At 40.1% G+C, this 227,523-nt stretch overlaps 7 protein-coding genes and 1 long non-coding RNA gene across 29 annotated transcripts; 5 read left to right on the top strand and 3 right to left on the bottom strand.

Moving 5' to 3' along the window:
- The first annotated feature begins 458 nt into the window (after positions 1 to 458).
- Positions 459 to 24,163, top strand: PRELID3A (PRELI domain containing 3A). 2 transcript variants are annotated; one of them, XM_083450248.1, is made up of 7 exons: positions 1,155 to 1,282; positions 5,070 to 5,238; positions 5,536 to 5,625; positions 6,837 to 6,907; positions 6,995 to 7,097; positions 9,210 to 9,301; positions 20,105 to 20,248. In XM_083450248.1, exons 1-6 carry the CDS (start codon positions 1,251 to 1,253, stop codon positions 9,261 to 9,263), a joined length of 519 nt encoding a protein of 172 aa, XP_083306374.1. In that variant the 5' UTR covers positions 1,155 to 1,250; the 3' UTR covers positions 9,264 to 9,301; positions 20,105 to 20,248. The 2 variants fall into 2 exon arrangements, with proteins under 2 accessions (XP_083306373.1, XP_083306374.1); XM_083450247.1 differs by lacking the exon at positions 9,210 to 9,301 and having other exon boundaries at positions 459 to 1,282; positions 20,105 to 24,163.
- A 4,267-nt stretch (positions 24,164 to 28,430) lies between these two features.
- On the bottom strand, positions 28,431 to 108,718 carry SPIRE1 (spire type actin nucleation factor 1). Of its 6 annotated transcripts, XM_083450128.1 has the most exons (19): positions 108,003 to 108,621; positions 96,651 to 96,685; positions 81,701 to 81,931; positions 67,737 to 67,862; positions 64,582 to 64,665; positions 64,034 to 64,198; positions 63,022 to 63,108; positions 61,840 to 61,969; positions 59,082 to 59,123; positions 50,114 to 50,280; positions 47,557 to 47,647; positions 46,035 to 46,177; positions 44,386 to 44,439; positions 42,760 to 42,933; positions 36,309 to 36,446; positions 35,263 to 35,333; positions 34,229 to 34,256; positions 33,512 to 33,648; positions 28,431 to 32,324 (listed from the first exon to the last, which is right to left on the bottom strand). In XM_083450128.1, exons 1-19 carry the CDS (start codon positions 108,328 to 108,330, stop codon positions 32,066 to 32,068), a joined length of 2,490 nt encoding a protein of 829 aa, XP_083306254.1. In that variant the 5' UTR covers positions 108,331 to 108,621; the 3' UTR covers positions 28,431 to 32,065. The 6 variants fall into 6 exon arrangements, with proteins under 6 accessions (XP_083306254.1, XP_083306255.1, XP_083306256.1 ...); XM_083450129.1 differs by lacking the exon at positions 59,082 to 59,123 and having other exon boundaries at positions 108,003 to 108,718; XM_083450130.1 differs by lacking the exon at positions 44,386 to 44,439.
- Positions 108,719 to 109,885: 1,167 nt separating this feature from the next.
- Positions 109,886 to 124,458, bottom strand: CEP76 (centrosomal protein 76). Of its 2 annotated transcripts, none has more exons than XM_083450145.1 (13): positions 124,339 to 124,458; positions 123,757 to 123,841; positions 123,072 to 123,227; positions 122,106 to 122,187; positions 120,899 to 121,123; positions 119,860 to 120,045; positions 118,570 to 118,667; positions 116,374 to 116,502; positions 115,503 to 115,694; positions 113,965 to 114,131; positions 112,573 to 112,906; positions 111,138 to 111,355; positions 109,886 to 110,611 (listed from the first exon to the last, which is right to left on the bottom strand). In XM_083450145.1, exons 2-13 carry the CDS (start codon positions 123,817 to 123,819, stop codon positions 110,473 to 110,475), a joined length of 1,989 nt encoding a protein of 662 aa, XP_083306271.1. In that variant the 5' UTR covers positions 123,820 to 123,841; positions 124,339 to 124,458; the 3' UTR covers positions 109,886 to 110,472. The 2 variants fall into 2 exon arrangements, with proteins under 2 accessions (XP_083306271.1, XP_083306272.1); XM_083450146.1 differs by having other exon boundaries at positions 123,757 to 123,832; positions 124,339 to 124,430.
- Positions 112,750 to 115,484, top strand: LOC310682004. Its single transcript, XR_014513716.1, has 2 exons — positions 112,750 to 112,836; positions 115,278 to 115,484. It is a non-coding gene; the product is annotated as an uncharacterized lncRNA (long non-coding RNA).
- Positions 124,317 to 132,179, top strand: PSMG2 (proteasome assembly chaperone 2). 4 transcript variants are annotated; one of them, XM_083450237.1, is made up of 7 exons: positions 124,317 to 124,427; positions 125,404 to 125,575; positions 126,780 to 126,838; positions 128,393 to 128,511; positions 129,674 to 129,844; positions 131,242 to 131,392; positions 131,872 to 132,179. In XM_083450237.1, exons 1-7 carry the CDS (start codon positions 124,368 to 124,370, stop codon positions 131,965 to 131,967), a joined length of 828 nt encoding a protein of 275 aa, XP_083306363.1. In that variant the 5' UTR covers positions 124,317 to 124,367; the 3' UTR covers positions 131,968 to 132,179. The 4 variants fall into 4 exon arrangements, with proteins under 4 accessions (XP_083306363.1, XP_083306364.1, XP_083306365.1 ...); XM_083450238.1 differs by lacking the exon at positions 124,317 to 124,427 and adding an exon at positions 124,459 to 124,593; XM_083450239.1 differs by lacking the exon at positions 124,317 to 124,427 and adding an exon at positions 124,475 to 124,774.
- Positions 132,180 to 134,599: 2,420 nt separating this feature from the next.
- Positions 134,600 to 161,119, bottom strand: PTPN2 (protein tyrosine phosphatase non-receptor type 2). Of its 2 annotated transcripts, none has more exons than XM_083450186.1 (10): positions 160,820 to 161,119; positions 154,892 to 154,982; positions 148,773 to 148,873; positions 146,424 to 146,522; positions 146,164 to 146,301; positions 145,320 to 145,529; positions 143,219 to 143,380; positions 141,669 to 141,862; positions 139,478 to 139,579; positions 134,600 to 134,942 (listed from the first exon to the last, which is right to left on the bottom strand). In XM_083450186.1, the coding sequence occupies exons 1-10, from the start codon at positions 160,892 to 160,894 to the stop codon at positions 134,921 to 134,923; spliced, it is 1,194 nt and encodes a 397-aa protein (XP_083306312.1). In that variant the 5' UTR covers positions 160,895 to 161,119; the 3' UTR covers positions 134,600 to 134,920. The 2 variants fall into 2 exon arrangements, with proteins under 2 accessions (XP_083306312.1, XP_083306311.1); XM_083450185.1 differs by having other exon boundaries at positions 139,376 to 139,579; positions 160,820 to 161,115.
- Positions 161,120 to 163,383: 2,264 nt separating this feature from the next.
- Positions 163,384 to 176,596, top strand: SEH1L (SEH1 like nucleoporin). 4 transcript variants are annotated; one of them, XM_083450190.1, is made up of 9 exons: positions 163,384 to 164,061; positions 166,577 to 166,627; positions 168,238 to 168,384; positions 169,505 to 169,716; positions 170,183 to 170,281; positions 171,894 to 172,034; positions 172,265 to 172,422; positions 172,653 to 172,806; positions 173,166 to 176,596. In XM_083450190.1, exons 1-9 carry the CDS (start codon positions 163,951 to 163,953, stop codon positions 173,173 to 173,175), a joined length of 1,083 nt encoding a protein of 360 aa, XP_083306316.1. In that variant the 5' UTR covers positions 163,384 to 163,950; the 3' UTR covers positions 173,176 to 176,596. The 4 variants fall into 4 exon arrangements, with proteins under 4 accessions (XP_083306316.1, XP_083306315.1, XP_083306313.1 ...); XM_083450189.1 differs by having other exon boundaries at positions 174,062 to 176,596; XM_083450187.1 differs by having other exon boundaries at positions 175,789 to 176,596.
- A 1,423-nt stretch (positions 176,597 to 178,019) lies between these two features.
- Positions 178,020 to 227,085, top strand: CEP192 (centrosomal protein 192). Of its 8 annotated transcripts, none has more exons than XM_083449766.1 (47): positions 178,020 to 178,057; positions 179,832 to 180,021; positions 180,979 to 181,092; positions 182,641 to 182,792; positions 183,531 to 183,583; positions 184,055 to 184,184; positions 184,450 to 184,601; positions 185,249 to 185,392; positions 185,558 to 185,693; positions 186,003 to 186,073; positions 186,797 to 187,016; positions 187,452 to 187,583; positions 188,706 to 188,770; positions 188,857 to 189,054; positions 189,505 to 189,625; positions 191,431 to 191,525; positions 192,438 to 193,077; positions 193,583 to 193,813; positions 196,386 to 196,533; positions 198,263 to 198,431; positions 200,257 to 201,067; positions 201,711 to 201,859; positions 202,320 to 202,550; positions 203,332 to 203,457; positions 205,053 to 205,193; positions 205,688 to 205,748; positions 207,051 to 207,187; positions 207,276 to 207,368; positions 208,358 to 208,473; positions 208,555 to 208,731; positions 209,574 to 209,664; positions 210,471 to 210,635; positions 211,966 to 212,232; positions 212,413 to 212,519; positions 214,190 to 214,299; positions 215,464 to 215,605; positions 216,054 to 216,223; positions 217,070 to 217,193; positions 218,065 to 218,170; positions 218,979 to 219,180; positions 219,998 to 220,077; positions 220,666 to 220,761; positions 222,997 to 223,116; positions 224,611 to 224,729; positions 225,248 to 225,356; positions 225,826 to 225,884; positions 226,672 to 227,085. In XM_083449766.1, the coding sequence occupies exons 2-47, from the start codon at positions 179,855 to 179,857 to the stop codon at positions 226,805 to 226,807; spliced, it is 7,383 nt and encodes a 2,460-aa protein (XP_083305892.1). In that variant the 5' UTR covers positions 178,020 to 178,057; positions 179,832 to 179,854; the 3' UTR covers positions 226,808 to 227,085. The 8 variants fall into 8 exon arrangements, with proteins under 8 accessions (XP_083305892.1, XP_083305891.1, XP_083305895.1 ...); XM_083449765.1 differs by having other exon boundaries at positions 178,034 to 178,257; XM_083449769.1 differs by having other exon boundaries at positions 178,034 to 178,257; positions 191,440 to 191,525.
- Positions 227,086 to 227,523: the final 438 nt, after the last annotated feature.

The following is a 227,523-nucleotide window of genomic DNA, read 5'->3' on the forward strand; positions in this document are numbered from 1 at the left end:
CAGCAAGGCAGTGATCCATGAAGGGATCCATTACCGCACAATTGCACTCATTTCACACGCTAGCAAGGTTATGCTTAAAATTCTACAAGGAAGGCTCAAGCAGTATGTGGACTGAGAACTCCCAGAAGTGCAAGCTGGATTTAGAAGAGGCAGAGCAACCAGAGACCAAATTGCAAACATGCGCTGGATTATGGAGAAAGCTAGAGAGTTCCAGAAAGACATCTACTTCTGCTTCATTGGCTATGCAGAAGCCTTTGACTGTGTCGACCACAGCAAACTATGGCAAGTTCTTAAAGAAATTGGAGTGCCTGATCACCTCATCTGTCTCCTGAGAAATCTCTATGTGGGACAAGAAGCTACAGTTAGAACTGGATATGGAACAACTGATTGGTTCAAAATTGGGAAAGGAGTACGGCAAGGCTGCATACTGTCTCCCTGCTTATTTAACTTATATGCAGAATTCATCATGTGATATAATGTAACAGGCCTGCCTTAAGTCAACTTGAATTTAGTTTTGTTTTAGGAATGATTTTACAATGCGTTTGCAAGCGGCTTTGTACAATCTCACGTATATACATTGAAAATCATTCATTCTAAGTATGCGTGCATAGGACCGAACCTTTCCCCCTTTAATAAATACGCGCTGCAGAAAACGTGGAAGATTTTATTCCGTGAAAATGTGTGACCTGACTTTATTCGCACCCTAAACCCAGTGAGACTGAAGTCAGTAAGAGTCAGAGGCCACGACGACACAAGATGCCACTCTTCTGCTTTCTGTTCAGGCAAAAACCAAAACACACCCCATACCAAGGGCAGCCTTAGAATCCCACGCTCGGCTCATGCCTGATGCAGCCCGTGCCGAGGCGCTACGGATCTGCGGACCCGCGAGGCAGAGCGAGTAGATCCACCGAGGAGTCACGCAATTGGCAAGAAACGGCGCTTTTCCAGAGCCGAAGCCCTGACGTCACTGGCGAGGAATGTGAGCTGGGCGTCCCCTGTTCAAGGTCTTCACACGGACTTGACGCGTCCTTTCCCCGGGCATCGAAGGGTGCAGGGAGGCGGGAGCGAGCCGAGTGTCTTTCCAGCGGACAGGAGCGGCGATTGGCTGGCGCGGGGAAGAAGGGCGGGTGGGAGGCGGCTGACGTCATCGCCCACCCTCCTCCGGGGAAAAGCGCCGCCCTTTCCTTTGGGGCGGAGAAGCCGGTTCTTTCCATTGAGCCGCCATTACCGCTGCTGCTTTTACAGACAGGATGAAGATCTGGAGCTCGGAGCACGAGTTTGGGTAAGGCGAGGACGGGAGTGGCGCGCGTTCCGGCCTTGACAGCAGCAGCCCGAAAAAATGCTGGGACAGAAAAAATGCTGGTTCTTCCGAGCTCAGTGTTGCCTACACTGGCTGGCAGCGTCTCTCCCCGTCCCATCGGGAGATGCTGGGGGTTGAGCCTGTGCAAAGGAGATGCTTTGGCAGTGATCTACAGCTCTTCTCTAACTGAGCTATGGAGCCTCCTTTGGAAGGAAAAACGAATAAAACTTCCCTCTTTCCTTCTCCATTTCCGCTTGTTATACAACTCGTGCTTTTTGGTCACCGGGCGAGGACGTCGGTAGCATCCTGCCCCGGCGCGCTTGCTCCCTCACCTAGGACTTTAAAGGGCTTTAAACATGGTCTGTCGTGGGTTTGCCCGCGCTTGCTCCCAAATGCCTGCCTTATGAAAGACCTTTAAAAATGTCTTAGCCGCCCTTTAAGGTCTCTTAAGTGTTGTGTGACTCACATCTTCCTTGACCATGAGCCGAGGACTGTTGGGTTGATGCAGTTTGAAACAAATGGTGGGCTCCAGGTTGGGGACGGCTGGCCCCTGCGCTCTGTTGCTGCCTTTTTAGAAGAAGAAGAAGAAGAGTTTGGATTTGATATCCCGCCTTTCACTCCCTTTAAGGAGTCTCAAAGCGGCTAACATTCTCCTTTCCCTTCCTCCCCCACAACAAACACTCTGTGAGGTGAGTGGGGCTGAGAGACTTCAGAGAAGTGTGACTGGCCCAAGGTCACCCAGCAGCTGCATGTGGAGGAGCGGGGAAGCGAACCCGGTTCCCCAGATTACGAGTCCACTGCTCTTAACCACTACACCACACTGGCTCTCTCTTTTTATTAGAGAGGGAAGCAATAAGTGTTTCTCCATGCACTGAGCTGCCGTGCAAATGCCTGTGATATCTGGGGCAAAGGTGACAACTTCCTTTCTTCAAGGTCGTGTCACGGTAATACGCCTTTGCTGCATAAACTGCTGAGTAGAACTAGTTTCTAAAAATACCTCAGTGTAACTAAAGTATGTTGCTATTGCCATGAATGTTGTGGAGGGAAACTTGGTAGGCCTTTGCCACTCTCGTCTCCTTCAAGGGTTAGAACTGCTACCCAGAAGATGTTACTCTTGAGACTTCAGTTCTGCTTTCCATCATTTTAATGGGGCTTGGAATATTTTTGAGTGTCAGAGGCCCTCAGACCTTTTGGCTGGTCATGCTTACCAAAGCTAAGCTGGTGATTGCCAGGACTCCTTGCCTCCCTTTCAGTATATTAGGATTGGGCTACTGGTCCCTGACCTTCCCCTGCATCTGTGCGCAAGGACATCAGCAATCCCCTGTGTGGTTACAGTCCCTATTACAGTGCTTACAGTAATAACAGTGATTACAGTGGTTACAGTGCTGAAGTTCAGAAGACCTCATCTGTGTGGACAATCTGTTCTCTGATCACTTGGGACATTAATGCTGCCAGTGGCTCAAATAGCGATCTTCACTCTCCTACTCTGGAGCTAGAGAGAATGGCTGGGTTTTCTATGGTTTTTTTTAAGGTGGCTGAAGAGACCTGAGCACCAAAATGGGAAGCCCCAATCTTTCTTTTCAGCTTGGAGCTAGAGATGAGGGCATGGGATCTTCCTCTTTGATTTATTATGCCCTCTGAAACTCTGTTGACCTCTGGTTAATGATCTCTGACTCCTCATGTAGAAGCTGGAGCAGAAGGATGGGACTTTTCTTGTCACTCTTTCCAGGAATGATGGAATACTAGTGGGGTGCATAATTGTGGACCGCTGTGAACTTCTAAGAAATTGAGCTGTAGGACATGAGGGACATGGAGGCAATGGTGCAATTGTTCTGTCTAGCAATTTAAGAGGGAATTTTCTTTAGTACTCCAGGAAAGGGTGGATGAAAATGGGAGGAGAGGTTGCCACATCTTGCCTCTGTACAGATGTGTAGGAAATAACATCATGACAGTGGCTTCCCGGAATTTTGCAATAAAACAAGCTGAGACACTACCTGTAATAGCTTGTAATTAAATGGGTGGAAAGTAGGTTATGATGTGTTCAGTGGGTTCTGTTTTTTGCATTGCCATAAAAAAGGCATATTCTTCTTCCAAAGAAAGAGGGGTTGAGACCCTATGACATGAGTATACTGAATTAGCAGTAGGCTTTGAAGGGCTCCTGAGACTATCTAGCAGTTAAGTGCAATACCACATTACTGATGATGTTGTTGGCATAAGCTACGTACTTGCAAATAGCCAAAGTGCCATAAAACACTTTCCCAGTAATGAAGGAAATGCTTAAATTGCAACACCACACTCTTTTTTAAAAAAACTAAAGTAAAAGTGTGTTTCTCCAAAGTGTGAGATAGCAGTGGAGCTATGCAGGCTGATACTGAATAAATGTGATAATCTCTGAATTTAAGCATAACTCTCTCGCTCAGTCCTTATCTTTGTGAACAAGGACAGCCCAATGTTAACTTCCTTTACTTGGTCACTGGGTTTCATAAGTTCTTATTAGCTTACTGAAAATATTTCACCACTGAATTAATGTTACTTAAGCAATGAATGTTTTCTGGAAATGAACGATATATGCTACACAGGAACATAGAATGTAAAAAGCTGGTGCATACCAAGCTAGACCATTTGTCCATCTAGCTCAGCTTTTTCAACACTGAATGGAAGTGTCTCTCCAACATTTCAGATGGGAGTCTTTCTCCGTGCTTCTTGAACCTTGGAGCATTTTCATGCAAAGCGTGTTCTATAACATTAACCTACAATTCTTCCTCTTATTTTGTTATTGTGCATAATACTTACACCACGGCTCTAAGCATGCTTGAGAGTGTCCTATTGAAATCAGTGGGACCCAGTTCTGAGTAAGCATGGCTAGGATCCAGCTGTAAGAATTGATTTTCTATTGCTGTGTCAAATGCTTCCTCTCCAGAGGAGAACTTGTGCTAAATAAGTGCTGAAAATTGAAAGTGGTGTTTCTTGCCTTTAATATCTGTCACTCTGCTGTGCTTAGAAAGAGCTGCCATCTAAACTAGAAGTAGTCAACGTTGTGCCCTCCAGATATTGTTGGACTGCCACTCCCACCTTCCCTGACCATTGGCCAAAATGGTTGGACTGGTGGGGGTTTCAGGACAACAGCCTTTGAAGAAGACTAGATTGGCAAATCTCTGATCTGACCAAAGTTTATATAGCACTATATTCTGAAACTTACTAATTGTGCTGGTCATTTGGGGGTGTCACATAAACTGTAGGTGGTTGATGGGTTTGTGAACTGTCCTGAGATCTTTGGCTGAAGAGTGGTATATAAATTTAATAAATAATAATAATAATAATAATAATAATAATAATAATAATAATGGTTCAAATAATAATGCTCTCCAGACGTCGGCACTGGAGGATTTCCCAATGCTCTGGAGTAGATTTTAAGGATGGAGGGTTGCTGCAGGGGGACAAAGGGGAAGTCTCATTTTTCAAGCAGAAATCTGTTCTGCTCTTGCAATTTCAGTATTGGATACCGCCTTATACGTATAGTACCCTTATGCCAATGTGCTTACAGTAGTTAACAACCTAATAGACCAAATATGAAGAAAGTGACAGGGGAGGAAGAGAAAAATAAGCAAATTCAGGTATCAACTCTTACATGATATTAAATACTGTGTTTTGGAATGTATGCTCTGTATACCATAAATGCAAACCAAAATGTTCAGTTTTAATTAAATTACATTGCATACAGAGAATTCTTAATGCATTGACTGTTTCTCTTTCATTTCATTTCCCCTAGGCATCCATGGGATACCGTAATAAAAGCTGCCATGAGAAAATATCCCAATCCTATGAACCCCTCAGTGGTAGGAGTTGATGTCTTGGACCGAAGCCTTGACAATCAAGGAAGATTGCACAGTCACCGGCTACTTAGCACTGAATGGGGACTACCAAGTATTGTAAAAGCGGTAAGTTTGTTTTAACCATGGTGGCTAGTGGTAGGCTGAATCTTTTTATGAAATGAAAACACATGTTCTGTTCTTGAATGTATTGCACATAATGACTCTCATAGTAAATGCTCAGGCTAAGTTTCCTTAAGAGGTGCAACACACCTAGAGAACTTGGCTCAATGAGACTCTTTGTTCAGACAGGGGCTGCATGCTTTACAGAAATACATTTATCACCAACCTTTTTGATATTTTGCTTGACTGCTCGTTTTGGGTTACTGTGTTAGTACTTGCTTTTATTTCCTTTTTTTTTAAAAGATTCTGGGAACAAGTAGAACTATGACCTACATTAAAGAACATTCTGTAGTTGATCCGGTGGAAAAGAAAATGGTACTGAGCTCCACAAATGTGAGTGATAAAGTATTGTGTATTGTATTTGCTGGCAGGACCAGGGAGTTGCTGGCTATGGTTTTTTTACATATTGCCTGTTTGAGGCAGTCCTTGCTTATGTTGGGAAAACGTTGCTGTAAGGGCATAGCAGGAACCAAGCCTAGCATTCTCTGTGTATGCTAGATAACTTTGGATTATTATTTTTTAAAGAAACTGGGATTGCTAGCTTTACTTTCTCTGATGAAATTATTTCTAGAGGATCCGAAGATTCTTTGTGGGCAGAATCCAACTTTGCACGAGTGGACTTCCATTCATGCAGTGGGACTTCACCATCTCCTCCTCCTCCCTCTGTGCAGTCCCAAAGTCTGCTCCAGTGGGCCCCCAACTCTCTGGAGCAAAATTTGAGGGTGGGAGGGCTGCTGGGGGGAGAGCAGGGAAAGGCAAGTCCTTCCCACACAGAGATAGCTTTGGATATAAGTGTGTGTAATTTGGCTGGCTATATGCTACTTGAGGCTTGTAGTACAAGGTCAGGGACTTGAAGCAGGCCAGCAGGCCAAATCCTTATCTCCCGTACTCCCCATAGGTCAATTCTGGCAGCTGGGCGGGGCTGCCCACCAGTCAGTCACTGGTACCATCCTCATCATCATGTCATCAGGTGAGGGCTTCAAAGGAGTTCCCTCTCAGCACTGACCAACTGATGGGTGCTGAGAGAGCCCCTTTGAAGTCTGGTTGCAGCTGTGGCATGGATTCAGGCATGCTTTGTATCCAAACCACAGCTGCAACCAAACTTCAAAGCAGCTTTCTCTCAATGTCCCTCAGCTTATGAGTGTGGAGATTGGAACTTCAAGGGGTCTCGCTCTCTCTGTCCATCAGCTGATTGGGGCTGACAGTGAGCTATACCCAACTGCACATTGAGTTCACTGGTGGGGCGCTCCCTAGGGTAGCCAACGCCAGCCACATATTTATCTGTCCCAAACCTGGCATCACACATGTGGGGGAGTGGGTATGGTTTGTGACCTAACTAGGCCTATTGGGCCTGAAATTCCTTACTCCTGCTTTAAAATATGACTTTAATTCCTAGAAAGTTTGCTTAGGATACAGCCTTAGTTGTTTTTAAAAATGCAATTTATCGTTTTCTTTAAGTAAAGTAGACAGCCTTTTTTATTATGTATTATGCTAGATAATACTAAGATTAGTTAAATTAATCTTCGCCTCTTTTTCCCTTTAAGATAACACTTACAAATCTTATATCAGTTGATGAAAGGTTGGTATATACGCCACACCCTGAGAACCCGGAAAAGTAAGTTGGAATGTCTTTGACTTTTAGTAAAAAAATGATGAGGGGGAAGCCGTTTTGTACTGATAGTTTCTGTCTTTCCCCTTACAGGACTTTGTTAACTCAAGAAGCAATTATTACAGTAAAAGGTGTTAGCCTCAGTAGTTACTTGGAAACTTTAATGGCAAGCACAATATCTTCTAATGCTAGAAAGGTAGGTGCGTGGCATGCTTTTACTGGGTCACAGTTGCTAACTTTAAGGTGGTTCATTTAAAACCTAAAACTCAAATGTTTAAGTGCATTATGCTAGCATTGGTATCCCATAAGCCCAGGGTGCTCTCAATTATACACAATTCACTGTAAGTCTTCAGGTTAGATAATGACTTTTCTTGTACTTGTGATGGTCTGCAGAGCCAGTTGTGTATTTTCAGTCTGCATGTATTTCCTTTTAAGATTCAAAACCGTGTAAGGTATGAAGTCAGGAAAAGTGATTGTTGTCTCTCACTGAGACAATAGCAGCTTACAGCTAGAATGGGGGGTAGGGGTGATAGTGTCTGGTTGTGTGATCAGATTAGTCTTTCTTTCAGCTTGCAGTTCACAGAATACCTTCTCATATTAGCTATTGGCTTCCGCGGGCGGTTGCTTGAGCCAAATAGGTTTATATGGGAAGCAGGCAAATCGCCTCCTTACTCTTTTCAGTGCTGAAAGCAGAGGAGAGAACTAAGGAGATGTCAAATCTGAACTTTCCCTGATAACCCAGACACTTATTATGTACAGATGTCTCTTGTTTTCTACTGTATACGAAATGGTGGGTGTGAGCACATGTTCTAGTTGTCCTGTTTGTAGTGTTCGAAAGGGAACGAATTCCACTTCCGATGTACAATAAACCAAATGCATACATAGGTTGTTAGTAGCAGAATAGGAGATAGATGAAAAGGAACTGTTCCCCTAAATGCTATGGGTGAAGAAGTTCAGCTAGTGCACAGACTTCTTTCCCTGTGTGCCCTCAAATCAATCAATCAATCAATCAGTCAATCAATCAATTAAATTTGTTTACTGTTCTTCATGCATAGATCTCAGGGCGGTTCACAGCATTAACCTGTTCTGGGAATTCCCTCAACCCTTTATATACTTTATATGCAAGCACTCCATGCATTAAAAGATACAGGAAGCTGAACTCCTGACCTCTTTCTCTGGCTCTCACCTCCCTCCTTGCCTTTCCTGCAGCTAGAAAACAACTATCCTGTTGGAGTAAAGATTATTTTCCCCCTTGCCTAAATGCAGCTGGGATGGGGATGGTCAACCCTGCCTCCACATGTGTTGTTTCATCACCATGCTCTAAAGCACCCTCCCCGTGCTGCGGTTAGGTTTGTAAAAAGGTTCCTAGTGACTCCGACCTAATCGTGGCAGGCGGGGGGGGGGGGTGTTGTGTGTGTTGTGAGAGAGAGCATGGCAAGGCCATGCCCACTGCTGACACAGGGCCCTCAGAAATGGGCTACGAGAGAACGGGACAGGCCCATCCCTGTTCTCAGCCTGCAACAATTCAGCATGCTACACAATAAACCCTTTATTAAGTTCCGTGGGACTTCCGTGGGTACATTGGGATTTGACTATAAAACAGCAAATGAATAACTCAACCTTATAAAGAGTATTATTAAGGGGGAAATGAGCATTTCAAGTATTGTAATCCTAAACAAATATTTTTGTTCTCAGTCCTCCATGACTTCTGCACTTATACAACGATAGATTACCAATACATTACAGGTCTCATTCAAGTGCTTTACTGTTTCTTCTTCATTCTCTTTTAATGCTATATAATGCAGCCTGTTTTAACTAAGTTTCCTTACAGGTGATCCCTCTCCCTTTACCTTTTCAACTTAGGGCCACTTCACACTTGCGTACTACCAGATTTCTAGGCAGAAGTTGCTCTATAGGGATCTGGTAGCACGTCAAGTGATCCCAAGTCTAGGATGAGATGCATCTGTCAGAAGCATGCATGCTCAGCTTGCTTTTACCTAACCTATTCTACTGGGATGCCTATTTGTGTGTCTTCAGCATCCTGCTTTGGCACTCAGTTAAACCTTTACATGATATAATTGCTTGTTACCAATATTTGATAAGCGTGGTGCTCAACTAAGTCAAACTCACGGTAGGCTTAGTCATAACTGTTACATCCATTCCCTTTCAGTAGGTTTACTTGGACTTAGTTGGATATCACTCTCAGTTTACAATGCTTGATTTTCCTGTAGGCTCTTGAGATTTACAAGACTGTGACGGTGGAATAACTTTTTGTCATAAGTTGTACATCTTTTCTGTGTTACTCCAGGGGTGGGATGCTATTGAGTGGACAATTCAACATTCTGACAGTGTTCTAAGATAGCAGTCTCTTTCTACAGCTGCATTTTGTACTAATTAGTGGTAATACCAGCATTTGTTACCTTGGTACAGCATTTCAGCTTCTAGCAAATCTGTGCATGTTGCTGTCATGTTACTTGAAAGCCTGCATGCCTCGTATATATACACACATTGCATATAGAGGAACAGCACCCTTATTCTTTAACTCTGGAATTTGGGGGGCGTCTGTACTGTCTAATGCTTTGACACAGGAAAAGATTCTTAAGAACCTGCATGTGTGGGCCACTAATAAGGCCCACCTTCTGTTGTTTGGTAAATCTCTCTTGAGTAAGTGGAATACTATTAGAAGAACTGTTGCACCTTGGCCCTAGAGTTTTTTGGAAGTAGGTGAAGCTCTGTACAACCAGTCCTCTTGATCCAATGCATGGATGCTTAGGGGTGAAATACTTGAGGTTGTTAACTAATTCACGCTACTGCTGGACCTAGCATACAGTATGGCAATTCTTGCCTATCAGTGTAGAAATACAATCCCATCACTGCTTGGACAGAAGGGTTCTTGTTTAAAAGAAAGCAGTTTATGAAGTCACAATTAGAACATTTGCACCTGTTTACTTGCTCATTGTTGGTTTTTGCTTTTGAGGCAGCTTAAAATCCGTGCAAAAAGAATGCAAAAAGAAGAAACCTGTTTTCAAAAGTGCCAGCTCTTAAGCTTTATTGTCGCTCAGCGCATTTTGGAACTGTCATTCCTCCCTCATGGTGCCTGATAGGCAGCAGCATTTATGTAAGTTGCTTCAGAAAGTCCAAGATTGATCCTGAAGAATGAACTTCTGTTCTGAAACACATTGTATTATCATAAACTTCAGCAGTTGGCATTTGGGAGAATTGGGTTCTGCTTTTTCTCTTCTTTGCATTATTTCTAGTGTCTGGGCCTACCTTTGTTTAGTTGTTTAGTCGTGCCTGACTCTTCGTGACCCCATGGACCAAAGCACGCCAGGCAATCCTGTCTTACTTTATTTTAATTAGGCAGGAATCATGCAAAACCTTTTGGCTGCATATTTTTGTTATGAGCACAAGCCTCACTCTCTTCTCCCTGCATTTTGTGAGGGGAGATTAGAAGTGTTCACTTGCAGTTTTGCCCCAACATGGCCAACTGTGGTTTGCTTGTTTGCAAAACCAGGATTGGATCCTGGATGTGGGGGAAGATGAATTGAACAAATCAGTTTGTTTTGTCATCCTGTTATGGCAAACTACAATTTGTTGCAGACTAGAAGTTGAAATAGCTTCTCTTCCTCCACATGTAAGTGGGGAACACGGGGAAATATATGAAGAACAAACCATGATTTGTTTTTTCACATCTAAAATCCAGGCTTTTATCTAAACATACACTAATAGATAAATAATTTTGCTATAACAAAGCAGATGTTTTTGTCTGAATGCATTGTTTTAAGAGGCATTGCTAGCATCTGTTTGACTTGCGAGGAACTTCAGTGACCACCTTTTTTGTTCCTTGAGCTTGATTGCCAAGCTTGGAAACCCTCAATTTTCATTTGCAGAATACAGTTACCAAACATTAGTGTTGTATAATACTTAACTACTCCCAATTTTGGAGTGTGTGTATATATTACAAAAAAAATAGTAAACTCTCACTGTATGTTTTCAGTTTTACCATTAAGCCTGTGAAATGTTTCAGAGTTTAAAATTTTATGCTCTCAATCGTTTGTTAAGTAGTAACCACTGAAATTATGTCCAGTTCTTAACTCTCATTCTGTATGTTCAGTGTGCTACCACCATGTACGTAAATATATTAAAAGGTGCATGCTTTAATTGGAAATATGCTTGCTCAAGTCATATACTAATATGCTGTTTTATGGTACAACAGAAACTCAGTAAACCAATCCTCTGTCAGATTGTTTTTGCTAGTTCCATGCATGTTAAAAAGAACCCCGGTCTTTTTGGTCCAGCATTTTGTTTTTAAAGGCTTGCCAGATGTCTATGGGAAGCAAATAAGTAAGTCATCAGCCCAATAGACCACTCTAACTAGGGTCATTTCAAACTCAACAAAATCGTTCAACATGCTCAGTTCCTATATAAACAAATGACCAGTCTTCCCAAGGAAAGCTGGCCAGACTGGATCAAACTTGACATCTGCTCAATTGTGTCACATGCAGCTGTATATATTGTTGTTCCAGAAATAATTACTGGCATGGGTGAGTCTGATGGGGACTTTTTCCATTCAGATCATGGTGAGTGGGTGGAAAGATAAGCCTCCTCTCCCTACTGGTTGCCTTCCCAGTGAGGATATGTCTCCCTGTGAATGTAATATTTAAGATGCATACTACATATTAGGCAAATGTCTAGTTTGGTCCTAAAAAACCCACAGAGTTCCACCCTCTCCTTTAAAGAAGCTGCAACCTAGTTCACCCCACCAATGTGCTTAGAATCTACTCCAACCAAGCTGCCATTTCATTTCTTAGAATATGTTAAGATGTACGTGTGCTATGCTTTAAGCCCCAACACTTGTATTTAGTGTTATAGCATGGAGATTTGTTGATCAAAAGCACTTGGTGCAATAATTCCTGTTAGTTCCTATCTCCCATAGCAATCCTGTGAATTTCTTCATTTGACATGTCATATGTCTGTTATTAGTGGGGCCCTTTTTTATTCTTATCTAATGCTTTGATTTTTAAATCCAACTTGTGCAGTTTCTAATGCTGAGAACTTGATGAATATGAATGAATGAATGAATGAATGAATGAATGAATGAATGAATAAGTTTATTACGGTCATAGACCAGAAGAAAAGAAAAAAGCATAAAAACAACAGTAGTTTACGAGGGAATGATGGTGTCAATTAAAAGTTGTAAAATTATACATAAAAACAATACACATATGCACACACACCCACACACACGCACATATATACTCATATATGCGCTACAATATATGTGTAGACTTTAAAAAAGGGGGGGGGCTTGTCCAAGGGTCAGATCTTTTACTTTTTTACAACTAATGCCCTCCGCTTGATCGCGGCCGCAGAAAACTTGGCCACTTTCAGTGTTACTTCTGGGTTTTTATCTCCTAGTAGGATTTTCAGCCGCTGAGATTCAGATCGACCTGGGAATTTCTGAACGATAGGGGAGATAAACAGTGACCTGATATCCCCGTAGAGGTCGCAGTGTAACAACACATGTGAAGCCGTTTCCGCCTCCTTCAGACCACATGGGCAAACTCGTTCGGCATAGGGTGTGCCCTCGTATCTGCCCTTTAGTAAGGCAGATGGCAGTACATCAAATCTGGTAAGGGTAAACGCCCGCCTATATTTTGCGATTTGTAGATCCAGCAGATATGGGGTTAGATTAAACCCTTTTCCATAATCTTGGATAGCTGGATATTTATCTATCTTGCTCATATGGTCCTGAAGCTCTATATCTCCTATTCGCTGGCTCACCATCATTTTAGCCTTTTCAAAACCTGCGGCTATAAGTTCCTGTGGGGAAAGCCCCAGGCCCTTCAATTTTTCATAAAGCGACAATCTCCATTTAGACTGGAACGGGTCTAGTAAAGTCAATGGAGCCACTCCCACTGGGAAAAATATGAGTTTTAGCCAGAAGTGAATCTTCAGGATCCATATCCTGGCATTAATAGGGAGTTGACCTACCTCCAGCCTAATGGCAGTGTTGGAGACACAGGTAGGTAACCCTAGTAGGGAGCGGTAAAATTTAGTTTGTACAGATTCCAGGGACTTGAGTTTTTGGCAATTAAATATCTGGGTGCCATACATCAGTTGTGGAAGTATTTTTGCAACAAAGACCTGGGAGGCGGCAGGAACATATTGACCTCCTTTTCTGTAAAAGAATCTTATGATAGCTCTAAAGGATCTTTGCGCATTTACAATGGAATTCTTAATCTGATGGCACCAAGATCCCTTCTCATCAAAAATTATTCCAAGATATCTAAAAGATGTTACTTGCTCAATAGGTTGGTTATTAATTTTCCATTTATGTCGGAGTTTTCTCTTGGGGAACACCATAATTTTTGATTTAGTGTAATTTATTATTAGGTGTTCAGCTTCGCAGTACTCTGTAAGAGCTCGTAAAAGTTTTCTTAGACCCACACAAGAGAAGGAAATAAGTGCCGCATCATCTGCGTACAAAAGGACTGGGATTGGTATATTGTTTAGGTTTGGGGAATGAGTACTTGCTTCCTCCATCTTTCCGACTAAGGAGTTTATATAGAAGTTGAATAGAATAGGGGCAAGAACACAGCCTTGCTTGACACCATGGAAACTTTGGATTTCCTTTGATAGGTTCCCATAACGGTCGCATCTAACACGGATCCGAGTATTTTCATGTAGTCTACGGATAAGAAGCAAAAGACGTCTATCGATGTTTGTGGCATTTAATTTTTCCCAAAGTCTGTGCCGGGGTATCGAATCGAAAGCTGATTTGAAATCTATAAAGGCTACATAGAGAGAGCCTCCTTTCTTTGAGGTGTATTTCTCCACTAGATGTTGCAATACCAGTCCTTGGTCTAGAGTTGATCTATGTGCCCTGAAACCAGCCTGGGCTTCCTTTAAGACGTGCTCCTGTTCCAGCCAGTCCGCAAACTTTTCACGTAAGTGAGTTGCATAAAGTTTGCTGATGATGCTTAAGAGACTGATTGGTCTGTAATTGGCTGGATCAAGTTTACAGCCTTTCTTAAATATGGGAACGATGATTGCCAATCCCCAGTCCTCTGGTATTATTGCTGTTTGATCTATGCTGGTGAAAAGGGTGGCAAGGACTGGGGCCCACCAGTCAATATTGGCTTTGAGAAGCTCAGGAGAGATATTATCTGCTCCCGGGGCTTTTCTATGTTTGAGTGCCTGAATAAGCCTCCTAATCTCCGCAACCGACACCGGGGGCCACTCATCACCTGCCGCACACTGTATTAGTGGCTGTGTCAAAGGCAGAGCTGGATATAAAGATTGGAAAAATGCCTCCCAAGTCCCTGCAGGTATAGTATACTCCACTTCTGAGGAAGTAGATCGCACTCCATTTGCTACCAGTCTCCAGAAGGTGGCCGAATCTCTCTCTCTGGATGCATCTATTAGGCATTTCCATTCTCTTTTCTGTGCCAGGAGTTTTTTGTTTTTGATCAGAATTTTATAGTTTCGTTTATCTTCAAACCAGCCCGTGGGGAGTTGGGGTAAATTGGCAGATCTATAATTCTTGTATTTTTTCAGTAAGTTTAGCTTCATGTCCTGACATTCTTGATCAAACCAGGGTTTGGAGTTTTTATATACTGAAGATTGCCTACTTGGCCTGTTCCTTTTTTCCTTCAGGGAATCTTGAAGGAGTGAAATTAACTCCTGAAATAAATTTATCTTTAGTTCATGGCTAGAGGAAGTTATGAGGTTTTCTCTCTTAGTGAGGAATTCCTTTGAGCATAGCCTACTTGAAATTTCCTTATGCAGTTCATCTGTCCATCTGATACGCGAATATCTGAGCTCCAAAGCTGTAGGGCTCGAATGCTCGATTTTCTCAGCGCAGGATAAATCCTTTCCCGCAGCTACGAGTGCACTTAATGGCAGATGGTCACTGTCTAAGCGCTCCTCCACTTTGCATTCCAGAACTTTGTTTTGAAGATCATACGACACGATTATATAGTCAATTGTGGAGGCGCCATTGTTAGATATAAATGTGAATTCTCCGACCTTCTCCCCCTCTGTACGGCCATTTAGTATAACCAAGTCCAACTTGTTGACCAAGTGTAGTAGGCATAAGCCGGCATAATTGCAGCCTTTATCCTTTGAGACTCTAGCTGGTATTGGGTGGGTTTCCTCTATAATGGGGACTGTTTCGTGGAAATGGGCATACAAAGCCTCATCAGATTGTCCAGTTCTGGCATTTAGGTCGCCTGCCACCACTACAGAGGCATCAGGAAATTGATTTGATAGTTTGTCAAGATACTGTTCTAACTGAGCCCAATTGTTTCTTATCAATCTTTTCTCTCTTTGTGGGGGTAGGTATACGTTAATCAGCAGCAAGCTGTGGGTTCTCCACTGTACTTGCACAGCTGTGGCCAGATGGTCTAGTGGGTCTAGTTTTTTAAATATGGCCCTTAGCCTTGTTGAAATTAGGGTAACTAACCCACCTTTAACTCGCCCCCCTCTAGTACTTAATAGACCTGGGAGGGAGAACGCAGAAAAACCATTTAGCTCCACTTCACTTGTGCTCCAGGTCTCCTGGAGAAACACAATGTCATGTCTCTGGATGTATTTAGCAAAGGATTGGTCAGAAACCCTCTTTTGCCAACCTGCAATATTCCAAGTTAGCAAGGCAAGGTTGCACGTTGTCTTGCCAAACATTGATCTTAGTCAATTTGCCTTTAAAAGATTTTTTGGGCCTATCTTTTTATCTGTTAGTTGGATTTCATTCATTTTGGCAATGTCCATAGATGTATTGTCGCCCAGGTACTCAATGGAGTCAATTGAAGGGTGCAGCGTGCTAACATTAGTGATCAGAACTCCTTTTTTTGGCGAATCTACCTTGAGGTGTTCTATTTGACTGATACCAAGTTCATCCTCATCCAGGTATCTCATGCTGGTCCAAGAGCGCGTTGTGGTTGTCATAGGGATGGTTTCCTTCTTAGATGGTAGATTGTTGCTGTCCCTTACGCACTGTGTTAGATCTGTTGCTGTCAGGTTTATCTCTGCAGCTGCAGAGGTATTATAAAGGTAGTCTTTCATGGTTGCCATAAGGATGGTTTCCTTCTTAGATGGTAGTTTGTCCCTTGCGCACTGTGTTAGATCTGTTGTTAACAGGTTTATCTCTGCAATTGCAGAGGTATTATAAGAGTAATCTTTCATGGGGTCTGTCTTGGCTTTTTCAGAGAGGTTCTCTTTCTTTAATTGGTCCGTTGCCGGTTCTTCCTCTCTTACTTTTTCCTGAGCATTCATCTCTGTTAGCTTATTTCTAAGGGTCTCCAATCTTCTCAAGATCTCAGATTGGGCAAGGGAAGGCAACAATCCAAACTGATTTATTAATGCCTTTTCTTCTGGATAGAAGTTATCCGTCCCCTCATTAGGCAGTCTCATCTCCTGTCTTAGTTTCAAGGACCCTTGCTCAGTATGTTCCAGTTTGTCTTTTGAGTGTCCTCTCTCCTCCTTTGGTTTACAAGAAAATCTTATCTCAGCTGTCGTAAACTCATCAGGGAACAATTTCAAACATGTGCTGTTTTCAAAGAATCTTGTTACCGTTATCCTTTTCTTTAACAGCAAATGTCTTGATCTATATATATATTTAGCCAAGATTTGATCTTTGAAGGAGGCAATCACTCGCAGAGAGTATCCATTGTAGAATATGAAATCTACTGAGGTAATGTCCTTTAATTTTATTTTCCCTGGCAGCATATCATCTAAAGTATTCACAAAATGCACCGAGCGTTCTTCCTGTGTAAGGAAGCCCTTTGGCTTCGGGTAGTTAAGAAATGCTAACTTCCTATCTGCCAACATCAGTTTCCATCCTTTATCCTGGGGCAAGTCTTGCCCTGCTACTGGCTCATCTTGAGATCTGCCATAATCAATGGTATGGGGTGAGTCTTCTTTAATATTTATGGATCCTTGGGGTTTCAGCATAGAGCACCCGGGTAGTGATTCCGTTTCCTCACTTGTTTTGTTAGGCAGCGATGATGTTTCTTTCAAAGACTTCAGCTGGATCTTTTTTCCTGGATCCACACTGTTGTTCTCTCTGCTGCCATGTATAGCAGGTTTGTTAGAGTTTGTTTTTGATTTTGTTGGGATCAGCTTATATAGTCTTTTCCAGCATACTTTACATGCACGCCGGTTTATAACAGATTTCCTTGCAATTTTTATGTTCTTACTTTTCTTTTTAATTTCAGCTTTCTTCTTATGGGATCTCTTACTGATGCCTCGCTTCTTTTGATTTACTTCAATAGGAAATTCAGTTTTAGGGACAGATACATACAACCCTATGTCCTTTCCTTGTTGTAAATGATTTTCCGCTGCTGATCCTTGTGTGCACTTGCTGGTCGCTGGTTGCTTTGTATATTCTGGCTCTTGAGGGGTGGTTGGTGGATTGACACCATGAAATTCTGAGCCTTTAGCTTGGAGGGGATAATTTTCCACTAATGTCAGAAGCAGCCCATTTGTTATTGTTAAGTATTTTTTCATAGCTGCCAGATCCAGATTTATAGAGAGCAGCCAGTCCTGAGGATAGCAGTCATTGTTTTCCGTCTGGGAGCCCATAGATGAAGTCTGGGATTTCTGGGAGTTTCGGGTTTCTTCCTGTAGCTCTGAAGATAATATCTCAGCCAAGACTATTTCATGGGCCAGGCTCATTGTATTTCTATTTTGGTTGTTATTCTCCGTGTCCTGTATTCCTCTAGAGAAGGTTGAGTGATCTTGAGCAGCAGAGGGAAAAGGAAGAGCCTCATCCTGCTTCAACTCAACCATCTCAGCCATCTTTTGCCCGTTTCCATTTCCATTCTCGTTGTCCCTTGTATGTAAAAGGTATTGCGTGATTTTACTCTGTTTCTCATAACACTCCTGGAACAATGGGCTTGTCGCTATCCCCAGGTCCCTACGTTTCTTTCTAGTAAGTACCATTTGTAAATCTTTGTTACCAATCAGGGTTATTCTTCCTATTTCAAAAACTATGCCTCTTAGGAAGTCGAAAGCTCCACCCAGCTATAGACTGAGGTCCAGATTGAGGCAAGATTTGGGATAGCTGTTTGTAGTTTGTAATTTGATAGCTTGTATTTCGGAGCGTAACACGAACTCTGCAGCTAGTTCGGCGGCCATCCACTATGTCGAGAACTTGATTCAGTTGAAGGATTGGATGCACATGAAAGCTCATACCAAGAACAAATTTAGTTGGTCTCTAAGGTGCTACTGGACAATTTTTAAATTTTTTATATATATTTCTACTGCGTCAGACCAACATGGCTACCTACCTGAATCTAGAATTACTAGAATTGTTTGGAGAAAAACATGGTTGTGATATTCTTAGAAGCCCAGTATAAGGTTACAGTGTAGATAAGCCCAAAGGCTGTTTCTTCAATCTATTGGTTCATTACACTTTTTTATTTCAAAACTAAGGGTGACTTCCAGTTAACTTGTTCCATCAGCACAAGGATTTTCACTTGCAGAAGGAAACTTCCCCCCTCTTCTTTCACTGTGCGTGCCCCATGCCCTCCCCAAAACTGCTTTATAGGGTTGGGGGTACAGCAGAACAGATTTAGGGGGGTGCCAGGGAAGGGAGAGGGGGTCAGTTCTGTTGTGCATATGGAAATCTGCACACTGACAGAGCAAGCTAGTTGCTTTGTCACAGTTTAGAAACAACAAATGCAAATAATATAGCCATCTCTCTCTCTTCCAGGAGTGTTGACCTGAGCTGTTAAGTTTACAGATTTCAACTGAGCACATTTGTATCCAGAAAGATTATGTAACTCATTTAATCCAGTAGTGTTCTGTTTCAATTAAAACAAGCATCTATTAAAAAAAAAAGATGGTAGTTAAAGCAGTCATGGTGTAGTACAGGCTTAAAACTAACAGCAATTTGGCTCGAAATGTTAAGCTTTAAGCTATTTAGTATTCTGTACAAATACCGTGTTCAGGCTTTTCATAATGCAGATGTGTGCACAGTTTCACTGTATATTTATGTTTCAAAGAAATTAGCTATAGTCCAGGTAATAAGAGGAGAGGCGGTTCTTGAGCAAAGGTATCTTTTGATCACATGCTAAGTGGCCTTTTGCATCTGGCCAAGTGATTAGGCTCCTAGCCTGAAAACTTATGGAGGCTCTCACTTTTTTGCTGAGTTTCTCTACTTGAGCTTACTGAGGTTTTCTCCTCAGTTCCACTAGCGCAATCACTTTTAACTATGCACGAGAACTTACCCTACCTGCACACCCTCTAAATCTGCCCTGAAGGGTTGAGGGCAAACTCAAAAAATATTTAGAGGGTGCGCAGGTTGAAGCAGTTCCATTGTGCAGCCAAGAGTGCTTGCACTGGTGCAACTGTTGAGTTGAATACTGCCCAGCATGTGTTTCGAGCTCTTATTTAGGTTTGCCTTCTGTAGCTGGGGTGTAGCTGGTCTTTAGGCCCAGTTAAACTGAATTCTTGCAAAAGCGGTGCTCTTGCTTCCGCGTTGCTCTGTACTGAGCATCAGTGATGGTAATTTAGTGTTTCATGATAGAGAGTAAACAGGATGGGAAAGAAACCATAACTATAGGTTCGTTAATAACGTTCATTAGGACTTGTAACAACTTTTCCACTGCTAGGATGAAGCGGAAGAAATTGAAGGGGGGAAATATTATTGATGGGAGAAGGGCTAGTATTAGGCCTCACGTCTGTTCTGTTGCAATCTTACCATGGTAATCGAGGAAGCCACAGAAATGTGATAGAAAAAATTTCAGGTTGTTCAGAGGCATTCTGGGGATAAGAAGCAAATGATGCTTTGGACTTTGGAAAGAGTGGGTAGTCAAAACTCTCTCTAGCACTGATCCAAGTGCAACAGTCTCTTGTAATTGTGCCTTTATAGACGGATCTAACCTTTGCACTCTGCAAAAGAGCTAGCTTGTAGTCTTGTAACTTTGTTGGCCTATTATTACTAAGAAAAATGTATTGTCTAAGCAGATCACCCTTCAATTTAAGGTTTTCCTTGTTACAGAAGCAAAGGCGGACTAGAATGAAATAATCTCATCGTACAAATTCAATGGCACAATTCATTATGATACATTCATAATTCAGAAGACAGCAAAGCAGTTTGCTTTGGGAGATCTTTTGGTGTCTGACAGAGGAAAGATTTAGAAGTTTAACATCAGTGTATCTGGTCAATCCACTTAGCTCTTGTTCCTTCTTTAACAGGGTCGAGAAGCCTTGGAATGGGTGATTGGCGAACTAACTTCGACGCGAGAGAGCATGAAGTCAGCAATGGCAGCAGCTTCAGCGGAGGACTGATGGAACTGTGACATAACTTTATTTTTCCATTATATTTTCTCCTTGCCAGGATGGATATTCCAATGTTTTTTATTTAGAAATATATATGTTTATATAATGAAATTTTACAGGTCAGAAGCAACCCCCCCCCCCATTTTTAAGCCTTTCTAGGGTTCTCTATTTGTCCACAGTGTAAGTTTTTTGGCTTTCCCATGGCCTCTAGTTACAAGTGCCCAAATTCGATAGAGTATAGTGACCTTAAGTCCTACTGAAGTTAAATGGATGTGGAACTTGCAGAGCAGATTGAAGATCGACATCTACATAAGTACCAAACTGTGCCTTGATCAGAGCTGAGAGACTAGACTTCCCGTGTTATATAACCATTTTCTTGTACTTGAAATTTATTTATTTATTTCTTTAAAAGTGCAGCTGCCGTTCTTATTCTGTAAACGACAAATAGGTACAGAAAGCACTGGGGATCTTTCTCTCTCTCTACAGGCTAGATAAGTATAGTGGGGAGGTGAAATGTGATGGCATGGGATGTTGACTGACACCTGATGTGATCGTCTATGTGGTTCTGCAACACAACCTTCCTTTTACTTAGTGGAGCCTGAAAGAAGATCTGAACAACCTTCCCTGAAATGAAGGTTGGTGTGCAACAAAGTTCCATGGTGGATTGTGCCCTTTGTTGGAGACTGGAGATCTCCTCCTGAGACTTTGGCTTTGTGGATATTAATTCTTCTTTGCACTGTTCAAATGCAGATTCTGAACAAGGTGTTCTAGCACGTTACCTCCTAGTATTTATACTGAAACCACTGAGAGCAGCCATTTTGTTGTGGTAAAAATGGCTTGTCAATTTTTGTTTTTATTTTTCAGTAGCTAATTTATTTCCATATATGTGAATATACTCTCTGGTCACTTATTATGTGAAGACCATTGATACCTCAGTGGGAAGTACTAGGAAACTTATTATCTATATGTAATGGGCATATGTTTGGAGTACTTAGTTGTGTAATTCATTTCTTACTTTTAGCAATGGATACAAGACCATAAAGGATATTTATGGCCCACCCCACATTTCACACCCATCTTCTGGCACTCTGTTTAGCAGTTCCAGGGAGGAGGCTGTTTCATAGTGGTAGGGGGAATGCGATGTTGTGAAGCACAACCACCTCTCCCACCAAGCCAACAGCTTTCATCATTGAGCAAGTTCAAACTCCATTTCTGACCTCTGATTTCAATGGAATTTTCTTCTGTACAACATTTAGAAGTAGTTCTATTGAAGCCGGTAAGGACAGAGCACTTGCTTAAAACTAGGTTATGATGGTAGTAGCCCTAGATGTTCCACACAGGAGATGGGAGAAAAAGAAGAGTGGCAGTGGAATTATTTTGGAAGCATGCAGGTCCATGTAACTTCATAAGTAGTTCATGGTGTTACATTTTGTGTGATTCAAAGTTTTGTTAACAGTTCATTCATTGATGAAAGCCAATCTCCGTGGAACAGAAAGCTGCAAACATCTATAAATTAATGCACTTCCAAGCATTGTAGAGTTCAAAACTGTAGTTTAAAACTGTGCAAGAGGAAAAGTTGGAAAGCTCCTGATTCACAGAGAACGACAAATATCTCGGGCATGAACACAAGATGTCTGCCTGCAATCCAGTATGATGAAAACAATTCCTTTCTCTCTTCAAACTTTGCTTGCAGTTTATCTCTTCTGAATATTTTGCAGAAAGCTGAAAGAAAAAACTGAAGGCTGAAATCTTACTTGTTTAATCTTGGGGACTGGGCACGGTGTGAAATTTGTGACAAAAATAAGAAAGATGCCAAAATTCAACATACTAGAATTCTTATGTGGAAGCATAACAACATGCCAAGAAAACTTAGGATGTAGCTAAGCTGCATGCACATCTAAGTGGAATGGCGATGAATTGTTACTGGAGCCTTTTTTGCTCCCTGGCTGCCCTCCCCCGCCCCACCGGCCTGAATAACCCACGGCATTAACAATTTTTAAGCCGTGGCAGAAAAAGAGCTTCTTTAATATGATCAAAGCATCCCCCCCCCCCATTTCAATATACTTTGGACAAAGAATAGTTGGATTACAAAGAGCCTGCCTTCTGTGAAGGGTATAAGGTCCATCATGGAAGAGGTGGTGTGGCTGGGGCAGAGAAGTTCAGCATTCTAGCCCGTATGTGTGTTCATTGCAAGAAGTGGACCAGTTAACCAAAGTCACATATGGAATCCTTCACCCCACTTCCTTTATTTTGTGTGAAGGTAAACTTGTCCGTGCTTATTCATGTGCACTTCTTCCTTCTGTCTTCTATACAATCGTGGTTGAGTTTCCTTTAATAGTCCTACTCCTGTCTCCTAAAGGCGATTAGCCACACTCTTTCTTACCTTTGCTCTTTCTTGTTCCTTCCACGGATCTTGGCTGATGGAACTCTCCTATGACTGCAGCTCCACAGACTGTCACTTGGTGCCTTGCTTGGTGCGATGTTGTCTCTTAAGGCTGTTCTCTTAGTTCCCTAGTGGATCTTAGAGCTCACAAACCTCCGGGCAGGCAAGCTTGGTACTATTGCTTTTATATTGTTTGCTTACCAAATAATGACCACGGTCTTACATTTTCCTGGCTAGCACATATTTATTAGATATTTAACATGGCACAGGAATATGGGCTTCTTTGTGAGGAAGAGCAGGATAGAATTTAATAATGAAATCATGGAAAATAAAAATACGTTGCATTTTCACTCCTTAGCATGTGAAAATAGAGCATGTGCTCTTTCGTTCATGGCTGCCACTACCCTTGCTTCTTGCCCCTTCACATCTTCAGTAAAAGCACTCCATGCTTTTCCTTTGTCCTTGTAGGGCCCAGCATTCTCTGTTCTAGGTGACTGGAAATCAAACCTTTTTATATCTAGTAGCTTATCTACCTTCCTGAAACTTACCAAAACCTCACCTGTAGGGGGTTCTTTTGTTCTCTCTTGCTGTACCATCTTCTGCCCCTGAACATTCCAAATAACCCACCCTTGAAGCTTTATAAAATCAAAAATACATGAGCTGAGAGAATCTGCATCGCTTCCCACAGAAGTATTGGCTGAGTGGGATAGTACACAAAGGGATGGTGGGGCAACAATTTAGGACTTTGCTCATTCAGCCTTTTCCTTTACCCTGCATGGTCAGGATTTGCTTTACTTTAAGAAGAAGTTATTCTTCCAGTAACAGCACCTTTCTAAATAGGACTCTGAAGAGAGCATTTTAAAACTCGTTTCCAGGCTCTGTCTCACAACTGTTACATTCAATGAGAAAATTGCCATGCATGTCATGTGTCATTCCAGGGTAAGGAGTGTCTCTAACTACTAAATCTCTTCCTGTCTCATGGTTATTTAAAGGAAAGACAGTAGGTTTCAACAGATAGCAGTAACCTTAACTGATGCCTAAAGTTCTATTGGCCAGTTTCACTAACAAATACTGATATTCGTCTGGAGAAGTGGGTGTTAGACAGTACACTGTCTCCTGCTGCACTTTTTGTTCCTATGTGCAAATAAAGGCAAAGCTTCTGTACTTCTAAGAGTTACGTAGCACAGGGAGCTGAAGCATGTCACGCACAGACGAGGAGAAAACTGCAATTGTTGAAACGGTATAGTAGTCCTGTCTTTCTTGGCATTTGGTCACAATCCTTTGTTTAATCCGAACTACCTTGATTGTTCAAAAACCACTGCTTTTCATTATGTAAACAACCTTGATTAACACTGCTTTCATGCAGCGCCATTAATGTGAAGGTGTGCTTGTGGGGAGGGGAGCGAATGCTTAATCAGCTGCGACTTGAAGGATAATTGCATGCAGAAATGTTTCTCTTCCTGTGTCTCTTGCCTTTTCCCACCTGCATTTAGACTGTAAGCTCTTCTGAGCAGAGAATCTCTCTATCTGAAATGTTAAATGCTATGGACATCTGGGGCTATAAATAACATGACCTACTTAAAAATAGCAAACTGTCTTTTCTTTTTATATATATAGTAAAACAAAAGACTGCTTTTGTGTTAATTGCCAAATGGGATGATCATGCAGTATACAACTGAGTCGCAAACACTAAAAATAGCACAAGGGTAGGTGCCGCCCTGGAATTAACCAGCCCATCATTGCAATTAAGAGGTTTTGGGAGAGTACCTTGGCACTCATTAATTGTGGTTGAACTATTAATACAATGCTTTTATGTTATTACCCCAGCTAGGGCACACAGAAAATTTAACTTACTTTGTTATATTGGTACTGCTAAGATGTACTTTTAAAAAAACAAAACCTCAGTCTTCACTTCCTTTTCTCCCAGAAGTTGGAAGCCACTTACCTATGAGTAAACTCTACTAAATACAAGAGGTATTATTTTGCATAAACATGCAAAGGATTGTACTATGTATCTATTGAGAAAGCGGAGCTTGTACATTAGCTTCCTTAAAGTGTTATTAGTGCATGGAGACATGGACTAACTGGAAGTACGATTTAGCAAAAGAAGATGAGGGACCCATCTTAATTGTGCAGCCATCAAGGTGGTGATTGTAAATCTTGTGAAAATAATCAATGAAACTTAATTCTAACCTTTGGGGGAAGTCCCATTCTCATGTGTTTACATAAATAGCGGAAAAGTCCTCTGAAGAAGTGTGCATGCACACGAAAGCTCATACCAATAACAAACTTAGTTGGTCTCTAAGGTGCTACTGGAAGTAATTTTTTTATTTTGTTTCGACTACGGCAGACCAACACGGCTACCTACCTGTAGCGGAAAAGTATGCAGTGGTACACACAACTTGCTGTCTGCAATATTAGAAAATGTATTGATCTGATGGAGCAATGAAGACATCGGTACAACTTTTAGAATAGGTTTTTGTTTTAATTTGTAATGCATAAACTGCATATCAGTATTACATAACAGGAAAACAAGCAGAAGAATTCTATTGCCCTTTTCATTTACAAATGGCTACCCTGGTGCATCAGAAGCCATACAAAAACATGCACAGTGACATCACATAGGAGGAATTGAAGAACTATATCTTGTGCTTCCAGTTGTTTTTCTTAAAGGTATGCTGTTCCTCAACCCTGCAACTATACATAATTAAGAGGATTTTGATGGATGCAAATTTGACTGAGAATTTTGCTTTCTAATATATAAGGTTGCACAGCTGAGATTTGAAACTTATGCCTAAAGAAAGTTATAAAATGGGATGCTAGTATGCTGATAGAATTAAGTTATTTAACAAAGCAATAAGACTGAGCACGTTTTTTAGAGACGAATCTGCGAGTTATTTCTCCTGCCAAATATATTTCAGCTTAGTTTTACCTTTCACTATCTTTACTCCCACTCTTCTCTCAAGGAGTTCAAGCTGGCAGGGCTGGTGGCTTAAATTTATCCTGATGACAGCCCTATAAGCAGGTAAGACTTTTTAAAAGAGTGGTGTACCCAGGGCCACACATGATGGAGAAGGAATTTGAACATGCATCTCTCTATTGTTGGTGGGTAGCTTGTAAGTTGCTTTGGGCAAGGTAAAGAGACTAACAAATTTAATTCATTAATAATAATATCAGTTCACATGATGTTTGTAAATTAATTTACCCACATACACACCACAGGAATGAACACGTGTTGCTTGTTGATTTAGAGGCCGTATAGTAGTCCTTCTTTTGCCACCCCTGCTTCTTGCCATAAACTCACAGGTGCAGAGCTCTCTGCTTGCTTTCTAAAGCCAGCTAACTAGGAGTTGGCAACATAGCTGAAGACAGGCGTGGGAATTGAAAGCAGCATTCCACTTCCTTCCCTGGGGCAATTGGTCCTTAACAAGGGAGGAGACCTAGGTTTAACTACTTGTTTTCACACTTGCAGTGCAGGATCAGTAAAAAACAACAACCAACCAACCACTAATTGTTGAAGTAGTATGTTTTTATGTTTATCTCTTTATACTACTTACTTTTTTGTTGTCTGTGGTTTCTTTTTGTCTGCTGCTTAGATTTTTAAACCAGCAGTTTTAAATAAATTTAAAAGTACCGATTATAGCAGCCACCACCAACCTTATTGTATAAACTTTGTTCTGTAGGTGCTCCGTTGATGGATAGTGCTGTCTAAAAAAGCCTGTCAAGACATTTGATATTACTTTAGCAGAGATACTTCACATAACTTTAATATGTACCCTTCTATGAACACACTTCGTTAGCAAATGCAGATCTCTACATGCCCGGTTTCCATTAATTCCGTGTCTCTTGGTTTAGAATGATGATCTCTGATACAGGTTTAGAAACAGAAATCCAACCAATAGGGGAAAAATCATAGCACAAGAATACTGCAATACTAAATTCTGTCAACCATAGCAACTTACTGCTACAGAGCCTTTCTACCACAAAACATTTAGCATTTTAAGTCTTTGTAAGTGCAAATCTAGCTGGAATTCCACAAGGGTGCTTGTATAGTCATTACACTATTAGTAGCTTTTAAACAAGATTTATTTATTTATTATGTCTTTTTAATAGCAAAAAGATAAATGGGTTCTCCATATTATAATTCAGAAAGATGTAATATAAAAACAGTAAACTAAACTGCCAGGTATGTTCCTCTTTGGCACCCATCAGATTGTGGCAATATTAATTACAAGCTATTTTGTCTGCAATGATGTATTTTATATCCAATTTTGTAAGACCTACTGATCAATTGTATGCTAAAAATTGAAAAGTACTTAAGCTGGTGCTTTTAGAATCAGTGGTGTGGAGACCTCACCTCCTGCCCAAATGATGGCTAGATTTGCATGCAAGTTGTAACACATTATAATGGGTATTTTCCCCCAGCTTAGAATTTTCCTTAGCATGGCATTACATCATGCTCATTCCAGAATATCACTTCGTGTTAGCTTAAGCCAAGATTTTTTAAATGGGTACTATAAATCATGTGACCAACCCCCCCCACCAAATAAATAAATAGCCATGTAAAACTAGTTGCATGGTCCCTTGGATCCAAGTGTGATCAGTGCCATCTTGGGGGAAAACATCCACCATGTACGAAACAATATTCAAATTCAATCTTTCAGGAGTCAAATTGGTGTCACAGATAAAAATTTCTTCAAAAAATACACAATACAAATACCAGGTAATTTGGAGTAGAGTTACATATATATTGCAAATGACAGAATGTCGTTTGAATTTGCTAACATCATGGAACCTTCAAATTACTAAAACAAAAAACAAAACAAAAAAAACCAACCCCCAAGTATTTGAACCTGAACTAAAGTTATTTTTCTGAAGTAATCCTGAATGCATAAATAATATGCAACAGTATTCTTGATTATCTCATAAACAAGAGATTAAGAGTGCAATCGTAAGCATGAGAGAATAAGCACAGTAGGATGCACCATGTGAATATGCAGAAGATTGTGCTGTGCAGTTTGCATCTAGAGTATTTAAAATTTCTTAGCCTATAAGCCACAGTAGCTTCTGCTTTTCCGCAGCCATGAACACAGTCAATAAGTTGCCTGAAAATCTTGTATTTGGTTTCCAGTGCAACTGCAATCTTTTAACTGGTGAGGGGAGGGGGGAGAGCACTTGTTCTTTCTCTTCAAGGCAGACAAAGAGTTGTGGAAATTGCGGAGGTGAGGGAGGGAAAGATGGTGTACAATAAAAATACTTGTGCTGTTAGAATTCCAAAATTGTGCTAACAAGTACCCACATGTGATGCCATCGCTTGCCTAATACCTGCTTGGTGTGTCAGCATTTCACAAATGAAAATGTGAAACCATGCCTTATTAAAAGGGAACCACTTTTGACTCGCTTCACGTGCAGTAATCACAGGAGAAGAACTTTTTGTTAATAGGGATAGGCAGAACAAAAGGGGTTGGGGAAGAGGGGTGAGAAGTTTGAATTAATGTGTTATTGAATATGCTTCCTTTGGTAGAAAGGCCAAATTAATTCATTTTCTGACAGAATTTACACAATTAATGTAAATGTAGTAGTTGCAGAGACTAAGGATTCAGCACAAATGACATGTAATTAGAAATGCAGCTTGAGGTACAGAAATGTTTTTGGGAAAGTTTTTTAAACTTCAGTTTGTGAATCTTGTGCCAATTAAATGCTTTTTTAAAAAAAAAATAGCCCATCAAAATTGCTTTATTGCTATTCTTCAGATACATCTGACAGATTTTCTTCCTTTCATGCAGCCCAAGCAAGTACTAAAATATTCTTTTCAAATATTGTACAGAGTTATAACAAATTATTAACACAGACAAAAGCTATGACAGAAAGGTGTTTTTATTTTCCTCATATTTCATATTTAAATAAAGGATTTCAACCAAAATAATAATAGAGTAACATTGTCACCAGGGATGCATAAAAGTTCTGTCTGCACACCAAGGCATTGCAAAGGCTTTGTCGCCACCTTCTGCAGAGCGGAGCTAGCTTGGAATTTCCCACAAAATATTTTCATGTACAAAACACACAATCATTTTACTGGATGCAGGTTTTCTACAATACACTTGGGGTACTTCCTAGATTTATTAGTAATTAGAAAAATAAATGCTTTAAAGTCCTTATGGTGCCATGTTTGCTGTTCTAGATAGCCTTTCTCCTCTTTAAAACGCGTTTAAACATTGGTATGATTTCTGATAGCACAGAAGTTGGCTCATTTAGCTTATTTTAAATTTCCTCTTCACTCTTCATGAGAAGGTTGATTCTCACTACAAAGAGTGGTGCTTCTCTGAAGTGAATATATTTTACACATATTTACAAGTTGATATGATTATGTTGAAACAGAGTAGGGCACCAAAAAGCTTCATGTTACAGGCAGCTTCCTGTGATATGGAGAAACAGAGTGAATATCCTTATTACTTGGACCACAGTTGGAATATTAACGGCAAGGTGACAAGAATGTTATGTCACACAGCACAACGCTCAAGGAACCAAGCTCCCCCTCAGGCTTCAAACAACAACTTTGTGGAATTTCTTCCCGCAAATTAAAGGCCGGCATATTTCCTTCATCCTGACAGAAAGAGTCAAAGAGGAAATGAGAAAGGCGAAGGGCACTTGGAAAGTGGTGACTGAAAAATATCGAGCTTGCTAGTGGCAGTTTCTATTAAGATCGAATGCTGCATGTGGCTGTAAGTGCATTGTCAAAGGGAGAGAAAGAAGGAGTTGTGTTGTCTGCGTGAAGGGATAAAATTATTGAGACAAGTAAGTAGCCTCTGCTTATATCGCTGGCATTCAAGGTGACTCATACTGTTAGCACTTCAACCTCAAACCCCTCACCGTAGAATTTGAGAGGCCCTCTACCAGAAAGATCCCCACTTCACTCCCTGTAATCTGACTGGACCCATAGGAGCACCAAAGTTCATGTGTGCAATACTAATAAAGAGCCTAGAAAATCTAAAGAATATTTAATAGAACGAGGCGACGACATGAGTCCCAGCCACATTTTACAAAGAGAATTCAGGCATTTGTCTGAACACATGAACTCTGTATCTGTAGGCAGGAGATAGCACATGCAAGCCCTGCCCCACATATTTGTTCCAAAACTTCCCCACGTTGAGCAGGAAAGGTCTATAAGGGCATAGTACTTGCATTCCCTTAAACGCGAGTAGAACATCATGCATGATTGGGTACCTTGCTCAACTTGGGGAAGGCTGGAGACTGAGCGTGTGGGCTGATATAGATGGGGTTGTTGGGAGCAGGCTTTCCATCCACAGATGTGTCCAGGCACATATTAGAATACACCTTATTTCTCTAGAAAAGTAGCTAGACAACCGGTTCTTTATAAAGACCCCAGATCGAAGAAATAGAGCAGGTTAGCTCCCTGGAAGGAGAAGAGATGACATAGAAAACCTGGAAGGGTGAGAACCTCCTAGCTGATGCCTCACCTTACTGGGAGCCATTGCTGATGCCTTTGTGAGCTGTGAGGTGACCCCTTTGCTTCCACACAATTTGTGGCATTTATTAATAAAATGTAGCAAAATATAAAAGGAATAGGTGCTTTCAGTCCATTTTTTCCAAGCTGATTAATGGAAAAAATACTATTGTCTAACAATACTTCTCGGTCTGATGTCATCACAATGCAATTTTATCATGTCAATTAACACAGTGAAATTTAAATTCTGCTGTTATTGACCATGGGTTATGTCCATTGGTGGAACTCTTGTGGCTTTCCCTGTAGGAGTGTTTTATTTTGCCAGTGAGAATTTCTCAATTGTGCCAACAGTGCCAGTTTTGTCTGTAGTGTAGACACGGCCTACATTTGTTTATCCAATGAAAATAGAGTAGTCCCACTGTCTTGGCTGAGTTGCTTAAGAATAATTGGACCAGAGACCCCATTGCATCCTAAGACCCCAAACATTTGTGCTTGTGCAGTTAGTTAAATTTCAGATATTAGAGCAGCAATATCAAGCTTTTAGTCTTTACATAGTAGCTCTATTTATTGGCCTCTAATGTTTTGGTTTTCTTGGAAGATAAGATTCATTTCTAAGTGTATTTTCATTAAACAAATATCTGGATAGAGATTGCATTTAAGCAGATTCTGCTTATTTTGGAAATGAACTGAGATGTCTCTCATCAACCTAAAATGTGAAAATGATAATTCAAATATTTGAATCCTTCCTATCATATACTGAATGCTGATATTAAATATGGACCTAGCCATTAAAAACGCGAAAGGATTATTGTTCCTGTCCACTGGATGATTTGCAAATATTTATAACTGTGCTGTTATAAATATAAAAACAACCTAGCTGCATACTCTACACTAAGCCCCAGTTTGTTTACATTTAAAAATCGGAATATAAAAGAGTGCAAAAATGTGATGTTTGGTAATATTCCTGGAACTTCAAAACAGCTAGACAGCGTTTCTCCAAACCTTAAAAAAAACCTACCTCTCAATCTGAGACACTCCTGCCTCAAATTTTTGCAGGGTATAAAATTTCTTTACAGCCAAGATACAAACCCCTGTAAAAATGGGGCTTATAATGGATATGCTTCCAGACCCTTAATTATAGCAGTACTTAGGTGTTCTACTATAATACAAATATACATATGATCTATTTTCTCAGGATTGTCACCCAGAGAATGTTCTTTATTTTACAAAAAAAATCATTAATATTAAAAAGTTGCACTTATCTTGCATCCCCTCCATAGAGAGTATTTTGCTTATGTCTAAAAGCTACAACTAGCAACTACTGCAACTAACATTCAGAATACATTCAAGATAGGGAAGAAACTGCTATTACTTTAGACATAACACACTTATCATTATACTGGAACAAGTAGCAGCTGCAGGAAATAGTTACCCAATCCAGGCTTCTAGCTTATTCAATATTTTATCCTAGAACCCAGACAGTATAAACTATCTAGTTTGGATTGATCGACCATGCTGAGCACATCCTTTAAAGCTTTGTGCTATACCATAAGGCATTAAGAGCCATGGCCCCCGTCAATTTTCTGTACAAGCATGGGCTTGTGTGCCACAAAGACTGAAATGTAAATGTTAGTTGGTAGTAAATGCCAGCATAGTTCGATAATTACAACTGTGCTAACACCATTGTGTAGTTCCGTAACTATATTTTGACTCTTTTCTTGAAAATTATCCAAGGAATGTACACTAGAAAAAATAATGCAAGTAAAGGCGCTCTTTGTACACTGTGCCACATACAAAAAGGCAACAATTTCAAACGGACATTTTCTTCCTGTGCAAACAGTTTTATCTACTGACCTGCTGCATAGCCCAATTTCTTACTTTCTCTCTGTGTATAAATTATGGAGAGGCAAAACCAGTGATCTAATGCAAATGTAAGCTGTCAGGTGGAACAAAGGGAAAAAAGACATTCTGGTTTCACCGAGTTCTCTCAAGACTTCATGAATACAAAGCAAGGAGAAAGGCACACAGCTCAGATCTCATTGATAGTCCTCTCAGAAGGGCAATACTCCGAGGTGCCTGGGGAGGACATGTAGAATGACTGGGTTTTCCTTTTTAATCTGGCTCGCTTGTTAGCCAGGGAGAGGCTGCGGCGGCTTGAATTGATGATTTCCGAAATGAACTTTTTGCAGTCCACACATACTTCCATGGTGCTCCAGTCCTCCATTAGCTCTTTTGGAAATAGTGCTTCTTCATCTGATTTATCTACAGACTTGGACTTTGAGGATAACCTGAAAACAAAGCAACAATTCTATTCTTATCAGGGTTATTTAGTTTTCCAATTGTACTAGAGAGGTGAACTCTGTGCACTCTAAAATAACAAATCTGTCTCTCACATGTCTTTTTGCTTCCTAACATACTGTGTCAGGGGAGAGAGGTGTTTCTTGTGGCCAGATATGATTATGATGACTGGGAGTGGCCACCGGGACCACATAACACCGGTTCTGAGAGATCTGCATTGGCTCCCAGTACATTTCCGAGCACAATTCAAAGTGTTGGTGCTGACCTTTAAAACCCTAAACGGCCTCGGTCCTGTATACCTGAAGGAGCGTCTCCACCCCCATCGTTCAGCCCGGACACTGAGATCCAGCGCCGAGGGCCTTCTGATGGTTCCCTCATTGCAAGAAGCAAGGTTACAGGGAACCAGACAGAGGGCCTTCTCGGTAGTGGCGCCCACTCTGTGGAACACCCTCCCTTCAGATGTGAAGGAAATAAGTAGCTATCCTATCTTTAAAAGACATCTGAAGGCAGCCCTGTTCAGGGAAGTTTTTAATATTTAACGCTGTATTGTTTTTAATACTTGAATGGGAGCCACCCAGAGGGGCTGGGGAAACTCAGCCAGATGGGCGGGGTATAAATAATAAATTTATTATTATTATTATTATTATTATTATTATTATTATTATTAGCAACCACATCAACTGTTAATGAACAGCCAGGTTAATGCATTATGTCAGATTTAAAGAGAAAAGCCAAAGATAAGATAAATTTGCCACAAATTGGCAGCCATTTATGGACTCGAACAAAGCTCTATGGTTGAGCAAAATATATTGTTGTTTTATACAGATTTGAAGTCAGGTTTGCCAAGGATGGTTAAATTACTATTTAATCCATTTTATATAGATTCTTGCCTATTTTCCCACTTTTAACTTTGGTTATTTTCTTTTGAAATAGAATACAATTTTGTGTTTAATTTTGCAAATGTCACCTAATTCTGCAGTGTTTTATTTAAATTTTGACAGCTCCCCCCATTTAACTGTATTTTTTTTAAAGAAATAGAGAATAATAGTAAGTATCTGCAAGAGCATCTTAGAAATAAATATATGTAACAATTCACTGCCCACAAATAAAACTATGGAACCATGAAAGTAGCTGGTAGTAGATAAGCAGTCTAATCTTAATCAGAAGTATCACTCACCTTGGCATGCCCCTAAGGGACCGGTGATGGCTAGTGGAAGGTTTATCTGGCCTCATAAAACTCTCTCCTTTCTGTAAAGCCGAAGGTCCCAGAGAAAAGATGGGAAGTGTAGAATATGGCTTTGATGGCAGGCGCATCTGTTACAAAGGAAAGAGAACAACAATTATAGATTGAGCTACCCAGTGGCGTAGCGTGGGTTGTCAGCACCCGGGGCAAGGCAAGTAATTTGCGCCCCCTAACCCGTGGATTTGCGCCCCCTAACCCTAACCCCCAGATGTTGCGCCCGGTGTGGCCGGCCCCCCCTGCACCCCCCACGCTACGCCACTGGAGCTACCTAGAGGCAGTGCCATTATGTGGGCTTGTACAACTTCCGCAAGCATATTCCCAGTGGCAATGACTTAGAATTTGTGAACTATAGAGATACAAAGCAATACATTCCCTGCAGACTTCTACAGGAGTCCCATTTTAAAAAATGTTGCAAATACATATATTGCAAATGTTGTAAGAAAAGAAATAGGAGTGCATGAACACTACTGTGTATATATGGCAAGTATATACAAAGCAGGGGATGAGGTAAACTGATTTTTTGGGGGGTTCTGCTGAAATTTTTTCCTGTTGTACTTTGTAGTTTTGGATGAAGATAGTAAAGCAGCTGTTCCTGATGAATCACACCACAGATATTAAGAAGATAAAGGATTTAGAGGTTTCTGAACTTACCTTCTTGCAACACTGTGAGCATACAGGCCTATAAAAGAAAAAGAAAATATGTGACTTACTCAGCTAAATGTAGTAATACTTTTGCAGGACAGCTCTGGACACATCTCTTCAAAAGTTGTATTGTTCTTTCCTAGTAAAAATGTTTTACGAGCTATGAACTATTTTTGAATTTCACTGGCTTTAGCTTAAATACCAGAACTCAGGAAGAGGCAGAAAATAAAAACAAAGGATTGTCATTCAAAGAATCTTGAGCGCATGGCCTGGGTCTTGCCCATCTTCATGTTTCAACTGCAGTCCTGAGCTACAAAAGTGTTGCCTAATGTTAGGGCATACTATAGCTTAGATGAGAAGTTTAGGGACCTCACAAGCTACGATTGGCATGTTTCCATAGGCAGTCCTATAGATCTTAACCATTATCAGGAAATTAGGAATGGAATGTGTGAAAAACCCAAGAGCCCCATTCAGACTTGACATCAGCATTCTTCTTTTTATTTAATCACATCCTATAAGATTAGATGGCAAATTTTAAATGACTCTTACGGGAAACTCGCAGGAACATTAAACTTGAGTGGCAATGTTTTCTTATAATTTCATGCAAGCAGTTTGTATTAGTGAGCATGTATGTGCAGACCAAGGGGACTAAATATCATTCATCCATTTCCTGCTCTTAAGATATTGATTCTGAGAAACTTGCACAACCATGGCATTTGAGATACGTTGTTGCAGCATCTACTCCCTTCTTTGGCAACTTGTTCTTTTTATGTCATTCTACCAACTTTAAATCTTTAAGTGCTTTTATTCTGTCTTATGTCCTATCCCGTAATGAGCATTTGATAATCATCCCTAATCATTATCTAGGAAAACACAAAAACTTCCTGTTCAAATTCTCCTTTACTCCTAAATACAGTACAAATATCACCTTTTCTCCTTCAATTACATACTAAATGTAACACAAAAAGTTAAAAATAAAACAAACAAAATTCTGCTCCAGTGCCTTCACTAGTTATTGGTTACTATGAAAACCAAAGGCTTACCTTTTACAAAACTGACAGGTATAGGACCAGGTGAAGAAAGAAAACCTCCTTGTTCGGCAACAAAAACAGAGCTATAAAAATTGAGAAGAGCCCATAGCATTAGCAGGTCTTTCTAGAAAATCAATTTACTAACATCTAAAAAATATCAGTAAAGATCAAGGGTAGAAATTGATGTCACACTATTACGAATGTTCTGTCTGCACAAGTATATCAGCTTGGCAAATGGAACAATCCCTGACCTTGCAGAGTCAATTTCAGGGAGCATGCAGTGGGGGAAACCCAACTGCACAAGCAGAAGCCCTTGCACAGGACTTATGGAGTTTATGAAGAGCAGCACAACTCCCCCCCACTTTTTATCTCCCTTGCAACCAGCGGTTCAACCTCAAAATGTGCTTTAGAGAGTTGGGAAAGATTCTGGAACAGATCTGGGTGTCAGGCAAGGAGAAGAAGAAGTTTGCAGCCCAATACATCCAAAGTGTAAAGTTAACCAGCCACCTTATAGATTAAATCAGTGCAATTAAATTTGTGTAATGTTTTCATAGTCCTTTACTTAATCTAGAAGAAAGCACTCAATCAGTAATCTGACAACACAATCCTAAAAGCATTCTTACTCAGAAAGAAGTTCCAAAGAGTTCAGTAAGAACTGACTCGTGCATTTCCACCATTCTCAAATGACTAGAATTACATGCAACTCAACAACTCAAAGAAATGTATGGTTTTATGGTGCTATTCTTGACTTTATCCAATATAGCACTAAGTAAGTGTACTGTCAGCTCAAAAACATACACTTATGTAATGGGACTTTCCTTCCTTCCCAGATCTGCTTTGGAGGGTTGGGGGGAAACCCATAACATATTTAGGGGATGTGCAAGGGAAAAAGAAGGTGAGAATAAATCCTTGAGCTGAGGGTGGGGGAAGATTACTTAACATGACATTGGATGCAGGCCTTAATTTGTTAATTTCAGGAGCTCTAATAACACTTAGCTGAATTTCTTCTTCATCATTCACTCCCAGTTCTCTGGGAAAATCAGCATAAGCATCCTTACCTTTCCTTTCTTGAGGGCAGTATAGACATCTTTATACTGCTGGTACTTCTCTAGCTCGGCCTTCACTAGCACTTGACGGATGTGCATTACTTCTTCCACTGTAAGAGCCAGGCATTCCACTGGGTAACAAAACTCCTCCTGAAAGCCAAAAGGTTCTATTTTAAATATGTATCTCACAGAATTTCATAGCCACCAGCCTAGAGAGCCAGTCACCTGGTTAGTAATTTGAAGAGAGAAAAGATTTCATCACCCAAACCAGAAGTGTATATCTGGTCCAGAGGCATCACGTGTTTCCAGAAGGCTAAGAGTTTAGAATTTGCAACCAAAGGGGTCTAATGCTCACTAAAAACATATTGTCATTTATTAAGCCAATCACTGTATTATGAACCTCACATTATAGATGTGTGTTCTGATGCAGAAAAATGCAAAATAATGTTGCCTGCCACTGAAAACACAGGCGCATATTTTCACTGAAATGTCTGACACTCTGTGATGCCTAGAACAGACAGAGAAATGGTTAGCAGCCCAATCCCAAAGAGAACTTTATTCTGTGGTATCATATGTAGGTAACATAGTATTCTAAATATCCAGTACAGTTAACATTACACACAGGTTATATTGTTCCCGTATAATGTTACACAATCAGTTTAAACTTCATACAGTTACATACAGTGATATTTGTGACACAAATATAGTATTGCTTTCGGACACTAAAACTCCCTAGCAAATTGATGCTAAGCTGAATACACATTCAGCACTGATGGTACCACAGGATAAAACACCAATTCCCAATTATTTGTAATTGATTAAATAAATCTAGCTAAAAGACAGAAATTATTTGCACATCCCACTATGTTGTGCTTTCTAACAGGGCACAGTAAGTCTTTCAACACGGCATGTTGACCCTACTGGTTTGTACAAGGGCAACCAGTCATCAATGGTGTGGAGCTAGGACTTTAGCCTAGATCCAAATCCAACATTATCAGCTGTCAAAAACAATGGCAGGAAATTTCCATAAGCATAGTAGCATAATACTGCACATTTGGAAATCCAATTTTCAAACCAAATATGCAATTAAGATCCGCTGCAAGTTATTTAATTTTACAGTCTAAAGATTTTCTGTCTTTTAGGAAGAAAAAAATCAATTATGATGTATACCAGATAAAAATGTGCATTTAGGAGCCACCATATATATATTTTTAAAACTGCAGTCTTACCAATCTAGAAATGGAACACACACAGAAACTTCATCTTGCTTAAGGTGCCCACAAAGGTCTATAAACTGAGTGAAATTTGCCTTTGTAATCATTACTTTCTTGGTATTGTTCAAGATGCCATTTTTCTGAAGAGCCAAAATTTAATACAGCTTGCTTTGAAGGATACTTTGCTTCAAAGCAAAGCCAAATGTGTTTCATAACCAACACATTTCAGAAAACAATTATGCTTTCTAATGTGTTTCTAATGCCAGGTAAAGACCTTTTATTTCCCAAGCTTTTTAAATAATAATAAAAAAACCCTTTTATTGATCTGTTTTATTTTGGATACTGTTTTTAAAGAGTTTCTGTTTCTAGTTTTTAAATGCATTAGTTATTTATGGTTTTTAATATTTTATTATAAGGTCTTGGGTTGGATCCTGAGTTGCTTTCAGTGAATAGAAAGACTCCTTCTATTCACAGAATAGATTGCAATCCAAAAAAGAGAAAGCAAGAATAGGTGCCTTTTGCCTGTTTCCCCTTCCAATCCTTTACCACGTTGCATTTGAGGCCTTCAACCCCCCAGGAGGGATGTAGGGCTAAGGGAGAATAAACAAAAAATACTTATTTCCATTTCTTCAAGTGAGTGGAGTTCTGTTCTTCAGAACTCTGGATCAAAGCCATTGTATCTGATTGGTGGGGAATCTATCAAAATAAATAGTGATGGAGGCTGACCCAAGGCCTCGCTTCATGTTCCAACACCAGGAGAGACACATTTTGTTGTGATTGTGGCAGGACTTTTCAGTTGGGGTACCGGATTGTGCAACTGCCTCCTCCCAAAGAGATTTGATTAGCCTATTCAGCGATGATTGTTAGGTGGGTGGTTAAGATTTATTTTATTTTGGCAGGCTTTTGATTAGTTTTTAATTCATTTCTGCCTGTGGATTTGTTCTGTTAACTTGTTTTAAGACTCTTGGCTTTCATAACATTGTCTAACTGGTATCAATGTTGTAAATTGCCTTGAGTGAACCTTTCTGGACTGAAATCTATAGTGTATCCAGTTGTGTCTCCCTGCTGACAGAAGTGACAGAAGGCACTTTGATCCAGCAAAGGCTTCATTAGCTGAACAGTAGGCAGTCTGCAGCTCCCTCCAAATCTGATCAAGAGGGTTTGGAGACCTTTTGGCAGATGAGTGTATGGACCAGCAGGAGAAAGGGAGAATTTGCCAAAACCACCTCCCCACCTTCCATCAGCAGAGAGGCACAACTGGATACAATTCATAAAATATCAAGCAGGGGAAAGTGGTTCAGTTTTTAATGCAAAAGGGATGTATGTGTGGCGGTACTAAACCCCCTCCCACCTGTGGTTTACCTCCATGCAGTAGATATGTCCACTACCCCAATAACATTTCCTCCTAGCATATCTATCTCCCTCCTTTTAACAGCAAACTAACACCATATCAATATACTGACTATACCCCAATGTTTCAAAAGCAGTCCATGATGCTGCATTGGGATAAGGAACACAAAGCCAAAATCTAATTGGACATGCAGAACTGAACCATTACTCTGAGCTGGATGGCTTTTGAAAGCTAGTCCACCATATTCAATGAGAATTTCTATACTATATCATCATTATTATATTTATCTCTGCCACCCCCTCGCACACTTTATCGTCACAAGGCAGCTTAGGCTGAGAGCATGCGCCCGGGCCAAGGATAGCCAGTGAATGTCAGGGTTAAGTGGACTTTTGTCCAAGTCTCCTAGTTTAGAACTATTAGCACAACACTATTCATTGTGCTAGAATTTCTTCCATTTAAGTATACTTAGGATTACACCAAAGTGATACACATACCATTTCAGAGGATAAAAGAGAAAAATTCAAGTTTGGAAATGTGTGCACCATACAGACACACTCACTAGAGAGCCAGTATAGACCACAACCTCAACTTTTTCTGCTTTGTAATACATGGAATAGCCTTTTAAAAGATTTAAATTCTAATAGTATTTGCTTAAATTCTTCCCTTAGCTGTATTTACTGACTGCAACCAATTAAATAGCATTTAATGAATACTTTAGGACCCATTACTACCAGCTACACTGGAGTTCTGTAATAGCTTTATTTGTCTTTATTTATTTGTAATAACTTTATTGTGTCTCTTAGGTTTTTTTCTTCAATATGCTCTATTGTTCTCCACTACAGTAGATGAAGAAAATATTATGTCCGTTAAAAAAATAATCTATGTACAACTACAGACACGAGCAAATAAATAATAATTTTGGTCTAAATGCTTTTTTTTTTTTTTTTCATTTTCAAGAAGTTAACACAAGGACAACCAAACTGCAATGCAACATTAAAACAAATGATAGAGATACTGAGTTCTTATGGGAATATATTTTGAGATGTTCCAATGAGATCACGTATCAGCTAATATCCTTTTAATGAAAGCAAGTCATTGAGCAGTCCAATTGAAGTTTATTGAAAGAGCCATTTGGCATTACCAGTTCCATACAAAATCCATTCCACTCTCATGAGTACATGTAACTGAGTGTACAACATTGACTAATATCTTTTTATTTCTAAGATTTTAAAAATGAAAATAATGAAAACCCACTATTTTCTGGATTTGAACACATGTTAATATTGAATAAAACTTGATATAGCAGAAGCACAAGCAATCATGAGTTCAAAATGACAAGCATGTCTGACTGCATTCCCAGAACCTGGGAACCAGAAGGTCAGTTATGTAAATTCTGATGTTTATCTGAAAGGGACCACAAAGTCTTTAGTGCTTGAAGGAGGTTTTTCATCATGTGAGTCTCAGTATGTCTTGACTGTATCACTCTGCGTGTCTCTAATAATATTGGCCAGGATCCAAACAACAAGGGAATTACTCCCATGATCTCAAAAACTCTACTGGACTTGTATCCCCGCCCCAACAGTCCCCCCCCCCCGCTTTCTGTATGGCAAACTGTTTTTGAAACTGAAAGGGGCTTCAAAATCATGATAGGACGTGGGAGGTCAGATATGGGGGTGGGGCAGGGAATGATGGACAAAAGATCTATTTAGATTCAAGTAATTTAATTTCCATCTTATATTAATTGTACTCAACAGGCTGTAAAACGTGACTGTGATTCATCACCATGTATTTAAAATAGTTGCTAAAATATACTTGTAATGCCTTTTACACAATCCCCATTAAAATGCATGGGAGACGCATTTTTCCTAAGGAGAAATTTCTTTGGTTTGTGCCTAGCGACTCTTCCCCACAAATAATAAAATATCTATAATACTGTTGTTTTTATGGGAGTTTAACTTTCGTTTCTAAATATGTACTGAATCCAATTTTTATTGAACATGACAAACGCTTTGAGTATGGAATAGTTTAAGAGTGCTTCCAACTGGGCTTAGCGTTGTAAATGAGTCATTCAGATTTCACATATGGCTTCACTGGCAATGGGTGTTTTTAAAAAAATAATTTATTGGATTTTCTGCGGAAAGGGTCTAATTACATGGCAAAAAACAAAGGCTGGCATTTTGATGCTAATGGCACTGTGTGATCACTGCAGAAAAAAACTTGCAATCTCCTAATAAACACCCATCTGGAAGCACCTGGAAGTAGGGATTTTTTTGGGGGGGTGGGTAGCTCATAACCCAGTCTCATGGAGCTGTTGCTAGAGGTATCTCAGAATCCAAAGTGAGGAATCAGTTCCACTCTATGTTCTAATTTGGGGTGTGTTCATACTACACTTACTCTGCATCCAGTGCGCCCACACTGCTAATTTTTGAAATCACATTCACATGTTGTTAGCCACAATCCTTACCAATTCTGTGGTTTCTTGACAAGAATTGCTGAGGTTTCATGAAGCTTTTCCCTCCTCAAACCAGATTCAATCTGATTAGAAAACTGGATGCTGAGTAGGCAGGAACATGAACATAGCCTAACAGTGGTTGTTCAGGTGCAGATGACAGCTTCATGAACAAGAGTTCCAGGGGGGTTCATAGAATCATAGAGTTGGAAGAGACCACAAGGGCCATCGAGTCCAACCCCCTGCCAAGCAGGAAACACCATCAGAGCACTCCTGACATATGGTTGTCAAGCCTCTGCTTAAAGACCTCCAAAGAAGGAGACTCCACCACACTCCTTGGCAGCAAATTCCACTGTCGAACAGCTCTTACTGTCAGGAAGTTCTTCCTAATGTTTAGGTGGAAACATTATGTTTAGGCTTGCAGGGGAAGGAGACCAAAAATGCCATGGGCATCGGTTGAAGACATCCCTGGCCCCTCCCTAATGTGGAAAACTCTGTGCAAATAAGACTTGAAACACAGCAGAGAAAAATGAACTTGCTCTTTCAAGCCACTAATGTGAGCGGACCCACAGGCTGCTGCTAGTCTCGCCTCCACTCGGCTGAGACAGAAGGCCAGGGTACTTGCTGATGCAATTCTGTTTATAGTTCTTCCTGCACCAGAAACAATTTAACTAGCTTTGGGGTTTTACTAGTAGGATGGAGCCTTGAAGCTAATAGCACTGCTTTCATCGTGAAAATGGCTCATTTGACTGGACTGAAAGTGTCCCATATATATCTTGCGCTCTTATATTGCTACTTATCAAAAACTAATAAAGGAGTAACTTTAATCAGGTAAAATATAGTAAATATTGATAGATTGGTAGAGAAAGAAAGCCTACATTGTATATATTCTGCAATTCAATTTTATTGTAACAAATATATTAAAATTTCCCTCAGATGTCCTTACACAAATCCTCAGAATCCAATATGCTACTTAAACCTACTTGATTTATAAACACTGGTTTGTGATTATATTTGCTTGCTGAGTTGGCACACACAAAGAGAGAAATAATGTATAAATATCAAAATTTGGGCAAAACTGGACATCTGTGGTTTCAGATAAGTGGTTTTAAAATAATTTTTTAATTCTTCTGAACTGGCTTTCCACTGCTTTTTATTTTTATTTTTTAAAATTCCACTGATTTAAGATTATGACAATTCTTTCCCTAATAATCTTGTGATGTTGCATTTTTAGTTTGCTGTCCTTTCATAAGTGATTTCTGTTCCCCAGCAAATTGATTAGAGAATCTACACATGCACAGAAAAGTCTACAGATGTTGAAATCAACTTGAATCAGAATCCAGTGACAATCTAGGCTGTTAATTCTTGCCATAGCTTTGAAAACTCTCCCCTTTTTGAGGGGAGAAAAAGATGGCTAAGAAAGTATATAGGCAGCAGTGAAAGGCAAACCTCTGAGAGTGTCCACTTGTTGTTAAAAGCTCTCTCACAAAGATAATATATTGTCCTTGCCACCCCAAATAAGGCTGCTTCAAAGGGATGGGAGCTAAGCTGAGAGGCTGTATGTATGGCTGGGAAAAGTGTTTTGAGCGTCATCCTTGGAAATAAATTTGTTATCCTGGGAACCTGAACAACAGACAGGAAGGAGAAAAGGGAATGCTGAACACAAGCGACAATTTTACCAGTGCTTCTGATTATGTAACTCTAGCTCCAGTATTAATTTCCTTAGCATACTAGCAAGCCAGTTTAACGAAACTGTAGCTAGTATGTGAAATAGGATGAGTTCCCTTCTAATCCTGCTGGGGAAAAAACAGGCAACTTTCTGTTCACTGGAAATGATGGGGTTTCTTTCACCTTGGGAGACCAACTGCCATCATTGGAGCAGAAGATAAGCCATGAAATTTCATCAATCCTGGGGGAAGGGATGAAGAGGTTTGCCATTAAATTTAAAGTAGGTAACATTTTGAGCTTACTTATGTCACTTCCTTCATATTTTGAGCCTGTCCAGTAATGGAATTGCATTCCTAAAGCTATATGTTAGAACTAGGCAAGGAAGTCTAACAGTTAGGCAAGGAAGTCTAACACTGAAAGTCTTCAATGATAATCTGAAGTAGCTGCTTAAATTTCTACAGTTTTTTATTGAAAAAATGGTTATGAAATGTCAGGTATCACCCCTAGGAGGCACTATTACACAATACAAATACATTTATCACGAACAAAACACCATAATAATCTCTCTTTTCTCACATCATCTTTTAAAATAGCATGACTGGGCCACATTTGTTTACAAAAATGTATGAAGTGTGCATAAGGCTACAAGTATGAACACAGAACTATATTTCATTGCCAATATATGTGCTGCTTTCTGATGCTACAGAAATTATTGCAGCCATTCTTATGTTATGTTAGGCATATTAAATGGACTTGAACTTTCAGATTCTCTCTCTCTCAGCGAAATAATGAACGAAGGAGAAAACTATTCTATGGCATGAATAAACCTTATAACATTTGTGCGTACTACTTCAAATCCAGTTCCATCAAGGAATTTCTTTGAAATTTCTTCTTTGGTTTGATTAAGTAAACTATACCTTTTCTGGATTAGTTAATGGTTGAAACACTGTGATGCAGATGCACCAGAGACATACAATCTGCAAATCTAAAGGAACTGCCTTCTCTGTATGTATCACTTCCATGCACTCTTTTCAATATCTGTGCCACACAAACATTTCCTCAGAACAGAGTGCTTTCAGTTGTGGCACACAGTGAAATGTTCTCTTTTAAGAAATTCCATCAAGCCAAGAACTTAAATGGGTAAAGGCCACTCTAAATAAGATTCTGAGCTAAACTGAAATTTGGATTTTTATTTTGTTTTCTTTGATTTGGCCAATTGCTATTGATTTATACTTTTTATTGATAATTTTATGGGGGGTTTTTTGCTTCTGCTACTTTGGCTTTTTCATTTTTCATTTTATTTTGCTATGTTGTTGTTTTAATGATATGTTGTAGCCGCCTTTAGTAGTTTTACAAGTAAGGCGGAATACAAAAATTTAAAAGAAAAAAGTAATGATGAATACTTACAAGAAGCCTCCTCATTCTCATAAGGCCAAACAAGAACAGTAATATGGGGTGCTCCTTTTGATAGTACAAGATATAAAATATTAGATTGTTATTCAGAAATATTTGTAGATGTAAAGTTCTCCATCTAAATTTTGTTTTTCGTATCTGCTGTAATATTCACAGTTCTTGCTCCCATCTTACCTTAGATCTCAAGAACTAAACACAGCTGCCAAAGAACATCTTTCTTCCACAGACAGAGCTCTAAAAGTGAAACCCAGCTAGTACCTGATATCAGCTGATAATAATGTAAAAAGGGAATAAATTTGATTCCTTTGTGCCCTTTTATTTAAAAAAGAGAGCATAAGAGGTCCCTATAAATGAATAGTAAAAATACTTAAAGAAGACAATCAATAAAGTTTTCAGATTATTTTATAAAAGGATGGATGAGCTGGGAAGTTTTTCAAAAGCACAAAAAGGAAACCCCCATTTTGTACAGGATCAGAATAATGTTAATCAGAAACGGCAATCAATTAAATACTCCCAAACAATTCCCCCCTCCCCCCCCGTGTAGATATGTGGCTATGATAGACCTCAGTGGAAACAAACATTTTTGTACCACATAAAAAAGCCAGATTTTCTGTATGTTGATTACTTCCCTCAGTCAAACTTCAAACAAACTCTCTCTCATGCATAAAACAATTACTGCCTTTAGCTAACTCTTCAAAAATATTTTTTTTTGTGTTGTACTCTGCATGCTGCACTAACAAATAAGCTTAAGGTTACTGAAATTCCATTTACCTAGGATCATAAGATGTACTCAAGTTAGAATCATATGACAACAAACCATTTGATTTGTTCTTGGGGAATAGACTGTGCCCTCTACATCAGTGAAGTATATTATTTAATACAAGTTAACCTCAGCACCTTGAAGAGTTGGCATCCAAATCATGGCCTCTTGAGCCAAGGAGGAATAAGAAGGGCTCTCTTCAAGTTAAGCAATGCAAATAAATTGACTTGAAGAGCTTGCAAGTGCCCCCTGTTCTCTCAAAAACTTCTTTCAGTCTTCCTCAGTTCTAAGGGACACTTTTGGGCCCTTCGGGCAAGGAACAAGAGACTAAAAAGTGCACTTGGAACTGTCATATGAAATCCAAGTTATTTAAGGCACAATGCCAGCCCCAAAGCAGGCATTTTGTTCCCCCATCACACTTACGTGCTGTCGGAAAACTGCTTTCAATTAAAGCCAATTGGCTAATCTGCTGTACTTTGTTTTCAAGAAAAAATTAAAAAATTGTCCTCAATGGATTCTTATATTGCCATGCGATCACATCTGCTCCGGGCTTTTTAAATCGAACTAACATGTGAGCGGGGGAAAGTATCAACCTTCTTGTTATTTAGAAACATAATAATTTTGTCAGTGTATTTAAATAAAAATGTCATCAATGCTTAAGCACAACATTCAAAACTTGAATCAGAAAGTTCGGAGTTTTCTCCTGGAGTTTCCAATCAGTTTACAGTGGATGAAGCTCAAGTGCTGATTCAAATTCTCACACAGTTCAAGGTAGTATTACATCTGGGTTTCAACACAGCATTTCATTATCCTCTCATTGTTGTGGAGCTGTTGTGTCTTTACCCATCAACCAGTGTCGAAAATTATCTACCACGCTACTTACAAGTGATCTGGAGCTCTGTTTTGTAGGTGGCAGGAACTGTCGGACATTGGTTGGTGTTTCCTTTTCAATGGAATGTCGCCTCTGGGGGGGCTGTCTCCTCTCTGGCTGTGGTGTGGATGATATTGGCAAGAATTTCGGAGGCACTATAAATTCAATCAGCATCAATTAGTTCTAAGTAACAGTTTACTTTGTTAATAATCAGACATTTTCTTTTAAGAACAGGACCAATGACATCAAAGGAACCCAATCCTATTGTTCTAATCAGACTGTGGTGATGCTTTAATAAATGGAACTGCATCGAGTGTTGAACAAAATTTTCAGTGTATTTATTATGGGAGTAAATTTATAAAAATGATTCAAAGTCAGCTTCCAAGCCAAAATCTAATAAAATTCTTCTATATTTATTTTAATACCTTCAGGGGAAGATAACAAAAATGTGAGCTAAGGTTTCTTTATAAACCACATACCTTTGTGTGAAATCAACCCAGAGTGAAGCTAAACTATTTCCCCAACAATTCAGGAGGTTAGTTGAACTAATGATTTAACTCCCTTACTCAATCCACACCTAAACCACTACATTGCAACATTTCTTCACCATAACGGTGGTTGCTATAAAGATACAGCTTTCAAATAATTAACATATGTACAATTGTACAGACTGTTAGCAGTATTTTCTAATATGGCTAAAATGATTTCTTGCTTCATTATACCCCATCCCTACAGATTCATATGACTACCAGTGGATTTTGCTACAGCAGGATTCTACACCTAATGAGTAGAAATATTGGGCATTGCTCCCTAGTAATCACAACCTCATCTGAAAGTGTGAAGAGCTTTTGAAAAAAAGACCATAGAAGTACAAAAGCATAATCCTCCCCTCTCCGCAGGCATCACTCTTAATGTTTTGACCTCAAAACAGCACATTTGTAGCTACCCCATAAATGAAAGAGGGCATATGCTAACACAGCTGTTTGATAGAGGTGATACACAAGTGTGTTGCTCAAACACTCCTCATATGGCCAGTACAAATCTATAGAATCACAGGAGGCCATGAGGATTTCAGATGTTCAGGACTTAAAGGTTGATGCAAAGGTTGTCAAGTCAAGTAACCTTTATTGGCATCACATAAGAACATTCAGAATACATTCAGAATAGATAGGCCAGTATGATCTCATCGCCACCCCAACAGCACAGCAAAGGTTGTCAATAGATCCTGAAGTATCACACCTGTATTTTCCTTTAGTCTGTTCTAGATCAGATTCCCTGGACACCAGGACTTTCCTTTTTTTGCCAATTATTGTTATTTGTTTTACAAATTATTACAAATCATTACCAAATTAATTCAACTTAAAAGAATTTTCCACAACTGGTTTCCTGCTCTCCTTATGAGATATGTCCAAGATAGACCCATGTTGCTGTGTAAGTTTCCTTTAACTTAGTGAATTGGGTGTCCCTTGTTGGGGTCATCTGTTTCTAGAAGTTCCTACTGTACTGCACACTTTTTCAAATGTTGGATTCTTACCCTTTTTCCCAGATATGGTCTCTGGAAATGTATCTTCCATTTGGGAGGGAGAAATACTACTGCTGCTGGGTGATTTCTGTACATACTCCTCCTAGAAGAAAGAAAATAGGTCATTTAGATGTTCTTGTTGATCAATTGCTTCCACTTTAATAAGCAGACAACATCTACAATACTTTATTTAACAAGTTCCAACTAAAAGAAATGCTTTAGCATTTCTACTTTCCAGTTATTAGCAAACTTTTCATATGCCATGATCAGAGTTTTTATCAACACAAGGTACTGAAAAACACTAGTATATATAGTCATTGGATCACATTAATAAAAATATTGCTAGAAGACAACAGATTACAAAATCTTGTGGTTGTCCCCCCACCAACAGCTTTGCTCATGTACCTCTTTGCTCTGTTTCCATAAATTTTCTTATGTATATACTCAACAAATATTACTTATAAAGTATAACATGATTACTTAGCTGGTATTTCTACTCAATATAGCATTTTTCTTATTTCTTTAAATTGTATTGGTAATTTACTTTCAATTTATTATAGCATGAAATTCAACCTAAGGTCTTATTTACATGATATACAATCCAAGCTGTATGCTCCTGGCTATAAGCATTGACTAAATCACTGTCCCCGGCCAGTAACAGGAGCTTTACATTTTTCTTTTATGGCATCTTCTTTCAAAAATGGAATTTCAAGTTAAATAAGCTATAGCCCAGAAATTACACTCAAGCCCTTTCACTGATTGCTGCTATTGTTTAAATACTTTATCACCAAATCATGACATGGCATGGTGGAAATTTGCAAGTCCATATTCCAAAGCAAACTCACTTGATACACAAACAAAGATTTCTGTGCAGGTCATAATGTGGTTCACTTTGGAATCCAGATCCACAACAAATACTACAAGGTGGTTCAAGAGCTTCATTTTTAACTTTTTTTAAAAAGGTACAAGCCATTCTGAGCAGCTACAAAGTACAGCTCCTGTTGCATGGATTAAAAATGGAGCTGCAAAGGCCCCCGGAACAATAGTTTGTGATTATGTGTCGTCACGCTGAAGAAAATGACATGGGGATGGGGATGACATGATTGTCCCTATGGGCTGAAACACACTTTTTTTTAAAAAAAAAAGTGAAATTGGCATAAACCAAATTTGAACTATCTATCCATCTATAATCAAGACTTCTATGTCAGGACTTTAGAGAAGAGAGCTGTAATTAATTCAGTTTCTGTTTAAGTTAAATAAGAGTTAACTTTAACTGAGACACTTCTTGTTAGCATTATATATAAACAGCGTTAAAACCTTGATGATTTTATCACAATGCATTTTGTAATAAAAATATTCTGGTACTGTAAGTTTGCCTGTTCCAACTCCTCAGTAGCTGAGGGTGGGGTGAGAAAGGTGAATGCTTCTGTTACAAGCATGCCTGACCTGGAAATTTTTATAGGCATCAGGAATGCTACCTGGCTTACTGGCGCATGGAAGTTTACCTGCTTGATGGCGTGTCTCCTTGCAAATGCCTTGTTAGCCAAACAAACTGAATCCCCATAGAACATCTCTTAAGTCACCTGTTCAAGTATTGCTTTGACCTTGAGTCCTAGCAAAAGTTCACGGAAACCTACTTAGGTTTTGTTCACTAAATTTTAGAACTGGGTTGTTAATCTTAAAAAGAAATGTGGAAAACCTTACATTTTGTCAAGACTGATTCATTACTTGTTTTATTTAGGGGAGGGGATACAGCATTATAACCCAACTGTAAGGTATCACTGAATACAGACAAGAGCAAAAAGAAGGTTGAACTCTGATAGACTTGTGACAGATAGAAAGTGTTATTCTACAAGAAATGCTATGTGCTGTTATTCAGCCTGAGCTTCCAGAATTTGGAAGGGCCATAAAGTTCCCTGGGACTAGAACAATCAGACAAAACCATGCCAGCACTCCCAAAGACACCAAACATGGACAGGCAAATACTGCAGTGCCTCCTCTTCACTCAGGAGTTTAAAGAATGTGCAGTGCCGGGCACAGGAATCACACACAACTTATTGAAAGATCTTAAACAGCCCAAAGTCTCTCTCGTCTCCACTCTAGTTCCTGAACCACCAACTTTCAAGGGATGCAGGGCCACCAGCTTTGCTGAGAAGCCAGACACCTCCATATGATCCACAAGGCAGAAGGGAAGAGAAGGGATATAGACCAGTTCATTGGCAGAACTGAGAGACCAATAACTTTGGCTATGCCTGTTCTTGAACTTCTTCTACCCCCCCCCCAATGATTATTAGAGTAACTTGTAACTTAAACCTAAGTTTGCTTATTTTCTTCTCCCTTAGTCCTTTTCCTTTTTGTGTCATGTCTTTTTAGATTTTAAGCCTGGGGGCAGGAACTTGCTTGTATTGATCTCTAATTGCTCTGCAAACCTTTTCTGGCTTAAGGTAAGATTTAGAATTATTCAAAAAACAAATATATAATTCCTTGAACAAAAAAAGTCTGACAAAATAGAAATTAATCAACAAAAATGTAAATCCTGAAAAGAGGTTCAGACCAACCAGCACCTTACCTCTGAATCTGAGCTATCCAGTTCAGCCAAAGTGGGAGCTTTCAAAAGTCTCTTCCGTTGTACTGTCAACTTAGTAGCACCAATGCCATTCACCTTTGCTTCTGATGAAAAGCTGCCATTCTGACAGCTTTCTGAAAGATTTTTGGAGGCCTCTGGTGTTGATACATCTAGGGGGGGGGAGAGAAAAATTATTGTGGTGGCACAGTAGAAAAGTATACTCCACTTATACTGTACTTGTTTCTCACAGCACAATTAATACTGAAGTTTCACAACTGTGAAATTTATCTCTTTTTTCTATAAAATTACAGACACTGGAGTGCAATGTGGATGTGATGCAACAGAAAAGCATTAGTGGATCTGAGGAGGAAGAGAAGCATGTGACGTTCACAAATGTATTTTCAAAAACCTGATCTCATTCAAATTATAAACTTATTTGTGTTTCTAGCAGATAACCCTTTGCTCAAAGTTCAATAAAACCAACAAAATGTTAAAACTTGGGGGGCACTTTTGCCCATGTGAACCCTCCTGTACCTCTACTAGACTACAAAGCAGTTCCCCACCCCCAGTTGTGCTGAAAGGTACCTATGTCAGTAGAGCCCGAGACTCTTAATTCCAGGGTTGTGGGTTCCAGCCCAATGTTGGGCAAAAGATTCCTGTGCAGGGGCTTGGATTATATAGCCCTCGTGGTCCTGTACAATTCTATGATTCTATGCCCTATTTTTCACTCTCTGCCCAAATGCATATTCTGAATCATACACACACACACACACACACACACACGGTCCCTTCATGGGGTGAAGCAAGTGCCTACAGTCAGCTCCACATGGCCGGAGGGCAACAGGGAAGCAAACAAGATTGGCTACTAGGTGGGGAAGCCACCCCTGATACTTCTGCCCCCTGCCCAAGAATCCTTTAAAATCAAAAGACCTCCAGCTCCAGCAACTGCTCTGCAATTACAAACTAAAAAACTGAAAGTTTCCACCTGGGGCACATGGGCACCAAGGAAGGCTTGGGAGGGAGTCAGGTTCATGATTTCTGTTTACAGAATATCCCAGGCCCTGATTGGATGGGTGTTGTAAATAATCTATTCCAATTATATAAATCTGTGCTTCTATTTTAAGAGGCAAATCTACTTTAATTTTGTGAAATCGTGGATAAGCAAATCATCCATCCAATATTGCTAAAATAGTTTTAGCATATCAGCAGCCAGCTACTTACACCTTGCAGAACCCAAAGGAAATTCACAAGGAAACAAACACGCAAACAGAAAATATAACAAAAAGAAAAGAATAAAGCTCAAGGATAGCTTGAAATGCATTTTACCAGACTATTTTGTGGTCACACTTGTAAGTATTTTGCAACTGATATGTAGTCGGGGAAAAACATTTGTTTTTTACCTTTAAATAATTCTATTACCACTTAAGATATAGATTTAAAAAAACCAGGAGTCTTGTGGCACCTAACACATTTTTGTGGACAACAGCCAACAGATGCACGAAGGGAGCTAAGGGAGGAGGATTCTAAACAGTGAAGTGCAAGGAAAATGATATGCAGGTAAGTGCAGACTGTGATAGTTATGCTATTTCCACCATCCTTTGCTTTCCTTCGACTTCACTCTTTACATTCTTCTTCCCTGCCAAATGTGTGTATGTACCGTATATGTGCACATGCATGTGTGTGTGTGTATAGATAAACATACAGACACAACTGCAGGTAACATTTGATGAAGAGGACTAGTCTATGAAAGTTTATGGTGGATTGCTATGGGTTTCTTTTGTTCTTGTTCTTGTTTTTATTATGTGTTTTGTGTTTTTATTTTGTATTTTAATGCAGTGAACTGTCCAGAGAGCTTCTGACAAAAAGCATCAAACAAACAAACATAAAAATGAATTTGTTAGGTATTTAAGGTGCCACAAAACACTCTATTGTTTTTGCTGCAAGACACTTGTATCCCTCTGTCATATGATATATATCCCTACCATTTCCCAGCTTTTAGTTATCTCAAGAGAATCAAGGCCACAATGTCTTCAGGCCAGTAAAAATTGAATAAAATATTGGAAGCAACTGCTTATAACCAATTTTCAGACTGAAAATAATTCAAACAGACGGTAAAGGGCAACTAACTTAAATTTACAGCAAAAAATACAGCTAGCTATTAGATCTCTCACACACCACAAAATTACTGTAAATACAGGGCTTTTAAAGGCTGTTTTTTGTCAGTATAAACTCTGAAATGATAATTAATTAATTCAATACAGATTAATTTAGTCAGACAAATGGGAAGCAATAGCAGTTACTTCCAGTGTTAGCCAGCAATTCCAAGACAAACAGTAGCCTGGCTGCAGAATATACATCTCTCATCTTGCCAAGATGGAAAAATAGCTATCAAATATCACAGGCTGCAATCTTTTTTGGAAAACAGCTAAGTTGGATCTCTTTATAGTGCAATCCTATACATGTCTACTCAGAAGTAAGTCCATTTGTTTTCACTGGGGCTTATTCCTAGATAGGTATGCATAAGAGCCTTAATGCTATGACATTTTGGTATCAGCATCTACTACTAAGGTGTAAAACAAGATAATACAAAACCAAAATGGAATTCACCTTTTCTTTCTAGGTACAGATTACTGTGCTTACCAAATGAATCAAAGAGAACATAAATTATATATGGACATGAGCAATCATGTACCCATATGCTGTTTGTGTTCAAGCGCAGCTTTCATTGGAAAAGACAATTAGAACAGATGCTTAGGATTTTTAATATGCTGTTTGCCTAGATATGGGTACAATCTGGAGATGACAGAAAAATAAAAATAGGTCTTAGAATTGATGCTGATTTCACAATCACAAGGTGACTTAGGGATTATCCAGACTTCCTCTTCCAGGCACAGCTCCGCACTTTAAAGCTCTCTGTGTGCAGAAAACCCTATTGTAGTTTGCCCCAATTCAGTGGTAAAATGCAGGTTTGGACACAGAGCTTTAAAGTGCTGACCTGTGCCTAGAAATGTGGCAAAAAAGGAATTGTGGGTGAGCCCTTAGATAAGAACATGAAATGCATTCCCAATTCAATATGATTGTGTGGCTAGTCCATACTTAAACATGTTACTAGTTATAACTTGAAAAAGACAACTTCAAAGCTAGGGTTATGAATTTGACTTGTTTCAATAAACCATGATTTATGATTAACCACGTCAATGTAATCCCAGATGCTGCTAATCAAAAACAAAATTAAAAACAACTGATGTCCTCCGTGTGGCTATACTGGAGTAGCAGTAAGGTGGCTGGGTGGAAAAGCAGACAGGGCACCTGCACTTCTAGAAGAGGGAATTTCATTACGTATAGCTAAACCTGCTGGAATTCCTTCTTCTTGAAAAGGAAAATGTTCTGGATAGTTGTAGCCCAGAGCCTCTACACATTACCAAATTAATCTGTGGAGGACTGAAGCCTATTAGAGAAGAAAAGGAATTGGGATTAAAGAATAGGGTGACATAAATCCGTATATAAGAATTTATGGATTTATGGTTGTATGTATGCTTTTTGTATGTTTTTTTCATTTTCCCCTTTTTTGTTTGATGTTGTCATTTTATTATTTTGGTTATTTTATTGTCTGTGTTTGTTCCTCAAGTAAGAAAACTAATAAAAAGCAAAATAAAAAACACACAAATTAATCTGTGGAAATGATGTTTGACAGGTCTCCCTAGGCATAACTATGTTCACAATCCTAGTCATGAAAACCTTTGTCCTGGTTCTTTTGTCATTCTCCTTGATGACTAAGTAATTGATTATCAAGGAAAGTAGAAGTCTCCTCTTTCAATAAACTGCACTAGATGGTGAGCAGGGCAGAAGTAGGGAGGACCATCTATTTCTTAGTTAACATTATGTCTTTGATCAAATCCACTTTCTTAGGAGAAATCCTAGTTCAGGCCTTTTCATTTAAAGATAAAATTCCTGATTCAATTAAGTAGCTGAATACCAGGAATTGTGCACTGATATTAAAGAATCTGTTCCTAATCTTCTTAATTTCCATAAACAGCTTCCTCTGTAACCTCCCTGTTAGTATACAGTGGGTTCAGAGAATAAGAGTTATCGTTTCCTCTGAAAATAGTTCCCTGGTGGGATCTTTGTTAAATTATTAATTACTGAATCCTCTTTGCACAGCTGGTCGAAACGTCAAGTAATTTATTTGAACCATTTCAAGATCAATTGAATAACTGCTTCAGCTTCAGACTTAAAAAGTATTTAATTTACAAGCTCTATGGAAGTGGATTTCCAGTTACATTTTGGGGGATCGGATAATCCAAGAATAGCTGGGTTAGGGGAACAATCCATCTCTCCCTTTCTTGTACCTCAGCTCTTCTATCTTCTAGTTAGAACCTGAATTCAAACCGAAATGAAATGGGCAGCACTTCACATACATAAATAAAATTGCATATAATATGAAATACACTCCCTGTCACCCTCTTTTACATAAAACCACTGAAATGCACATCTTTAAAATAAGAAAGCAGCACTTTTAAGCTAAAAACAGAAACAAACAAAAAACCTTCCTCTCCCAACACTTCTGTCTAGCCAGCTGCTAAAACTGACCAGAAATATCAATTAGAAGGAATGTCTAAATTTAAGAGGCGAGGAAAATGTGAACAGCAAGCATGACCAATGTAGTAACATATTATGATTAAAGTTATTATGATTAAAGTCAGTGGCTCCATAGGCATCCCTATGTTCCTCTAACACACATTGGCACACACCAAGAGATGGAACAGGTCTTCTGGAGGAAACCAAGTATGGCAGCAAAGGCTTAAAGCAACACCTTCCTGGAGGGTAAATGTCAGAAACCTGAGGGAACAGTAGTGGTTACAGGGAGGGAGACAACTCTCAGATGGGAGAACTGAATGGACTCACTTTCCTTCCTGTTGCACCCACTCACTAGTTCACACAAATTCAATAAAACGTGGCTAGCATGCACCGCCTCCCCTTTCTGGTGACAAAGGCAGCCTCATGGAACAGGCTTCTACTGGAAGGTTTGATGGGCCATGAGATTTGACTCCCTATCCATAGTGTTTCCTCCCCCAAAAAAACATTCCAATTTATACAAGGGAGATTTCATAATAAAAATCAGTATAACCAGTATAACCAGGCTGTGAAAATTACACAGCCACATATGTTTTTGGCTAGTGGCTTGTCCACTGTTGAAGGACTAATGTAGAGTTGTGGTTCTGTGGCAACCTGTTGGAAGTATAAATAAAACAGGGGCCTTTTTAAACCAATGGTCCTTGTTCCACCTGCATGTGCAGACTAATCTTCATGCCCTTGATCTTCCCAAGAGTCTATCTGATAGTTGACACACTTTGGTGTCACCTTCAACAACAGGATTATGAAGAGCAGCTGCAACTCTTTTCAGCTCTTGATAGAGATGAGACCTTCCATTACTTACAGCCTCCTTATTTACTCAGTCCTCTTTACTCAAAACACTGACCTCTACTGCTGCTCAGACCATCTCAAAATGCTTCTTCATCCACATGTCCACTCTGACTTTAAGCCCTTGTTTCCTGTTACAACCCTTCCTCCAGTTCTACCAATCTTCTGCACTTTATTTCCTTCCCTTCCTTTCTTGCCCCCTACTCTCAGTTTTAAGACAGTAAGCTCCTTGTAGGTAGAGACTTGGCTGTTCTTTACAAATGAAACTCTAAGGTGTCACGTATAGCAATGGTACTGCATAAACCAGAGGTGTGCAACCTTTTTGGGTCCATGGCTCCTTGACCAACTACATTCTTTCTGTGGCACCCCTGTATGGCTCAGGAGCCCAGTTATGCCACCCTTGCCTGCAAAGCTGGCAGCCACTCACCACTTTTTGAACACCCCCCTTGTGGAGTGTTCATCAGCCTCCTCTCTTCTCCCGTCTCCTTGGGAGTTCTCTGGGCAGCTGCAGCTACCATCACTGGTCTCTGAGCTGCTCCTCCTGCCCCAAAGAGAGATGCCTCCTCTCACTGCCCCCACAGGGGCCTGAGAAGCACCCCCTGGCCAGCCCCAGAGGCACCATTTGCCTGGAGAGATTGTAGCCAGGGCTGCTGCAAAAACAGCTGTGCAAGCCTTTGGGAGGCAGAAACATGAGAGGGCATCAGAGGTAGGAGGGAGGGAAAGAAGAACAGAGACCAGTGTTCCCCATGGCACCCCTGATTATCATTCAAGGCACCCCAGGTTGCCATGGCACACAGGTTGAAAACCACCGGCATAAGCGATTAATAATGATAGTGATGAAAATAACAGAGCCTAATTCAAAAACAAAAACTATGCTTAAACTATTTGGACAAACATTGTAAAAAATAATACAAATAAGACTACTGCTCTCCTTTTTGAGGGATTCCCTACTTGTAAACATCAAATCATCAGACAAAACAAGCAGGGAAGTTGATGATGATGAAAGCACCAATTAACATGGAAGCAAATGGAAATATCAATTTTTAAACAATTGGATAAAACACACACATACAGCAACACAGTTAAAGAAAACTCCTGAATACAGCCTATTCTTCCTTAATCCAAAATCATCATAACTGAAGCTTGTGCTGATCATGTGCTAGCCCGCTTCTATCCACAAACTCTTCAATTTGCTCCCCAAAAGCACAACTCAGAGGAAGGTTCAGAATTCAGACGATAAAGTACCAACATCACATTTCTGTGTGATGCACATGCCTGCCTGTATAAAACTTTTTAAAGAGAAACAGAAAAGCAAAAGCTCTTTAGATAATATTCAAATCCAAAGCATGGTTAAAATCTGTAACATGTTAAATAGTAAATCTACAGCATATTAATGTATTAGTGTGAAGGGTTATGGGTCAGATCCAACATATTACAAGTGGGTGTCCATTTGTGCAACAGGATTTCACCTCCCCTTCCTCCCCACAGCAGCCCCTCTGGAGCAGATTTTGGGGGCATGCAGGGGGGCTGAAATGGGGAGAAGAGAAACACAAAGCATTGTTGCGCAAGCAGGCAGATATCACTGGATGTCACTCTGTTTAATGTAGCACATATAATTTTAGTAACAGAAAAAAGAGAGTACAGTGGTACCTCTGGTTACGAACTTAATTCATTCTGGAGGTCCGTTCTTAACCTGTGGTACCACTTTAGCTAATGGGGCCTCCTGCTGCTGCTGCGCCGCCAGTGCACAATTTCTGTTCTCATCCTGAGGTAAAGTTCTTAACCCGAGGTACTACTTCCGGGTTAGTGGAGTCTGTAACCCGAAGTGTTTGTAACCCAAGGTACCACTGTATCTATTGAAACAACCTCATAAGGTTATGAGTTCAAGAAAGAATAGTAAGTTCTCGTTTTATCACCCTTCCTCCTCCCCTATTCCATGTGAATTCTCTCTCTCTTATGGCTAATGTTATGCCTGCACGAGAATCTTTGCTAGCCCTGCTTAGCTCTCCCCAGAGTTCTGAAAGCTACTTTTAATGATAGTTGCAAACTCTTATTTGGGGCTTACCATGGTTAGATGAAATACTAGTAGACATGTGCTATTACACTACATCATGGTTCAGGCCCACTGTGAGCACCTGCAATGGTCAGGGAAATGCTGGGACTCATAGGCCCCAGGAAGGCCATTCAGGGCTAATGCTAGACTCTGAAATAACTTTTCACTGTCTTTGTTAATTTTTTATTTTTTTTACCAAAGTGGTGTCCATGCTGCAAAGTGGCTGCCAAGCTGCATCCACCCACCATCTGCTTTTCCTCAGAATACTTGTGGAACCTGATGCCAAGAGGTATTCTGGGAAATGAAAATGGCAGGTGGCAATACCCTCAGAAAGTGCTTCACTTTGCAGTGTACCTGCCACATTGAGAAAACATGTTAAGAAGTGACAAAGCTACTTGTTAAGCTTACTTGATGCAAAGACCAGGGTGATATGGGAGGTCCTAGGAGGGGATTTTCTCCTGGACTCCTTCAAACCTAGCTCTGATCTTGCCATATGAAAATAAAAGGGAAAGAAAATTCACATGTGGAAGTGGAGGAAAATTGCATGAGCCTAGAGGCCACTGCTAATCGTGGTTAGAAGATCATGCCTGTCATTGGCTCATGTATGAAGGGAGTTCTGGACCAACACTGTTGTGGAGCATTGCACTGGTACAGTGAACCAACAGAACCAATCTTCTATAAACGGTTTGTGAATAAATTCATAAGAACCCAAGAAGAGTCTACTAGATCAGGCCAATGGCCCATATAGTCCAGCATCCCATTATCACAGTGGCCAACCAGATGCTTGTGGTAAATCCGCAATAAGGATTTGAGCACAAGATGATTCTCTGTTTTTCCAGCAACTGGTATCCAGAAGCATTGTTGCCTCCAACTGTGGAGGCAGATAAGAGCCATCATTTGATAGCCCTTTCCTCCATGACTGTATCTAATCCTATTTTAAAGCTGTCTAAGTTAGTGGCCATCACTGCCTGCCATGGGTGCGAGTTCCATATAACTTTGTGCTGCATGAAAAAGTACTTTCTTTTACCTGTCCTGAATCTATCATGGAATGTCCACATGTACTAGTGTTATTAGAGAGGCAGAAAAACTTTTCTGAAAAACTTATTCCATGCCATGCATAATTTTATACTTGTCTATCATGTCACCGCTTCCTCACTTTTTCTCTAAACTAAAAGTCCCAAATGCCGCAACCTTTCTTCATAGAGGAGTTACTCCTTCCCTTTGGGTGCCCAGTCAGAGTAATGGGTATTTACTCAAATATATTATACTAGCTCTGCCCTCTTCTATAACTACGGTATTTTTAAAAATAAATGTTTACACAAATGCTAATGATTTTAGTGTGTATCTCAGATGAGATTTAAATTAATCTTAAAATCTGCAGACTAGGATTTGGAAAAACATCCTTCAGATGTTTTTCTTACATTAAACAAAGAAATGGAATGGAACACGATTTACAGTTATCACAATAACCACGTCAGGTGCTGTAGCACTTTTTACCTGACAAGTCAAAACTGTAAGACATGCTAAGAGGCCGGATTGCTGGAAAAAGAAAAGAAAAGAAATCAAAATGACAAAAGAAAAACAATCTGTTTTTAAGGGAACACAAAGAAAACAGAAGGTTAGTTTAAATGAGAGACATTTCAAATTGTATTATACAGGCCAATCTAAATCTGAAATGAGTCAGACACTTTTTCTTTACAGCAGTAAAGGTGTAAGTGTAAACACTGCAACAGCATCATGGGAGGTTGGAAAAACATTAACACCTGGATCCTAAACATGTATTTCCCTGGAAGGGCCAGTTTAGCTAATATTAACTCCACATGCAGAGCACAGTGAGTATGATATTTAAAAGATCTTTACTGCATTTGCAGCCCCCAATATGCGCGTCTATAATATACCTATCACTGTTGCACATTCTCATCAGGGATGATGCTGGTGTACAGATACTCTGCATAACTGGGCTGCACATGTGGTGATAATCTTTTAAACATTACACTGCCTTCACATTACATAGCCATAAGTAAAGGCTTTCCTGAAACCTGCATGCAGGATTAATACCTTCTAATTTGGCCCGAAGTCACATCGATTTCAGTAAGGGCCACTTGACACATGACAAATTACTTAAATGAGTGTAGAAAATTGCATATAAATCTTTGTGTACACTGTTGCATACAAAAAATACACATTTTTGTTGCTTCACATGTTTAATTGCAAGGAAGTTCTGACTGCTAGCAGGTTTCTGTGGCATATACACATGGAAAAACAGATCTGCAATTTTTCAGCTTTGATTTTGTAAATTCTATTTTATATTTCAAAATTATTTTGGTATAGGGAATTTGTCATGTTAGAAATGGCTATGAATGTACTTAGGATCACTGGTAAAGTAAAAAAAAAAAAAAAGAATCCTGTCACAAAGATGCTGCTGAAAAAGTTATTCTGTAATAGAAATACATGCATAAATACATAAGGAGGGTGAGGGAGGGTGGCAAACATTATGGCACTACATTTCAAGGAGGTAGGCACATGCAATTGCAGAGGTACTCAAAATAGTTTGGTCAATTAATCTCAGTACTGACATAAAATCCCTGACTCTACTCCCCCAACTGTAAATTGCCAAATGCACAAAATAACTATTCTTCAAAGATATCTATCATTTTTTTGATGAGAATAAGGTCATCTTGGCTGTAAAAAGAGCAGTTATTGGTGATTATAGTGTTTTCTCTAAATGCTTAAAGTGCTTCACATACTTCACTCAGTAATCCTTACAACAACCATGGAATGTAGGCCTGTATTATCCACAAATTACAGACGCGGAATTAAGATTGAAAAATGGTGGTCTGCCTAAAGCTGCCCAATATGCTAAAATTTGAACTAAAATTGGTTTACAACTCATGCTTTTAACCACTTGACTATGCTCTCATGAAAACTGAAAATAGGCAACTGCTGATAATCAGAGTATGCACTGCTGGTGCATAATTATATACTGTAAAGCTGGATGTGTAAATAGATAACTTGAACAGCAATAGTATTCACACTGAATATTCTGACACTATAATTTAGGGGTTGCTAAACTCCACTTGAAGAAAAGATCCATCCTCCCTAAGCAAATTTTTCTGCCTTCTGGTAGCAGCAGTGAAAACAACAAAAATTAAAGAAACATTGTGCTGTTATAGGTGGAGCCTAGTGCCCTGATGGGGATGAAGATGGTTCCCTCCCCATTTATAGGCATTTCCTTCTTTATTGCCTGTGACATTAATAGTAGATACACAAGTCCTCTCATGGTGGTGCTGCTTTATGACTTTTAAATAAAAGTTTTAATATGTGAGAGTTTCAGCATTTATTTATTTTTAAGTGTCAGACAACAAATATCTCTTTCCAGTTGCATCAATGCCCTATAATTTCATTGACTTGTTTTTATTTAGTTTTTGAGAGGATGTGTGTTCTTGTGTCCAATGCTGCAGCATATATCTACCTTGATTTTTATTAATGTAGAAAGTGGCATGGGTATCACTCTTCTCCAAGCTGTTACATGTGGACTAGATATCACACTATTGCATTTAAATGGAATCTTGTAGGACTACTGTGCAGAAATTGGAAGAGAAGTTAAAAACACACACCCCATACACCAAAAGAATAAGTGACATGTTGCTTTGTACAAAAGGAAAGCAACCACTGCTACTTGTCAATAAATTAATGGAAAACTACTCCATGTGTCCAGCAAAGATCACTGTGGCAATTATTATTTTCCTAGACCAACATAAGAAAAATGAAATAACTGAAAATTGAAATAGCTGGTCTAAATCACTGATCATTATTATTACTTTAATAAATACAGAGCCCATGTGCCTTTTAATAAGCAATCAGAGCTCCTGAGCTTGCAGACGTTCCATTTCACTTTAATGACTATTCTTATGAAGAGAGCTCAGTGAACATACTGGTTTTTTCACTCCTGCAAGAATCAAGCAACTTAGGTACAATCACCACCTATCAAAATCAGCAGGTGGCTTTTGTTTAGCAATTTCCTTCCCTCTTTAGCCCCTTATTCCCCACACCCCCAAATCAGCACAAAAATGTGCAGGTATGTGGGGAATCACTGGAGAATGTCTCATTCCCTGTTCTCATGATAGAAGGCTCTGCTTCATCAATGAGCCTTCAGTAAGCAGAATGACACCAGTTGGATACAAGCCATTAGCAATATGCAATAATTTCACCAGCAGAGTACCACCCAGGACTAATATAATCAAAATCAAAATACCTAGCCTGCTGCGCCTGATCTCATCAGGAGAGACGGGTCTCAGTTTTCTTTCAGACTTGATTTCTTCCAGTATTCTTTCATGGAGGCTACGTGGTCTTGGTGGGGTTGGTTTTAGTTTTCTTGCAGAGGCCTTGTGAACATTAATACAAAAGTAGAGAATTGATGCCAAACACTTCACAAGAGATGTGTACAGCAAATTATTATCATGGTGAAGTCTTTCGTAAACTAAAACACACAGAGGGTTATGGGATGGATTCAGGCATTGATCCAGACAGGCTTATATAATAAACCTTACTGGTTCTGAACTAGATCAAATTCAAGATAGCAGGTCTGATAGACTTTGTTTCTTCATGTTGTTTCTCCTCAGTGCTCAATGCAAAGGCAGCTAATTTTTTGGTAGTAATTGTACTTGCCCCGTTTAGAAATTAAAGTATTCCCCCACCCCTTTTCAAATAAAAAGTGTATATTCATCAGGAACTGGGGATGATAGGGGGGAAAATAACAACTAGGAGTTAAATGGGAAATATGATTTATAGTGAATTAAAACCTCTCCCTCCTTGAATCAAGAAATACAGGTGTAAATAAAAATTGATATTGGAAATTGTGTGGACAGAGTCAGGAATGAAAAAACCCAGAAAGCAAACAACAAGGCTAGCTGAAATAGGTTTGTAAGGAATGCGTATTAATTCAACAGTGAGTCTGGCAGCAATAAAGTTAGTGCTTGTCTGAATCCTGTATATGTTAAATATCAAGGGGAAAAGATAGCATGACCAACAGGAGGAAGTGCATTTGGGCATACCTGTCCCTGGTTAAATGGCCCAACAAGTGTGTGAGGAATTAAGAGAGGCAATGTCTGGGCAGGAATTGGCCACAGAAGGGAGGAAGAGTACAAGACTCAAGGTGAGAAAACCTACTGAGAGCAATATACTGTGAGCAGGGAGAAGGAAAGTGAAAATACCAGAGAGTTTTATTTTAAAAGAATTCCTGTTACTTGTTTTAACTTTCTATGCAAGCATTATAAAGCTGAAAGGGGATAGATTATATGGAAAATGTTTGTGTTTTCTATTCTACAGCATTTTTCAGGTGAGAAGTGGTAGGAGCATCAATAAAAATAATTATTGCAAACAAAATATATTTAAAAGCTACATCTTAACTGGAAAAGGCACATATCAGATTACATACTGGATTTAATGGAGGCCGAGATCGGATAAAGTCCAAGATAATATCATGAGCACTCTTTTTTAATCGTGGAGGGATATCCCCATTGACCTGAAAGAGAGAAAACTAATGTTTTATCTGCATATCTGTATCATCTGGTAATTTGAAAATGGAAACAGGGCAATGCATCCTAAAACCATCATAATCACGGAAAAGCATCAACAGTCTTCAATCAGCTAAGGGGTGCTGAAGATAATAACATGTTGTTTGACATTAAGAATTATCTTTGATGAATCAGACCAAAAATCCAGAACTATCACAACAGCCAAAAGGAAGCAAGGCACAATGGGACGAATTCTGCTTGTTGCAGCCATTGGCAACCTCCACCTACATATTGCCTCCATTTCACCCACCCACCCAAATTGCCAAAATGATCATAACAGCAGCTGCTGGTCCAGCATTTTATTCTTACATAGGCCTGAAGGTCACAAACAGAACATGAGTGCAAGAGCACTTTCCCCACTTGTGATTCCCAGCAACAAAGATGTTATATGCCCTATAAGGTTTTTTCCGCCTGGGCTCTCTCTCTGTGTCTCCCACTGTCTGTTTCTTTCTCTCTTTTACTTACTTACACCCACACCCACACCCACACACCCCTCTCTCTCTCTTTGGGTTCTCAAATTTCAGCGGTGCCCCATGCAATGCTAAAATTCAGCACCCCTGCCTCTCGTGCTCTGTTCTACACCATTGTTGAAGCATCCCTTGTGGCACCAGGACCCAGTGCGGACAAACCAGTCTCACTGCCTTTAAAACTGCCTCTGCACACACCATGGAAGAGGAAGCAATTTCCAGAGGAGTGGTCTGCAGAACAAGAGCGGGCCTGCAATGTCCAGAGGTCTGCATAATGCCATCTATACAAGCTGCAGGGTTTCCACCACTATTCTATGGATATGTGTGGAATCATAAACCTGACTTTCACCAAAAGACACAGTGAAAGGTGGTCATTTCTTTTTTAACTTGTGTTGTCACAGCTTACCATAACTTTCCTTAAAGTATAGCGTTTGGATCGAATATCATCCATCAGCATCTCATACGGAGTGAGCTGATACTCTATGGGAAGAGGATTGAACTGACGTTCTTTAACTTTCTTCAGTTTCACACCATCTCGCAAGTCTCGCATGACCTGCACCCAAAACTGAGCCTGAAGAATCAAGAACATTAATATTTTTCAGAATCCATAATCAAATGTTAGCCCACTAAGAAAAATAACTAAGCTGATCCAAAACATAATGATCCCTAGTTTAAATTAACTTTTATAACTTTTCTTAGTTATGGTTTTAAATATAAAATTTTATAAGCTTTTATAGGTATTATATAAATTGTATAGATAATGTTTATAAATTTATGATATTCTGGTGTTTTTATTGTACACTACCACAATATGTTTAAAGAGTTGGAGGTTTGGAAATATGCTTATCAATAAATAAAAACACACGAACAGTAAAACAAAAACAAAAAACACTCCACAATCGTACACAATATTTGGCCACAATATTTAGTGTATTATTTACAAGGCAGTATTACCCAATCAGCAGTTTTTAAATCATCAAGATCAGCGCCGGAGTCATCAGTTCCTTCTCTGTCCATTTCCTGCATCTTCTTCAAATTCTGAAGGTTAAAATAGAAGGTAGATATGTTGCAATGAAACAGCAGCAGTATGGTCAGAATAGATCAGAACCAGCCCTTTCATAACCAAAAGAGGCTGTACACTAGTGGAACGGCATCTTTGAATCCCAGCCAATATATTTGCAATGTGGGCAACAGATGGTGAATAGAGTGGGGATGAAGTGGGGTCCAGAATCAAAACGGTAGAGACAGAGAAAGGAGGGACACAGGCTAGAAAACAACACAAGGTTAATGAAAGGGGTTCCAGTTGTTTCAGTTCTTCCTTCAACCCTTGTTAGTCTGGGTTTGATGTCAACGCAGGACTTCAAGAATGGACTCTGGCTTATCAGTGTTGGATCAGTGGTTGCTTAAAAAAGTTGTTATCCATGATTTGATTCAGAATGACACTGCTGACCTGAGGTCTAAGAGGGTGGTATCAGCCTTGAAGCTAGGCAGTTAGATTTGCAGATTATTACCTTTAGAAGGTCTATATGGTCTAACACTGGGGGCCCATTAATATCTGTGAGTGGATGCATTGGTTTCTGTTTCCCCCGAAAGTCTATAGGTTGAGAAGGGGTACCCATATACCTAATATTAAATGTATTTGAACATCCTGCCCTATCTCCAAGCTATTCACCGTACTACCACCACCACCAATAATAATAATAATAATAAATAGCTGACATCTGTATAACATTTTCAGGTGTTAAAAGCACTTCACATACATTAACTAGTTGTAATATTTACAACAACCTTATAATCAACCTTATAAACTTGTAATATAAGGAATGAAATCTGTTAATCTGTGTTTTAATTGGTTTATTGCTAGATTTCTAGACCTGACCTTTTTAAAGGTACTTTATTTAACTTGATGTAATAGTGTCATATTTGTCACCATTTGTGTCAGATGAAGCCATGCGTATATGTTTCCATTCTATTGTTTTCTTATTATTTCCTGCATCTGTATATAAATCTTTCCACCAAGGAGATTTGATTATACACTGCTCTGCTTAACACTAGAAATCTCTGCACCACTGCCAATTGAAAGTTTTGTATAAATAATGTGACATATTCCATTATAATTTCACCTAACTGAAACCTGAATTTCACTCATTGTTGTTTCAGGTAAATAAACTAACTTTTTGCTAAGAACATGTTGTAAAAAGCTGCTGAAAATTTAATGATCCCAGAAAAGGTTGACATCTGTTGGGAAATATAATACAGGGAAATCTCCCCTGAGAGATCATTTGAAAGCTTGAGCCATTGAGAGAGATTGCATTTCCTTCTTTATTTTAAATAACAAGTGTTACTGCTTTCTATACAAAAGGACAGGTAATAGACAGTTTGGATGCTTGATGTGTAAACTCTATTGAGTAAGCATATTGTTGTTGTTTGTATTACAGAATTGTAAAACCAATTCACCCTGACTGCTCTATTACGATGAAAAACTAATGAAAATGAACATTAGGGCACTAAGTTTCATGGCAAGAGGTTTAATGACATCACTACTTCCAGTAAATTAGTCATGTGCACAGTCAGCTTCTGCAAGAATTATGCAGAACAAGTTTCTACTGAACTCAATCTGGGGGAAAGGCTGTAATTCTGAACAAAATGCAATGAGTGCACTTCCACAGCAGGCTCACCACGCAAATTATATACATCTGTACACATTCTAGTTTTATCATATCAGCATGAAAAAATAGACCCTGTGGATGACATTGAACATAAGTCGAATCCTCAAATGAGATTTGTTGAATTGACAGGAAATGGCTCATTCTTTATTGAACCAAAGGTCACTGCAGCATTAAATCAGAGTGCACACTCTAAACCTCTCCAGAGAGCAGTTATTTTAAGAGCTTTCTGGTCACCACAAATTTAAGTCTATCAATGTTTTTAATATACCACCTAAATGCTAAAAGCTTTCATTTACCTGGAAGTAAGCCCCACTGAATTCAGTAGGACTGTACTTCTGAGTAAAGAAGGTTAGGATTGTACTGCAAGTCACTGTCAAATCTCTGTCGTCAAAAGGAATTGTTAATACTAAAAGGCTAAAGTTGACAAAATCAGGTTGCCATTTTAATATCAAACTTTCATTCAAAATTTGCAAATGTGTGAAAGCTCAGCATCTGTCTCATATTTAAGTATGTGCAGCATTACATTGGATCCCATTACATATATTATTAACTCTTAGGGCTGGCTCCTCTAGTGGAAGCCAGCACAAGGATTCCTGCTAGTGCAATGAGGCTTTCTTTCCGCTCTTCCCAAAAAACCCCTGAACAGCACACAGTGGGAGGAGAGGGGAGATAATTCTGCTGGGCAAGCGGAAATGCTTGTAATGATTGAACAATCTATTTAGTGTTGTATTTCACCCTTAAATATTTAATTTTATCACAATGCCTGCATAATTAATTTGTGTTATAGAGTAAATCTGATGAAATTAATGAAGCTAAGTTATTAACTTCAATGAATTAACTCTGAGTAGAACTAGCATTGAATACCACCCTTTATTTTTATTTAGCTGAGTTTATTATATGCAGCACCATACTGAACAAACTTGAAACTGTAAGAGTATGAAATGAAAAGAAACAGACAAGAGAAGAAATCTGTTGAAACTGAAGAACAGAAATATTGTTGAAGAGGAATAACAAAAAGAAATAGGACCATTCTGAACGAGCCACTGGGGAACCAGCTCCAGTTGCGCCCCTCCCCCTGCCTCTCAGGAGGAGACAGAGGAAAAGGGAGGGCAAAACCACACATAAACTGCTCAGACTGGGACACACAAATGATGTACTGTATAAGAATCTTTCATATCACTAGAAAGGTTCAAATATAGGAATATTTCAAGAGAGAGTAAAAGCCATAGGCAGGCTAGGTCTGGAAGAGGATGAGGAAAGGCTCTAAAAATCCTACCTAACAAGTCCAGTGGGAAGCATCATCCTTACAACAGAATGTCCTCCAACCTATTCTGGCAAAAATTACCTTTTTTGACATAGTATGTGTACATATTAGTGTACAGAACGAAACAAGTCTCAAAAATGAGTAAAGCAAACACTCATGACTTTTACCATGCTTACCTCTCTTGCACTTTTAATTCTGGCCAAGAATGTATACAGCTCCATTGTTTCTGCAAATAGTGCCCGGCACACTGCTTGATAGTGATTTGGTGCATCTGATCGAGTTGGTAGATGAGCAGCACAGAGCTAGGGGGAAACAAATGTTTTAATGATATAAGCATCATTGTTCTTGCTCTATTATTATTATTATTATTATTATTATTATTATTATTATTATATTTGCTTACTGCCCTTCATCTAAAGATCACAAAGTTCAAAAAATACATAACAAAGCAAAAAACAAAAACAAACCAATAATGCCCTTCCTACAAACACATTTAAGGGCTATAGAATGTTCAATCAGCCAAAGGCATAAATACTGAGAAATGTTTTTGCCGGGGCGCCTGAAGATATATAAGGAAGGAGCCAGGCAACCCTCCCTGGGGAGAGCATTCCACAAATAGGGAACCACCACAGAAAAGGCTTATTCTTGTGTTGCTGACCTCTGGGGCTCTGGTGGAATTGGCACACAAAAAAAGGGCCTCAGATTATGATTGCAGGGTCCAGGTTGGTTCATGTGTGGTCCTTGAGGTATTGTGGTCCTGAGGCATTTAGAAAGAGAACCTAAAATGCCTGCACTTAAAATATTATCAAATATACAAATGCACGCAGGCACCCACCATTTGCATGTTTATTGTGTATTTTGATTATTCTATCACTTGGTAGACATGGAATAAGACTGGAATGCAATAAGGTCTGTGCATAAGCTGGAATACATTACAACAGGAGCAAAAAATAGAAGTGGAAGTGCTGCTTAACTAAATTTCTATGGGAAGCTTTTATTTTCAAACAGCTTCTGGGATGCCTAGAAACTGGGTTGCGGTATTCAGTTTTTGCTTAGATCACTAAGAAGATTAGAGCATTTCCATCTACATTCAGAGGTCACATTATGTAAACAGGGGAGTCTTGCCAGCTTCTCTCTCTGGGTTCATTCTCATTTGAGTAGGGAGCACAACTCTCCCAGCCAGCCTGGTGCTAACAGAAATCACAACTATCAGGAAAGATCAAACAAAACTTCTGGCTCCATTTGAATGTACTTCATCAAGAGTGAAACCAAATTACAACAAAATATTCACAACTGACTGACTTCTCAGAGCTCACTTGGCTTCTATATAAGCATTTTCAGATAAAGCCTTGAAATCTGCACCACAACAACTCAGTCTGTCTGGGATCAGAGTTCAAAAGATACACGCTTGCTTCCACTTCTAATCATCATTTGAAAAGAGCTGTATTACTGTTCTCTTTTCTCTAGAGAGTGAAAAAAATTCTTTCCCATGGGACCAAAAAGACCAACTAATGAAAATTCTCTGATTAAGCAGCAAAAATATAGCCTGAATAACGTCATGCATTTGCTGTAGAACTGAAAGATAAAACACATTTCACCAAATCTTCATTTCAGAGGCAAAGCAAAGGCCTTATGTGAGCCCCTCACTTCAATCCTGGGAGATGGAAACATACCATACACTCTCCATGCTGTGTATTTTTATTCACACAGTCAAAATCTATTTACTGGTTCTTGCCTTTCCTCTCTGATACTAATACCTGCCATCTTCACATCCTTTCAGCCACACAGGCATTTGTGATAAGGAAATCAGGCAGCTGTCCCTAAGTCATTTCTCTCCTTCTACATCAGGGGTGGGGAATCTCTGGCTCCAGGCCAGCCTTGGCCTGCCAGGAGGTCCAATTTGGCCCACAAGGCAACTTTCTCCAAGCCATGTATGCTCGCCCATCAGCTGACGTCACTGGTGATATCAGCTGATGAGTGAGAAGAGAGGGTTTAATCCTGAATTGGCTGCATGCCCTGTTCCAACCAGTAGGATTTAATCTCGACTCATTAGCTGATGAGCAGTAATTAAAGCGCTTCTCAAAAGCACTGCTTGAACCAACTCCTGTGCTTCCTCTGTATGAGAGAAGGCAGCAGTGTGGTGGGGGAGAATAACCTGGTCTCCAGAAATGTTGTTAGACAGCCTTAGGGCCAAACTAGACAGGAGAACCATCACTGATCTCCTGTAATTAAATATATATATATTTGAGAAACTGTTTTATGCCTTATATACCCAGCAAGTCACTGCAGTATGTGGGAGAGCTTCTGCTGCAAACTCCAAAAATACCAGAAGCCTGCTCCACAGTGACTTGGAGCAGGACTTTTGGTGTGGTTGCCCACCTAAGGAGCAGCATTCTTGTCGAGATATGACAGGGGTCCACTATCTGCACTTTCTGGAAACAACTGAAGACACTTTTGTTCTTCTCAGCTGGATGAAGGAAACTCTGCCACAGGCATTGGTTTTATATTGTTTTGGTTTTTAAAAAATAAATCTACTTTTTAGTGGTTTTGTTATTGTGCATCACCTTGAGATGCTTGAATAGAAGATTAATCAAATAATAATAATAATAATAATAATAATAATAATAATAATATAATAATAATAATAATAATAATTAATAATAATAATAATAATATGTTAAAAACAGCTACCAGCTTAAATTGGGGCCATGGCACAGGGTGGGGGGGGTGTGTGCACCAGTCTAAATTGCCTACCACAAAAAGCTGTGTTTTGCCCCACAAGGGAAAATATACAGGTACCTTGTGGCACCTAGTTATAGTATACATGTGGAGTCTGAATTATGGTCATTCTTCTTATTTTTTGATTTTTTACCACCCTTCACCATAAGATCCCAAGGGGGGGGGGGGTTACAGCAATTTAAAATTCAACATGAAAAACATTTCTGCATAACTCTTTAAATTTTAAACTAGAAAAGAAGTACTGCATATGAGTGTTTTAAAATTAAAATAAAATCACATGAGCCGTCATTTTCTTTTCTATTTTAAAAAGTTTTTTCAATATAATCAAAAGGAACAAGTCTTGCAAGGACCTGTATGAAAAATTATTTTAAACATATATTATTACTACACACTATTGCATCTAACATGTACTCATTGTTTTTAAAGAGGCATATCTATGCTGTGTATTTATGGCTGCATATGTTTCATACTTGGTAAAGAATAAGAGCAGGATAAAAATATACTTCCAAAACTCCAACAAATTTCATAAATAAATATACAATAATTTACTCTAGAGGAGAGGCCTATTTTCAGAGCAAGGTGGCTATTATTAGAATGCCATATAAAATGAATCTACCAAAATAACATTAAGCAAGCAAAATGTGCAGCTAAATTCTATTGTTTTAGAATTCAGACCTGCAGTTTATGTATCCTTATGTAAGGCATTAAAATGCTGCTCAGTATGTAGGACATGTTTTGTCCTTCGTTAGATTGTTTTCTCAGCCAAAAGACAGATTTCGAATTGCATGACCAGATGCAAGTTGTTATTTTGCTTTTTATAAGACATCAGAACAACGGACATCTACTTGTGTATGCATGGGATAACGCCTTACTTGTAAACCTTTTGTCTCGGGGTTTAATTTATTCTCTCTGATTCAATTAATAGGGTCTAGAAGAAAATACCAAAGTTTTGGGGAGGAAACTTCAAGGGGGGGGGTGGAATCTGGTTATTGGCTTCCCCTATTGTAACCATAATTAATACTGTGTTGGTACTTATAAACAATGTATTGTCCAGGAATGACATGAAATCTCCAGACTTCCCTTGAGATTCAGTGCCCTAAATATACTTTGTAGATTGAATGGCTTTAAACAGTGACTAAAACAAAGTCGGTCCTGGAGAAAAGGTAGAGAACAGTGGAATCAAATAACATGACATTTTGTTTCAGATTGTAGCTCAGTGTAGCACTTCGCAGGGATAATGGATTCTCTGTGTGGGGGAAGGGATTAACCACCTGGAAGATAGCAGATGGTGTATGGACCCTCTTAAGAGGATCCAAAAGAAGTCGAGCCTAGCATTACCTCAAGGACACAGTTGCGTAGAAACTGAAATGGTAGGAAATGTACAGTAACAGTGTGGTTAGGGGCTGAGATTACTAACTTGATCCAAGAACTAACATGGCCCTATTACACTGAAGTCTCTGATTGCATTACTGTGCATAAACATACTGATAATCATTTCCTATATGTCATCTACTACTACAACTAACTCACTGGAAGGACAGATCGTGAAGCTGAGGCTCCAATACTTTGGCCACCTCATGAGAAGAGAAGACTCACTGGAAAAGACCTTGATGTTGGGAAAGATGGAGGGCACAAGGAGAAGGGGACGACAGAGGACGAGATGGTTAGACAGTGTTCTCGAAGCTACAAACATGAATCTGACCAAACTGCGGGTGGCAGTGGAAGACAGAAGTGCCTGGCGTGCTCTGGTCCATGGGGTCACGAAGAGTCGGACACGACTGAACGACTAAACAACAACAACACTACAACTAAAAGCACAGCATGGGTTAAACCGAGAAGCTTTGAGTCTGAGAAGGTTTGGAAAGTGCTAGGGAAACCCCCCTCCTCACAAAAAAGAGACACTAAGGACTCACTCACACTTTCTAGGCACAGGACTTGGATTTCTGTGTCCAGGTTTTTGTGTGTGTTGTGGTTGTTGTTTTTTTGTCCTGCTGCTTTTCCCAGGAAAGCCAGCTATTTACTGTTGAATCAGAACCAACAGTGGGTTTTCCCTGATAACGTGGTGGGGAAAAAATACAAAACAAAGCTGTTCAGACAGGGACCTAAAAATCTCAGACCTGTGCCTAGAAAGTGCAGCAGAAAAGAAGTGTGGATGAGTCCTAAGAGCTGGATTCAGACTTGCATTCAGCAGAGTTCTGCTTGTGCTGGAGGAGGGAGGCCAGGAAGTGGAATAGTGTGAGGCATTGCAAGGACAAGGAAGAATCAATAAAGCTTGCCTCCTCACACCTTTGGTCCTACAGGAAACCACTGATGGATAATGACCCCTTCTGCTCACAGGCAGTAACACTTTGGATCCAGCCCTATGAAACTGTTACCTGTTATGTTGTGGGTGTTTTTTATGGGTGTTTTATTGTTAATTGCTTCACAGGAAGCAAATTATAAATGAAATGAATGAATAATATGGTTTATTGTTACAATTTGATCTGAAAGGCAAAGATTTCAAGGTTAAAAATTAAGCAAAGTCACAACGACATTTATTAGGGTTGCCAAAAAGTACAAGTTGTTTAGGCTTTTTTTAGGAAGAGCCTAAGCTTTTTCTTTCTTTTTCTTTGGAACAAACCAAAAATAGTGCTTTTAGAGTTGCCATACACCTGGGTTTTCCATGACATTTTGCCAATTCGGCAATATTCCCTCCTGACGACATTTTTACACCTTAAAACCAGGGCATGTAAGTATGCATGTGTTATGTGAGCCTGAGGGGCTAAAAGAACAAACCCCAAATCAGCATGCCACTGCTGTAATTTGTGTGTTATTGGGTCACTTCCAACTCTATGATTCTATGTGGTGCCCATTTTTTCTGTTTTAAAAAAAGGTTTCTGAACATTTAATACTGCAGTCAGTCAGCATCCAAGACAATGGAGCATGAAGCTTCTGCATGCAATTGTGTACTTGATTTGGCCTTGGAGAATGTCTGAAGGAGCAATTTTAGTACGTAGATTGATTTTTGCTGGAACACAAGGACATTTTTACTGTGAATCCAAAGCAGCCTCAGCTTCATCTCCAACCTGCAATATTAACAGTAGACTACATTGCAAGACCACTGTAAACTGCTTTCCCCTAGCATATCCCTCAAACATACAAAGGAGAATGTAGCCTTTTCCTCCTTTACTGCAGTCTGAAGAAAATCCTTCCTCTGAAATTATTATTCCTGTTAGCACCAAATGGGGATTTCCTCCCAAAGGAAAGAGCAGCTTCCAAGAAACAATATGCATTTAATGTCATGCTTAGTTCCCCCTAAATTTTTTAGACAATAAGGCATGTGTCCTCAGCAGAGATGAGCTTAATACTGCAAGGATTCTGAGGTATTAACTGGAATCATGAGGGCTCTATTCTTCTCAAATTTACTTAAGAAATAAGGATAACAGAAGCAAAACAGGTCTGCACTGGCAGACTAATATGTGGAACTTTCCACAATGTGAATGAAAACTTGGATCTCTAACCTCAGAGCTATAGCAGAATCAATTGGACTGTTGTCTACTGTAACCAAAGGAACAAAGAGCACTAGAACACAAACTCTGTGCTAAGAGGTACAGTTTTCAATGTACTTCTACAACACAGTGATTCAAAGTCATGTTTGCATAGAACGCCATTACAAACAGAAATCAAGATTTAAACTATCAAGCAGATAATATGAATCAAACAACAAAATGCAGGATGGAAGGTGGTGGTGAACAACAAAAACTAGAATTTAGAACAAGAACTAGAACAAAAACTCGCTAGTTCCAAGTCACAAAATCATAATTCAAAGGTAACTAATGCTATAATGTGCTTCAAAAACAATATCTGGTGTGTAATATTTCCTTTCCACAAAACACACAACTATAGTTTCCAATCCAAAAAAAAACCCAGACTACACAGTCAGCAAATGTAATACCTAAAAGGTGAAGTAAATTCTGAAAAATAAGTCTGAACAGCTTATTTTGATAAGTTTTCTTTCTGTGGTTACTAACAATTGTGAAAGCATATCAGATGCTATGCTTCCAGTGAAGCTGCAAATTTAAAGCATACCTAAAGATTTAAGCCAGAAACAAGAGGAATCTTAAATGCAGATGGTTGACATTTCCATGGATGACATTTCCATGGACAATTATTGTTGGCCATTCTGTGATGGACAGTTACTTAAGATGCAAAGTCAATATTTCATGACCAATCATTACTTTCACAAGAATGTATTTTATTCCCATATTATCTGAACATCATGCCTGGCTTCTGGAGACTTTCCAACTGAAAGTGTGAAAAGTAGAAGTTCCCTAACATTGCCATGGTCCTGCTGACATTATGGTTGATAATGTATTGCTGATGGATTTATAAATTTCTGTTTGCTTTGTCATTCTTTGCTGTTAACTGTTTTTACTGTAATGTATACAGCAGCTATGACTTTGCATAACACAAGCTTTTCAAGTACAGCTGAATAATGTATTTTGTCCTTATTTACTGAAATAGGAAAATTAATAGACCTATTTCAAATAAAATGTTCATCGCATAGTGGCGAACATCAGAAGACTATTAATTGTGTTACTTTTCCAATTTCTGTGATTTTCTCTAGAGCCACTCTTTAATCAGCACAGCTAAAACTTTAAGGACAGTAAAGTCTATGCTCAGGGATGAAAAGAAGAGATTGACTTGCTGATCCTCAGTTCAGATTATTTGCTGTCTTATCCAATTTGCCTGGGTGGATTTAACACCATCATGCTGATAGTGAAACTGAAAGATGCAACTCACTCCACAGAGTACTTATTAGTGTTAAAGTCTGGACAGCAAAGGTGTTTGTACCATGAGATGAACTCACAGACAGATCAGATCAGCTTTGGAACCGATCAGTACAACTTGTCTGTCTGAAAGTCAGGCACTTCATTCTGCTTTAGCAATTAGGTTTGTTTTGACAAGTGGCTATAACACTGCTATGTCACTAAGGGCCAAACTAGGTCAGACAATGAGGTCTATCTGATGTCACCTCTCACATTTTTTTTACATTAAAAACAGTGGTATGGAGGCTTAAATTTCCCCTCTGTTTAAAAAAGCTGCCATCTCCCTGCACAGGAACATATCAGCACATCATAAAAAGACAACTGCAAATATTAGTTCCCAATCTCAATGCCTTTCAAATACCAGTACATCATAGAGAAATGTTCGTATCTACTTCACAACCAAGAAAGCTGAATGCTGGAAGATTCAGGACAGATATAAGAAAGTATTTCCTCACACAGTGCACATGGAAATTGCTCCCACAAGATGGCCTCCAACGTGGATGGCTTTAAAAGGGGATAAGACAAATTCAAAGAGAATAAGGGCTATCAGTGGCTACTAGCCATGATGGTTATGTTCTTCCTCTGCTGTCATAGGAAATATACCTCTTAATACCAGTTGCTCAGGGCCTTTTTGTGGGCCTCCCATAGGCATCTGGTTGGCCACTGTGAGAACAGTGCTAGACTGGGTGGCATCTTGACCCAATCCAGTTGGACTCTTAGGTTTTTAAACAAACTTGAGATTGGGATGTTTTATTGCCACCCTAGGCACCTTTGGGAGGAAGGGATAAACAAACAAATGTTCAGATGTGAGAATAATTTTGCAATTCCCTTTACTGATCATATTTTTCAGTACTAGCTATATTACTCTCAGCAGAATATCCCTTTTTACTTTAAAATCAGGAAGGAGAGGTGGTATAGTTCTCCATATATTGTTTGAGATATAAACAGAGAAGGTGTTGCAGCCAAATCTAATTTAGCCCTCAGTTCTCTAAAATACTTTTTATTGAGTTCCTGGCATCAATTTCTCTCAATGAGAGGCTGACCGAGATTTCTCCCCTCAAACAACCCCAAAATTCAGTGCATATTTTCAACCCAAGGATTTATGCTGCAACTTGCTTCTTCTCTGTCAGTATCTGCATGAAAAGCATGCTGGCAGCAAGACAGCAGTGCAGAGCTCCTAGTTAATGTTCTGCCAAACAAAAACTTGAGAAAGTAAGCTTGAATATCCAATTTGGCAACTCAAACTCCCAAAGGAGCTACACTGCATTTCAGTTTGAAAAGCAAATTTGCCATATCAGCTGCTGTAGCTGCAGTGGTACAAAGTGACTGAACAGGCCTCTTTGATTTGCATCTGTAGTCAGTTGTTTTTTTAATTAACATGTATGATTTGATAGTTATTAAACAGCTTTCCCTGATGTATCTAAAATGCTACCTGCAAAATTTCCCAGTACAAGAAACATGGTTTGAGAAATAATCTAAATCAATAAAACCCATGAATCTGCACTGTTCTGACAGGGCCAGCCCTAAGATGAGGCAGTGTGAGGAAGCTGCCTCTGGCAGCAGATGCTGAGATGCAGGGAGTGACCAGAGCTATGAGTGCCAAGTGACCTACCCTGTACTCCCTATGCTAGTCTGCTGCCCTCAAGTGCAGTTCAGGACACTGTCCTTTCACCAATATTACATCAACTTCCAATCCAATTGGCTTATTATGTGCCTTGGGAGAGGGCACTACTTTGTCCTTCGCCTCAGGCAGCAAAATGTCTTGTACTGGCCCTGTGTTCTGAACAGAGTAGACAGAACACAAGCTCGTGGGATGGTAGCTAATCAAGTCTTATTTGGTATAGACAAAGCAAAATCAATGGGAAAGTCAACCAAGTGCATTGATTCCAATGGTCTACTCTGAGTATGATTTAATTGGCTATAACCCTACACATACAGACACACGAGAGATAAACATTGTTATTAAACAATAATGATAAAATCTAATATAAAGTTAAAAATTACATAAGAATAGTATTTCCTCTCAACTCATATCCATTGAAAATATCACCTATGAGCTTGAACTCTTTTAAAATTTATGAGCCATCTAACTTTCAACCTGACCTTGCTTTATGAAATATATCTCTTAAAGTTAACAGTTAACAACAAAGCTAATGGTGGGTCACAGAAACTGCAGTTTGACACAGTTGATAGAGAACACAGAATTTCCCCTTTGAACAATGAAGCAAGAAAATTGCATAGCATAATTTCAGGAGTTTTCTTAACATAACAAAGCATAGTACCCATTATGGTTCATTAAAGTGAAACCGTGTTTAGGGTATGACAAGGTTATATGTTCCAAGTACCCAAAGGCTTAGGAAATGCTTTTTTTAGTGGAAAATGAATCCTTTTTTGACATCAATGAACAGTAATGCACTCAAACTTTTATAAAACATTTGCTTCTGTCAGCAACAGATTCTGAAAGCACTTTTGAATATCAGCAGGGGGAAAGGGGGCCTGGAAATTGTTAAATAAATATACAGCAACTTCTTCAGACTACTGAAGATTTATATTGCAATACTGTAAAGCTTTAAGATCAATGTGTCAAGAGGTTTGAGTTAGATTAGCAGGACTAGAAATATAATTCAAATTCATGGATGACCTGAATACTTTCAGTTCTAAAAGTCTGTGTAAAGAATATTAAATAAATTTGTATTGAGGTTTTAAGTATCTCAAGTTTTACATCAAACACTGTGGATGTATACTACATATCCAGAAACAGAAAAGATAGTCAGAGCTTAATCCAACACACTACCACCAGAGTCGTGCTCAATTTGTCATGCAGGAATTGCAGATACTCAAGGTTACCAAGATCTCTTCACCTTCAGGTGGAGCTTTTTATGGTTACTCAATAACATGGTGTTGTGCATATGCTCATGTTATTCTTTGCTTCATCATATATCGCAGACATGAGGCCATCCTCAGAGACCCAGTTCTAGGGCAGATCCATGGTTATCTGCACAACTGGGAAAGGTACAGGTAATTGGTGTATTTCAGTAGCTATCACCCATATGAACCTGTTAGAAAAGTACATATGGCCACATGCATTTCTTTAATGAAAGTAAATGCTTACATGAGCATACAGATTGATGTATTAATCCCCCCCCCCCCCCATCACTGAAGGTGTAACAGAGGAATTATCCATGCCTGACTGCGAGAAGGTAAACTGACAACACTAAATAAATACAGTAGAAAAATTCATATCCACACAGCTGCTACTCCCTCTTCAACTGTTCTGTGTCTTGCTTCATTTGAATCTGTCATAGCTAAAATATGTAGTATCAACATATTTTGGTGGTAAAGAACATTGGTCTGAGTTCAGGACTAAAGAGCCAACTCTCTTCCCCACTACTCCAGCTCACTCACAGTTCATAGCCCATACATATGTGGTAGGCTTTACTCCTTTCTGAGGCTGACTGTAAAGATGCTATCTAGAACTAAAAAAGAGAGAGAGAAAAGGGCATGGATGAGTGAAAGGGCAGTAAGGTAGCCCACATGCCTCCAACTATCTTCCTTACAGTGGTACTAAATTTGTTGCATACACCCTCAGTAATGAATGTGTTACTAAAATAGAACTGACACAAATATCACAACACAAAAAATGCTATCAGATACTACTACAGTGCAATGCTGCATAAGGTAAAGGTAAAGGTACCCCTGCCCGTACGGGCCAGTCTTGACAGACTATAGGGTTGTGCGCCCATCTCACTCTATAGGCCGGGGGCCAGCGCTTCCGCAGACACTTCCGGGTCACGTGGCCAGCGTGACAAAGCCGCATCTGGTGAGCCAGCGCAGCACACGGAACGCCGTTTACCTTCCCGCTGGTAAGCGGTCCCTATTTATCTACTTGCACCCGAGGGTGCTTTCAAACTGCTAGGTTGGCAGGCGTTGGGACCGAACGACGGGAGCGCACCCCGCCGCGGGGATTCGAACTGCCGACCTTTCGATCTGCAAGTCCTAGGTGCTGAGGCTTTAACCCACAGCGCCACCCGCATCCCAATGCTGCATAGTGCTACTCAGTTGTTGCCACACAATACATGCATTAAGATGTTAATCTGGTTCAGTTATGCAGACTTCTCTGTTAGGAGTTTGTAGGAAAGTGGAATGTGATGAAGGTGTGTGGGTTGGGGAGAAAATTACATCAATGCAGTGGTGAAATTCCTAAGAGGATTTGCACTGCAGTTATCGCATCTGTACTCTAGGCAAGCTGCTGAATAAAAAACAGAACAGAGCCAAAATAACATTCTCTGTCCCTTTAAAGACAGATATTTGAAGAATGATAGGTTCAAATCAGCAAGCAAATAGCTTATGGAACTTCTACCAGCAAATGAGTATGATCTGCTATGAGTAAGGGTGCAAGCCTAACAATAGATTCACTGGGAAGACTGAGTTAAGATATAGTAGATCTCCAACTCAGCCAGCAGGTTCACAGCCCTGTCATATTAAGCTGGCATAAGTAACCAATCCTGGCTCAGACAGAGATACTCCAGTATAACTTTCTCATTGTAGTCCAGCTGGGGCTAAGCCGACTGACCTGAGACTGACTGAACTTATGCCAGCACATGCCCTGGAAAATGGGCATTCCAGGTGAGTAGCGAGGGCAGTTCCAGGCAAGGAAAGACTTATGCTGGATCCTAACACCTTTCAGCTTTGCAACCCACCAGAACATACATCAGCAAAAAAGAGTGGTGCAAATCAGATGCTATTTTAAAGGCTTGTTTTCCCTTTGCCAGGCTTCTGGATGGAGTTTGGATCTGGTGCACTTTATGCTGACTTAATTTAAAGTGGCTTAATTACACTGACTTCCCATATTTAGGACTACTCCCTAAGAGAACGTGTCACACTCTATAAAAGGTAAAGGGACCTCTGACCGTAAGGTCCAGTCACGGACGACTCTGGGGTTGTGGCACTCATCTCGCTTTACTGGCCGAGGGAGCCAACGTACAGCTTCCGGGTCATGTGGCCAGCATGACTAAGCCACTTCTGGCGAACCAGAGCAGCACACAGATACACCGTTTACCTTCCTGCAGGAGTGGTACCTATTTATCTACTTGCACTTTAACGTGTTTTCGAACTGCTAGGTTGGCAGGAGCAGGGACCGAGCAATGAGAGCTCACCCCGTCGCAGGGATTCAAACCACCGACCTTCTGATCGGCAAGCCCAAGGCTCTTATCGGCATGCCCTAAGCCACCCGTGTCACTGTTACATAATCTATAACCAGCTATAAATATGCTTTAGCAGCACACTATCCCTATAAAGGGTATAGCAAAAATAATACCACAAATCTAATTCCACAGATCTACTTGTATGAAAAAACTGTGGACAAATGGTCTTTTTATGTGCAGCATTAGCAATGCACTCAAATATACTACAAATATCAATAAAATGCCTGAAGGCCAATAAAGTTCAAACAAGACCCACTAGTAACAGACCCACAAATTAAAACTGGGTTACCGTCAAATCCCTATAAAAGTGAGAAGCCTGACTGGGGGAAATTCAAAGAGCAGAAGGCACAGGTAAGAAGAGGTTGCTGAACACCTCCCCTCACTTTCCCTTTTCCCCTGGAACCTCTTTTCCAGAGCCATTTTTCTCCCTGTGGTTACTTCCAGACCACCTGTTTCTTGAATCATTCATCCTAGTTTGTTTGTGGGGAGATTAGACAATGTGGCTATTTATTGAGCATTCATTCTAATTTATTATTTCATAAAATTTATATATTGCTTGACTGTAGATAAAATCTCAAAGCAGTTGTTTGAAGGGAGATTAGACAATGTTGCATCAAGCAAATACTTGCCCACATTTTCCAGTGTATCTCCCCATCACTTTCCCTTGTGGTAAAAAGCCCAATTTCGGAAGGAACTGGGTATGCTGTAAAAGTTCTCCAAATCAACTTTAAATGCATGGACTGAATTTGCCACTAACTGACTGAATCACACCTGAATATAGTGACAGTCTGGAAGCACTCTGAGACTAGAAGAAACTCTCACCAGTGAGTTAAAGAGAACTGGTTCCTCAACCTCCTTTCATATGTTCCTTTTGCATTTTAAGCCACCTACTTCATTCCTGTTCCATAGGGAACTGGCACAATCAGTTAAAAAAAACAAACACAAAAATAGATAAGTACATATATTCATGTGCCAGGCAAAAACATGTAACCAAGGCACCAAGCAAGTCTCCCTCCACAAGTGGGGAGCCACTGCAGGAAAGGCCCGTTTTCAAGTCACAGAGGAGACACACGAAGAAGGGCCTCTGATGATGATCCATAATACCACCATAGTATGTCATAGGAATCTATACTGTGTCCTTAGGCAGTTTTAATATCTGCAAAAGTCTAGAATTATCAGCAAATTTCATGTGAGAAATAAATATATGCAAGGTAGCTACAACCCAATGAAGTACTAAGGTATGCACTGAAGTCTGTTGAAATCAAAAGGGTTAAGCAAACATTATGAGTGTTGGAGATAATGTAACCAGTGTTTGAACTACAACTGTCAGTATTGCAGTTAAAAGGTACTAAACAATATAAATAACAATATCAGATAACCAGTCTGTACCTTCATGACATCTCGATAAGATTGTATAACTTCAACGTCTCCCTTGTCATTTTCTTCTTCTACTCCTTCATCCAGGGCCTCATAACCTTCATCTTTGCTCCCATCTGCTTCTACTGTGTTGGTCATATGATCAATAAGCTGTTCCAAGGGGGGACTTAGCTCTCGCTCTTCATTCTCTTTCAAGCCATAGTCCAGTGCTTTATAAATAATAATTCCCAGTGATTCTATTACCTGAAAAGAAGGATTACATCATTTTAGATATATTGGTACTAATATTTTGCTATTATTAACTGCTACAATATCAACCATGAAATACATTTTCTGTTATATCACAGTTAAACAGGAAGATGTCAAATATAGCACAAAAATGGAAATATCAGTATTAATGAGATGCCAGTATTCAAACTCTCTAAATCCTGCTCCTTGTGAGGGTTGTTTTGAAACCACAAGAAAAGAATGAGGTATGTTAGTGTATGCGTTTAATGTTTACACCTTGAACACTAAGACAATGTAACAATGTTGAGCTTATTAAGGTAATAAGAAATAAGATGTACACTATAATTCACAGAAAACAAATGGTTACTTTTTTATATAGAATGTTCAGCAAACATACTTTAATATTAAAATGTAGTATGACTTTTACTGGAGTAACAGCCTTTGTGCCATTTTAGCAGCAGCCACTCTTTCTATGGGATTTCCCCTGTGCAGGGCCAGTCCACTCATGAGGCAAGGTGTGGTGACTGCCTCAGGTGGCAGAATCCACAGGGGCACCAGATCCCAATCTAGAGCTTTATTCTTCCCCTTGTTCCTGAGGTAGATGTTCACTCACCCCTTCCACTCTGGTGGGAAGGGGGGCACCATTTTGTGCTTCGTCTCAGGTGCCAAAATGTATTGGGCCGGCCCTGAACCTGTGCGCCCCAAACAGAAGAGGGGAAAGTTCTAGAATGGGTCCCTACAGCCAAGTGGGGACACCCAGAGGCGTACATAAAAAACACTGTTTATTACCATTATTATTAGAATTCCAGACTCACTTGCAAAAGCACACTGCCCCAAACCTACAGGATTAAGGGGTGGTCAGGAAACAAACATGGGTAGCAGAAAGTACCATACAGAAGCAAGCTTTTAGCAATAGTTAGCCTAAAGAAGAACATGATTGCTCTAACTTTCTGTTCTCCAGCTAGGATCTGAAAGTGATGGGGTCGTGACGAATTGGATTTGGAAGACGTGTACTCTAAGTTGAACATCTTCCAAGTCCAGTTTTCCTCCCATAATAGGAAATGGCATCATGGGCTGAAGGGGTGAACAAGCCCACGTTCCAGACTTGAGCAACTTTATCTCAGCTATGAACATGGCTTCCTAGGACCCTCTCCTGAGCCCAAGACAAGCACCTGCAATGGCTTCAAGGTTGAAACAAAATCATTGCAGGTGCTGAGTATCTGCCATTGAAGCCTCTCTGTACAAGCCAAGAAGAGAGATTGTGCTTGATTCCTCTTTAACCACTATTTTATGGACAGCTGGCACTGATATTTCACTCTCTCTGCTTCAGTTGCATTCTTCCAGCTATGGGATGGACGTGCCCCAAACCACACCTTCTTTTGCTACAACTGACTTGCTTAATGGCGGGTTTGGTCTGGAAACATCTAGTTGGCACATTTTTCTGTTTGGTTTAATAAAGGTCATGGACTAAATTAATTATTTTTAGAAGAAGAATATGAGTAATATTGGGGATTTAATTCTCCTGAGAACTTTTACTTTTTGTCAGTCTGTTCCAGTAAATTTTATTGTTTATAGCCAATGGCCATCACAATACAGCATGAGCACAAATCACACAACTATAAAACAAAATACATTTCATGCACCAGACCAGGACAAATTCTACAATATCCAAAATTTAAAAACATTCCTTCTAGTCAGCATCCCAGGGGTTTGGCACTTGCACTATCCAGAAAGGTTACCCTTATTTTTCTTGCCACTAGTGTAAACAGTGCCACCCTATAGCTGATGCATTTATGTGATTGCCAGTCATATCACAGACAGTATATGTTTTCTAAGATGAACTTTTAAAAACTATTTTTATTTTTCAGTCATTTTGAAACATGTGTTAATGTTTATAATGCATGCCATTCTCCCACACTTATTACATATAATAGGGCATTGTTTGTGTGCTTGCCCTCTTCCTGAGCTTGTCCATGTTCATAATTAAAGTGACAAAGCTCCAAGGCATAGCTGTACTTATAAACATTAAAAAGGCTGTTTTTCTGCCACACTTGTAATTATCTGACTTTTCCTTGGAGCTGGTAATCTCTTTATAAGTCTGAGGCCCAAATAAGTCTGCGGTCAAGAAGAGTCAGAGTAGCTCCAAATATCTTTGTATAAGTTTCTAAGGAGTGGGATATCATCTATAATACCAAGTACCCTTCACCCTGCTGTGCTAAAGGACCTGCCAAGTTCTGCTACGCTTGATTCTTACGTTGTTTGAAAACTAAGGCTGTGTACGTGCCATACATATAAGCACATCACACCCAAAGGAATAAAAGGAACTGTAGTTTGTTAAGGGTGCTGGGAATTATAGCTCTGTGAGGAGTAAACTACACTTCTTAGGATGGGGGCGGTTAATGTATGGTGTGCACACTGCTTAAGTTTCCTAAGTTGCAGAAAAATTATACCACAGCAAAAGCAGTCACAAACATTCTATTAAAACCAATCAAATCATTCTTCTGCCTAGCCATCCATTTATCTGTTATACACGTCAAAGGAGGTAGCAGGCAGGCCAGTCCCACATACTGGCCTTGTGCATTCAGCAGACTATCAGAAATGAGAGTACGTACTGGAGAACTTGAAAGGTTGCACATTATTTTGTGGTGTTTTGGATGGCCTAATAAGGGTACTGTCCTAACATTGATAATGTAACACAGCAGCCGTACAGATGAATTGTTGTTGTTTAATAACAGAATTAACTTCCGTTTAGGAGTGTTTTCATGCATTCACAGGTGTGATAAAACACTACAGAGGAGCAAGTCACACAATCTAAAGAGTCAGATTTTTCAGGTTGTGGTCCTATGTACTTGAGAGTTAGTCCCACTGAATTCAATGGGGCTAATTGACAATGTAATCCTATATATGTCTATTTAGAAGTAGAGCAGATATGTATAGGATTACAATGTCATTTTGAATGTCCATGACATTGCTAAGCAGTGGTGCATCAATAAAACTGCTAGTGTATTTGCAAAGCTAAGCCAAGCCAGTACAGTTTCAAATTGGATGGGAGACTGTATTGAGATTCCTGTAACGCAGGGGGTTGGTCTAGATGACCCTTGGGGTTCCTTCCAACTTTACAATTCTATGATTCTATATTAAAAGACTAATTTAATGCATCACTGAGATAACAATTTACCTCTCCCCATATGAACTGAACCGGACCCTGAGATCATCATTTGAGGCCCTTCTTCATGTGCCTCCTCCATGAGGGGTCCAGAGGGCGGCAAAATAAGAAGGGGCCTTTTCTGCACTCGCTCCCCATTTGTGGAATATTCTCCCTGGGAAAACTCAACTGACACCTTTGTTACATATTGTTAGGTACCAGGCAAAAACCTTCTTATCCCATACCTTGGGCTAATTAAACAATCTATGGCCTTTTAAAACTGTTTATGTATTTGGGGGGGAGCATTGTTTCTGTTTGTTACTATGCTATGTATTTTTGTATTTATATATTGTAAACTGCCCTGTGATCCTTGGATAAAGGGCGCTTTGGAAATAAAATAAAATAAAATAAATAAATAAATAAATAAATAAACAAATAATTAAAATAAAATAAATTCATTTAGTTTATTCCAAAGCCAAAATAATCAAAACAGCAATTCCAGTAGCACAGACATTATTCTCTTTGTTGGCACATCACTTTTCTTTAACATCCTTGAGAACAGTATGCACAGGGGGAATTAATCTTTGTTTAAACTCTTCGGCTGGAGGACTGTTAATCTTTCTGTTTGGAAAGTACTCAAGTGAACTCCCTCAGTAAACCAAGAAACAAGTTTTATTAGAAAGGAGGAGTTATGAAAATATTTAAAGTGCATTACTTTCTTGGTTTATTACCTGTTTAATCTTACTACCTGTTTAATGCAGTCAGATAATTAGAGTGTTTCATCTAGTGCAAAGTTTACTGACATATTTTTTCAGTTTCTGTGCAACATATATCTATGCTAACACTAACTACGACATTTTGGGAGATAAACATATCTTGTACCTCTTTTTAAGGTATGTCTGCAGTGATTAAAATTCCTAGTATTACTGTGAGTTAGTCCAAACTGAGTGCAATGAGCTGACATATCGGTCATCATATCATGGATTAGCTGAGCAAATGCAACAAGCTGCGGTACAACCAAACTAGGATATTCAGATTGTTGACAGGCACAGGAATCTATCTGTACTGGATTACAAAAAAGGTAGTGATTCTACCAGTGCTATTTACACTCAAATGCACAAAGTCACATTATTCATAAACTAGTGTGTCTGTATCCTTTATCAGGCAATGAAGAATGTGGACACTGGCATAATCTTGTCTCAAGGAAATACAACCTTTACAGTTTTTAAAAGCAGATTAGTAGATATGTAGTTGCAAATATACCACTTCAATGTCTCCTAAAAATCCACAAGTGATGGGATAAGATCTTATTCAGTAGTAAGGCAGAACATAAATTTGCTCCTTGTTCTGCTGAACAACAAGCAATTTTAAGTCCAAAAGAGTTTAAAAAACATGATCTGTCTACTTGGGAAAGTGAGGAAGCGATACAGGAATGAGAAAGTAAATGGGAATATCAAGCAGAAGGCACACAGCTTCTGGTATGCACAGCAGGTATTTGTTGAACAGTTACACCTAACTAGCAGACTTAAACCACCTTGCATCCAAATTTCTCCTCACAACTTCCTAGTGAACTTTACAGCTCTACTTAATCTCCTTTATGGTGTGCGAGCAGAAAGAGCTAATCCTTTTATTTAAAATTAAAAGTACACATTTTGTTATTTAAAATGGTACAATGAGAGATCATTAAAAAGTAGCAGCCATTAAGCAGCGTAAAGTCATACAAAGTCATATAAAGACCAGCAGAATACAAAAGTCATATAAAGACCAGCAGAACTGGGCACTAGATAGAAGAGAGGCAGCTTTCATTGAATGTCGTATAAATAGTAAGGACTACAAAAAACAAACTTTTTAAAAAAGAAACATCAATTAATATGAAAGCACCAAAGGATGTCAAAACAAGTCAATTAACTAAGCTGCCTCTGGGGCCTCAACTCTTTTGATATTTTAAATATCAATGAATAATTCCAGCTCCTGAATTATAGAACACAGAACAGTTTTTTGTGTTTTTTTGTTTCATTTCATTTCACTAATCCTTCTGTGTGAATTATTTTCTAAGATGATAAGGAGCTGTCTTCCACTGTGGTGGTCTAAAAGTGACTGCAGAATAATCCAGTAGTACGACTTCACAATTTTTAATTCTCAGGCAGAGGTCTTTCTCAACCAGAGATCCATTAACTGGCAGTGCTAGGATTAAATCTAAAACTTGTGACAATAAAACAGATGCTCTACTTCCAACTTATTGCTCCTGTAATGTGGTCCTAGTACAAGCTCTGTAAATGATGCCATAGCAGACCAGAAGGTGGGGAAATTATATTTAACACTGTGTGTACTCCTCAAAATGGCTGCTTTTTTTTTTGCTTTTTGTTCTCTGCTTCTGTTCTTGAGAAATGTTTGTCTTTACACACCAACTCACTGAGTGCCTAATATATCAGGCCACATCATTTATCAATATATCACTCACCTTCTTAACAATTTTGTTGGACAAGTCACGGTTTCTATTTTACAAAAATAGGTTACTGCCAAGGTTGAACTGAAATCAAAATAACATTGTAATGTCCAATAATCCACCTGCTGGACATATTCACTTGAGAATTGCTTCTCTATATGATTGGCCAATTACGAACATTCACATAAAATACTAGTCAGTATGCTTAGCTGTTTTCTGCAAAAAGCTATGACAAAACATTCCATGGAATTATCTGCATTCACTGAAGCTAGAATTACCCTGAATTTACAGATGAACACAAACACTCCATTACTTCCATTTTGGGGATGACTTTGACTGAAATCTAGTAATGGCTCTGAAATAGTAAATAAATGATAAGCTTAAAATAAAATTTATTTGGTCTTTCTAGAACAGATTTTCCCTTCCTTTTTTTAGTTAGCCAGCTAGGATAAGAGACATCCCTTTGTTGAGTATGAATAGAATTAAGAATACCTCCCTGAACAACTACAGTGAGAGGCAGTGTAAAAGAAATAAATAAGGCAACAAGCACAATACAGTATTTTAAAACAAATATAAAGAGATTTAAGGTGGGGCTAGTAAACCTCCTGGCAGAAGTAGTAGCATGAAGCAAGTTCCTTAAGGAGAGAGGTGTAAGTTGCTGTACTGATTGAAGGCAGTGACCATAGTTCTATCAAATTTAATATACATGTACATGGTCAATTGCCAAGAATATCCAACAGTCTCGTTTCACTTCAAAAAAGGAAACTTCCCCAAATTGAGGGGATTGATAAAAAGGAAGTTGAAAGGCAAAGTTAAGAGGATCAAATCTCTCCAAAACGCTTTAAAACCATAATATTAGAAGCTCAGCCAGAATGTAAACCACAGATCAGAAAAGGTACCACCTGAGTCAAGAAGCTGCCTGTGTGGTTAGTTAATGAGCAGAGTCAAAGAAGCTATTAAGGACAAGAAGGTTCCCTTTAGAAAATGGAAGTATTGTTCAAACGAGGAGAAAAAAAGTAATACAAATGCTGGCAAACAAATTCAATCATACAATAGGGGGTGCTAGAAAAAGAAGCACACAGTTAAACTATAAAATTTTAGGGAGTCCGGCAGGGATGTGTTAGGATCTTTGGATGACAAGTGAGGCAGAGGTGTGCTAAAAGAGGAAAAGAGATGGCAAAGAAGCTGAATGAAGATGCAGTCTTCACAGCAGAATATATAGGGCAGCTCCCAGCACCTGAACTGACTTTCACAGGAAAAAAGGCAAATAGTGGCAACAAAAGATGCAATTTTAGGTCTTACTAACAAAATAAAAACAAACAAATCATACGGTCTGGATAGCATCCACCTGAGAGTATTTAAAGAACTCAAATGTGAAATTGCTATTCTTCTAACAAAATTATGTAATTTGTCCTTTAAGATTAGCCTCCATACCAGAGGACTGAGGAGGCCACACAAACACAAACTTTCAAAAAGATATCCAGGGGAGATCATTGAAATTATAGGCTTGTTTGCTTAACATCTGTTCTGGGGGAACTGACTGAAAACATTGCTAGATAGCTGTCAACTTTTCCTTTTCTTGCAAGGAATCCTATTTGGAATAAGGGAATTTCCCTTAAAAAAAGGGAAAAGTTGACAGCTATGAGCAGATGCTGGGAATTACAAGTCGGGAGAGCACCATTCAGGTCCTATTTGAGGGTTTGCCAGTGGCACCTGGTTGGCCACTGCAGTGAACACTAGCTATAGATGATTCGTCCTATGTAATAATGTTCAAAATAGAAAGCAAAATGTGTTTTACAAACTTTCATTAAAAAAGGCTGTCCCAAGCAGCTTCCATCATCTGCATGGCATTCATTAATAAAACTGTATTTATAATACATTACATAATTTAACTGAATGAGGATTTTGCTCTGTGCTGATAAAACCCCCCAGAAAATCCTTAATGCTGCTAGGGAATCTGCTTAATGCTATGACATGATGTTATATTACTTAACTGTTCTAAATCAAGTAGGGGATCAAGTTGTAATTTCAGATAACTCAGAGAACCAGATTATTATTTCTTGGTTTGTGCAATCATAGCCAACACTTTGTTGCTTACAAACAACATTAACAATTAATTTTATCATTACAATACTAAACATTCAACTACTAAGGGTATGTTTTGCATTATCAATTTTACATTAGTGACTGGATACTTAATACACTGTTATAATATTCACTGTAACTAGATAGGATGTGACACATCATTTCTAGTATCAGGCCACTGCAGTAGTTTCATTTTAAATCTCATAGTTGCTAAGAATTGCATAAGAGTTAGATAATTTCCTGAAACTTTCCCCACTACAACAATGTAAAAAATCTAGTGGGAGTTTGTTTTTCCTAAAATATGTTAGTGATGTGAAAAGCTAATTAAAAATTGAACTGGGTCCTAACAGTGTAAACATTAGAAAAGTTCACAGTGTCAGCTATATCCAAAAACATATGAAACAACCCTGAATCTTGAAAAATTATCAGAACAGAATATTTTATTTCTGTCATATCATGAATGGCATCCAAAACCACAACAAATATTTTGAAGCTTATGGTTATTATAAATTATGACTATATTATAAATGTGATGTAATGTCATGTTCTCAGTCTCTTGGAAGAAAGCATTATATCACCATTGCTATTCCCCATATAAGTTACCAGTACTTTGCAGCCTACTGGTGCTGGATCTGTACTAAGTGCATAAACTGAACAAGTCTCTCACATCTGAAAAGGCCCTAAATGAATTACTTCTTATGTTGGGCAAGTGGATTATTGCAAGTAAAAAAATATAAAGGAAGCTTTATATATACAGCATTTCAAACAAAGTAACCCCCATGGTTTTGTGTGAGTTTTTAATGAAACGCATCATAAGAGTTCCATATAAGATTTGAATTTTCTGTGAAACAGTTTTGACTATTAAATATTGGTTGTAGGATATTTAGTGAGATGTAAACTTTCACCCTTACAGCTTGAATGGATGGCCAGCCGAAGGGTATTCAAGGTCATAGGGAAAAAACCTGATCAGAGTAGCCATCAATTCTATTTTAACAGTATAATAATGGATTTTAAACAGCAGTTGTCTGCTCCCAGCATTAATCTAGTCTTTAACTTTATCCCCAACATCCCGAGGAATGATAGTATCTGAATAGTAAGCAAAGTAGTCACTGGAGGCATAAGGATGAATGGGTGCCTAGTAAGCAGGATGAATGGGTGCCTAACAAGTCAGATGGATGAATAATCTCCTTGCAGGATGAAGCTGAAAGTCCAACACTTCATGATTGCTAAAGATAAGCAGCTGACTGCCCTAATTAAATTGAAGAATAATGGAAGGAGGCACTAGATAATACGCTCTATTGCCTTTGCAGCCCTTGCAATTGGATATTAGATGGTTAGAGAAAAGAAGTTCCCCATGCCTTTTTCACAAGAAAATACCATTTCTGAATCACTGGTGTTGAATGTTTGAACAATTCACTTGAAACTGTCAGCTCTTTGTCAGTCTAGGCATGAAGATTATAATATACCCGAACGCCTTATTTATTATTTATTTCAGCTATTTATATATCACTGAATCAACAAAGTTTCTAAGCCACGTGCAATAATATTTCAAAAAGCATACAGTGGATAAAACAATAAAAACATACAAAAAGAAAACTCCTAAAAATGCCTGCTAAAACAGAAGGTTTGCTTGTGGCCTGCAAAGAAAATAGTCTTTGATTTCTGGACAAACCTGTGTTTTATTCAGAAACAAATTAGCAGCCTCATGGTTTTAAGTAAATAAAATAAACAATAGTCATTTGTGCAAAGAATCATACTTGAAACAAATAAAATTATTCCTTATAATTGAAAATCCAGTAGTGATGAATGAAAATAGCATTTTTAAAATCCAATGCATGGCACAGCTAATTATAAGTAGTTACAAAAACTAATTAAAATAGCATTTGCAGTCACAAAGCACATACTTTTTAAGATCTCAGATAAAGCATACTTCTGACACATCAGCAGCATTTGCACCATACAGAAATGCTTTGGCAAACAACAAGAAAGAGCACTCTACCACAGACATAGCTAAAAGTGCAGCACTGAAGTAAAAGTCTGCTGTACAAATAGCCAATTGTAATTAATGCACAATGACTAGCCTATGAGATACAATCTCAGGAGATCTACACCTGTTCTTCAGGATTTTGATCTGTCAAGCTCATATGTCTCTTAGGCTGGTTGCAACATGAATCCAACAGCATTCAGCTAACTACACAGGGGAGAATGCCCTCCTGCCCAAGACCCTTACTATTTCATTTCCAAACAAAACTACCGGTAAATGAAATACAATAATGCATATATAATATAGGGTCACCTCTAATAGTGTCAGCCTGCCGGTATAATGGATTTCTGCCCAAGCAAGTGGAACTTCCCCTTCCTCTCTTCTGCCATGAGGTCCCCATCCCCACCCAAATCATCTTCAAGCTTCTTCATCTCCAAAATGCTTTCATATAAACGTAATGTCTTTCACCATGTAACTGTGGAAGTTCATGTATCAAATAAACATGTTGAACTTGGGAAGCTTTCCCTCTTTTAATTTCAACTTCTGCAAAAGTTACATCTCATTGTACATAAAAAATAGTGGAGATGCTAGAGCTGGTTAAATATGAAATTTAGTAATCTACTGTGTCAGTACGCAAGCACAATTAAATGCTAGCAACTCCCACTTCTATCACAGAATGCCTGCTTCTTAAGCATTGGATTGGATCATGCCTACAATTTATATTATCCAATTTCAATTATTCAAACTTTTAAAGCAAATAATTGTCCTTCAGCCAAGGTGGGGAAAAATATATTAACTTGTTCAATTTAGGATTTTATTTTGAAGGATACATCTCTCTCTATACACGTCCACACTTGATGGAACAGATAAGTACTCCACACTTGGGTTTGTTTATTTAACTACATGAGAACTTAATATATGTTATTTAATAAGCATGGAGTAGATCAAGTCAAGGTCCATCTAGTCCAGCGTTCTTTTATCACAATGACCAACCAGACACACACCTCATTTGTGATTGCCAGCAACTAGTATTCAGGAGCATTCCGCCTCTGACAGAGGGAAAGAGTGGCTAATCACTATACCTCCTGCAGCTGCCACTGCAGCTCTCATCATTGTCTCTGAAACTGTGTCTACCAAACTATGCTGCAACCAACTTTTTAAACACAATGTCATGAATATACACAAAATTGTATTGTCCCCAATAGTGCACATTATAGGTTTCTACACCCATTATTCAGGGACCCAGAACAATTCTTATGTAAGTCTTTTTGAACCCTACACTGTAGCTCACAATATAGTTTCTATTTTTAGCCTATAATTATGGACATAACATTTTATAAACTTTACCACTTACTAGCTTCAGTCCTGCATATGATGATAAAAATACTACCCTAGTCATATTGCATAGTAAACAGCTTTTGTATTAAGATTTCTCAGAAAGTTTTGGAAAATGGAAATAATGATTGAAGGTTCTCTTTGCCCTTGAGAGTACTAGAGCTGCCTTTCCAACTGAACCATGAAAGTACTTTGGCTGGGCTACCTCAGTTATTTGTCACATTTTGTACTACTGTACATATTTTCAAAGGCCAAGCAGAATGTTTGTGCTATAAATGCTGAAGAAAAGAACAACAACTTGTATTGTACACTGCCATTTTATTAAACTGAATCTTTAATTTAATGTATGTTACTGGCCTAAAACTTTGTTTTGCCTTCCATGGAAGTTTGCCCCCTGTTCCTTATTAAACAGCGAAGTATTCCTTGAAATAAGGAACACGAGGCAAGCCCAAGCATTTTTGCAAACTCCCAAGAAAAAAAATCTCAAAACTGAATTGTTCTATTTTACTATTACATTGTACAGACCATAGATGATGATTAATAATTTTATCTATTAAGCCTGTATTATTATTAATTATTATTATTATTATTATTATTATTATTATTAATTGCCACCCACAAATACTAAGCTGCATTTCTCTGATCTTAAAAAGGTGCAGGACAGACAGTGGGCAAGGGACAGAAGCTGAAGCCCACAAAATGGCAGGCAAAGTCCTGAAAAGGCTAACAGAAGTCAAGAGCGGTCCAGAGTGATAAGACAGATGAAGAAGCCAGAAGGAAGAATATAACATAGTAATTTGAAATAACTATTCAAAACATTGGCTGCAGGTGTCATTGACAGACCATACCTATTTTGCTTTGAGCATGATATAAGAATATAAGAAAACCTTGATGGATCAGGACAGAGGCCCACCTAGTGCAGCACAATGTTCTCATAGTGGCCACCCAAACACCCATGAGAAGCATGCAAACAGAACATGGGCACAACCCACAATTCCCTGAAACTGGTGTTCAGAGCCATACTGCTTCTGACAGCGGAGTAACAACATACTGTCACAGTGCTGTCAGGTAAAGGAATGGACATCCTGAGTAAACAGCTAACACTTTATTGTCAAAAGCACACTTACAAGTTAGCAAAAGGCATGTCTATCAGGCCTACGTGTCTCAGCTACTTCCAGGTGTGCACCCGATGAGGGAGTTGCTGAACAAAGAGGCCCTGCCTTCAACCTCCATTTATGTTGTCCCCCCCCCCCGCCCCCCTGAGCTGCGTGCAAGCAGACAATGATTCCACCTGAGTGGAACCTTTTGCTCTTCAATCCTCTTCTGGTGCTGGGAGACAGTGGAGCAGGAGGTGGGGGCAGAAGGAAGAGGTGTGGAAGCCCTTTACACCAGCCTGACCTATTTCTCTCTCCTCCTGCACCTGTTCTGCACTCTCCAATCCCGCAGCTTCTCCTGCCTCTCATCTCCTGGCTGTTACAGGCTCCCCCAGATCACTGATCCCTTCCTCCAAGTCAATCTCCAACCCCCCTTCTTCCGGTGCCCACTCACCCAAATCCAGCCACCACTCCTCAGTTTCTAGTCAGTCCCTGGCACATACCCATCATGGCAATAGCCTTATCTTTCATAAATTAATCTAATCTTCCAAAGCCACCTAAGTTGGTAGCCACATCTTGTGGGAGAGAATTCCATAGTTAATTCCGTAGTGTGAAGTAGCACATATTTTGTCTATCCTGAATCTTCCAAGACTCAGTTTCATTGGATGTCCCTGAGTCCTACTGTTATGAGAGAGGGAGAAAAACATCTATACCCACTTTTTCCACATCATGCTATTTCTATTTCTAAGGGGGGGAGGGAGTATTTCTATTCCACTCACATGGCAAGCTTTATTTTGTTTCTAAATAAGAACTATCTTGAATTTTATGCATGATGTCATATGACAGGAGCTGCAGCAGTGAATAGTGTGGTTTAAGGTCACAATGAATGATTTTCTATCTTTTCCAAGCTCTGGTAAAACACAGCTGATTTTTATCTCCAGAAAGTACAGAGATCTTCCCACCACTATTAGTAATTCAGTGTATTTCTAGTGTATTAAAAATAGTGTCAAAAACCAGGGGGCAGTTGCATATTAAATCTCAGCAGCAGCATAGCAAGCACAGGGCCATCGAGATACAGAAGCCAGCATATGAGTCAGAAACAATAACTATCCAAGTCCCTAAATCCTAGAAACTCAGTAGCCAAATCAATGCCTCCAATGAAAACTGATTACTATCAAATACCCTTTTCATCAAAAGAGTCAACAGTAGCATTATCATGTGAGAGAGCCCTTGAGGCAAGGTGGTAGAGATACAGATCAGCCACACAAGACTCCCAGTTTACCCTGACCGACAGGTGAGGGCAAAAGCTACAAAAACTCTGCCTGGAAAGAGGTTGGATCTTGTTCTTTATAGAAACTTTATATTCCCTGACAATTATGACACAGTGGCTAGAATGGTTTTTAATGTGGTGGAAATCCTATGTCCAAATTCTTGCAAAACTAACTACATTGTTTGAGCAAGTTACCATCACTCAACCAACCTCTCTTCCAGCGGTATTTTGAGGCTAAAATACCACTTTAAGCTCTATGAAGGGCAGGATACAACTGCATCAAATAATATGTAAGTGCTCCTGGGAAATTTCCCTAGCATTGGGTACAGCTGTTAAGATACTAAGCGGAATCATACAGATTTCTCTCAGCGCTAAAAAGAAATAAACATGGGTCAAACACAGCTCTCATATTCTTTAAAGAGCTCAAGTTTTTCCTATGAGAAAATAACCGACAGAGCTGTGAAATCAGCATGTGTGAATTAAACCTGACTTTCAGCGCTTTCAGGAGCAGTGGGGAACATTTTGAAATGCTCCTCATTGAACCCTTAGTTTTGGGGGGTATAAGGAGCAGTGAAGCACTGTTCGAAACTCCCATTGTTCTAAGCGCATTTTGCAACATGGAATTTCATTCATGTGAGCAGTTTCTGAGCTCTGGGCGCAGTACTGCACCTAAAATTTCAGATTAAAACTGCAGAGTGGAAGAAAAGGAGGACCTTTTTCTGGTTCCCCACTTTTAGCTACTTTCTGAAGACTGGAGAAGAGACCCTCTTAAGAATATTAGGAGGGTGGGCAGGGGAAGGACTAGACCATGTGAAAAATGAACATAATATTTTAGCTGCAGTTCATTCATTTTCAGCTTTGTATTCTTGTTATAAAAAAGAACACCTAGACATTCCATTGTTGCCCCCATAACCTAGGTTTAAGGTGCCATTTAGCTCCTAGCTTTCATATCTCAGTTTCTAACACTGGTGTGAAGCTGCCTGCATGGGGCTTTCACGTAGACCATCACAAGAGACAGTTGATGGTGCTGGTCAAGGACAGCAAAAAGCTAGAAAAGTTGGGAAAGCTGAAAAAGAGGAAGAGCTGCTCTGATTGTGGACTGCTTGACCATTTTGCTCTTCCCTCCATTGCAGCATCTGCCTAGCCAAAAGAAGTCCTTTCCCTGCTTAGCATTTGCATTTTGAAAGCTCCACTGCTTGAAGCTTTCTTCTGTATTCAGAGGGGTTGTGAGCTGACAGACTGCACACATTTCTCTCCCCTGGGGCAGTGCTCTCTCAGCGTATCAGTACAGATACCTGGGAGAGCTATATATAAATGCCCTAAGATTCACTACACTAGTGTATCAAACAGAACAAACACTTTTACAAGTTCTTACCTCTGTTTCTGGACAGCGTAAATGTTCTGATTTACCTGAAATTAAAAACAAAAAAGAGTTATTTTCACCTTTTAAAAATAAACAATCAATTCCAAAAACAAGATTAGAAAAGATTAGAAAAAAATCTGATGCATCCTCTTTCCCCATGTAGACTACAACTCCCATCATCCATGGACTATTACATTTCCCTGTTCATTGCATATTGCAGATGACCAGAGAAGGAGATGATCCTTTCACTTTGTACACGTACTTAGGAAGCGAAGAAGCTGTGTTGCTTCTTTTTTCCTGAGAACTCTGTGCAAAGCAAAAATCTTCAGGGATGGTGGTAAATGGGAATACTGTTCCTTTCACTCCATACAGGTGCTACATGGAAGCGAGGAAATGGCACTGGGGTGGAATGTACACACATATTAAAAATGTACACGTCTACACACATATAAAAACGCTCACCATCGCCATCTAGTATCACATTGTATATTGCATTTAAAACACACTTAAAATGTTTTATTCGGAGCTGTATAGTTGAGTCTCCAGGACTCTTCCTTTCTCAGATGGCCTATGTGAATTGATCATTTTTTGCTTCTGTAAAGCGCTTTCTTCTTCTAATCCACTGCTGGAGGAAGATGGAGCAAGGATCAGGGCCCTGGTTGACAATGCACTGTTCATGGTGAGGCTTAATTGCTACTGGTGCACTGCTATATACATTTTTAAAATCTTAAATTTGCCACTCAATGAAATCTGAACAAGTATTTGTCTGTTCCATGAAATATATACAATACTCTCCCCCAAGAAAGTTTCTATTTCTTAAGATAAGCATCTTAACAAACAACAAAGGTGTTCCCCTCTCATTGTCTGAGTTTCCCAGTAACTCAGTAAAAAAACATTCTCACAAACTCATTGGGAGAGAAAATAACATTATGAAAATGTCTTCCATTGAATCAGATAATGTGATGCATGTTTATACCTCCTCCATCCTGCACATGCATAACTTAACCTGACACAAGCAAATAACCCTGGAAGCAATAAGCTGTGCACAATTTGATTGACAAGTTAGCCAATATTTCACAACCTTCATTTTATTCTGCTTTTGAATAAATAAATATTAACAAAATTGTTACCAAAAAAATCAGCCTTAAAAAGGAATAGACAAATTTTGATTGGCCTTAGTAGACAGCTAAAATACATGCTGGCCCTGGCCTCAGAGGGGTGGAGTCTGGTATCTGATGCCATGCTGAACGTCTGAAGCAAGGATCTCCAAAGCTCAGCACAAAACTAGGAACAACCTTCGCCTCACAGCCTCCGCAGCTCCATGCTGAGAAGAAATATGGCAGATAGTCTACAAACCACCCTCTGAAGTGTTGTACCATATGTAAGATAGAATAGAATAGAAATTTATTTGTCATTGTCCGTATATACACAGTATACACAACAACGAAAATCAAACACCCACCCAAAGACCGGCTTCACATACACATTTGCACGTACCTCCAACACTCTCATCCCATTCAGACATAATCTATAAAACATACATAATCCAGAATATAACATGACCTATTAAAAGCATAACATGACCTAAACCCTATCTCATTCCTTCCTACTCCCTGCTTGCTATTTCTTACAACTGGCCCTGAGATCATTATTTAGTGCAATCAGAGCTCTTGGATAGAAACTATTCAGAAGGCGTGTGGTTCGTGTTTTCATTGTCCTATATCTTCTGCCCGAAGGCAACAGTTCAAAGAAGTTGTGAGCAGGATGGGTCATGCTCCCACTGATCATGAACTCCCACTGTCATCCCCAAGTTGAAGCTAGGTTAGGGTCTCATTGCTTCTTCTTCTGCCTGTCTCTGCAATAGCCACCTCCCCCCTTTTATTGACTATGAAACTTTTAGTCATTTCTTCCTGCAATGCATTCAGGATGCTATGTATGAATGATTCCTCCTTTTATTCTCACAAAAAAGTACGCACTAAAATATTCTAAATATTATTCTCCTTGGATATCTTTATTAAAAGATTAAAGATTTATAGAATCTGAAAATGGGCAGTGTATTTGCACAAAACTATGTGAGGTAGGTTAGGCTAAGAATGATTTGCCAGAAGTCAGAGAGCTTGTCAAGGTTCACCACTCTTTCCATGTTGGGATGGGATGCAGTGGTGGATGACAGCAACACCTCATGCAATAAGATTATCAAGGCTGAAAGGAACCGTGAAGGGAGGAGGTTCATATGTTCAGCACCAGCTGGTGGTCTAAAAGGAGGATGACAAATTAGGAGTCACAACGATCCACTTAGGTGGATGGGAAGTGAGCACACTTTGTGCACAAGAAGGGGCTATCTTCATGACAAACAGATTTGCACACTTCATTAAATCCAGATATTTAAAAAATGTTTTTAAAATACAACTTTAAAGTCTGGCTTGCCAAGTTCTTCAGCGTGCTGCAATTCTAGCCATGCTTTTATTTTCCCCACTTTTCAGGAAGTTATGACAGTATATGTCTAACATTTTGCCCTGCTGACTTTGAAGACTTGACACTTAACTGAGTCATACAAATCTATGACTCAATTTCAATAGAAGTTCTTGTAAAGAATACAGACACTGGCCTCTCCCACTTTCCTTCCTCATTCACACTTTCCAAGGCTCCTCTCTATATATTGAAAACATGCATTAACTGGAACATCACATTCACTGATTTCTTTAACCATGGGGCAATCACTCCCACATCTCCCTTATGAGATAAACAGGGTATGAGGTGCATTCCTCTTATATTCATTAAACTGCCACCACTTCCCTTTCTATTGTCAAGCAGGGAAGCACTTAAGAGCTGCTGTAATTTATCTGAGGGTAGAGAAATGGTATTAGCAAGTCCTCTGGATTGACCAGGCAATTCTAGCCATGCTTGGAACAATCTCCTTATCCTCCTTTAGACCTACGACTCTTTTTCTATTCAAAGGTTCCTGTGGCACATTAAATAAAGGTAAAGGTAAAGGTACCCCTGCCCGTACGGCCAGTCGTGTCCGACTCTGGGGTTGCGCGCCCATCTCGCTTAAGAGGCAGGGAGCCAGCGCTGTCTGAAGACACTTCCAGGTCACGTGGCTAGCGTGACAAGCTGCATCTGGCGAGCCAGCGCAGCACACGGAAACGCCATTTACCTTCCCTCTAGTAAGCGGTCCCTATTTATCTACTTGCACCCGGGGGTGCTTTTGAACTGCTAGGTTGGCAGGTGCTGGGACTGAGCAACGGGAGCGCACCCCGCCGCGGGGATTCGAACTGCCGACCTGACGATCGGCAAGTCCTAGGCGCTGAGGTTTTACCCACAGCGCCACCCGTGTCCCTCCGGCAAATTAAATACTAACCAATTTATTATGGCATAAGCTTTCATAGGCCAAAGTCCATTTTACCAAATGCATTTAAAGATGTTTTAAAGATAAATTGTTTCAAAGATATTTTAAAGATGTTTTATCACTTGTGTGTTTGTTGCCCCGGACTCCTTCAGAAAGGCAGGATATAAATTTAATAAATACATGTATAATCCTCAACTGCCAATTGAGGATTGCACTTCATGAATCTGATGAAGTGGATTTGAATTAACCAAAGTTTGAAACATGAATTTGTTAGATGTTAAGGTGTCACAAGACTCTTTGCTGTTTTAGAACAGAGGTCATCTACTCCAAATGTGTTATAATATTCTAGATAAAATAAAAATATACAAAATGCCAGGATAAAACTTAAGACATAAAACTCAGTTATCATTGCCTCCACCCAAAGCACCCTGAAGCAATAAAAAACATTCAGACTGTAGCTCCAGAAGCTCTGGCCAGCGTTTAGTTATAATTACGGGCTTTAGATTTAGCTCTGTAATATTATCTGAGAGTGCTGCAGTCTACCCTTTCAAACTCCATTACGTACATAAAAAGAGACTCAACAATTGAAGTCTAGTACTCACTGAGTTTGTAAAGCTCTATCTGAACAGTGGTACTTCAGCCTGTAACTCACATGACTGATTGCTCCTTCATACAAATTCTCTGCACACAGAAACTAGATTTCAGGAGGAAAGGCTGTAGCCTGACATGCTACCTGACTATGTGGATATATTTTTTTATTTATATTATATGGGGGAATGTTCAATCCTGTGAGCCTCCTATTGAAACCTAAAGCAGTAAAACCCTGGCACACCTTTGCCACCTCAGTGAGAACTAGGGCTAATATTCAAAGTAATGTTAAATCAACCCAAAAAAATCACTTTACATCTCAGTGCTCAACTGGGTGTGTACCTTGTTCAGGAAATAAAATAATATTTCGTTATAAACAAAACTCAACAATAGATGGCTTTTTGCTTATTAATGACAGATAGAAAAGCAGGCTAGAAGAAAGAATTAAGAGAAACCAGCCTTGCACATATATTTTCCCTGTAAGAAGACTGCATAATATGTTCTTACTGTGCCCTAAGATATTAACAATAAAATAATTATTATATTTGAACAATGAACTACAGGGTGTATCACATATGAATGACAGCCGCTGTTAATCTTATAACTTTTTCATCAAACGTTCAGTAAAGGAATAAAACCCCTACTAAATTTGTAAACCTTAGAACCCTGAAATTTCTTGATTTCTGTCTCTAATATATTTTCTAAACTTTCAAGAGAATAAGCAATACAGTATTAAGCCTTTGAAAAATCACAAAACGTAGCCTCATATACAGGTGCTCCTCTTATCCTAGCAAACAATTTATCTTGAAAGTCGTACTTGGAGAAGGAAAGCATTTTGGCTGCTTTAAGAATCTGATCTCAACTGAAAAAAGAGATCATGTAAAAAAGAATTATGGAAATGCCAGCTTTTGTGTTGACTATAAAACTACACGTTTCTAGTGCCCAAAACAACAGGCATAAGATCAGCCTTCATAGAAGTAAGTGAAAGGAAAAGTTTTGACGGGTATTTGTTCCACTGTGATTTTAATTGTTATTAAGTTTAGAGCAAGAGTTCTTGAACTTCATCTTAAGCCTAGTAGGTTACATAGCACATTCTGCTTCATTCAGCCAACTAGTCTAGAAGACTTTGTACCTCACTCTTAAACCAATAACAGACATAAGTAGATTCAATAAAAATGGAAAGACTACACATACATGCCTCATGACACGCTTGAGGTTTCTCCAGAAAAAAGCACTATCCAGCAGCAAAATAGAAGCACATAGTCACTTAACCATATACACTATATTGAATCAGTATTCCGATTCTGTGCCAATCAAGATAGAAACTGAGCCAATAAATGTCACTGAGAAGCCCATGCCTCCTTAAAACAAATCTAGTGACTTAGAGAAGTACCACTCAATTAAAGCTGCAATCCCTTACACATCAGAAGTAAGTCTCACTGAAATCTATATTGAGCTTACTGGTGAATAAACAAATATGATTGCTCTATAAAAAGCCTTCATTTACTAAATGATAATCGCTCCTAAACAAACTGTAAGAACTATCAAGTTGTAATTTCATCCACATAATTGTTATGAGTTGTAGATTTTTTTAAAAAAATGTATTAAGGTATCAAATGTTTAATAATATTTACAGAAAAACTAGCATGTCAAACAGTCTTTAAAATGCTAGTTTGTTTTGCTGTATAATTACTTTAAAGCAAACAATAGGTCCATTCTTCATCTTGAGACACTGCAGTTTTATCCACATTATTTTTAGACTTTAGTATTTAATGCAAGGTCATTATTTACAACTGGACTAACACTCTAACTCAAGTCACTGGAACAATTCTGCTCTTCAGGTATATTGATATGATTAATAATAATAATTTTATTATTTATACCTCACCCATCTGTCTGGGTTTCCCCATATATAGGGCAGGGGAATGTCATTAATGTTACCTTGGGAAGTTTAAATTCTTTTATTCTATGAACACAAACAACTTTAAACAAATATTTTCAATGTATCTGAAGCTCCTAACAGGAGTGTCACCCAGGCATATTATCTTCCGTACTAAAGCATTCAAGTAGGCCAATTCACTCGACCTGATTTTCCATTTTTCTTTTCTCCTGGAGATTACCAAACAATGTGTACCTGAACATTTTAATCTTTCTGTACTTCTGCATACCCATTGTTTCTTGGAGCATGCTGAGAACACCCTCATTTCTCAGTATCCCTTTTTGGCACCAGTCCTATCAGCAGTCACCACCTGAATTCCCTGTTGTGGGGAACGGGTAGACTCCCTCACACAAGGTACAGAGCTGCACAACAAGGAGAACTAAATAAGGCCTTCTAGGATTTTCCCCAGCCACATTTGTCAAGGCTCTACACCCTCTTCAACTGCTATTGTCTGTCTTGAATGAGTTTTTAAATTGTGCTAGTGACTCTTGCTTGCATGGATAGAGAAGGGTATGTCTAGGAACTTCTGACTTTGCATTTCTAGAGTGTAGCTTACTATATGAAAGTAAGTAGCACATCCAATTCCCTACCCACTTTGTAACTCTGGTCGATCACAGCCATGTGGCCTCTGGCAAGCTGCCCAAGAAGCAACGTGGCCCTCAGCCTGGAGAATGTATCTAGCCCACCCTTTCCTATCAAAAGTGTTCTTATTAAAGAGTCCTTCCAACCAATCATGCCCTAACCTCCAAGAAGCTGCTAACAGGGGGCTTGCAGCGCATTACATTCCACCCCCAGTTTCTCATTTTTCTTTTCTAACTGACACTCAATGTCCTGCAGCTACTGAGAATGCTCAGTCCTCATTGGTCTACTTTGGAGGGTTGCCCCCTTCAGTATTTTTCTTCTGCAAACCTCAGGGTTCCTCCAGGTATGTTTCATCTCTTTTTCAATGGTTCCAAGCCTGTCAGCGCTTTCTGTTCAATTTCTGTTAGAGGCAGTGAAGAAGACTGAGGTTTGCACTTTATTATTAGTTAACTGATTTGTATTTTAGCATAATTTAATGTAGCACATTTTGATTTGAACCTCATTGGTAGTTTACTAGAGTAATGAATTTTATATACACTTGAATACATAGGTTTGAAAGATGAGATGGAGAAATTCCTTCCCTTGGAGGTTCAAAGATAGTTGGAACTGGATATAAGCTTTTAAGCAGGGTGGGCATGATAAAGACAAGTAAACATGAGAAAGAGAAGTAAATTGGGTTCAATTTCTTTACCATGTTGAAGGGAAATGTTATTCCAGATCACAGTTTCTAATAATTCTGAGTTTTATTACATTATCTTGCAGTTTGCATTATAGCATAGCTTGCTTGTATTAATTAGCTGCATTTATTTACTTAATAGCGTTTGCCTTCATCCACCCACTTTGTTTGCGGAATGTTTTGACCCAACTGATAGCCATTCACTAAAGAAGATTAAATCTATCTGATCTTCAAATTCCTTCCAGTAATAACATGCTCCACTTTTTCATCAGGTTAAACAAAACCATAGAATTGTAGAGTTGGAAGGGACCACAAGGGTCATCTAGTCCAACCCTCTGCATTGCAGGTATCTTTTGCCCAACATAGGGCTCAAACTCACAAACCTGAGATTAAGGGTCACATACTCTACCAAATGAGCCCAGTCATGGCAGTTAGACATCAATATAAGAGCTGTCTTACATATGCTTACTCAAAAGTAAATAAACTCAATAAGTTGAGCTTATTTATACAGGAATGTGAGCATAGGAATGCAACCTAAATCAAAGTCTATTGCATTTGCTGTTTCCTTAGTTTAGATGACATTATGGCAGATTGTATCCTCTTTCACAGTCTTAAACAAAACTTGAACTTTCCCTACCAAAAGTTGTCAAATTCTCATAAAAGAGTTAATAATCAAGAGTTTGTGTCTGCTTCCTTTCTTGTTAACAAAGGCCATGATCAAGTTGCAGTTACAGGCAACTACTGTCCCTTGACAGGCTTGTACATCTCCAGTGGAGAAAAACAAGGTGCAGCTTGATGGGGCACAGATAATCAGCACAGTATGGATACGCACTTGCTTCTGCACATAGATCTCCTTTACTCGATCATGATACATTTCTAATGTTAGTTTAACAAATGAAAACATATGCACTGAAATATGGACCTTGGAAATGTTTATTCTAATGGCACAATTTTAAATTATCTACCTGTCAGTGTCAACCCTTACTCATGCACTTAAAAATAATCTGTCATAGTCTAAAATATGTGGGATTAACAGATCAAAGGAAACCATCAGAGAGGTTTTTCCCTCTCAGCAACACTGGAATGTTTCCAAGAGATAAATTATGACAGCCAACATGCTCTGTAGTTGCAAACATGGCTATTGTTTCGCCCCACATCAACTGAGAGGTTATTATCCAGATAATTAGCCCAAGCCACTTCATGGTGGCAGCAGCTCTGTACACGCTACACCATTGGGCAGACACAGTATGTGATGAGGGCTGACAACAAAGTATGGCACTAAGACCCCTTATGCTGTTCCAGAAAGTAGTCTATGTTTTCTTGAAGATAGACAGCTGGCAGGGGAAGGTTCTGCACTCCTCACTTCTATATGCTTCTTGTCACCTCCTTTGGAACCCTTCTCACCACCGTCTTAGGAACCCACAAGTAGGAAATGCTACAATAAACAGTAAAAGTCAACTTAACAATGCCATGACAGATGAGTCATGGACTCATGTGTGTGGACTCAGAGCAGGTGGCTGCTCTGACGGTCTCAGCTGAAAACCTAAACATACCACATCTCTGTTATTATAAACCCTTCCTCCCTACAGCAGTGTGAAAAAGCTATGCTATTTGCAAGTACGAAACCTAATATTCAGCTGAGAGTATGTCATATGCTGTGCCCTTGCCCTCATTTGGGGAATAAGAAGTGTTAAAATAATATAAGATAAAGGGATAAAGAGGTAAAAGACATTGAGTGATATCTAACGAAGTCATAGTCAAGGGCCTTCTCAGTGGTTGCTCCCAGACTTTGGAACTCCCTTCTTATTGCAGCCAGGTGAAGACTTTCTTGTTCCAATAGTATTTGGGAACTGACTCCTTTCAGGGGAAGAGTTGGTATTGTGGTGTTTTCATTATGATCTGTATCTTTAATAGCTCATATATAGATAAATATATTAATATTTAAATGTTTTTTAATTATTGCTTTCCCCCATTTTTAGCTGTTTCTGTTTTAGCTGTAAGCTGCCTTGAGTCTCTGTCAGGGAAAAAGGCAGGATGAAAATAAATATAATAATAGTAATAATAATGACGAGAACCTTTTTCCTACATAATAATACTCAAGAGTAAACCCACTGAAATTTTACTCATCCATTAGTTTAAATGAGTTTACTCTGAGTATTACTAGCATTGGATTTCATCCATTATCTTTATTTCACAAATCATAGCCAGTATTAAGAGTGTTCAAATGCAGAATGTTTCTGTCTGCAGGCAAACAAACAAAAAACCATTTTGCAAAATACCACTCATGCTTGTTGTTTGTTATGTTGAGGTTAAAACCTGTCTAGGAACTGTATTCTGACATGGAACTAACTCTGTGTCCTGGCATGTGGGAGTACAAAATATCCTTCGACAGTGACATAAAATAATTCTGCACATAAAGTTTTCCTATTTCCCAGCCAGTATAAAAAGTCTGTCTAGTATTTGCTGTAGAATTCAAGAATTCATTACTGTGTTCTGAAGGAGATTATGGAGTACTCAACAATGGGCGTCATGCCAACATTAAACTCTACAATAGGTTATCCTATTGTTCTTCTTACAACAACGAAATAAACAAATTTCATATGATGTCCTATTTTTAAAATCAAATTATCACCATTTGAAGTCTTATTACTTTAACTCTTGTTTTATTATGTTCACTAAACAATACACAGCAAATGCAGGATCTTTACAATGCATGCTATGTGTCACTTTTCATATGTATTGTTTCTTTGACTGCACAGTCAAATGACAGGTACAATCTGTTTGCTGCTAGAATGAGTTTATGAAGCTGACTTTGAAAAGTGGTTTACTGTGTTAATTTGGTTTTTTTTAAAGTATGCTTGAGGTAACAAGTATAATCAGAGATTTTGAAGGCACGTGCTAAGACATGTAAGGCAAAGATAATATGGTGTTTCATTAGTCATGGACATAAAGTGTGTATTATATATAACTGCTTAATCTGTTTAACATATTTTTCCTAAGTACATAAGAGGAATTCATAACGTCACATTTTATTTCCTGTGTTAATCATATGATTGATTAGTTGCAGTCTTCAGTAAACGGGAATATCAAACCAATGTTATAAAAAGTATTTCCACTTGCTTGTTTCCTATACATTTTTCACGTGGATGTGTATAGAACACACTGATATCACTGGAATTTACTCCCAAATAAGTTAGCATAAGATTGCAGCCTTGTTTTGGAATTAAAAAGGAACACAAAACAAAGGCACAAAGCCAACAGACATTAAACCTCCTGGTAGCAACATGCCTAGGTTCTGACAGCTGCTTTCTTTGTTTTGCTTTGCAGTGCCCTCCCCCAATCCCTCATGCTGACCTACATGAGTAGCTTTGCATCATTTTATTTTCCACAGGCTTTCTCCAAGCAGGAGCAAAGGAAAAACGGTGTTGGAGCAGCTCTGGTAAATAAACAGGCACACAGCCTCGGTATTTCAGAAACCGTGTATCAGTATTTAATATAGTCACCCATGCTGCAGTGCCCAACAAGGGCAATGGAACAGGAAGGATGTTTTTGTTAGGTGCTCTATCCAAAAACGAAACGTCTCATGCCCAAACCAAGGCATCCTTTCAGGTACAATTAAGCTACCCTGCAGTCTCCCAACTGCTTGCCTATTCACCAGCCATAATGCAGCATTTAAAAGACAGAAAATATTACTGATCATATAAGGAACTCTATATTTCAGCCCAACAGAGAGAAGAAAAACATTCGCAGCGAAGCGGGAGGGGCGGCGGGGGGGGGGAGGGATTATCAGAAAATGGTAACTAGCAAGCTCTTCATACAAACGCCGTCGTTTCTGGGGAAGATGGGGCAGTTGTATAAACAAGACGAAACAGAGGCGTTTTTGTTGCTGTGGGTGCGGGAGGAGCGCGCGCGAGAATGTCGCCGACCTGAGGCAGCTAAGAAGAGGAGGAGGAGGCAGCCCTGAAATCCATGGGGAAGAAGCAGTGCTAAGTGATGGAGAAATGGTGGAGGAAATCCTCGCCGTGCAATTGCATTACTGGGGGATGTATGCAGCCTCCCGGGAGCGGGAGACGACGGAAGGGGGGAAAGGCGTTGCTAGGGGAAAAGAAAGAAAACAAGGCGGAAAACAGCGCGCGAAGGGCACCCCCAGTACCCTTCTGGGGCCCAAGCGGAGCCTCAAGAGCACGGAGACGGCGGGGCTCAGCGGCGGCCCTCGCCCCGGAGCTTTACCTGCTGCCGGCGGGCTCCGAGCGCCGCTGCCCAGCGTGACGGCTCCGTCCTTCCAGATGCGGATGTCGGCGGGGCTCTCCACCCTGCGGCTGGGAGACTCCCCGCGGCGGCCTCGGGAGCGGAGGGAACCGCAGCACTGGTAGCAGACGGCCCACGCCTGCTCCTCGTTGATGGGCTGGTTGTAGAGCCGCAGGATCTCCTCCAGAGACAGCGCGTCCCGCATCGCCAGCGCCGCCGCCAGAGACCGGCCTTCGTCGTCGCCGCCGTCTCTGCGGCCAGAGGTGCCCGGCAAGGGCTCGTCGCTTCCCGCGGCCCCGCCGTGAGCCATTCCCTCTGCGGGGAGCCGAATGGCAATAATAATAACGAGAAGGAGGAGATGACCGGCCGCGCTCGCTGCCCTCTTCGCCCTCTGCCTTCGCCGCCTCGCTTCGCTTCACCTCAGCTGCTGCTGCTGCCGCCGCGGCTGCCCGTTGCCCGCCGCCTTCATGTTCTTCTCCCCGCACCCCTCCCCCGCTTCCCTCAATAAATAAGAAAGCGCGTGAGCCGCCCCAGTCACCGGCGAGGAAGGCAGGCAGGCAGCAGCAGCGCCGCCACCGCCACCACACAGCGAGTCAGTCCGTGGCTGGAGGGGGAGGAGAGTATGGAGGGCGGGAGTCACCTCATAGCAACGCAATGGCGTCCCTCCTCCTCCTCCTCGCCTCGGGCTCTGCTGGGTTACACTGCCGCCTGCCTGCGGGAAACAAGGACAGCAAGAAGCGCGGGGAATGGACCAGGGGGAGAAGTGTACATACCGGTATATCATGTGTCCGGGTTGGGAGGAATAGAGCCAGCCACGAGGGCCCGGCCTCCCCCAGGGAAGAAAATTAATTAGGCGCCAAAGCCTTCCGCATGGGGATTTGCCAAGCGTCAGGATATGACTAACTTGGCCGCAGTGCTTCAGTACTAAATGAATAAGGAGCCTGCCATTCCTCCCCCCAGCTAAACCTGTGAATTCCGGAGTGGTATTTCAGAATTAATTTGGGAGAAACGGACCTTTTCCTCAGGGGTGCAGGACAAGTTTTGTATGCAAGGTGGTCACCTGTGTGTAGTGGTTAGGAGCTGTAGACTCCTAATCTGGTGAATCAGGTTCGCGTTTCCGCTCTTCCACATGCAGCTGCTGGGTGACCTTGGGCCAGTCACACTTCTCTGAAGTCTCTCAGCCCTACTCACCTCACAGAGTGTTTGTTGTGGGGGAGGAAGGGAAAGGAGAATGTTAGCAGCTTTGAGACTCCTGAAGGGGAGTGAAAGACGGGATATCAAATCCAAACTCTTCTTCTCCTTCTTCTTCTTCTTCTTCTTCTTCTTCTTCTTCTTCTTCTTCTTCTTCTTCTGGCTTGTGACAAAGACCCAAGCAGGACAGATGGATCCACATTGGCTCAAAGCATGGCCTTTACCATTCCTTCTGTTCTAGGGATGGGTCCAGAGAGGGGAGACTTAGACTGGATCCTAAGCCTGTGTGGTCACATGCCAGCCCAGCATACAACACTATTTTAAAGGCTTGTTTTCCCTCTGCCAGGCTTAGGTACAGAAGCAGCCCTACTGCTGAATTGGGTTTAGATCTTGTATAACTTGACAACTTCTTGCTTTATGCCAACTTCTTGTGCACAGGATTCCTCCCTTAGTGACACTTCCTTAGATTATGATCACACACACACACACACAATCAACATTCTCTTTTTTCCGTTATGTTATGGTGTGTTCCAAGTGAAAGCAAAATGCATTGGTCTTTCAGCTTTATAATTTCACTGCAATTAAACAGGATACACACACACACACAAAGATCCAGTATTCAGAGGTGAACTACAGAATATTTGGACACCAACTGAAAATTAGTACAGTCTTCCCTTTTGTTAAGAAATATAACTTTTATTACATAAAAATGTACATTTCATTTATAATACTTTAATTACACTTTATACAAAGATTTTCTGTCATGATACTCTGAACACAATCACACAGCCAAAACTCATAACATTATATTGTGGCAGAAGCCTTTACTAAAGGCATACCATTAAATACAATAATATTCAATCTTGTCTCTTTAAGGCTGTGATCCTAAGCACACTTAAATCAGTGGGTTGTATCCAACACCAAGTAGAGTTCCAATTGCACAATGGGACTTTTCCTTCTTCATCTCCTTCCATACACACCCCTAAAATCTGCTCTGGAGGGTCCTCCAACCCACTGGAGCAGACTTTAAGAGTGCACAGGGGGTGCAGGTGGAAGAGATGATGGGCAAGTTCAGTCGCGCAAGTGAAAGTCTGAGCAACTGGAACAGCAGTGCTGAGTACAAACCAATGGGATTTACTTCCAAGTAAATGTGTTCAGGATCAGAATGCAAGCCTGACATCATTAATAGTGAGAAGCATTTGACCTCAGGGGGACTTTGACATAACTGCGGAGGATTTCAGTTCTAAAGTGCAAATGGTTCTTAGAGTACGCAACGGTATTTGCAAGCAAACATGATCCATACGGCGCATGCAGATTCAGGATATGTGAAAACTCTGACACGAACTGCAAGTCGCACTTGGTCCCCTCTACAGCACAGTATTTCGTCACAAAAAGGAGACCTATTTCACGAAATGGAAACACAAATACCAGTCAATCAACTGTTGAATTTGAGACATTTTTAAAAAAATTGTAAGGATAGTAACCATTACAGAAGTGGTTAACTGCAGCCATTGTCTTAATCTGCATACCAGAAGTTTGACATAGCAATTAACCATCGAATTGTACTAAGCCTTTGCTATGAATTTAGCCATACCAAGCATAGCTTACTCCATGAGTTATTTCTATGGTCTGAATGATATAATGCTGACTGATACATTTGGACACCTGTTAGGTGTTCTGGATGAAGATGGGTCATCTGTTAGTCAACATTTGTATCTGGTATTATATTCTGATTATGTTATGTAACACTCTTGTTGTGATGGTCCTCACCAGTGCTGTCACCTCTATCTATGCTACCCATGGCAGCCCTTTAGTGCTTGCACCCACATTTTTATCAAGATACCAATATTGGCATCTTATTTTTTAACAAAAAAAGCACTGATTGTATGCAACACTACAACGTAAAAAGAGCAGAAGGAAGTTTACCGAAGGCACGCAGCAAATGCTCTCCTTGCATTTCTGTGTACAAAATGAATGGGAAATCCTTTGAATGTGTGTCCATCGGGCACTGCTCTCCTGATGGCATCTTGAAATTCTTCATTACCTGAAGAAACACCTGTGGTACGTTCAAGTTCATAGGCTGCCAAGGCTGGTGACAAGAGGTAGGAAAGTTGGTCGTCCCAAACTGTTGAAAGACCAAGGTCCTGTATGTTGAATCAAATAAAGAAGGGAATTAGGACTAGTTGGTACATAACAATGCTTAGTTCACCTACTTAATAGAGGAAAATAGGAGTGGGGGAACCTTTTTTTAGCTCAGTGGTCCAGAATGTTTTCTCTCCCACCACTTTCAGACCAATTTATGGGGGGAGATGTTATTGTGATGTCAGCTGATATGTTTTTTGTCCACAGGTCTTCAGAAGTCCCTTTCAAAATGCTATACTGTATTGTGCAGCACTTTAATCGGGGCTTTGCAGGCACTGCAGTTTTGGCTGAGCCAGGCTTTTACCTGTCCCATACCTGGCATATAATGGCAGGCCTAATGAGGTCTGCGGGCCAGAGGGTGCCCACCTCAGGTTAAAAGGTCAAAGAGTATATTTAGTTAGCAATAATAAGAATTGACCACAATTATTTCAAAATTCCATTTTTGGTCAGAATGTAATTACTACAGGGCGAATCTTTAAAAAGAGGCCCCGTGGAACATGTGTACTCTGTATCCACAGGGCCTCTTTTAAAGGACTCACCCTGTACATAGGTAAAGGACCCCTGATAGTTAAGTCCAGTCGTGAATGACTGGGGTTGCAGCACTCATCTCGCTTTACTGGCCGAGGGAGCCGGAGTACAGCTTCCAGGTCATGTGGCCAGCATAACTAAGTCGCTTCTGGCGAACCAGAGCAGCGCAAAGGGTGGGCAGGAGATGGGACTGAACAACGGGAGCTCACCCAGTTGCGGGGATTTGAATTTGCATGCAAAAGGTCCTAGCTAAAATGCCAAGTGTCTCCAGATAGGGTTGAGAAAAACTGAAGTCAGTGTTAACAATAGTGAGCTAGATATACCAAGGATATGACTTACTAGAGGGCAGCTTCCTATGTTCCTTTAAGACAAGCTTCAAACATATTTGCTAAGTCTTAAGTATATTTTACATCAAGTAAATTGTTTTACTGGTAAACCAGACTGAGTAAAAGCAAATTGCTTTCAGTTTATGCACAGATGCATCTACATAAATCCAGAATTTCCGCAAGGTGTGGATAGTGCCTACGTACTTGCTTTCTACATATGATGGGATAAAGCCAACTGTCCATACCATGAGTATCAAATGTAAGAAAGGAACTGTGTTGACTCAAATACATTTTGAAAATAACTTTAACCTACTGAAACGCAGAAGCACACAAACACCAATTTGCACACAAATAATGGCATGTACCTTCCTGTGTTCTACCACTAACATTCTCAGTTGCAACTCCAGTTCATTGCTTGTCACTGCAGCATCTACTGACGAAGCACAGAGAGGAGGAAAAGGAGGAAGTGCAGTTGTGGCTCCTGGAGAACATACAGATTTGATTGCTTCGCCACTCATTGGTTTCCATTTGGATTCATCATGCAAGTCAAAGGAACAGACTTCTACGGCATCAGTAGGCTGGCAGTTTGCCAAAAACTTGTGATGATTGAAGACACATCCTATTGTTCGGTAAGGATACAGTGGCTTGGGTTGTTCAACAATTGGAGGATCATCAGGTTTTATAGGATTGTGGATATATCTGAAAATTAATAGGTATGATTTAATAAGTTAACCTACAAAGTAAAGTAATTTAAAGCCAGAACTAGGAAGTCCCAAAGTACTTCTCAGTTTACATAGACATTTGGCTGGTGCACAGAAAATACTGTCTGTTTTTATTGATCAGCTATGCTTAAGAAGTTGGAGCGAGTCTCAGGAATGTGCAACCCCCTTTAAAGCATGAACCCCATTCACCCAGGCCTAATAGTGCATGTCCAAAACCAAAATTTGAATCCATGTTCCACATTTCTTAATGCAACACTTCATCAGAGTAGAGGCTACACACTTTGCCCTCACTCTTGTAGCTGCTCCTCTCAGTCCTTATGTCGCTATACCTTTCTATTCCAAACCAGGTATCTTCCATTGTACAACTACCCTTAAATGTAATGATTGGGCATTGTATTAAAAATATTGATTGCAGACAAGAGTTGAAAGAAAATACACATGTTTTGTATGTATTGTCCACTTCTTATTGTGGCATTTCTCCCTACTGGGCTATCTGTCAAGTCTTCCCTCTGCCTGAAATACTCCCTAGCCATATCCTAGAGAAGGAATAGGTTAAGTGTTGTCAGTCTGGCCATTGTGACATTGCTGCCCATGATTAGTGCTATCATTATGTAATTGCTAGGAGAGCTGACTAAGAGAAGAGCTTCAAGTAGTTTTTCCAAAGTCACAGCCCAGCTGACGCCAAGTGGTGCCATGTTCTTTTAGTCATGTAGCGTTATTCATATGTTCCTGAGAAGCTACAGATTGAGCACAGAATATTTTCCAGCATGCCCAGTATTTGCCATTTTAGTGGAACCATGCATTCAGGATGCCAGACATGTTCCTGCAATAAGACAAGCAAATAAAGAATCCCCCGAAAAGAAGCAAAAACACATTAAAGCACATTAGCCATAACTGGGAGTTGGTTAATAAAATTTCAGTAGCAAATGACACACATGCAGAATGTTCAGATGCAACACTAAACTGTGGATTGGTATTATGTCTAAAGATTCCTTGAATCTGCCTTCAGTTTTACAGCATAATCGATTTACTTACCTATGTCCTGTTAAACTCTCCCAGAAAGTGATTATTCCATCAATCCCGTAAGTCATTACCCAAGTGTGAGGAGCTCCTTTGGCCTTTGTTCCTACACAGACAAAAGCTTCTAGTCCAAATCCCAGTAGAAGACTGCACAAAAGGTTAGCATGATCCTCACAGTCTCCCTGAAGGGGGGGGGGGGATATATTAAAATGTGTAACATGAGTTCATACAAAAAAGTAAGGTGTCTTAAATTGACATCTAATGAAAATTTAGCAGATAATGGCAAGAATTCGAGATTTACAGATTAAAAATAAAAGCAAAGAGGAACAGTGAATTGCTTTGCTTAGGTTAGTGACAATAATGTTACCATCATGTTAACATAGATGTTATTGAAAGAAAGGGTTGACTCCAATGCTAGTCCTACTCAGATGAATGAACATTACTTAGGCCCATTAATTTCAATGTATCTACACTGAGTAAAATTTAATTCAATACAACCCACAGTTAGTATATGCAAGATTAAGAGTACAGACAATCATTAACCTAGAATCAAGAATTTCACAGCCTTATACAGAAACTGTACACTAGGACTTATTCCTGGTCTTACTAACACTACTAGAGAAAGCCATACGCCAAATTCTACTTGAGCAACATTCTGGAAAGCATAATTAGCTTCTATAGTTTAACAATACGGTAGCAGCCAGCATGATGGGACAGAGATGCCAAGTTGCCTTCCTAACACGGATGTCACTGCAGCTTATCAGGATGGGGAAGAGCAATGGCAAGGTTAGGGTTACTGGGACACATCAACAGGAGTGACAGATTGGCTCCACCAGTGGATGTGCAGAGCCACAACCTCACCACTACCTTGCCCTGCCCTGTCCCCACCCAAGAGTGCAGCTCCACCCCCATCATGCTGGCTGCTACTGGTGGTAAGCTTCCTTCTCTGATCATGCCCACAGCTTTCATAGGAGAATGTGTATTGGGACACCCACAACTGTTGTCAATGAAACTGTACTTTCTAGCTGGTCATACTAGAGTGGTGTAGCATCCACTGTAGTCCAGGCATTATATGTGCAACACTTTCTGCATATTTACAGAAGAAATTCAATAAGCAATTAAACATTTCTTAATCTTCCAAATGCTGCTGTAACACATCTACCACGTGGATTTTAAAATATTAAGTGGTTTATAAATGCTTTTAAATAAATAAGTTCATACTAAGTTCATCTAGCCAAGTTTATGAAATAAAATATGGAAAATTGTCTGCAACAGAAGTACTGAACAGTATTGCATGTGCATGTGGGTGTGTTTACTGGCCATTTCAGGCCTGCTGCTACAGAACATTAGGAAACGCAGCATGCAATATGGGTGCTGAAGCTAAGATGGGACAAAAGTTTACATGAATACCAAAGTGCAAGATTTCTGGATAGATTCAAAGAATCATAGAACTAAAGAGTTGGAAGAAGCCGCGACTTAAAACAGATTTACACCATGAATTGATACTACACAATAAAATTTTGAATTATAGTATCTTAAGGAGTGTCAGGTACCTTATTTCTACATAGAAAAGCCAGAAGAGTACACCACTGTTCTTGTTTACTATTTCCTCCACCAATGATAGGGGCTCTTTCATAACCAAGCACACTGACAAATCTTGCCGCTTGCCTGGGCGTGTCTAGAAGTCTGCCTGCTCGAAGAGGCTTGACGTATGAACAGACTGGCCTGTTTATCCCATTTTCATCCTGCATATAAAAATATACAAAAGGCTATCAAATGAAGTTTAACCGAAAGAAAATATGGAAACAATTATCTTCCATATCAAAAATGGGATTCTCTACCACCACTGCTCTAGAACTTCCGTTCCCATTTGTGCCTCCAACGAAAGCAAGAACACTTAGGTTTTTTTATGGTGGTTTGGAAGATAGCAGGTTTTACGGTTATAGCTACACAATGTTCTGCTTTACTCCATTTCAAGGTTACTTCTATAAAAGAACTACAAGTGTTTCATTCTCATTAGAGTCCAAGGGTAATGAGAAGGCAAAGATTGTCATCTTACTTTCAAAATCCTGCTCATGCCAAGGTGCATGAGCAGTTCCATCAGCAACCTGCACTGAGAGCTAAGCAGGAAGGAACTGAGAGGGGGATGCCTTGCCACTCAGAGATTATTTAACTGCATAGGCCTGTCTAGTGGAATGAGTGGAAGGGACAACCAGTCCAAGGATCTCTACTGCAGGAAAACAAGTGTCTGGAATCAGTAAAACATAAGGCAGCCAAGACTTGTGGGATAGAATAGTTTACACTCTGACAAGTTAACTGTTAAATATTCCAGTTCTCAACAATGAATACAATATAGGGTTGTACTGGAAAAACCAGTAAATTTGGACCTGTAGCAAGAATCAGGGGGAAAATAAGTTGACAGACCTGTGCAAAAATTTTCACCAGTCTTGTGTTGTGTGAAGTCCTAATCTGCAGATATTCTCTCCACCACTGCTTAGCATAGACAAGAAACAGGCGTTCTTTTTCTGCTGTTTTCTGGCGTTCTAAAGAAAACTGAAATTCAGAAACGAACATATGTGATATATTGATGCACATACATTTTAGCCCTATTTCCCAGAACATGTACAAAGGTGCCTTGGATTTTGACTGCTGCTTTTTCAGAAGAACATATATAGACTGGTTGTGCCTATTCCAATGCTGTCATTGGCTTTGAATAAAATGTCAATAAAGTTAATAGAAATAGGTTTGGACATTTTTTTCTCCTAGCAGAGTATTCCAAAACTTGCTTTGAAGCAATAATATGCAGGAGTCATAGAATCATACAATTGACCCTGGACATTATTATAAAAATAATGTACATTGATTTCAAGCACTTAGGACAAGGAACTATGATTGGTTTTCTATGTACATTGTTGATACACATCAAGAGATGATTTATCGAGTTCCACATTACTCAAATGTAGTTTCCACCAGATAGGTAAAGGTAAAGGGACCCCTGACTATTAGGTCCAGTAATGGCTGACTCTGGGTTGCGGCGCTCCTCTCGCTTTACTGGCTGAGGGAGCCGGCGTACAGCTTCCGGGTCATGTGGCCAGCATGACTAAGCCGCTTCTGGCAAACCAGAGCAGTGCATGGAAACACTGTTTACCTTCCTGCTGGAGTGGTACCTATTTATCTACTTGCACTTTGACGTGCTTTCGAACTGCTAGGTTGGCAGGAGCAGGGACCGAGCAATGGGAGCTCACCCCGTCGCGCGGATTCGAACCGCTGACCACCTGAACGGCAAGTCCTAGGCTCTGTGGTTTAACCCACAGCGCTACCCGCAATACACAAGGATTAATCTGTTTAATCCAGATTACTATGGGCTCCTTCATACAGATGAAGGGATCCTCAAAAAATTACTGGAGAGTGGGGATTCCCAGCTTCCCACACCAGTATCCATATATTAGGTGTGGATTTTTGCAGAGCACACATATCTATGCACACAAGTTTACATTTGCAGAGGAGAAGCCTAAGACGTAGATGTTGCAGATGAGGCATGCCACACAACTTTGGGAGTGGGACCAGCAACACAACCCAATTCTCTAGTAATCATGCGAGGACTTCTTCACCTGCAGGGCTTGTGCGCTACAAAGATCAGAAGCAGATAAAGTAAAACTGAAGAAATAATTCTAGGGAACATCAGTAAACCATGCTACTAAGGAGAAGGGAGAAATCTATTGCCCAGTCTGATCTACATGCATATGTAGTAAAAGACAGAAAAGTGGTTGTTTGGGCAAACTACAGTAATAAATTCATGCTATCTTTTTTAACTAGTGGATATACACATAAAACAGCTGATGGACAGTGCCCTCTTGTGTCAGTCTTGATGGTCAGAACAAAAAAATGGGAGGAAATATGAGCAAAAAATCTCTTTTAAGAATACTGTATGTAAGCTTGCTTTGCTAATTCTCCAAGCCCAAGCCAAACAGATCGATAACCACAGGATTGCCTTTTTATTCTGTGTTTAATATTAATTGTAATATGACATGTCTGTTGAAAAGGAATGGGCTAAATCTGACAGCATGATTTAGATTACAGGCATAGGCAAACTCGGCCCTCCAGATGTTTTGGGACTACAATTCCCATCATCCCTGTTAGCTAGGGAGGATGGGAGTTGTAATCCCAAAACATCTGGAGGGCCGAGTTTGCCTATGCCTGATTTAGAATAATGAAGGCATATGAAAGTTGTCAGATGGCTGGAGACTGTCAACTTGCTTGTTAAAATGCTTAATGTGTAAATGAGTAGGATACTGGAGGATGGTTTTTTTAGCAATGAGTGTTAGTTTTATTATGATAGCAAAAGTTACTGAATTTTGTAATAGATTATGCTGTTAGTTTACTTGAATTTGATTTTAAATTGTGTTTTACTCTTTATTGTACTGCAGAAGTAATAAAGATTTAAGTTTGTAACATGACATCAGTCTTGATTAATCAGGAGAGGGACATCTGCAGAACATTTGTGACTGATTGCAATGAAACACATATTCAAAGTTCCTTTGTTTAGAACAACATTAAATCAATCTGAATTGCATTAAAATAATAATGCTTAAAAGAGTGCTTATATAAGCTTAGACTTACCTGAGTAGTAACTATTTCCTGAGAAAGTGTCTTATTTAGCTTTGGATACATTTCAAGTCTGATATTAAGTACTCCAACAGAAACTTTTGATTCTGTACCTTTGGACCAAAATACATGACTTGATAAGAAAACAAGTATTTTTTTTTAAAAAAAGTAATGAACAACTCTACAGTGTACATTAAAAAGTCATCAAACAATACTGACAATTAAAGTGCTATATATTTGTTCTAAAGTAGTAATGGAGGGAATCAATAGGACTGCAATTCTAAACCCCCTTACCTGGGAGTAAGCCCCTTTGAATTCAATGGGACTTACTTCTGAGTATACATGGCTAGACTTGCAGCCTAATTTATCAACACTTTAAGCAACTTCAAATTAAATTGAACAAAATATATGGTTGAATTTTACCTTGAAATGTCAGATTTCAATTCTTAAATACATATTTTGGTTAAATTTATCAGCTTGACCTTTTTTACAGCTTATAAAGTAACTTTATTAAAACAACAACTATATTCCTGATTTTTTGTGTGGCATTTCATTATATTTGGTGCAGTTGAGGTTTTTGCATTTCCTGGTATTACTTGCTTTGTTGCCATTAATAATATTCATAAAATTCTAAGTATAACTCGCTTTTATGTAACCAAGGAGCATATACTTGGGATTCAAAGCCACATCACACCCAATTATATAAGTAATTACATAAAAGAATTTCTATCGAAAGAGCCTTCTTTGTAAACAATTCCAAAATGTCCATATGAGGTTCTGACATCTCTAACATATATCTTACTGGAGGATATAAATTCTTTTTAATAGGTGGTGTCAGATACCATCTGTACTGCATTTTGCAATGGGTTTTTTCCATCGTTATTAACATCACATTTTAAATATGTTTATATATCCAATTCTATTCATCGCTATAAATTATATTACCTACACCCCATTGCCACTTAATCTAATAGAAGGCTTTTGCTGCATGTTGAGTGAAATGTTATACCAAATGGCTAAGGTTCCTTTACCAGACTGGGTAAGTATCACATTTTCTCTCTTTGTTAACAAAAACATTTTAATAGATCAGGTATTCAAATAGCAAAAGAAAAAGAAAAAAAAAGTGTTTATGAGATTTAGGCTCATTAGGTGATATGCAACTAAATCATGCTACACGACACAAGTACTTACGGTAATCTACTTTTGTCAACTAGATTAAACTCTTATTGCTCCTGTCTCATTTTGAGTAGTCTGTCATGCTCAGACAATATTGTTTTCCACTGCTGAAGTAGTTCTAAAACTTACCTACACCCAGAAGTTCAACAGCAACATTTGTAATCCTGTTCTCTGCGCAAAGGACAGACCGCCACTCTAAGAAATAGGATGCTACTAATGTGGTCTCACCAGATGTGTCTGTTTTGATCAAGACAATATGCACTGGATCACAAATTGATAGCATAGTGGTTGCATCTGCCATTTTACTTGCTTCACCTGTAAGCAGCACAGCAAAATGAAGTTAAGAACAAATTTCTGTTAAAAGCATTTCCCATCCACATAGGCAACCCCTGATTTGCAGGGATTGCATTCTGGAGCATTGCATATGACAGCAGAACGCAATTGAGCTGTGTAAAAATACGCAGAAAGAGAGTGGGGAACTTGTGTCTTCCAGATGATGCTGGACTCCAACTCCTATAAATCCTATAAATGCTGGCTGGGGCTGCTGAGCGTTTGAGTAGATGATCATCTGGAGGGCCAGAGGTTCCCCAATATAGAATAGTGTGATGAGTTTGGATTGCTGGTCATTACTTAGAAAGCTATTATCAAGGAACTTGAAGTGAAACAGCAAGAGCAACTCACTCAAGCTTGCCAACTTTCTCATTAGAGCAGATAATTGAGTACAAGATCTAATAGAATTTTAAAACATTTTCAAATATATTTAAATTATCAAGATATGAAAGAACTAGAAGAAGTCAAGGAATAACAACAGTGGTGAACATCTAGCCTGACAGAAGTCCTAATTTGGTCCACAAGGCAGTTCCGCCAAAAGTATGCCCACTGCCTCTCTAACATAATATATGACAGGTATGAGACAGGCAAAGATGTAGCTGCAAAGGGAAGATCAAGATCCTTAAAAGTGAACTCTGTTTCTTTGATCCTTTGTTTCAAAACAAGTGGGAAAAGGAACATAAAGGCAAATGTTTGGAATTGTGGGGCCTGTTAAAGAAATTCTGCATGTTAAAAAAAGAATGCAGGCTATATTACTGTTTATGGAACAATTACTCTTGGACTATTTCTGAAGCTGAACCCAACACATTATTCATTTTTAGACTGCAGGCTTCCTTACCTAAGCTTTCCTTATATACTTCAAGTAGAAAACCATCACTGAAATCTGGTTCACAGGCACACGGGGCAGGTTTAGAGCGGAAACGTTGGTTTCGGAAATGCAAGCAAAGTGTCAAAGTAGAACAAATTTGACCAGGTAAAGGTTCCGGTTCCTGCAGATGTTCCAGAAAAGCTTTTCCACCCAAAACCTGAAGATAAAGATACCTTCGTGTTGGGTCAATATTTGCTGCAAAGTGTAACAATAAATATAAAAGAGTTGCAAGCAGTTCATAAAAAATGTATTTAACATAAATAGGAAACACTACAAAGTAGGTTTAAAAAACGAGTTAACCAAGGCGTATAGTTACAACAACAATCATAGCCAACAACCACAATCCATTCATCCACAGAGTGTCCCAAGTATATCTTGTAATTCCCCTACCAGGAAGGTTATCTAGGGATAGTCCAAAATAAACCTGCCTGGTCATTTATCTGAGAATTATTCTCCAAAATTCCTTCCTGACTTATGATCATATTGTTCTCATACATCTATATTATCTAATTTGCTACATTAAACTAGTCTTAGCAGATACTTGGTAACATGTATATGATTTTAGATTTTATACCAACCAGATCATAATTAAGTTGAATACAACCCAGGCTTTATAACTAATATGAACTGAGCAGGATTCTGCTTGCACAATGTGACTTCACTTTCCTCTTCTTCCCCCTTTCAGCCCACCCATTCCAAAAATCTGCTATGAAAGTTATGGGAAACCCTCTGAAGCAGATATGGGGGGTGGGGGATGGCAGGAGCTGCTTGGGCAGAAGAGGAAGCTGAAGCTCCACTGCATGAGTGGAAGTCCACTTGAACAACATTTGATTCCACCCCAAAAGCCTTACAATACTAGCTTTAAAATATACATACAGTGGTGCCTCGCAAGACGAAATTAATTCGTTTTGCGAGTTTTTTCGTCTTGCGAAACACCACTGTGCATTGACGGTTTCCCATAGGAATGCATTGGCGGTTTTAAAAAAAAGGCGCAAGACATTTTCGTCTTGCGAAGCAAGCCCATAGGGAAATTTGTCTTGCGAAGCAACTCAAAAAATGAAAAACTCTTTCGTCTTGCGAGTTTTTCATTTTGCGAGGCATTCGTCTTGCGAGGTACCACTGTACATTTAAAATACAAAATCAGTACATCAAATACTCAAGGTAATATACAACATACTTTTATTCAGCACTGCTGCCTGTCGGTCAACAAAATGAGTAGAGGGTTTTGGAGTTGAAGTAATTTCTTTGTCATTTATATCCTAGGAGCACATAAAGATATCATTAAGGACACCTTCAAGTCAGTCTCTTACAATCCTTCCAACACAAATAATAATAATAATAATAATAATAATAATAATAATAATTTATTTATATCCTGCCCTCCCCAGCTGAAGCCAGGCTCAGGGCGGCTAACAACAATAAAATAGTACAAGATTCTAAAAATATTTCATTATAAAAATTAATTAAAATCAAATTGTTGGCAACCATTAAGCTAAAGTTCTGTGGAGATTGCCAAAGGAGGGAGTCAGGCTGTGCCCTGACCAAAAGCCTGGTGGAACAGCTCTGTCTTACAGGCCCCGTAGGGCCCTAGTCTCTTGTGACAGAGCGTTCCACCAGACTGGAGCCGCAGCCGAAAAAGCCCTGGCTCTAGTTGAGGCCAGCCTAACCTCTCTGTGGCCTGGGACTTTCAGGATGTTTAAAACCCCCAGAAATACATTATGCTCTACCAAAATATTCATCCAGGGTACACTTCACATGACACAAACCCAAAGATATTAGGGGACACACCACAGGGAGCTACATACAGTTAGGAGCTCTGGGTAATGCTCACTTGCATCAAAATACAGGTTTGTAAATATCACATTTTTTTAGCTAGAACAATGCAGGAGCTCATTAAAAACAATGAAGTGACTCATAGGGTTTCTGTAGTTTACAGGCTCTCAATGCATCCAGTACTTCCAAGCCATGCAATGAAAAATATATTAAACCTACTCATAAAAGACTACAATCACACAACCTCCTTTTTAATTCTGCATCACACTGAAATCATTCAAAAGTGATTTTGTATAAATACGGCTGTATTTAACTATGCCATGCACTTCTTGTATCACACCAGGAGAGTTTTTCTTCAAATTATACTCACTGTTACAAAATTGAGTTCTTTCATAACATCATCAATGATTCCTCGCCGTGTGAGGGCTTTCATTAGATCTTCTTGGGATAGCTGCTGATGTTGAGGTGGCAGTTCTTCACGTATGGTCTCAGCAAGCACTTCTCGAATCCTGCCGTGAACATCCATCTAAACAGAAACATTTCTGTTAACCATGTGATACTGGCTCTGAATGAAATTCAATACAACCTTTATATAATTTTAAAAGGTAATTCCAAGAAAGAGAACAGTTTTTAATGCTCTCATAGCACTCAGGTGAATGTTCTCTTAGTTATATGTGCACATTTTGGACGTGTTCTGGCTTTGTTCCAGTCATCAGAAAGCAACCTAGGAAACCTGTTTGTCATTCATGGCATCATTAATAGACGTCTTAGAAATCAAGCCCGTTCTTTCGTATGCTTACTGAATAAATGAAGGTCCTTTCATCATATAAAAAAACAAAGAGTTATCACAACTGCTTTTTAAGGTTGCAGCCCCAATCTCAATCTTCAGGTTGCAATATCAACACTTACCTGGAAGGAAGCCCTATTAAAATCAGTGGGATATAGACAGCTAGATATAGATACAGGCTTCCTCTGATACAAGCCTCAGATAACATATGGGAAAACAGATGGGTTCCTCCTTTCCCAGCAATGCTTTCAACGCGGAGAGCCCTTACCTTAGTTAACTGCTGGTGAATAATCTGTTTCAGCTCCGAGGCTTTCTCCGGAGGCAGAGCCATGGCTGGGCAGCTGCTACAATTTCTTGGGGAGGGAAACAAAAACGAGCTGGGCGTTAACTTTCAGGGGATCTCCCGAAAAGGAAAGAGCGGCTTTGACACCAGGGAGACTGGAAGCCTCCCGCGCACTCACCCGCCTGTGTCCTGACCAGCTTTTGCAGAGCCCCCATTGGCTCAGTCCTCAGCCAACCAGAAACGGAAGCCTCACCCGCAGCCGGGAACGGGGCCTTCTAGCTCAACCGCCTTTCGAAACAGCCCGCCTCAGAGGCTGACCTCGGCAATCGCCTGCTGGCTAAACGGAGCCTTTACTCCCGGGCTCCATTCTAAACCCCACCACTGCAAACACAGCTCGGGCTTTTTTCGAGGTTGCTATCCCGGCGCAGTAGCTGGCTTTGGATAAGGCCGCGGCGTGGGAAGGGGAGATTGTGACAGGCACTAGGTTAAACAGCACGCTGTGCCGCTGAGAGATAAAGGCCCCCTCAAGGGGGAAAGATATCACGCCCCCCGCCCACCCCCGCCTACACATCTGCTTCTGTCTTCCCGTTGACAAGATGTTCGTTTCCTGCGATGGCTCCGCGTGCCCGGATTTCAAAGGCTTCATGCTCCTTATGGTAACGGAGATCGCTTCTCTGGGGTTGCGCGCGCGCGTTGCTGTTGTTGCCCGGGCAGCCGGGCGGCTGTCAGTCAGTCGCGAAGCGGGGAGTCAGTGAGAGAGGTTCCGCCTCCTCCTCCTTCACAACCTCGGTGGGCTGGAGGGAGAGCGGGCATTAAAAAGAGGTGCGGAGGGGGGAGATTGGGGCACCCGCCAGACAAGAATCGCGGGGCCACTGGCCCTTTGATGGAGGTTGCACGAAATATAAAAGGGACGAGGAGGGCATAGAAGGAGCAGAGTGGATCCCCTGAAGGAGGAGCCAAAAAAAAAAAAGCCTCTCACGTGAAGCATGTTAGTCTGGGAATGGTAATCCCTACAACTGCGAAACTAAACTAACTGATCCCTACAAGACTGTACAAAACTAAATTCCTGTTATTGATAAACTAATAAATTTTCTAAACACTGTGCAGTGGTACCTTGGGTTACATACGCTTCAGGTTACATACACCTCAGGTTACAGACTCAGAAATAGTGCTTCAGGTTAAGAACTTTGCTTCAGGATGAGAACAGAACGAGAACAGAACTTTGCTTCAGGATGAGAACAGAAATCATGCTCCAGCAGCACGGTGGCAGCAGGAGGCCCCATTAGCCTCCTAACGGTGGTGCTTCAGGTTAAGAACAGTTTCAGGTTAAGAACAGACCTCCGGAAAGAATTAAGTACTTAACCAAAGGTACCACTGTACAGAGGTTCTCTGTGTCTATCCTTTTGCTGCATTTCATGTCCCTCCGACCTCACTTTCCACAATGCCCTTCTCCCAAATCCTAGGATGATGCTTTGCACATCTGATCAACTAATTGTCAGTATGGACATCTTGATAGTTAAAGCTGATCACTCTTAAAAAACAAAACAAAACTAGAAACAGTAAGCTGTTATGGATTATGTAGCTCATATGTGTCCATCATTTCATTTCATCTGAATTTTTTTTCCATTTCAGCCAGCTGTATCAGTGGGAAATGTTGGCCAGCTAGCTGTAGATTTAGTCATTTCCACAGTTGGCATGTCCAAAGTTGGTTACTTTTATACTGATTGTCTTGTGCCGATGGTTGGAAATAATCCATATGCAACGACAGAAGAGAATACAACAGAACTTTGTACAAATGCTGAAGGTATGTGCTGTAAACACAAATCTTGTCAAGACACCCTAGAAAGAGACCACACTTCCTTCAGTCCTTAGGGTCAGTACAGGCATTTGAAAATCTGTGCAGAGCAACCACAGGGAGAGAGGGAGAGAGTTTCTGACTTGGAGTTTGTTTGCTTTATTTATTTGCTTATACATACTGTTCATAGAAAATATCTCAAGGTGGTATTCAAACTAAAAACAGTAAATAGTAATACATCAGTAAGAGCTGATTGGTAAATAATCTCAGGTTTGAAAGGCCTGTTTGAATAATACCATTTTTAGAAAGCACCTAAAATGAGCAGGGATGGTTCCTGCCTAACCTTTGTTGGCAAGGAATTCCACAGGGCAAGGCCTGCCACACTAAAGGCTTGGTCCCTGGGAAAGGCCAGATGAACCTCAGGTGCATGTAGGACCATCATATGTACCCCATCAGAAGACTTCATAGCTTGTAGTTGCTGCCTTCTAGCAGCAAGTCATATGAGATGAGCACTGAAGTTTTTGTTCATAATACACTTTCAAATTGCCACCAGGAAGCAGCACACGCAACTAGGGATGTACTTAGGTAACTGCATCATGAGACTGCTCAAACTATTCCATGTGAAGACAGTTTCAAACATCTTACTTTGCTTTTAGAGTGTGAGCACTGAAGTTTTCGCATGTGGGAAGCTTGTTGTAGTTATCACTCTAGCATCTAAATTGATAGTTAGCCCAGCTGACAAGTGGGTTATGTATAAATAACTGTTAATTGTTCTTATGTTTATGTGTTTTCAGTTTCTTGCAAATGTACTTAATCAAGACAGTTACTACCCCCCAAAAAATAATCTTCTAAAGAATTGCTACAAGATCCCTGATATGAATGATTCTAAAGGTTCAATATCATAAATGAAATTGGGACGGGTTCAGATATCTTGATAGCTATGTGAAAGCATATAAAGTAATATTGCCTTCTGTTCTAATGGGTATTGCTTGTAAGTTCATTTCATTGGGACTTACTTAACTAAATTGCTGCCTTTGCGGAAGCCAGCATTAAAAATTCTGCTATGACAAAGTGACATTTACCCCTCTCCTCCTCCAGATCTGTTTCAGAGGTTTGAGAGAACCCTCAAACCAGCACAGGGCAGGAGGAGAGGGGAACTAAATGTAATTTAATGTGGGTCTTGACAGATTGTTTATGCTACTTCTTCCTGTAGTGTATGCAGCGCCTTCTAAACAGTTGGCTGTTCTACAAATCAGATCACTGTTCATAAAGGTAAGTGTGTCCATTGCAAGCAGTCATGTTATTAGAATTCAAAAGTGAAAACAAATAATGAAAAATCTTCAAGTCCTGACGGTGAGTACCGTATTTTTCACCCTATAGGACGCACCGGCCCATAGGACGCACCTAGATTTGGGGGGGGGGGGGAATAAAGGGAAAAAAAATTTCCCCCCCCAGGCGCGGGGCTGGGGCGGGGGAAGCCCGAGCTTCCCCCTCCCCCAGCTCCCAGAACGGGACCCAGAGCGATGCCGAAGCTGCGTGCAGCTTTGGCCTCGCTCTGGGAGCTTGCGGGGCCGGAGGAGGGGGAAGCCCTCCGCCAGCCTTCTAACCAAGTCGGGGGACAGCGGGAAAGGCGCGCTGCGCCTCTCCCGCTGTCCCCCGAGTTTGCGGGGCTGGCGACAGGGAGGAGCAGGCTTCTCCCCCCGCCAGCCTTCTAACCAAGTCGGGGGACAGCGGGAAAGGCGCGCCGCGCCTCTCCCGCTGTCCCCCGAGTTTGCGGGGCTGGCGACGGGGAGGAGCAGGCTTCTCCCCCCGCCAACCTTCTAACCAATTCGGAGGACAGCGGGAAAGGCGTGCCGCGCCTCTCCCGCTGTCCCCCGAGTTTGCGGGGCTGGCGACGGGGAGGAGCAGGCTTCTCCCCCCGCCAGCCTTCTAACCAAGTCGGGGGACAGCGGGAAAGGCGCGCCGCGCCTCTCCCGCTGTCCCCCGAGTTTGCGGGGCTGGCGACGGGGAGGAGCAGGCTTCTCCCCCCCGCCAGCCTTCTAACCAAGTCAGGCTTCTCCCCCCCCCAGTTTGTGGGGCTGGTGGTGGGGCTCTCCTGAAGCCTGGAGAGCGAGAGGGGTCGGTGCGCACCGACTCCTCTCGCTCTCCAGGCTTCAGCGAAAGCCTGCATTCGCCCCATAGGACGCACACACATTTCCCCTTCATTTTTGGAGGTGAAAAAGTGCGTCCTATAGGGCGAAAAATACGGTAATTAAAATTGTCCTATGAGATGTATAATTAACTGTGGGTTAGATGTGGAGTGAAACTTGGGTAAAGTAATGCAGTTGTCCTGGCTTCTGTCCGCTGGAGTTCACTGACAGAATCCCAAGCCACTCCAGACTCTTATGAGGGAATTGGGCATCCAATTGCAGGATGTAGAAATAGAAAGAATTTTTCCTGCTTGTGGAAGGCACCTTCTAATTCAAATCCATTTCTAGAAAGGTGCCAAATACATTTAAACAACAGAGGATGAATTTTTTAAAAAAACATTGCTGAATTCAATAGGGTAATTATTCACTGGAAATGGCAAAATAGGTGGTAAATTGGCATCATTTCAGTATAAGGCTTTCCAATAAATCCTTTGAGCTGTTATATGTTGTTACGGCTCTAAAATACAACTATGCCAGTCAAGATAGTCTTACTTTTTAAAGGTCACAAGAAACAAACAGCTAAGAAAACATACCATTGCATAATTAACAATTCAAAAACGTTTGAAGTCCTGAAGACTTAACATGATAATTTGAAACAACTTTCTAACCTCTTCTCCCCCCCACCCTTGATGTAAAGAATAAATATAGGTCCTTTTGTCAGACGCTACTATCCTGGGTGAAAAGTTGCGGTTTTGCCAAAATTGTTCTTCTGTCCAGCAGCCATGCTTACCAGCGTAATGACCAACAGCTTCATGGGTATGTCTGTGCCAACTGTTAGAAATGTTTTTTTAAGGGCGGAATCCATCGTCGTATGAGTGGAGTTCTATTCATGTCGCTGAAATTTACCTTCCCCTGCTTCCCGCAGCACTGCCCCATCCACCCTCAAAATCTGCTCTGAAGGGTTGCGGGTCCACTTGGAGCAGCTTTGGGTGTGGGGGCTGCATGAATGCTTCTGTGAGCAGGTCTGTTTGGTGCCCAGACAGCTTTGAATACAACCTGATGTTTTAATTCAATTTTATGCTTTGATCTACAAACACCTTAGCTTCCCAGAGCATCTTTCAGTACCCCGAAAGAAGCCATAAGTGCAGTGTGTCATAAATACATGTTCAGTCTTTCTATCAGTAGCTGCATGAACCCCTTAAGATAGGTCGGTCGCAGGCCTGAGTGTTTTTCAGAGATGACAGTTGGTGTTCAATGCACTTACTCCATTAACGCAAGGACTTTTGGCTGCTCAAAAGGGCTGCCCCTCCTGCTTTTCCTGCACCCCTGGCTCTCCAGAGCTGATCTGAGGAGGTTGCAGGATATGCATTGGGATGTGGGGGGAATTCTGTTGTGAAAATCCTTGTGCTAATGGAGCAGATGTGTTGGATACTGCCCAATTTTTATTTATTTAGAAATCTTCTGATCTGTTTGACGTAAAAAGCATGTTAGAAAATAATTAAATAACTCATAAAACCGTAAACGGTAAAATGCTACAGCAGAGTAACAGAGGCAACGGGAGAATATCTTTATTTGGGCATGTGTTGGATCAAAGGTGTGTTTTAGTGTTATATTTTAATATATCCTATTATACTAGGAATCATTAGGTACTTGAGAATAGGACAGGTTATAAATACTGTTTAAACCAGCTCCAGCCTCATCACACTCCACTTATCCATGCCCAAGAAAAACTTCCTTTTTCTTATTTTCCATCTTTGATCTAAAGTTACCTAGGACATTTTTGTCATCCACAAAGTCCTGTTATTTTAGCAGGCTAGAGTAATTTTTTCCTTTTTCGTGTACATACTGCTAACAAGTTATCATATGCAAAATTGTCTTTCATGACAAAGGTGTAATTCAGCATGCATTACAAATCAAATAAACCTGCTTTTTCAAAGTTCCCAACAGCTTATGTGTATATCTCATGGTTTATTGACAGTACCTCACTGCGATATTTGCTTTCGTCTGCTGTTGAGAAAGCAGTTGGAGATCAAATGCAGAGACTGAACAGGAGAGAACTGGAGCAAACAGCCACTTTCCCTGGAGTAACAGATGAGAAAGTGTTCCACATTCCAGGAGGTGGTATCACAAAACTATTGTTCACTGAAAGGTTGGTGAGACAGTAAAAAAAATAATATTGAAAATTACCATTATAAAGTGCCAGTGAAAGGCACTTTGCACTGGAAGAGGACACAAATGAGTACAGTACCTTATCAAGTAGCACCAAAGTTAAAATTAGCACCTCTAATTACTCTGAAGTTGGAGTACAACATGTTATCAACAGAAACTTTAGCAGAAAAAATATGATGAAATTCTAATCAAAGGATAATTTAAGAAACTAATCACCATTAAGTCACCATCACAGTTTAGAGTGATTTTATCTACAGAGGTACTTCGGGTTACATACGTTTCAGGTTACAGACTCTGCTAACCCAGAAATAGTACCTCGGGTTAAGAACTTTGCTGCAGGATGAGAACAGAATTGCGCGGCGGCGCAGCAGCAGCAGCAGCAGGAGGCCCCATTAGCTAAAGTGGTGCTCCAGGTTAAGAACCGTTTCAGGTTAAGAACGGACCTCCAGAACGAATTAAGTACTTAACCCGAGGTACCACTGTAATTACTTTTTTGTGCAGCTAGTGCATAGAGGGCTACTCTGTTTTACAAAGCTATTATTTTTACGTAGAAGAAACTGAACCATTTATGCTGGGCTGTGCCCGCTTGCTTGTGTGAACAAAGGTTTCAGAAGGAAATCTCTTGGATCTTCCACCTAAGGTTGACCACAAATACAAAGTCTATCTGCATATGGGACCTTGTAGTAACAGCCATCCAAGACTGTAGTGGGAATCACTTGGAAATACAGTTCAATAAACCATTTATGAAGGAAACTGGTGAGAGCTTGGTCAGATAACTAGCTCTAAAATTCTCTGTTCTCAAGAGTGGATACCAAGGGGGAAAGTTGGTGTTTCTGTTTAGTTGTGTCTAATTAATCCCTTCTGGATTCTGTCAAGAAGAGCCAATCCCTTAGTTCACACTTATTCAAAGTCAAAGCACAGCTCTATTGTTAATGTACCTGTCCTACTGTTCTCCATTCCTCTTGGTCCTTTTAAGGTCTTAAAATTTCAGGGAGTATCTTGTTGGTTCTCAGACAGTCATTGTGCTGTATCAAACGGCATGGAATTCTTGCTTGATTAAGCTTGGTTTTTATGTCACCTCAGCTTGCTTTAGTGAAGAAAAATGCTGGATTAGCTGGATTGTTTTACTTGTTTGCTTTGTGTTTATGTGTGTGTGATTCTATGGCTTATAGGAGGGAGAGGGAACCTGTGGCCCTCCAGATGTTCCAAGACTACAACTCCCAGCAGGCTTGCCAATGGCTAGAGACAGCGGGAGTTGTAGTTCAACAGCTGGAGGTCCACATTAATCCATTCCAGGCTTACAACCCAAACATGAGCAAGAGTGCCAGCAGAGAATTTTTCTGTCCAGTTATTTAATTGGTTTTGCTTTTATTCCAGTTGTTCAAAAGGTATTCCAATGATAGTTTTGCTGAAGTTTTGCTCAGAGGGAGACAATATCCCTGATGCCCTGGCTCTTGCTGACTACCTTAATGAATGGCTCCAGCTAACTGCAAACCAAGTAAAAGTATGCCAGCCCACGGTAAACATGGTAGGTTTTTTAGTTTTGGAATTCTAGCGCTTAGAAAGGTGCTTCTAAAGTGAAATTACGAATACTGTTGCAACATATGAATATTGTTGTACTGTAACCTTTGCCCATTGGTCTTCAAGGGCAATGGGCTGGATCCAAAGTTGCTGTTTAGTGAACAGAAGGGCTCCTTCTGCAACCTTTGGATCGGCTTTTCACAGGGCTATGGGAGGATGGAGGAACCTGGCATTTGTCATGGGGGTGCCTTGAAACAACTTGTATGCTTGGGGACACATCACAGCTGCAGATCTGGAAGAAAAATTCAGGGAAGTTCCTTCATTCAGACCATTTCCTTAGAATGGTTTGAAATTGTTGACATAAACTTGGAGCTGCAGGATGCATTAGAACACTTTTACTTAAAAGCCATATACATGTGTTTGAGACAATGTGCTTTTGCTACTTGAAAATAAAACTGTGTTGTGACTTTTGTTTTCTGAAATTAGGAAAGCTGCAGTTCTCCAGCTAAATCTTCCAGATGGAAAATACCAAGTTCCTGGAAATTACTCTATGGCAGTGGACTTCCACCTGCGTTGTTTTAAATTCTCTTCTTCTTTTGTTTATGGACCACTTATTTAAAATTTAAGTTTTACACTTTGGGTTCTAATATGAATAATAGCTGTGCATAACCTTGTGTGAAACTGAATGAGCAGATCTTACTGCCAGAGATATTTTAAAATGCTGAGGCTACCTAAAGAAAATTGTAACATACAGAATGAAAATACTTTCCCCATAATAAATTCATTACCTGTAAGCTTTTAGTTTAGCTTAACTTTTGAAACATTCCAGGCTTTTTCTCATTCTTATTCAGATGCTTAATTACTTCTGCCTTAATTCATGCAGTTAGGAAAAATCCAGGTAGTTGATATGCAAACAGAGTCTGAAAACATATTCCAAGTGATATGTAACACACCCAAAAAGGATGATGGACTTGTTGGAAATAGAGGTGGTGAGAGGCATCAAACTTTGTGTGGTCATCTTGTAAAGACTGTCAAGAATTCTGGCACAAAGTACTAGTGCATATTTGAAAAGATCACAACTTACCATATTCAACTTTGATACAAAATCAATCTTGCTGAATTGAGATTTGAACTATGAATCTTTTGAATGAAAACATATGTACACATTCACACACACACACACACACAACCCTTAGAGGTACAATGCTGAGCAGCCTAAAACTCTGGAAATGCTCAGATATCTGCAATGACATAACACGTATGTCTAATATCCAGCATTTATATTCCCAAAGCTAGCTGCTTTTTGACACCTTAAGGCAGGCTTCCTCAACCTCAGCCCTCCAGATGTTTTGAGACTACAGTTCCCATCAACCCTGACCACTGGTCCTGCTAGCTAGGGATCATGGGAGCTGTAGGCCAAAAACATCTGGAGGGCTGAGGTTGAGGAAGCATGCCTTAAAGTCTTCAGAAGAACAGTAACTTCAATGAATATTTAGTTCTCTTACTACATTATGTAGATGATGATCAACAAGACTGTATTTTTCAGTCTTAAACCAAAGTTGTTATTTCTTCTATTTCCAGCTTTCAGAGGTAAGTACAGTGCTACCCACATGCAAGAGAAAGGTAGGCTAAGGGAAAATCCATAGCTTACAGAAACATGATATTTTTGTTTTTAAAAATTAACTGGGAAACAGAAAAACAGCTCATGACTGAGTGTGATGCTTCAGTTCCATTTGTATATTAAAGTGTGTATATGTTTCCTTTGTTGAAGGGTAGGCATTTTACCCAGTCTTTGGAAGGTGTGATAATAAAAGGATAGGGTTAATACTGATGCCAATTTTCAATTTGTTTTCTGTAAGCATGCTTTATTTTCAGAATACTCAAACCTTAAAAACAAATCTGTGTTGGAAACCAGTTTCTACTGTGCCTATAGATGTGTTATTACTGATGGTTTATGTGTAGATCTCCCCCAAATACTGGGAATATAGAGGAACCCAAAATGGCCTCAAACAAAAATAGGCAGAGGTCTTGTCTGTCTCTAAGGGGAGTCTACAGCCGCATGTCAGGCACTTCTTCCGCAACCCCCCCCCCCAATAAACCAATCAGCTGGGCCATGGACTCTGGGCTGCCGAAGAAACACAGCTGAAGGGAAGCCTTCAGTGCAATTTTGTTTCTTAATACAGCATGACATATCAAGATACTACCTTGTGTTCAGAACTGCATCATTTTTAGCCAGTCATACTAACTTATGTTGTGCGACAGCCAGTATTGGTCTTACTCAAGAGTTGACCCATTGAACTCAGTTTGCTTTCTAATGAAGCCCAGCTTAGTGGAGATTTCGCCTGCAGACCATACTATTTAAATTTACCATCTTCCTGTTGAAAAGTGTATCACAATGGGATTAAGTTCCATTAAAAACAAATTTTAAGAAACTAGTTCTTTACAAGAACTTGTGTGGCCTCATCAACCTTTTCATAGAATCAGAATTGTAGAGGTGGAAGGGATTCTGAGGGTCATCTAGTGCAACCCTGTGATGCAGGAATCTCAGCTAAAGCATCCATGACAGATGGCCATCCAACATCTGCTTAAAAACCTCCATTACTTTTTTTTCTTCTTCATTTTGCTATTGTTTTTGTTGGACGGTATTCTTTTGCTTTTTAAAAAAACCTCTTAATAGTATGCTGACAAAAGTAACAGATTAGTTACCTAAATTGTAGGTATATAGAATGAACTCTAGTTTTAAAAATGAAGATAAAATACCTTTATTGGGGACCAGCTTAAGTATCACAAGTGTGAAACCTCCAAATGTTCTCGTCAGGCAAGGTATCACACAAGTAATTTAATCAAAAATTTAAATGGCTAAAGACTTCCATGTTTCTCCCTCATCCAGGAGCAACCATTGCTGCTTTATTCCGGAATCGTATGTATGTACAGCTGACATATTAGTTTATTTTCTCACCCCCTTTTAATAACTTCTTGCCTAATGAAAAACAGAAGCCTGGTTAGTCACATAAAAGTATTGCCCAAATGGATTTTGGAGTTTTTTAAGGGCTCGACATAGCTTCCTTAGTTTTTTTATATACGTATTCTGATTAATATTTCAGGCGGCCATAATGGTAGCTGAAGGTGATAAAAATTAGGGATGACACTTGCATTTCTGTGAAATGAAATAGCCCTTTTGTGGGATGGGGAATAATACACACACAACAGTATGTCAATTAAAAAAAATATTTAATGCTGCCAAAAGTATAAAAAATACAATAAGAATGGCAGTACAAAGTATTTTCTAATGTGATCTCTTACATCTCTCTACAGTTAATACAAGCATAAAACACTTAAGACAAATTTCATTTTGCAAAGTCTTTTGCTGGTGATGTACTTCATTCCCTGGTTGTTTACGTTGTAAACAGATAGTTATGAGGCCACTTGTGTATTGCTCAGACCTCAGTTTTGTTCCTGAAGAGGGGTCATGTCCTGCTTTGCATGCCAAAAGTATATAATTTTTAGCTGCAGAATATTCACAAGTCTTGGAGATCTAGGTGTCGGTCACTCTCGGCCTAAAGACACACAACGCAAAAGAGTCACAGATTCAGTACAAACAGAAGTATACTGCTAAGAGGTATTACAGTTTTACTGCAATTGTAAGTTGAAATATTTTTTGAAAGTCATGAAGGCCTTATTTGATATTGAGTGGTTACTGCAACAGGTGTATCCTTCCTACCATGGATAAAATGTCTTTGAACTAGTTATGAGAAAGGCACTGGGAACATTCATGCTCCAATTAAGGACCTTTTGAATTAGGAGGAAAATAATAATACAAAAATGCACTTTGATTAAAAGGAAAGTACATTGTACGATGAGTACAATTTTATTGCATTTGACTCTCCTGAAAATTTCACTACCTTTAGGACTAAAACGAAAAGCTTAAAACTAATGTTAAGTGAGGATACAAGAGAAAACATAGAGAATTAAGATGGTAACCACTGCATTTCAATTGAGTGCAATATTTTTGGAAAAAGTTTTAATATGTTGGATAAACTATGAATTGACAAAGGCTTTTAGAGTATTTTGAACAAGCTTGCTTTAGTTAGAAATGCAAACCTTCCATTATGTATCTCATAATCAGTTTGATGGGCAAAAAAGTTAACTCAAAATCTAGCTTTCTCTTTGCACAAGGTTCTCAGTCCCTTTATCATATGGGAACTGCCAAGAAAGTAAAACAAATGTTTGGGTAGATGAACATCAAAGATGATTGCACCAAAGTGGTATTGAGACAGACCCAGGACAACTCAGGTACGAACCGAAAAAGCAGTGGAAGATACAAACCCAAAAAACACAGGAAAGAGGGCAAGTGAGTCAGGAATTCCAGTTTTGTTGGGTTGCTTCCCATATCAAGAAAGAACCAACATCCTTTCCCTCTCCAGCAAGATGGCCACCCTCCCAAATACTAGTCAGGCTTACTCTTTCCTGAATAATATATTGTCTTTATAATAACCCGACACATGTCAACTACAAAAGTGACTTGTGTGGTATTCACTTTTAAGGCTTTGCTCATTTTCTCCACACAAACCACTGTAATATTGTAGAGATATATGCAATGCTTTTTTTTCTGGGAGTATGCATACACCTAAACATTTTGTGAATCTAAGTTTGGCTTCATTGAGGGGCAATATTTCAATATGAGTAGGTTTTGAGTACTCCTAAACATTTTTTTTAGAAAAAAAGCACTGCATATATGTAGATATATAGTTATACAGATAAAGTTATATATATGAATATATAACGTTTTTTATATATATATAGTGTGTATGTGTATGGATTTGCATGTATTCATCTATAATGAAAACTGCACAGAAAATATTCTCAAATATTTATTAAAATATGATAGAACCAGTTGCAACAACTATTTTGATCATGAATAAAATTGCATATAAATGATTACGGTGAAAATATTAAGGAGCAAGGACAATATAATACGCTCCATAAAATGCTGCCAAGAGGAAAACATGAAGTTACTTCTGAGGGAAAGGGAGGGCACAGCTCAGTAGTTTAACTTAAGTGTTGTAACAGACATTTCCTTGGCATCTCCAGGTAGGGCTTGGAAAGACTTGTGTCCCAAACCTCAATAGTACTACTGAGCTGGATAGACAATTATTTGACTCACTGAGGCAGATGCCTATAAGACCTGGGTATGTATTGAACAATAAGATGGAAAAAGTACCACCATTCTTTACATGCACACAAGCTTTCAAGAGTGCCTAAATGTGCGTTTGAAACTGGCAATTTAATCCAGAAATGAAATACATTTCCATCTTCTATTGTGCATTTGGTTTCTTGGAAAGGGAGAAGTCCATTTATATAGAAATCCTGACATTCTGATCAGTACCTTTTTGATGTTCAAGCTTCACAATTCCAAAATACTCCCTCTATTAACATTTAATAATCCATAAGGGAAATAACAGTAAGAACTGAGAAAAATATATTTCAAGAGTTCCTTGATTTAGTTCTACCTTGAGTTTGATTTTGTTTAATCTTGAGTTTCCTTTTATGCTGTACTGGATCAAAAAGCTTACTACACTTCAAAACTCTCCAAACATATGGTGCCACCCATTTGTTCAGGATTAGAATTTATAAGATCCTTAGAACACTTATAGTAACTCAGTAATCCTAAAATTGCATAATTCCTCTCCCCACAATGAAAAACAAAAGACCTGGGATTAAGAGTTTTGTATTTTTTTGGCCCTGATTTATGTCTCTAATACATCTATGAGAATGGTGGGCGGAATAAGCTTGACATTTCCTTAAAATCCTGTGTCCTAAACTGTAAAAATGTTTGATAATATTGTGTTCATATCAGAGTATTGTAGTTCAATTGTCTTAAGTATTCTGTTGGTGCTGAGATTCATAAACATGCCATTTCACTGTCAAAAAGTAGCTCTACTGTTATTTCCACTATCTCATATACCCACTATCCATAGGCCAACATATAAGAAAAAGAGTATTTCCATTTCCTTGGAGAAAACATTCATATTATGGGCTATTTATTTGTTTCCAGCTGCAACACTTAATATGGCCTACATTTTTTCTTTTCAGAAAATATGACCAAGTTTGTCACATGCTGTTTACAACCACTATAAAAGATACTAAAATATTTCAAGGAATAGGAGTCAAATCAAGTGAGACACACAAAAACGTTTTCACATTTAATGGAATGTTTGAACTTTAAACACAAGCTATGGCTTCCAACAGTAGCTGCAGTCTTAACACAAACTTCCCTTCAAAAAGAGTCTGTTTGAGATATTGAAGCTCCCAGTAGTCTTATAAAAATTAAACATTTTCAAGTTTTAAATAAAAGGTAACTACAAGCATAAATACATGAATGCAACTTACAGAGTAGAAACTGAGAAGCAGCCCCTATTTGCTTAACACCAAATACCTCAAAAGGGCAACTCACTAAATCACTAAGTTGGGGTGGTGATATCAGTAAATTTCCAAACCACTCTTGAAATGTTGGGGATGGATGACCGATAACTAATGCATACTCTTTCTGTCAGAGAAGTTTGTACAAATGTAGTTTTTTAAAAATACAGTTATCTACAAAAAAGGATTAAATAGAGTTACAAAATTTATTCTAAGTCTGGATAGTATAAATGGTTGATGGTATATTATACACACACACACACAAATGTAACTGTTTTGCATTCAGAGTATGACACCACACTGTTTATTGCTTCTATCCAGTTATGAGAGTTGATAAAGCCTTGGCAATTGAGTCTACTACATCTAGTGGACTATCATTTTATGCAATATATACATAGTTGCTGAAAGTATGCATTAGTTTGCCTCATGAGTGTGGATGGGTGGCTCTGGACTCAGAATAATTGTCCAAATGCCTACTTCAGGCGCAGCCACACCCTCCCTGAAGAAGCAGGTTTCTCCTGGATCCATTTTGGTCACTAAAGACCTAGGTGACTTCAGTGGCTAGGAGTGCCTTTTATCAGCTTTGGCTGGCAAGACATTTATGGCTGTTTCTAGATTGGGATAATCTGACCACTGTCATCAATGAGCTGCTAACCTCCTGACTGGATTACATGACGCTCGCCCGGAAGTGCAAAATGTGGCAGCTTGACTGCTTTCTGGTGCAGACTATCATAGTCATGCCACTGCTGAAAACTGCAATGGCTACAAATTAGGTACCAGGCTAATTTGAAGGCACTGGTACTGGTGTGCAAAGCCCTACACAGTTTGGGTATATAAGGAGTTAGACGATCCTTTAGGCATCAGGGTGCCTAAAGGATCGTCTAACTCCTTATATACCCAGACAAGAACTGTAAAAGAGCCTGTTGCAGAAACCACCATTTTCAGGAGGTTTTTTCCATACAATATATGAACTGGGTCTTTAGGATAGTGACACCCTTCGGAATTCCCTATTAGACAGTTGCTATCCTGTCTTTTAGCCCCTACTGAACCCGCCCCCTTCCCCCGGTCTCAACAAGTTCAACAAGTGGAGATCTTTTGCCAGTCTGCCTCTGAGTACTATTTCTCACTATTTTATATATAAAATTGTTTTAAAATGTGGGCAGTTTTATATAAGGAGTTGCATTTACTATGGAACTATTTTTCTTATTTTACAGTTGTAACTGCTTTCTTTTATATTTGCGTATTTTGTTGATGTAACCCACCCCACTGCGGGGTCTTAAGGTAAAGGGCAGGTAAGAAATCCAATAAATAAATAAATAAAATTTATGTCAGGTAGCAATTTGGTTCCATAAGTACCTAAAGCAAAGAGTCCAGCCACAGTGACTAGTGATCAGGTTACTTCATGTGTTATGCATTACAAGATTACTGCATCGATTGCAGTTATATTCTCACTTGTTCTGTCAACTGCAGCAGCAGTCTGGCACCTAGAAATAGTTGCTATGTTCCCCTCAAATCAGTGGGACCGATTTAAGCTTTCTATTACTAGATGCATGATTGCCGAAGCACTCACATGAGAGCACCTTGGAAGTACAATTTCCAGCAAGAATAAACTCCAATGAAAATGGCTGAACCAAACCCAATCTTAGTGAGAATAGGTTTCCAATATAACCACCTTTTCCTTTTTCGTTCAGCCTCACTCAGCTTATGCTTCATCTGCTGCACCATCTGTGCTGTGTTAGCTTTCCTGTCGTCTCTTAGCCGTTTCCGAACAGCCCTAGAAAGGAAAACAAAAGATGATCAGGTATAGTCACAGATTTTTAATCCACTTTCATTTAAGAGTGCATGATAGGTAGCAACATTTAAAACACATCAATTAAAAAACCCCAGAAGAAACAGTATTGCTTATGCTTGTTAAATACAAAATTGAACAACGGCAGCTTAAACCTGGCCACAAATATCTAATCCTATTAAGAAGGTCTTCTTGGAAGATCATCAGGCTGACAAGCTTCCAAGGGAAGAGTAAATGGGCAAGAGGAAACCCATCAAGATGTAGGTACATTACACATGCACACACATACTGAACAAATGTATGATTCCCACCCTCCATTGCTACCTGTGTGCATCATTTACAAGTAAAATATATGATTTAATGATGTGGCACTTTTAAAGGGTGTCCACTGTTGAGGAAGCACTCCAAAAGATAAATGGCCAAGCTTCTGAAGAAACCTCCAAATCTGTCATTTTTAAAAAATAAAAAAAGAGCTTATGCCCACTGTTATGCTTCAGACCCTGAAAGGTTGATCACTGCAGCTGTTGATCTAGTGTATAGATTGATTCCTGTTTCTTGAATTTATCTGTAAATGAAACCCAGTATAGAAAATATAAAGTGCCCCCAGTGACTGACAGTAAACTATGGGAGGGGAAAAAATCAGTTTATGTATCAAGTTATGCTACTAAGGTGAAGAGGGAGAGGGAGAAAGAGAGAAAATGCATTTTGAACTGTTGAGCTGGGTTTTGATATTCAAGATAATATACTGTAGTTGTATAAGTACTATGTTCTGCACGTAGATAATATGGATCTAGTATTTCTTCTGCATGCAACGTGATCTCTACCAATTCCTCCTTCCATTTGTGGCTCCCTGTCATAACTTATTCCAAGGGTCCACCAATCATGATGGACAGATTATCAAGACACGGAGGGGATTGCAGAGGGAAAAGGAGACGGGCAGGCCTTCTCCATTAACCTGATATTCAAAGAAGGAATGTTAAGGACGCAAGCCTTTATGCTTTCATACTAATTCACATAGCTGGCGAATAGATGCATTGCGACATGTACATCACTAAAACCAAGAAACAGGTGATGTCCTTTATATATATGTATGCCCACTTTCTACACTCCTTAAGGAGGAAGGAATGCAATGTTTATATGCATATACTCCATTGCTTAGTGTTCCATCTGCATCAAGCAGAACTTGATCAAGGTACCCTTCCCACTTCTTTGCTTGCTTCTTCTGTACAGTGGTACCTCTAGATACAAACGGGATCCGTTCTGGAGCCCCATTCGCATCTAGAAGCAAACAACTAGCGACGGCGCTTTTCGCCACTTCTGCGCATGACGTCATTTTGAGCGACGGCGCATGCTCAAGCGGCAAAACCCGGAAGTAACGCACTCCGTTACTTCCGGGTTGCCGCAGAGTGCAACTCGAATACGCTCAACCGGAAGTGTGTTTAACCTGAGGTATGACTGTACATGCAATCTGGAGCAAGGGCTTAACTTGACCAACACTGTCATGGTTTCAAATTGCACTACTAAACACATCAGATCACGATTAAGACCTAGAAGTTACTGAATAGAATCCAGAGTTGACTTCTGTTAGGTGAAGTTTGGACCCAATTCATTGCAATTACTACTGAGCATGTTTGCATCAGCATACAACAACACAGCAAGTGTTTTAACACTTCCTGAATATTTTCAGCTTTAAGGGTTATAAGCTTCCTTTTTAAATAGTAGTTCAAAGTCTTTATTATGGCTACGTTTATAGAGTCCTTCAGTGATATTCCAATGGGTGCACAAACAGAACAAAACAAGATGCAGATCCTGAAACAACTGTTGGATTTATATAACAAAGATCTACTAGCACCATTGTGGTCTCAATCCATATACAGACCACCACATTCAGCTTTCAAACACTTTCCAGAATTCAGTACAAGAATGTAACATCAAGATTAAGTGATATGAATTACAATCAATAGTATGGATTTTGTAACAAGGGGTACTCTCTTCAAATCATATGGCATTGGTTTTTAAAAATGGCCTTGGCTAGTGGCCTCTTTTCAAGCTATTATATAAAAATGATACTCACGTGTCAGCACTTGGATCTGCAGTATTTTGTATTGAAGAAGACATGTCAGTATTTATGATGTTCTCACTTTGCTCCTGGTTTTCTAATCCCACTCTGTTCCCATTGTGCCTCCCTGTAGTTAGTCTGGTTGGGTGTGGAGGGGAGCGTTCAGAACTTGGTGCCTGGTCCTCTTTTGAGAGTTCCTTCCACCGATTCTGAATGGAGGACAGCTTGTTAGAGTTTTGAAGTTTTTTTTTTAACTACCTGAAAAGTCACAGGTACAGTTATTTTCAAAGGTGAGCTACAACATCCTTGGATAAGAACGACAAGTTGGGTTCAATGGTTCCTTTCCATATGCGAAATACTATGTCATACATACATTTACAGGACTGGTTTAAAACTTGCACTATAACACTCCACAACAAGAAGAAAACCAAATTCAAAGACACTGTGCTTGAAGAAACACAGAAACTGCTATGAAACATACTTACCGTATTTTCCCGTCTATAAGATGTCCCCATTTTTGGGGACTCAGATTTAAGAAAATTGGGGAAAATGTATACGTGTATAAGATGCCTCCTAATTTTTGACATTATTTTTAAGCGAAAAACCTACTCTTATACACAGAAAAATATGGTATATACCACTGTACAAATTTTTCCTCAAGTGTTTGTGGGATAGTACTACTGGCCAGTGCTATTTCTCTAGAAAAAGAGGTGCCTGAACTCACCATGAACTCCTCCCTTGTTTGCTCATAATGGCAGTTGTGCCCACCTAAGAGGTGCCAGAACTGAGCTCTGGTGAGTTCTGGCTGAAAACCCCCCACTGCTAGTGGCTGTCTGTTTCTCGTTCTTTGGATCTAACTTTTAAACACTTGAAAACTTTTCTATTTCACCAGGCCTGTGCAGGCAATTAAAAGTACACCCCAACAATTGTCTACTGATGTCTGTTTTTAATTCCTTTGGTTTTAACTTGCTTTTAACTTTTTATGATTTTACTGCATGGTTTTTATAGTTATATATTGCTATAAACAACTGTAATATTTTTATGTTACAGTTGTATATTTATAAATAAAATAAAGTAAATCACAAAATAAGTAAACTTCAGCATATAAGGCTGTTTTACAAAATTGCTATATTCATCAAAACACTCTATAAATTTTACTCATAACCTTTTTTTGATCTACAGGCCAGATCCTTATCAGGATCAGGCTTATGAGCTAAATTTGACCAACACCACAATGACATCAGGTGCAAGATGCTACAAAACCTAAGGTTTCCCCCTTCGTTTTAGCAGGGGAGTCAATGTAATGAGCACATGATTAATCCTGCTTATTTGGTCAATCACCCTTGCTTCCTGCCAGCAACAGGCATCCATCAGTTGATGTAACTTGCAACTGCACCTGACAGGTTTGGGGAAAATGGTCTCATGGGCCAAAACTGGACCACAGGAAGGAGGTTGCCCACAAGTGACATAAACCCTGAACAGCTGGATCTGGCATTATTAATAATTTCATTACAAACTCTTGAGCGAATAATTTAAAAAGCAGTCAATTTATGCTAAACGTTTACCTGTATAGTAGAATCACCCATTATGTATTTTGCTCCTTCTATTACAGCCATGTATGAAAATCTTAGCTGATCTGGAGTCTGAATAAGTCCCATTCGATATTTTCTCATATTCAATAAAACTTGCTTTATGTCTACAGAAAGTGGGTCTTCTCTTTTTTCCATCTGTGTAAGAAAAAATAGCAACTAGTTTTAGTGGCACTATGGCAGTTCAGGAACAGGGTGAAAGCTGTTTTAAAATAAAATTATTTTCATGCAAGTATTACTGCTCTCTGCAACAAGAGAGAAAAGGGGAGCACTCCAACTTTGCACCAGCAGATACTAAAGCACATAGCTTTCCTCTCCTATCCCCTGCAGAACCCTAAATTGCACCAGAGGGCCCCTTAAGCCTCCACACCAGATTTCCAAGGCATAAAAATTATCACCCAAAGAGAGTGCACATGTTATCAGAATGCTGATTTTCTATAAGACACTTCAACTCACTCACTGACTTGCCTTTTCATTTGCAGAGATAAAAAATAGAAGTATTACCAAAGGAAATAGAAAGCTGAAGTTTAGTATATGATACATATACAGTGGTACCTCGAGTTACATACACTTCAGGTTACATACGCTTCAGGTTACAGACTCCACTAACCCAAAAATATTACCTCAGGTTAAGAACTTTGCTTCAGGATGAGAACAGAAATTGTGCGGCAGCAGCAACGGGAGGCCCCATTAGCTAAAGTGGTGCTTCAGGTTAAGAACTGTTTCAGGTTAAGAACAGACCTCCAGAATGAATTAAGTTCTTAACCCGAGGTACCACTGTATTCAAACAGCTCCTGATGCAACAATTTGAAAACAGTTTGATCTCTCTCCCCCCACCCCCTTGAAATGTAACACATTGTTTGCTTGACAACAGTAGCCTGTGCAGAAAGAAAATACTGAACATGGGAGTTCTGCCCTTACTGTCTTAACATGCCTAAATTTGTCAAGAGGCTAGGCACAAGGGTATATAAAAATTGCAGTACAGTGGTTACGTACTTAATTCGTTCTGGAGGTCCATTCTTAACCTGAAACTGTTCTTAACCTGAAGCACCACTTTAGCTAATGGGGCCTCCCGCTGCTGCCACGCAATTTCTGTTCTCATCCTGAAGCAAAGTTCTTAACCCGAGGCACTATTTCTGGGTTAGCGGAGTCTGTAACCTGAAGCATATGTAACCTGAAATGTATGTAAGCTGAGGTACCACTGTAATGCGTACTGTAGGTCTTGCTCCCACCTCAACTGCATCCCTGACCACAGTTCTTCTTACTTTCTGTCATGGAAATCAGAGGAAAACTTAAACCTGTTTAAGACATTACATTCTGTCTAAACCATGGCTTGCTGGAATGAGAACAAGCAAATAACTTCCTCTCTCCTTGTGCATGCAGCTTCATTTGTTAAACCAGCTTCTTTAATGTCTTAACTGGGAAATCAGTGTTTGAGTGATCTCTGCAAATCACAATCAAATTAGTTTTCAGTCCTGCTTTCTAAAGACCGCTCAGACCAGGACTACAAACCACAAGACCACTCAGTTCATACATCACAAGAAAGTAATTTAACAAACCAGATGTATTTATTTTGCTCGTTCAAGATGTTTGGTCTAAATCAGGGGTTGTCAACCTGGTCCCTACCGCCCACTAGTGGGCGTTTCAGGATTCTAGGTGGGCAGTAGATGCCCACTAATGCATCTTTCTTGATAGTAAAATTTCCTTACCGCCCACCAGTGCTCGATGGAAGGAGGATTCAGCTTGTGCCGTAGAACCTCCTACTGCCCACCTAGAATCCTGAAACGCCCACTAGTGGGCGGTAGGGGGTTCTACGGCACAAGCTGAATCCTCCTTCCATCGAGCACTGGTGGGCGGTAAGGAAATTTTACCATCAAGAAAGATGCATTAGTGGGTGGTGGGTATCAAAAGGTTGACTACCCCGGTCTAAATTGTCAGAGCAAACACTATTTTTCATTTAATGGCAGAATTCAGTTTTTCAATTGTTATTCAGGCATTGTAAATTAGGATTTTTTTTCCATACCACCACAAAGAAACTGAGCAGCAGTTATTAGAGGAGCATCTAAGACAAACTTACCAAGATAAGGCATGTGTCTACCAATGAAAATGTACCGGAGCGCCCGATTCCAGCACTACAGTGAATGACTGCTGGCCCATGTTCAGGACTCAGGGATCCAGACTCTCTGACTTTAAACAAGAAGTTGAGGAATGAAGCTGGGGATTCAGGAACTCCAAAGTCTGGCCATGTAGTATAATGAAAATGGAATATCATCCTGGTCTCATGAGTCTAATAAAAAGAAATGGGTTTAAGAGCAACTTATTGAAATAAATATGTTTTGCATCCAGGCAAAACAGCATGCAATAAGATGGCTGATCCAAATGTAACAATTCATTATTATGAAAATAATTCCAAACTGAATCCCTTGGTTGTAAGTTTGAATGGTCCTCACCTAAAAAAGCTTCCTGGAAGTGTGTGTGTGTGTGTGTGTGTGTGTGTGTGTTGGCACAACATAGAGAATGGTTCCTGTTCAATGTAAAGTTTGCTCTCTATCAGCTGCTGTTTGAATATCATGTTTCATTAAAAGGCAAACGTTTATTTATTTTTCTTTATTCTGTGTACACTTAAGATATACTCTCATTCTGAAATTCAAATAATGTTTCGCTCTCAAAATGAACTCTTCCCCAACCCTGGAGGCCAAGGCTGCTGAAGTCAAGTATATTGAGTAGCAAATGGTAGTTAAGTGTGAGCAGGGCTTAAGCCTGTGCCTGGCTGCTAATTGTTATAATCAGCAGTTCTCTGTGCACCAAAGAACAAACATGCTCCTGCACCTGCAGATAACTTGTCACATGAAATATGCCGTGGCAACAATGACATACACTTTTCACAAGGGTTTTGGAGACAGGTTTTGATGAACACTTACATCGAGGTTTTCTAGTTGAAGTTGGCGTACTGTATAGTAGGATTTGACATCTTCAGATTTTAACCTGACACAAAATCCTGTTTCTTCAAACATCATTTGTTCCTCCTCTCTTGTTGGCCAGTACTGTGCACATTTCACCTAAGTTGTAAGATTAAAAAATTCCACATAACAGAGCGCAAGTAGAAAATAAACCATATATACTTCACTAATTGCATGTTGATCTCAATAAAACCAATTTTAATGCAGTTATGGCAACTCACCGAATCTTTCTCAACAATTCTGTTTAGCATGACAACAGCTTTGGTCTTTTGTTGCCATACCATTAGCCAGAAATGGCAACATGTATTAGGAAGTGGACCCTGTAAAAATAAGGGAAAGGAGGCATTCAGTCAGCAGTCTAACATAACTCAGAACCTAAATCTTGGAAGCAAAGTTGACTATCACCCAATAATCTAGTTGTAAATTAAAAACACAGGAAGCTGCCTTATAGTAAGCCAGACCACTAGTCCACATTGTCCACATTGACTAGCAGCAAGGGGTTCCTATAAGGGTCGTTCCCAGCTTTACCAAAAGATCCTGGGGCTTGAACCTAGAATCTTCTGTAGGTGTTCTACCGCTCAATGACAGTCCCTTCCATTAACATGGTTTAGTGGTCAGACGTGCACCTCATTTTTGGAAATATGAATAGGTCTAGCCCAGCCTTTCAAATGATGTTGTAAGAATTGCTGGCCTACAAGCCTACTAACCCTTGTGGCTATGTTCTTATGTTCTATGTCCACGGTCAGAGGCAGTATTCTGAACTCCAGCTGCTGGAAACCACAGGAATGGACAAGTGCTCTTGTGCTGCTTGCAAGTTTCCTACAGACATCTATTTGGCCACAGTGAGAACAGGATGCTGGACTAGATGACAAGCTGGCCTGATCCAGCATATTCTTCTTATTAGTCAATCAGTCCATATCTATGTGATTTTAAAATACTTTTCAAAATCCGAGTAGATATTCAGATCTCAGTTCCTTAAAACAAAAAATAAACAGCTGCTTTGGACATGCTTGTGTGGCATTTTTCAAAAAGGCAATCATGACCTCTCTCCTCCGCCAAAAAGAGGAAACAACTGACATCTTTAGGGTAAATAACACACCGGAAAGCAGCTGGCTTGTTTCAGTAACAGTTTTCATGTTCAATTTGGCCAGACACATTTTCTAAAAAGCCTAAATTTAGGTCTATTTAACTGTTAACAGCAGCACTTTGCCCATAATGGCTTACTAGTGTTCTTCCAGCAAAGTCTGTTTTCCCCGATATGCCTCAGTCACAAAACATATAAGATAACAAAATAAACCATGTAAGTCCCCCTTTTCAATAGCCAACATTACTGACTTGTACTTAACTGGATCTCCATTAGGTGGGTAAGACAGAACAAAGGTTGTTCATGAAATAAAAAAGCTACTGTGACAATTTATTCCCACATAAACACTGCAGGGCCAATGTTCCAAGCAGGGATTTGAGTTGAAAACTTGCTCCAGACCTGAAGTTCCAGGTTGGAGTTTCCTTTCATAAGATTTTTTTTATTTGCCTCAGGCATGGAGCAGTATTTGCCTCAGGCAAGGTTATTTCCACATCACCTATCTTGTTCTAAGCCTTACGATGATAGCAGTAATCCCATTTGGATTCCCACACAGAGGTTGGGCTGTGAGTACCTGTCCCCACTATACAGCTATCAGCAAAAGCCAAGTGCATTGCCGAAGAATAGCTTCACTTTACCAAGCTCACCATAAGGTTAGACATCCAAGGAAAGCACAATCTCTCTATACCAGTGGCTTTCAACTAGTGTGCCATGGCACCCTGGGGTGCCTTGAATGATGGCCAGGGGTGCTGCGGGCAACACTGGCCTCCCAAAGGCTTGCACAGCTGTTTGTTGCAGCAGCCCTGGCCTCAAGTGTACAGGGCCTCTGGGGTTGGCCAGGAGGTGCTTCCCAGGCCCCTGTGGGGCAGTGTGAGGAGGTACCTCTCTTTGGGGTAGGGGTGGCAGCTCAGAGACCAGGGGCGGCAGCTGCGGCTGCCCGGAGGACTCCCAAGGTGATGGGAGAGAAGATGAGGCTGAGGGAACACTCCACAAGGAGAGGTGTATGACAAAGGGTGAGAGGTTGCCAGCTCTGCAGGGAAGGGGTGACATAGCTGGGCTCCTGAGTTCCACAGGGATGCCGCAGAAAGAATGTAGCTGGTCAAGGTTGCTGTGGACTCAAAAAGGTTGAAAACCTGCCCTACAGCATTTTATTGTGACATGGATGCAACTGTGATTGTGGCCTGGTTTACCAAATCAGGACTGAACATTAGATATGAGCACTCTACTTTCCTATTGCATGCTGGCTTAAGCACAAATACCCTAATGTGCATTAAGTCAGAATTTCTTGTTATATCCAAACTGAGGAAACTCTGACTTAACGTTTGTTAACAAACCAAGAGAACAAGCCAGTGTGTGGCAGGAAGTAGGGTGGGATGGAGCAAAGGAGAAGCACTTAAACCTGGAATAGTCATCTGAAGAGCCTCCCCCCCCCCCCCCGTTAGAATTAAGTCACTAAGCATATAACACCTAAAAGTCAAATACTACTCACCTGCGTTAATATATAATTTCTCTGAGCTTCTTCATTAACCACCAAGCTTGCATTGATGTAATCATTGTCCGTATTCTGGAGTATTACACGACTGTGATCATCTTGAAATAAATATAATTAGTAGAGTATTAAGATTAAGTATCAAGTTTTTAATGGATAACTTTGCTCAATGAGCTAAACTTAAAGCCAAGATATTGTGGTACAAGCTATGTTATTTAAACTATTTATGATCTACTTTTAAATATTTTGTATATAGCTCTCTCTCTCTATATATATAATGACTAAATAGTCTAATATGCAATCATACACTTTTTCACGCCCCACTTCCCAAAGCAATTTGGAAACAAATTAAGGATATGCATTTGGGGGTGGGGAAGAAATACTAGGAAGCAGAAACTTCCCTTGAAGAAGTCTTATAAGACAAGCATCAGTTGAAGAGCAATAGATTTTCAATCCTCATACTAAGCATTTTCAAAACATCAATTATTTAATGTTCCAGCTAAACCGCCTTTAGCCAGAAAAGATTTATTGGAGTTGGATCTTTTTTAATCTTCTTACTGGCCATTCTCTATACCAGTGGTGTGTAACCTTCTTGGCTCCAAGGGCCAGATCCTTAACAGGATCCATATCAGGATCTGCCTCATAGGCCAAATCTGACAGGTGCTGATGTTAAGGAGGGAGGCTCGCAAAGGCATTTGTAAGCTCCCTCCCCTTTGAGATCAAAACTTGTGCACTTTTTGTGCAAGTGGCGGTAGCAGCAGACGTCTGGTGGGGAAGAAGTGTATGCCTGCTGTTGCTCGCCTGCAGGTGCACAGGAGCACTTTTGAGAAGGAGGCTTCATCACATCCTGCTGCCATTGTTGAGCAATCCTGTTCCCTGCTGTAAAGAGGGCGCATAGCCAATGGAAGATTAAATGCTGTCCTCCTGCACCTCAGCTGACATTCCCAGTGACATCAGTTGGTGGGTGGGTGAATGTGGAAGGGTTGCCATATGTCCAGATTTTCCCAGAGACATCTTCTTTTTCAGACTTAAAAATTCTGTCTGGGTGGATTTGTCCAGTTCGCCAAAACGTCTGGGGTTTTTTGTTCGGCCTCCCCCCCCCCCGCCTCCTTGTGCTCCAGTTGCCATGCAATGTGAGGCGGTGAAGCTCCCACTTTGTCTGGCCTGCCTGCCTTGCCTCTCTTTCTGACTCCACATCTCATGCTTCCTAGCACTTTCCTCCACCCTATCTCCTCCTCTGCTGGAGCCGCTTGCTGGGCAGCTGGGGCTAGGCTGGGCAGGGTACAGACTCAGCGAAGGGGAGCGCAACAAGGCAAGGCCCGGGACTGAGGTAGTGGCTCCCTCCGGACTGGACTCCTGATTTCCCCTCTCCTACTCCCAAAGGGCAAGAGAATAGGAGAGGTCATGGAGAAAGGCCTCTTGCCCCGGGATGGAGACCAACCTGCCCAATGGCCCAGAGGAACCATGTGGCAGGACAGGCACCGCGGGAGCCTCTCCCTTGTGCTGAGTGGCCTGAGCTGCTGCTACTGCCACCTTCGCAAAAGAGAGGTTGAGAGGAATCGGAATGGCGGAGGAAGCCACATGGAGATGCGCTACCCGGAATAGGCTCAATCCTGGGACCAACCGGCTGAGGAGGAACGCGTGAGCCCCTGGGGGACTATGTGGCAAGGCACACTTGGTGGTGAGGCAGATGCTGTGGGGGACCTTCTCCTGCCAGCAGAGGGGTGCCGGTGGCAGGTGTGGGCTTGACAAGGGATAAGCAGAGGAGGGCAGAAAATGGCAGCGCCCAGTCAGGAAACCCAAAATGATAGCAACTTCCACCTGAGGACACCTGCCCACCCTGACTCTGCAGCCCCGTGTGCTCCCAGGCCACCTCCAGGTCAGTGTGCTCCATGTTAAGAGAGAGACTTACAATTTTTGTTCTCCTCCTCTCCCCCATTATATATTTTTTTCTCTCCTCCTTCCTTCTTCTTACTCTTTTTTAAAGGGAATTCCCCCCCCCCCACATTTCAATTTTTTTTTTTTTACTACCCCTCTTTTATTTTTGCTTTGTTATCATTTTATTTTATCTAAATTCTGGCCCCTCTCTCCCTCCCAGTCTATTCAAGGAGGTGGGAGAGAGCTGCATTAACTCTCAGCTGAGTATACCAGGACTCAAGAGCTAGTGAGAACCTCACACCAGCTAGTTAAATTCTACCTCCAAAATTTTTAACCTTTTAAAACTGTCAATTTTTTATTTATTCCTTCAAATCTTAATTTGCATCTCCATTTTGATTTTGCATTTTTAACCCAAAGAAAGACAGGGGGAAGTCTTTACATTTTGATTTTTAAACTTCACCTCCCATTTTAAACTTGATTCCTTGTCTTGAATGCTGACTTTTATCCCCAAACCCCTACTCCTACTTTTGCACTCTTTACCCTCATTCAATCATTTAATCCTCCCTTTCCCCCTTCCTTTTTCTTTTAATCTTCCCTTTCATTCTATTATTTCTTCTACACCCAGATCCATGCACCCCCTCCCCCCCCCTTGATATGAGTGCATATACATGCACAAATACAGACACATACTAGGGTTGCCCAATGTGGGGTTAAAAGTCCAAATCCGTAGTTAAATGTAGAAGTTGGAAAATATGTGTCCTCTTTTTTGCTCTTCAAAATATGACAACCCTAGGTTTGAGGAAGGTGCCCTTAGAGGCCAAATTAGACACTCTGGAGGCCAAGACTGGCCTGGCAGCCAGAGGTTTCCAGTCTTGCTCTCTAGATCATGAAGCACTCTAAACATGGGTAGGACACCTTGTATCCACCTGGGCATAAAAATTCTGACTAGCAAGTAGATTACTGAAGTTACTGCCGGATTGCTCCAGGACACAAGCATCACCACTTCAGGCAACAATTCCATCACCAGATTATCTATCATATGTAGTTTAGATATTTTTACACCTACACCTGCACCCATTTGGCATATACAATAGGTGTCAGATTCTTCAGGGGTGAAGAATCCTGGCATTCTCTATGGGTAGCATTTAAACCTTTAGTTGTAACATTAATACAGCTGTACTTGAATAAGTGTTTCACTCAATATCTCAGTAATTTATATAATATGGACCAGCATTATAATCTTTAAATCACAGAACGGAGGTAAGGAGGATATAGCATTGGCCTGTTTAAGGCCTCCAATTCTAACCAGACTTCCCAGCATATACCTGAAGCCATGTCACTGCACCAGCTCTCCTCTTAAATGTTTGTAATTAGAATTTCCCCCAAGACTGGGCTTCTCACAACTCCTACACCAACATGTATCTTGCCCATGACAATCATCTTTAATAATGTTTCTTCATCATTTCTAGGTAAAAGGCTAGGGTTTGCAAACTGCATACATGAAGTGTTACACTGAGATGGAAAGCGAACACAAATAGTCTATTATGCTTGATGAAGATCTGGGGCTACAAGCCAATAAACTGTGTATGGTGCAACTTACTGTTTTGTGATCAGTAGCTGAATAACAGATGCAACCCACTTTTCAATCTGCACAATGGCTTGCCTTGCTGCATGTTGGAGATGAAGAAGCAAATATGCGGATAGCGTCCTGGCTGTGCACACCTTTATGTGTGTAGACATCTAATTTAAATTACAGCCAGGGTTTGTACACTCATGGAGCACCTAGAGATATACGATCGATACTGAAAGTATAGGGGTTGGGAGGGATCTCTGACACCATCTAGAGACACAACCAAAATATGTGTGGCTGGAAATTAAGAATGAAGACCTACAACCTTGAGTCCCTGTCAGACTGAAAGTAAATCTAACTGCACAATAAAGAAGCAAGCACAAACCAGCACCACACAAGAAGACTGCAGAGAAAAATTTACTTCAAGTGTACAAAAGTTTTTACAATATATGACTGTTCAAAATGAATGAAACAAGCATGTTTTTCCAAGCCTTAAAAAGTCAACGAAAGCTTGGACTCAGAGATAGATGCTGTTTTCCAGAAAATATGATACCAAGCGCAATCACTTTTGGTACACGTATTTTCCAGAGAGGATTTAAAATCTACAGAGTCTGAACCAAACTATCTATCTATCTATACTATACAAATGCTTCAAATATTGTTTCCTTGAAGGGGAACTGTTTACCTTGCTTGGAAATGAAAGCGTTAAGTTTCTTTTTTCATTATCAATTTATTGGAACTCAAATGTTTCTGCTGGACAGAAACCAAAACCTTTGTAAATACTACATACCATTTGCCAACAGGAAAAACTTAAGATCTTGTTATAGTAAATCACACATACTGGTGCTAGTGTTCTCGGAAAGATGATGTCAGCAAGTACTATTTTAACCACTGAATCACCAAGCTGTGCTGTTGAATTTCATACAGAAGACAACAGTCTTACCCCACTTCTGTGCTTCAGTCCATCAATGACAAAAAGCAAGCATTTGGTCTAGTTTTTCAAATTATTATTCTGCTGTAATTTCATCAAAAAGAGCAAAATGGCTCTATGCAGATTATGAAGGGATAAATGGACTCTGAGCTTGTTGAACAACCCATATCTCTGCAGTGTTTACTTATAGAGACTGCAGATTTACTTATTTTAAGTATACCACTGAATAATAAGACACTGCTACATTTCTGGGAAATGCTAGTGTGGAGGGGGTGTTGTATGACTGGTCAGAGATGCCTCTGTTCAGTGTCACCCAACTGGAAGACAAGGTAGGTCTGAGGAGAGGCCACAAGCCAGATAAAAAGATTCTGCAGGCTGGATCCAGCCCACTTTTAACTGTTACCTACCCCTGCCTTAAGACAAAAGTAGAGGGCTTTTTAAAAGTCTGCCTCTTAGTGGATAGAGTAGAGAGTATCCCAGTATTCTGGACCACTGGTGGTGACAAGTATGGAAAATTAAGACTTATCATTCAAGTTTTCAACATGCCCTTCTAAATGTGATTAAAATAAAGTACAGTACTGAATATACTAGCTCATAATCTGGCAGACAAGAACTCCAGTCAATAAGCCATTTATCTTGGAAGAGTCCCACAGACATCAATAGGATTTTTAAAAGACTTTTCAGGCATGTTTATATAAGCCTGATTTGCTGGAAATGCTCGACAGAAATTACTCTACTGCCAGCAAAGTAATTCCTGGAGGTCACTGTGACCTGGAATCTTCACTTTTCCACAGCAGTTCAGTACTCCAGCTAATGCTGAGAAGAATTCTACCTTGCTTCTTATAAAGCACTCATTTAATCTTTTAAATTGACAATTGCCATGGAATTGAATAACAAAACAACACAGAATGTGTGGAATTCATACAAATTACCACTTCTGCAAAACCAACATTTAAAAAGAATCTACATTAAATATATTTAATTTGACAAAATTTGCTAGTTTATGGGAGTGGAATCTTGAAACAATTTTCCAATCTGACTGTCTGAATATGCTTATCACAATAAATTTGCAGTTACTCAGCTTTTCTCTTCCAAATACGGTACTGTCTACAGCCTGATGGTTAACTGAGTGACATGGAATTGTCCCAAACCATGTCTGGTACATATTTACCATAAGTAGTATTCCTTCTGAAAGATACCAGAACTGTCACATCTTTTATTTCAACAGCATAACAAAGTCGAGTTCAGATGAACTATCTTTATCTGAAACCGCATAAGAGAAAAATGAAGGAGCTTCTTAAGTGACACATACTTACTGCAACATCAGTCTTAACAATTTTTTACAAGTCTGAATAATAATGATTATCCAGGGTTCCTGAAGGCACAGCAACCTTGCAGAAGTTGTGTATGTGTAGTTCTGGTTAGCCAGTTCTGGCACCTGACTAGAGGACTGCCTGGGAGGCCTCTATACACTACTTTGAGTTCCACAGAAGAAAAGTGAGATATAAATATAATACTGCATGGATAGAAGGCTTCTATAGAAGTCTCTCTATATAAAGTACAATAATTTCTACATGACTTCATTGATTGTATGCACTTCCATCTCAATGACTGCAGTGGAGCCTCACATATCAAACTCTACAACACTAGCCCAAAACTATTTAAGGTATTAGCATTGGTAATGTCAAACCTACTTTGTCATGCACCAGATTACAAAAAAGGGGGAAAAAGTTTACTTACATGGGCTAACATCTCTGTACCTATTACGATTTCGATTTTCTGCATACTTTGCAACTCTATGTGAATAATCACTGGACTGGTGCCGAATATCCTGGAAGAAACAAAGATATTGATTATGTTATGTTTACTTCCTGGCAGTACAAACAAAAGATACTGAAGAAATAAAAACAAAGATTATATTTAAAATCACAGTAGAAATTTATCTTACTCAATTTGCTGTAATCCTTGTTTCTTTGTCAACTGAAAATTCAATGACTACTGTGATCACAATTCAACAAGGACAGTATTTTATGCAGTGATTAAAATTATTACAACCCAAGTTTCTAAATCAGTAGAGTGCATTCATGTAGCAAACGTCTGCCAAACTTAACTGCTGTAAAATAGAGATAGCCTTGGTCCATCTACTAACTGAAAGGAAGTTGTGAAGAGAACCAACCTGGATATGCAGTAACAAGTTTGGGCAATGGTGTTAATCCAAGTCAGTGATCAGATATTTAGAGAACCTCTTACTACAAACTGTAAACTAGCTAACAGAATGGCAGATGCACACTGGGGTGTCTGAACTGGCTGTTAATACCAAATAAACTAGTTCCATCACCATTCCACACCACAATTGCTCCACTGCTTCAAGACCCTAATGGGGCTTTTAAAAATGGTATATATATATTAATACACACATGGCACTAATTGCATTATAGTGAAAGCATGTACAGTATTTATTTGCGTAACAAAATGTTCAGGACTGAGGTTCTAGAATGCCAACATGCTTTCAAAATTTCCATTTATGTAACTTCTGTTGGGAACAATTTGTATCCTGATACTTTAAGGGGTTTTAAAGTAACTTAGCTGGTACAGCTTGATAGTAAGATTTGGAGAAAGAACTTCATGGCCAAGTGCTCTACTATATCCAGTATGACAGCCCCATTATTGCGCTTATGAGGCAAATGTTAAGATATATTTTAATTTATTTTGAAAGTCATTTTTGCAACATACCTTGTGGACTTAGCGTAAGCTTAAACTTGCATCTGAAGCAAAATAAAATAAAACAGAAATCCACCAGGGTGGTATTAATTACCACTACTGGGATTTAGAGCTTACTGAAAACTCGGTTTCAGTCAGTCAATGCAGGGGGTGGAACCTGGGGCCCTCTAGATGTTGTTGGACTACAACTCCCATCATTCCAGACTATTAGCTATATTGGATGGGACTGATGCAGGCTGGAGTCCAGCAACATCTACAGGACCACAGGTTGACCACCAATGTCCTAGTCACTGACCTAGTCCAGATATAATGTCAAACTATGGTTTAATATTATACCATTGAGCTTTAGCCTATGTACATCCTCCTTCCCTGACGTAACAATGAGGGGATTTTAAGGTTTGATTCTGTTTTCAATTAACTTCAGTTTATCATTATGCCTGAATCTAAAATTGATTAATTTTAATCATGATTTCAAACTGGCTTGTTTCCCTAAACCAAAGGTAAGACTAACCAGTTTGTCTGGATTTGAAAGTCTGGCCAAACAGCAGTTATTTTAAAATGGCAGTGAATTATTTTAAACACCTCCTTTCAGCCACACTGGAAGCGGGGGTGGGGTGGGGAGGACAACGAGCCCAAGGCTTTTTCACTTAATCTGAACAAGGTAAGTATTGCAAAATCCTTCATTTAGTCTGAGCTTCAGTAGTGAGCACATCACATAGCAGGAAACAACTCAAGGACCCACAGAGAAAATACACAAATTGGATACTAGTTAGGACAAATCTCTCCCTCCTACAGATAGCTGGTCCAACAAAAGAAAACTGAGTACGCTGTACAGACTCTGCATCTCTCAAGGGGCCAGAGAAGGATGTAGCACAAGAACAACAAAGAAATGGAAATGTTAGTCACATCCTATCCTGGGTACAGAGGGTACAGAGTTATTTAACATGGCAGCTAGGACTGTCAACTGTGAGCCACCAGTTTCTTAGTCTGATATCTCACTTTAACCATGGACTCACTCTAAAGTATTAGCAAAACTACCCTCAGGTTCAGCAGCCTTACCTCTTTTATACAACACTGGTCCACCTTACAATAAGCAAGTAAGGATTACTGAAAATAATCACTTTGAACAATATATTAAAATTTCCCCTCTTTCGACAAAGAAAATACCACCATCAGAAAACAGATCATTGGCCCTTGTGTCAGTGGAAATACACAAGTGTTCACTACCCAGTACAAAACTTACAGAAAAAATAGCCCAAACTCAAAAAGTAAATGAAGCCAACCAACAGTCAACATATTCCACACAAAGTTAGGAAAAGAAACAGAGTCCCTAATACGAAGCTCAGAAAATACTAGGGAAACACAACCAGCAGACAAGGACAGAAGGGACTTTATAAGCCCATAGCATCGTATCACCAGATCAACCACCACCCTGCAGAGAGGAACCCATTATTCACAAAGTATCCAGCAGCAATACAGTCATGTGAGAAATTACTGACGGAGTTAATCACACACCACTGTGCTTAAGCACGTGGCAACACATGCTCTGACAGTGGTTGCAAAAATTAGAAGATACCATCAGTGTGACAAGAAGTCTAGGGATTCAAAGGCCCAAAGTAAATGGAAACCAGGAAAGCCACATCACAGACAAACCCTACTGAGACAACAAGAAATATTGATATTATGAATATATTGGCTACCCACTGCTCTTCTGATGGAGAAATTCACTCAATCACTGAACTGCCTCATCAGGGCAAACAAGTACCACGTCGACCACCTACTTCTACCCTCAATAACAGGGATCAGCAACCTAAGGCCCATGGGCCAGAAGAGCCCGCGGAGGGTCATTTGACTGGCCCATTAGCCGCCCCTGAACCGAGTTTCCTGCTCGCGCACTGCACTAAACCAGCGCAGCACAGGGACTCACTTCTGCACCATCAGAAATCGTGTCTGCGCAGACACCAACAATCTCATCTGTGCAGACACTGAAAATCGCGGGCACGTGCACTCGTGATCCAGCCCACAGAGGGATCTCCACAGGACCGATTCGGCCCAGGCAAGATAAACCTTGCTGACCCCTGCTCAATAACCTTACTGCTTCCTTGTAACACAGAACTTGAGCTATTGCTCCAAACAGAACAGGCACATATAGTTATCCAAGAGAGATTTGTGAATTGGTTTCAATCTTATTGATTTGTCATGGGCTCTAATCTAATATATCAATACAAGAAGCAGATTGGAGAAAAAGATTCAGGGCAGCATGCAAAAGAACACTAAGGCTGTGATAATTACCTGGGAGTTACTTCTGAGGAGGACTTACTTCTGAGGAGACATGGCTGACATTCCATGTACTTGCAACCCATTCCCAAACACCATGTGGATAGCAGCCATCACAAAAGTTTGATAATGCCTCCCAATTTAAGGGCATTTGAAACGCACTCTGAACATGTTTATGGCTAATCCCGGGAGCTCTCTTGTGGCACAATCAGTCAGTGCATCTGGCTGTTAATCAAGGTTGGTGGTTCGAGCCCACCCAGGGATGGCTGTGGGAAGGATTCCTGAATTGCAGAGGATTGGACTAGATGACCTGCAGGGTCCCTTCTGGCTCTATAATTCTAATCATCAGTACAGATGTATAAGAGTCAATAAACAGAGACAATCCTGACAGGTGAAGGCCCTGAGGGTCTTAGAATTGGTCTGATAATTTATTCTGGGCAGGGTTCCACTCCCACTGAAGATGCTTGTGCGTAGTCTCAGGTACTCTTTGATTCAGAATTGTCACTTAAGATTCAGGTAACTTCAGTGGGGCAGTGTCTTTGACCAGTTCACAGAGAATAGGGCTATCAATGACTAACAACCACAATGACTATGTTCTACTGCCACTGTTGGAAGCAACATGCCTCTGAATACCAGTTGCAGGGAGACTGAACTGGGGAAACTGCAGGGAAACTCAAGTAGGGAGAGTGCTATTACACTCAGGTCCTTCCTAAAATATCTGGTTGGCCATTGTGAGAACAGGATGCTGAACCACATGAGCCTTGGCCTGATCCAGCAGGACTTTTCTTATACATGTATTCTGGTTTATCAGCTACATCTGTTCCTGGACCAGGAAAGCCTGGTGACAGTTGCTCATGCTCTGGTAAATTTTCAGTTGGACTACTGCAATGTTGGGCTGCCCTTGAAGGCAGTCAAGAAGCCATAAATAGTTCAGAATGTGGGATCGGAATTATAACCAATATATCTAGATGGAATCACACAGCCACTGACCTGAAAAGCCAATACTGGCTATCTATATGCTTGTGAGCAGAATTCATGGTGCTAGTGCTGATCTGTAAAACCCTAAACAACTTTAAGCTCTAATACCCAAATGAACAGTTCTTCTGTATCAGTATGCCTATGCTATTAGATCTGAGAGAAAGCCATTCTTGTGACACAGACTAAGGCCTCTTTTGTGGTAGTGGTGCCCCACCTATACTCTCTTCCCTAGAGGCATGACAGGTAACAACACTTTTGACAATTCAGTGCCAGGTGAAAATTCATCTATTTGCGCAGCTTTTTTTGGGGGGGGGGGGTATTATGAATTCTATCACTGCTGCAAGTGAGGTTCCAGGGTTGTGCATGCCTGGGCATTTCAAGGATAAGCTATGTTTTATAAGCAGTGATGAGTTGGCTTCACTGTAGTGTGCTTTTATAGTCGTATTGTATTGTAACCTGCCCTGAAATATATATGCCAAACAGCTCTCATAGACTTACACAAGTAACAAAGCAACAGTAATGTAATGAGCTTGGGCTTTTAAAACCACCATCACTTTAGGTCATGCTGAATCTAAAGAGACTTAGCATCGTTTTGAGTATTAAGCATGTGTATTCATATGCTTTTTAATGGACTCCACAATGATGATTCAAAAAATTTACATAAGGGACTAAATGGCTCAAGACTGAACCAACACTTATAGGCCACATTCTATCAAGATCCAGACTGAACTCTAAAACCTTTTGTGTGTAAATACAACTAGCTCAAATGAGTCTTTCCCACCTATAAACTTTGGAAAAGTTAAAATTATCTCCAATTCTCAATGAAGGGCCAGTTCACACATTATGTGCCAACAGACCTGGATTTGCCACCAAGCAAACACACATCAGGGAGCTGCAACAAACTATGGTTCCATGGTACTGTTCCTGTGCTTGTGTCACATTTAGACAGATCTGTAATGTGTGAGGCATTCCCAAGAGTTTCCAGCAGAACCCGGGATTTCCTTTGTTCCTGGCACCATGACACTATGTTTAAAGTGTAGCTAGGAAGTTATTAATTCTGCAGGGCGACTGATAGCAGCGCACATACGCCTAGAGTGACGTTGTAACACACAACGCGCATTAACGAGGAAGCGTGGCCCCGCTTTCTACAGTAAGGGCAGCTCTTTTCCCTGTACGTCGACAGGACATTTCACTCCGCAGGAATATTCGGCTCAAGTCAACCTACACGAGCGAAAGGGCGACTTGCGACAGCCTGAACGACACAGCTACGCGCGGAGCAAACACAGAAGTGTGAGACAGGAACCCGGAGAGACGGAGGCTAGAACTTGCGACACTTCACTTGACGAACTTAACCCTCCCGTCACCACCCGTGCGAAGCAACTTAAACCTACCCCCACCGGCCCGACTGCCGGAGCATGCGCAGCACTAAGCTGCCCAAATGCCCCCTTCTCCTCTTGCCCGACCCCCGAGGCGCATGCGTTTTCCCCTCAGCCCTCTTTTATTATTCCTTCTCGCTCATCACCGCCCCTTCTTAAAACTGGAACATGCGCATTACTTCTCCCAACCTCAATGGTTACCTGGGGGAGGGGGGGAAGCTGGTCGTGGCCCGACGACTTCCTGCACCCTCACCACCCGCGTCGGCCCCCAATTCTCTCTCCCCGCTACACGCCGCCCCCTCCTTCCCTCACTCACCAGGTACCGGGGCTGCCAGCCGTTAGCAGCGTCGATCTCCTGGAACTCCTGTTCTATAGTGGCGGTGACGGACATAATGGCGGCGACAGCCGGAGGAAGGAAGGCCGCTGGGAGCCGACCAGTTCATCACCTACTCCGCGCTACTTGACAGGGCGCGGACGACAGCCCGTCCACTTCACCGGCCGTGTTACCCTCGACTACCTTCCCCACCGCGCACGCAGCCTCAGCGGCTCTTCGGCGGCATTCTCGGCAGGCGCATGCGCGACAGGCCACCATGACCGCCTACCCAGAATTGCGGAAGCTCCTCCCATTGGCCGCGAAGGAGGATGGGCGGGGGAGATCACTCCGCTGTTCCCTTTGGGCGGGAAGGGAGTGGATCGAGTTTCGTGAGGGGGCTCGGCAGGTGGAGGAAGTGGGATTATTTTCTTTCCTCGTGTGATAAAGCACTGGAGGATTGGGGGAAGCGGGTGCTTCTCAAGATCCCGAGGGAGTTCCCTATGCATACTTGCAAAATGCCCGTCAAGCTGAAGGGGCCTGAAAAAAGCATGTAAAGGACATGATTGTAAAGGAAGTTTGAAACTGCACCCGTCAGTGAGGCCGATTACTCAGTGTCAGGAAAATGGAAGAAATCCAGTTTGGCTGTTAACGCGGCAGCTGCCTGCCTGCAGCATTTTCTTTTTGCTTTCGTTTTATTTACGTAGAAGAAAATAAAGGGGCAAACTCGGCATCAACGTTGTGTTAAGCCTGCTCCTTCCAGTGTTGAGTTCAGTAATGAGCAATCAAGTTTGTTCCTACCTGCTCAGGCCCTATGCCTCATCTGCTTAGTCCCACACTTGTTCTGTTTCTTGGTCACAAAGAAGGAAAGCTGAGAGGAACATAGTTCAGCTATAGAACAGATACTTTACACGCAAAGGATCCCAGCTGCAGTCGCTAGCATTTATTTATTTACTTACTTACATATTTGCCAATATTTCTATACTGCTGAACAATCTAGCCTTTCTGTAAAACCTTTCTGTCAAAGGTACCGTAAATAATGGAAAACCAAAATGCACAAAAGCCATACAACTAGATGGCACCAATGTAGAAGTTGCCAACGTTTTTGGGCAGTGGGTACATTTTGAACTTTGACAAAAGTACTGCAGACACCAGTCACAAAATGACTGCAATTGGTGTATTGCAGTGGTTTGAGGGAGTGGGTGGCGCTGTGGTCTGAACCACTGACCCTTTTGGGCTTGCTGGTTGGAAGGTCAGCAGTTCAAATTTGAGCAACAGGGTGAGCTCCCATTGCTCTGTCCCAGCTTCTGCCAACCTAGCAGTTCAAAAGCAAGTAGCTAAATAGGTACCACTGTGGTGGGAAGCTACATGGTATTTCCATGTGCTCTGGTTTCCGTCATGCTGTTCCATTGCATCAGAAGCTGTTTAGTCATGCTGGCCAGATGACCTGGAAAGCTGTCTGTGGACAAACGCTGGCTCCCTTGGCCTGAAGCAAGATGAGCGCCGCACCCCATAGTCACTTTTGACTGGACTTAACCATCCAGGTTCTCATAACCCACCCAGGGAGTCCATGACATCATTCACATAACAAAAACAACCATAGAGATATCAAAATTTTCAAAAATAGGGCATCCATGGCTTGGCTTTTGAACAACATGGGTCCGCAGTATTTAGCTAATGGGAACTTCTGGTGTATTGTATAGCACAAAATTGTCACCACCACACTTACAGAGGGAAACTTCACACTTATCTTTCAGAATTGAAGACAGTGTATATGACCTTGGTATCCAATGAAACACGGGCATGTTTAATGGTGTTAGTTGTTCAAGATGCCAAACCAGTGTAAAAGGGAATGGAGCAAGAAGATCAAACCGTATTGTGTGCATTGTGGATTTTTGAAGCCTTTCCTAACAAGTACTGGTGAGCACACTGGCGCCTACAGGCACTGTGGAGACAGCCCCTGTTCTATAGCATGTATTGCTGGTTATTGTTACAGTGAAAGCTGTCTACTGTATAAGGATTCAGTCCAAAAAGCAAGGGTGATCTGTCCACCAAAGCAATTTCTCCACTTCCACCACACCAACTTGGGTGGTGGCAAAGGAAAAAAGCAAACACAATGCTGGGGTGTATGTTGTGGTAAATGTTTACGTACAAGTTTGGCCATAACCAGCTTTTGACCACATTCATCACTGGCATCCCTGTCTAATTGTTTTCCTTTGGGCCAAAGGTTAGCCACTCCTGATTTAAGAGAAAGTACTTAGATTGGACCAATTTAATGTTAATGGGACAAAATCCCATCCCCATGTTAAACTGAGTGTTTTAATATAAACTAGAATTGCAGCAATGTTGACATATGTCTTGCATAAATGCAACTATTTTAGAAGTCCCATTGATTTCAATGAAACTTACCGGTATATCCAGGTAAGTGTGTAAAGGTCTGGAGTCTAACAGCTGAATTCTCAACCATAATCATATTTGCTGATGGAGGTTAGGATATGCTGGCGGGGGGCATTTCCTGACCTGGGGATGGGGGTGGGGGCGTGGGCGTGCTCTGCAGCAGTTTATTAGCCAGCGGTGGTTCCGCCAGTGGTATCCCGCTCAGGGCCCCAAACAGGGCGTTTAACTAGGGCAGAGCAAAGCCACCGGATCCCAAATTGTTTCGTCCCCGACCGGTGCTTCTTGCCAGAGGCGAAATCGATTAAGCGGACTCCTCGGCGTGCGCCTCTACAAAAAACCCAAACCCAAGCATGTTCAGGGCGGGTTAAAGCTTCCGCCTGTTGGGTTTGGAAATTGGCAAATTCTTTCTCGCTCGAGAAGGACAATGGGGCGGCTCGTCGGTTCCCTCCCCTCCTCCCCTGCCGGGGCTGCCTCGGCTTCTGCCTGAGGGAAAGGCGCAAAAGCGCAAGCGCCGGGGAGACGCTCCATTGGCCGCCTCCTCCCAGCTAAGGCCCGCCGCTCCACGCAATTAGACTGAGCCAGGCGCGCCTTTTCGAGGCGAGCGAGAGAGAGAGAAGGGGAGAGAGTTTGCTCGCGCCGTCAGTGCAGCTGCTGGTCAGGGGAAGCCGCTGCTTCGCCTCCTCCGCTGCCTTAATCGCAGCAGCAGAAGCGAGCTCGGCTGACGGAGCGAGGCCGCTGAGATGTTCGTGGCGCGCAGCATCGCGGCCGACCACCGCGACCTCATCCACGACGTTTCCTTCGACTTCCACGGGCGGCGCATGGCGACCTGCTCCAGCGACCAGAGTGTCAAGGTGCGGGGATGCGGAGAGCGCGCGAAGGCCGCGGGCCCCGGCCTGTCTCCCCTCGTGAATCGGGCTAGACCCGCGCGGGGCCCGTTGACGCCCGTGCTCCTCCGGCCGGCGCCCTTGCTCGCCCTGCCTCTTTCTCTCTCGGGGACCACGCTGGTGGCTGGCCAGCTCCTTGGGCCAGGCCTCAAGGAGGGCTACTGCGGTGGCTTGGGCACTTCTGCCTGTGCTGGGTAACAGGTGGTCATGGGGGGGGGTTTGTAGGAGAGCCACGTTTTATAGCAGCCTTTTTACAACGGAAGAAATAACAAATTATAGGACATGAGAAAGTCCCTGTTTTGTTTTTGTAGCGCGGGAGAAAACCCAACGAACCCAAAACAGGCCTATGAACTGATTTGGGTGGCAACTTCAAGTTACAGTACTTGAACTAATAATAAAAAAGGCAGGATGCGTGTGGTATGAATGAAATGGTTAAGTCGGGAACTTCTCTAGCAGCGTGTCTTGTCTCCTGCCCTCTTTGGCAAAAGTTTCACGGAATTCGATGGGGCTTACTTCCAGATAGCAAGGATGCATACGCCTCTGTCTTTAATCATCTTTCTGTATTTTGGACCAGTGCAATGCAATTATACTTAAAGGGTTCTCAAAGGCAATGTTGGGCAAGTCATGGTTGATGGAAGAATCAAAACTTATGGAGAAAGCAAGTAATAATGGGGGATGATTGACATGTTCAGAGGCTTTTTCAGTAAACATCCTATTAGTGCAACTAATTTTTCTCATTTTTGTTTTGCGTTAATACCCATGGGTCCATCAGAAGATTTGTGTGGCCTTGTAACATATGTACGTAATAAGTTGTTTGCTTTTAAAAAGTGGTTTGAGATTATTTTCCAGACAGAGTTTTGCAGTACAGGTTTGCAATAGGTGTAGACAATTTGGATTTATTTTCCTTAATGGGAATTAGTGATTTGGGATTAATAACTATTTAGGCTGCAATCCTAACCATCTTTACTCAGAAGCCAGTCCTATTGAATTTAATGGAGTTTACTCCCAAGTAGGTGGGTTAGGATTGTAAATCATTCTTCAGTGTTCACCCCTCTTAACCTGGGAGTAAACCCCATTGAATTAAAACTTTTGAGTAGACAAAGTCAGAATGCTGTGTAAGTGTGTGCTAGCTGAGATATAGATTGATCCTCATTGTTTACTCAGAAGTACGGTAAGTTGAACTGAGCTCAATGGGACTTTCAAGTAAAGATACAGTTCTGTACTAGTTTTGCAGCTGAGAAAGGACACAGGCTAGAGGTGTGAATTGTGCTGACTTTTACCTAGAGTAAACCTACTAAAATTAATGGATCTCAGTTGTTTCAGTGGGACTACTGTTGGATGCAATTCAGAGTAATGTTCATTAGGGGTGTGTATGTATTTTCTCTATATAAGAATTATAATATAATCACTCATGTCTAGCTGACATGTAAAGTTTGCAGGTCACTAATTATGTCTTCACTTGGAAGTAACTCCCACTGTGGTAAATGAATTTAATTCCCAGGTAAAAATGCAGAGTTTTAATGATAAAATTAATGTATCTTGCTTTATATAGGACGATATCTTGGAGAGACTAACCATTACTTCTAAGATCCATTTTGCACATGACAATTTTCCTGCAAAAATATTGCTTCCATGTAGAAATTTATATGCACCGTGTCATCCTACACATGTAGATGTCTGCATGTAGTGGGATGCTATGATTAGCTGTAACTTCCCAATGTATATTCAGCAAATACTTATGTGCTATGCCGTATAACCTTTTCATACACAGAAGCAGTGTTAGAAACTGGGATAGAAAAGCTAGGAGCCAAATGGTTTCTGAGACCTGGGTTGAGGACACCAAAACAATGTCTAGTCGCCATGGGGGGGTTCAGCAACATTTTTTATTTTGATAAGCATGAACTAATACGCAATTCACATAAGTGGCACATTGTTAATACATGTTTTATTTGGTGTTTTTATTAAAAATACTGGTACCATACTTCAGTTTTCAAAGCACTCTACGTTTAATTGTTATTTATCTATACTTGTACTTCAAGGCTTCAAAGCACATACATTTCAGTAATCCTTGAGAGTGCTCACAAATGGAGAATCTTTAAGCACAAAATGTGCTTGGCACCCTGCTAATTTTGAACCCTGCACAGAAATTATATCTGTGTCAGAAAATGATATAAGTAGCCTCAAGGATTCCAAGTGGTCCAATGTTGGGGCCAGATACTCTTGTGGTTCTAGTAAACAGAGGCAATTCAAAATTGGAATAGCGCGCGCGCACACACACACACACACTGTCCTTTTTATAGAGAAATCTATGCACAATTCTTATTTGGCTCACGTATGAGTTGATATTATAGAAGAGTATTTGTGGTTTAACATCCTTCTGGGACTCTCCACAAACCTTGATCTATGGACTTGTTTGTGGGATCACTGTACTTTCTCTAACTTTTGAATAAAATATTGAGATATTGTTTGGTTTTCTTAATAGGTTTGGGACAAAGGTGAAAATGGAGAATGGCACTGTACTGCCAGCTGGAAGGTAAGGGTTGAAACCTGGAAAAATCAGTTGCATGCAACAGTTTTTGGCATGAGAAGCCACAATGTAGGGAAAGATTAATTCCAAACAGTTCAGTCCTCTGCATGTTCACTCAGCAGTAAATTTATCTTTGTTCAATGGGGCTTACTCCCCTGTAGTTTCTTAAGGATTGCAGCCTGAATGTGTAACCCAATAATTGTCTGCAGCTATAATTTGGTGTAAATTACTTTACTTTTAACTGCCAAGTCAGTCCCTATGAATGTTTAACTACACAAAACTCCTGGCATGAAATTTTGTTTCCTCTCTGTTGAAACTATAAAGATGCTCATGTATACCTATGTTCATGTTTCTGTTCAGATTTGCAAAAATGTTTTCCTTGAATTTTCCATTCACACTTTCCATATTTCTAGTCTGTTTCTTCAATATACAGGTTCTTTTCCAAGATGGCTAGCGGTGTATGAATCACGAAAACATCCCTCTTCTTATTAAAATAAATTAGATGGAGGTCTCTCATGTTGTGCTGACTTTTGGATATGGTAGAAACTCCTACCTATCCCAAAGCTCAGTGTCGTATGAGTTATTCCTTACATCCATCTCATCAAGTCCTTTTGTATATGCCTCTTGGGAAGTGTCATATTTTTCTGTGTATAAGACTCCCATGTATAAGACGATCCCTATTTTTTGGGACTGCAACAGAAATTCCGGGGGGGGGGGGGGGAGGAATTGCCCAAAGTTCTTGAGCTTTTTGTAGGGGAGATTGCCAAGAGTTGTTGAGGTTTTTTTTTGGGGGGGGTCACTGCCATCAATCACTTTACAGCCTGCCCACCACTGCAAATTACACGTATCACCATGACCACCAAACATCTGCACGCTCTCTGCCAAAGGCCCACCTGCCCACTCGACACAACCATAGCCGATTGCACGCATGACTCGCTGCTGCCATGAATCGGCCACCCAATTGCCGCAGCCAGTCGTCAGCAGGCCTTGCCGCGGCAACCAATCACACGCCCAATCGCTGCTGCCAGTCTGCTGGCTTCTGCCACCAATCGCCCATCCCCCCTCTGCTATCCGTGTATAAGATGATCCACAATTTTTGCCTATTGTTTCTAAGGAAAAAACATTCTTATAAACGGAAAAATACGGTATCTCTTGTGACACAAAACTGTGGATCAGGCAAAAGGAGCACATGGTTTGCCTGCTTCAAACCATGGTTTTGTGTGGCATGCAAATGTGGCCAACATGTATCCATGTGGGAAATTGCCTCCAGGGTCCACTTGGAATATTATGTGTGCAAAGACTTTGACCCTATTACTTCAGTTAACTGGGTAGGTGGTATACAACATAGAATCCTGGAAATGTAGGGTTGGAAGGGACCCTGAGGATCATCTAATCCAACTCCCTGCAATATAGGAATATTCAGTTGTCCCATACATTTTAGTTTGTGTTTTGGAAACGGATCAGTCAAGGGGAGGACTGTAAAGGGACTTTGATGTTTGATACTTAATTTATATTGCTGCTGTTATTTTTTCTCCCAGCCTGCAAAGGCGCATACATTAAAACATCTTCCATTTTAGTCTTTGGTTTTCAAGTTCCAGTTCTTCTTACCTTTCCAGACACATAGTGGATCTGTGTGGCGTGTTACATGGGCACATCCAGAGTTTGGACAGGTCTTGGCTTCCTGCTCTTTTGACAGAACAGCTGCTGTATGGGAAGAAATAGTAGGAGAATCAAATGATAAACTTCGAGGGCAAAGTCATTGGGTAAGGTTTGAAGAGTGACAGTTCTAATGCACTCATTTCTCACATATAATTTATAACATTGCTGCTGCCTCGAGGATTTACTTTGCTAAATTTCACAGTTAAGAGATTTATTATAAATGTTTTTAAAGAAATGTTATATATTCACAAAGCTACATATTTGAATATATAGAGATATATTTAGTTTGATTTGTTTACTATACATGGCTTTTGACGAATCATAAGCTTGGACCCTACATTTTTCTTCTATTCAGACAAGGAGATGTGTGATTTCTACCAACTTCTCTCCATCTGCAGTCCCACATCGCATATCCTACACCAATCTCAAGAGTTCAACTCTCAGGAGCAGATTTTTGGGAGGTGTAGGGAGTTGCAGAGAGGAGGTGACAAAGCCCCATTATGTGAACAGAACTCCATTCCTTTTGTGCAATAAAAGTTAAGATCCAAGCTGTAGCTCTGGTGGGATGTTGATTATCCTGTTAATCCACATGATTGGGGTGAGGTTGGGGTTGAAGAGTATGGGAGGGAAAAGGCCATGATTCAAATACCACTGACAGTCTTCTGCGTATTCACAGAAACATTCTAGCTCTCTCCTTCCAGCAGCTGCCTTTACTGCCTCCTGAAAAGCCCTCCTCCAAGGTTGGGGGCGCCCCTAGACCAGGACCCTAGAGCAGAGACTGCCTAATGCAGCCCTTTGACACTACTAGCCAATCTGACCTGGCAAGAAATGAATTGTCTTACTCAAATTCAAGTATCTATTAGTTTTAATTCTGATTAGCTTCTACTATTTGCTTGGCTCTTACCTTTAGTATTAACAATGATCTGCCCATCGCAGTATACAAGAGCATTCTTTATGCTTACAGCTAGAATGTATTTCAATTGAATTTTTCATAATATCAAATGAACATACTTGCTCTCCTTAACTTTGGAGCTTGTAAGATTTCTAATACAGTTATGTTTCATGGTTATGTTTTTCATAAAATTTATCAAACGTGTAGTATCTTGTTTACAGATAAAAAATTAGCTCTCTATTCTAAAGTTTATTTACCTAAAAAAATAAGTGATGGTGCGTCTAAAAATCTGTTTTCCTTCTTCTAATGACTGCTCCATTGATTATCTTTAGGTGAAGAGGACTACTCTGGTTGACAGTAGGACATCAGTTACAGATGTAAAGTTTGCTCCTAAGCATATGGGCCTCATGCTGGCAACATGTTCAGCAGATGGAGTTGTTAGGATATATGAAGCACCAGATGTTATGAATCTCAGTCAGTGGTCACTTCAGCATGAAATCTCATGTAAACTAAGCTGCAGTTGTATTTCTTGGAATCCTTCAAGGTAAGCTATCAATTCCCTTGGCAGGCTAATCAGAAAGTAAAGAGGGAGGGAAACCCTAAGGGTAATTGGCTTGTTTCCTTCTTGTGTAATATTTATTTTTGACTGTAAAATAGTGGTGCTGGGTCTCAAAGGAAACCAAGACTGTTGAATAGGTAGAGTCCAGGGGTAGCCAATGTGAGGCCATCCAGATGTTGTTGGGCTGCCACTCCCATCATCCCTGACGGTTAGCTAAGCTGGCTTAGGTTAAAGAGAATTGAAGTCAGTGTCTAGAGGACACTGTGTTAGCTACTCCTGAGTTAGAAGGATCAGCAAGTAGGTGATGCAAAAACCTTTCTGTCTGGGATCCTGGGATCCTATGTTCCATTAGTGTCCGCTGTGCATGTTGTCTTTTAAGAGAAAAGGTGTTGAGGAATTTATTTTCATCATCAGAAGTCCTCTGTAAGAATATTCCATTTTGCATTTGCAGCTCTCGCGCTCATGCACCTATGATAGCTGTAGGAAGTGATGACAGCAGCCCAAATGTACTGGCAAAAGTTCAGATTTATGAATACAATGAAAATACCAGGTAAGTGGAAGAAAACAACGCAACTTTCATTTTTAAACATTTCATAATATTGCTTCACAACATCATTTGTTCTTCTGAGACTTGAACATGTTAAAATGGTTCGCTGAAACCATAATTTGGTACTGATTTTAAGTTTATACTATGGATCACCAGTGGTCCCTCCAAATGGCCTGTGTGACCATTTATAGCAAATTCCACCCACCTGCCAATCATACAATGCTATTTACTGTCACCTGTCTTCATTCTAATCTGCCTTGCTGCTTTTACTAAAGTTCCCTCCAAAGTATATGTGAAATACAGTTAAAGATGATCCTATCCGCTTCTGACCCACGTATACCATTGGCATGTGGCCTCCAGAATGTTGACCAGGTTTGAATCTGGCCCTTAGGCTGAAAGTGATTCTCCGTTCCTGCTATAAACTGATGGCAGGCTTATTTCAATGCTGGGAGTGCATGGGAGGGGGAAATCACAGCAGGGAAAGAAGATTTTAACCTACCTGTGTTCTGTAAGATTGCCCCTTCCTCAGCATTGTGTCTAGGAAAGAAAAACCCCAGCATTTATCCAAGCCTGATTGTGGTAGTGGGTGAGTCTGAGTATTCCCCGCCTCTCTCTGTGGGGGGTATTTATATGTGAGCATTTGCTCTCTGCCTGTTCTGGCCACACCCAGTTCTGTTCTGGTTCTGCCACTGCAGGCATTTGACCTTCAGAAAGTTGGCTGCAAGGGGACATGACCTTCCCCTTCTGCTGTAGGAGGTTCCCCACTTCTGCTGTATAGCTAATGTTCAAGTTGAGGCTGAGGGAGAAGTAACTTGCCAATGCTCCATGATAATTTAATGACAGAAGTTGGGCTTGAACAACAATCTGTAGAGAATACTGAACATTTTAGCTTTCCTAATAATATGCTATTATTTTCCTTAAAAGTTTTGCAAGGCTACATTTAATTAATGAATGCCAACCATAAAAATCCTGTCCTGTGTACTTTCCTCCAAATATAGAGTCTGTTGCCAAAACAAAGCAGCTTTTTCTACTCAAAGATCCAAACTCTCTATAATAAGCTTGATTTGACTAATTGGGAATAGTGAGTGATGTTGAAGTAATGAGAAACATATGATCTGTGGAAAGTTTTCCCCTTCCTATGGTTTTAATTTTTTTGGAATCTAAGAGTACAGTCCGTTTTTTTCTGCTATGAATCAACAGACTTGCCATTCTGAACTTCAGTACCTCAGAAAGAATTTCCATAGCACTGCCTATTAAATTCATTGAAGTAAAAAGACAACTTGTGTATTTAATGTTTCTGATTCAAGTCAGTGTTATTGTTGAGTGACCTGGTCCCATCCTCTTGTTGTTCATAACAAAAATCAGTTGTCACTTGAACACTTCATAACATGGCAATAATTTTGTAGCAAATTGTACATCCCAGACATCAAATAGTACAAATTATAGTACACATACATTCTAGGGGAAAAAAAGGATTATTATCTAGAGAACACTTTTTTAAAAATACTTTCATGGGACAATTTACCGATAATGATGTTATAAAAACAGTTGGGGGGGGGGGCTTTAATGTGTTTCTCTGTTTAGAAATTAATACACTGTCTGGCTCATTTTTCAGGAAGTATGCAAAAGCAGAAACACTTATGACAGTCACAGACCCTGTGCATGATATTGCATTTGCTCCAAACCTGGGAAGGTCCTTCCATATATTGGCTGTAGCTACCAAAGATGTGCGAATTTTCACATTAAAACCACTGAGGTGAGTTTTTGACATACATATCCTATAATGTGGAAGCAGATATTTGGTATTTTCTTTCTCTCAAGTATGGAACTAATTGTCCTCATGGTTAAGAACCGTGTAAGTTTATTCGATATTCAGTAATCCTTTTTTTTAAGCAGCACACAAAAAAGGGCAAAACATTGTTTTACTTTCTGTAATTAAAAGAATGGATGTATTTCAAGCAGATCAAACAATTTTGCTTTCCACAGAAAGGAACTGACTTCTTCATCAGGCCTGACAAAATTTGAGGTCCAATTAGTGGCTCAGTTTGATAACCACAATTCTCAGGTCTGGCGTGTAAGTTGGAACATTACAGGCACAGTGCTTGCATCTTCAGGAGACGATGGGTGTGTAAGGCTTTGGAAAGGTAAGTGTTCCTTCAGAATTCTGTGTGATTAAATGTTAAATTATTAGAAGACTATGGTTTCAGTCTTAAGCATACATAGTAGTAACCTGCTTAGCACTGGCTACAGTTAGATTTTTAAAAATATAATGTGTTTTAGGAGCTATATCATTAGTTATACTATTTTAACTGTCATAAAAATATCTTTCTCAAGTCACAATTGCAGTCTTTTTTTGTTCATTCCCACCCTGCAGCTAACTACATGGACAACTGGAAGTGTACTGGAATTTTGAAAGGTAATGGGAGTCCAGTCAATGCTAGTTCCGCTCAACAGGGAGTTTTTAATGCTCCTTTAGGCACAGCCAATTCAAGCCTCCAGAATTCAGTAAACGGAACATCTGCTGGCAGGTATGCCACTTCGTATGTAAACTCTGCAATTTAAAAACTCTGTTTTGTCAACACCCACCATTAATCTCCCTAAAATCTTAAGCATCATTTTGGCTTTCATATGCATCATTATTAGTAACTTTTATATCAATAGCTTGCAGATTCAGTTCTCATAGTCTTATCTGCAGTGTCCTGTATGCAACAGCCAAACTATTATAAAGAAAAACTTCCTTCTAGTTACTGTTCACATACTTCAGATGCTGAGCTCACTTGAGTATTTTGAAGACCATGTCTTTATTTTCCTACTCGCAGTACTGTATCTGCCTTTTGTTGCCCTATAATACCTTGACCACTCATTATCCTACTGTCTCTCAACTAAGGTCTCTTTGACTTCAGCCTCCTGTGCTGCTCTCCTACTTCCTGAGACTCCTTGGGAACATGACCCTCTTCCAATCCTGTTCTGCAGTAGCTCTAGGCAACCACTTTTTAAAAGTAGCTTTCAATACGAGTCTATTTTTGGCCTGTCCTCACAAACTTGATTCTGAAAGGAACCATTGTTGAGGGATCAACCTTTTGTGTAGGATTGCCTCGGGCAGCTTCATACAGCCGCAACCATTTGATGGACACAATTCAGACTATATGCTGTAGATTTATGTTTTCCACACTTGTGCCCACAAATACGAGTGCTAGAAAGACAGCAATCTATAAAATTAAAGTGGTCATGTCTTCAAATCTGTTCAGTTAAACAGGGTTCTTGAGTTTCCATTTCTCCCTCATAATCTCAGAGTTACATTTCAGAGGAAAATTTTGTATTCCAGGGCACAAATTTGGAGTCAGAAATAGTACAGCTTTAATAATAAGATATACTTGCTGTTGTGGGGTGGAAAAACCCTTTTGAAGCATATCATATTTGAAAATGAGGCTGAATTCAGACATATTGTATTGCCCTGATGATTCTATATAAACAGAAATGTAAATGCTGAGTTTTAGAAGCAGGCTGATACAATAGAATATTGTTATTATGGCTCAGCATTCTGGTACTTTTGTTAGTAACACGACTAGTAACACTAGTAACACTTTTGGAGATCAACATCACAAACACCCTATGCTTAACAAGGAAATAATTAAAATTGTTTTGAGAAGTGATTGAAAAGATTAAAATTTAATAAACCTACCAAATACTGTTCCACAGTATTCTTATTGTGCTTATAACCATATGTGTCTAAAATTGTGATGCATTTTCCCTTCTCCATTTGTATTATGTCCTTTTTAACAGAAAGCACAGCTGAACCCAAGCTAACTGGAGTAACTTTGCTGTTTTGCTGCTTGTTGCATGCACACAGGAATGGAAAGCGAACTCCTTTTCCCCCTCCCCAGCGCCGTTTGACCTCTTCCCAAGACACCAGCAGTCTGCCTACTACTAAAAGCAAATCAAAAGGCTCTATTAAAAAACACTGTATGCGTACTTTGCTAGCCAGCACAGTATGACCTTGTTGGAATCTGTGGGGAAAAAACAGTAACAGGGAGAGTTTTCTTGTGGAGACACTTCTCCTTTTCCTCTTCAGAAAAAGATTATTTTTTTATAAATCAGAGTGGGGGAAGTTCACCCAAATAACAAGGATTACCATCCTTTATATTTGAGGTGTTGGGGCGGGGAAAGTATTAGTGTGAAGCCTTGGTAATCAGTTGGTTTTCATTTAAATTGCTTTGAATAATTGATTTTGTTCTACATTTTGTTCAGATGAGTCTTAACCATTACATTTTTGTTAATGGATTTGCAATGTGCAAACTTAACTAAGCATTGTTGTACCTTGACAGTTGTACAGTTAGTATCTTAATTTGGAATTGCTTCACAATTAATTAAATACTATTTCAGAGTAAACAAACAAAAAATTCACCAGAAGCCCCCACACTAATTAATGTCATACTTTTAGTGAGAATGATCTTACCTGATAGTTGCATGTTCCTGTGGCATGATTCCATGGAATAATTAGCAAGACTTCCTTTGGTCACAATATTGTAGTGGAGAACCATATCCATATGAATGTTTGTCATGTGGCATTGACAATTTGCTCTGGAATTATTGTCCATTGCCTTCAAGATGCTTCATGCATTACATAGTGAGGACACACACTGCTTCTGTACAATTGAGTTATTGCTCTGGAACAGACTTAAACAGTGTCCTATTGCAAACATTCATCAGGACATGGCAAGAAAACGCCTTGTTTTATATAGCGGCATGTCACTGTAGCTCTAAATATGTCCTGTCTCCAGATTCTACTAACTTTGCCATTCTGTTCTGTAAATTTGTCTACATTTCCAAAGATTGTAAAGATTACAAAGTGGTGTCTTTAATATTACGGGTAAGTCATAAAAAGTGACATGTAATAGTTCTTTAAGCCTTTATTTTACCAGATGTATTTGGTTTTATCCTACATTTTCTCCAGAATTATGTATATATGCACCCAGACTGTATTTCAGTGGAAAAGGAGTCACTTATTGTATATTGTGGAAATCTAAGCACTGTAAAAACAGTTTTTTTTCACATCTGTCCTATAAAATCTGCATTAAAGTTAATGAGGATGCAAATACAGCATAAATATATCTGCATAATTAATGTGTGCCTGTTTTTCTGCAAGTGTTTACTAAAAACATGGAGTTACATGGTTTTAAGGAGAGAGCAAACGTGTTGATAAGTTAGGAACTCATTTAATTTACAGATAATTTATTATTTTGCAAAATGCACATAAGGCATATCTTAATTTAGAGATATTGTATTCAAACCAAATAGTTTCCAGACTGCCATTACCATTTTTGTTTTGATTGCGAACATGATTTTGGCCATTATATTTTATTTTTGGCATGGATTTACTAAAGCCTTCACCCCCTCCCCCCAGCATGTCTTTTCTCTTCCCCTTTGGTTCTCCTCATATTTACTACTATTCTCTTTTTTCTTGTTTTTCCTTTTTTCTTTTTTGGTGTTCCTGTCTTCATTGTTTTCAGGTATTTCTTTCCCCCTCTGGATTCCCCACGGGCTGGATCAAGATGGTCCAGTTATGCCCAGCTCCTACCTCCTGCTCCTCTGATAGAGCACTCTTGCGATGCTGCCACTGCCAATCTCCAGTATCCTCACCCTCGCAGACGATATCTCTCTCGACCTCTTAACCTATTACGGGAACATGAAGGGGTTTAATGCACATTTAAAACTGTATTAAGGGCCTCAATCAGATGCTTGTAAAATGCTTGCGTTTCTGTCTGCTTATTATTATTTTGCATACTTTCTCCCGCCAGAATTCACTGTGCTAGCGCTTATGCACCAAATGCTAGCTCTGCTATCCAATCCATTTTCAACCATGATGAAACAAATAAGCAGTATTAGGTGTGGGTCATACACAACAGATAAGTTCAAAGTGCTTGTTCCACCATTTTTTAATTTTTATTTTTTGTATTCAATCTACTGTGCTATTTTCATTTTAATAGATTTTGTTTGTATCCTGCATTGTTTTTGGAAATGTGTCCTTAAAACTAAATAGAACTTGAATAAAACTGTTCTACTGTGTCTGTGTGTGGGGGGGTGGATCTTAATTTCCAGCAGCAAACTTCTAAGTGACCGGATTCTTGAGGCTTTTTCCAGCCCTGGACATTGGTACTGAAATGGAATGCTAAAGTAAAAATGCAGTATTTGTGCATTCTGCAGCAATATAGAATTGGTAGTGTGTTTAGTCACTTGCAAACATTTTCACTTTTTTGCATAAAAATATTTACACTACGTTGTTTTATAATTGTAGGTTAATAAAAAAAATGAAAGTTATGTCGTGTGGTGGTTTTATTTAAGTTGTACTTATTTCTAAATGTATAAAAGTGAATATTGGGGAAGATTTCACCTATGACCATAGGTTTATGCTGTGCACCTTGGCCTGTTCTGTTTCTAGTCTTAGCCACCTCGGGTAGAGCATGTGGCATCTGAAATAACATCATCCCCAGAGAGAGGTATCATAATTTGTAGAGCATGAGACTCTTAATATCAGGGTTATGGGTTTGAACCCTACAGTGGGCAGTAAACAGTAGTGCACTGTGGACTTTTCTCTAGGCTAACGATATTGAATGTTTCTTGTAGAAATGTTTTCAAGTAAAGTAGAAATATGAAAGAATTACCCAATTTGGCTTGGTGCAAAAATACAACTCTTCCTGCAGTCTTCACAATGTCTGTTCAGAAGTAAGTCTGAGGTAAAGGGTAAGGATTGCAGCTTTGGATGCAGCTAAGCAGTAATATTAACATGTGGCAAAATCCTATGCCGCTGCTGCTGCTGTTTTGGTGATCACTTGAAGCTGATAAGGTAAGATTGTCTTTCATGAACACGGTCTTAATAGTGAGTCCATCAGCAACTCAGAAGTCCCACTGTGTGCTGTGGACAGAATGTTGTTTGATTTCTAAATAAATCTGCATAAAATTATGCTTCCAATACTATGGTCATCAAAGAACATCCAGTATAATTGCCTTAAAGCCTCTGCCCTCTTTCTTGGATAGGGTGTGTGTGTCCAAAGAGCTGTCTTGAGTAATCCCAAAAGGCTTCATATGACCTCAGTGATTTTTTTATAAAAATAGTTTAAGCAGCTGATTCTGTTCCCATGCCACACTTTCTGTCATGAGGGTGATTTACAGCAATCCATGCTGAACTATTCCAATTACAGTAATTCATTAGAACGGAACTGCAGGAAACAGTTCAGGGGGTGGTCTTGAACAAATAATTCTCAGCATCACCTATTATTATTTTTATTTATTAGATTTATATACCACCCTTCATCATAAGATCTCAGGGCCGTTGACAGAATAAAATAAAGGGTAAAACAAATAAAACAGCAAATCCATACTCCCCTTTCTATTGGCAGGATAAATTGAGAGTAAGTCTGTCGCCTTTGATTTTACGCTTTGTGACCTTATGTATATGATATAGTGTATTAAAAAAACAATAACTGCAGGACTGGGAAACTTTTGGGCGCTTTTGTAAATAAAATAACAAGCAAGCAGACTCGCAGCGAGATCGTTATCGGTCACCTCCTCAAACCCCACCAGCTCTCTTTCCCGGACTGTTTGAAAGTGGCGTGTCACCGCCCTTTCGTCCAATCAGAGAAGCGCTACACTTTCCCTTCGTTCCGTTCTCGTAAACCAATAGAATTCGCATGTGTTTCCTCCCCGAGCCCGCCCTCCGCCTCCCCCCACCCTGCTCCGCCCCGCCCGCCGAAATCCAAAAGCGAGTTTCCTAGGCGCCAGGTAAGGGGCGTGCGCTTGCGCACTTACAAGAAACTAGAGGAGGGGGGCGTTTCTCTCTCTTTCCCCCTCCCTCCCTCCCTCTTCCAGAGTTCGAGACTTGTTGGGGTTGCCGTGACGTTTCCGAACGGTGTCCTCGCGCATCAATGCGCGTGCCCGGAGGCGCCCGAGAGCTGCCGTTCCAGCGCTCGCTTTTGCTTTGGGTGAGCGGTTTGGGAGCGGGGGTTGGGTGGTGTGTTTTTTTTTTGGGGGGGGCATGTTTTTCTCAATCGGAAGCGGCCGTTTTAGGTCGTTTTAGGGGCGGTTTCCATTCTCTCTTGCTTCCCGCTTCCCCTCCCTCCTGTGTTGGCGCCTAAAGCGAGTGTCGGCGAAGCTTTTTTTGGCGGGTGTCCCGAGAAGAGAGGACGGAGGAGCGGAAGCCCGTTTCAGGGGGAACCGGGGGGGAAGGGGGCTCCCCTTTGCTTCCCTTCACTTCAGCCCAGCGCCGTCCTTAGCAGGAAAAACGCTAGAAATCGGCGCCCTCCACGTGTGCCTGGCGCAGTTATTTATATTCCGCGGTGGGGACAGAGTTCCTCTTCCTTTCCTCCTCCTGCTCTGCCTCGGAAGTGTCCATACTCCTTTCCTATAAGTTGCCCATAAGAAGGTCGATAACCGGACAAAGCTGAGCCACATCTCGGCGCCGCAGCAAACCGTGAATGAATGCTGTGTTGGACGGTGTCAGGGAGTGTTTCTGAGCATGTGTAGAGGGCTGCTCCGGCACCGTGCCCCTGCTGGTCCTTCTGAGCTAATGTGCTATGGAAGACTACTTTGAAGCTAGCAACACTGAGCCATATGGCTCCCGAACAGTTGCAGAAAAGAACCCTTTTCTTTTAAAAAGTAATTCCTGTAAATTCAACAAGGCAGGTAATTGCTACTTTTGTCGCAAAAGAAATAGTCTTAATTTATCTCACAGATTTGTGAAGTACTTGCCTTGGTGTGAAAAAATATATTTGGAGCTGACCAAAACTTAGTTGTGATTCAGAATTATTTTGTACGCAGGAGAGTTGATGATGCTTCTCACATTCCCCCACTCCCATAGTAAAGGTTTTGGTTGAAAGAGCATTAATGAAAAATTGAGTACGTACACCATTCTCTCTGCTGTACCCCACTTCAGGTGCTGGCAGCCTCTAGAAACAGCAATAAACTCATGCCAATCGGCTTAAACAGCTAAATATAGCACCTGCACTGTGTGTAGTCAGCAATCTAATGAGCCGTGTTCCTGAAAAGAATTTATTTTGTTAAATGATTGACAACCCGCATGTGTGTTTTGGTGCTTTGTATAACTTGATTTTGAAAATAAAAATACAGTAAAAGTTGTGTTTTGCAATTGTGATTGATGTAACTCTAATCTTGGACTGCTCTGGCATTTTGCTTTCAAAGAGCTTGTACCTGTTCCAGTCCTTCAAATGTGTGTTCCTTTTGCGTTTGGAATTTCTAGAGCGTATTGTGAAAGAATTTACTCAGTGTCTGTCTTTGTGGAAGATGTAGGGATAACTGTGCTACGCTTGTGTCGGCAGTCATAGCAAAGTCAAACAACTGCACAGCTTTTCAGTTTTGTTTCTCAGTTATTGAGCTCCTGTAGCAATTTAGGAGCTTGATGACAGGTCAGTCTCTGACTGTACACTTGCCGTCTAGGAAACAAAGATTAGACAATGTGATTTAAAAGTACTGATAAAATAGAACATTTCTTTAATATTATCTTGCTGACTATGTGTAACCTCTCTCTCTTACCCTTTAGGGCAGCTATGAGAAGACAGTATAATGGAAGACTTCAAATGTATTGCAGATGAGACGTTTCCAAGTGTTTTGCTCAACTCTGTAACTGGCTGCACCAGTGACATTTTTGACAATATCACAATTTCATCAACTCTTGGTATACCAGTTGCTGCTTCAACTGAAGCCAGACGGAAAACTGGCTCTCATGACGGGTAAGACATCTGTTAGTTCATGACTAGAAATTCATAGGTGAGTGTAGGGAAGAATGTATTGACTGAAGGATTGCTCATGGCTGGTAATTTCTAAATCTGAAACTGTTTCCAGGCATGGCTTTCTACTTCCATCAGTGTATGATTCATGATAAAAATAGAATCTAGATAATTGGAAATCTTATATAAAGTTTGTTGAAACGGAATTCAGCAAGCTCATAATTATGTGCTGAACTGTCAGACATTGTGTAGTAACTTGGAGGCAAGTAAAGCAGGTACTGGCAAGGGGCTGTTTGAAGACTACCTCCTCTCCTCCCAAGTGGTGAGATCTGGAGCAGGTCCCAGATATATTAGCATATTGTTTCGGTCACCCTCTTGTGTGTAGAGGTGAATACCTGAATCCCTAGATATTAAAGCCATTTTTGCTAGTAGCTGTAATATACAGGGTTGAGTAACAGTAGCTGCTCTTGAGGCAGTTAGCTGGAGGTTACTAGTAACTGCTGCTGACCACTGCTTTATGGGGAAGGAGACTCCAGTACCCTTTCCGGACGGAGTTGTGAAGCAGCTTGGGGGCTGCTGGCTTAGCACTATGAAGACTTGTAGTTCCTAGCAATGGCCATTGACATCAGCAGTATCATTTAGTGAGCCACCTCATAAGCTGCTATTATTAGGCAAGATGCTGAAAACTGAAGACTATGGTGGGAGGAGGGGAAGCAAATATGTTCCTTTTTCAAAAGAAGAAGAAGAAGAGGACTGCTCTAACTATGAGACACTAAGGACTAGAGTACCTTCCTCATTTGATTTTACCTTGGATTACTACTGGAGACAAATTTATCATGTGGTTAATGTGAGGAGGTAGTGCCACATCATAAGACATTCCTGATCACTGAAATGGTCTTAAATCTAAACAACAGAGCTGAGAACTTGCAAAATAATGGTTTTGTTTTCTCTGTATTGCAGACAATATGATGAAGCGTCTTATATGGACAATAGATTCCCTGCTCCATTAGCATCTTCCTGTAGTGGTGAATCTGATTCTGATCCAAGAAAGAATCTTAACTTTCAGGATACTGTGTAAGAAGTAGATTACATAATTTAATGTTACATCTTGTGTTGGATCCAAAGATACATTTCTGCTCACGGAAGACTCCCGTCTGCTTATAGATTAGAACTTTTTGATCCAATTTAAAAATAACTTTCAAGAGATATTCTCTGACAAATAGGTTTCATGAATGCCTGATTTAAATGTTGCTGCATGTCTTATCACTTTTAACAGCAGAGATGTGGGTGTAATTTCATTATATATCTTTTGCCAACAGAAAAAAACACGGTTCCTCTTCTTCCAGCCTTCAGCTAATTAAAGAACCTATGGTCTTTTTAACTCTTTTTTATTGTTTTGTTTGTTATTTGTTATGTATTTTTGTGCTTTTATACTGTAAACTGCCCTGTGAAAAGTGGTATATAAATTTAATAAATATAATAATACTATAGTACCCCAGATGTTGGACCTAAGCTTTCATAATGCTTGACTGTTGGTCATGCTGTTGAGAGTTGCAGTCCAACATCTGAAGGTCCAAAGGTTCATTCCTGTTCTGGACTGCTAAGACCATGAAATATACTCCTTATGTTTTAAATCCTAAAATGTATGTTAAGATTAACCTATAGATAGTAATGAAAACCCAACACGGTTGTTCCTTAGACTAATTTCTGTGGCGTGTGGAGTTGTCTCACAAGAGAGCCTGTGGTCAGATTGTATCTAGCAAACTCACCCGCTCAAGGCCACTTATGACTCTAGAAGCACATCTTATATACTCCCTATTAAGTTCTATCTTTTGCTTGCATGGTGTATATAATTTTTCCCAAATTATGACATGTTCAAGGAACATAAGTTTCCTGTGAAAATGTTTAGGTAGATGCTGCTAATAAACCTAGCTTGGGTGTGGTTGTTTTTTAAAGTGTTGAAGTAGGTAACTACTTCCTGGCTTAGCTTGTTAAAAAGTACCTGTAAGATCCTAATATATTTTTCAGATTTTAGCCTTAGTTAACTTTTTCATTTAAGTTAGTCTAATATTGATATTACCAGTTGAGAAGCACTAGAAAATCTTTATATGTTGCTGGAAAGCTAAACTCGCCTCCCATCTCAGAATGATCCTGGGAAATAAAACTTTTATTCAAACATACCTACTACGTTGGAGCTAGAAGGAAAACACATGAGAATAGGTTTATGGAAAGATGTACTTAGTTTGTAAAATTTTGGAACGACAAGCTATAGGCTAATATGCAAACTTAACTATAAAAATATTTATACATGTTAAACACAAATTAAATTTGAGTTGGAAACTTCTTATTAAGAATTGACAGTGACTGTATATGTTTTATAAACATGCCTTTTATTATAAATATTATATTTTTAAATAAAATGCAGCAGGTTGCAGCTTCCTTCCTACAATATCCAGGGTGTGATCCAATCTACAAGATACCACTAGGGAAATTATTCTGGAATATATAGCTTGGTGTGGTTCAGCAAAACAATGCAGGTGGAGCTGTCTGACATTAAGTATATAAAACCACTACTAAGCAGTTGTAAAATTAAGATTAAAACCTTCATTTTTACTTTCTCAGGGAATGCTGTAATAAAGCTGCAGACAATCAGTTGGAGTCAAGCCAGAAAGAATCTAATGTTTTGCAGCAAAAACACCAGCATTTTTCTAATGAATGCTCTGGAAACCAGTGGCATTCTTTGCATGAGAGGCTTTCACTTCAACACTTGGAAGGTAGGCAGTTTTCACAGTATCTGTAGGAATACTATTAAGCATTCTACAATGTATTCTGTAGTTCTGCTAAGTGTGGTATCCTCATTTGTGATACCTCAAGTGTAATATAGCTTTCCCTCTAATATTCACTTGAGTTTCCCATCAGTTTGGAAATGAACTGGAGCTACCAAAAATAAGGTAGTAGCTGGCATCTACGTAATTTGGCTGGCTAACTTGGTGGGAATAGACAGACTTGGATGATGGGGGAGAATGGAGTAGAGCAGGAGTAGCTGTTGATCTACAGACCTAATTAGGCCTGCCAAACAATTTTATTTCTTTACTTTTATTTCATAAAATTTATACACCACTTGATTGTAAAAAAACCTCAAAGTAGTTTAAAGTAATTTTTGGCAAACCAAACCCACATTTCTCTGCACCTGAGCTCATATGTGAATGTACTTGAAGGGTGCAATTAATTAAAAAATAATATTCTTGAATGATTCCATACTTGATTAGTTTACATTTGCTAAAGGTTCTTGATGGTGTTCAATTCTTATGCACAGTGCTAAGTGGGAGACAGTGACCCCCCCAAAAAAAAACCTAGTGATATTTGCAGAGCAAGAGCATTTACATAAAATTTGCAAGCAATATATTCCATGTACCACTGTTGTTAAGAAATTCCTGGCAAATTCTTTGCTCTGCCTTTGTAAAGTGGACTGCTAATGCAGTAGGAAAAAAAACTTTTTTTTTTACTTTCAGATTTGACAGCTAGAATATTTGCTTCATTTGAAAAAGACAATGAAGACTACAAGGTAACTTTTTGCAGTATGATCGATGTAGACTTTACAAAGAACTAATGTACTTTTTTCTAGCAAAAAGTCTTAAGTAGATAATGTCTTCTGAAGCATCACTCTCCATATGCTTGGCCACACTCTCAAAGAATCCAAAGTAGTACTAAGGCAGGCTTTATCTTTGCAGAAGCCATGCTGTTCTTTCATCAGCAAGACTTCTTCTCTTTTATACTTTACCATTTTATCTTTAAAGCTTTCCACCAATTTAACTGGAACAAACATTAAGTTAACTTGTCTGCAATTTCTTGATTCCCTCTATTTTTTAAAACCTATGCGACTTAAACATAGGATAAAATAACATCATGTTCTGCTTTCCTTGGGGGCATTTGATGAACACTAGAGACTTTGATTGATCCAGCCAGTAAAAAGTGAAATTATGGAGGAGATTCAACAATAAGTAATTCAAATTCCTGTATTGACTTTCGTTTGTAGGCTGTTTCATTAGAACATGGTCAGAAGAGGATAACAAATGAAATAGACAACAACACCAGGATCGGCTTTTCCAGATTTATAGAAAATGAACAACCACTGAGCTTTGCAAGCTTAGAAGGAAATTCTACAGGTATTGCTTTAAAAATCGAATTGTTTGGTATACTTCCAGTTTATTTTTGCTAAGGATGGCTCCACACTGCCAGCAGCAAGCCAGATTATTTGTGCACTGATGTTTCAGGCAATGCATATGCTTCTTGCAGTGAACATGTGAAGTGCAGATGATATACAAATGTCCTTAAAACACCTATGTTCATATATCTGGGAAACTGTGGAAGAATGCACGTGGTTCATACTTGATATCTGAACTAATGGCAAGCCGCTTTTTGCTGAATTAGAATATGAAATTGGAGATGAAGAGTTCTGTGATGGCCAACTGGAGACCTATTTTGAGCAGCTGGTACTACCAGAAATGCAGATGGAAGATGTTGAAGAACATGAATTTGGAGAACATGTTAAAGCCATGGAACTGCCTTCAAATAGGAAAACTGTAAGTGAAAATTCAGTTATTCTAGTATTGGGGGTTTGTAGGCACACTATGACATTGTTCAGTCTGCATGAACAATTTTGTAAAAGGTGGTTGCGGGGTAGATAATGTTGGTAACTTAAGGGAGCTGAAATGAGGCACAGTTCATTTGCCCCAAAGCTGCATCTTCTGCAGAGGATCCTAATAGCAATAATGCCCCATTTCCCTTTTCTCTCCCCTCCTTCTACACAAGAACTACAAAAGAATAGAGAATGAGCAATAGATGGAGATAAGGCAGCACACAGAGACTAGACATTCTCTCTAATGTTGTGTACTTGTGCTCGTACGCCCTTGTTGGTTGGTGAAAAGAAATGGTTCTGTTCAGACTTTCTGGGATGCTTCATAAGCACTACACTCGTGTGCAAGTGGATCATGCTCTAACAAACTACATAAATAATCTTCTGCCGTTGCGCAAGAGTTCTTGGGTACTTGAGTTTCACCTGCTCTGAGCGTGATGAGCAGCTAGCCAACCTCCCAACTTTGAAGCTGTAGAGGTGAGCAGGGCTCATCTTGACACATTGTATGATGCTCCTTGCAAAGCCACAGGCCTCCCCAACTCTAGAGCACATTGAAGGCATTTTGGATGAAAACTAACACTTAAAATTCTTCAGGAAAAGTTCCAGATACCTAACATTTGCCAGGCAGCAAGAACTGGTTCACCTGTTGCTAGCGACGAAGAACTGTATGAATTTAAGGAAGCTGGGCATAACGAAAAAGACAAGCAATTTATGCTGCCCGTGACAGTAAGGCAAGAGGTGCGTCATAATTAAGCTTGGCTAAATTTCTAGAGAAGACATAAACCTTTAACCAATATAGTTTGGGGGTGGCTGTACGTGGGTTGCCTATACTCAAATACATTTTAAGAATTTTTTTTTTAATTGCAATGCATTTGCTTATCTTTTCTTTTTTATTTGCAACAGGTAGAATGCAGTAAACCTAGTCTAAACTCTGGACACGGTGATAGTTCTGAAAAGTTTCCTGCTGAAACGGTAGTTTACACATCTGAAGTATGCAGTAGAACAACAGATTATCAACACGCTTCTTCAGATGCCCTAGGTAGCAGCTCTGTTATTGATGGTGACATTTTAATGTACTGGTTGTGCATATCAATTTGGTACAGCTTAGTTTATTCTGTGTCTCCTTAAAAGGCACAATCGTGTCATGACAGATTTTAAGCATCTTTTTAAAAATGCATATTGAGTAAAAATGAATATAATGAGGAAAATATGGTATAGTAATGAAGCCCAAAGTACTATGGGAATAACATGTTGATGCCTAGATGTGTTAACTATTAAATGTTTTTTTCTATTACAACATTTCTTTCATTTCATTTAAAATCAATGCTAAATAACTATATCACTGCAGGTTGTCATGACTGTAGTGAGGAAGATGGAATATCTGTAAAGACGAAAACAGTCAGCAGCAGCAGCAGAAATGTAAGTAGAGGACTGAAAATCAGAATCCATGTATTCTGGCTCAAGATACTGAGTTTGACCTAATGTTGGGTGTCTCCTAGAGTAGACCCATTGAAATAAATAATCTTAAGAAACTTGTTCATGAATTTCAATGGGTCTACTCTGAGTATGAGTTGGATATCACTAGTTTCTTTTAACAGGGGATCATCTCTTTTTTAAATAAACCAGACTTCTTTTTGAGCAAGTGTTGGGGATACTTTTTGATTCTGTTTTTTAAGGAAAACATTCTGAGTCTGAATTTCCAAAGCTTCTCAAGAGTTTATGAATCAATCACACATGCAAATCCCTATTATTTTTTCCCAACCACTAGTCATCTGTCTCATGCCAAGACCTTGAGTAGGCAACATTAACTTGTTCATTTTGTCCCTTCCTCCTCTCCCCATCACCACAATGAGCACTATAGTTAACAGTGCCTAGCTGATGATCCTGTATGCAAGCTGGAGGGAGCTTTCCCAGTAAAATTGCCCAAATGGCATATACTACTTAACAGCAATAAACACTTTAAATTGCTTGCTAAAACCATACTCAATGAAAGTCCTTGAGCAATTATATAAAACCTTACTACATGAGGTTATTTAAAATTGGTCTGGGAAAGTGTCTCTTAATTGACATTAAAAAGAAAATGAACATTTTTGTCCAGTTAATAAAGTAACTCTCTTTCTTTCCTTTTGCTTTTTATGAAAGGATGCCACAAACGTAACCAACTGTGAATTAAAGCTAGATTCTCTCTACTTTAAATGCATTGCTGACAGTAATGCTGCTTCTGAGATATGGCACACAGAACAGCAAACCCAATTTCCTGATCTGTCGCAGCTTGCTAATGAAAATTATGTTCCTCTGGCTGATGCATACCTGTCTCCAAGTGCTTACAAAGGTTCAGAGCAATATGAATGTACAGCAGAAGGTTAGTTAAATGCTAGCTCCTGTGTGCTTTCAGCTTCTAGACTGATTTTGAGATGTTGCTAAGTTGGTGGGTGGCTGCTGTGAATGCTTTTGTGTTATGCCTGATGTAAACAGCACATAGCCTTAGTCGATACAGATGAAATACTGTAGCTTACTTGAAAATGAGAGTGGAACAAAAGTAGCTTTTGAATATCCCAGTTCAGTTTTGATTTAACCACTTAAGTTAAAGCATGCATGCATTGCTTATTGTTGTTGTTGTTTTAAATCAACTCATTGTTAGCTTTCCTTTCCTTCCCCCAATCGTCAAAGTCTAGGTATTAACATCCTTTGGATTAGGAACCTTATTTGTGCTATATTGTAATGTACTCATTCATGTACATGCGTATCATGACTGAAAGTGGAGGAAGCTAAAGACAACATGTGATTCCTTTTTTAGAGGACCCACCACATGATGTTGTGTATCAAAATGAAGATGGTAGATGGGTGACAGATCTTGCTTACTACACGTCATTTAATAAAGAACAAGTATCCAATTTCTCAAACTTAAGTGGAGACTTCGTAGCTGGATGTAAGTCTTCTTATACTTTTAAATCTTTGGAAATGTCTTGGTTGCATATCACGTCCTAATCTTAAAAGAACAGACACCTGCATTTACAAAATATGTCAGTATCAGAAGGAGTTTTGTCGGAGCTCCCTTGATTTCTCGAGATTATTTTTTTCACTTCTGTTTTAAATTACCCCTTTCCACAAAGATAAGTAGGAAACATAGCAGGGGTCTTGCAAAGCTTTCCTTCGACCTGCCTTGAGTAAGTTTGTACTACAAGATTAATTGTATGTTAGGACATGGGTCACCAAGATTCTCCACATATTTGTAGGTAATGTAATGCAGATGCCAAGTGCATGACAGTGAAACAAAAATACTTCTTTGGGTAACTGAAACTTCAGTGTTAAAACAATTAACAGCATAAGTAACCTGACTTCTCTAAACTTAGGATATTAGTTGTGATAGACTTCAATTGCAGTATTACTTACAAAACTGCTGAAATTAAATAATGGTAGAGGAAAGGGGCTGGCATGGCTTTCAGATTTCCTTGCTGATAGCTCTGCTCCTTACAAAGACAGCAGCACAGAAGACCAGGGCTTCAGATGATACAAAAGCTTGTTTTTATTCAAAGCCGTTCTCCTTGAATAATAAATATCAGTCTTTTCTTACAGTTGGTATTACCCTAATATCACAAAACCACACAAAACTTTTAAATTTTATTTATTTCTTTGGATTTATACACTGGTGACATTTTTAGAAAAAAATATCTTTAAGTAGCTACAAGTATCACGAAATTACAAATAGAAATCAGGAAATAATAACTAAATTATTTTTTAAAATCCATCAATTAAAAACATCATAGCCAGTAGCTGAACAGAATAACCCCCTTAAACAACTCAAGAAGCCTGAGTAAGCAAATAGGCTTTTAGCTGACTTAAAACATTCAGCTGATGGAGCTAAGCAAATTGCATATTAACATTACATGACCTTACAGGAAACTAGGCTCAGTACATAAAATATGCCTAATTTTTAATGTAATTTTTACTTCACGTTTACCTTTCACTCATTCATCCATTCTGCCTAGGGAATGTGGGATATGCTAAGAGGTTAATCGTTTCCTTTTCTTCCCTGTTACTCTTTGAAAAGCTGAAGCAATTGCTGTGATTGACCAAGATCAAGAAGAATTTGAAAGGGAACACAGATTTATGCAGGTAGGAAACATTGTAAAGCAGCTGTTCTGATCCTTTTGTCTATAGGTAATGATAATTCTTGACGTTTTTGTTTGCTACATTTTCAGGAAGAGAAAATGGAACTGCAAAATACCTCTGGATTAGAGGACTCTTCATGGAAATGTGTTAATAACGGCAACCCACTAAGAGGTTCACAAACCGACTTTAGCAAAGATGCTAGTTACTTACGGCTCTCTCTAGGAGAGTTCTTTGGTCAGAGGTCTGAGGCTCTTGGTTGCCTCGGAGGAGGAGGTGATGTGAAACGGGTACGTAGCTGTCTTGTCCACATACTTTTACCACTATATGTACATACTTGGTTTTTGACAAGATTCCTCTCAGACTACAAAATAGAAATAAGTAAATGAGCAGGCTCATGGCTGAGTAATAGAGCATATGCTTTGCATACAGAAAATGCAGGTTTAGTGCCTTCCAAATTCATTAAAATATCTCTGATAGAAGGACTGAAAGAGATATATCCCTGAGACTCCGGAGAACTACTGCATTTGTCTATGTAGCCCATTACTGACTTGTCCATGAGGTAGTCTCATGTGCCTGTTGAGTTATTTTCTACAGGGGATTGTGAAACACAGGGCAAAGAAGCAAATTTATTTTTGAAGGCAAGTTTGACATCTTCCAGATCTAGACGCTGTGTTGGCCAGCTTCTATTACTACATGTTTCTCAGAGCATTTATCATGAATGTTATTTCCTCTTACAGCCATCTTTTGGTTATCACATTACTTCACCGGAAAAGAGACAACCTCTTCCTTTGTGGAGGCAATCTGATGTATCTAGAACAAACTCTGATGAACAGAATTCTCAGACATCTACTCTTCAAGGTAATTTCTTGTAAACCTAATAATTTCTCATAAACCTAATAATTCTGTGCAAGTAGCTGTTTATCAGGCGAAGCCAACCTAGTGGCCTCCAAAGATTGTGAACTACAGTTCCTCATACTTTCCACCGCATGGCTAATGGACTGTTCACAACACCTGAAGGGCATCACGCTAGCCACGCATGATGTTAGCCAATTGTTCACTTCATTTCCAAAATCTGCTTATGTATTGGGCCAAGTCTGATAACACTATACGGTGGTACCTCGGGTTAAGTACTTAATTCGTTCTGGAGGTCTATTCTTAACCTGAAGCACCACTTTAGCTAATGGGGCCTCCCGCTGCTGCTGTGCCACCAGAGCACGATTTCTGTTCTCATCCTGAAGCAAAGTTCTTAACCTGAGGTACTATTTCTGGGTTAGCAGAGTCTGTAACCTGAAGCGTATGTAACCCGAAGCATATGTAACCCGAGGTACCACTGTATAGCATACAGTTGCAAACTATGCTGCTAGCCTGCCAACATAGTGTAAGTAAGGGCAAGAAAATGGGGTCTGTGTTTTATATTGAGCATATTCCAGAATGGCATTAGAGGACTGCTCTGCCCCCTGGCAACTATGCTGCAGGATCCTGTGGGGTTTCATGCTGTTTCATATTAATGTAAGGAGCAGCTCATATTTTTCATGCAGAGGGCAGGATTGACTCATGGCCAACCCCTCCAGGGGCAACATGTGAAAGTGGGCATTGCTGAAGTCTGAAAGTGAGGATAGCTAATTTTAAATTTTTTATTTTTTTTTAAAAAAAGACACATGGGTATCGCAAAAAGGTTTTCGTATCATAACACTGGGGGTGCATAGGAACTTTAAAAAGTCATTTTGGGGTGTGTGTCAAAAACCGTGTTGGGGCTATATGCAGGCCAAGAGTTTTTTTAACAGATTTTAAAATTTTGGTTTTAGTGCTTTACAGTCATACCTTGGGATAAGTACGCTTCAGGATAAGTATTTTCGGGTTGCGCTCCGCGGTGACCCGGAAGTAACGGAGCATGTTACTTCGGGTTTTGCCGCTTGCGCATGCGCAGTCAAAATGACATCACGCGCATGCGCGGAAGTGGCAAAACGTGACCCATGCACATGCAGACGCGCTGTCGTGTCTTACGTTCCATTCGGGATGCGAACGGGGCTCCGGAACAGATCCTGTTCGCATCCCGAGGTACCACTGTATTATGTGTGGTATTTAATGGTACAGATATGTAAATCACCCTGGAATATTTTCATCAAGGGTGGCTTAGAAATCATATATTTCCTTATGCAGCTTAGTATTATCCTCACACACTGTGCTTGATATGAAAATAAGCAGTTAGAGTACAGATAGAATTAAATTGCTTTTACATAGGATTTTTGTTATTCCAAATAGATCTTAGATGTGTGCTTAATTACATTTGTGTGGTGTTTACACTTAAAATGGCCATGTTCAGACAATCATTCATAGTGTCATAAACACATTCCTCTCCCCTTTTCACATTGGCCAATGACTTGGATCTCCTGCCTTGCGTTAATCCAGAATTCCCTATTGCATCCAAGCCAGGGAACTCTACGTTAATGTGAGTTAACAAATCAGGTTAATAGAAGTATCTATGCCAAAGCAAGTATACAACAGAAAGAGGAGGAACAGCAGCATGAAAACATGGATAATGATCTGAATATTGCTAGGCGCAACATTAATCTTTGCAATTTGTTCTTTGCAATATACATTTCTTTCATTGGCTTATTGTAAGCAGTATTCTAGCGAACACAAGCTAACTTTTCTTGTCTTAGGGGATGTAGAAGAAAGCATTAAGGAAGACTCCCACATTGCATCTGCTACATTTACCCTTTGTGAAGTGAGTGCAAAAGACACAGAGAGAGGAAGGGTAAGTATTTAGATATCAAAAGCAAAATAGATATCTGTTAAAAAGTATTTCATTTCTTATAAGAATTCTGAAACAAATATTTCATTCTGTCTAAAGTACCGTATTTTTCCATGTATAAGATGCCCCCATGTATAAGACGACCCCTATTTTTTTAAACCCAAAATTAAGAAATTAAGTTGTTTAGCTTTTATGGGGGTGGGGGAGGTCACTTCCACCAATCGCTCACTCACCTGCCCACCACTGCCGATTGCTTGCCACAGCCATTGCTGATCACACACCACGCCCCAGCCACCAATTGTCTGCCCGCTTGCTGCCACCAACAGCCCACCCACCTAACTTGCCGCAGCCGCCAGTCACCTGCCCGCCTCGCCACAGTGCCAGTCGCCTGCCCAATTGCTGCAGCCACAGCCAATCGCCAGCAGGCCTTGGCACAGCCACCATCACCCACCCAATTGCTGCTGCCATTAATCACATGTCCCCCCTCTATATTCAATCTCTGTGTATAAGATGACACCCACTTTTTGCCTTATTTTTTTTAGCAAAAAGCATTTTCTTATACACGGAAAAGTAGGGTACAGTTAAACCTGAAGCTGGAAGTTAAAACATACTGTCTCACAAGTGGAAAACGTGGTCAGTTTTTCTGAATAAATTGTCTGAGTAGCAGAACTACTGCTGGATCAGACCAAAGGTCTGTCTAGTCCCACATTCTATTCTCAGTAGCCAGCCAAAATGACAATGGGAAGCCCACAAGCAGGACATGAGCGCGATGATGCAGTTCCTGTTTAAAATGCTCAATAACTGGTATTCAGAACTATACTGCCTCTGATACTGGAGGCAATATAACCATTATGACACATGAGTTCAGCTTTGCTACAGGATGTTAAAAATGTCAACTTCTTTTCCAACTTCTAGGAGAAATGTGAAAACCGAAAAGTTGAATGTAAGCAGCATGAGCCATCTATATTAAGTATAAGCACAATTGCATCTGCTATTGCAAATGCTTCTGTTAGTACTGATCCAGCACAACTTGCTGCTTTGATGACGAAAGCCTCAAATAAAAATAGAGAAATAATAAGCATCCCTGGAGGTGTCAAACCGACAGACGTTTCTGCCGTAAGTCAGTCATATGTCAGCAATGTAGAAAATAGCACATTTGACATAGAGAAATATCTCAGGAAAACTGATGAAGTTGAGAATGATGGTGAACCCGGAAGCATAATTAAAGATGAAGCAACTGCCAGGGACTTGCATACAGTTTTGTACAAACAGGAATCTGAAATGCCTTCTCCAAGAGACTTCTCCAAAAGTAATTTGTCTATCAGGCATGGAGAAGAGAAGCTTAATCTAAGCATAATACATGAGGAAAACAGTTACAGAGACTCATCTTGTAAAACAAGTTTTGAGAAAAAGGAAATGGAATGTTTAAAAGCAGCATCCAACAGAGGTGAAGACTTTCTTCCAAAAAACCTGACTTCTTCTGTACCAGATTCAGAAAAGAGACCATCAGAAACTACTACCATATCTTTGGAGGATAGTGGAAAAACACTTCCCAGTAAGTCTTTAACATGTTTTCTAAACTTTTTGGTAGCTGTGCAATTTTAAAAAGAACATTTACAACTGACATTCACAAAATGGCAATTATTTCAGTGCAGCTTAATGAAAACTTTGGGTCAGTATGGCTTGTAATGAGAGAAATGCTCTTTTGCAGGGGAATAGATCTTTTGACCACACACATAACCCTTTGCACCACTCTTCACATGGGCCTGCAAACAATCCAGGAAATCTGCACTGTGGTTTCTTATAATAGTTTCAGAACAAATCAGGATACAAATCCAACTTCCAGCCATGCCATAATAACCTGGTGTGTTTGAAAGCTGCTAACCATAATTTTCCAGTTTAGATGAAATGCAAACTCTAATTAATGGAAGAATTTATGGTTTGTTTTCTGGCTTGCATGAAGGTACTGCATGTGCAGCCAGAAAGCCAGAAAACCCTGCATCTCTGGTATAAAGTCAAAAATGTATAATTTGAGTGTGAACACTTTTTTCTTTATCCAGCTTACTCTGAATCAGAAGGAAGAACCAGCAAGAACACTCTACCCCTCAGTTTAAAATCTGTTCCAATATTGCTTTCCCCTCTTCCTGTACACCCTAATAAGGAAAAAACTATATCCAATATTAAATACCAAGAGAAACAAGATGAGAAGATAATGGAAGAGAATGCTGCCTGCAACAATGAAAAACATAGAGCTTTTGAAAATATATCTGCTGATAACCAGAAAGATGTTGGTGAGTAGAGTATACCGTACTTTTTGCACCATAACACTCAGTCCCCCCCCCCAAAGGTAAAGGAAAATGTGTGTGCACGTTATGGAGCGAATGCTGGTGGGAGGAGCCGCTCTTGCAGGCTTTTCGGAGAGGTGCCTCTCTTTCTCCGTGTCTGCCTGCAGCCGGCAAAAGTTGTGTGCAGCGTGTAAAAGCCAAGGTGGAAGAAGGGAGAGCCTCTCTTTCTCCGTGTCTGCCTGCTCTGGCTTTTTGGTGAGGTGACTTTATAGTCTGATGGGCTGACTGTAATTCAAGCAAAGGGAGAGCCCCTTACACACATGTAAGTGGCTCTTACTCTGCTTTCTTTACAATGAGGCGGAAGGAGGGACAAAGAGGACATCCCCTTCCGTCCCTCCCCCAGCACCTCACCGGTAAATTCAAACAAAGCGGCTTACAAGGCTCGTGTCCCTGCGTCTTCTCCTCCTCTTTTTGCTCTGGTTCGAGGCAAGGCAGCTGCACAAATGTGAGCTCCCCCTCTTCCTTCCTTCCCTCCCTCCCTCCCTCCCAGAATATGTTTTTTCTTGTTTTCCTCCTCTTAAAAACTACGTGCGTGTTATGGTCAGGTGCGTGTTATCATGCAAAAAGTACGGTAGGTATATTGATTTCTGCTGAAGCCTGCTTTGAAAGTAAGCTGAAATAGTTTGTTATTTATAGGTTTATGAAGTTTATTCTTCATTCCTGTGCTTGATAACTGCTCTCATCTACTTCTGGAGGCTGTTTCTTGGCCTCCATTGAAGGAGAGCTGCTTTCCTCTGAGGCATGGTTGCTTTTACAGAACATTATTTCTTCCTTAGTTTTAGTTTAGTTAGGTGGGCTTGGTTTTGGGCTTCTGGGCAGAGAACCCTGGTCTTCAGAACAAGGCAAGAAGAGGTATTATGTCTCCAAATTGTTCGCAGGAATCTAGGTCACTTGTCCTTTTTCTAGGCCTGTAACCAGGTACTAAGTGCACCCAGTTGACATTACTTGGATTTCTGAAATGATCTCACTTATTCTAACAGACCAGGACCTAGTTCAACATTATGTTGGCTTGCCCCAAAAGTTCGTTAAGATCTATACCCCCTGGATTTAAGTGGAATTGTAAAGGACAAAAGGAGAACACTTCTCCCCATCAACTCTCACATTGCTTGATAGCAAGATTTGAAACCATAATTTTTCCCAATTTATTGTAGTGTTTGCATGTGATTTTCAACAGAAGCAATTTCAATCTGGACTAAAATGTGGCAAAATATAGGTGTCTTAAGCATCTTATTGAGTTGCTCTCTAACATGTTCAGGCTCTGCAGAAGTCTCACCCAAATGTTCACTGGCCCTTATTACTTGGAGTTGCAGCCACTCTGAAAGTGGGAGTACTAGCCTCATGGGTATTCTGTATGACTTTATTCTTTTCACCTAGTTCTCATAACTTGTGCCTCATGGAGCATCAATCTAATAGTGGTCATACAGTAAAGTGGCCATGGCAGCCTTTGGTGCATAGCTGTTTTCAAGCAGCCATGGATTGATTCACACAGAATATTTTGTCCCTCTGAGTAAGACTCTCTAAGTATTGTGGTTAAAAATGTGTTCTTTTGATAACTAAGTCTAAGCAGAAGGGTATCAGCATGACTAGCTTCAGGGCTAGACCTTCCACTTATAAACATTCTCATTTCCTGCAGTTTTTGACAGATTCATTGAATTGGGTTGTCCAGAATCAGGTAAGGGTATTTCAGGCATGGCCAGAAAACTCTACCAATTTCCCCTGGGATAAGGAAGTGATTGTTTCAGACAAAGGGGACAGATTTTGAGCTGGCCACAACTTGGTTTATTAGTAGCCAAGCCACCTCTGCTATGTATTTCTCCTGTTTGCCATTGTTTTGAAAGCAATGCCTGGAAAGAATCCCAGTGATTTTGGTTGCCACATTCTATAATTTATATAATAATAATAATTTATTATTTATACCCCACCCATCTGGCTGCATCTCCCCAGCCACTCTGGGCAGCTGCCAATCGAGTGTTAAAAACAATACAGCATTAAATTATTAAAAACTTCCCTAAACAGGGCTAATAATAATTTGTTATTTATTCTAAATAAATATTATTATTTAGTATACATTCTGCCCTTTCTACTGGCACTTGAAAGTAGGCAAGCTTCAGCAACCGCTTCACTGTTGAAGAAATGCCCATCTGAAGAATTTGAGCACAATTGCTAAATCTATCTTTATAGGATGTCATCTCATGACAAACATGGGACATAAACTGCAATAGTTCTCTCTGGTCATTAAGAGGTTGGCATCTGGGCTGCCACCTGCATTTTATGTATAGTAAAAAAGTGGGGCTGTGCACCGTCAGAATACTACATCTCAAGGATATCCTTCTATCATATACTTCACTGTTTTACCATTTAGGTATTTCATAGCTAAATATGAAATCCCTAAACATAGGCTTTGCAAATTTCTGTTGAGAAGTATTGCCTCCTGAGGTGGATAGTCACTGATAATCTGAAGTCATTCTTTCCATGGCTAGGAGGATTAATTTCAACATCTCCTTTTTAAAATATTCAGGTAATGCTGTTGTAGTAACAGAACAGACACCTACAACTCCTATGCCTTGTATACAGATGTCAGATGATGAACAATACAGTTTCAGACCTTCAACGTCTCCACTTATTCATTCATCTCCAAATGAAGCTTCTGGAACTGCTCTTTTAGGGTAACTATTGTGTGGGAACATGAAAAGCCGGAATGTGGGTGGGAGTCAGTAGTTGAATATGGTTAGATGGTTAGATTGCATGGTCTGAGCCATACAATCCATTATTGCCTACTGTATTGGTACAGCTCCCTCAGGTCACAGTCGGTCTTCCCCATCACCTGACAGCCCTTTTGAAAATGAGATTCCTGGGATTTCCTTTGTGCAAAGCATGCTGTCTGTCTTTGAGCGATAATCTCTCAGTTGAATATACACATTAACTAATCATTGGCAAATATTACTTTTGACCTCTGTACATGAGGCCCTAATTTTTAAACACTCTTCAATCAATATAAACCTTTTCAAGACAATTGTCATAATATAAAATGGCAGTCAATTTTACATACTAATGTGAACTAGAAATGAGGATACTGCTGCTGCTTAGCATTCTTGCCAAGTGAACAATATTGCAGTATTCAGTGTCAAATCAAAGAGCCAGCATCATTAATTTATTCTTATAAATTATGTGACTCGCTCAAGTAGTAAGGATACTCCAGAAATTAATGTAGCTTCCTGTTGGCTACTCAGCTACATTCAGGCTTTCGTTGCTGGAATTCAAACCCTACACAACCTGGCACCAAGATCCAAACTGATCTTTAAGATCTTCCACAGAGACACTGCTGGCCGTTCCACAACCACACAGTTGTCACTTTGTGACATCACCAAGAAGGCCTGCTTCCTGCATTGTCACCCATCCTCTTGGGTAATGCCTCTTAAAACATACTTTCCCCCAAGCTTTCCTAGACTCTGGGTCTTAATTTTTAATTATCTGTTTAGTATGCTGCTCAGTGTTACCTGTGGTGCATCACTTTGTGTTATTGTTTCTCTTCACTTTTAGGAATTTTGTTAAATGTTATTATCAGTATTCCATTATTTATGTAAACTACTTATTTTTATTAAGCGGTATACATTTGTTTATGAAATACTGTGGTGATACAGGAAAAATGAAAGGCAAGCCTCATGCAGATGTGATGCTACACAAACAAATTAACCATGGTGCTCCTAAATCCAAGTTGACCGACTGTTGAACAAGTAGCCAACATGGTGCCCTCCAGATGTTTTAGACTACATTTCCATTAGCTTAAGCCAGCACTAACCAGTGTCATGGACGATGGGAATGTTAGTCTTACCAGCATCAGGAGGCTACCCCCGAACTATTTTTTTTGAGATTTAGCATGGTCAGACATGACACTGAAGGACAGCTAAGGTGATAGAGTGGGGAGGCAGAGCAATTGGATAATAAAAGAAAGGTGAAAAAGCATGCGTGTTCCATCACTTGATTATTAAGCCAAGGCTGTGTCAGGGTCTATACTGTGTCTGTTACTGGCCTGTGGAGTGAAATGAGCAAAAGCAAACTCAAAAGCTGCATCTAGCCTCTTACTAGATCATGTAGTTTTAGCACTTACTATGTCATTTTGCTTCATGCAGCTGAGATCCAGAAACACTTTTTAAAAGGCTAGTAGCACTAAGCTGGTAGCAGCGATGGATCTGCTAGGTCACACTTAAGACCAGAAGGTGGGAGGTGGAACATTGGAAACACAGTGCTGGTCTGGTGGCAACCACTACTCTTACCATGGAAACAGATGAGGGGCAAATCACATTACTGATGGAGTAAAAAGCCGGATATTATTAAATGGTTATGTAGGCAGTTTGTATGTGGGTACATTTTTTAAAGGCATTCTTTGTGTTTTAGAGCTGATGCTGACTGTCCTGATACAACATCAAATTCTAAGGAATCATCTTGTAATGATAGCTTACCTCAGGTGCTGTATACTGATCATAGCTTGGGACGATTGACCTTTGTCTCTGCCACTGAAAAAACACTTCAGAATCTAACTCTGTCTAGTCCAGAGAGATGTCAGGTAAGTAGCTTGTTAGATGCAAAATATTTTTATACACCAAGTTTCAAGTTGTAGTTTGATCTTAGGTACATTTTATGAAGAACTACCTTCCCAGAAGTATAAAATATTAGTCAAGGATCAGTGTAGTATAGTGGATGGTGTACTAGATTTTGACTTGTATTACCCAAGCTGACATTGTTACACTTTAGCCAGGACTCTGACTTACTCTGTACAGTGGTACCTCTGGTTACGAACTTAATTTGTTCCGGAGGTCCGTTCTTAAGCTGAAACTGCTCTTATCCTGAGGTGCTCTTTCGCTAATGTTTCTTGTCCCCTTAAGTACAGTGGAACATACATACAAGGGATTGGATGAGTAATGAGAACTAATTTAATGTTCTGGTCAAAATGCAGTGTAAGTGGTAGAGTTAACCTCCCCCACTGCCACATTGTAAACTTACCATGTTCATGAACCTGCTGCTCTGGAATTCAGATCAGTGATATGAAAAACAAAATGGCAAAATCATAGCAAATATTCTTAGGACACTTGTGAACATGAGCTAATATGAATTAATAACACAGTGGGCTATGAAAACTCATTTGTGCAGTGCCACAGGAGAGGAGAACCTCTGGCCTGTGGACCAAACTTGACCTGCCAGGCCTCCCCATGTGGCATGCCAGAATGTTTTTCCCAAAGGTATGCCCACCTGCCCCATAACTGGCATAGTCTGTGATGTCAGGTGTGGGGCAGGTGTAGACAAGCATGGAGGAAGCAGGATTAATCCTCCACGCATTAGCTCTAATCCTAATTTAGGCATTCCAGCAAGTTCCCACAGGGAATTGTCTAGTACATCCCAAGCCTCTAGAAAGTAGGGTTGAACACTGATACACAAGGAGTTCTGTCCTGCTTGGGCTGTATTTCCCACGTCCATGGACCAATTTGGCAGGTGGGTGGGACAAGCCACCTGCCAGACACCTGACATCATTATGACATCAGGTGAGTGACAGGTAGGTGGCCCCACCTATCAAAGTTGACCTTTGGGGAGTGGAAGAAGATAAAGATCTGCTCTGCTGGGTCAAAAATGTTTCCCATCCCTGCCTTGCCTCATGCCAACTACTATGCTGTACCAGCAGGGCTAGTACTGGTGACACGGCAAATATTGCACCTAACCTTTAGTTGCACATACACACGTGCTCACTTAATACACCTTGATACTTCTTAAGAATTACTTTTTGCTTCATTCCTGGGGAAGCAGCCGCCTGGAAGCATCATGAGATTGCTGACTTTATATGAAAAGCTTGCAGTAAATACTCACCTTGTACCAGCGTTGTGTGGCTTTTAAAAATTAGCTATGATGAATTTATTTAACATAGTCGTCTGTTTCACACATCACGTTAAGCCCATGCCATGGTGTGCTGATGAATGCTGCTCAAACTGCACCTGCCTGGAGAGAAACCACACATTGAGCCTTGCACACCATGCTAAGCTTTCACTGTGGTTTTACCTTTGGCTCAGGAAATGGAGGAGCAGAGTAGGTGATATTTGAGGAGCACGCTGTTCATTCACAGTGAGCCATAGTTTGTTTCTAACTGTGGTTTAGTATAACATGTGAACAGGGCCAGTAAGTATTGTTTGTGCATTTAAAAGCCTTGTTTTTTTCCATTGAAGAGGATAATCAGTTTAGGCTATAATATTAATTTATTTTGTGAATTAATTGTGGTGTTTTGTCTACTTGGTAGGCAAGTATAGTAGGCTCACTTTCTGTGTGTAGAGGCTTTTAATATGTACTAATCATAAGCTTATTACAAATTATAAATGCTAATCAAAATTTTAATATCTTCTATTCAGAATAATCGTGCTAGTGGCTGGGGCACAACAATAGTTTGGACCAGCCCAAATTCAGCATTGGAAGAAGAAACTAAAAAAAACATTGGTTTGCAAAATAACAAACATCCATCACTAAGCAGTGCAAGCACTAGTGCGAGAAACCATAATAAGAAGCTAGAAGTAAACAAATCTGCAGATGCTTCCAGCCTACCAGAGCACCAGAAATCAACTGGAGAGCAACCATCAAAGAGCAAAGATCAGTCTGCACAGAAATGTTCAAATAGTAATGAACTGGGAAATGTTGAAGTACCAGTAACAGAGCATGGGTATACAACCACAGCACATGGACCAGGCTTAGACTCTCAGAAAGATGTGCCTGCTCATGACGGTTTAGGTGCCTGTATTTCATTAAGTCAAAATAGAGCAAACTTTAAATCACATGTTCCTGCTTCAGAAATTCCAGCCATATCTTCTCAAGTTCCAACACTGCTAACAGGGTTTTCCCTTAGAGCAACACCATTTGCCCAACAATATCTGAGAAGCTTGCCATCTCAAACAAATATGGCTCTGACTCAGTATCAAGTTGGATGTCCTCCAGTTTTTGGTGTTCCACCAGGACTGATTTATTCTACCATCCCCGTGGGTCATGTTCCGAGCTCACTCACTGCTGGAATGACACCAGGTTCAGAAGTTGGATCTGGAATGTTGGGTGCAGCTCCACAGTGCAACTTCATATCCAGCCAGAATGTCTTTAGTAGCGCTGCACATACAGTACAAGTAGCTGATGCTGGTGGACCTAGACAGCTGGAGGAATCTGTGCCATTTGGACTTGGTAGGTTATTTGTTTCTCTTCCAGCAACCTTATCTAATTCCTTTGTGGTCAGGAAGACATTTACTTGGACTCTTGGTCATTCTTTTATACAGTGGTGCCTCGCAAGACGAAATTAATTCGTTCTGCGAGTTTTTTCGTTCTACGAGTTTTTTCATCTTGCGAAGCACCAATGTGTATTGACGGTTTCCCATAGGAATGCATTGGCGGTTTTTAAAAAAAGGCGCAAGACGTTTCATCTTGCGAAGCAAGCCCATAGGGAAATCCGTCTTGCGAAGCATCCCAGAAAACGAAAAACTCTTTCGTCTTGCGAGTTTTTCGTCTTCCGAGGCATTTGTCTTACGAGGTACCACTGTATATTTAATTTTTAAATGAGCATCATTTACTATCTTTATTTGTTCATTATATGTAAAGCAGCCAGTGAGCAATTTTTTATCCTGCTCCCTTTGTCTGCTCCAAGAAGTTGATAAATCATTCAGAGCAGATTTGAAGGGAGAAATCCTGTTGCATGAGCAAGAACTCTGCCTGCAGGCTGTTGCATAAAATCCATTTTATCCAACAGTTGGATAAAATACATTTTAGCCCTGTTTTATGTTGTCCAAAATTTGCAGCTGAAACAATTTATTGGTTATTTTCTCTTTCCTAGAACGTGTAAAAGTCCCAGAAGAAGTAACGTTCCTCAATGCTTGTTGTGTGGGGCTGACATCACACACAGTCCTTAGTATTCTTAACCCATCTGAACGGTGGCTCCAGGTCAGCATCGGCCTTCTTAGTATTATGCTTGATGGGGAAAAGGTATGTACCAAATCTTGATATGTATTATGCATCTTCTAATATTTTACTTTTTTTCTCTAGTGAAGTAAACCATGTTTTAAACTAGAGATGGCGGCCTGCTTGCCAGCCCCCCCCCCCCCAAAAGGGCTAGAAAATTATTAACTTGAAATTTGGTTAAAGCTCTGTACTTTTTAATATCATTCAACCATAAACTATGATGGACTTCAATACTCTTCCTCCTATTGATAGCAATCCCTGTTTTTCAAACACAAAAGTCATTGTGATGAAACTTTCATACCTACGTTCCATTTCAAAAGTATTCACCAATGTACCATGGGGAAGGGGGGCAGCACAGCAGTAGAAAGGAACGCAGAACCTTTAAATGCCATCCTAATTTTTTGCATCTATTTTACACCTCTCTATTGAGAATTGCTGGCTTTGTCCTGAACTTCTGATTGTGTGTGTGCTTCTTTTTTTGCAGATGGACCCTCTGAAGCACAGGTGCTTCCTGTTTAAAAACAAAACTGTCATAGGACCTCGTACTACAGAAGATCTAAAAATGCTCTTTCTACCCTGTCAAGCAGGAGTCTTTCAGTGTGTGCTTAGTCTTGCCTCTTGGCCATTTACTGCAGATGCAGATACAATAGTCCAGGCACAGGCCTTAGCAGCTAGAGTGATTGTGAATGCAGTTGCTGAGATTCCCGATATTGAGGTAAAAATCCATGAGAGTGCATAATGCATAGTTCTGATAAATACATAGTTAGGGAAGGGGTATGTTATCAGCTGTATCATTCCACAAATCGTTTCCTGAGTTCCAAATGACAATACTGAGTCTTGAAACTTAATTATTTCACCACACTATAAAAAATAGTCAGACTTTCACTAATTTTACTATACGATAAATGGTCTCTCCAAATCTACCAAAATTTGTTAGTTATCAATGTATATCAGGATGTACATGTTCATCCTGAGGGCTGCAGTCTTCCAGAGGCCAAAGTATGGATGGACCTCTGTACAGTAGGTACGTTTCTGTCCACAGTCACACACTCCTTTGTATTCCCCATCCTGGCAAGCAAGAGGCATTATCAGAATTCAAGAGTACATTCCAGCCAGGGAAAAAATATTTAAGAAGGGTATAAAGTTGGGCCAAAGAGGTGGTGTGACTTGGGGCGAGTCCTGAGTGCCAGACAGAGAGAGGTGGGGGCCACATTTGGCACTTAGGTCCAAGTTTTCCCCATCCCGATGTACACGATGAGTAATTTTTAATAACTTCAGATGTTGGTGAAACTTTTTTGTTTCTTTGTTTTGGCTAATCTGTAATAGTAACAGTAAGAGGCGGTGGTCAGAATGCTTCTCCAGGAGGGGGCACAGCTAGAATCTCTTGTCTAGTTATCTTTTAGTGACACCTGTTTGCTTCTTCATACAAATAAATATGACTTTGTGTGCCTCAGTTCTTAAATGTATTATTTCCCTCCCCCTTTTTCTAATATTAGGTGGAAGCAGGAACGACAAACCATCTTGACTTTGGTGATATGCCATCTGGCAGCTGGAAAGCTCTTCCACTGAAACTAACAAACAAGACATGTGCTAGAGTGCCAGTCAGACTTGTTATTTATGCAGTAAGTATTCATTCATTTAAACTTATATACAAGCTTTTATCCATTGTTTGCAACACAAAATACTTCACAAAAACAAGAACAAAAAAAATGCACAAACCATCAACCCCCTCCCAGTATAGGAACTTGCATAGTGATCTCTTGAGAAGCAACAACTTGTAAGTGACTGCTACATTGGTTCCACAGTATGGGTAACCAGCAGCTTGGTTTCACTCCCAGATAAGCAGAGAGCCAATGGTAACGGATTACCCTTGTTGCAGTGTGTTGATATCACCTGAGATATTTTCTTTGCATCCTGACATGTTTCTCTACAATGGGAATGTTGGTTGTGTAGCAGCATTTCATTATGCTATTCCCACAACAGCTGTCAGAAGCAGATGTTCTAAGAAGCTGAAGCAGAGGGATTGCAACTGATGAACCTTATTGCATGGCAATACAGTTGTGAGGCTGACTGCACTGTAGTTTTGACTTCCATTGATTTAGTAAAGTAAATCCTTGCTCTATTTCTGGAGGTCTACTTCAACCTGCAGATGTTTCATTAAAGCGGTTGAAATATCCACTTCTGCCCTTGTCTCTTCTGCCTGTGAAACCGTTGACCAGGTCACTTTCTTCCTAACTGTCCAATCACTCATTCGATCTTTCTGGCAAGGAAAGCTTTCCCAATACTTCTCCCAGATCAGCACCCTCAATTATCTATTTTTTGTTCCATCCTATATTCATCCTCCCTTCCTTCTGGCTTTCTAAGTGTATGTACATAATGTAACATAGTTATTTACCTTCTTGACCAAGGAAAGTCTTGACTTTCTTGGATTCCTCTTTCTACTCTTCATCTCCATGTCATGTTGCTACTCCTTGTCTAACTTTGCTAAATACAGCACGCTTATTTTCTGCCCCTTAATGTAAACTCCAGTTGCCACCTACCATTACTGCAGCCTTTTCTTTTTCTGGCTTGCAGTTCCCCCCAACCCCCAGCTTTCCAGAACTTGGCTAACAAAATAATTTATGGCCCCTCAGACTGCATAGCACCTCTCCCTAAACTCTTACATTGGGATCCTATCAACTCCTGGATGCAGCACAAACTCCTCATTGCTGCCTTACACAGCTGCACCCCCTCTAATTATCCACTCCTTATAGCTCAATGCGTTTGTGACATGTTCTTTAGCTGTTTCAAAGATCTCTTGCTCGCTCAACTTGGAATACTGGAAGCATCCATATATCAAGTCCATAGGAGCCATTTAGTATTGCCTATAGTGGCGGCAACAATTCGGGGTTACCTTGAGATTTCGGGAGACTGAAATTAGACGTTTTTGCATGCAAAACACGTTCTCTGTTACTGAGCTACAGCCCTTTTTTCAGTCAAAGGTTTATTTAATCTGGCTTCTAAAAGGCATCTATTCTGCTCAGCGCCCCATATGCTTGGAGTGCTCTCCCAGAACCCGTGTGGTACCACCTCTTGCTTGAAAATTTTATTCAGTTGGCAAAACAGCAGGGCTCTATTTAGCATATCCTGACAACAGTCAATAACCTGAAATGCTAGATAATTTAGAGGATGGCAGTCATGTTCTGCTTTTAAAATGTAAAAAACATCTTTATTACAGAATGCTGTAGCATGGCGGTGTTTCACATTTTCTAAGGAACCAGTTAACACTTCTGTTAGTTTGCTCCCTACTTGTGACATTTCCCAGCGAGCAGCTCCGTCGGTGATATCCCATGTAATGAATGCAAGAAGTGATGGGCAAGTAAGTCACTATAAACCAAAGGAATATAGTTGAATTAACCAAAACAGTATTTATCCTTAAATGCTTAGCTGAAACTTTGCTTTTAGTAACAGAGTTTTTATTTGGGAAGTATTTGCCTAAGATCCAGGACAAAGCACCACCTTTCAAAAATTCCCCCGTATGTCAATTCTGCCTTTGAAATCCCGGTAGTTTCTGGGAAAATCTGGACGTATGGCAGCCCTAGTATTGGGGACATCTGTCTTTCACTTAAATTGGTGGTGCACTTTTCTTTGCCAGTCATAATCAGTTGTGTTCAGGTGAGCACAGAACCATTCACACCACAAAAGAGCCCTTCTCTCTTCCTACTGTATCTGTAGTTTAGGGTAGTAAAGACTTAAAGCCATGGTCTTTAAAAATATAATTCTGTGTGAAGATTGTAGCTGATCAATGTTTCAACCATAATCAGTTCTTAAAGTTAAAAATGTTTCATTCTACACAAATGTCTTTCTTTCCAGGATCCTGATGTTCTAGTAGTGTGGGTTCAGTTCCATGCACCGAGCAAATGCATCACTTCAGGTATAGATCTTGCTATCTTATGAAATTGATGTACAGTGGTACCTTGGTTGTCAAACATAGTCTGTTCCGGAGTCCATTGGACTCCTGGAATCGTTCAAAAACCAAGGCGCGGCTTCCAATTGGCTGCAGGAGATTCCTGCACTCAATCGGATGCCGCAGAAGCTGCGTTGGAAGTTCGGCTTCCAAAACACGTTCACAAACTGGAACACTCACTTCTGGGTTTGCAGCGTTTGGCAGCCAAGCCGTTTGACAACCAAGGTACCACTGTATTAGGAATCTGTGTTAGTCCAGCAGACCCGAATTCTGCTTGAAATAATATTCATGATCCCAACCTATATTCAAAATCTAGTATGCAGAGCTTTTGCTACTCAGAACTTTCAATCCTCTTCACAGTTTGATTTTTTTCTAGATTTAAATGAACAAAGTATCATGTAAATAAGGCTCATGTGTTTGGAGACCCAGGCAGAAAAGAGCCAAAATAGTATTTATCATTAAATGCTTAGCTGAAAGTTTGCTTTTAGTAACAGAGTTACACCTGCTTAGCAAATTAAGGTCTGTGATATTTGATATCATGCCATGTGATGAATAGCTCTCACATTAGATATTCAAGAAGCATTAAAATGTTTGAACCTGTGCATAAACGTTAACATACCAAATCTCTGTTTGCAGATTTGCATACTTAGGTCTGCAAGTGCTGACTCGCGTCATATCTAGGTTAAAGAAGGCAATGTGCTAGGACTTCAAGTTTCATGGACTTTCTGGGCTAGGCAGTAATGGGCAAGCATTTATGAAATGTATATAAGCATGTGCCATAAGCTGTGCTGTCCCTTGCATTCATTGTAATGCATGCCTTTTAATGTGAGGCATGTCAAGCATGCATTAAGCTTTGTAGAAAGGCTGGTCCATTTTACGTTGAGTCACTATCTTTTGTTGAGGCTGGAAGCCAAAAATGTATCACTTCAACCAGTTGTATGATGTACTCTGCATGCTGAAACACCTTTGAGGGATGCAGAAGCTCTGCTTCAACATACCTTTTAGGATGTACTTCATTATTGCTGTTTCCATTCATTTGCTGCTTTGAAGGCCAGTTGTAGCACTAAAACATTTTGAAATGGAGAGCCTTGCTTAAACAGACCAATATTGATGTAAAATACTACCATAGCACCAGACACGTTCTAATTTGACATCACAGTTGGGTGGTTAAATGTTGATAATACTGTACTTGGTGTCAAAACTCATTCTAGAACAAATCATAACATTTTACACTTGATCAATCTTATTCTTTGCACTTACTTTATTCAGATTCTTTGGGCCCTGCAGATGAGTATTTTGCAAGAATTGATGTGGAGGTTGATTGTCCAGAGCCTGCTAAAATTTTAAGTATACCTCTGCATGCAAGATCTGGAACTCCTAGGATATATGCTCCAAAAGGCCTACAGGTACATTTCCCCAAACCATCTTTTGTGATACAGCTTATTTCTTTCTATATTTCACTTCTAACTATCACTTGAAACCTATTTTTTCTAGACTTTATATATGTCTGCGAGAATGGGATTATCAACAAGGCAGCAGTTGCCATTAAAGAACGCCGGGAATATTAAAGTTGACTTGAAAATCCTGGTAGGTTACCTTACTATTCCAAGAAATAGTTTTGAAATTACTGTCAACCAAATCAGTCAAACTTAATCAGTACATATTAGAAAGAGAGTCCAATTCACTCTTTCCTGGCAAAAATTTTAAAGCGCAAATTGATATTGCAGTCTTACAAACAATTTCAGAGGGGGTCATTGTTCCCATCTTGGTTTTGTCAGCTGGACTTAGTCAACTGGACTCACCCACAGTGGAAAGTGGAGTACAGGGCCTAATCCCCTGCTGCCTGCTTCTGAGACAAGAGAAATAATAGACACCGTTTCCATGTTGCTGCTATGCTGGGCAGAAGGAAGACAGCTGCTCAAGTAGTTCTGGCATAGCATCATCTACTTATGTGTGTAGGGGGCTGGGTTAGTAATGTGATTTTATTTCTAAAGCCACATGGTGGGCCACTACGAAGCTCTTGCACTATGTGGATGCTACATAACCCTCGGCACATCCTGGTGAGAATCTCAGCATTCCTGCTAAGATCCTCCCTGTGAGGTGGTTGTTGTTTAGTTGTTTAGTTGTGTCCAACTCTTTGTGACCCCATGGACCATTGCACGCCAGGCACTCCTGTCTTCCACTGCCTCCTGCAAATCATGGCAACTATGCATGTATTTTAACTGATATCCATGAAGTGGTTTAGAGTCAGCATTTGAATTTAGCTCAGAAACTATAACTGATCAGAACAGAATAATTGCCATATAATTTGATCTAACTAAGGACTTTGGTTACAACACTGTAATTCACTTTTGCACCACTTGGAGCTTCTAAATTTTAAAGGCAGCTCCGTGAAGGGTAGCTTATGTGTTGTAATTTGGATACAACTAGGGCATTCTTGTATGGAGCAAAATTCAGTTTCTCTAGGAAATATCATATCTTGTGTAGCAGCCAGTGGAGACGAAGAGTGTTCCTGGCTACCATTGTCACCTGAGGATCAAAGGATGACGCCTTGAAGTAACACTATTCATTTCCAGGCACTTGAGCCAGATAGTGGCATTTCTGTCAATCCAGAGGACCTGGTTCTTATACCTGGGGAAGAACAAGAAGTGACAGTTGTGTTTTCTCCAAAGGACTATAGAAATGCTGAAAGGTAATGCATCCTAATTGGCCCAATGATATTAAGTAGAAATTCTTTTTACAGGACTTCTAACTTGATGCTTTATTTTAATAGTGTTTTAAAAATCTTGGTACTGCCATCTGGGCCAGAATATAAAGTGACTGTAAAAGGCGAAGTGACTGCGGTGGAGAGCAAACCTTTGGTACAGAAATACCCCAGTTCAGAAGTTCCCCCCATCCTAGCTAACAAGCAGTTTCTGACATGGGGAGGTATACAGCTTGGCAGAACAGTGTAAGTACCAAGAAAAAAGGATATGCAGTGCATGATTGCTGGTGGTACATAAAGCGTGAATCAATTTTTCATTCAGGAGTATAAAAAACAGGCAACTCCCATTTTGTGTGCATTGAAAGCATGCACCATTTTCAGACCCAGAAGAGATTGGGGTGGGCTTATGCACGCTCTGCCAACACACTCGATGACCTAGAATGCAACCCCCATTCAAATCAGGGTTGCCGGCAATGCATTGTTCAAACATGGTGATGCTCGGATCCAGGGAGTTCTTGCATAAGCAGAACTGTCTTTGCCATGTCCACAGTCAGTCAGGTTTGCTGATATCCCTTACTATTCCAAATGACCACCAGAAGCAGCATTTAGGGATGTGTGAGAGACTACAGTGTCACTGTCTTGTCCTTACCAAGCTTCAGTATATTGGTCTTCATCCAGTACATTCCTGGATCCAGTACAGTACCACTGTAAATAGATAAAATACCTGGCAGCTGGCAACTCTTTTTAAAAGAAAGAAAAAAGCGACCCCTTAATGGCACACAAAATTTACTGTTGGATATGCCTGCCTTCTCAGCATTGTACCCTTTGCTGTACATTTAGAAGCAAGCACATGCTGTGCATAAATAGCCAAAACTTTAGACTGTTGATAAGGTTCTAAATATGTCTTATTATGGAAAATAACACTATTATAACTCAGTAAAATCACAGGTGTACAGCTAGACCAACTAACTCTTCACCAGATCACCTTGGATTTACCATGCTGTAATTCTTGGTGGATTATCAGGGCAACTGTTCATATATATATAAGCAAATTACTATGAAATGTTAAAATTTCTATATTTTTTCAGCCAGCAGAAGCTAATCCTGAGAAATAACTCTCCATCTATTACTCAGCAGTTAAGATTGCTGATAAGGGGTCAAGATCAGGACTGTTTTCAAGTAAGTAATGCAAAACTGAAACTGTTTATATAAGTTCAGATTCAAATATACTTGGTATTTGAAACTGAAGCTAGGTTTTATTTTAATCTTCTCACTGAAATAAGCCTTCAAATGGTATATTCTTAGCCTGCCATCCTGTACACAGTTACCTCAGAGTGAATCTCATCAAATTCAGTTGGACTTTATCAGCACATACAGGAGAGTACAGTGGATATGATTTCAAATTTTAAATTTCTGAAATGTTGGTTTTGTTATGCCAGTGTCCCTCTTACAGCAGTGCTTGCTGCTAGTTTTGTTGTATCAGACTTAAGAATCTTGAATTTTTCTTTAACATACTCTACATTTCACAGAGCAATGTTATAGTGGAAAATATTCAGTGGCTTTTAAAACCACAAATTTGAAACAAAATGACCGAATATAAGATTCTTATAACTAGGGATGGAGAACAGGATGAGGCCATCATCCTAATTTCATGTGGGTGGGTAGGGGATCCCAAAGGGAGAGAAGGAAGTGCAAAGAAAGTTAGAGAGGGTGCCAATTTGAATGGAGCCATCAGTTCAGCCATTTACACGTTTTTCCTGTACTGAGATTTATCTCTGTGCATGGAAAACATTGCAAAATAGTAATGAATAAAAAACACTTGTTCTTACTGTGTCAGCATTTCCATAGAGTGGCATACCTCAGAGGTCATAGAATTATGGGAGCAAATTATTTGGGTTTAAACTGTTCATTAAAATCTTAACTCTTCTAAATTAATTTTCTGAATTAAAGTAATTTGCTGTGTGGATTTTCTTGTGTATTTGCAGTTGAAACTTGGAGAACATGTGTACAATAATTGTGAAATCAAGATCCGACCAAAACATGATTATTCTGTCTGTCTAATGTTTACACCAACTCGATTAACCTGTATGTATGCAAAGCTTGAAATGAAACAGCTTGGTCTTCTATCTCAACTAGGAATCAAGTTCACTGTAAGTTACTTTTTACACTGATCCTATTTCATGGGATGTTTCTGAATTTATTACCGTATTTTTCACCCTATAGGGCGCACCGGTCCATAGGGCGCACCTAGTTTTTTTGGGTGGGGGGGAATAAAGAAAAAATATTTTATCCCCCCCCCCCCCCGGCACAGGGCTGGGGAAGCCCAAGCTTCCCCCGACCCCAGCCCCCAGAACAGGCTGCTATCCGCAAGCCTAGGGAGGGAGTTCCCGCCGGGCTCCCAAGGCTTGCGGAGAGCTGCCCGAAGGCCGGGGTGCACAGCGCCACGCTCCCTGGGCTTCGGGCTGCAGGCAGCTGTGCGCAAGCCTGCGGAGCCTGGCAGGAACTCCCGCCGTGTTCCCAAGGCTTACGGATAGCTTCCTGAAGTCTGGAGAGCGCGAGGGGTTGGTGCGCACCGACCCCCCTCGCTCTCCAGGCTTCAGCGAAAGCCTGCATTTGCACCATAGGACACACACACATTTCCCCTTCATTTTTGGAGGGGAAAAGTGTGTCCTATAGGGCGGAAAATACGGTATGTTCATTTTTGCAGTAAGTCCTTCAGGACGTTTTGAAGTATCTTCACACTTTCTGACAGTAAGCCAGAAAAGAAACTGACCACTATAACCTCCTTGGATTTTATTATTTTACTCCAGTAGTTTTCTTGATATTAAGAGAGATACAGAGTCTCTCCACATCTCAGTAACTCCCTTGCCTTGCACTTTGGATATCTTTTTCTTCATGTTCTGGGCCTTTCAGTGTCTTAAGTCAGGGGTAACCAACCTGGTCCCCGTCCCCCCCGATTTTGTTGTACTCTGTGGGTGGTGCTGTGGTCTAAACTATTGAGCCTCTGGGGCTTGCCGATCAGAAGGTCGGCAGTTTGAATCCCCATGACGGAGTGAGCTCCTGTTGCTCTGTCCCAGCTCCTGCCAACCTAGCAGTTCAAAAGCATGTCAGTAGCTCCCAAAGAAGCTTGCTTTTCTCACTTTTCTCAGTGGTGAAGGTGAGGGATGCCTTTGTGAAGATCCATTTCAGGGCACCATGAAATAGCTGTTCCCAACACAGCCAACTTCCTTCAACTTGCATCTTCCTGCCTGTTAAGATCCTGTTACTCGTACCATCAGAAACCAGTCATTATTTTGCTTACTTAAGCTACTTTTACCCTGCTTTCCCATCCTTTGGTCTTTAGGGTGTGCTGCATATGAATATTTTAAAGAATTTTAGAATTCTTTGATTGTTTTGAACATTAAAGTTGGGGATAATGAAACTGGGAGCAAGGTTATTTCAATTCTGGTTTTTCTAAATGTACGTTTTTCTTTCTTTCAGATACCATTGTATGGATATGGAGGAAATAGCAATCTGAGATTAGAAGATGTTAAAAAACACTGTAATAGATACATAGTGGGGCTGAATGATATTGCGGGGCTGAATGGTAAAACAAGACAGGCTTCTTTTTCTGTACAAAATACAGGGAGTCGGGCTGCGTACGTGAAAGCACTGTGCTTTAAGAACTCGAGTGAAATAATTGTTATGGATCCAAATGTGATGAGAGTTTCTCCAGAAAAGTTTGTTCTTCAGGAAAGTTCACAGCAGGTAATGTGAAAGCCACAATATATATATTACGCAAGGCCTATAAAATGTGTAAGCTGTTAACATTCCCCCCACCCACCCAAATATGTGCCATAAAATCTTGCTTTGTGTTTGTGAATCTTACATATAATTCAAACATTGTGCCACAAATTAATTTACCAAAATTTGACTGTTTCCTCTCAGAAAGTTACAGTAACATTTAATTCAACTGAAGATCAAAGTAATTCACCAGTGTTGTCTACAATTTGTTTTGTCTATGGAGATGAAATTTTGAGACAGCAGTATCGCAGGTAAGGCTAAATGTTTTTTGAGAAATAACAAGTATATTCATTACTATCTGTTGTTAAGAAATAAGAAGCAGATGGTTAGAATGGATATTTAAAGAATAAAAGTTTGTTTTGATATTGGCTGTTAAATATTAGTACAGAGCTTTTCAAACTGTGTGTCGTGACACATTGGTGTGTTTGCTATGTCATGCAAACGCTCCCCACACTCCTCCCGGGGCTGGAAAAGGGGTTAGTTTAACCTCCAGTTGCTAGTAAAACTGAATTACTGTGTCGTGAAAGGATGCATGTCTAAAATGAGTGTCACCAACATGGAAAGTTTGGAAAACTCTGTATTAGTGGTTATTAAATAACAGCCAACTCTGTCTGTGTTCAAAGATCAACAGTCACTGGTATCAAGAACAGGAACAAGTTCACTTTTTTGACTATAAAATCCCTTATTGTAAAATACGTTTGCAGAAGGTTTGGCAAAGACTGGAATATGCAGCTGTATTGCTTCATTTTCTGGCTATGGCAGGTTAGCACTTGAGGGTGTTAGAATGCCTTTTCTTTTTGTCCTGCTCCCTCCCCCCTTGTGCATGGTAGTCAAACGCTTCGTAACAAGTTGCTAACTTCCCACAATCCCACAATGAACATGTAAGAGCAGTACATCTAGGAAACAGACATATGTAGGTGTGTCCGTCTTCCCTGCAACATAACCAAAGTAGTTCCTATTATCTGGCCTAATTTGGGTTTGCTGGGCACAATGTTTGTGGGCCCATAAACTTTCTCTGTTGTTAAGTAGCAGGCCACTATATGTGGTCATTGTCAGTGCTGCTTCTCCCCTCCCCTTTGTCCTCTGTTATGTGCAGACAAATCAGTAGTAGTTGGACTCGCCACAGACCAGTGGAAGGCAAGATTCTACTTCCAGAGTTCTAACTGTGTGGTTCTTTAACCAGCATACTGGACATCTAGGGCAGATGATTGCTGGAAGGAAACTTTTGGCCACATTTGTGGAAGGATGATTGAGTCCTGACAAATTGTTATGTTTCTCATTGGGAATAAGAAGCTGATCAGATGTAGTTGCTAAGCACACTGCAGTGCATAAATGCTTTTAAAGTGGGGTAATTGGATTGAATGCCTTACAGAGTACCATATTTTTTGCTCTATAAGATGCACTTTTTCCCTCCTAAAAAGTAAGGGGAAATGTGTGTGTGTGTCTTAGGGAGCGAATGCAGTCTGTGCGGCTAAGCCAGAAGCCAGATCAGCAAGAAGGATCGCTGCGCAGTGCTCCCTCTCGCTGTTCTAGCTTCTGGCTTAGTCCCTCAGTCCCTTCCCCCACCTCCTGGAAAAGCGCTCAAGAGCCGCGCGGAGCGTGTGTGCGGTTCTTGGGGACTTTTCCCCGAGGAGGGAGAAGGGCAGCCTTTCTCCCTTCTCGGGGAAAAGCCTGCAAGCGCTGCACACACACTCCACGCGGCTCGTGAAAGGGAGCGCTCAGCAGAGCCTGGGATGCATACAGGCTCTGCTCAGTGCTCCCTTTAAAGAATATTTTTTTCCTTGCATTCCCCCTCTAAAAACTAGGTGCATCTTATGGTCAGGTGCGTCTTTTGGAGCAAAAAATACGGTATTTTAGTGTCTTTGTTAAATACTTCTTCATAACGTTAATAAGACCTGAAAACTCTCAATTGTCTACTCAGAGCTGTACAGCAAAATCCAGAGCAAGTGCAAAAAATGCTTCCTGCTAATAATCCTGTGATAAATGTAAAGTTTGATGAAGAATTCCCTGGGGAAGAGCTGGTGACCGAAGGTAAGCTTGACCACCCTGAGAATATCTACTTGTTTGTATATTTGATTTCTCGCCATTCTTTAGATGTATTTCAAATTTAGCTTTCACTACCACTTTCCCTGCTGATCAGAAGGTCGGCGGTTTGAATCCCTGTGACAGGGTGAGCTCCCGTTCCTCGGTCCCTGCTCCTCCCAATCTAGCAGTTCGAAAGCACGTCAAAGTGCAAGTAGATAAATAGGTACTGCTCCGGCGGGAAGGTAAATGGCGTTTCCGTGCACTGCTCTGGTTTGCCAGAAGCGGCTTAGTCATGCTGGCCACATGACCTGGAAGCTGTACACCAACTCCCTTGGCCAATAAAGCAAGATGAGCGCCACAACCCCAGAGTCGTCCGCGACCGGACGTAATGGTCAGGGGTCCCTTTACCTTTACCACTTTCCCTTATTCATATGATTCTTGCAATCTATTCATATTCTTACAATCTGGTTATTATAATGCAGGTGCTAGTGCAGCTTGGTTGTTTTTAACATGGTTGATAGTAGGGGATATTGTGGTGGCGCAGTGCTTCTCACCTGACCTCTAGTCCATCACGTTGCTGCTGTTTATGTCCCCAGACCTCACAGCCTCCTTACCCTCCCAGGAAGCAACACCTATGCGACCTGCTGGAAGTCAAGTGAGCAGCCCATCTCACTGTCCAATACTGGTTGAGAAATCAACCAAGCAGCCATCTCTGTCCTCGCCATAGCAAATCTTTTCTCTCTCCCATCTCCCATTGTCATTCCTCCAATGCTATTTAGGATTCCCTTTTCATCTGCCTTTGGCAGCAGTAGTTGCTTGATCTTGCTCTAATTCTAGCTATAACTTTTTAATACGTTTCTGAAGCTTGCATCATTCATGTCACCTTTACAACATTAGCTTTTATCCTAAAGGTACATATTTGGAAGTTCCATTTGAAATCAGTGGGAATTTGTGTCTCCTTGTGTATCTGCTGGGAGGCTGGTAATGGACTATGTCCATTTTCTCTCTTAACTTCTAAAGAATTTGAAAAGGTCCAGGAATGCAATTACTGTCTGTAAAGACGGTAATAACCCAGGTGATTAGTCTGTCATTAGTCACCAATCTTCAGTAAATACTGCAGTTTGTTTCATTAATCCAGCTTTGCTTTTGATTTTTAAATGTCTTCTCTAGTATATGATCTTCCGCAACATTCGTTTGATATCCAGTACTTTTTCATGAACATGAGAAGGATTATTGTTTCGGCGGTTAATGCCTTCAGTAGTTCTGCTTTCGATATCAAGCCACCTTCAGTGCATCGTGTAGCACTAGAGAGGTAATTTTATTTGTCATTTTTTAGTATTTTCTGAAATACTGGTAAGCAGTTCCTCCACCTTGGTAAACTTTCAATATTCCAACAAAAATAAGAATTAAAAGACTCTGAAATTCGGTCATAATGTGTAGTTACCTGACTGGACTACTTCAGTGACTGGGGTCTGTATATAATCTTTCTTGGTGGTTGTGGGTGTTGATATGATTCCTGTGGAGTAATACATAGGGGAAAGGTTATGTTGGAACTGAAAATCATTTTCAGAATACTAAATTCATCTGCTAACTTTTAATTGCTTTTTATCAGTTTTCATCTGTCTGAAACTCTGGCTAAGGCTAAGTAAGGCAAGGGTTTTTTATTTTCTTTTAGAAGGCAAGTTTTATACTCTGATATTTGCTTCTCTTGTCTCGTTTCCTAGTATTTGGTGTTGAACTGCTCTTTCTCTGTTTCATAGACCTGGTGTTCCTGAGAAATCCAATATGACTTTGGATGTACTACCTGTTAAAGGACCTCATGGTTGTGCATTGTCATCAAATGCTGATAGCATTGATGAAAATAAGCTTGTTTCCAAGGAAAACTGGACTCTTCAGCCTGAATTTCTAATTCTCACTGCTCCTTCTCAAAGTATGTTATTTCCACACGTTTCAAGAGCTGTTAAAAATATTCACCATGATATTTGTACCTATACATTGCTTAGGATTGTTATGTGATAGATAGTATTACTGTGAGACACAATAATAAACTGAATTTGTTTGGGATTGGGAATATTTCTCCATGTATATAGAACTCTGTTGTTAAATTAATCATGATGCATAAATTCTGTAATTAAGAGAATTTATTTCTGTAGCAGAGATGGCTTCAAAAGCTTACCTAGAAACTTTAAGTGGAATTTTCTGTTTTACAGATCTGCTTGTTACAGTCATACCTTGGTTCTGGAATGCCTTGTGACTTGAACGTTTTGGCTCCTGAATGCCACAAACCTGGAAGTGAGTGTTCTGGTTTGTGAACATTTTTGGGAAGCCAAACGTCCGACACGGCTTCTGATTGAGTGCAGGAAGCTCCTGCAGCCAATCAGAAGCCGCGTCTTGGTTTTTGAATGTTTTCAGAAGTTGATCCGAATTCTGGAACCAATTCCGTTCAAGAACCAAGGTATGACTGTAGTTCTAATTTGTTACAAGGAAGTAAAAGATCCTTGTTTCAATGTTGGTAACAAATCAGTTGCTGGCAGCCTAGTCAGTGGTTGTAAAGTTTCCACTTTCCAAAGTAACTCACAACCCACTATTTAGATATCAATAAAGTAATACATGCTTTTTTCCTATAGCTGTATTATGTAAAAGCCTTTGATTCATTACTGCACATGTAAGTTTGGAAGTAACATTTGCATAATTGATACGGTTGTTAATGTTTTGTAAATAGCACTTTAATGTATTATAAGATAACTGAGAATTCATGCAATTCTTATCTCAAAAGGTGGAGCTGCGATTACTAAACATGCACAAATAAGTAACAACTCAAACAGGTCATTGACATTTGAGCTATCGTGGCCTGCTCACTGTCTGACAGTAACACCTCAGCATGGAACTATTGAACCAGGGTAAGTACTTCCATTGTTCATTACTTTTCCACATGACTCCATATATTTGAAAACCGTGCTTTGCCATAACTAAGGTTGCAATCCTATATCCACTGATGCACAACTAGTTTCTGTAGATTTCAATGGGACTTACATCTCAGTGCCATTGTATAGGATTGCACTGTCAGTCTGATTACATCCAGCTCTTGAGATAGCATGAAGATGAAAGGGAAGGAATCTTTGTACAGTTGTGAAAAGAGCTTCTGGCTATTTCCATAGTGTCAAGTTTTTCTTTCCTAAAAGAATAAACAGCCTTGTTTTTATTTATGCTGAGAAAAACCTTTAATTCTTAAGGATAACCTAAAGTATTTGTGGTTAGCACAGAAAAAAATTAATACTGTACGTATACAAGATATATGATTCAGATTGAGTTATCAGTGTATTTCAGTTTTATGTTTTTTAAATAACTTAAAGTTAGAGCCTCTCTCACACAAGATTTCATAGTCTTCTATGAAAATTCTGCTACCATATGATCTGAAGCTGAAATATTGCACCTATCACAATAATAGTTATACAGTTGGCAAGCATATTGTCACCCCACTTGATATTTTGCTTCTGATAGTGTTGTATCATAGACCTAATAATTCTAGCTCTGTGTACATGGCAGGTGCACTGGTGATTGAAACATCACTATGTGAGTTTTCCCTTGTCCTTATGAAGCTAGACTTGTAGATAGGCATGGGTTTGCAATTCCTCAGATTAAATTAATAGAATACTAAAATTTCATCAGTTGTGTACAAAAAAGTCAAGAAGAACAGTAACCAGATCTAATGAGGAAACATTGATTTCATTTAGCATATTAAAATTAATGCACTGGACGTCTTATTTCTAGAAGCAACATTTCAATTTATGTGAGTCCAAATCCATCACTCGCAGAAAAGAAATCCATCTTTCCATGGAGTGGCCTTATTTATGTACATTGTGATAATGGACAAAAAGTAAGTGGCTTAAATAAGAGTCTATGGTTATGAAAATTCTGCCAAATGCCTTGGTTTTAGAAAACTAATTTCATGTTGTCAGTTAAGTTTTCATCTATTGCTTTAAAGGGAGTAGTTTGCATTTCCTAGATGAAGTTTGCAGTTATGGGAGTAAATGAAGAATTGCTTGGGGTCAGTTTACCTGAGGAATAACCTGCTTCTATAGGATTGCACCTGGCCTCAGCGGGTTTTCTCTTTGTGCCTCCCATACATGATATTAGGCAGGCATAAGTGTGTGTTCCATCTCTTTCTCTTTTGTTGATTGGTTGGTTAATTTTTATTTCTTATTTTTTAATTGCATAAAATAGCAAAATACCTTAATATAATAGTAGCCTGCTCCCTTATTGTATATGTCCAACTATATTTGCCTATATTTACTAACTCAAATTCATTAGTAGTTTCTGTTGAAGGCATGTCCAATTAAATATTTATTTTATCTCTGGTCACTTTTGCTCTTTTAAATTGTGTGTGCTAATATTTCTGTTTAATAATTGTAAGTTGTCTTGGAAATGTGTTGAAAACTGGGAAATGCATTTCTTCAAGTGTTGGACAACTTATGCTCTTGTATGGAAGTTGTTTTAAAAGTTTAAGAGATGTATGTGTTCCATTTTCTTTGTTACATTGAGTATTTTCACCTTGCTTTTGAGTCCTTGGTTGCAAGGCAGGTTTGAGCATATGTACTGGCCAGCCAGTCTGGGAGATAACTGTAGGATTAACTTGAGACCAGTAACTGCAAAAGACTATGATTTCGTTTCTTTCTTGTGCATAGCTTGTTAGGGTCCAAATTCGGGAAAATATCTCTGAGAAGCAATCTGAAACGGTTTCACCAGTTGCCAAAGCAGGTGTTCATCAGCAGCAGCCTGAGCTTCCTATTATGCACATAAGGCCACTTCAAAAGCCATCTTCGACAAAACTTGAAGTAAAGAATCGGACGGTGTTTTTTCCTGAAACAAAGTCTGGGGAAAGCTCAGGTAAGGTCGGTCTTGCATATGACTAGTATCTTTTTGAGTAAAATGTTTTTTAATGGTGAAAACGAAACATGTATTACTTCAGTGAGACAAGCATGACTGGCCATGCACGGCAGCGACTCACAGTCTTGAAATTCACATTCACACAGTTCACACATAACACTAAGCCAATAACAAATTGGCAAGTGTGCAGGTTTCCAAATTGAAGTTGTATTAATTTCATTATTTTCCATGCAATTCATCTCAGTCTTGCGGCACTTTAAAACCCTTTTTATGGTCTTTTTATAGAAGACTATAAATATGATCACTCCTGACCAAATGTTATAAGCACTTTCACTGAACTTAAGAAGTTCCTCAACTCACTGGGCTCTCGGAAGAATGCTACTCTTGAGTAGCATGTCTTTCCCAGGTTAAAAAGTCTTTGCGTTGTCACACAGAAATCCCCTTGATCTAAGAAACCTCTAGCCTGACTACCAGTCACAGCTTCTTCCATTCCAGGCTATAGGACCTCATGGAGCCTCTCAGCCAAGAGACCTGCCACACTCCTTGTCTGTAAAGAAATTCTCTCTTCCTAGCTAAGACCCAGGGCAGTGCCAGGCTTCACAAGTTAATTCTATAACCCCCAAATGAATAGACAAGGAGGATAATCATTCCCATATACTATCTCACAGTTCATGCAAACAAGGTCCAAATCCTTCACAGGCCCTTATAAGAATAACTCTTACTTGCTATGAATGTTTGTATGTGATGTCAATAAAAGGTTTGATGATGATGATAAATAACTGCTACTTACATTACTTGCCTGCACTTCTTCTTCCAGAAAAGTACATAGAGATTGAAAATAATGGAGATGCAAATGTGAAGTGGCTATTGTCATCTTTTGCACCGCCTTATATCAAGGTGAGTAGAAAATCTGGAAAAACAAACACACACTGTCTTTAAAAGATCAGGTTATATATTCTGTCATCTTTGCATCTAAACAGACCTGGCCTGACAAGAACACGCAAATAGAGCTCTTCTGACGGAAGAAAAATATTGGAAAATAGGTTTCAAAAGCATCACCGAAAATTCAAACATTTTAAAAGAATTAATCTCTTTCTGATCTGGTTGCTTACCCTCAACTTGTAGTAGATAGACAAATGTGCATACTCTGGTTTTTAATCAGATTGTATAGATAGACAAGTGCTGGACACTGTAGATTCACAATGGAGGTGTTGGAGAACAAACTGGAAAATCATTTTTATGAAATCATTAGATACTGAAATTAACAACTTCCATGTTAATGGGTGGTATTCATCTAAGTTATACTTGGAGTAGCCCTGCTGAGTTAAGGGACCTAACTGAGTCATGATCATTAATTCAAATGGGTCTACTCTGAGAAAAACCTAATTGAATACCACCCAGTTTCCAATTAAAACCCTCTTCACTTGCACATGTTCCAAGGCTGCTTTGTAAAACTAGTGTTTCTGTTTAATAATTTCCTTTCAGGGCTTAGATGACAGTGGAGAGGTTTACAGGGCCACATATACTGCTTTTCGATGTTCATTGCTTTCTGGTATTCTTAAAGCTCATGGGGAAGAAAAGGTAAGTCACATTGACTGTGTTTTCATCTTAATACACTGCACTTCTGTTTGTCTTCCATAAAAAAAAAAAATCAGTTAATGCTTCAAAAGTTCTAGGCTATAACAACAGCATTTTTGTGAAATGAAGTCAGGCTTCTACTCAATAATCCATCTTGAAAAATCTAAAGAAATTGAAAAAGTAGCATCAAGATTACACAATACTGTTCGGTTCTGCATGAAGAAACTTGCTTTTCTTAGAGTATACTGTGAAGAATTAACTTTGAGATATGGGTTGACTTCACCTACTCTGTATGTGCAGTGTCACATGACATAAATTTGTAGACCTAGTTCATTTGAATTTGTAGTCATACAAGGCAGGAAGGGGGCTTATCAGATCATTCAGGATCCTCATGTGGCATAGAGCATCTCTTCCACACTCCCCTCACAATTGTGAATTACTTCCTGAGCTAGAAAGTGACACTTTTCATAGGAAAAAAGGACATACTAGTGATTCATACTGCTTGCGAGGATGATTGCAAAAGCAGGTAAACTACAAACTCCAGTAACAAGAATGGTTGTCAGATGGATGTTGAAGGCTGCATTGGTCCTATAGCTGTAATCTCAAGGAATTTGCTGAATAGAAAGTTGATCCTCTGATCAATCTAATTTTTACTTTACTTTGTGCTGCTATCCTATTGCCTTTGCTCCCCCTCACACACACCCCATTGCTAGCAGGCCAAGAACATGGTGTCTCTCACATTATTTCTGGCCTTACCTGATGAACCAGTTACTAAATACAGTGAAATAAAAATTAAAAAGCTGCTTATTTACAAAGCAAAAGTTAACATTCAATATTCTCTCTCTTTGTACCTTGAAAATCATTCATAAAACACTAATAAGAACGCTTGTCTGCCTTTTCCCTCCCCACACTGGTTGATGGCCTGCCATAAACAGGCGAACGCCTTTTTATTTAAACAGGCAATTGGCATTCTGGGCTGAATTGTTTTGCTCAGCTGTTCTGTGTTTTAATGTGCAATTCTAATTGATGTTTGTAACTAGCTGACATTTTAATCAACTTTTGTCTCGTGTGTTCATCTGATCTTATTGTTATCCTTAGTTTGGAATTTTTTTAATGGAAAGGTAAAGGATAAATTGTCCCTCGATTCTCCCCTTATATTTCGCATGGCAAACTTCTTTTCTCTGAGTGAGGACAGTCACTGTTCTTCAGAAAATCTCGTCACATGAACCTAGAGGCAGTGTCTTCATTAAGCCACTCCCGAGCTCGAGAGGGGGTGGGGTTGTGGGCTCTCGCCCGCGACCACAGTCTCGCGGGGCTGGGAAGCCCCGCGGGAAAGTCAGGGATTCCCCGGCCTTAATTATTATGCATCTCCCCCGGGCCAGCCAATCGGCTGGCGAGGGGGCGGGGCCGGCCAGGGCAATGTAAGGTCAGGGCTGCCCTGGCTCGCCCCTTTCTCTCCTCGCACCGGCTCCAGATCGCTCCAGAACCTAGAGGCAGTGTCTTCATTAAGACACTGATAGAGCTGTCTTAATGAAGGTTCATCTTCCAGCTTCCCCAGAAATTGAAGGAGGAATCTACTAGTTATTGACCGTTCCTCTGAGCTCATGGGCTGGTATCTCCTGAAGGATAGTATCTTTTTTCTGCCCTCCTTAGCAGGAATTAATGCTTCTCTTTGGGAATTTTAGTAAAGACCTCCCCTTTCCCAGATGTTGTGCTGCACCAGATATTACCTAAGTGGTCATACATAATCAAAAGGGTTATGGTTAAATGGGTACAACCATGGGCATCCTCAGGATTTGTGGAAGGGGGCAGGGTGAGAGGGCACAAAGTGAAATATTGAAAGAGGGGTGCAGGCTAGTTTCTCACAAAAATTAGGAAAAAAATAGTATATCAGGCTTTACAAATTCTAGAAACTGTATTTTTCAATATGAAAGCTGACAGTAATAGAAATCCAGGAATTATGGTTCATCTGGAGGGAGCAACTGCCCTCCTTCTAGAGGCCCATGGGTAGAACTAATCATTCAGGATCATTGGGAACCTACATAAATTGGATAAGGAACTTACACCTTGTTAATATTGGCCCCTGGGGTTGGTATTGTATCAGCAGTCCAGGTAGTGTCAGTGACATTACATAGATTGGAATAGCACTTTCGCCAACTCTGACGAATACAAAAGAAATGGCTGTCAATTCAGTCAAATTTGGAAAAGAATTTATTCTCTAACTTACTTTCTTCATAGGTTGTAGTCACCTTTTTACCTAGAGACAGAGGACACTATTCTCAGTTCTGGGATCTCGAGTGTCACCCACTTCACGAATCTCACTTGAAAGACAAACACAGACTTCAGTTTTGTGGAATGGTGAGTATATGAATGAGATCATTATTTTATTTATTAGAGATTAATACTCAACAAGGTTTCATTCCTTGTTGAGATGTAATGTGAAACATTGTCATTTCATCATTTGTGTAGTCTCATAATTTGTCTAGCCTCCTCCATACAAAAGAACCCCCATAATAATAATATTCTTATCTAATCTAAATGCTTAAAGCATACAGGATTTAAACAACTTTTGTAGCTTTATACTAAATACTTTGTACCTGTTTCCAGACAAGGTATCTCTGAGGAGACATACACGTAGCAAAAAGGTCCCAAAGCACTAGGTGCTTTTGTCTCCAGCCACTAGATTAGATTAGATTGATTATTTAATTTCTGTATCACTTAATATATTAAAAATATATCTAAGCGGTAGACAAAAAAGAAGTAACAACAGACATCTTAAGCAAATATTACCAAAAAACAGTTAGATATTAAAATGTTACATTAATATAAAGTTTTATCTATCTATCTATCTATCTATCTATGTACATTTTCCTTCTGACACACCCTCCCCTTAGCTTCTGGGTTCTCACCAAGGGTCTAAACAAACTCTCAGTTCACCTGGAAAAGTCTCATGAGAAGAGTTCCCTGAAACAGCGGACAACACCCTAGTCTCTCACTCTAGACTTGCTTTTTATGGGCAGGTCCAAGAACAGGATTGGAGAATCTGTGGTCCTTCAAATGTTGTTGGATTACCTCATCCCCATTCAGTAGTTGATGATAGTTGAAATGTAACATCTGGAGGATGTCAGCTTTCTCCCCCTCTGCATTAGATGATTCAGCTAGATGTTGAGTTAGAAAATACCTCCTAAAAGCCAGTCTTGCTTCTGCCTAGTTAGCGAATGGTCACAGGTCGCTGTTCTTTATTCTGCTACTTCCATTCTGTTTGAGCAAGTCCTCCCTTACAAGTCAGACAGAGAAGGAAAAACAACAAGATAACAATATTAAGTGCTGAACTGTGCTACTTTGAACCTGCTTCTGCACTCATGATTCTTCAGTGGTACATTTTTCCTACTCAGTACAATGGCCTGAAGAGTTTTGTAATATTGTCAGCCTACAAGTGACATATGTAGTAAGTGAAATCTTCACTTAGTAGTGTATCTGCCTCAACACTAGAATTGTTTTTGACAACAAAAGTAGTCCTTCTCAAAGTAATGAATTTAATTTTTCACATCCATGTAAAAATGTTCAGCGTACAGTGGTACCTTGGGTTAAGTACTTAATTCGTTCCGGAGGTCCGTACTTAACCTGAAACTGTTCTTAACCTGAAGCACCACTTTAGCTAATGGGGCCTCCTGCTGCTGCCGCCGCGCCGCCGGAGCACAATTTCTGTTCTCATCCTGAAGCAAAGTTCTTAACCTGTAGCACTATTTCTGGGTTAGCGGAGTCTGTAACCTGAAGCGTATGTAACCTGAGGTACCACTGTAGTTCAGGGAGCTAATACTAATGTATAACTTCAGATGTTTCTTGCATCAGGGTATCTTAGGAAATGAAGATTTTAAAAATGAAGATTCCGCAGCTGCTTTAGTAAAAGTCAGCGTTCGAGATGTGACCCTCAGAAGAGATTACCCTAATACCTCTGAACACAAAATGTGGTATGTGAAAATGATTTTTTTTTTATAAGCCATATGTCTACTCTTTCATCATCAACAAAGTAAAACTTGATCATTGTTGCTTACGTGACATAAGGTGATTCAGCTTCAAAGGAGGAACTGAGAGTGATATTCTTTCCTATGCTGAAGTGAAATCCATTTTATTTCCTTTTTATCCCACCCTCTTCCAAGGAGCTCCAGCTGGCTTAGATGGCTAGCAGATGGTTTGCTTATTTTTACAGTGAATAGCTTCAGACAAAAAATTATAGCAACAATGGGTTATCAAAGACCCCACACCCAACAATATTACAGAATGTTTGCAAAATGCATTTTCATAGGATTCCTAAAACTAAACAGTAAAGTGGGTTTGGTGGGACTCTCTAGGAAAGATACTATCCAGTTGTGGTTCCAACAATGTGCCAAATGTTGATTCTTTGCTTTCAAAGAAATACATTACAAGAATATTACTAACACAGATATAATAATATACATGTATTTTTACATTTCTCTTTCAAAAACAGGAAAGGGGTACATGCCCAGGAAGACATTTATAAATTTCCTCCAACTAGAATTGGTGAATCCAGTACACTGAAAATTACTGTGAGGAATTATTCCTCCTTTTCAAACAAGGTATATATAGAATTAATAGTATTGTTTCAAGATGTTTTTATATAATAACTCTTACTCCTTAGCATCTAATTCCTGATAGTAGGTCTCGGGCTAAATTTCTTTCTACCAATGTTTGTTTTCTGATAATTCACTTCCCAACATTCATCTCATTTTCAGCTGAACACCAATTAACTTTCATTTTAAAATTGTACACTATATTGAATGTAAATCCCAATCTTGGAACTTGTGCTGTGGATTGATTGTTGAACAAATATTAAAAGCTTAAACACTACAAACCTTTTCTGGTCTAAATCCAACAAAATTGGGAGTGGGTTTAAGCAAGCTTAACTGTTTTGGATGCAGACCTTTTTGCTAAACCTGCATCCCAGTATATCTTTTATCTTATTGCTGAACTCTGGGGAACTATATGCTTAGTTGTTAATGAATATAGTAACCTGAATTGTCTTAACCATTTCTTGTTAAATTTCAGCTGAAGTTCAGATGTCCCAGAGAGCCTTTTTATATCAAACATTCCCATTATACTTTGAGGTAAGTGAACTCAAATGTTCTAAAGCTTCAACTTTTACCTGGATTAGGAGGATGAGTATTGGTGTGAATGGGAGTTGTCATTAAACAACATCTGGGGAGCACCATGTTGACTGTCTCTAGAACAGCAGTTCTCAGCCTGTGGGTCCCCAGATGTTGTTGGACTACAACTCCCATTATCCCTGAGCTCTGGCCTTGCTAGCTAGGGGTGATGGGAGTTGTAGTTCAACAACATCTGGGGACCCACGCGTTGAGAAAGGCTGCTCTGGAACATTTGTCTTGATACCCCTGCATAGCCCATGTGGTTGTGGCACTGGAGACACTCAAAGTAAATGCCTGAGTTATGTCCTGTACACACATTTTCTAGAATGGCTTAAGTTTCTTGGTTATGCTGATGTCAAAGATCAAAGGCACAAAGAGACTTTTAAATGTTCTTACATATTCAAAAAGTTTGTAAATACTTAAATATTTTTTATTTTAGTTGTATTGTTTTGTTGCTTTGTTATTTGTTGCCCTGGCCTCCTTTGGGAGGTAAGTGGGATAGAAATGTAATTACTGATAACAGTTAATAATCCATAATGATTGATAAACCAGTTTGAACTCCACACACAATATTATGCCACTGACTGCAGTATTCTGGCCAGTTAGCAAGTGAACTTTCTGCCGGCTCTTGCAGACCTACAGAGCTCCCAAAAAGACGGTAAAGAGCTACAGTACTTTTCTCTTGAAATCTCAAACTGAAGCAGCCTGTTAAGGAATTGTCTAACTGTTGTAAACTTGTCTCTTGCAGATGTCACCACTACTGCAACTTACCAGTACAGTTCAAGCCAGTATCAGCAGGCCCTTTCAAAGGCTTATTGATGGTGGAGACAGACAAAAGTGGCACTCTTACCATTCAGCTCATTGGTGTGGGTTTGGCAGAATAGTAGTTTAAAGAGCTACTGTTTTCAGTACGCGATGAATTCACAACTAAATTATTGAATGACAGGTTCTTTTTTGTTGTTGTACACAGACTATTTTGTAGGAAATGGAGGTGCTTGTGATTTTAAATAAAGTAATTTTGTATGTTATCATGCAACTTACACTACTGCACTTTGGCTGTTGAAAGCAGCACTGTGTCTTATTTTTGTATTGATTATGACTTTACAAATGACACTGTGTTTTTAAACATTTTTTTTTAAAAAAAATAAAGTTTTCCACTGAATTCTTGTCCGCTTTACAGCACCTATCACTAAACTCCGTGTGGCTTACCTGTTTCTATCCAGCTCTATATTCCAGTAGAAAAAGAGTTACAAGTTTCTGCAAATCCCTTCCTATATTGCGTAGCTCAAAAGTGAATCCTGGTGTGTTTTAATAAATTTGCACTAGGTTTGTTATGTTGAATATTGTTTAAAGCTGCTTAGAGCTCAAAAACTACTGAGGTATAGTTTCTGGTTTGCCTACTGAGTTCAGGAAACATGTTGTGACTTCAGCCTAACGGGAATTGAGCTAAGAAATACAACTCATAAACAGAGGTTAGATGGTCATCTGTCGTGGATGATTTAGTTAGGATTCCTGCATTTCAGAGGGTTGGACTAGATAACCCTTGAGGTCCCTGCCAACTCTATGATTCTATGAATGGTAAGCAACCTCTTGTTAATTT

This window comes from Podarcis tiliguerta (genome assembly GCF_965153285.1).
Source record: "Podarcis tiliguerta genome assembly, chromosome: 7".
In the NCBI taxonomy this organism is placed as follows: Eukaryota; Metazoa; Chordata; class Lepidosauria; order Squamata; family Lacertidae; genus Podarcis; species Podarcis tiliguerta.

Coding starts and splice junctions, on each gene's coding strand:
- CEP192 (XM_083449766.1), top strand. CDS start 179,855: ATGGAAGACTTCAAATGTATTGCAGATGAGACGTTTCCAAGTGTTTTG. Junction 185,393..185,557: donor CCGTGACAGTAAGGCAAGAG/GTGCGTCATAAT, acceptor TATTTGCAACAG/GTAGAATGCAGTAAACCTAG. Junction 218,171..218,978: donor ATTGTGATAATGGACAAAAA/GTAAGTGGCTTA, acceptor TCTTGTGCATAG/CTTGTTAGGGTCCAAATTCG.
- PTPN2 (XM_083450185.1), bottom strand. CDS start 160,894: ATGTCCGTCACCGCCACTATAGAACAGGAGTTCCAGGAGATCGACGCT. Junction 146,523..148,772: donor GAAATTATATATTAACGCAG/GTGAGTAGTATT, acceptor TTATTTTTACAG/GGTCCACTTCCTAATACATG. Junction 134,943..139,375: donor TACTTCCAAGGTGCTCTCAT/GTGAGTGCTTCG, acceptor GTGTGTCTTTAG/GCCGAGAGTGACCGACACCT.
- SEH1L (XM_083450187.1), top strand. CDS start 163,951: ATGTTCGTGGCGCGCAGCATCGCGGCCGACCACCGCGACCTCATCCAC. Junction 164,062..166,576: donor CCAGCGACCAGAGTGTCAAG/GTGCGGGGATGC, acceptor TTTTCTTAATAG/GTTTGGGACAAAGGTGAAAA. Junction 172,035..172,264: donor TTCACATTAAAACCACTGAG/GTGAGTTTTTGA, acceptor TGCTTTCCACAG/AAAGGAACTGACTTCTTCAT.
- PSMG2 (XM_083450237.1), top strand. CDS start 124,368: ATGTTCGTTTCCTGCGATGGCTCCGCGTGCCCGGATTTCAAAGGCTTC. Junction 125,576..126,779: donor ACTTTGTACAAATGCTGAAG/GTATGTGCTGTA, acceptor TTCTTCCTGTAG/TGTATGCAGCGCCTTCTAAA. Junction 129,845..131,241: donor AAACTATTGTTCACTGAAAG/GTTGGTGAGACA, acceptor CTTTTATTCCAG/TTGTTCAAAAGGTATTCCAA.
- CEP76 (XM_083450145.1), bottom strand. CDS start 123,819: ATGGCTCTGCCTCCGGAGAAAGCCTCGGAGCTGAAACAGATTATTCAC. Junction 121,124..122,105: donor GGCAGCAGTGCTGAATAAAA/GTATGTTGTATA, acceptor TACACTTTGCAG/CAAATATTGACCCAACACGA. Junction 115,695..116,373: donor TGGTGAAAATTTTTGCACAG/GTCTGTCAACTT, acceptor TTTTATATGCAG/GATGAAAATGGGATAAACAG.
- PRELID3A (XM_083450247.1), top strand. CDS start 1,251: ATGAAGATCTGGAGCTCGGAGCACGAGTTTGG. Junction 5,239..5,535: donor TACCAAGTATTGTAAAAGCG/GTAAGTTTGTTT, acceptor TTTTTTTAAAAG/ATTCTGGGAACAAGTAGAAC. Junction 6,908..6,994: donor CACCCTGAGAACCCGGAAAA/GTAAGTTGGAAT, acceptor TTCCCCTTACAG/GACTTTGTTAACTCAAGAAG.
- SPIRE1 (XM_083450128.1), bottom strand. CDS start 108,330: ATGGCTCACGGCGGGGCCGCGGGAAGCGACGAGCCCTTGCCGGGCACC. Junction 47,648..50,113: donor TGGATAGCTCAGATTCAGAG/GTAAGGTGCTGG, acceptor TCTTTCTTCTAG/GAGGAGTATGTACAGAAATC. Junction 34,257..35,262: donor ACCTGTCAGTTTTGTAAAAG/GTAAGCCTTTGG, acceptor TTTCTTTTATAG/GCCTGTATGCTCACAGTGTT.